The sequence below is a fragment of the Eumetopias jubatus genome, unplaced genomic scaffold (genome assembly GCF_037043125.1).
Source record: "Eumetopias jubatus isolate StellerSeaLion01/CBP00866 unplaced genomic scaffold, mEumJub1_p1.0 scaffold_2, whole genome shotgun sequence".
Taxonomy (NCBI): Eukaryota; Metazoa; Chordata; class Mammalia; order Carnivora; family Otariidae; genus Eumetopias; species Eumetopias jubatus.
The window spans coordinates 202,082,616-202,317,233 of NW_028274808.1; the positions used below are offsets into that span (position 1 = coordinate 202,082,616).

The 234,618-nt window shown below is 57.7% G+C and overlaps 7 protein-coding genes across 13 annotated transcripts; 4 read left to right on the plus strand and 3 right to left on the minus strand.

Annotated features, from left to right (window-relative positions):
- The first annotated feature begins 5,562 nt into the window (after positions 1–5,562).
- On the plus strand, positions 5,563–39,955 carry RNF212 (ring finger protein 212). The gene is made up of 12 exons (XM_088021274.1): positions 5,563–5,671; positions 8,750–8,811; positions 16,140–16,214; positions 20,247–20,303; positions 20,894–20,951; positions 22,517–22,570; positions 22,662–22,722; positions 23,710–23,755; positions 28,094–28,157; positions 38,674–38,746; positions 39,587–39,750; positions 39,918–39,955. Exons 1-12 carry the CDS (start codon positions 5,563–5,565, stop codon positions 39,953–39,955), a joined length of 861 nt encoding a protein of 286 aa, XP_087877400.1.
- A 19,570-nt stretch (positions 39,956–59,525) lies between these two features.
- FGFRL1 (fibroblast growth factor receptor like 1) lies at positions 59,526–72,443 on the minus strand. The gene is made up of 7 exons (XM_028089004.1): positions 72,372–72,443; positions 71,721–71,815; positions 62,034–62,306; positions 60,933–61,013; positions 60,569–60,853; positions 60,139–60,492; positions 59,526–60,016 (listed from the first exon to the last, which is right to left on the minus strand). The coding sequence occupies exons 2-7, from the start codon at positions 71,797–71,799 to the stop codon at positions 59,562–59,564; spliced, it is 1,527 nt and encodes a 508-aa protein (XP_027944805.1). The 5' UTR covers positions 71,800–71,815; positions 72,372–72,443; the 3' UTR covers positions 59,526–59,561.
- A 15,074-nt stretch (positions 72,444–87,517) lies between these two features.
- IDUA (alpha-L-iduronidase) lies at positions 87,518–102,509 on the minus strand. The gene is made up of 14 exons (XM_028088957.2): positions 102,282–102,509; positions 101,359–101,499; positions 91,085–91,170; positions 90,788–90,895; positions 90,423–90,518; positions 90,126–90,328; positions 89,823–90,002; positions 89,493–89,709; positions 88,927–89,139; positions 88,725–88,846; positions 88,524–88,649; positions 88,375–88,451; positions 87,924–88,024; positions 87,518–87,775 (listed from the first exon to the last, which is right to left on the minus strand). Exons 1-14 carry the CDS (start codon positions 102,434–102,436, stop codon positions 87,669–87,671), a joined length of 1,932 nt encoding a protein of 643 aa, XP_027944758.1. The 5' UTR covers positions 102,437–102,509; the 3' UTR covers positions 87,518–87,668.
- SLC26A1 (solute carrier family 26 member 1) lies at positions 97,675–100,502 on the plus strand. The gene is made up of 2 exons (XM_028088948.2): positions 97,675–98,265; positions 98,973–100,502. Exons 1-2 carry the CDS (start codon positions 97,675–97,677, stop codon positions 100,500–100,502), a joined length of 2,121 nt encoding a protein of 706 aa, XP_027944749.1.
- A 9,104-nt stretch (positions 102,510–111,613) lies between the features above and the next one.
- On the plus strand, positions 111,614–124,498 carry DGKQ (diacylglycerol kinase theta). Of its 2 annotated transcripts, XM_028087194.2 has the most exons (23): positions 111,614–111,996; positions 114,564–114,643; positions 115,273–115,372; positions 115,751–115,836; positions 115,935–116,060; positions 116,533–116,686; positions 116,769–116,840; positions 116,963–117,063; positions 117,176–117,414; positions 117,507–117,597; positions 117,690–117,744; positions 117,855–117,916; positions 118,291–118,441; positions 118,790–118,828; positions 119,417–119,532; positions 120,838–120,989; positions 121,167–121,315; positions 121,409–121,587; positions 121,905–122,005; positions 122,181–122,327; positions 122,427–122,538; positions 122,620–122,772; positions 122,964–124,498. In XM_028087194.2, exons 1-23 carry the CDS (start codon positions 111,711–111,713, stop codon positions 123,063–123,065), a joined length of 2,853 nt encoding a protein of 950 aa, XP_027942995.2. In that variant the 5' UTR covers positions 111,614–111,710; the 3' UTR covers positions 123,066–124,498. The 2 variants fall into 2 exon arrangements, with proteins under 2 accessions (XP_027942995.2, XP_027943001.2); XM_028087200.2 differs by lacking the exons at positions 111,614–111,996; positions 114,564–114,643 and having other exon boundaries at positions 115,326–115,372; positions 115,797–115,836.
- TMEM175 (transmembrane protein 175) lies at positions 123,711–149,781 on the minus strand. Of its 4 annotated transcripts, none has more exons than XM_028087213.2 (11): positions 149,541–149,781; positions 136,690–136,850; positions 136,385–136,423; positions 134,332–134,426; positions 132,285–132,336; positions 131,910–131,945; positions 131,226–131,309; positions 130,661–130,825; positions 126,928–127,006; positions 126,644–126,779; positions 123,711–125,195 (listed from the first exon to the last, which is right to left on the minus strand). In XM_028087213.2, exons 2-11 carry the CDS (start codon positions 136,840–136,842, stop codon positions 124,529–124,531), a joined length of 1,506 nt encoding a protein of 501 aa, XP_027943014.1. In that variant the 5' UTR covers positions 136,843–136,850; positions 149,541–149,781; the 3' UTR covers positions 123,711–124,528. The 4 variants fall into 4 exon arrangements, with proteins under 4 accessions (XP_027943014.1, XP_027943022.1, XP_027943030.1 ...); XM_028087221.2 differs by having other exon boundaries at positions 149,735–149,780; XM_028087229.2 differs by lacking the exon at positions 130,661–130,825.
- Positions 149,782–149,915: 134 nt separating this feature from the next.
- GAK (cyclin G associated kinase) lies at positions 149,916–205,137 on the plus strand. 3 transcript variants are annotated; one of them, XM_028126317.2, is made up of 28 exons: positions 149,916–150,163; positions 160,818–160,879; positions 161,558–161,617; positions 162,544–162,658; positions 166,280–166,422; positions 169,522–169,647; positions 172,926–173,015; positions 174,475–174,610; positions 174,933–175,045; positions 176,891–176,981; positions 178,699–178,822; positions 186,225–186,274; positions 186,843–186,991; positions 187,568–187,690; positions 188,746–188,879; positions 191,450–191,644; positions 192,264–192,381; positions 192,723–192,802; positions 195,833–196,026; positions 196,751–196,897; positions 197,042–197,518; positions 197,968–198,141; positions 198,626–198,769; positions 199,367–199,483; positions 203,027–203,254; positions 203,721–203,869; positions 204,357–204,533; positions 204,625–205,137. In XM_028126317.2, the coding sequence occupies exons 1-28, from the start codon at positions 150,019–150,021 to the stop codon at positions 204,724–204,726; spliced, it is 3,963 nt and encodes a 1,320-aa protein (XP_027982118.1). In that variant the 5' UTR covers positions 149,916–150,018; the 3' UTR covers positions 204,727–205,137. The 3 variants fall into 3 exon arrangements, with proteins under 3 accessions (XP_027982118.1, XP_027982126.1, XP_027982136.1); XM_028126325.2 differs by having other exon boundaries at positions 199,385–199,483; XM_028126335.2 differs by having other exon boundaries at positions 198,659–198,769.
- The last annotated feature ends 29,481 nt before the right edge of the window (positions 205,138–234,618 follow it).

Sequence of the window (234,618 nt, forward strand, 5' to 3'; positions counted from 1 at the left end):
GACAAAGGGAGTACACCCTTTCCCCACCACTGTACTCCCCTTGGCAAGAGCCATCCTGAACCTCTGCTTTCTCTACTTTCCTGCACGACGGCGCCCTTGTCCACACAAGCAAACGGCCCGGGTTTCTCTGCACCAGGTTTTCTCACTTGGGCCCCAGCAGGCACCTCCATGTGGATGGAAACTCCGCTCCCCAAGCCACAGAGGGCGCCATCCGAGGAGTGCCGCTGGGAAATGTCACGTCCATCTGCTTTTTCTCTAGCTTTTCACTCTGAAATAGGGACACGCTCACTGCACGTGGCAAGAGCAGCACCAGGAGCCCCCGCCCCCCAGTTCCACGCGGCCAGGGCGCCGGACAGGGACCCCCGCCCAGCCCCACCCCAGGTCCAGCCCTTCACGCACGTGGCAGGGCTACAGTAACTGCGGCCTGGCCCTGCCCACCTCTACCAAGGGCTGCGAACAGCAGGCCCCGGCCGCCGCCACGGCCCGTCCTGGCCCAGTCCAGCCCACCCGCCCGCCCCGCTGGGTCTGCTCTGTCCGCCCCGCTCCCCCCACGTCGGTCTGTCCCAGATCCCCGGCCTCTCGGGTCCAACCCGTGTCCCTGCCCTGCCCCCCCCAATCACGGAGGGTGCTGGGTGCACACACCGTCTCCCCACGCTCATCTCCGCGCCCCCACGCCCCGGCCTTGCTTGACCCCTGCGCAGCCCACGGCGGCTTCCGGAGGCTTCCCGGCGCGCCCGTGTGGGCCTGGACGACCGCACGCTGCTCCACGGATGAGTCACCGAGGGTTGCGATGGTGGATTGAGGGAGGCCCGGCCCTGGTGTGCTCCTCTGCACGTGCAGCTGGAACAGCCTGAGGGGAGAGGAATCTAGCGCACACACAGACACACACACACACACACACACGGGGAGAGGAATCTAACACACACACACACACGGGGAGAGGAATCTAACACACACACACACACACACACACACGGGGAGAGGAATCTAACACACACACACACACACGGGGAGAGGAATCTAACACACACACACACACACACACACACGGGGAGAGGAATCTAACACACACACACACACACAGGGAGAGGAATCTAACACACACACACACACACGGGGGAGAGGAATCTAACACACACACACACACACACACGGGGAGAGGAATCTAACACACACACACACACACGGGGAGAGGAATCTAACACACACACACACACGGGGAGAGGAATCTAACACACACACACACACACACACACGGGGAGAGGAATCTAACATACACACACACGGGGGAGGGGAATCTAACACACACACACACACACACGGGGAGAGGAATCTAACACACACACACACACACACGGGGAGAGGAATCTAACACACACACACACGGGGGAGAGGAATCTAACACACACACACACACACACGGGGAGAGGAATCTAACATACACACACACGGGGGAGAGGAATCTAACACACACACACACACACGGGGAGAGGAATCTAACACACACACACATACGGGGGAGAGGAATCTAACACACACACACACACACGGGGAGAGGACTCTAACACACACACACACACACGGGGAGAGGAATCTAACACACACACACACGGGGGAGAGGAATCTAACACACACACACATACGGGGGAGAGGAATCTAACACACACACACACACACACACGGGGAGAGGAATCTAACACACACACACACACACGGGGAGAGGAATCTAACACACACACACACACGGGGAGAGGAATCTAACACACACACACACACACACACACGGGGAGAGGAATCTAACATACACACACACGGGGGAGGGGAATCTAACACACACACACACACACACGGGGAGAGGAATCTAACACACACACACACACACACGGGGAGAGGAATCTAACACACACACACACGGGGGAGAGGAATCTAACACACACACACACACACACACACACACACACGGGGAGAGGAATCTAACACACACACACACACACGGGGAGAGGAATCTAACACACACACACACACACACACACGGGGAGAGGAATCTAACATACACACACACGGGGGAGGGGAATCTAACACACACACACACACACACGGGGAGAGGAATCTAACACACACACACACACACGGGGAGAGGAATCTAACACACACACACACGGGGGAGAGGAATCTAACACACACACACACACACACACACACACGGGGAGAGGAATCTAACACACACACACACACACGGGGAGAGGAATCTAACACACACACACACACACACACACACACGGGGAGAGGAATCTAACATACACACACACGGGGAGAGGAATCTAACACACACACACACGGGGGAGAGGAATCTAACACACACACACACACACACACACACACGGGGAGAGGAATCTAACACACACACACACACACGGGGAGAGGAATCTAACACACACACACACACACACACACACACACGGGGAGAGGAATCTAACATACACACACACGGGGAGAGGAATCTAACACACACACACACACGGGGAGAGGAATCTAACACACACACACACACACACACACGGGGAGAGGAATCTAACATACACACACACGGGGGAGGGGAATCTAACACACACACACACACACACGGGGAGAGGAATCTAACATACACACACACGGGGAGAGGAATCTAACACACACACACACACGGGGAGAGGAATCTAACACACACACACACACACACACGGGGAGAGGAATCTAACATACACACACACGGGGGAGAGGAATCTAACACACACACACACACACGGGGAGAGGAATCTAACACACACACACATACGGGGGAGAGGAATCTAACACACACACACACACACGGGGAGAGGACTCTAACACACACACACACACACGGGGAGAGGAATCTAACACACACACACACGGGGGAGAGGAATCTAACACACACACACATACGGGGGAGAGGAATCTAACACACACACACACACACACACGGGGAGAGGAATCTAACACACACACACACACACACACACGGGGAGAGGAATCTAACATACACACACACGGGGGAGGGGAATCTAACACACACACACACACACACGGGGAGAGGAATCTAACACACACACACACACACACGGGGAGAGGAATCTAACACACACACACACGGGGGAGAGGAATCTAACACACACACACACACACACACACACGGGGAGAGGAATCTAACACACACACACACACACGGGGAGAGGAATCTAACACACACACACACACACACACACACACGGGGAGAGGAATCTAACATACACACACACGGGGGAGGGGAATCTAACACACACACACACACACACACGGGGAGAGGAATCTAACACACACACACACACACGGGGAGAGGAATCTAACACACACACACACGGGGGAGAGGAATCTAACACACACACACACACACACACACACGGGGAGAGGAATCTAACACACACACACACACACGGGGAGAGGAATCTAACACACACACACACACACACACACACACGGGGAGAGGAATCTAACATACACACACACGGGGAGAGGAATCTAACACACACACACATGGGGGAGAGGAATCTAACACACACACACACACACACACACACACGGGAAGAGGAATCTAACACACACACACACACACGGGGAGAGGAATCTAACACACACACACACACACACACACACACACGGGGAGAGGAATCTAACATACACACACACGGGGAGAGGAATCTAACACACACACACACACGGGGAGAGGAATCTAACACACACACACACACACACACACGGGGAGAGGAATCTAACATACACACACACGGGGGAGGGGAATCTAACACACACACACACACACACGGGGAGAGGAATCTAACACACACACACACACACACGGGGAGAGGAATCTAACACACACACACACGGGGGAGAGGAATCTAACACACACACACACACACACACACACACACGGGGAGAGGAATCTAACACACACACACACACACGGGGAGAGGAATCTAACACACACACACACACACACACACACACACGGGGAGAGGAATCTAACATACACACACACGGGGAGAGGAATCTAACACACACACACATACGGGGGAGAGGAATCTAACACACACACACACGGGGGAGAGGAATCTAACACACACACACACACACACACGGGGAGAGGAATCTAACACACACACACACACACACGGGGAGAGGAATCTAACACACACACACACGGGGGAGAGGAATCTAACACACACACACACACACACGGGGAGAGGAATCTAACACACACACACACACACACACACGGGGAGAGGAATCTAACACACACACACACACACACACACACACGGGGAGAGGAATCTAACACACACACACACACACGGGGAGAGGAATCTAACACACACACACACACACACACACACACGGGGAGAGGAATCTAACATACACACACACGGGGGAGGGGAATCTAACACACACACACACACACGGGGAGAGGAATCTAACACACACACACACACACACACACACGGGGGAGAGGAATCTAACACACACACACACACACGGGGGAGAGGAATCTAACACACACACACACACACGGGGAGAGGAATCTAACACACACACACACACACACGGGGAGAGGAATCTAACACACACACACACACACGGGGAGAGGACTCTAACACACACACACACGGGGAGAGGAATCTAACACACACACACACACACACACACGGGGAGAGGAATCTAACACACACACACACACACACGGGGAGAGGAATCTAACACACACACACACACACACACGGGGAGAGGAATCTAACACACACACACACGGGGGAGAGGAATCTAACACACACACACACACACACACACACACGGGGAGAGGAATCTAACACACACACACACACACGGGGAGAGGAATCTAACACACACACACACACACACACACACACGGGGAGAGGAATCTAACATACACACACACGGGGGAGGGGAATCTAACACACACACACACACACGGGGAGAGGAATCTAACACACACACACACACACACACACACACGGGGGAGAGGAATCTAACACACACACACACACACGGGGGAGAGGAATCTAACACACACACACACACACGGGGAGAGGAATCTAACACACACACACACACACACGGGGAGAGGAATCTAACACACACACACACACACGGGGAGAGGACTCTAACACACACACACACGGGGAGAGGAATCTAACACACACACACACACACACGGGGAGAGGAATCTAACACACACACACACACACGGGGAGAGGACTCTAACACACACACACACGGGGAGAGGAATCTAACACACACACACACACACGGGGAGAGGAATCTAACACACACGCACACACGGTTGGTACGGTCCAGCACGGGTTTTGGCGGGAGCCGTGCGGCTCTCCCGTGCGCAGGCGCGGGGTGACCAGCTCCAGTCTGCGCAGGTGCAGAAGCTCGGGAGGCGGCTTCCGGGCTGCGCGTGCGCGGCGCGTGGGCCTGGGCTGCGCTGCGGCGGAGCGGTCGGGCATGGCCGGCTGGGTGTTCTGTAATCGCTGCTTCCAGCCGCCGCACCGCACGTCGTGCTTCAGTCTGACCAACTGTGGCCACGTGTACTGCGACGTCTGCCTGGGCAAAGGTGAGGGCGGGCGCGGCCCCCAGACCAGGCCTGCATCCCCCCGCCGCGGGCGCGGGGGCGGCGGGGCCCGCGGGAGGTGGGCGGAGCGCGCGGGTCACCTGAGCCCCGGGGACGCGGCCCTCGCTGCCCTTCCGGAAGGCAGCGTGAACCTAGTCCCTGGGACGAGGTGCTCCGAAAGCCCAGCGCAGGGCCCGGGGGGGGCGCGTGCTCACCTGGCCTCGAGCAGGCGCGCAGCCGGGGGCAGAAGGAGGCGGGGACGGGCCCGTGGAGCTCGGGGGGCTGCAGGAGAGCCGGGGGCCACGCAGGCCAAAGCGTGCTTGCCGGGGTCCCTGGGTTGGCGGCATGATCAGAGGTGTATTTTTCTTTTTACGAGACGTTCTCACTGACGTATAAAAGAGAAAAAGCGCGTGAATGCAAAGCACCATGAGTTTTCCAGAGCGAATTTACCTGTGAACCAGCTTGCAGGGTAAGGCAGTAGCGTCCTCAGCAGTCACCACTGTCCCGAGGTCCATCAGTGTGGCTCACCGTGAACGATCTGAACACTCCGCAGAAGGGTCGGCCGTGCCACACGAGCTCCTTCTGTGTCCAGGGGTGAGGCTCGGGGCCCACACTGGGCACTGAGCTTCTGGGGAGGCAGCTGAGTATACGGGTTGGGAGTCAAGACAGCCGGGAATACGTTGGGGAATTAGCACATAGGTAGCAATCGAAGGTACTGGAGTGAGGAGAGGGCCGAAGGCAGAGGGAGCTAGGACGCGGTTTCATCTGGGAAGAGCACTTCTTAAGGCGTTCAGGAGAAGGTGTGGGGGGAAAGAAAGCAGAGCTTGTGGACTTGGCGTCCCAGGGCAGAGTCAGAGTTGGAACCCCCCCCCCCCCGGCGTTGGTGGTGTGGGTGAGCTTGGGTGAGAACGATGCAGGGGGTCTGTGTTCTCAGTTTTGGGGGACTGGTTCATGGCCTCGGGCAGGCTGGTTCCCCTGTACCTCTGGCTCTTTTTCTGAAGCACGGTCCAGTAGCCGAAGGTCATTCCTCCAAAAAGCCACCAATGCTGGGACACACACAAAACAGTGGAAGGGCCTGAGGGTGGAGCACTGACCACAGCTCCTTAGCTGTTTAGTGACTGTGACTCAGGGGTAAGCCCTCCTTAAGCTTTGGTATACATCCTTCCAGACTTTTTCCTATGGATACAGATTTCTACAACAAAAATGGTACTGGGTGTATACCAGTTTTAGTTCCCTGAGTTTATTAATAGGACATGGCTCTCTTTTCACATTAAAGTAAGTCTGTATCATCATTTTTAAGGCTGCATAATGTATCTTTTAGTTGCCGTGCCATGATTTATTTAACTGATTCCCTACTAAGAGCTCTGCGTATTTTCTAATATTTTGCTGTTAAGCACCACTTGTTCACTTATGTGGTTTTTTTCCTTTGGGATATCCGGAAGGGTGGGGGTGCTGCGCTCGGGTGTGTGTGCATTAGCACTTAGGACTAGGCACCCCAGAAAGGTGGCTGCTCCCTGTCCCCAGCATGGATGGCCGGCATTTTCGTTCCATGCATTAGCGTCAGTCTGTACTTTTGCCAACTACTCATTTGGGCCCTTTCACACCTTTTATTGGAGCGCTTATATTTAATAGGTTTGTAAGCACTGTTTGTGAACGTCAGTTTGCCTGCGCATTAGCTGCAGATGGATCCTGTCTTTGTCACGTCTCTTCTTCCCTGCCTTCAATGCAGCTCGTGGATTTTTAGGAGCCAGCTCTGTTCATCTTTGACTCCATGGCTTCTGGCGGTAGTGGTGCCCCGAGGGATCTTGTCCAGAATCCCCAGGAGAGACATAGAGGGCGGGAACATACTGCTGAGGGTGGGTGCTTTCAGAAGAGGGCCACTTGAACATGTTTGTAGGGAGGAAAGGGGACAACTCTGGAGGCTGTTGGAAGGGAACCCCGTCTTTCTCCTCAAGGACCCCATCCCATGTGCTGTGGGGATGAAATGAGATGAGACAGAGGAAGAAAGCAGAGGGAGTTGAGTTGTTCTGTGGTAAGTGGAGGAGAGGCAGGAAGATTGAGGTAGGTCATGACTTTTTTCTTGGTAACTGATACGGGGGGCCTGTTTGAACACCCCCCATAGGGAATTGGTGGGGTAACACCCAAGAAAAATGGAGGGTTGCCCAGCAGTGTTGCAGTTCAGCAGTGCTGGAATCAAGCCTGTGAATCCACTTCTCAGTTAAGTGATTGTTTCCCTGGTTCTTAGCTGCACTGGACCAGAAGAGGGGGAGACAGAGAGGCCGGGGTTTGGGCTGGGTGCGCTGCTTGGCAGGACAAGGGTGCAGTATTCCCTGGCCGGCTCTGGGCTCCAGGCTGGTTTGTGAGAAAGGGAAGCTCCGACGCGTGGGGATGGGGCAGAGCCCGGGATGAGAGGCCCTGCTGCCCCCACTCAAGGCGTTTTCCAACGACACCCGGGTGCTCTGGTGCCGCATGGGGGCAAGCGAGGAAATGCAAGGCTACCCTTAGCAGCCAGCCACACGGAGGATGGTGGGAGTGGAGAAGAAGGTGGTGCAGTAGGTGGGCCTGGGCCAGAGACCCCGGAGAAGAGCAGGTAGGACGTTAGCCCTGTGCTCTCGGGCCAGGCGCTGCCTTAGGGGCAGCCAAAGCTCAGCAAGTACAAAGCACCTACCCAGTGAACTGTCTCCTGTCCTGCAGAGGTGAGGCCGAGGGGGCTGAACAAAGCCTTTACTTCATCTCTTAGATGGGGTGCAAGGAGCTATTTTCATTTTGAATATTAAAAAAATTTTACTTAGGATATCACTACAAAATCTAATTGTAAGAAAATCTGAGATAGATTTAAGTTTGAGTGTTGTTGATCTTCACAATCACTATTTTGGGGCATATTGACAAAACAGGAAAAATGGATTATTCGTTGAATAAATCTTTTCAACTCTGTCCACATGCACAGTCTTACCATTTTCTGAACGTGGAAAATGTAAGTGCTATAATTCTGTATTATTTTGAAGAAATATTGTAATTTGAAGCCTGCACTTACATTCAAAAGTGCTACTCACTATAATAAAGTTTACTTTTCTTTTGTAGGTGGCAGAGACAAGTGCTTGATTTGCAAAGTCCCTTGTCGCACGGTTTTACTTTCAAAACACGTAAGTTGAAATATCTATTATTTGGATATTATTCAGTGTTTTTTTTTAGTTCAGGATTCAGTTTTTAGTCATTTGGGAGGGGTCTGAAATTTTCTTTCATTTTGCTAGGTTAATTAGAAGATCTTACAAGATTTCTGAGTAAAGTACAATTAGGATTTGGTTTTGAATACCTCATACAACTTTCTTTCTTAACCATAGATTGGCCCTATGAGTAGTTTGCTGTGCTGTGTTCTGGGAAATGAAGATAAGTTGAGTAGGTTTCTTCAGCACAGTACAAGCTCCTTAAGAAGGAGATAGAGTTTGGATTTCCATGGGGGTCGTATCTAATTAAGAGGGTTGGAGGAAAGGAAGTTTAAAGTGGATTACTGTTGTAGTAGGCTTAAAACAAGGTCTTTTGTCCTCTCTATGAAATACATCAGTGTCGCCTGTTTGCTTTAAACTTAGTTGCAAATAATCTTTCTCTTTATACTTAGGTTCTAAGGTACGTATTTGATCTGATGTTTTAATCTATAACAATCATTTTTTGCTGATTACACGTATAATACAAAGTCACACAAGACTTAAATGATCAGAAGATTATAATGGAGAAAAATCTTGTTTCCCACAGATATCCACAAGTAGGGGTATAGTTACTGCTCTGTGTGTTACTGTGACTTATTTTTTTTACAAAATGGTGTTTTCTCAGTTGACTTGGTATTTTTGGCACACCCAGACTCTGAAAAGACTGCATAGCATTTCAGTGTTTTGCTGGGGGGAGGGTGGTTTTTCATTGTTTCAATTTTACAGTGAATATTTTTTTACTGTGTTTCTGCATATGTATAAGAACATTTCTGTAGCATAAATTCCTAGCAGTGGAAAAATAAGGGCACAGATTTAAGTGTTTAAACTTAATAGAAAGCGCCTTATTTCCCTTAAGAAATGTGCCAGTTTAAACCCTCGGCCATAGAGCCAGGTTCTGCTGGGTCGCGCAGCTGGTCGGGCTTGCCTTTGAGGGAGGGGGTGCCCCGGCCTTTCCCTGCCCTCCTGGGCCCTACTCTCCATTCATCTATTTTCCTTTTCTTTCCTAGAAGTGTATTTAGAGAGATCTGTTTCCTGCTGTTTCCTGCTGTTGTACATCACTTGGAGCATTGTTTTTATCATTTCTAGATAGTCTTTAATCTCTCTTTTAACTTCCTTTTCTACTCGGGAATTATTCAGGAGAGGGGTGCCTGGGTGACTGAGTTGGTTAACTGTCTGCGTTTGGCTCACGTCACGATCCCGGGGGGTCCTGGGTTCGAGCCCCGCGTCGGGCTCCCTGCTCAGCGGGGAGTCTGCTTCTCTCTCTCCCTCTGCCTCTCCACCTGCTTGTGCTCTCTCTCTCTCTGAAATGAATAAATAAAATCTTAAAAAAATTATTCAAGAGAGTGTTCTTTAATTTCTAAGAGGTTAGATTTTATCTCTATCATTTTTGTGGAAAATTTTTAATTTTATGTCTTTGTGACCAGAGAATATGGACATATGGTTACTTTTTTTAATTGTCAAGATTTTCATTGTGCCTTAATACATAGTAATTGTTAACGTTCTACACATGCTTGAAAAAGTATGTATTCTTTTGTTCTCTGTACGTGTGAGAGAGTGACGTTGTTCACGGCACTGTCGCTGTCCTGCACACCCGCGTTCTGTAGGCGCTTCTAGCAGTCTCTCCGGGACCCAGCTCCGTTCTCCATGGGCCACATGAACGCCCTCCGCCATTCTTCTGCTTTCCCTCCTGCTCCCTGGAATCTCTTCTCAGCTGCATCCAGAGGGATCTGCCAACGTGGGTCATGTGTCCCAGCTTCCTGGGAGTAAATTCATATCCCCTCACGCCCGTGGCTCTGTGGCCTGGCCTCTGGTGGACACCTGGTCCCCTGGCTGGCGACTCTGCCCCGCCACTGCCCCTGGGGCCAGACAGCTTCCACCTCCCCCCTCACCCACTGCCTTTAGGTCTCTGCCTACGGTTCTGTGTGACCATACCTTCCCTGACCTGTAGCAGGAAGGACACTTGATATCACGGCACGGTGTAGGTGCGTTTGCATGCACACGCATCTGTGTGTGCACATATGGGAAGTAAGTTTCACCAAACAACTCCTATCCTTGCTAAATGCAATGCCCCTGATGGTTTCTATTCTGACTGGGTTTTTTGTTGTTGTTAAAACCAAACACACTGTAACAGGCTAAGCTGATTTCCTGGGACCTGCAGTATGAAAGTTGCCCACACCTGCTCCTTTTGCTTCACACGCAGGGCACCACTTACATTTCTTAATTTGTTTGTCATTGAAAAGGGCCGTCACTGTCGCACACACAAAATAGTACACCGCCTTATCTGTCAGGTGGTAGTGGTGAGGGGACAGTGCAGACTGAAGCTGGGGAGCCTGCAGGAACCTGGGAGGCAGGCAGGTCTGCAGGACAGAGCCTCTGGTGAAAGTAGAGAGCAGAGCAGAAGGGTGTGTGGACAAGAGGGGGTTGCACTTCGACTGCAGTTGGCTGGTTCTCCAGCAGAGATGGAGAGGGGATGGCTGCAGCAGAGGGCTGCAGTGGGGAGGCGCTGAACCCCGGAGAAGCCAGTGGTGTCTGGGACCTGGAGGCCATGAGTGGTCAGGGCACTCATCCTCATGCCCACCTCACGTAGGGCCCTGGGGACCTGGGAGAGGAGGAAGAACCCCCCAGTGGGCAGAACCGGGGATGAGCTGGCTAGACCAGAGGCTCTCCTAGGCAGCAGAGGCCTGTCTAATGAAGATGGCCCCAGGGCAGGAGCCCCAGGACACCCACCCACAGGGTCTCTGTGACTGCTCTGTTCTCTTGACTTCCCCCTGACCTTCGAGGGGTGGATTCACTTGTCTGCCTCGGGCCCCAGGTCAGAGGTTGCTCACGGTGGGAACGGGCCTAGTTCCTAGGATGCAGCCCGGATCAGGACCTGCAGGACAAGACCACATGCCTGCTAGGACATGGGTTTGGTACGAAGTCAGAGACGGGGCATTTGGGGGGGTGGCTTTTCTGGGTTAGAGAAGAGAGAAATAGACACCAGCCACTGGAACAGACTGGCCTGGCTGGGAGCTGTCCTTGGCCCTGCTGCCCTTCTTTCTGGGCCCCCAGCTAGACTCCGTCTCCCCACCTGCTTCCCATGAGCAACGCCACTCCAAACCTGGCTCCCAAAACAATCTCCTGGAAAGCCCCCAACTCAGCCAAGTGGATGCTGGTGACCCAGCAGGGCAGAGCTGCTGGGCCCTGAATGGAAGGCCATCCACCGAGTCCAGCCTTCTGCTAATGTGTGGGCGGGTAGTGTCCCCCTTAAGCCACTGAGATTGGGAGCTTTCTGTTGCACAATTAGCCCAAGTCCTTTGCGTGCCATGTAACTTTTGGAATCAATTTCTTTCATCAGTTTCCACACACAAGGTCTCTTGGGTATGTACTTCATCGATAATGTGGGTAAAATTGACGTCTCTACAACGTGGACTCTCTAGTCCATAAGCGTGGCACACCTCCGTTTACTTAGATGTGCTCTAGTTTCAGTAACTAACAGTAACAGTTTTCTGCATAGAGGCTGTGTGTATCACTGTTAGCTTCACCCTCGGGTATTGATTTGGGATGCTGCCGTACTCTTTTTTTTTAAAGATTGTATTTATTTATTTGAGACAGAGCACGTGAGAGGGGGAAGGGTCAGAGGGAGAAGCAGACTCCCCGCCGAGCAGGGAGCCCGATGCGGGACTCGATCCCAGGACCCTGAGATCATGACCTGAGCCGAAGGCAGTCGCTTAACCAACTGAGCCACCCAGGCGCCCTGCCATACTCATTTCTTAAAATGTCATCTTTTTAGTGCTTATTGCTGGTGTGTAAAAATTGGTTGATTTTATTAGCTTTTATCTGGTGACCATGCTAAAGTCACCTGATGCTATTGGCCGATCTGGAGCTTTTTCTGGACTCTCTCTGTGTACAACCATATCATCTCTAAATGTTTAATCTCTGTCATTCCTCCTTCTTACTCTCTGCCTTCTTGTTCCTCCATTGCATGTCAGGCATCTTTTGTCTCTTTCTGATTTCAGGGTGGAGCTTCCAGTGGAGTATTCATGTGCACCTTGGGTTTCTTGCTAAGGTTTATCATGAGCCGTGTTGGATTCTATCAAGTGGTTCTCTGTAAATATCAAGGTTATCATTTGATTTTTCTCCTTTATTTTGTTGATGTAAATTGCATTTATTTTTAGAATTTTAAACCCACAGTACAATTTTTTTAAAGATTTTATTTATTTATTACTTTAGAGAGACAGAGTGTGTGCGCACATGTGAGTGGCGGGGCGGGGCAGGGGGAGAGAGAGAATCTCAAGCGGACTCCAAGAAGAGCATGGAGCCCGATGTGGAGCTCGATCTCATGACCCGGAGATCATGACCTGAGCCAAAACCAAGGGTTGGACGCTCAACCAGCTGAGCCACCCAGGCGCCCCTAAACCCCACAGTAGAATCTTAAACACTCTAACTTGGTTGTGATGCAGTATAGCCTATATGGGCAGAGGGATTTGGGGGTTTCGCACCTCTCTTCATGTGAGAATCGACCTGTAACTCTCCTTTCTTACAATGCCATTTTCAAGTTTTGGTGAATCAGGGTTTTGCTGACTTAATAAAAGGAGTTGAAAATTCTTTCATTTTTCTCTTCTCTTGCAGATTTTTTTTTAAGATTGGGATCATTCAGAGAATGTACGTTAGAATTCATGCCTGACACCATCTGATCCTAGAAGGCTTTTTGTGGGGAGGTTTTTAACTTGGGTTTTAATTTTTTAATTAGATATGGGACTCTTCAGAGTTCCTAATTCTTGGGTCAGCTTAAGTGAGTGGTCCTTCTCTAGGAGTTTGTGCGCTTCATCTGAATTTTCAAGTTTCTCATCGTCAGTGTGTCTGCGGTCATCTGTATTTGCAGGGTCTGTGAGATCCGTAGTGATGCCGCTTTGTCATTGTAATAATGGTTTTTGTGCCTTCTCTCTTGTTTCTTCAACAGTCTTGCCTGGTTTTATTGACTTTTTATCAGTGTTCTCAGAGAACTAGTGTTTCTCTTCACTTTACATTTGTTCTCAGCTGTGTTCTTACCATTTCCTTTCTTCTTTTTTCTTTGCATTTAGTCTGTTCTGTAAGATGGGTGCTTCTGTCTACTCCTAGCCTCTCCCTCCTGGCATTTATGCTGTGGGGTTAGGGCAGCCCTCTCTTTGCCCTTGCCTGCGTTGTATGTGCTTGGCTATTTTACATTTTTACTGTCTTTCACTTAGAAATAATTTGAAATTTCTGTTCAGTTACTCCCATGACCTGTGTGTTTTCTGAAAGTATATTGACTTAGAAATATTTGGGGATTTTTAGTTATTTTTACTGACTTTTATTGAAGTCTAATACAGAAAAGTGCACAGATACAAGCCCGTGGCTCTGGGAATTATTTGTGACCTGAACGTGTCCACCACTCAGACCAAGACAGGGTTCATTTCTGTGACCCCAGAGACCATGGCATGGCCTTGACCTTCTGAAGTCCCACATGCAGTAGATCTTCCTGCCGAAGCAAGGGTCTTTGTCCCAACTACCCTATTGGTGGGTGGTTTCGTTCTGTCTGCGTGGAGCCCCACAGGGCAGCTAGTGTGCGGTCACCGTTCTGATCTGTGGTTACCCCACAGTTCCCTCCTCTCATGCTCCTCACTGGCTCCTGAAACCCCTGCTCCCACCAAGGAACCATTTCCTACCTGAAGGCAGTGCCTTCTGTTGATGTCAAATTTCTCTGGTTTTTATCTGTCTGAAAAGGGCCTCTTTTTTTTTTTTTTTTTGCCTCTATTTTGAAGCATATTTTCACTGAGCTTAGAATTCTTTAATGGACATTAATGTTTTTTTGGTGCTTTGATCATATTCCTTCCTTGTTTGTCTGTCTCCTTCCACAGTGTGGCTGTCCTGTGTGTGATGACAGTTGTCTGCGGAGTTGTGCTGCTTGGCTTCACAGAGATTGTGCAGCCTGTGCAGTGGGGGCCTTTGTTAGACTGGAGAACCCTTGTTTGCTCTGTCTCCACAGCCTCCGGTGCCACTGGGGCCTCTGCCACGTGTAGAATGCTTGAGTCCTCTCTCAGAAGGCAGTGGACCCTAACAGACCAGTCACAGCGTCTCCAGATGCTTGCAGTTCTGGTCCATGGAGCTCTTCATCTAGTTTGGGGTCATCTGTGTGTGTGTAACGTATCTTTACAGACAGGCATGGTCCCCACTTGCTGAGCACCAGGCTTGGCCACGCTTCTTGGGGGAACTCTGCATGGTCCTCAGGGAAGGCACCGTTTCTGCTGGCCTCACTGGGAGGCGGAGGCTCGGAGACGTCAGGCCACGTGCCAGGGTGGCAGGTCTAGCTGACACAGAGCAGGGCTCACACGAACCTGGAGGCCCCGGGCCCTGTCTGTGGGCCATGCCGCCCCGTGTGCCGTGGTCTGTCCAGGCAGCATTGTGCGGGGACCCCGCTGTCCTGACGCCGCTCCAGCCCCCTCATATCCCAAAGCCAGACCTGCTCCTGGCCCCTCCACTGTCCCCACCAGAAGGCCCTGGCCCTTCAAGGTACAATTCCCAGTTTCTCCCACTGACCTAATTTAGTTTCACTGTTGTTTTAGTGGAGTTTGGGGTCACAGATGGCCCCCAAACCGCCATCCTGACGTTCATGACTTGTTTACAGTCCAGACCAAGACCAGACAGGGGGTCGCCGAAGACTCTTCCTGCACCTTTTCGGTCTGGTGTGTGTCCCAACTGTTCCTTCTGGTTGATGGCCACTCCTCCCAGGCTCCTGCCGCAGGACGGCTGCTGCCCGGGCTTTTATTGCTGCCGTGGTCAGGGGAGGAGGCAGGGCAGGTCTGCACTAGGGGTTGGAAGTAGGCAGACACTGTTCCTTCAACCCTTATGTTTTTAAGTACCTTATGTTTGCTTGTTAAGTATCTTGCACATATTTGTGATTGGTTGAAAGTGTTCTCCTCAGCTTTTTCCCTTCTTCTGAGTTCCGTGTGTCTCCACCATGAAAGCCTGGCTTTGACGGTGTCCTTCCAAGGAGGGCTGTGTCTCACCGCAGAGATGAGCCCCTGTGGTCAAGGGCCACTCTGCCCTCCAGTGGGTGCCCAGAGCCCCTTAGCACCGCCCTTCAGTCCTTGGACTGACCGACCGCCACAGCAGCCAGGACACAGGCGAGCCTCCCAGGCCCCCTGGAGATGGTTGGTGGGGTGCTGATTGTTTGTGTCGTCTGTGGCTAATTGTAGATGTTTCTCCACGGTGTTTGTATGCCCGTGTTGGAAGCAGTAACACGGACCCCAGCTTTCCTTCCCTTTCAGACCGACGCAGATATCCAGGCGCTATTTATGGGCATAGACGGCCTGTGTCGGAAGTACTCCAGAGAGACCTGCCAGGTGAGCTCTACACGTGGCTTGCTCAGTGTGACCCCCGTCCGTCCGCCTCGCCTCAGAGACTCGGTGTTGTGATAACCTCGGAAGAGAGAGGGTGTTATAAGCTCTGGAGACCAGTCCCTCCTAGGGTTCTCGGCCTCCCATGGCTGCCCTCGCTGAGACGAAGCCATTGGCTCTGTTTGGTTGTTGCTGCTGTGTGCGGGGATACAGCTGTCGCTTGAACCTCATGATCTGGGACAGGCCTGACGGTTCGGGTTTGCAAGGGCCCCAGATCGAGCCTGCGGGCTGCTTCGTGAGGCTGTCCTTTCTGAGGGTCATGGTCCACGTGGGCATGCTCTCCCCTGGCTCCCGGGGTGCCTGTCTTCCTCCCAGCCCTGCTCCCCTCACCTCGCCTGCCCCGCCCCCACATCTCACCTGCTGCTCCCCCTCCCTCTAGTGTTGTGAATCCGTGCTCACCCCACATCCCGCCCCAGACGCCTGGCCTCCCGGCCGTCCCTGGACAAGGCGCGGGCCGCCGTTCTGTCCACGAAGCCACTTGGGAGAGAAGGGAGCCCTCCAGCCCTCAGCCATCCTGCTTCTCCCTGTTAACGCTGAGCCCCCTGCGGGCCGCCTCCCACCTACCCTCTGGGGGAGGAGGCCGAGCGGGGCAGCATCCAGGAGCTGCCTCCAGCCAGGACCTTTCCCCTGGGGCAGCAGGCCGAGGGAGAGCAGTACCCACCCTGACCGTTCTGGGCCGGTGCCTGTCTGGCTCCACCAGCCCTGCCGAGACCTCCCCTCCTCTGCACGGCCACTCTCCAGCAGTGACAAAGCCAGAAGCCCCACGGTGTCATGGCTGTGCCATCTGTGTGTAGCCCCATAGTCACACACACATGCCCCAGAAGCTGCCCACGATCAGGCTTGGGAGGTCCTCAAACCCACGGCATTCACAACCACGGGCAGCCCTGTGCTTACAAGAGTCTCACCAAGGACATGGAGTTTCCAGACGGCTCCGCAGAGCGTGCGCCCGTGCAGGGGTGGGGGGTGGGCTGCGGAGGCAGCTGCCAGGGACCTCCCTCACACCTCTGGGCCGCACGTCCCATGGCCACGTGCCCATCTGTCCGGGTGTGAAGTGGAGTTTCCAGAGGCCTCACGACAGGATATCGCATCATCATGCACGTTAACATACTGGGCTTGTTACTCTTGAATGAATTGATACGTATCGTAAATTCCTCTCGGTATTAGTTCTAGTAGGGAAGCATTGATGGAGCAAACCTGCATCAACAGTAATTTTAAGAGCGTAAAGCCACCCTCAGGCCATGGCACGAATGGGTGTCAGAACCACAGCAGGTGGGTCCAAGGAAGCGGTCAGGAGGTCACCCTTCCTGATCTAGTTTGGAAGAAGCAGAAATCCTCCTTCCCCTGAGCACCTCCCTGAGCCAGGGCTGGCCCTCATCAGTCAGTCAGAGCGTGGACACGTGGCTGCCCCTCAGGAGGATGGACCCACAGGGTGGCAGGCGCCCCGAGCTGTCCCACGGCTTCCCCTGCCCATCACAGGGACCACCAGAGAGGGTGTGTACATGCTCAGCTCCTGGTCTAGGCTTCCTCAGCCTCCGCCCTTCATAAAAATCTCACAAAACGGGTGCCGCCTCCATGCAGGAGGGCACTCTGTACCAGATGAGGGTCATGGCCCTTTCACGTTTTGTTCTGGTGTCCACATCCCTTGCCCTGGTCAAGGCCGCAGCAACTCAGCCTGAGGGCCCTGACACCCTGGAGTCCTGGAGGCTGGCCCCTGCCTGGTACAGGTGGGTGGCATATGGCCACAGGGGTCCACGCTGCCCCTGGACTTGCACCAGGCCCCTCGGGACTCAGCGGCCCATCCACAGGCCCCTCTCCTGGCTCAGCTCTGCCTGTGGCCCGGTCCTTGCTGTGGCCTCAGTGCCTTGTCCTGTCTGTGCCAGCCACGGAGGCCTGCACGCTTGGTCTCTGCCTGTCCTCTTTTAAGAACAGCCACAGGCCCGTCCACAAGTCCTGCTGAGCCCCAGCTCTTCTGAGGTCAAGCCCACCTGCCAGCGTGGACACAGCCCTGCTCCTGGACGCTGCAGGTGGGCCATCCTGTGGTCACTTCCACATGCTCCTGCTTTGTCTCTCAGAGTGGACCCTGCACCAGGACACGAGGTTTAGGGGTTGGTGTGTGACAGGCTCTTCCTGCCGCGGGCACAGAACCTGTTGAGGGATGAGACCAAGCAAACAGACTGTCGGCCCAGTCCTGGCTGAAGGCGGCTGTGGGCGGGGGGGTGCCTCTAGATCTGCCAGAATGCCTCCCCGCTGTGCACAGCCCCCGCCTCCAGTCTCGGACCTGGCTGACCCTTCTGTCCCCCAGCACCTCACCCCCTCCTGGGAGCCAGACCTGAGAGCTGTCGCCGAGCATCAAGGACATTTCTGGGATGTGGCCTCATGAAGACGCAGATGCCCATGGGGGTGACATTGCAGGCCCCTCGTGGTGCCCCCACCACAGACTAATGCTCCGGGCAGACCCTGTGTCCATCGGCCCTTGTCTTGTGGAGCAGGGGCCCCATGTGGTGTGTCCTCCAGACCCCCGAGGCTGTGGAATCCCTGGGAAGATGCAGGAGGATAGGAAGAGACTGTCACTCCTGACCGTGGTCCTGTCTTCTGGAGGTGGCCCAGGCCATAGAGGAGGCACTGAAGACCTGCTGGGGGCTGGCCGTCCAGTCCATGGTGGTTTCTCCCTCGGTCTGTGCTAGCCCAGTGAGCCTGGGGACAGCACCAGCCGCCCTTCGTGTCTGTCCGCTAAGCAGAGTCCTGGGGTACATTGATGGGGTGTAGGACCTAGAGGGTGCTGGCTTCACATCCCAGTCCTGCAGGAACCCTGCCCGGGGGGCAGCAGAATCAAGTTTTAGCAGTTACAGTGTAGTGTTCCCAGAGGGGAGGCGTCACTGAAAACTTCTCTTAGGGACGCCTGGGTGGCTCAGTCAGTGAAGTGTCTGCTTCCAGCTCAGGTCATGGTCCCGGGGTCCTGGGATCGAGCCCCATATCGGGCTCCCTGCTCAGCGGGGAGCCTGCTTCTCCCTCTGCCCTCCCCCTGCTTGTGCTCTTGCCCCCCCCCCGACAAATTAAATAAATAAATAGAACTTCCCTTAATGTGGGGTGGCTCTCTCCTCCCCTGAGTAAATCACAGATCACTGTTTCTGATTTAGTTGGTGTTCTCAGGAACCTACCGCAGATGTGGAAATTGGGGCCCGTCTAAATGGAAGAGCAGAGGGCGCCTGGGTGGCTCAGTTGGTTAAGCGACTGCCTTCGGCTCAGGTCATGACCCTGGAGTCCCGGGATCGAGTCCCGCATCGGACTGCCTGCTCAGCGGGGAGCCTGCTTCTCCCTCTGACCCTCTCCCCTCTCATGCTGTTTCTCTCTCTCTCTCTCTCTAATAAATAAATAAAATTAAAAATAAATAAATAAATGGAAGAGCAGAGGTGGTCCCAGGTGCAGTGGGCCCTGGGGGTCCAGAAAAGGTCCCTGGGCTCTCTGGGCTCCACTTGGCGCTGTGCCCTCTCAGCCAGCCCCATCCACGTAGCATGTCCAGGGTGTTCCCCGTGGGTGCTGTTTGGTCAAGAGGCTGTCCCGTGATCCAGTTGCTGCGGCCAGAGGGATGATGGTGCACTGTGATTGGCCCACTGGGTTGTGTCCCGTCCCAGGGCAAGGCCCTGAGCACCACTGAAGCTGCAAGCAAGGGGCGTGGTGCAGCCCTTGTGGCCTGTGTGACCTTCATGTGGAGCACGCTGCCTCCGCTCGCACGTGCATTTGGGCACATGCCACTGCACACACAGCTGGAACGGCTGTACCGAGCTCTGCTCCAGGCACAGGGTGGCAGCCAGCAGAGCCCACGCCTGGACCGGCGGCGGGCGGGCAGGGGGACGGTATAGGGAAGCGGAGTGTGCTTGTGCCTGCACCAGAGGTCCATCCCAAACCCTGGCTTCCGGGACAGCGTGCATAGTAGCAGCCCGCGCCAGTGCTGGCAGCTGACACATACTCTCTTCTCAGATTGCAGAATTTCAAGAAAAGCACAGAAAGAGACTCTTGACCTTCTATAGAGAAAAGGTAACTCCCGTGACTTGCTGCCTAGTTAACCCAGGCCGTGTCCCAGGCGGCGGGCGCCTGGCTGGCACCTGTCCTGCTAACCCACAGCCCCGCGTGGGTTCTCATCTGTGATTGGCATGTGGCCGCTTGGGGGACCCAGCCATGGTCACGGGGGCAGTTACACTTTGCGACAACACTGACCATGAACATCCCCACAGCTCATCAGGCACTTTTCCACACGCAGCAGCTGTGGGGTTGCCCTGGGGAAACCTTACAAAAGGACATCAAGATGCCTGTTTGCCCTATAAACACCCTCCTCTACATGGAAGGAGAGCAGAGCTTTGGTGAAAGCGGCAGTGTTCATCTAGTTTCGCATCTGGGGTGTAGACAGCTCAGAGGAGCACCAGGGCGAGGCTGCTTGCTGAGGCTGGGCTACACTGCACGGCTTCGCGCTGCCCAGACAGCTTCCCAGCGCTGGCTCCCGGGGCCCCCGACGGCCTGCACACGGTGCAGATTTACCCCGAAACAGCGAGAGGGCAGCTCCTGTGGCGGCCACGTTCTGATTCCCTCCGCCCAGTCTGCCTGATAACCAGAAGTCTGATTGTGTTTAGATCACAAAGCTGGAGGAATCCCTTCAGAAGTCAGTGCTGCGGATGGAACAGCTTCAGAGGTGAGTCCTCTCCACGGGCACACCCGGGGCAGCTGAGTGCTGCCCGCTTGGCTGTCTGACCTTGTAAGACCTTGTACTTTCATTTACTAGAAGCTTCTGTCAAAGCAAAAGTGCAGTGGGAAGCAGAGCCGTGAAAACACACAGGACTGGCTCCCCTGCCCACAGCCTGGGGCCTCCCCTCTGCCAGGAATCATGGAGCCCGTGACAGTGAATGCGTGCAGCCCATGTGTCCATCTGTGTGGGGCCCGAGGTCTGCCCTGGGGCAGCATCCACCCGGCCCCCTTACGGTCCACAGCACCTTCTGTTCTGTGAGACAGACTGTGGTTCTCTCAGGTGTGTTAACACGGGGACTCTGTGAAAGTCCCAGTTTGCCAGGTCGCACGTTAGGTTAAAGTCTGCAGAGTCGGTGGCCCCGGGGAGCTGCTGTCCACCCAGCTGGTCACGTGTGCAGGGGTGACCCACACACTGCAGGGGGTGCTTGCTGCCGGGGGGCCCTGGGCAGCTGGAAGCCACGTGGCCACCACGGGGCCTGTCTGGGGTGAATGGGCCGCCACCAGCCGGCACCAGGGTGAGGGTGTGCTCTGGGCTCCACGCACTCCGGGGAGATCCAGCCCCCGGCCGGTACAGCAGTGGAGGCCCCGAGAAGCCAACCTAGCGGTGAGGCCCTGCTCCGCCCGAGTCCAGGGAGCGGCAGAGGGCGATGCGCCCACGTGGGGTCACTCGGATCGTCGTCCTTGGTGTACAAGTGCCTTTCTTTCTGGGGAACCGATCTGTAGCCACTGTCTTCCCCGCGCTGCTCCCGTGCGGCCCCTGGTCCTGCTTCTGTGCTCAGCTCTGCGCTGCACTCCTTTTCCGCCTTGGGTGCATTTTGGCTGCTCAGTTTTCCGTTTCTAGAAGGTTCCTGGTCCTTTTTGCCGTTGTGGCGGTAGCTTATTTTTGTCCCCATCTTCTGTTCAGGCACATCACAGGCAGTGTGTCTCCTACACCTGACTCCTGAGAGTCAGATCTGCCTGTTCTCCCCGGGGCTCTCGAGCCAGGTGGAGCCTTTCTGGCCTGGCTGCGGCGGGGTCATCCTGCTGGCTCGCTCCGCGCGTCCCTGGCTTGGGGGAGGACACCCTCACCCAGACCGCTGCCCGCGCGCGAGGAACAGAAGTCATGCAGCGCGGCGTTCACGGGGGGCGTTGGGGGGTTCGGCTCTGTTGCAGTGCCGTGTCCTGGGGAGGGCGGCACGGAACAGACATGTGTGAGCCAGTGCCCTCGGAGGCGCTGGGTCGCCACAGCGCAGACGTCTGCCTGCCCCTACCCCCTGGTCAGTGAGTCACTCGGCAGGTCTTTGTCGAGCACCTGCTTGTTCCCAGCACTGGGCACTGGCAGGTCAGAGCGAGCGCAGGCCACTTGCCTGTCCTCAGGGGGCTGCTCTGGGTGGAAAGTGAGGCTGGCAAGGGATGGGGGGCCGGGCGGGCGGGGAGCCTCTGACGGTTTGTCGTCTTCTACTTCAAACCGGGATGAATTACGTGGGAGTAGATGTTTATGGTTTAATTAACACCTTCTCTCCATCTGTTTCGTATGAGATTGTCACAACAAACAGCTTTCGGCGCAATAAAAACTCCAGTTTCAAGTAAGTAACACGGGCCTGAACGGGGAGGGGTATGAGGAGCCATGCAGCGGGGCTGCCTGAACGCGGCCTAACGCTCAGACCCCCACCACAGCTCCTTCAGCAAAGCCAGGCGGACACCCGCTCCTGCCCCCTGACTCGTCCGCCTCTGACAGGTGTGTGCCTGGGGGGGACGTCTGAGGGCCCCTGAGAGTCACACAGCCCCTCCCCTGACACACCTCCGGTTCTCCTCGGCCCCCCCACCCTGCAAGTCCCCTGATGCTGGACGCCCAGCAACACTTAGCACAGGACTCGGGAGCTTGGCCCTCCCTCCAGCTCCTCCGTGCCCTGCAGAGCCTCACGGGCACAGCCCCGGAACCAGGTGTGTGGTGCAGGCGGGCCCATCAGAGATCCGTCCCCACGGTCATCCCGGTCAGTCGGGGGCCATCCTGCACCCGTGCTGGGCTGATGGGCGTCGTCGTCCCTGGGACTCCGATCTGGGACCAAGATGGCCAGGCTGGGGGAAGCGCTTGGAAACAAATGCAACCAGAGAACGGGACAGGAGACCACAGCTGTGCTGGTGGCATGACTGGGGACCCTGACCCGCCCTGGCTGATGGGAGCTGCACCCCTCACCATGGCTCTTCCCTGAGACAGTTGGGGTTGAGTCTGGGTGCAGCACCGGACCTTTCTGCCGCAGCTCACGTTCGGCGGGCGCACGGTTCACTCCCCTACCCTTCCTTTGTCCTTTCTGCCGTTTCCCTCCTGCGGGGCTGCCCCGACGACACTTCCCTGTCACACGTGGGCTGAGTAATTAGGGGACTAACATTTAGGAGCACCCATTGTGTAAAACGTGTCGGTCAAGCAGTAAGCGTTAAGGAAAGTAGACGAGATGTTCCTGCTTGCACTGCAGGAGGTTTGGGCCTGAGTTAGAGGGGCAAGCACACGGCTGGCCCACGGAAGAAGGAGAGTGTGGGCCGAGGAGTGGAGCAGGGGCTCCAGAGTGGGGCCAGGGCCCAGTGGAGAAGCGTGCCCATGTGCGCCTGGCTGACAGACCATGGGCGGCCAGTGAAGAGCCCGATGCACGAGCAGACAGAGTGTGGGCCTGGATGGGGTGTGGACGTGACCTGGGCTCATAAATGTATCCCACTGTTCATTTAACAGAGTGGAGTCCATGCAGGTTGACCATACTCCTTCCCCAATGAGAAAAGTAAGTACACCTGTTCCCTGTGCTGCTCGTCTCCCACACAGCACACAGTTGTGGTTTTCCTCAGCGCCAGGATACATGAGCGTTTGTGTGATGGATGGATCACAGTGGGGTCTCTTGTCGTGTGCTGGGCTGAGGGGTGAGCAGGTTGGGGTGTGGTTTATAGAGCAGGTCCTGCGTGACCCTCCGGGCAGCGGGGCCGGGACTGTGAGGCACAGGGAGCAGGCAGGTGGGTAGGATGACGTGATGCTGTGTGGTCAGGGTCAGCCCTGTCCAGCCAAGTGGAAGCGTGAAGGCTCTGAGAAACAGAGGAGAGAAACCAGAGCAGAGGAAGCTCAGGGCCCCAGGCCTGGCCCAGGCAGAGCATGGCCAGACTGCCCCCTGGCCAGACGCGGGCAGCTCGGGAAAGGAGTGGGGGAGCTGGTCCCCAGGGGGAGGCTCCTGGGGCCCGGAGAGGGAGCGACCAGGTCAGAAAAGTGGCTCGAGCAGTGCGCGGCTGGTTGGTGCCCACGGACTCGTCAGTGTTGGTGACTTAACCGACACAGCGCCTAGTGCTTCTTGTTTGCAGTCTTCTGGTCGCCCTGGGAGGTGCACACTGGTGTTCAGGCTGCTTAGTGAGTAGTGCTCATTTCCAAGGGAGCTGTCCTGGAACCATATGAAGGAGGAATGTGGATTCCAGGATGAGCAGGTGGGAATGCAAAGCCATTCAGAGCTAGGATGGAGGAGACAGCCCAGTCCCTGGCAGCTGGTGCCGGCGTGTGCCTCCTCCCCGCACATCTCCAAGCCCCACGTCACGTCCTGGACAGAGACTGAGGGTGCACCTCCTCCCTGCCCTCTGGTCCCAGCACCCCGCACTGCCTGCTGGCCTTTGTTCCCCAGCGGCTGGACCCTGAGCCTCACCCACATGTGGCCTAGTTTTGGAGATCAAAGACTGACAACCTAAACTGATTCATGTGTCACTGGGTGTTACAGCTGAGGGACCAGAACGTGGGGAACTGTCTTGAAATTGCAGGGTGATGTCCTGGACCAGTGGGAGCTCGTGCTGCCATCAGGGGCAGATGGGGGCTAGTGAGACTGCACAGACATCTCCGGGAGACAGGTGTCCAGGATGGAAATGAATGGGTGCACCTGTGTTCAGAGACGGGCTGCCAGAGCAGAACGCAGAGGACACTTGTCTACCCTGTCGATCCCTGCCCGGCCACCCCGCCAGCCCTGGGAGTGGGCGCCTGTGAAGGCACCTTGGCTCGAACTCCTGTGCACACCCAGCGGGGGCAGGGTGAGCGCTGTCTCCTGGCAGACCCAGGGTGATGCAGTGGCCTGCAGCAGGGGGCGGGGGCCGCACACACTCCTCCAGGGGCGTGAGAACAGGGCTCCGGCCAAGCGAGGGGCGCTGTCTGGTGTTTCTGGCAAGGTGAGTGGCCATGGCCACAGGGGAAGCAGAATGAGGGCACCACAACCAGCAGAGAAGATGCCATGCCCACCCTACGACACCTCAAGCAAGCAGCCAGGGGTCAGCTGCCGGGGCATGGCCTTTGCCGGTCCTGGCGGGCCTTGTCCTTGCTCCTCCACTGCCCAGCGCTGAGCCTGGGGTCCTGGGAGAAAAGGCAACCGAGGCAGAGCCTGCAGGTGGACAGGGTGATGATGGCGCCTCACACGTGAACCCGACTTCCTGCCGGGGACTCAAAAGCATCAAGTGAACACGTCCTGTAACTCACGAGTTCATGAGCGAAGCCAGTAAAATGTGAATGCCAGCTTGAAGGAGAATCCTGAGAACAAACACGCGTCAGCCGTCGAGAATGCAGAAACAAGTGCGTGAATGTGCTGACACATAACCAGCAGCTTCCACGTGGCAGCCCAGGCGGGCAGGGTGGCTGTTGTCACGTGACTTCAGGACCAGGAGACCCCGACCCCGCGGCAGCAGACACCCTGCTGGGAAGCTTTGCACATCCATAACCGCCTGACACCGGGGCGTCCTAGATCTTTCTAGAGTGTTTATTCTCTCACAGGAAAAACCTTCCACCGAGCAAGTTGTGAGTAGAGGGAGAGCTATAAAGCTGTATTTGATTCAGCCCCTGAGCCGGGCCGGGTCTGCCTGGGGCCGGTAGGCGGCCTGTGAGGAAGCCTGCCCGTGAACGCCTGCCATGTGCGGAGTGCGCTCTTCCTTGGAACCGTCTGCCATGCACTGTCTTCTCAGATTTCCTGTGAACTCCTCACCGCCCTGTAGAGCCACCCCCTAAATGCAGCCTGGCATGGGACACCTCCCACGGGAGCTGTGGCTTCCTCGTGCTGGTGCAGGCCGGGTCTGTGCCTGCTCTGCTCGGAATGGGCCTTTGGCCGGGGCCCAGGGAGATGGCCGGAGTTCTGCGTGCGGCTGAACACAGCAGCGAACATCCCGATCCTAGGCGGTAACTCCAGTCATGCTCTGGAAAATGGGTCCTCACGGGCCCTGTCCTGGTACCTCTGACTCCTGGTACGCATGGCAGCACCTGTCAGCCTGTGGCCACATAGCCAGGCTGTGCGTCTGTGCTACGGCCACCACCCTGGGCAGTCTGGGTCTTTGTATCGTTTTGGCTTCCCCTGTTACTGGTTTCTCCCTAGAACAAATAGAAATCCTGTCTTAGTAGGAGCTAGGGTGAGAAAAGACAAGTTACCCAGTTCTAACCCAACTTAGTAATTTTTGCCCGTGCTCTATGATGATAATTTTTCTGGTGTTGCAAATACTCTGTCAGTTTAGAACTGGACGGAGGTGGGGGTCAGGGGCACAGCCCCATGGGAGGTTGTGAGCGGAGCAGGTGCAAAGGGCTGCCGGGGTGCATGAGAGCAGTGGGCATCTGGACATCCTGACTCGGTGGGTGGCCGCGGAACGGGGAGCCCTGGGGAGGGTGGACAGGCCAGGTACTCTTGACTTACGCTGAGCGCAGCAGCAAAATGGCACAGTTGCCAGGACTGGCCCAGAAATAGTGGGACCAGAGCACGAGCCCATAGGGGGACAGCTGCAGCCAACCCACCATACCCAAGGATGGCCGGGAAAGACGCTTCAACTTGGGAAGCTCTGTCCTGGTGAGAGCATGCGGTCAGTGGGTGAGAGTGTGCTGTCCTGGGTGTGAGCATGCTGTCCTGGGTGTGAGCATGCTGTAAGTGGGTGTGAGCATGCTGTCCGGGGTTCATGTGTGTGCGCTGTCAGTGGGTGAGAGCGTGCTGTCCTGGGTGTGAGCATGCTGTCCTGGGTGTAAGCATGCCATCAGTGGGTGTGAGCATGCTGTAAGTGGGTGTGAGCGTGCTGTCCTGGGTTCATGTGAGCATGCTGTCAGTGTGTGTGAGCATGCTGTCCTGGGTGTAAGCGTGCCGTCAGTGGCCATCTCGGTGGAGAGCCAGCCCCCCAGGCAGGGCTGTGCTGTTGGCAGTGTCTCTGCCCGAGGGGGCCAGTCCCTTCAGGGTTGAGTCTGGCTTGTTGGTATGAGCCAGGGGGTGGGTTCCCAGAGGGTGCCCTGGAGCAGAGCCGCCAGGGGAGACTGCCTGACCATGGAGTAAAAGGACCACTGGGGTGGGTGTGTCAGGGGTGGGAGCTGGGAAGATGGGCTGCCGTCAGGGGCCTGGGGGCTGGTGGCCAAGTCTAGTGACAGACCCGTGGGTCCAGGCATGTGAGGGGCCATAGGAGTGAGGCCAGGGCAGCTGGAAATAGCATTTGGCCCGACTCCTGGCAGCATCTCTGTGTTGGGAGGAGGGCTCCCCCATCACTAGCATCAGCACCAGGGAGGTGTTCTCTCAGGAAGTCGGGGAGTGGGTACCTGACAGGTGCATGGCCAGAGCAGGGCTCCCTGCGATTTGATAACACCTCGCCCCATCAGCATCTAAATTGCAAGGTGATAAAACTATATGCACAAAATGAGGATTTAATCAGGATTTTAAAATTTATGATATCAGGGGTGCCTGGGTAGCTCAGTCGGTTAAGTGTCTGACTGGGTTTTGGCTCAGGTCATGATCTCAAGGGTCATGGGATAGAGCCCCACATCAGGCTGTGCCCCCAGCGGGGAGTCTGCTGGAGATTCTCTCTCTCTCAAAACGAATAAAATCTTAAAACGATAAAATTTATGATGTCAGTCAAGGACTTGACTTTTCTCTCTTCTGAAACTCTTAAAAGCACTTAGTGGAGCCCTCCATGCATTAGCTGCTGTGGGCTACCTGGGGCTGCGGGGCACAACAGTGTGGGGCCTGTCTCCGGCCAGCCCAGGAATTTCCCCAGCTGACTGACAGCCACTAAGGATGTTCTTAGTAAATACGGAGAATCTCACTCAGAAATGGCCGCACTGGAAACTGACTTGTTTTCTTTTTACACCTTAGCCTGAGGTGGCAGTTGGCCCAGCAAGAATCTCTCTGATCAGCCCACCTCAGCATGGACGCATGGGTAAGTGGGGGTCCCTGCACCCATACCCCATGTCAGCACGTGGGCTGAGCTCCATTCCCCAGAAAGGAACATTCAGTCAAACCCATCAGAACCCACCCATGTCCGTGCTGTCCTTCAACAAAGTCAGCATGGGAGCGACCTGTTCCCCAAAGTGGTGTGGCTGCTGGGCCCGTTGGGGCACCCGTTATGAGCACCTCAGAACACGCCACAGACAGAGTGCTCTTGCGGTAGCGTGTCTCCTCTCGGCCTGGAGCAAAATGGTATCATCACCAGCTTTGCTTCCTGGGAGTTGTTGGAGAGGCTGGTGGGTTTCTGAGGGGAGTGCGTGTGCCCGCCAGCAGGCTCGGGCCCCTTCCCCGCTGGGGTCAGGGTGGGCCCCCCTGGCCTAGCCCCTCTGCTGTTGCCCCCACCGCCTCACCAAGCACCCAGTGAGCTCAGGCCTGCAGGGGCGATATTCATGATTTGTGACCAAGCTTGCTTGCCCTTGACCCCAGCTTCTCTGCTCCCTGCCTCACCTTTGCTTCTTGCTGATGGTGATATTCCAGTAGCTGCCTCGGAGGAGGACCGAGAGGCAGGCCATCTGTGTGGTCGCACCTAGAGCCTCCTGCTGCCTCCCTCTCGGCTGAGTGGGAGTGGGGGGGCCTGCAGCACCTGCCCTGGGGGACGGTCCGTGGCGCGTCCCAGATGCAGCTCTGCATTTCTACCACTCGTGCTGTTCCTGCCAGCCGGGAGGCACCCCAGCATGGCTGTTCATCCTGCTCACAGCCTCTCATCCCCTCCTTGCCTTTTGCCCCCACACCGCCCACCTCAGGCCTGATGTGCCGGCTTGGAGCGGATTCAGCTCAGGGATGCAGGGGACCCACCCTGCCCCACCCCCCGGGTACGGAGTTTCCCATTTCAGCCTGTTTATTCCCACGCACGGGCCTCCCTGTCCCACCCTGGTGAGAGCTCGTGACACTTATTCTCTAGTCCTGTTCAGCTTCCCGTGGATGCCATTCCGTGGTGCATGCGGTGGTGGTCCTCTTGGCGCTGGCTCTTGCCCCCCATGCACTCACCTTTGTTGGGAGCGTCCTCTGGGCCCGACATCCGCTGCACCTGCGCAGGGCAGGCAAGCTGTCCTCACACACCCCGGTTGCACCGTCCCCGTGCAGTTGTGGGTTTCAGACCTGTCTTTACAGGACTGAGGTGAGACCAGCAGTGCATGCAGGGGAGCTGCTGCCCTGCTCGTCTTCCTCTCCATACAGAAGCCTGTGACCTGGCCACCCAGCCTGGCCATGTCCTTGGCCTTGGTGCACTTCCCACCTCCCCCTCACTGTCCACAGTGTGTGCAAGTTGTGTGCAGGGACATTGGTCCTCACTGGATTCTCTCCCCAGACGTGTTTCCAGGAGGGAACACGGGGACCCCCTTGATGCTTTCCAGATGTATCGATCAAGAATTGAGAAGTGACAGGAGGGCTGCCCTGTGTGCGCCTTGCCCCGTGTGTCTCAGTGTCCCCCTGTTGCCACTCTGGAAGGGATGGGTCCTCATTCCTGTGACTGTGATCCTGAGTTTCTCCATTTAAGTCATCTCTTGTTTTTTTCTGTGAATTATCTACTTTTTCATTTGTCCTTCACATACATGAAATCCTCAAGATGAGGGATATCGATCTTTTATCCAATTTGCTATTTAATTTTTTATTTTATTTTTTTAATTTAATTTTTTATGATTTTTTTAAGATTTTATTCATTTATTTGATAGAGATAGAGGGAGAGATAGAGAGAGAGCACAAGCAGGTGGAGTGGCAAGCAGAGGGAGAGGGAGAAGCAGCCTCCCCGCTGAGGAAGGAGCGCGACATGGAGCTCGATCCCAGGACCCTGGGATCATGACCTGAGCCGAAGGCAGCCGCTTAACCGAGCCACCCAGGCGCCCCTTTTTTTAATTTTAGATACTTAATATTTTTATGTCTCAAATCTATGGTTATGTCCCCTTCTGCCTCACAGAAGATTTCTTTGTTTGGATAGGTTTTTTCCATACCCATACCATTTTCTTCTAGTTTTCAATATTTACCTTTTTCCAAGTTCTTTGGAGTATATTTTGAGATATATTGTAAAATGAGTGTCCCAGCTTGATAGTTTCATAATTTATTTTGAAAATGCTTCAGAAATAACACACAAGAAAATGGTAAGAAAAATATGAAAAACTCCCATGTTCCCTTAACCCAGATTCCCCAAAATTTTGCCAGATTTGCTCCCTACCCTTTATGGTCAGTGTATCTCTGAGCCACTGAGAGCATGTTGCAGATGCGGTACCCCAGCCCCCCTCAAAAGACAGGGGTGCTTGCAACACCAGCACAGCCTGGGGCAGCTCGGCATCAGCACGGCTCTGCCCCACAGCCATTGAGCAGCCTCGCTGGCTGTCGACTCAGAGTTCCCTGTGAGGACATCCTTCATCTTGTCGTCCTATAGCAGCTTGTGTCTCCTTCACTTTCCCTGTCTTTCCTGTCTTCAACAGTTTTAAGGATTATAGGCCTTAAATTCTAAAAGAGCCTAAAAGGCCATCCCCCTCCCCCCCGCAAGCCTGGGTCAACCAAGAATTCTATATCTAATAGAATTCTCCTTCAAAGGTTAAGACAAAATAAACATCACAGGGTAACAAAAACATAATTGTTGCTAGCCAACCTACCCTACGAGAAATCCTAACAGAAGGCATTGAGCTGAAGACACACGCTGACGGAACCTGATGCACTGGAGGGAATGGGGTCTCATTCCCTCAGTTACTCTACAAAACGTAAGATTGTGGAAGCAGCAAGTATAACACTCGTTGGGGTCATAGTAAACAGATGTAACACGTAGGGTAGTAAGCACAGAGGAGGGGGAACGGGGCCATGTTGGAGCAGAGGTAACAAAGCTCAACAGAATTAAGTCAGTGTTAACTAGAAGTAGACTTGTTTAAAGTAAACACAAACGTGACTCCAAAAATAATTTTTAAAATCAAGAGGAATTAAAGCATTACATTAAAAGGCACTTGTATACTGCAAAAGAAGACAATTAAAGGCAGACTAGAAGAAAAAAAGGTACATGAGGCCTATAGACAAATAGCAAAATAGGTGTAAATCAGATGGATCAATGCTTACCTTCAACATGAACAGGACTAAACCCACCAATGAGAAGGCAGAAGTTGTGAGACCGGATGAAGAAGACACAGCCACACATTGTCTGCAAGAGACATGCTTTAATCCAGCAGCACAAATAAGCTCAAAGTACAGGGTGTAAACCACACCATGCAGATGGTAACCAGACGAGTCGGAGCCGCAGTGTGAGTGTTGGACAAAACAGTGTTGGACGAAGGATGTTTCTAGAGAAGAGGACGAACATCTTGGTACTACAGGGTGGCTGTGTCAGGAAGACACAATTACAGGGTGTACACATGCAACAACAGATTTATGAAGCAAAAGCTGACACAATGGAAAGAAGAAATAGTTCCATTTTAGAGATCTTAATACTCTTTTCTCAAAGGTTGATAGAACAGCTACACAAGGAAAGATGTAAAAGGAAACGAGCAGATGGCGAGGTAGCCCACACAAATCTAACCGATTGGTGGTAACGTCAAACGTGAACGCACAGAACACCCCGCAGCAGAAGAGCAGAGATTGTCAGACTGGTGCAAGAGATAGCCCCAACTGGATGCTGTCTACAAGAGACACATTTTAGATTCAGGGATACAAATAGGAAAATTATAGAAAAAGATCTATCAAGCAAACAATAACCAGTACAGAGCTAGAGAGGCTATTTTCACATCAGACAGAATCAGGGGTTGTTCTTAAAAAACTTTTTAAAGATTTTTTGTTGGAGCGCCTGTGTGGCTCAGTCGTTAAGCGTCTGCCTTCAGCTCGGGTCATGGTCCCGGGGTCCTGGGATCGAGCCCCGCATCGGGCTCCCTGCTCCGCGGGAAGCCTGCTTCTCCCTCTCCCACTCCCCCTGCTTGTGTTGCCTCTCTTGCTGTCTCTCTCTGTCAAATAAAAATATTTTTAAAAAATCATTAAAAAATAGAGATTTTTAAATTTACTTAGAGAGAGAGGGAGAGAGCATAAGCAGGGGGAGCAGCTGGCTTCCCGCCAAGCAGAGAGCCCAATGCGGGGCTCGATCCCAGGACCCTGGGACCATGACCTGAGCTGAAAGCAGACGCTTAACTGACTGAGCCACCCACGTGCCCCGGAAATCAGTCCTGAGATGAATATTATTAGAGACAAAGAGGGGCATTTCATGATGATAAAAGGGTCAATACACCAGGAAAACATAATAATTATTACTGTAGACACCAAAAATGGAAGACCTAGAATACGTGATACCAAAACTGACAAAATTAAAAAGGGAAATGGTTAATTCAACGATCGTGATTCAGATATTTCAATATCCCACTCCAGTAACTTGAACAACACTGTTAGCCCCACTGACTTACCTGATAGTTGTGGACCCCACCCAGTAATAGCACCACACACATTCCTTTCCAGGGCAAATGGAGCACTATCTAGAATAGACCACATACTGGGACATAGAACAAGTCCTGACGCATTTAAAGGGATTGTAACCACCCAAAGTGTATTTTCAGGTGACAATGGAATTAAATTGGAAATCAGCACCAAAAAAAATCAGAATAAAACAAATACTTGGAAATTAAACAACACAATTATAACTTTTAATGGATCAAGGAAAAAAATTACCAGTAACATCAGAAAATATCTTGAATTGAAAGAAAATACAACATACCAAAATTTTTAAGATGCAGGTACAGCAATGCTTAGAGGGAAATGTATAGCTTTAAATGCTTATGTTAGGAAGGAGATCTAAAATCAGTGAGCTTCCAACCTTAAGAAGCTACAACAAAATGTATTAGAAATCTATGAAATAGAGAACTCAGTGGAATCTAAATTTTGTCCTGTGAAAAAATTAGCAAAATTGGTAAACTTTCACCTAGAGTGATCAAGAAGGCACAAATTACCAGTATCGGAATGAAAGAGCAGACATCACTACATACCCTACAGATATTAAAATAATTATAAGAAAATAGTATTAACAGCATGCCAACAAAGTAGATGACTTACATGAAATGGATAAATTCCTATAAAGACATTATCAAAATTATCTCCAGAAGAAATAGTAAATCTGGATAGACCTCTTTCAAGTGAAGACATTGAGTTAATAATTTTAATATCTTTCTACGAAGAAAAGTCCATTTCCCAATGGCTTCATGGGTAATTTTAGGAAACATTTAATGAACTAATAATAATCCTACATGAACTTTTTCAGAAAATAGGAGAGGATTGAATGCTTTCCAGTTCATTTTACAAGGTCAGCAGTATCTTAAAGCCAAAGACACAAGAAAAATAACTGAGCAATCAGTATTCCTTATGAAAACGGATGCAGAATTCTTTAAAAATATGTGAGGCAATCAAATCTAGCAACATAGGAAAAGAATTGTATACCATCACCAAATGGGGTTTATCCCAGTAATTCAAGATTATTTGACATCTGAAGATCAGTTAACTATATTAGAAATAGAAGACCTAAAAAACATTAGATCTTTTCAACATAATTTGACAAAAATCTATAATCATTCATGGTAGAAGCTCTCAAGAAACCTGTAATAGAAGGCAACTTCCTCACCAGGTAAAGGGCATCTGTAGAAAACCCACAGCTGACAGGGTACTGTTGAGAGGGAGCATGCTATCCCCTGAGACCAGGTGCATGGCAGGGCACCCATAGTCCACAGCCCCCCTCCAATCCCACATCCACTGGGGACTCTAGCCAGTGCAGGGAGGCCAGAGAAGGAAGTGACAGGCACATAGATTGGGTGAGAATGAGTGTAGTGTCCTTATCATAGACGGTATGCCCTTGTGTGTAGAAATCATAAGGGATCTTTAAGAATACTAGTAGGAATCAAACAAGGTTGGTAAGGTTACAGGATGCAATATCCATATACAAAAGTCAGTTGTAATTCTGCATATGATAAACAGTCCAAAATTGAGATTAATCAGTTGGTCATAACTGACAAGAGTTTTCTTCTGGACTTTGTATTCTTTTCAACTGATCAAAATACCATCTTAGGGGCACTGGCTGGCTCAGTTGGTGGAGCGTGGGACTCTTGATCTCGGAGTTGTGAATTTGAGCCCCACATTGGGTGTAGAGATTACTTAAATGAAATTTTTAAAAATAACCATCTTCTTATTTTTGCTTAACCACTAAATTTTGAAATCAGTGTAAGCCCTCTGACTTTGTTCCTAATTTACCAAAATGATTTTGGCTAGTCTAGGTCCTTTGCATTTTTACATAAATCTTAAGATCCACTTGTTAGATACTACCAAAAAAAGCCTGCTGAGATTTTGATGGGAATTGTGTTGCATCTGCACATCAGTTTGGGGGAGAACTGCTGTCTTAACAGTTTTGAGTCTTTGAATCCATCAGCATGGCATGCCTGTCTCTCCACTTCTAGATCTCTAATTTATCCAGGAGATCTTTTGTTGCTTTCATTGTATAGGTCTTTTATAGATAAACTTATGCTTCAGTAATTGCTTTTGATGGTGGAATTCTCTTCAGTCCACAAGGCATATCTTTTCCCATTCTTTTTTATTTTCAACCCATTTATGTCTGAATCCAAAGCATACCTCTTGCAGACAGTATCAGATGTTGCTTTTCTTGTTGCCTGATCCATTCTTATACTGTCTGCCTTTTCACTGGAGTGTTTGGTCCATTGAGGGTTAATACATTATCAGCATGTGTGGATATATGTCTGCCATTTTGCTATTGTTTTTTTGTATGTCTTGGGATTTGTTGTTTGTATCTCCTTAACTGTTTTTTGCATTAAATATTTTTAGTGTATCATTTTGCTACAGACTGGATTGTATCCCCTCAAAATTGATATGTTGAAGCCCTAACACCCCCCCCTTTACTATATTTGGAGACAGAGCCTCTAGGAGGTAAATGAGGTCATAGGGTGGGACTCTGATCTGATATGGTTAGTGTCCTTATAAGGCGTGGGGCAGGGAGGCACATTGTATTTGTGTCAACAAAACCATAAAAAACAAAAAGAGGAGACACCAGAGAGCTCACTTACTCTCCATGCAGTGCACTAAGAGGTCACAGGAGCACACAGAAGATGGCCGTCAACGGGCCAGGAAGTGGCCCTTCCTAAACGCCCAGCCAGCCTCCATGACTATGAACAATAAATGTCCACTGGTTAAGCCCCAGCCTGTAGTGTTGTGTTGTGACAGCCGAGCCCACTAACACACGTTTGATTTCTCTGTTGATATTTTACAACGTGTTCTGTTATTTTCGCAGTGACTGCCTAGGAATTCCACCATGCACCCTATCATAATCTACTTTAAGTGAATACTGACTTAACTCTGGTGAAATTCAGAGGAAGTTCCTCCCCCGCTTCGTGATGTCCTATTTATGTATGACTACATATGCCATATATAACACACGATAACACACACAGCATTCATGGTATTACAAATCCAGTAACACAGTACCCTCCTAATGACTTCTTTGAAACAATGTCACATTTCTTAAAGATCATAAGAGAAAACAAAGTCACATACACACATTCTTTTCTTGTACTGCATTTTTACCATTTCCAGGGTTCCTCCTTCCTTCCCATGGATTCAAATTAGTGTTGGCTCTTATTTCATTTCGGCCTGAAGCACCATTTTGTGTAGGGCTTGTCAGCCGGCAGTGGATTCTCAGTCTTTGTCCACCTCTGGATGTCTTCATTTTGTCTGCATCTTGAAGGGTCACTTCACTGGCTATAGAGTTCCTGGCCCACCATTTCTAGCCCTGTGGAGGCTTCCCCCTGCCTCGCGCTCCATCATTTCTGGTAAGGAGTCAGCCGTGAGTCATGTCATTCTTCTGCGTGTGATGAGTTGCTTTTCTTCTGCCGCTGTAGATTTTCTCTTTGTGCAGGGAGCCCTCTAGCCTCACCCTCTTTTTCAAGATTGTCCTGTCTCTTGTGCGGATGCGGTGTGTGGGGAGCCTGCTCTGCACCAGCAGCTCTCAGCTGTCCCCGCCTCGCTGCGGGCACTCACTCCACACATGAGTGCTGTCTGCCACCGGAGTCCCATGGCACAGCGTCTCCCTGGCACTCGCCTCCATCCCTGACTCAACTCTGGGCTGGGCTGCAGCGTCCTGCGGACTCGCCAGGGCCCTGTGGGAGCATGCAGAGCTGCTGTCTGTCACTAGTGGGCTTGCAGCTTTGGTGTTGCACGGCTCTGTCGGGGTTCATGCTCGCTCTCATGAGGTCTGCTGGTCTCAGCTCCTGGGCCCCTTCTCGATGAACACATTGGAATGAGTTGGGGAGCTATGGGTGTCTCTCTGCCCCCCAGGCACAGGTCCTCCATTCCCCATGGCCCGGGGCTCCTCCCCATCACCAGCCACACCCCATTGCCTGCTTTTGCAGCATGTTGCCCCATTCAGGATTGCCCTTGTCCATCTGGCATCACAGGGGGATGAGTTTTTCCATGTTCTGAGTAATGGGACTTGCCCCCTTTGGAGATCTTTTTCTTTTCTTTTTAAAGATTTTATCTATTTCTTTGATAGAGACACAGCGAGAGAGGGAACACAAGCAGGGGGAGAGGGAGAGGGAGAAGCAGGCTTCCTGCCGAGCAGGGAGCCCGATGCGGGGCTTGGTCCCAGGACCCTGGGATCATGACCTGAGCTGAACGCAGACGCTTAATGACTGAGCCACCCACGCGTCCCAAGATCTTTCTAAAGTGCATTCAACAGCACCGCTTCCCTGAACAAGAATTACAGGTCTTGACTTGCGGGCATCTTATTGGTAGTGGAGCATCAGTCTGACCACCTGTTTTCAGGTGGGCTGAAGCAGGGGGACACCTCAGCACCCGAGTACCCGGTCCTGCCATGCTGTTGAGTTCCCACAAGGGCTGGGATGGTTTTCTGCTCCTCAGACCCCGCTGTGTCACGCGGTCCTCCTTGGCTGTGTGCGGGGCGCCCACCGTGCTGGGCTCAGGCTCGCACAGCCCCTGTGGGATGACCTGAGGGCCTCTGCTTCCTCATCTCTGTCGATAACTGTTCTGTCCACAAATTACCGTAAAGAGTAAGACGCTGTTTCAGTCGACCATAATTGTGTTGAGTACGTAACCCACCATTACTGTTGTGGTTCTGCCCCATGTTAAAATATACTGAGATTTACTTAATCAGTCGTGTGGCCCGCAGACCAGGAGGGGCTGCCGAGCAAGATGAAGTTTTCCGCACAGTCTCCTAGATGCAGGGGGCAGGCCGCCCCACAGGGCCCCACGCGGGATCCCTGGGTCCATCGGGCCGGGGTGGGGGGTGGTCTTCACAGGAAGGAGTGGCGGGCAGTGGGACCGACAAGGTTTGGGATTGCTTAGTTGGGGTCATATTAGCAGTTTGCGGGGCAGGGGTAGGCGCTGTCCTGTGTCCGATGCCGGCCTCGGGTGGTTAGGGCAGAGTGTGAAAGGTGGAGGTATTCAGAGCACAGGCTCTGGGGGGTCAGATTTCCTGTCAGAGGTGGGTTTACAGACAAATCATTACTCTCTGGGAGTCAGCTAGCCCTGGGAGGGGTGGTCTCTCCGGGATAAGCAAGGCCCCACGGTGTCAGACCATCACAAAATACAGAAAATAAAACACGTGAGACAGTTTGTCTCCCTGATTCTCAGTAATTCTGCAGAGCTTCTGAGGGTCACCTACACACTCAGGAGTCCTGGGAGCCGCCAGTGAGCGGAGCCCTCCCATGGTCCACACAGCCCAGCGGCACAGAGACGACCCCATTGGCCACTTGGTGCTGTACAGCCCTGTGAAAAGCACTGCCTCTCTCTGATCCAGGTTCTTCAATCACAAAAAGACACATGGAAACCCTAAATGCTGTCCTCCTTTCTTTCCCTGCCATTCTTCTGTTAAAATTCTCCCAAAATCTGGACACAAAGAGTTCGGGTATTAAACAAGAGAGTAGTCTTCAAATTTGCTCCCTGCTATGACTAATGCACACCAGGGGCTGTTTACATCTTTAAAGGAAGCTGCTTCTTAGCATGGAGGATGTCAGCAGAAATTCGGGAGTGTAATAACTCACAGTGTGGGTGGAGACGAGGCTAGTCCTGGCACTGAGGCGCTCATCAGAGCTGGAAGCTTCTAGAAGTGCTTTTCCTCCCAGTGGTTCTCAGGGTAACGGGAGCCAAGACAGAGTGTAGGGCAGAGTGCAGGTCTCCAAACATTACTGAGTGCCCTCCCTTGCCAGGCCTGCAGCCCAGAGCGCGGGGTCAGGCTGAGGCCCTGCGGGGCAGAGCAGCCCCACCCCGGCTCTGCTGGTCTGCATGTCCCCTGAGCAGCTGCGGCGCACAGGGCACAAAGCCCTGGACGCGAGATGTTCTGCTCCCATCCTGTGGACGCACCTGCCCCATCGGGAAGGGCGTGGAGAGCAGTATGTCCGGGATGTGGCAGGGGACAGCGGGGGCTGTCTGCCTTCCTGGAGCTGCACATGTTCACCTTTTAATCCTGTCCACTGCAGGCAGCATCTCGCGCTTCAGCCCTCAGCTCCTCAGCCTGACGCCCGGTCACAGCAGCATGTCCCAGGCTCTCAGGTGATGTCTCGCGGCTCCACAGACGTCCCAGCGGGAGGTGTGGGAGCACCCTGCTCACCACAGATAAGGCTGTGAACCTTAAGGGGATTGCCTTTTAAACCCATTTGTCCGTGTTCTGAGTATGATGACATCGCACAGACCACGTCACGTTTTGCTTTTTTGAAGCTAAAATGTAACTTAGGCAGTTATCTTGTTACTAAAAACTCCAAAAGAGCCGTTTCCCGGCTACAAGATACCTTATCACAGAAACAGACTAGGGTCGGCAAACATTTCTGTAAAGGGCAGGTAGTAAATGTTCTCAGCTCTGCCATCGTGCAGACAAGGTTGTAGAGGTAACTAGACAAACGGGTGCAGCTGTCCCGCTAAAACTCTGTCTACAGAAGCAGGTAGGGCTGGATTTGGCTGCCGTGTGCCAACCCTGAATGGACAATCCCTTGACTTTTCATCTTTGACACTGGGGGCCCTCATTCTTTGCTGTGTATTGGATCTCCCACCAGGGTTTCTACCTAGGCTCTCTGTCTCACCCTCCAGGGCAGGTGGTCCCTGAATGTGGACGCCCCCCCCCCTTACCTAAGCTCCTTAATGGCCTTCGATGCTGGTGGGTGAGCACACATTTTGTCCTCTGGGGTAGCCCAGCCACGGTGCTCCTCGTCTTCCCCCAGCCCGCCCGGAGCCACGTCTGGGTGTCCTCTGCCCTGATTCCAGAGGCCATCCCCACCTTCCCGGGGAGCTGGGCCCTCCCTGCTGGGGGGGCACCAGCACAGAGGAGGGTCTGGCTCTGGGCATAAACCTGCTCCCGAGGGGGCCTGGTCAATGTGTGTCTGTTGAATTGACTCCTAGGATCCCACCGCTGCAGGTCCCCTGCAAAACGCTGTTCCCGCCGGCAGCGCCCCTGGCCCCCGGCCGAGCGGGAAGAGGGGGCTCGCCCAGCCTTGGGGGCTCCCAGACGCTGGCCCCCAGGCCGCCCATCAGCATCTCTGCACTGCTGCAGAAGCAGCGTTTAGGCAAGTGTGCCCTGCTTTGAAAAGTGTGTGTGGAGCACGTTTTGAGTGTGTATGGGGGAGGAGTAGACACAAAACATGTTGAATGTTCCTGAGAACTTGCTTCTGAGCTTTGGTGAGTGGTGCTCACATGTGTGTGCATCTCAGCTCACAGCTCCCGTGCTCTGCAGGGTCTGCTGGCCTCGGGGCAGCCACGCATGGAAGGTGAACGAGGTCCTGCCCGTGTCCAGCCACCTGGGGCTCTTGCCACCAGCAGGACGTTACTCAGTAGAAGCAGTCGTCCGTTCTTCTTGATGGAATAAAGTAATACAGTCGAATAAAGTATTTTTCTGATTATCTGGGGCAGCATATATGTGATGTTTGAAACTTTGCTCTTTTTATTACCTTAAATGTTCCTTAAAACGTCAGTGTTGGCTCGATGCGGGAAGGCTCGGGGGGTTGGGTGGGTCTGCAGCACGTCAAGCCCCACCTTCTGCACACAGGCCCCCACGTGGGATGGCCACGGGGTTCGGAACGGCTGCTGCCACGTGGGTGCTCACGACTCACGTATGCTGTGTTCGGCAGTGACCGGTCTCCAGAGACGAGTTTTGTGCCTGACTCCTGCCAGGTGGTTGGGACGTGTGCATGCTCTGTTGAGGAGAGCAACTAGTCAAGACCACACAGAGTTGGAAAGAGGCTTCTAGGGCTAATCATAATCCTTTATGTTGCAACTACCTAAAACTTGTTGAAGAACTTGGTCTGTGTTCTTTCACGGAGGTCAGGCTCACAGTGCGTGCAGGTGTATAACAGGACAGGGAGGAGATGACCCCCTTCTGCACCTGGAGGGCCTGAGGCACAGGCAGGTGCCTTGTCAGGTGACATCTGGCCTCCTGGGTGTGTCCCTTCCCCTCTGGCCAGGCCATGTCACACACTGGCCTTTGGAGGGCCAGAGGCCCCTGTGCAGCTTCCACGTCCGGCTGGCAGATGCGGGCGGGCTGCAGGTGGAGTCTGACATCTCACAGTGGGGGCGCTTGTGCTGAGTTGGTTCCATTTCCGGAAAAGTTTCAGTGTTCTAGAATCCCCAGTCCTGGCATGTGTCTTTCTCTGCGAATGTTATGTAAGTGCATGACGGTCTCCAGCATGAGACTGTGGCCAGTCATGACGGGCAGGCCACCCTCCAGCTCCCACTCCACCTGCAGCCTGGGTCCGACGGGTCCAAGCCTGGGCTGTCGGGAGGTCTGACCGCCGTGCTCCTGCGGGGAGATGGGCTTGAAAACTGCCCAGGAGCTTCCCACCGCCGGGGCGCCTGGGCCCGCACACCACCTGCCTGCCTGGCAGACCTGTCTGCACCTCGCAGAGGCCACCTTGCTGCTCAGACACAAACCTGGACTTCAGGGTTAGCGGCTCGTGTCTTCCTTGCTGCTGTTCTGCAGTGTGGAGACGCGAGTCTCAGTGGAGCTTCCATGCGGCAGGTGAGGTGCAAGGCCGTCTGGTGGGGCTGGTGCTCCAGGCTGCTTCTCACCAACATCAGCACATCTGCTGCTTTAACATGATTTTCATGGGAAGGGCAAGATTAAATGAGACATCTGAGTATAGACAGAGGACCGCCCTGGCTGACAACACCAGGTATGAGCTCGGAACGCTCATCAAATTCAGCCTCCCCTCAAGGCCTCAGGACAGTGCGGGGCTGAGCGCTGGTCCACCGGTCTGCAGCTGAGCGCCTGGTGCTGTTCCCAGTGGCTCTGTCAAAGAAAAATCACAAAGATAGAGGGTTTGACAGGTTAGAGCCCGTGAGGACAGCAGTGTGGCCTGGCCCGGAACGGTCGCTGGCGGCTGCCAAGTTCCACTCGGACTTGGGGGGATGTCGCCTAGATTGTGCGGTGGGGTGGGGGTGGGGGTGGGGGCTGTCACAACCCCCCCCCCCCCCCCCCCCCCGCCAGGGCAGGCGGTTGGGCGCCAGTGGTAGTAACATGCAGAGGAACCAGCACATTTGAAAGTTCAAGCTGGGCCTCGGGCCCTTCTCTGGACTGAGCTCTCGTCTTTACAGGTAGAGCAAACCCCACTGTTGTTCAGGGGAAACGGGACAGCAAGCTTCCCCCGCGCCAGCACCAGGCCCTATTTTTGGAATGGGTGTGCCCGTTACACCTAACGCGCCTAATAGGATGCACCAGTTGGTGCTAAGTAAATGTTTGACAGCTTATCTACTACCGTGGTTTTTATTTTGTTTCTCCTCTTGTCTTAATTATAATATAACACTTATTCAAGCCCCAACATTGAGGCGGAGACGCGCGTTTCCTCGTTCCAGCCCCAGGTGCCTGGAACTGGCCCCGCCCCAATGCCCGCCCCCCACCCCGCTCTCCCTCAGGCCCCCTCCCCCAACGCCGCCCCCGCCCCCGGCCCGCGGGCTCAGTCTGTCCTTGGGCAGCGCAGCATCCTCCAGACTGTGTCTCGCCTTTCAGACGCCCCGCCTGTCGGACCGTTTGTTTTGGTTTTAGCAGAACTGGGCTCGCAGGAGCAGCTTCCGAAGCCGGCCGCGCACGTGGGGGGTGAGAGCGCCCGCCCCCGCGGGAGCAGAGCCTCGGGGGGCACGGGGGCCGCTCCCCGCCCTCGGCTCCGATGGGGTGCCGCGGACACCGGGCTGGGAAAGGACACGCGGGAGACCCAGCCGCGGAGGGGCCTTGGCCGGGACCCCAGCGAGTCAGGAGTCGCGAGGGTCCCTGGCCCAGGAAAGCCCGGGGGCGGCCCGGAGGCGGATGGGAGCTGGAAGGCAGGGGCGGCAGGGGAGGCGTGAGGCGGGCGGGAGCGCCGAGGCGGTGGCGGCTGGGGCTCGGTGTTGGAGGAACCTGCTCACTCCAGAGAAGGGAAGAGGCTGGCGCCTCTGCCCAGGAGACCTCCCCCCACCGTGGGCGCACCTCCAGAAGAGGCAGTTTCCCCAAAGCCTGGTGTGTTGGGACCGCTTTCAGTCTAATTCTCTTTTATAATTGCAGCACAGATTTATGCGGTTCCACAGTCAAATCTGCCCAAAAAGATACCTTTGAAGAGGACCAGCCTCTCAGGCGCACTTGCCCCCCACTCCCCTGGACAGAGCGAGCCTTACGGTTCCATTTTTAATACAAGCACGGCTGGATTGCCCTCCCTCTTTTCCTTAGATAAAAACATTTCCCCACCCTGGGTTCTGACGTCCCCACAAGCGCACAGACATCGCGGCCCCTTGCACCCAGGATGGCCTTGCGGGCACTAAACGCTGGCCCCTCTTCACCCGCCGGCCTCAGAGGTGCTCCGGACGCTTCTCAGGAGGAGCCAGCAGCCTCCCGAAGCCTCTGTGCTTCAGAGCATGCAGTAGGTCCTTCTCCTCTGGGTGTTCACCATCTCTAAGACAAAGCAGGGGCCATCTGTCAAAAATTTTGTTTTTAGCCATAAAATTTCCATGGATGAAGTGTTGAATTGGATATTAACTTACAGTTGCTGGATGTGTTTTTCCAAAGTGAGAGGGTGTTCAGCCAGCACTGTTTCCCAGCTATGGCCCCTGGGAGCTGGGACCGGGCCCTCCACGGCCTCCCACCCGCTGACCGGCAGGAGTTTTACCAGAAGGAGAATGCGGAAAGCCCCTGGGACATACAGGAAGACAGAGGAGGACCTGAGCTCAGGAAGGGGCCAGCACGAAGGAAGCAGGTCTGGGTTCTGCAACCTCCAGGCCCCTCGCCCTGTCCCAGACGCCCCGTGGACTGGGAGTTGGGGCTGTGAAGTCAGAGAGGCTAAGCCAACCCTCAGGAGCACAGAGGTCTTTCACGCCCCCACGGCTGTGACACGGAGGGAGGTTTGGAACGCGTTTTCTTTTCAGACGGGAGGAAATTCCTAAAATTCTTAGGTGGTAAACCCAAGTCTGCACCAATTTTGTGTTGCACTTAAGGGAACCGTGGACGGGGGACTTGCATGGTGGGAGGGGGCAGGTGTCCCTTCCTCCACGTGTGCAGATCCTGGAGGCCTTCCAGCTGGAATGTGGCTGACCAGGGAGCAGGCTGGCGCCCTCCCGTTGTCAGGGCAAGGAGAGGCCCCCAAGAGGGACGGCTGCCCCGGCAGACGTCTGCACAGCCGCAGACGCTACGTCCCAGGAAGCACAGGCCACCCCGTGAGAGGGACGGTGCCATCCAGCAAGGCAGGTGCTTGGATGCCTGGATGCGGGGCCGTTCACCCTGGGGGTGTCCTCAGGCTTCCCCTCACCTCTCACACGGCACACAGCACCCTTCCTTGCCGCACGTGCACACACAGTGTGTTCTCACTCCGTGTTCTTTCCCTGAGCCACAACCGTGGGCATGTCTCTCAAGGGGTGTGATTAACATCTGGCCTCGTCTGATGCTTCCTGTGGCCAAAGCAGGTGTTCCAGGTGGTGACCTACATCCCTGTCCTTCCAAGGCCCCACAGGTCACGCACACGAGCCACGAGCCCAGCACCCCTCGCTGGCGACGTGTGTTTACAAACGTGTGCACGGGTGTGTGAGGACAGCTTCACGGGTCTCCTCCCGCTTCAGTGGGTTTCCAGGTGCGTAGCTGAGAGGCAGGAAGATTCTCTCTGGGGGACAGCCTGGCACTTCGCATAGACACTTGCTTTAGGAGAGTCAGAGTTAGCAACCCTGTCTGTACAAGTGCATCCGTCTCCAGGCCCCACTCCCCCAAGGGTTGCAGGGGCCTGGTTGAGGTACCCAAGAGCCTGTTATCCTGCTGGGCCCCGGGAGCCCCGATCGAGGGTACTCTGAGCTCTCCATGGCACATGACTTTTGCTTTTGTTTTTATTTTTTTAAGATTTATTTATTTAAGAGAGACAGCATGTGCAAGCAGGGGGAGGGGCAGAGGGAGAGAGAGTATCTCCAGCAGACTCCCCACTGAGCACGGAGCCCGACATGGGGCTCGATCTCACCACCCCAAGATCATGACCTGAGCCGAAACCAAGAGTCAGATGCTTAACTGAGCCACCCAGGCGCCCCAGGACGTTTGCTTTTAAATTTCCAACGTGTCGCAGAGTGGTCAGAAATCCGGGTGAAGCTGCCTCTGTCCTTCAAAGAGAGCTTTGGGGAGAAGGCTGCGGGGCCTGAGTGCTTCTGGTGGCCACTCCTCTGCCCGCTGGCCTCGTGGACATGGGGCTAGATGCACTCACAGCCCAGGAGACTGGTGCTGAGGCAGGGCCCGGATACACACCACTGCCTTCCTGGAGCCCAGCAGGAGTGGGCTGCAGGTCCGGTGTGCTCAGGGCGGGCACAGAGCAGGTGGAGGCTGCTGGGTGGGACTGGCAGGTCCCAGGGGCTGTGGCGGGTTCTTGCAAGGGTGGGAGCAGGGCTGCAGTGGCGTTCCTCATTTTCCCAACGAGGAAATAATTGTGTGTTGCAGTCGGCACAAACACCACTTGGAAAATTGCTTTAGAAGAGCCTGCCTGACCTCAGGAATACAGAGCACGCTTCATGATGCTGTCCTCTGTCTCGAAAACACACTGGGCAGCCACACCGGGGCTCATGGTGTAGAGCTCAAGCTAAATCAGGCAGCTGTGGCCACATCCTGAGGGTGGTGGTCTCAGGGTCCCCCCTCAGGCTTCATGGTTTCATGTGCAACTGGAAGTGATGGGCGTCCTGCCTCCCAGGGTTGCAGGGGGAACTCACCAATTCAGCTCTGCACCCTACAGACATGCCCACCCGCCCGATGCCCTTCACCGCCCAGCCCGGCAGAGTCAGCAGGGGCGGAGGGGGGGTGTGTCTGCAGACCCCATGGCAGTTCTGGGCCCCTCTCCAGAGTCTCCGCCTCCTGCTGAGGCTCACGTGCTGATGGTGCGAGGCCCCCAGAAGCCCAGGCACAGGCCGGCCAGAGCGTCAGGCCGGGGTGGCCTAGGGCGGCATCCAGCACCGCGGGGAGCGCTCTGCACCTGACTCCAGGCCCCTCACCTGTTCCTCTGGCTGTAGCAGGCTGGCTGTGTCCTCTGAGGACAGGTGCGGGACCTCGTGTGCACAGACGGGTGGGAGCAGCTCAGCGAGGAAGGGAAATCGCCACCTGCAGAAGCACAAGAAGGGCAGAAAGAATTTGGTAATGGGACTTACAGACCTTCAGGAACCTCATAAATTCGTTTTCATGAAATGTTATTTTGCCATTGTAGAGACACAGAGATGCAGCGTGGACTCTGCAGAGAGCAGGGCTGCCTGCAGCTCAGGCTGGGGCCTCTGTGGGGGGCCTGGGGAGCCTGGGGGCCACTGGGCACAGACCACGGGGCGGGGGCAGTCAGTGAGAGCACAGGGGACAGACAGCACGGAGCTGGGCTGGGAGGAAGTGGGCACAGGGCCCCAGATCGGGCGCAGAGGCAGGGCTCCACCCCTCCGCCAGCTCTCCCCAGGTGGGCGGGGGACGGGGCCCAACTAGGCATTGCATCACCAGGGTGGCTCAAGCCCCTGCAGAGGGTACAGCTGACCCAGGGGTGAGAAGCCACATGACTCACCGTGGACACCAGTGTCCTCGGAGGATCCAGACATGCCTGAGGGCATTGGAGTCAGTGGGACGTGGGGATTGCAAGTGTAATCTGGTGCCTGCAGAATTGGGGAAACTGAGGCACAACGCCACCCCCCCCCCGAGCCCCACCTCATGCCAAATGAGGGCAGAGCCCCTGCCCCCTGCCGGGCCTGCCCCTCCGGGGTGAGGCTCTCCATTGCCCTTGGCATCTAGACGTGGCATGGGCCTACGGGTCCTCTCAGCAAACCCCGTCCCACTACTGGACACCCAGGACACCGTCTTGTCCAACCCCACGGGCTGCAAAGACCCTGTGAGCGGGGCAGCGCCAGCCCTGGGTGGGTGGAGGGTTGCAGGTACATACGTGTGTGTGTGCACACACGTGTGCAGGGGTGGAGGGAGGGAGGGAGGGGAACTGCTCTGGGGCCGGGACTGGAGGGCCGTGGGTTCTGTGCCCGGCCCTGGGTGACGGGTCCTGACTCAGGATCTCGGGCCTGGTGGGCGTGAGCAGGACGTCCCAGGCGAGGGCCCTCCTGTGCACCCGAAGGGGGGCCCCCTGCTTTGCGTCCCCCAGGCAGGCGGCCGGCTCCCGCTCCCCTTTCAGACCGTCATCCTCCGAGAAAGCCTCTTTTCTTCCTGTTTCCCCTTTTACTGCTTCTGGTGTCTGCCTTTCTACGTCTTAGACTGAAATTTGGCAGAAAAACGATTTGCCTCAGGACTTTTCAGAGCCAAGACCCGGGGCGGGTAGTTTGTGAGCGCGGACAGAGCCCTGGGGGTGGGGGGCTCCTTGCCTCCGAGGCTTGTTTTCTTTGGGCAGAGAAGCACAGATGTTTCTCGGCACACGACTTCGGGGCTGGGGTCACTGTGAGGCTCTGGGGTGGCCCCCCACCTTCGGGGAGGAACTGCGGCCACCGGAGCTCCCAGAATCCTCTGCAGGATCTCGCCACCCTCACAGGAGACACTGGACAAGACCAGGCTTAAAAGCAAGGACCAGCATCTCCCCCCCAGGGCTAAGTGACAGGCCTCTGGCCCTGTCTGTGAAATGGGCCAGCACCCTCCAGCACCTCCTCCAGCTCCTGCCTCAGAAGCACCTCCCCCAGGAGCCAAGACGTCCCATCTCCTCACACAGGTGGCATGGGCAACAGGGGCAGCGCCTGGGCTCCAAGCTGCCTGCATCCCCACCCTACTCTGGGCTGCCCGGCTTCCAAGTGCAAAGAGCTTGAATCCGGGCCTTGGAAGAATTTCCAGATGTTTCTGGCATCAGAAAGAGTCTTCTGTGAAGCTGGGAACACGGCCGGGGTAGGGGTCCTGGTTTACCCAGTGGGCGCTTCTGTCCTCTGGCGGGTCAGCCACACTGCACCAAGAATGTTCCTTGCCTTCCAAGGAAAACAGGCTGGCCGGAGGGAGGCTCGGGGCCTTCACTCCCAGCCTGCGGGTGCCTGGAGTTGGGAGAAGACACTCGGGGACCAGGGCAGCAGACTTCTGCCCCCCCCACAGCCTCCTCCCCAGGGATGCCGAGGCCAACTAAGAGTCTGCCCTCCAGGGCCCAGCAGGGCCCACCTCACCCCAGGGGCCAACAGGTAGGGGGAGCCTGGGACCCCTGAATCCTCCCTGGAGACCTGGTCTCTCTGTTGTTCTAGAGGGGCTGGGGGCCTGAGCCCTGCCCTGCTGCCTGAGTGTGAGGGAGAAGAGGGGCCCCCATGCGTGCATGCTCACAGACACATACGTGTGTGGATACACACGCACACTGCACCCTCGCAAGTGTGCACACCCAGCCCCTCCACACACACAACTGCAACTCCGGGAGACAGCCCCTCAGAGCCCAAGTCGGCCGCCACCCTGGGACCCTGCAGCCCCAGAAGCCCGGGTTTGCAGCTGGTTCCTGCCTTCCAGCTGGCAAGGCCTCGCCCCGGCTGGGCGCCCAGCTGTAGCCGAGCGTGCTGCACGCACAGGACTTGGAGTCGCGTGCGGGGGTCGGCGGCGCCGTAGCCCCTCGTGACAGGAAAACGACCGCTTGCCTTGGCCCCTCTCCCCGAATCTGGGCCTGTGCCCTGTGGCCATCTCGGCCCCTTGGCCAGGCCAGCCAAGGCACCCCCAGACGGCAGGCCAGCCCTGCCCTCCTGGCCCTCCGCCGGCCTCCCTTGGCCCCGGCCTGTCGCTGCAGCTGGGCCAGGCGCCCGCCCTCGCCAAGCCCGGCAGAAACAACCAAGTTCACTGAGCGCTCGTCTGGAAACTGGATATATTTGCAATTTTTTAAAAGCTCGGAGCCAATGTTCAGAATGGGGCTGTTTTTCCAGTGGAAACTGTAACGTGAGCCCAGAACCGTTCCTGCTTGCTTGCCACACGGAGACAACCCGACGCCCCTGCGCATGAGGCCGGCGCCCTGGCTCAGGGACCATGTCGGTCCAGCTCCCACACCCCGCCGAGGTGGTCCTGGCAGCAGCACTCGCCGGGAGCCCCCCACGAACACGCCAGGCCAGCCAGGGCTCTGAAGATCCCCCCCCCCAGGTCTGCGGCCCTGCCCGGTGCAGCTCCCTCACACTCACCCAGCACCCTAAGCCGTGGCTCAGACCCTGAGGGGCGGCTGGACCCGGGCCTCAGCCAGCCCCAGCCGGTTCCCGGGCCCCCCAGCTGGCCGGCCGGGAGCGCGAGAAGCCTGGCCTCAGGCACTTTGACCTCAGGCAGCCCGGCCAGCCGCCCTGCAGCTCCTGACAGATGCCTTTTCCTCCAAGGGCCCCCTCAAGGCTGTGACCCCGGACCCCTGGGCTGTGGGCATCAGAGCCTCGTGACTGGGCCAGGGAGCTTCTTCCTGCTCCCCTGCCCCAGGGGCTGAGGGCCAGCATTGGGATCCTCCGCCTTGGGGATGGCCCCAAAGCCGCCAGGCTGGGCTCACCCGCAGTTTCTTCCCCTCTGGAGAACGGCTGTCTCCCAGTGTTCGCCTACCACAGTTGTTACTGGCATGGCAGCGCAGAGAGCCTCCGGGAGGCAGGGGTCCCATGCGCTTTGATCAAGCAGATGAGGGTGGCCCTTTGAAACCTCTGTGGCTGGTGCTGCCCAGGCTCTGGAAGAAGGTCCCTGGGACACACCATAGGGTCTGCCCTGACCCCGGCCGCTCCTGGTCCCCCACAGCGATCACTCACAGAACCCTGGTACCAAGGAAGGGGTCCCTGACACCCCACTGGGGGGCATCTGCTCCCATCCGCCTGGACGTGGAGCCCCAGCCCCCAGCCGCAGACTTGTGCGTCCCTGGTGCTGAGGACGCGGGGTACAGAGGTAGGTTCCTGCGCCCTGGACCACACCTCCAGCCACTTTCCTCCCACAAAGACAAGCCCTGGGCACTTGAGCAAATGGCAGGCCGGGGGACTCAATGGGGGCCTGAAGGCCACAGGAGGTCAGCCTTACCTTGGGGACAGTTGGGGACACAGCTGCAGCTATACCATGGGCACCGCAGGGCCTGTCTCCCCTCTGCCACAGGAGGGAAGCCTCTGCAGGGACCAGAGGAGGGGCAGTGGGCCAGGACCCCAGCCCCGGGACCCCCATCCATCTGGGCAAGCTCCCTGTGGCCAGCAGGAGGCTGGTGGGAAGTTGAGTGGACCGAGCAGCTGGGAGAGCCAGGGCGAGGCCAGGCTGAGCCGGGCACCTTCTTGGGTGTGGGGGAGGCAGGCCGCGTTGTCTGAGCCCCCAGCCTTCCCGGCGGCGGTCACCATCCGAGGCCGTGGGGCAGCGTCCTTTGGCACACATCCACAGGTACCCAGGCCTCAGAGTGCCTTCTCCTTGCCCTGAAGATGCTCCCTCTGGTGTACAGGGATGCCTCACCCTCAGTACCGCCGTGTTAGGTAGAGTAGCACGGGTGTGGGCTCAGGTCTGGTATCGGGTGGAGGGAACTGCGGTGGCGGGGGGGGAGGGGTTGCCTCCCCTGCTCTCCCCGAGCGGAGCATCGCAGACCGCCCCCTGCCCTGCCCTGGGATAGGCCCTCTTGCCCCCCAGGGCCTCCCCACTTCTGGGTGGACTTCAGACCCCAGGCCATCCCGGAGGGCCCAGCACCCACCCCTGCGGCCTGAGGGTGGGTGCCTTGGCTGTGGGGTTTGCCCGCAGGGTGGGGCCGCAGGCCAGGGCTCCGGGTCCCGGCCGGCCCCTGCTGAGGCCCCCATCCTGCATGGCGAGGATATTGCCCATGAGGATCAAAGCTGGGCCCCCTGGACAGAGTCAGCCCTTCCCAGGGCAGTGAAGAAGGATCCCGGTGCCACACAGGGGCTCCGGGTCACCTTTCAGCCTCAGCACAGACTCAGGCAAAGGCTAAAACACAGCCCAAGACAGATACCCAGCGCGTCGCGCGTCCTCACCACTCTGCTGAGACCTCTAGGGAGAACCCGCCGGCAGGCTCAAGCCCCACGCACAGCACGCGTATGTGCCGCACACGTAAGCACCACACATAGACCACGTGTGCACGTGTGCGTGTGCCCGTCGGTGGCCCCAGACTGCCCCTGGATGGGCCGTGGCCGAGGCACAGGATCTGCCAGAGGATTGGCCCCTCAGGGCCAGGGTCACCCCACTCGGCAGGCGAGGGAACAAGCTACCAAGCTTGGCTGCCGCAGGATGGACGGCAGACCCCTTCGCTCACATCTGAGGGGACCCCTGCCTTCTCCACCCCCCAGCCAGACAGGCTGCCAGTGTCTGGCGGGGGCCAGGAGGGGAGAGGACAAGGGGTGTGTGTGCAGAGCCAGTTGCCCGGGTGGGGCACGGCGGAGGGGGGGTGGCCTGGGGCTTGTGGAGGTGCAGGCCCCCCGTAGACATCCCACTGTGCTGGGCCAGAGGGTGGGGGGGCAGGCAGCCCCTCCAGCCCCTCTGCAGAGCCCAGCCCTGGCGTCCGCCGGGCCCTGGCAGCAGGGCCTGCCGGGCGGGTGAGGGCTGCTGGCTGGCTCTCCCTCATTTCCTCTTGGCCTACAGGCTCTAGGCGGCCGCAGGAACAAAGGGCGGATTGTGCCTCATTCTGGGCCCGCTCCCTGGCCGGGCCACTGCCCTCACCGGGCCCCGTGGGCGATGTTCATGTTTGTAGCGAAGGCTCCTCTAGCCAGCCTGCAAGGGCTCAGGGAGCTCGGGCAGCTGTGACAGGCCCAGGCGCCCAGGAGCCTGCCCCAGGCTGAGCTGGCCCGCCATCCGCATCAGGGACACCAGCCAGGGCATCTCTGCGGGGCCCTCCCGTGCCTTCCCCTATGCAGACTCTTCCTGTTGCCAGGCCATGGCTCATGGCTGTCCAGCCCCACCCCCTCCCTGCCTGGGTCCCCCGTGGCCTGTGATGCTTGCCACCACCCATCCACCCTGCTGGACCAGAAGGAAAGGCCCCAGGTGTCTGTCTGTGGCAGGCCTCCTGGGTCACCGGAGGGCAGGCGGGAGGCAGACACACTCTGGCCCCACACACCCCAACATTCTGGGCCCCAAAGCTGCTTCTCCCCCGAGCATTTAATGAGTGGCACTGTGTGCAGTTAGTTGTGGGCACCAGAACCCCAGCCCTCCTGCGCCCACGGGACATTTGGCAGAGGACACAGACAACCGAGGGCAGCCACCATCCCGTCTCCCAGGCGGGCCCAGGGTCCTGTGGCGGCAGACGCCCTCGACAAGGCTGTGCTGGCCGGGCACCACACTCAGGACATGGACAGAGACGGGGATGGGCTCCAAGGCCTCCCCCGAACAAGCAGGGCCAGCAGGATGCTCAGAAGAGGCGCTGGCCATGTCCCTGCTCCAGCTGGAGAGCCAGAGGCACCGGGCTCTGGCGGGGAAGGTGGACAGCCTCCTCCCCACCAGAAACGGGAGCAGGCTCAGCCCGGCAGAGCCCGGGGTCCAGCAGGACCCCCACGGGCTGCGCACAGCCTCCCAGAGGCCCCGGGCACCGTCCGCCCGCCCCCGCCCCGCTGTTGGTTTAGCTCCCACCACCGCCGTCAAAGGAGCTTTGTGGCTGCCCTGAGGAGCCGGGTGCCGATTGTCTTGGAGGGGCTCCAGGAATGAACAGTGGAGAACAGCTTTTAGAACAAAGTGGAAAAAATAGAGAAAAAAGCTGTGAAGGAATAAGGAATTTGCCTCTGCAGAGCCCTGCCCATCCCACCCACCAGCCGAGCGGGGGCCCCAAAATGCCCAGGGCTGAGTCAGAGTGTGCTGGGGTAACGGCCAGGCCTGCGAGATGCGGTGGGAGGAGCTGCCCAGGGCACATGGGGGTGGAGGCGGGGGTCATGGGGCCGGGAGTGGGTGGGGTTGTGACCCCAGGACACCCACCGTCCTGCCCACACATCAGAGGGTCAGAGCCCGGCCAGGCCAGGTGCTGGCTCACAGAGGAGGCTCAGAAGAGGCAGGGGGTCGTGGCCACCCTGAGCTCATTGCCCCTTGTTCACTGGGTCCTGCCTAAAGCTAGGTGCCCCCCCAACCAGGTGCCCAGGGCATGGCCCAGAGGAGGGTCCCGGCCAGGCAGTGGGCAGCTCTGGTGCTGCCCCCGCTCGGGGGGGGGGGGTCCCTGGGGGGCTGCTGGGATGATGCTGGGGAGGGCCTGGTGTCACGGGGACGATGGTCCCAGGGGCGAATCACACAGGTCTCCAGGCACCCACAGGGATTCGCGGTTTTCCAGGAAGGGCGAGTCTGGGAAGGACCTGCTCCCCCCACCCCTAACCCAAGACCCGAGAGGAGCCACAGGTGGGCTCCTGCTCTTACTCCCCACCGTATATAGCCCAACTTCTCCTCCTCCCTTCGGGGTGGACGCTGCCGGGTGGGGGCAGGGACACACTGCTTTCCAGCAAAGACCCCTGCCTCCTCTGCGGCCCTGGCCCCTCGCCTCAGGAAGCCCCCAGACCCCCGGCTCCCCCAAGAGGCAGATGGAGCCTCAGCCCCGCACCAGGGCGGAGACACCCCTGCCTGCTCGGCACTGTCCTCACGGCGAGGGCCCTTCCAGGGTCCAGGGCAGGGCTATTCAGGAACGCAATAGCTTCCTAGGACTCACCGTGCAACCCCCTTCAACTGCAACCCAACAAAACCCACCACCCACCCCACCACGCCCTGCCTCCACCCGGGATAAGGCCGGCGCCCGCCCCTCCGGCCAGCTGTCGGCAGCTGTCTCCACCTGCCGGCCAGATGCCCCGCGGCTGTCGCAGGGGGTGGGGGGCAGGGTGGGGCAGTCTCAGGCCCCACCCCCACCCCCTTACCTGGGGCTACTGCTGACCCTCTGTGGGTCCCCACACCCTGCCCCTGGATGGGGTGTGTGTTCCAGCTCAGCCACTGGGGGGGTACACATCTGGCCCCAATCTGGTCCCCTCCCTTGAGTCATCAGAGACACCCCGCACCCGGACCCCAACACAGGGCATTGCTCCCCCTTGAGATGCTCGGGAGGCCAGCTCACTCCTCCCCACCAAGGCTTGACTGTGGGGCGGCTGGTGGGTCCTCAGAGTACTTCACGTACTTCTCCCCTCGGCCTCCCTGGAACCGTGAAGGTGGTGTGGACAGGGGCCGGTGCAGGCTCTGGGGGTGAGCCCACGCCCCTCTAGCCCAGGAGAGAGGCCTCAGCGAAGCCAGAGGAGGGAGCGAGCCTCCAGCCCACAGACACGGCCCAGATGGACTTGGCCTGAGGTCAGGAAGTGAGGGGCAGCGTGTATGCCCAGCCCCAAACCCCAGCTGCGGGAAGCCTCCGGCCACTGTGCTGGCCATGGGGCCCAACCCAAGCATGCTGCCTTGTCCTCGCAGACAAACGCCAGACTCAAGACCCCCCAAAAGTAACCAGCCGGGATCCCAAGAGGCAGACGTGTGCAGAGGGGCCCCTGACCCCAGCGCCTTGCCCTTCCCCAGGCTGATGCTGAATTTGTGCTGAGTCCCCACCCACCCACACCCTGGGCTGACCGGGATTCCCAGGGTGGGGGCACAGGAGGCCTGGCCTGGCTGGCGGCGGACGTAGGCAGGCAGGGGCTAGTGCGAGTCCTGGCCAGTGGCTCCCACCCACGAATCAGCAACACTAGGGCACAAGCGGCTGACTGGGCATTGGCGGCCACAGAGTCTGGGCCAGGCTGCGGGCCACAGAAGCATATGCGGGGCTGAGCCCCTGAGCTCCCCCAGCAGGGCCCTAGGCTCACCCCTGGCAGTGCCCAGGATTGGGTTCGTGAGGCCAGAACGGTCATCAGGAGTGGCTGACCCTGGGTCGTCCCCACAGGAGAAGCCCAGGTGGGAGGTGGGCTCAGCACCCCTCGATCCCTCAGGCCCAGGCATGTGTCCCAGCTCCCACCTAATGTCACCGAAGCACGTGGGCCGGCGGGGGCCCGGGGAGCGCCCTGGGGCTGAATCTCAGGAAGGGCAGCCCAGACCTTCACAGGGTCCAGCAGGCAGGGCTGGGCTGTCTGTGCTGGAGGCCAGAGCTGCCCCTGGGTCGGTCCCAGGCTGGGGAGCGGACGCCTGAGGGACGGTGCCAGGGGGTCGGTGAGGGTCTGGCCAGGAAGCCCCCACTGGGCCGCGACTCGCGTCGGAGTGACCAGGCCTATCTGAGTGGGAGACGGACGGCGTGAGGGCTCTGTGCGGAGCCTGCGGCCCAGAGGCATGGCCGTCCTGCCAGGCCTCAGAGCAGCCCAGGGCTGGATGGGCATCTCCCCTGGGGGCCCCCAGTCTTCACTGGGTGGGGTAAGTGTAGACCATGTCTGCTGCCTCCTTCACCCCGGCTTTGACCACTGAGCCCGCCCTCTGCTTCCACGCTCTCTGGGGGTGGAGGTATGGCCGTGGTGGGGGGGTTCCTTGCACGGATCCCGCCAGCCCTGGGGGGCCACTGCAGGTCAGCTCTGCCGTTGGGTAACCAAGTGTTCCTGAGCTACAGACGGCCCTCCATCAGCGTATCCAGCCATGGCCCTGGGCAAATGCTTCCCCAGAGACACTGTCATGAGGCCTAAAAATAACCCCCAAACCCAAGGACTGTGCATTACCCAGGCCCCCCAGGAGAGCTTCCCCCAGGCCTGGGTAGCCGTGTGGGGCTAGGACCACGGTGAGGTCAGCATAGGGCACAGAGGACGCCCCTGGCCAACAGGTCCCACCCTTGCCCCCTGCACCCCGCCAAGCCCTTCCATGTGCCCGCTGGATGTGGCAAGGGCTCTATTGAGCGCCCCGGTCTCTGGGACACCTGGAAGGTTCTCACACCTTACGCTGGTGCCAGGTGTGGGGTGGGGTCCGTGTCCCGCCTTCCCAGCCCAGCCAGGGGGCCCGGTTCCCTGAACAGGCTTGGCCCTGTGGGAGTCCCTGTGTCCATGGCCCACCTCCCACCGCCCCTGCCCACAGGACAGCCCTGTGGCTGTACGGCCTGGCCCTCTGCCCTGCGCCTGCTCATGAGCACTTGCCGCACAGCCTGGCATCCCCTGCGGGCCCTCAACCCCGGGCTCTGAGGACAGGCCAAGGCTGTGCTGCCCTCGCCCTGTGTCCTGCCTGCATGTCCCGTGTTCCTGACCCCTCTCCTGTGTCTCACATCCTGCATTCCTGTCCCAGTCCCCTGGCCTGACCCCAGGACAAGGCTCTGATCTCCTGCCAGGCCGTCCCGACCCAAGTCCTATGAGGGTGGGGTTGTCCCCCTGCCTCCTCACTCTCATCAGCCTGAGCGCCCCCCCCCCGGGACAGCTGTGGGATGAGCCTCCCCTTTGAAGCCGGGATGGCCTGGAAGCGTGCGGTGGGGGGTGGGGGGGGTGGGGGGGGACCTGCCCTTTCAAGTGCTCCGGGCTTCACGGGACCGGCTTATCACCACATGGGGACAGATCAGAGGGAAGAGTGCTGGCCCCGCTCAGTACTTGGGGTTCCATCCACCCGGCACACCACACCCCACCCAGGATGCCAGGAGCGTCCTCCTGAAATGGCCCGTCACAAGTCCCCTGTCCAGCCTGTCCTGGGGTCACTCTGAGGACGCTGCTGGGTCCCTCCCCTCTGTCTCCAAACTGGGAGCTCCCACGGCAGGGCCCAGGCCCCACCCTGCAGAGAACCCCACAGAGGTGGGGGCACCAGGTGTTGTCTTCTTGTTGGTGGTCCCCACAGCTTTGGAGGCGGCTCACTGGCCTTTCTGCCCAGGCAGGGGTGAAAATGGAGGGGCAGGGGAAGCCCACCTCCCCACCCACCCCTCCTCTCTGTCCCTAGGCCCATCCTGGGTGGGGGACCTTGCCCTTAACACCAGTTGAGTCTTGTCCCTCTGAATCAGACCTGGGAGTCCCCGAGTGGGGACCGGGCACCCACGGAGACAGAGGTGTGGGCTCAGGTGCGGGGGGGAGTGGGCAGAATGGCCAGGGCCCACGAGAAACTCCACTGCTGCGCAGTTGGCAAACGTCTGTTTGATGAGGCCCTGGGACCCTCGGGCCTGGGAGGCTGGGGTGTGGGGCACCCTGTCTTTCACAGCCCCTGCGCCCGGACCGGCATCTACTCTCCCCAGTCGCACCCCCTCCCCCACACCCTGGACCCAGCCGTCTGTCCCCTCTGCTAGCCCCGCACGTGGGGTGCAGGAAACGGGATTCTGTCCTGGGAGTGTGGAGCACAGGGTGGCCCCTACAATGGGGGAGGGCTCAAAATGAGACCTCGCAAAGGAGCCAGGGTCAAGGGGGATCCAGGTGGACACTGAAATCTCCCAGGGGCCATGCAGCATATAGAGCTGGAGACAGCCCAGCGAGAGCAGAGGTAGAGCGTGCAGCCAGGGGAGAAGGGTCTGGAAGCAGCAGGTGGCCCCTGAGAAGGGCACAGAGAGGGGTCTGGACCCACATGATAGTCTCTAGGGCAGGAAGCTGAGGTCGCTGTGGGTCAGGCTGCGGCTGAGGACCCTGAGCCCCAGGGTGTGGTGATGAAGGCATAGAGCTTTGGGGGGACCAGACACGGTCCCCACGTGTTCACAGAGTCACCCGTCCCTCAGTGCCTGCCTCCCCTCGGAACACCTGAAAGGGGTCTAGGGGGTGTGGACCCCAGGGCTGTTGGTCTCAGCGAGAGCCAGGACCGAGGGCCTGCCAGGTCTGTCTTGGCCCTGAGAGAGGAACCATCAGAACTGAGAAGGGGCAGAAGACAAGGGCGTTCCCATGTGAACCCCGGGCAGACACACCGGACCTCAGCTGGGAAGGGCACCGGCACCTCTGCAGGTCTGGGGGGAGAGGTGGGCTGCACCCTCTCAGGTGCAGGTGGGGACTGCTCCAACCCCATGGACTACGGATGTCCTGTAGCCCGAGTTCTCCCCACCACCCAAGGCTCTTTCCATCCCGCCCCCACCTCAGACCGAAACGCACCCACCAGCCCCCACAGCCTGTCCTGTCTGGGGAACATCTGCTGGTCACCAGCTGCGGTTGCCTGAAGCCCCCACAGCTCCCCCTGGTTGCTCCAGCAGAGCTCCCACACCGGGCTTCCCATGACGTCCACTGAAGGTGGCCTCCATCACCCAGAGGTCACCAGCCCTGCCCAGACTCGGTCACTGCCTGTGGGGTCAGGATCACCCCAGTGGGCCTTCCCTCGGGGCTAGCCCTTGGCTCCTTGGGGACAGAAAGACTGGGGTCCATCCTGGAGAGGCCAGGGGGCCCAGAGGAAGAGGGCCAGAGGCTGGGGCCTAGTCCCAGGACAGCAGAAGCGAGGGTTCCCAGACCTGCCCTCAGCTGGGGAAAAGGGAGACGGGGGAAGCTTGGCCCTGACCTTGGGGAGTTCTGGCTGCAGGGAACCAGCGGTACCAGGTAGGAGGGTCAGTTGCCCTGGCCTGTACGGCTGGGCAGGACCTATCCTCGTTCCCTACAGTGCCCTGCCCCGTCAGCCAGACTTCTGAGGCTCTGGGGACCTCACACAGGTGGCTTTGCTAAAATCACATCATCTGCCTTTTCTTAAGAAGCAACAAGCCCCAGCCTCAGTGTCCCCAGCTGGAGACTGAGACCATTGTTCATAACCTGGTAATGGCTGGCAGACTTGGGACTGTGCCCTTCAGGCAGCAGGCACCATGACGGAGGTGACAACAAGGCCCCAGCCCTCCAAGGCCACCAGCTGAACCCCCAGAGTGTGGCCAGGGAAACCACAGCCCGGCACTGAGGGCCATGGGGGGCCATACTGGTAGGGTGGGGGATACCCACGGGGCCAGGTGTGCAGGACTCTAGCTAACTAGGGAGATGCCTGCAGGTGCATGAGTCAGTCAGTGCTCCAAACACGGCTACCTGAGTTCAGTTCAGGGGAGCTGATGAGGCCCTGGGACCCCAAGGTGTCAGCCCCAGAACCTCGGGCCAATGACAGGACTGCTGGAGCCTAAGCCTGGCACACAGACTCAGGCCCGCGCACACGCACACCTGTACAGACTCAGGCCCGCGCACACGCACACCTGTACAGACTCAGGCCCGCGCACACGCACACCTGTACAGCCTCAGGCCCGCGCACACGCACACCTGTACAGACTCAGGCCCGCGCACACGCACACCTGTACAGCCTCAGGCCCACACACGTGCACATGCACAGAAGCCAAAGGCAGAAACACCAGCTTAATGGAAGAAGATGCACATTTTCTTGTTTAACAAAATAAATTAAATATACGAAGCTTCAGCTCAAACTCTATATAAAATTACAGAGGTCTGGGGCTGCCACAGGCAGTGGGGTGATGGGTGCCTGGCCCCAAGGTGGCCATCCGGTTGGCCAGCAGGCCAGGTGCATCCCAGGCCTGAGGACAGGCCTGGTCTGCAGTGCCACCTTCCTTCCAGCATTATTAATATTATTATTTTCATTTCTTAAATATAAATATCAAGGGCCCTTCTCTCTGGCAGTGGGAGGCTGGATGGGGCAGGGTCACCCCCAGGCAGCTCCCGCCTCTCAGAACAGGGGCCTGGACTGCTCTGCCTGACCTCCCAGCCCAAGGGATTGGGGGACTCCTGGACGCCCAGACAGGGGGTGGCAGACATAGCCAGCCACCCGTGGAGGCCTGGGCAGGGACACGGAGGCCAGCATGGGACAGGGGTCGGGGGGTTTTGGTTTGCAAAGCCAGGGTGCCTCTCAGACCTCCTGCCAGGCACGGGGAGGGGTGGCTTGACCATGGCCCCTGTGAAATCCTCCTTACAGGAGCCAAGGGATTCCTTCATCAACTAGCCCGCTGCTACATGCACACTGCAAAGTTACAAACACAGACCTTCCCCAGGGCGTCTTAGTCTGAGGGTGTGTGTGTGTGTGTGTGTGTGTGTGTGTGTGTGTGTCCAGAGGTATGTCGTACACGTGTGTGCATCATCCAGGGCGCCCGGGGTGCTGACTGTGCCTCCTGCCTGGGCTCCACTCTCTCCGCAGCCCTCTGCCCCAAGCCTGCCCGCCCGCCTGCCCCCCACGTGCCCCCCCACAGCACCCAGAGCGCGAGTGGGCCGGCGCCCCGCATGGCCACACCGTCTAGCACTGGTAGTGGATGTGCTGGTGCTGGTGGATCTTGCCCTCCACGTGAGAGTGTGTGTGTGAGTGCGTGTGTGTGTGCGTGTGCGTGTGCACATCTGTGTAGAGTTTGGGGTAAAGTCTGGGCCCAGCAGATGGGCCCGGGCCCAGCAGGTGCTGGGGAGCTGCTGGAGGCCCAAGATCCTCACACAGCCCCAGGCCAGGGGCAGTGCTGAGGCTGGTTGGCACGGGAAGGTCCTTGTCCCCACCACGGTCACGGGCGGCCACGGGAGGGCGGTGCGCAGGCATGGGGGGGGCGGGCCCAGGTGCACACGGCTTCTTCTTGGCCTGGCAGAGCCACAGGAGCACGGTGCCGAGGATGAAGACGGCGCCGGCCGGGATGCCGATGACCACGGGCCACGGCAAGCTAGTGGTCGAGGACGAGGGGGCCACGGGTGGGCCTGGAGGCTTGGGGTCTGCAAGAGAGGCCCAGGAAGGGGGTGGGGAGAGGAATGTCGCCACGGGTCCCAGGAAAGGCTGCGAGAGGCCGGCGTGTGGCCTCGCGGGGCGGGAGCTGGGCGTGGGGGGGCGCACACACCTGGCAGCACGGTGAGGAAAGCGCTGCGGAAACTGTAGCCCATGGTGTTGGCCCCCAGGCAGATGTACATGCCGGCGTCGTCCTGGCGTGCGCGGGTGATGAGCAGCTTGTTGAGGTAGGAGCCATCGGGCCTCGACCACACGTCGCCCGTGGGCAGCACCACGAACTTCTGGCCGCCCACGTCGATGGTGGAGTTGTAGCGGCCCTCGGCGCCGTATTCCACGCGCTTCAGCCACTGGATCACTGGCTTCACATCACTGCGCACTTTGCACTGAAAGGACGTGGTGCCCCCAAAGTCCACGGTCGTGTTCACGGGGTGCGTGCCCGTGAGGACGGGCTTGGAGCGTGTCCGCTCTGCACGGGGACATGGACATTAGCGCCACCCCTGGGCACCGCCAGCCCCCCACGGTCCCACAGCCCCGGCACTCACGGATCACGTCCACCTTGTAGGTTGCGTTGATGGCGCCTGCGCGGTTGGACACGCGACACGTGTACTTGCCACTGTCCTCGGGACGCAGGTTCTTCAGGCTCAGGGTCCACTTCTTCTTCCTGTGCTCCCCGGCCTCCAAGCCTGTCAAGGCCTGGTCGTCCTTCATCCACATGATGTCGGGCCGCGGGTGCCCACTGGCCACGCACTTGAGCCGCACGGAGCTGCCCACTGGCCGGGCGATCACCCGGCGCCTCATCTTGGAGGGCTGTGTGAAGCGGGGCCGCGCTGCAGGGCGGCCAGCACAGAGGTCAGCACAGCACCGGGGGGGAGGGCCCCCACCCGCACCCACGGAGGAGGGTCTCACCCCACTGCTTGCTGGCTGCGTCCTCCTGGCCCCCGGAGGAGCCGTCCTGCCCCAGACGCTCCCTTCCTGCACCAGGGTCATCTGCAGAGAGGAGGGCACATGAGAGGGGCCCCAGCAGTCCCCACCCTGACCCCAGGCTGGTTCCCAGGCCCCAGCCTTGGGCCCAGCTGGGAAAGCTCTAGAAACACAAATGGGAGCCCCTGGAGGCACGCCCACATCTCAGAATCCCAGAGACAGCCGGGCAAGAGCTGCCTGCCCAGCCTACTCCCTGGGTGCAGGTGACCCCAGCAGAGCTGCCCCCCCCGGCTCCGGGGGGTCTGCAGGGCCAGTGGGAGGAGGGGGCCAGGCCCGCCCAGCAGCTGCGGTAACCCTAGCCCACATCAAGGAGCCGAGGCCTTGGTGAGCTGACATGGCTCGCATACCGCCTCCTCATCCTCCCCTTTCAAAGGACAGTGGGGGGACACCAGCAGTGTTCCCATCCCACAGTCCGGAGCAGGGGGCCCAGCGGGGGTGGGGCAGGCTGAGGAATGCCCCTCCCGGGACAGCCGCCTCCACCCAGCCGGGGACCGAGGGAGGGGGTGGCACAGGTCAAGCGCTCCTGCTTTGAGAGATGGGCCAGCGTGACTGCCAGGGAGCCCCGCCCCCAGGGACCCACCCGGGGAGCCCATGGGGGAGGGCCAGGCGTGCAGAGGGTGTGTAGCTGGGGACCCCGCCAGTCCCCAAGCCCGGGCCCCAGAGGCAGAACAGAACAGAAGGCCCTTGGCGGCCCCTCTGAACTCTGAAATCTGAGCCTCAAAGTTAGAGCCGACGCCAAGGCCGCCAGCTTGCCCAGCCGGCCCTTTAGTGGGACCACCACCCTTGGGCTCCCCGTGCCCACTCCTGCTGCCCCCTAGCCAGCCTTGGTCTCCCTGTCAGCAGAGCTTGGGGACCCCAAGGCACAGGCCTGGGGGTGGTGACCACAGAGGTCAGGCCCTGTCCTGGGCTCAGAGGAGATCCGGCAGGTGGGTGTCCTCCTGGCAGCAGTGGGGAGGGAAGGTCCGCTCCCCAGGCTGCATGGACTCAGGGCCCACATGGCACAGCCCCGGCGTGGCCGTCACTGACCCATCACGATGAGGGTGTAGTTGACGCTGAGGCTGCCAAAGCCATTGGTAGCCTTGCACACGTAGGCGCCGGCGTCTCCCCGCTCCACCTCCTTCACCTTCAGGCCCTGGGGCAGCACACGGAAGCGGCTCCAGCCGCCATGGATTGTGCGGCCATCCTTGGTCCACATGGTTAGTGGCGGCGGGTCGCCCTCCACAGGGCACTGCAGCCGCACGGTGCGACCCAGCCGGGCCACCTGCCTCGAAACCACCTTGTCCGCCATCCTCGGGGGACCTGCGGGCAGGTCAGAGGGCTCAGTCAGGGAGGAGGGGGTGGCAGGTGGTCAGGAGTGCAGGCAGGCATGCATGCTGGGAGCCAGGGGAGGGGGGTGTCCCCCGTAGGGTCACCACCTGGGACTCCACGCACCTACACCTGCCCAGCCCAGGCAGTGGGGTCTGGAGCACAGGGCCCTGCTCCCAGACTGTGGTGGTCAGCATTCACCCGGAACCCGCTGCCCACCAGGCACCCCAACTCCCTGTACGTGCCGTCACAGAGGAGCCAGGATACAGATGGGCTGGAGTGGCTCAGCCAGGATGCACGTCCACAGGCGAGCCAGGACAGCCCCCCACAGCCTCCCGTAGGCAAGGTGCACGGGAGGGAGTCCATGCAGCACGAACAGACGTGTCTGGTGGCCCATGTCTGTGGCTGTCTGCATCTGCCCCGCTGAGGGCCTCCCCGATGCCAGCCTCAGCACACCAGGAGGCTGGGCGGAGTGGCATGGTGGGCCGGCAGGACCCCGAGGCCCTGGGGCCAGAGGGCGAGCAGTGAGGTTCCCATCTGGCTGGCAGCCCCCTGCCCGTTGTCCCCCAACGGGAGAAGCCCAAGTCACCGGCGGGAAGAAACCCACTCCCAGCCATGTCAGGCCACAGCCAGCATCAGTGCCTCTGTGGTGCAGGGACAGCGGGCACGCCCAGCCGCTGGGCAGGACACTGCAGGTGTCCGAGAGAGGTGGGGCCACCTCCTGGCCCACACTGCAGCTCGTGCACCATGGGGTGACCACAAGGGCGCTGAGCTCTTACACTCACCCCACCCACGTTCCCTCAGACCAGGAGAGGCGGCTCCGGGCACCCCACTGCCCTTCCCAGGGTCCTGGCTGGGCCCAGCTCCCGAGACCCTGCCCTCCGGCTGTTGGTCGGGGGCACTCACCCCACAGTGCGGCCACTCAGGCCAGGAGGGCCAGCATCCCGCGTCCTGGCCTCCCGGAGGCGCCGGGCGCTGGCTGCTGGGAGATGCTGTCACTACGGGGCCTGAGGGCAGCACGTGTCCCTAACAACCAGCCGGTATTTCTTCAGCGCGTGATCACCAGCTGCTCTGTGGCCGGCCTTTGCATCCAGGACCCAGAGTGCTTCCGCAGGCTCTTTGGAGGCTCGCCCTCTCCCACCCCCAGGGGACCCTTGCAGAGCACAGCCCAGCACCACTGGTCTGCAGGCGCTGAGGGGAGGTGGGGCCGGTCCCCATTTGGATGCAGGGAGCTGACAGCCCAGAGTCCAGGCAGGGAGGGGCCCAGCTTTGCTGGGGGAACAGGGAAGCGGGGGACACAGCAACACCAGGCCCTTCCATGGCCACAAGCAAAAAGCAAAAAGGGAGCTAGAGGTTGTGGGGGAGGGCCCTACCCAGCTCCTGCCTGCTCTCCCACCCTGCCCCACTGAGCCCACCCCTAGGAACGCTTCTTCTCTGCACCCATATTCTGCCTCTGCTAGGGTCCCCCCGACCCCTGCCATGGGGCTCCTAACATGGGCCCCAGGCCATCCCTGCACTCCTCACCAGCCCCCAGTGCCCCAGGAAGGGGCTGCTGAGATCTACTGCTCCCTAATTTCTCAATTGCATATGGGGCCCCCAGACACCCCCCAACTTGCAGGGGGACAGGCTGCAGGGCCCACAGACAAGTGGGTCTCCTGAGGCCCCCAGCGCACAGGGTCCCGGCCTCACTCCCAGGCTGCCACCGTCCGACACCTGTCTCTGCCTGCAATGCCACTATTCAGAGGGGCCGCCCCCCAGCCTGCCCAGTGCCTCCGAGGCTGACACCTGCGTGTGCACACAGACCCAAAAAACCACCTGGCAGGTGCCAGGGGCTAGCACGGGGTCCCTCTCTCCCAGGGCTTTGCCTGTCCCAACCCCACCCCGGCCAGCACAGCCCCCGCCTCGGAAGAAGCCTGCGTCAGGGACAGACAGAGGACCCGTCGGACAGTGCTTGCGGGAGCAGGAGGGGCAGGAGGGGCACCCCCAGCCCCGCCACCTCCCTGCACCAGGCAGGCGAGTTTGAGGAGCTGGGGGGGTGGGGGGGCATCTACTGGGCCTCAGAGGCCACTGTGCAGGAGAGAGGAGGACAGAGCCAAGTGACCACCAGACGGACCGGAAGTGTGGCCCAGAGGGCCGGCCGGCACACAGTACAGGGGACAGGCAGGCGGCAGCCAGAGGCCCCAGCCAGAGCCAGCCTTATCCTAAAGCAAACAGCCCCCTCCCCTCCCCCTGGGCCAGGCCTGCCCTGCCCCCTCCACCCCTGCCTCTGCAGAGACCCCAGCAGGCTCACCGGAGGGAGCCCCCCCAGACTCCTGGGGATTTTGGCTGCCAGCTAGGCTGCCACGGCTCTATATTTAGCTTGGGAAAGACAAGCCCCCATTGTTCCACCTGGTCAGGTGTCCAATCCACCCAGCCAGAGGCAAACTGAGGCAAGAGCTGAGGCAGCTGGAGGGCGTACGGGTCGGGGGTGGGGGGCAGCCGGGTTCCCACCAGTTCTGGGGCAGCCCCTGGAGTCCTTCAGCCAGCATCTGCACTTCCCCACGAGCACCTCCTCCAAGAAGCCCTCAACCCTCCACACACTGTAAGCCACAGCCTTGGGCAGTTCTGGGCATGGGCAGGGTGTGGACAGCCACATGGAGGGGGTAGACATGGGGGCAAACGGAGGCCGGGGCTGGGTCTCACCCCTCAAGGGGGCTGAGCATCAAGGTGGTGGCAGACAGAGGGTCACTACACCCCCTTTCCTCCCTCCTTCCCACCCTCCTCCCCAACAGCTGTGAAAACATGGCCAGGAGTGGGGGTGCCAGGAGGGCTCAGGGGGCAGCAACCCGGAAGACCCCACATACCCAGCCTACACAGCCAGGCTTCCCAGCCGCCATCCGGAACTCAGGTGTCACACATACACCCTATCATGCCATCTCCCAGACACTGTCCCCCAGACACACGGGCTGCCCCCCACTGTCCCCCAGAAACACAGGTTGTCTCCCAGACACTGTCCCCCAGACACACGAGCTGTCTCCCACTGTCCCCCAGACACTGTCCCCTAGACACATGGGCTGCCCCCCACTGTCCCCCAGACACACAGGCTGTTCCCCAGACACTGTCCCCCAGACACTGTCCCCTAGACACATGGGCTGTCCCCCACTGTCCCCCAGACACACAGGCTGTTCCCCAGACACTGTCCCCCAGACACACGGGCTGTCCCCCACTGTCCCCCAGAAATACAGGCTGTCCCCCAGACACTGTCCCCCAGACACTGTCCCCCAGACACACGGGCTGTCCCCCACTGTCCCCCAGACACACAGGCTGTTCCCCAGACACTGTCCCCCAGATGCACCCACTAACCCACAGACAGTCCCCCATACATAAACACACAGAGAGACATACCCCAACAGTGGATGCAGACTCCCCACACCAGAGACCCCCTTGCCCTACCTGCTGAGAGCACCGTTTCCCAAGGTTTAGCAAAACCAGGTTCCACTGGAACCTCAGCTGATGCCCCTCCCATCGCAGTGGGCCCTAGGAGGGCTGAAGGGGGCAGGGCCACTGGGAAGGACGGAGAGGTGACACAGTGTGGGGGTAGAGGAACATGACCCCAACTGCAGCCTATCCCATGCAGTCTTCACAGACCCTCCGGGGCCACCCGAAGCTCAGCCCCCGCACCTCACTAACCCTCATGGCCTCTGCACTGCCCCTCCCCTCCCGATGCACCTCCCAACACCCCCTCCTCCCTGCCCTCCGCCGGGGGCTGCGGTGCCCCTTTCGGGTGAACCACGTCTGAACCACACCCAAGGCCCTGCTCTGTTCAGGTCTGTCCAGGGCCTGGCTGGGGGGGCATTCCACGTGTCAGCTTCTGCCTCCCTCCACTGCCCAAGGCATTCGTGACCTGCTGACCCTGAGCGCCCTTCCCAAGGAGCTGGACCAGGCACTGCCCCTCCCCGGGGCCCCATGTGCCGGGGGCTTCACCCCGTACCAGCCCACAGAGCCCACACTGGGGCCATGGACACAGGTGGAAGCGAGAGGTGCAGGAACCACGGGGCCAGCACATGGGGGCTGGCTCCATTCCCAGTCAACCCTGAGAAGCCCCAGAAATGTCCAGCCCAGAAGGAACCCTCCGGCTGGGGGTAGGTGGTCGTCAGGCTGACCTCATTGGGACTGGCCATGAAGTGACTCTGGATGCCAGCCAGGAGCCGCCAGAGCCCTCCCCTCCTGGAGAAGGCGAGTGGCCTGGAAAGAAGACTCAAAGGACAGTGTGACAGGGCCTGACCAGAGGGCAGGGAGGGGAGGCAGGGCCTGCCTAGCCTGGCTGGACACCCTGGACCAGGCAGGGCAGGTGGGCACTCTCTGGGAGAGCGGGGGGGTCCCTGTGCTGATGCCCACGGTGAGCAAACACTGGTGCAGGGGCGGAGCTGGGAAGGCCCAGCCACGGAGGCCCTGGGGCCAGTGCCCTCCCCAGGAAGGCCTAGGAGGCAGGGAGGCCAAAGAGAGGGGGCACAGATGATGACCACCGCAGGGCGGCCATGAGAGGCAGGGGAGCCTCTGCCCTGGCTCTGAGCCACGCAGGTACATGTGCGCACACACGCACGCGCACACACACACACACACACACACACACGGGCTCCTAGTCACCAGCAGGCCCAGGGCGGCCCCTGGGGGCTGGACCCACGGGATCTGCGATGGAACTGGCAGGACCCGAAGGGCAGGTGGTTGCCCCAGAAACCAGGCCGTTCTGGGCGCAGCAAAGGGACAGCTTGACCCACCGAGCAAGCAAGCTGGCTGGGCTGTCCTGTCCAACCCACTGCCCAGCAGCACGACGTAAGGCAACAGGCTGGGTGGGGCCCTCTAGGTCCGTCCCCTGCCCGGGAAGCCCCCAGGTGGACCTCCAGCAGAGCCCTGACCAGGGCTCCTCCTCGTTGCACACATGGGAGCCACAGAGCGTCCCCGGACATGCTGTTGCCCCAGGGGTCCCCACAGGAACTGCCACAGAACCCACCCAGAGGGCTCAGCTGGACGCCCCGGTGGCTGCATCCAGAGCTTGCCAAGTCTGCCAGACTCCGAGCGGACCCCTGCCCACACCTGCCACCCATCCCCCACCTCACAAAACGTCCTGCAAGTAGAACTGGTCCAGCACCACCGGCTCCCCAGAGGGGCCCAGCCCCAGTCCCAGCAAAGGAACCAAGAAGGCACGGTCCCCTGGGCCTCCCTCCCATGCTGGCGCTGTACCCAAGGGACAGGGTAACATGACAAGAGGCCCAAACCACCCGCAGGCCTCGCCCGCTGCGGCCTCTAACCTGCATGGCTGGGTGTTTCCTGAGCCGGGGCCCCGGGGCTCCGGGGCCAGAGGCCGGCATTTAGGCACCAAGGTGCCACCTTCCTGTGAGGGCCTAGGCGCTGGACAGCCCAACCCACCCGGCAGCCTGGGCAAGTCCCGGGCCACAGAGCCCCGTGCTCCCACCCACACCTGCTCCACCCAGCCCCCGTGTCCGCGGCCGTCGGCCCACAGCCAGCTTCTTGCGGACAGACCCAAGGGCATGGGGCTTTGGCATGCTGGGACCCCTGAGGTCCCTGAAGCCTGCAGGGTGAGGCTACCCAGCTCAAGGCGCACACAGTACCTGCTGCCCGGGCTCCACAGAGAAGCCCGCGGACCCTGCCAGAATGGGCCGGCCGCTACAGAGTGCAGGGGGCACTGGCCGGTGGCCCTGGGTCTCCTGGGGCTCAGCACGGTGGAGTCGGAGGGGATCACTGCCCAGTGGGGGCCCAGGCCAGAGCTGGGCCCAGCTCCCTCCCCCACTGCCTGCTGACCCAGGCCCCATTATTTCTTCACAGTGCAGGGCTTGTGTAAATCTCTAGCAAACTGGGGAAGAAAGCCATTGTTTCCTGCCAAGAAGGGAAGCCCTGGGGGTCAGCAGGCCTGAGGCTGGAGCACCGTCCCTGCCACACTGTCTCCAGCATTTCAGGGACAGTCCTGGAAGCCCCTGCCTCAGGCTGGTTCTCCCCAAGGGGGCCGGGCCATGTGGGACGAAGGGTGCGTAGGGCCCCCCAGGCCCTCCAGCCTCGAGGCCTTGCCCCCAGCCACTCACTGGGGGCAGGAAGCCCACCCCCAGGACGCCCCCAGCCCCTGCTCCCTGCACCCCAGCCAACCAGCCTCTCGGCCCAGTCCCGGCCTGTGCCTACTCATGGCCCCCAATCCAGCTACACCAAGGCACCCGTGGCCCCAGGATGCGTACCCCAGTCAATGTGACCGGCCCACCTCTACCCAGACTATTCCCCCACCTGCAGGCCTTTCCTCTCCTCACCTGACCAGTACCCACATCTCCTCCCGGACTGTGCTGCCCCTCCCCAGGCCCTCACCCCCCCGCCAGCCTTCGTGGACTGGGGGCCAGCCTCACTGCGGCTCCAGCCTGAACTAGCTCAGGGCAGTGGCCCCTGCTCTCCTCGGGCCCCAAGAGTAGCCACACTGGACACCCACGGGCCTTGGCCAGGAGCATGTAGTGACCACCACTAGGAAGATGGCAGGCAGACTGGGCGGCAGCACGGGGTGCGGCGTCTGTGGGGTCTGGAGACAGTGGCCTGGGCACACCCTCCCCTCCACGTGCTGATCCTGCCCATGGAGGCTGTCACCTGGACATGCCAGGGCCGCAGGCACTGGGAAGGCACAGAATGCCAGCCACCAGCAGGGAAACGGCCAGCAGCAAGGCCCCCGGCCTGCAGGACCACGCCTGCCTCCGCGAGCAGGGTTAGCACTGCCTGAACCCCAAGCCAGAGGCTGAGGCCAGTGCTGGGAAAAACCAACATTTCCCCACGGCACTGGGCGGGGGTTGAAGGCCCATTGATTCCCGCACAATGAAGAAGGAGCCTGCGGTAGGAGCTTCCAGGCCCAGCCAAAGGCGACTTTGTTCCCAGCTCCCTCCTCCCCCCAGAGGGGACAGTGATTTATTTTCTCTTCCAGGAGTGGGGCCCGAGACATAAATGGGGCGGCTGGCCTGCATCCCCACCTCACAGCGCCTGGGCCCAACTCCCGCACATCCACCTCAGCTGGGGGTGCGCACTGGGCAGCCGCTGCCCGGAGGGGTTGGGGGGAAGGCCCCCTGCAGCCTGGCCAGAGGCCAAGGTCAGCCAGCACACACGCACACCACGACAGCCCTCCGGCTGAATCACACACACTGGAGGACCCTTCCCAACACAGCCCGCATGGCAAGAAGGCACCATCCCCATGGAGTGGGGCACCCAGCGGCCAGCACCCAGCCCTGTGGGGGCAGCGCTCGGCCCTAGCAGGGCAGGCCAGCAGGGTTCAGAGGACAGGGAGGTGACCTCGAGGGCGGGCTGCTCAGAGACCTGTCCACCGCATCCTCCTTGGAAAAGTTCAAACGGGACAACCCCTTCCACAAGTTCTTCTAAAGCTATTTGGGAAGGGTATGTCATTTGGAACCTCTCAAGTTCCCACTGTGAGAAACCCGAATCCTATCTTCCCTCAAATTTGGAAAAAGCTGTTTAAGACAAACCCACCATGATTGTGAAACTTCCAGAAAGGGGAACTTTAAAAACATGATCTGAGTCTAGAGACGCACTGACTCCAGAAAGCATGACGCATGGGGAGGACAGCTTTCAGAAAACAGCCCGGCTCTCTCTGCACCGCTCTGCCTGCCTGAAGGAAGTCGGCGCTCGGTCTGCTCACCCACAGAGCCGGACGCACCGAGTGGCCGTGCCCCTCAAGGCCAGGCCTGAAGCAGAAGCCAGCACAGTTCAGGAGCAGGGGCCCCAACACCCCACCCCCCAAAGCCACACAGGTCCTTGCCCTTGCAGAGTAGCTCTCAGGTCCCTGCGGCCGCTAGGGCCGTGCACAGCCAGCATGAAGGCTGGGGCTGCAGACCAGGCGCAGTCCCCAGGCCAAGGCGGAGGGGAACAGAGGAGGGTGCGGCCCCTCCAGGGCCCCCTGGCACAGAGGCAGGCCCTGCCGCCCACTGCCATCACTGCCATCCGCCTCTCTGCGGTGGGCTCCAGCCAATGACCAGGCCAGGACAGCGGCCTCCAGAGCTGGCTGAGTAGCCAGAGCACAGGCAGGTGTGGAAATGAGGGGAGCCCAAGCAGATAAAAGAGGAATCAGAATCCAGGCTGCCGGCCACCGGGGGCGGGGGGGGGGGGTGCCTTGCTGGGTATGACCTGAGTGCCCGCCGTGCCCAGGACACTGCCAGGCCCAGCCACGCCTGGACAGCCCCCACCCTTAAGCCAGCGGGCCAGTCCCCAGCCGGGCAGGCGGGGGGGTACTGTGGCATTAGGCCCACCTGGGCTGCCGCCTGCCACCCAACACCCAAACGTGCCCATATAAGGCCGGGTTGGGCTCGGTGTACCCGCTGGGTGGCGGGGGGAGGGGTGCAAAGCCTCAGAGGACTGGTGGACAGGGCAGGGACGTTCCTGAGTGGTCAACACACCCAAAGGGCTGGCCTGGCCAAAGGGCCCGCCTAGCTGAGGAGAAGCCAGTGCAGAATATGGCGGGCGGGAGTCCGTGAACACGTATGTCCCATCATCCGCCAGCCAAGGATGTACCTTGCTGGGGCTGCGTACAGGGGCAAGGGTCCCTCAGGAGACATTCCAGGCCTGCCTACTTGGACATCAGGTGTGTGAGCATGCATCTACGTCCTGGCATGGCACACGCCGACACACAGTATATGCAGGCTGAAGCAGGTGGTCCTCTGGGTGGGCCTTGAGACAAGCCCCTACCCCCTACACCATGCAGCAACTCCACGTTCCCCCAGCCCCTACCCTCTAACTTTCTAGGGATGGGCAAGCTCAGGGCACAGGGCTGGGTCATGAGTCCCAGACACTAACAATGTCCCCACTGTCCCCAAACCCCATCCTGGCCACCATGGGGGTCTCTGCAGGTTCCCAGGGGCCTAAATGGGTCCACTGTGACAAACAGCCTACCCCACCAAAATCCCCAGGGTAACCAGCTGCCCTCAACTTCAGATACATATGGATGTGTGTGTGTCCTGAGGGGACTGGGGCCAGAGCCCATTCTGCCAGCAAGTGTGGGGCCCCACAGGTGAGCCGGGGTGATATTTCGGTGAGAGGGGCCCTGTGGGTGAGGTGTGCCCACTCAGTGAGCATGGAGTCCCAAGGGTGAGCTGGTGGTGATCTGGGGATGAGCTGCGGGACCCTACAGATGAGCTGGGGAGGGGCGTGGTGAGCTAGGGATGCCCTAAGGGTGAGCTGGCGCACCCCATGGGCAAAGGGGGGTGTACCCTGGGGGTGAGCCCGGGGGCCCAGTGGTGAGAAGACCCGCCAAGCTCGGGGCCAGTAGGGGCGGGGCGCAGGCACGCGCGCCAGCAGGGCACTGTGGCAGGGTTCAGGGCCGGGAGGGAAAGGGGCGGCGCTGGCGCAGGCCGGGGCGCCGGGCTGGGCGCCAGGACTCACCTCGGGCGGCGGCGGCCGGCGGGAGGGCCCCCAGCAGCAGCGGGGGCAGCAGCAGCAACAACGTGGGGCTGGGCGTCATCTTGGCCTGTCCGGACCTGGAGGTATTGAGGGTCGGTCACTGGCGGACGGGGCAGGAGTCGCCACCCTTTAGCCTAGGGCGCCGGAGCCGGCTGCGGGGATCGGGGTGCGGGCCGCCCCGCCTTCCCTGCCAGCGCTCCGGGCGGAGGAAGCAGCGGCGGGGAGCACCGTGGGTATCAAAGGCAGACAAAGGGTTTACACTAATTACCGGCCTCCCCCGCCGCCCCCCGTCTCTAAACACCGTCTGGATTCCTGGCGCTTGTAACTCGGGCCCTGCCCGCGGGACACACAACACCGGCGGCCGCGCAGATAATCGCCTGCGCCATTAGCGGACAAATTTGCGCTTGGGGGGGGGGCCCACGTGGGGTGCAGGGGCGGGGGCGGGGCGCGGACAGGACCACTGGCTCGGCAGGGGCGGCGGCGGCGCGTGCCGGTGCCCGGCGGCCTCGCACCCGGCCATCCGGGACTCGGACCCTCCCAGCCCCCGGCCAGATCCCGGACCCCGGACCCTGGTCGTCCCCGGTCGGCCCTCCCAGTCGGCCCCCCGGGGGTCGCGGGCGCGGAGGGGCTCACCTCGGCGGGGCAGGCAGGCAGCGGGGCTCAGGGCCGGGCCCGCGGGACGCGCTGCGCGGTCATCGCCGCCCGGGGCGCCTCACCCCGGCGCCCCGCGCCCCCGGGCCCGGCCTCGGGACGGGGCGGCGCTACCTGGGCGCGGGCGGCTCGGGCCAGGACCCGCGCCGAGGCCGGAGTCCGGAGGCAGCGCGGGCGGAGGGGTCGAGTCCAGGGGCTGGAGGCCGGGGCCGGGGTCCCGGGGCGGCAGGGCGAGGGGCCCGGGGCGCCGCGCCGCGAGGCGTCCTTCCCTGCGGGGCTTTGTCAACTCTCCCGGAGCGAGCGCCGAGCCCGCCGCGCGCCCCGCCCCGACACAACTTCCCTCCAATCGGCTCGCCCCGGCTCGCCCCGCGCCCGCCCCGTGCCCGCCCCGCGCCCAAACTTTCCCCCAATCCGCGTGCGCCTGCCCCGCCCGCCGGGCTCTGGATCTTAACCCTCGCGGTGCGGGCGGCCTGCGGGCGGGGCGGCTCCCTGGGGCGCGGCCCCGCCCCCAGCCCCCGCCCTCCGCCCGCCCCGGGCCGGGCCCGGTCCCCGGCCCCTGTCCGCCCCACCCAGCCCAGCCGCCCCTCCCCGCCCCCGTCCCGCCCCCATCCCACCCCCGCCACGCCACGCCTCCCCGGCCCCCGGCCCGTTTGTCCCCGCCACCCCAGCCTGGCCCCCCGCCACTCCGGTCCCCAACCCCACCCCGCCCCGCAGCTCCCCGCCCTGCCCCGCGCGCCCCCAGGTGCGGCGGCGCGCACCCCATACCTGCACCCACCGTGCCTGAGCACTCCTGGTACCCTCAGAGCTGGCCGCGATCGAACCCACGGCCACCCGACCTCTGGCCAGCCCTGACCGCAGCTAGGCCATCTCCTGGTTGCCCAGGAGGGGCGGACAGGATGGCCGCAGATCTCTCCGGGCCTCGAGATCCACGTCCCCGGGGAGCCGCTGGGAGCAGTGGAGAGATCTAAGACCCAGCTCTGTTCCCAAGTGGCTCCGGGAGAAGGGAACAAGTCTCCGGTGAAGTGGGGCACAGAGGTTCTGCCCCGGCGCCCCGGCTCACCCCGCAGCCTGGACAGAAGGCAGTATGTTTCTACCGCCCACCTGTCACTGGTAACCCCAAGGACACTAACAATAGTAATAGAGACCAACACCCATCGCGCCTTCTTTAATCCTCACAGGCAGGCAGGTGCCTTACTGTCACCTGATGCAGATGAAGGAACAGAGGCACAGAGAAGGCAGGTAATTCGCCCAAGATTTCCCAATGGGCAATCAGAATGTCCAGGATTGAAACCACGTGTTTTGGAGTCCAGCTTTCCTGGTTGTTTCTCCACACTGCCCCAGCTGCCCTTGCCCTGCTCAGCACCTGCACATTCTGCCCCGCCTCCCACACCTTCACCCACCAGGGCCTCCTCCCCATCCTCTCTGATCTGAAGACGGGGCCAGGCTCTCCTCGGCTTCCCCTCCACTGTCACTTCACCGGAATGGACAATCATCATTTTAAAATACAACCATGATCTTGCCGTGGCTCCATAGTGCCCTCAACATAAACCCCATGACCCTTGAGGCCCTGGATGCCTGGGTCCCAATCACGTTCCCTCCCCCCACAAACTCTGGCCAAAATAATACCCCACCCCCACCCCATGCAGGAGCCTCTCAATCCCCTCTGGACTGTTATCCATGCTGCTCCAACAGGAACTCCGCTTAGGAGTCCCCTCTTCCAGGAAGCCTTCCAGGGAAGACTGAAACTACAGAGGCCTTGCAGACCAACATTCCCAAGGTAGAGAAGAGCTGGGTGAGGGAGTGCCAACAGTCAGGGTTTGGGGCCTATCAAGGCCCAGACTGCCCACCCTTCCCAAGCAAGTGAGAAGGCAGATCCTGTCTCCAGACCAGTGTAGGCACCTCATGGATGGGTAGAAGTGAGCCCAGCCAACCTTGTCCTGTCTGCACCCTGAGTGAGGGCCCAAAGGGCAGACCTGAGTAGCCCTCTCGCACTTGCTTCAGGCCCTGCAGATGGGGAGGAAGCAAGGAGAGCTGGTTTAGGGCCCACCTGAGACAGGGGAGGGGGCACTGGCACTGGGGGTCACGGGCAGGTGCTCTGGGACAGAATGGGCAGGTGGGCGGAGGGGGTCTCGGCTGGCTCCAAGGCTGCCACAGACTTCAGAAACAGGTTTGTGAGGAGACACAACTGGAGCGTGAAAACCTCCAACAGGTGTGCAGGCCGCCAAAGGCAGGTGTGTGAAAAGGTGGCTCTGAAGTGGGGGGAGGTCAGAAACAAGGAAGTGGGCTGAATGAGAGGCAATCCAATGCAGTGTGGCGGATAAGATGGATAGGAGGGAGGAAGCATGGACCCACGAGCGGCCCCAGGCCGGGGGGAGAGGAGGCATGGCCCCCCAGTGGGTACTGGGTGGGGAGGGTGCCAGAGAGCTACCCTGGGGCGTCCAGTGCTGCTGGCCCACTTCCCTGTTCCGGGACACGCTGCTCCCTGACGCAGGCGCACCGAACGAGGTGGCCCCCACCAAAGGGCACCCAGCTCCCCTCCCCGGCCTCGCCACTGCCCAGCCCTCAGGCCCATCTTTTTGGGGTTCCTCAGGTGGGAGCCAGGCCTGCCTGAATGTCCAGCCCAGGCCACTTCCTCCAGGAAGCCCTCGCACTGGCAAGCTCCCACTGCTCCTTCATGACAACTGACCTGAAATACCAAACTGGTTCAAATCCTGCCCCCTTAACAGAGACTTAACACAACTGGCCACCCTCTCTGTCTCAGTCTCCCCCATCCACAATCCGACCCACAGAATTATCATGGAGATTACAAGAATTTCTGTCTCCTACCTGCCTGGCACAGGTGAGCCCCCCAAAATATGTTGCTCTTCATATTATCCTTCAACCATGACAGGCTGCTCCCTGGCTCTGTGCCAGGTTCTGTCAGAGGGGCTAGAGATGTGGGGTTTTGCCAGGAGGACAAGGCCCCCATCCCTACTAAGAGATGGCATCTTCATAGCAGGTGTAATGACTGAGAAACGCTTCAGGTGGTGGAAAGTGCTTGGCAGGAAATTTAAACCTGCTGATGTACAGGCTTCTGCCTCTGCTCCAGATGAAGTAACAGGGACCAGATTCACATGTTCTCGCCTGAAACAGGGAAGAAAAAAAGGCAGAGATAAATATATGTGAAAAACAGCACCCAAAACACAGAACATTACAGAGCAAGGGCAGTGATCCTTGAGATGGGGAACAAATGAGGGAGACTACGACCGTCCCTACTCCCTGCCTGGAGAGAATTTCCAGGGTTAGTGTAGGCAGTTGGGACCCAGGCAGTGCCCAGAGGTCTCCCTCAGCTGAGGGGATGGAGCAGGGAGTCCCAGGAGGGCAAGTGGCCAGAGTCCGCAGGGCAGAATCCTGGAGAGGAAATAGCTGTGCAGAGAGGAATCCCAGGGATCTACAGAGGTTTCAGCTGACTGTAGGCTGCCACACCCAACTTAGGGGAAGAGCCACACAGAAGGGTGAGCCCACAAACAGTGGGAATAGCGCCCGTTTCTGACAGCCAGCATTGAGAACCTCCTAAGTTGAGGGGCATCAGTTAGAGTAGAAAGAAGAGTTTTGCCTCAGTAGCAAGGAAAAATCAACCTTAGGCTACATGTAGTTCTGGTCCAGTCCAACAAAGCTTAAAAACAAGACCGAAAAGGATTATACAAGTTCCAAGTAACTTAAGTACATCCCAGAAAGAAATATAAGGATATTTACAGAAATATGAAACTATCCAGCACCCAAAAATGTAGAATACACAATGTTTGACATACAACCAAAAATCATTAGGCATGAAAAGAGGCAAGAAATTAAAACCCATAATGTGGGGGGAAATCAATCAAAATTAACTCAGATGTGACAAAGGTGAGACTTAGTAGGCACACTTACTGAGACAATACTCCATATGTTCAAGATGCTAGAGGAAAGACTGCATATGTTAAGTAGAGACATGGAAGATTTTTTAAAGCCTCAAACTGAACTTCTAGAAATGAAAATTAAAACATCTGAGATAAATAATATGTTGAATGGGATTGATGGAATATTGTGCAAGAAAAAATTGCGAACTTGAAGTCATAGCAATAAAGACTATCCATATGAAACACAGAGACAAAAAATGACTGAAAAGAGAAATGAACAGTGTCAGTGAGCCATTGGGCAACTCCACATGGTGAATTACAGGTGGACTTGGAGTTGCCAGAGGATAGGAAGTGCTGGTGAGAAAGAAAAAGTATCTTAAGAAAATGGCCAGAAATTTTACAAATGTAATGAAAAACATAAACCCACAGTTCCCAAAAGCTCAACAAAACTTAAGCACAAGAAGCATGAAGAAAACTACACTGAAGCATGTACATCATTCTCAAAATGCTGAAGAACAGTTATAAAGATAATAGCTTAAAAGTATCCAGGGGATGGGGCATCTGGGTGGCTCAGTGGGTTAAGCGTCCAACTCTTAGTTTCAGCTCGGGTCATGATCTCAGGGTTGTGGGGTTGAGCCCCATGTCGGGCTCTGCGCTCAGTGGGGGGTCTGCTTGGGATTCTCTCTCCCTCTGCCCCTCCCCCTATGCTCTCTTTCTTTCTCTCTCAAATACTTAAGTCTTTCTTAAAATGTAGGGCGCCTGGGTGGCTCAGTTGGTTAAGTGTCTGGTCCTGGAATCGAGTCTCGTGTTGCGCTCCCTGCTCAGCGGGGAGTCTGCTTCTCCCTCTGCCTCTATCTGCCGTTCTGCCTACTTGTGCACTCTCTATCTCTCTGTCAAATAAATAAAATCTTAAAAAAAATAAAATAAAACAAAATGTATCCAGGGGAAAAGTTTTGTATACAGGAGCAAAGAAAAGGATGTTCTGTTGATGTCTTGTTGGATGAAAACAATGCATGCAAAACAGTGGAGCAATCTCTTTACAATACTGAAAAAAGAAAACCTGCCAACCTGCATTCTTTATTAGTAAAAATGTCATTTAGAAACAAAGATGAAATTAGGACTTTTTCAGACAGAAGGAGCTGGAATAATTAATCATGAGCAAATCCATACTACAAGAAATGTTAAAGGACATCCTCTGGGCACCAGACAGAAACCTGAAGCCACACTCACACACATAATGATGATGATGATGATGATGATGATGATAAAATAAGAAGAAGGAGACTAAAGAGTACCAGAGATAGTAGCTGCATGAGTAACAATAAGAGATGTTTTTCTTATTATTTAAATCTCTTTAAAAGATAATCAGCCATTTATTTTTTAAAATTTTGGGGGGTTCACACCCAATGCGGGGCTTGAACTCACAACCCTGAGAACAAGAGTCACAGGCTCTGCCAACTGAGCCAACCAGGAACCCTGACAATGAACTATTTAAAACAAAAAGTAACAACAGTGTATTGTGGGGCTTGTATCATATGAATCATATCGTAGTAAGATATATGACCACAAGGGTGCAAAGCCTGGGAGGGGAAAGTGAAAATACAGGGTTGTAGGGCTCTTTTACTGCACAGAGACGGTATCATATCATTGCCAGTTAAAAACCCCAAAGCAATCACTAAAATAACCTAAGAAAGCATTACACCTAATAAGGCAACAAACGAGACAGATGGAATAAATTTTTAAAAAAAGAAAGAAAGCAGAAAAGGGGGAAATAACAGACAAGGCAAATAAAAGATAAATAGCATGATGGTATAAGCCCAACCACATCAATAACCACACTAAATGTAAACAGTCTAAATATCCCAATTAAAAGGCCGAGGTTGCTGGATGCCTGGGTGGCTCAGTCGGTTAAGCGTCTGCCTTTGGCTCAGGTCAGGATCTCAGGGTCCTGGGATTGAGCCCCACATGGGGCTCCCTGCTCAGCAGTGGGTCTGTTTCTCCTTCTCCCTCTGACCCTCCCTCTTGCTTGTGCTCTCTCTCTCACTTTCTCTCTCAGATGAATAAATTCTTAAAAATCTAAAAATAAACAAACAAACAAAAGGCAGAGTTTGCCAGATTGGGTAAAATAGCAAGATTCAACTCAATGCTACCCACATAAACACACTTCACATATAGACACAAATAGGTGGAAGTCAAAGGGTGGGAAAAGGTATCCCATGCTGGCCCTCATCCGAAGAAAGCTAGAGTGGCTATCCTGATATCAGACAAGGTTGATTTCACAGTGAGAATATCACCAGGGTTAAATAAGATCATTTCATAAAAGCAAACTGATAAAGGACATGCGCATGAACCTAATGACACATAATCAATGGGCAAATCCACAATTATATGCAGAGTTCCATTCTCCTCTCCCAATATTAGATTCAAAAAGTGGGCAGAAAATAATTAGGGACATAGAAGACTGCCAACGAACTTGGCCTAACTGATAATTATAGAAGAATTTTACATCTTCTGGGCCCAAGTCTCAACATATGCAAAATAATTCAAGTCATCAAAAGAATGTTCTCTGACCACATTACAATTATATTAGAGATTGCTAACAGAAAACTATCTGGAAAATTCTCAAATGTCTGCAAACCAAATAATCCACTTCTTAATTTTCCATGTATTGAAGAAAAAAACAAAAAGAAAATTAAAAATTATTTTGAACTAAATGGAAATGAAAATACAGCATGAAAAAAACCAAACCAAACCAAACCTTTATCTGGAGTGCAGTTCAAGCTGCACTTAGAGAAATGTGTAGCACCTATCTAAGAAAAGACATGTCGCAAACCAACGACCTTAGCTTAGCCAGAAAAGATGAGAACAGATGAAACCCAAAGTAGACAGAAGAAGAGAAATAGCAAAGGGTACATTAGGAATCAATGAAATAGAAAACAGAAAAATAATGACCCCAAAGCTGTTTCTTGAGGAAGATAGATCTGGAATCAAAGACACACTCTTGATAAATGGAAGGGGCGAGGCCACACCAGTACAAATTTTACACACGTGAAAATAATGATAGGAAATGTTATGAATAACTTCATGCGAAAAAGTCTGACACATTAGATGAAATGGACAAATTCACAGGAAATTACAAACTGCCAGACCTCACTCTGGGAGAGATAGAGAGCCTGAATATGCCTATTGAATGATGTGCACTTTTTGTTGAAAACCTTCCCACAAAGAGAACATCATGCCCAGAGGACTTCACTGTGAAATTCTACAAAACATTTACTGAGGGGGCCCCTGTCCGGCTCAGTCGGTGGAGCGTGAGATTCTTGATCACAAGGTGGTGAGTTTGAGCCCCACACTGGGTGTAGAGATGACTAAGAAAACATTTAGGAAGGAAATAAAACCCATTCTCCACAAATACTACCCGAAGAGGGAGGAGAAGGGAAAGCCTCCCAACTCATTCCATGAAGCCAGCAACAATATAAACAATATAAAAACAACATAAAAATACATCATGATCAATTGGGGTTTATCCCAGGGATGCAAATTTGGTTTAACATTTGAAAATCAATTAATGTAACTTGCCATATATTTTTTTAAAGATTTTATTTACTTATTTATTTGAGAGAGAGAGAGAGCATGCGCGGCGGGGGTAGGGGGGGAAGGGAGAGAGAGAGAGAGAATTCCAAGTGCAGAGCCTGATGCAGGGCTCAGTTTCACAACCCTGAGATCACAACCTGAGCTGAAACCGAGAGTCGGATGCTTAACCAATGGAGCCAGCCAGATGCCCCTGTAACTTAACCGTATTAACAAAAAGAAAAATCATAAAGATTATCTCAGCAGAGTCAGAAATAGCACTGGACAGAACCCAACACCCATTCCTGATTTAAAAAAAACTCATAAAACTAGGCATAAAAAAGGCTTCTCCAACGTGATGAAACATTATGGGTGACATCATAATTAATGGTTAAAGACTAATGCTAAAGCTTCCCCTAAAATCAGAACCAGGCATTGGATTTGCTCTTTTCACTGCTATTCAACATTGTACTGGAGGTTCAAGGTGGTACAGATTGGAAAGAAATAAATAAAATGGTCTTGATTTGTAAATGACAGGATCATCTACGTAGAAAATCTATGTAATCTAGAAAAACAAAGCCTCTAGAACTAATCATCTTCGCGAGCTCAGCGAGATGCAAGATCAACGTGGAGAAGTCGGTCACGGGAGTGCGTACGGCGAACAGGACGCTCGTCCACTGCTGTTGTGTGCAACTGTCTTGGACAGTAGTTTAGCAAGTGTTTTCAGAGTTAAGCACACCTCGGATCTAGTCCTACGATCTGGTCATTCCACTCCTAGGTATTTATCCAACAGAAAAGAAGGCACATGTCCACACAGATATTTGTGCACAAATGTTCACGGCAGCTTTATTTGTAATAGCCCCAAACTGGAAACTACCCAAATGTCTGACAAGCAAGTGGGCCCCCCGACTGATCCACATCCATACAATGGGTTAGCAAAAAAGACACTGGCAACAACATGGATGAATCTCAAAATAGTTACACTAAGTGAAAGAACCATGAGGAGTAAAGAGAGTGTACATCGTATGATGGCATCTATGTAATATTCTAGAAAAGCCAGGGGAGCTTAGTGACAGAAAGCAGATCTGGTGGCTCAGTTGGTTAAGCGACTGCCTTCGGCTCAGGTCATGATCCTGGAGTCCTGGGATCGAGTCCCGCATCGGGCTCCCTGCTCGGCAGGAAGTCTGCTTCTCCATTCTGACCTTCCCCCCTCTCATACTCTCTCTATCTCATTCTCTCTCTCAAATAGATAAATAAAATATTAAAAAAAAAAGAAAGAAAGAAAGCAGATCTGGGGCTGCCTGGGGCAGGGCGGCGTCCCGGGACAGGGGCACTGTGGTAACTTCTGGGGGTCACGGATGTAAATGTGTCAAACCTCATCAAATTGTACACTTTAAATAGTGCAGGTTATTGCACTCAATAAAGGTATCATTTTTAAAAAGACAAACCAGGTTGATGTGCTAGAAAGACAGAGGAGGGGCCTTCATGGAGGGCTCGGGAGGCTGCTGAGGCAACAGGTGCCCCAGCACACAGACCCTCCATCAGTGTTTGTTGAGTGAGTACGTGAACACCTGAGTTGGGGATGTAAATCGATTTGGACGTTTTCATGCACAACCTTTTTGGTTTCACCTTCCCTCCTGTGACCTATTTCAACTTGAGATCCTCACTGAAGCTTTCCCTTAACAGAGCACAGGGCTGGCCTCATCCCTGGATCTGCTCTGGAACCACGTTTTGGAAGGAACTGGACTCACTTACTCCTTCTTTGAGGGACACTTGAGGTGCTGTGACTCTCAGCCACAGACACGGTGGCAGCCACACGTGCACCCCTCTGAGAGGTGAGCTCAGAAGAGCAGCCCCTGGTGTAAGCCTTGGCCCCTTCCTAGGGTCAGCTGTCCCACCGGAGCTCACCCGCTGTCCTGCTGCGTGGCCAGCCCTCACAGGGTGAGGTATGAACTCCTGGGGCTGACCAGCACTCTGAGACTGAGCCTCGGGCCCCTGCATATGTGCACCCCTGAATCCCGGAGGGGATCCCTGCCCGAGACCAGAGCAGGCCAGGCTATCCTGACCAGGGCTGACGGGTGGACGAGCCTCCCTGATGGAGAAGCCCAGCTCACCACTGTCATTGGCCCTGGGTGTTCTGTCAGGTTTCTCTGTGGCTCTCCCCAAAGGCAGCGGTCTGGAGCCGGAGTCAGGAGTTGGGGACGGTGCTGGCATTCACAGCCCCCTCCCGGATGGTGTCTGGTACACCTGACCTCACCTGAAGGGATGGCCATTCTACAAGCTGGCCCCAGGGCCCCAGGAGGAGGGGTTCAGCCAGGTGTGGAGGGCAGACAATGGGGCTTTGACCACCTCTTGCTGCTGAGTAGGGGTGTCTGCAGCCCAATTTGGCTTGGGCAGGGAGGGGCCGCTTGGAGCATCCTACAGGCAGCCCCTCTCCTCTGCCAACCCAGGTGGAGACCCTTGACCAGGAGGGTGCAGGGAAGATTTCTGGCCTGGTATCTGGGCCATTGGGCTGCATCCCCGTGGGCAGGGCAGGCAGTGTTGCCCTGCATGGTAATGTTGAGGTGTTGGGTGGGAGAGGGGCATGCATGATCCCCAGCAGCGGCACCTGGGGCCTCTCTGCCTGGGAAGGGTCTGCATTCATGACATTCCATCATGCCAGGGGCTGAACTCCAGCCATATCCCCCCTGCCCAGGTGGACCCGGTGCACCCTCTGGGCTGTGGGCAAGGGCTCCAGGCTCAGGATGGTCCTCTTTCGCAGCCCCTCCAACCCTCCTAGGGCCCGACTCCTTCCCCTCCTTCTCTACCCCCCCCCTCCCCCGCCAGGCCCACTGCCATGCCCTCCCGGGGCTGGAGTCCAGGTCACGCCCAGGTGTTTGGTGGCACCTAGCTTCTCTGCCTTTGGCTTCCACGTGGGTTCGGTCTATGCACAATCTGGAAGGAGTCCAAGGGCAAGGTCAGAGGTCTGTGGGACACGCCTCTCTTCCTCCCTCACACCTGGGAAGGGTAACAACCATGCCTGCTGCCCTGGCTCCTGCAGGAACCTCCCTTGGGCTCTCTGCTCCCTGACCCACCTCTGCAGCTGGTCCTGCACTAAAGCTGAGCCGGAGTGTGTGTGTGCTCCCTGCCAGGGTCCTGACCGATGGGGCCATCAGCACTTGTGGTGGCCCCAGGACACAGACCTTCCGCATGGGCTCCTGGCATCGGGCGACTCAGATCTGAGGAGCTCGGGGCTGACCCTGTGGATGGGAAGTGGCGTCACGGGTACTCAAATTCCCCGGGTGGTGGCAAGGGGCTGGTTGCTATAGCAACAGCACTTGTAAAGACTGGGCACCTCTCCCTCGAAAGGGAAGAAAGGAAGGTGAGCTGAGGGCACATGGGACCGGGGCCTCTCTGGCCACAGGGCAGGTGTACAGGCCTCACTCTACATGCCACAGTCCGACTCAAGGCTGGACCTGCTGAAGCCTTTATCTGCTGAGGAATAGCAATTTTCAAGAAGAGGGACACCCTGAGACCTGGGAAGGACTCAGGACGGATGGGCAAGAGACCAAGGCTGCTGGGTCCTCTAGCCGGAGCCGTCATGGCCCCGTGTAACCGTATCTTCCCTCTGCCTCCAGAAACAAACGGAGGCTAGATCCTAACATGGCCTCCAGGGCAAGGGAGCATGGAAAGCCTCACGGAGTGCGTCTCAGTCCCCACACAAGTGTGGGACATGCAGCCACCAGGCTGAGCCGCCCTGAGCCCCTGGAAGGGGCCTGATTCTGACCTGCTGCTCTCGTGCACGCTCCTGGAGCCAGCAGCGCCTGAGGGCCCTGGGAATGCTGTCCTGGCCCCCGGCCCAGACAGGCCAGTGAGTCAGAGTGAAGTTGCGAGAAGACCAAGGTGACGCACATATGGGTGTTTCTGAAGTGGGGACCCTCAGGGGTCTTCTGCAAACAAGAGGTGATGGTGGCCAGGTGGGCAGTTCTCAGACACAACCTGTCACAGCGAGGCTTCGGGGCCTCATGTTCAGGCCCAGAACCCCTGATGGAGCGGGGAGGTCAGGTCCCCTGAAAAAAAGAACTCAGAATCCAGTTACTGTTAGTGTCCCCAAGTATGTAAGGGATCCTGTGGCCATTTTCAGACCTCCTGGAGGTTACTGGATAACGGCCCTGAACTGATAATGACCCTGAAAACCATCACAGTCGCCAACAGGAGCTTGATGGGGGCTTGGCAGTCTGACAGTATGGGGCCCTGGCTGGAGCCTGCGAGCCAAGGACTTTGCAGACCCTTCCTGCCAGAGTTTCTGTAGTCCCCTGGATGTAGGGAGAGAGGGTTGACAGCATACCACATCGGTTCCCTGACCTGTGCAGGGACCTCCCTGCAAGCCAAAACCACATTTCCAGGGAAACTGCAGAAATCTGCTCCAAGATCAGACACTTGGAAGCTGCCGGAGCGGGGGCGGGGGGTCCTTATGTGTTCCCATAGGACTTTGCCAGGTGCTGTTAGGACAGGTGATCACAATGTATCCTGTGGCCACGCCAGTCATAGCTGAGACTATGTTTCCTGCAGAAAACCACACAGTGTGTCTCTTGATATGCAGCTAACCTGGCAAATGCTTCCTTTTCTACCCTCACGGAAGAAGAGAATCAGAAGCAGCTTGCTTGATGGGGACATCAGCATACTTCCACGGTTTGTCCCGATGGCACCCCCTCTCCCAGGCTTAGTAGGATCCTGGGGCTCTTGGTTTTCTTGAGGACATTATGCTGATCGGACTGGGTGTGGGAACTGACAAGCGCCCCGGATGACTGAGTCAAACCCATGTTGACCACAGGGTGGAAGATAAGCCCTGTCAAAGGCCAGAGTTTCCAGGGGAGTTCTAGAGATCTGATGGGAAATGTGGGGCCGTCCTATAAAGTAACATCATGCCACTTGGGAGGACGGCCCGTCAGGCCATGGTGCCTGACACATCTGTGGCAGAGATGTCTCTGGCAAGTGCCAACAAGAAAAACATCTCCGGTCCAGCCTCCTAGCATCCCAGAGCAGGGCCATTTCCTCCTCAACCAAAATCCATTATCCACTTGACAACAGCTCTGGGCTTCCTGCTGAGGTCTTGGTAAGGTCTAACTTGACTGACCCAAGTGCCCTGTGAGAACCAAGTCTGTTTGGTCTTCTGTCCTCAAGTGTGAATACTGGAGACGGGGCCCAAGCGCATCTGGAGGTGAGCTGTATGAACAAGAGGGTCCAGCTCCCCTTCTCCCTCACCCAACCTGGGGCTTTACAAGGATGCTGGCTGCTGGGAAACATAAGCCTGCAGACACGGTTCATGGGCAAACGTGTACATATACCAGTGTCTCTCAGTAGGCCAAGCCAAGGGGGCACCTAGCCCAAGCCTGGCTCTACAAAAGGTAACATCCAAGAGGGTGACCAGTTGGCCAGACTCATGAAGACCAAGATGGGAAGCTTGAGGACAAGATCTGGGGAGAAGCACAGAATGAGAGTGCTGTCCCGCAGAAACACCTCCATGGATCTATGGGGTGTCCTCTACATCTGAGACCGGTAAACGGGTCTCTCTGCCATCCCAGTGACAACGCCACGAGCCCAGATACAAAGAGGCCTGCAGCAGGGGCAGAGGCTGTGTGTGGGCCAATCACGTGGATACCCCAACTCTCAAAAAGCCCAACCCCAAATCAGCAGACCAAAGCTAAGCTGTCAGCGTGGTCAGAGAACAGGGATGCATCAGCGAAGTGGTGACAGGCTGGTTACATGGACATCACAGGCATGGTGGAGATGGTGACTGAGCCCCTGAGGGCCGAGGGGTACAGCACAGATGCGTCTCTGCTGTCCTGCTGAGATACCAGCGCTAACTCCCCACTCAGCCACAATCACCTCCAGAGAGGGACCCATCCTACCACCAGGGCAATGGCAGTGGGCTTGTGCCAGGAACTCACAGCGCAGAGGCAGACCACGCGTGGGGCTGCTTTGCCAAAAGCCAGAACACACAGGGCCAGGGTGGAGAGAGGGAGGCAGCCTCACTGCCTGAGGGATCTCTGCTCCGCGGTCTTGAAGGTCTTGGCATCCAAGGAAGGGCCTAGTCCACCAGGGAACCCAGCCCCCCTCCCGTAAGCTGGAAGCTTAGATGGACCTTCAACCATCAGGGGTCCTACAGCCACTAAACCAGCAGGTAGAGAAGAGGCTGCTTTACTATTGGGGTAATAGATCCCAATCACCATGGAGAAATGGAGTCCATGCTTATAGGAGCTGAACTGTATCCCCCCCCCACATTCTTATGTTGAAGTTCTAACCCCCAGTGTGTCCGAACAGAACTGTATTTGGAGACAGGGCCTTTAAGGAGGTGATGAAAATGAGGTCCTGAGCATGGGCGCTACTGGCATCCTAAGGAGAGGGCAGTAGGACACAGAAGGCAGGAGAAGGCCTTCGTCTGCAAATCCGGGAGAGAGGCCTCGGAAGGATCCAACAGTGCCCACACCTTGATCTCAGACTTCACCTCCGGGACTGGGAGAGAACACACTTCTGTAGTGGGGGAGCCTTGGGGTCGGTGGTTCGTTCTACTTCATCATGACGGCCTGGGCTGGCTGGGACAGGGCTTCGTGATAGGGCCGGAGGACCATGCAGGGCAGGGCACCCCCTCTGCCCCCTGTATACTAACGGCAGTCAGCAGGGAACGGCGCCCCACAGAGACACAAGGGCTGGGTCCCCCGGCATCAACTGCGGTACCCACACCGGGAAAGAAGAAAAGCAAACGGGGCTGAATGTGGGGTCCACATGGAAGTGTGACCAAGGTGACTTCTCCCACCTGTGGTAAGGCAGGTGGTGAGACTTGGCAGTCCTTGAGTTTTTCACAGAGACAGGGGGCTGGCAGGTTTGGGGAAGCCAGAGGGGCTGACTGGGCCTTGTCTTCCATCTGCCCTTTCAGACCCCCCTCGTCGCCTCCCCAAGCCCTAAGCCCAAGGTAGCCCTGGAGGTCAGCAGAGGAGGAGAGTGGGGATCGGGGCCTCCACACCCCCCTCCTGCTCACAGGGCCCCCCAGACTGGCTGTACCCCTGGACTGAAGGTCTCTGCTCCTCACCAGGTGGCCTCTCCATCCTGTCTGGACCGCTGAGTGCTCCCTCACCCGTCTGTTGGCCCTGGGGTGGGGGTGGGGGTGGGGAGGACCCTGGGTCCTGCACTTCCCCGTGCAGTGTCCTGCCCACCGTCACCCCTCTGTGAACAGTCCCCAGTCACTCTCAGCCTGCCATCTGTCTCCCTCGGGCTCCGATAAGGAACCAGGATGGCCATGGGGGCAGACACGGCTCACAGTTGACACTGCTGGCCACAGTGGGGGCCAGACAGCCTGCAAGTCCCACCCTACCCCCCACCTGGTGGAGTGCAAGGCTCAGCCTGCCTGGGCCTCAGGAAGTGGGTCCCCACCTGGGCTCCAAGCTGACCCAGGCGAGCACCCTCGTGCTCTGCAGAACGGGCAGGGGGTAGGAATGGGGCCCACTGCACCCAGCAATGAGGCCAGAGACCCCAGGGAGGCAGGGCAGCCATCTATTTGGCAGCTGGACCTCAGTCTCCCTGTGCCCAGCCTGCTCCCATGGTGGGAGAAAGCACTCTGAAGAGGAGGGAGGTGGGGAAGGCCCCGCTCTAGCCAGGTCCCGAGTCTGCCCTGGGCCCATCCACAAAAGCCAGCCCCAAGACTGATGAGTGAAAAGGCACTTTAAGGGCATGAGCAAGAGAACAGGAGAGAACGACAGTCGACTGAGGGGCCATTGGTGGTCCAGCCCGTCTCAGCTCCTGACCACCCAGGCTCACGGGTCAGCACAGGCTCATGGTCACTGCACAGTGGGGGCCCTCATGGTGCAGGGACCTCCAGGTATCGCACAGGGTTCGAGAAGGGGCCTGGTCGGGCCCAGTAGTCCACTGCTCGAACCCGGTAGGAGCCGGACGTGACAGCGGAGTCTGAGGATGCAAACATACACATGTGTTCTGGAGTGCCCCCTTGAACCTACCGCAAACTCCTAGAGCTCCCTGGACCCCACCCCATGGGACACGCGCTGAGGCCCAGAAATGGGGCAGCTGAGGTGAGGGCAGACGGTGGCAGGCACACCTGGGCTGAACACAAAGAGGTTAAACGTCGATGGCCTCCTACTGACAGGAGCGTACGCCTCACCATCTGCGGAGAACTGGACCTCATACGTCCACAGGCACCTGGGGAGGGTCACGTGGGAGGAGGGCTGGCGTCCAGGTGGGCTGGGGGGCAGGGCAGACTCACAGCCCCTTCTCTGAGCCCTCCCCGGGTCCCTGGCCCTCTTCCTGCACACCCGCTGCAGAGGGACGAGGGGACCGGAGCCCAGGGCCAGCTGTCAACGTTCCCGACAGGGACCCCCACCCCCGATCAAGTAGGGGGGGCTGCCTCGGGCTGTTTGTGCGGCTGTGGGGGGGGGGGCGTGAGAGGCGGAGGTGGGGAGGGGTTGGAGGACCAGAGCGGAGGGACCGGGCACAGGCGGGGACCAACAGCTCCTACAGGATGGGATTTAGGAGTGAGAGCACGCACGCACTTGGAGCCTACGCGCTCATCCGACCACACCAGAAGCACCTGCCCGCTGGTCAAGGGCAGAGAACGGAGCCGGGTCACCTGACGGGAGAGAGGCTCCGTGACTGGGGGGTTGGAGGGGCCTGGGCGGCGGGGTAGGGGGCTGCCACTTGCCTGGCCTGGCGGCTTCTCAGGGCGTGCGCACACGTGCACCAGCAGGAGCGAGGGCAGCCGGAGCTCTGGGCTTAGTGTCAGGCGGCCACTGGCAGGGAAGGGGCGTGGCGCCTCGGCCACTGGGTCCTGGGGACAGGGACTGGTACTCAGGGCTTGGGATCTCGACAGACGCCCTGCCCCATCCCCCACCCGGCCTCAGACCTCGGCGGCGCGCATGCGCCGGAACTCCTCTGCCGAGGGGAAGACCGGCCGGCCGAGGCGCTGCCACTCGCCATGGGGGCTGCAGAGCTGGTTGTCCAGGTACAGGGTGACATAGACGAGCCCTGCAGAGGTGGACGTTGGAGCCACGCCTCGCCGGGCCCACCCCCTCCAGAGCCACCCCTTCCCCAGGACCCCAGCTCACTCGGGCCCGGGGGCACCCCATGCAGGCGCAGGGTCAAGGCGATGCTGCGATTGGCGTGGTTGCGCGTGTCGTCGCTCGCGTAGACCAGCACCGTGGCGCGCCAGGCGTCAAGGGGGCCAGCCGGGCTGTGGGCGCTGGCTAGGACGCCCACCGTGTGGTTGCTGTCCAGCACCGTCCCGGCTTGCGACACCTCGGCCCAGAGCTGCTCGCTGTCTGCAGGGCAGGGGTGGGTTGTCACCAGGCAGAAGTCGCGGCCTCCCAGGGCTGCTCTCCCGAGGCCTGGCTTCCCACCATTCATTCCCCTCCACGAAGGGTCCTGCACCAGAGGGCCCCACCACACCACAACTTCTGTGACCCACTGAGCTGGGGAAGCGGGGCCGGGAGGGGCAAGGAAGTCCCCCATCCCCAGCAGGGCACATACATCTGCACCTCCCCTGCCATGGGGCCTGGAATGACACCCCTGCCTGACCGAGACCCTGGTCCTGGTCCTGGCCCTGCCCAGGGTGCAGGGGGCAGCCTCGTCTGGCTCTAGTCTGGGCTGGCGCAGAGAAGGGGGGAGGGCATACCCAGCAGGGCCAGCAGCGCCATGGCGGTGAGCACGGGCTTGCGCAGCAGCTGCACGTGTGGCGGACGCGTGTTGTTGACCTGGAAGCGCGCAGTGAGTGTGCGCTGTGTGAAGTAGTGCGGCTGGTAACTCAGGAAGGCGTTGTCATTGCTCAAGAGCGCGTAGCGCACAGCAGAGCTGGAGTTGGCCACCAGCAGGTTCTGGTGCTGGGCAATGACCTGCAGGCGTCCAGGTGGTAGGATCTTCCAGGCCATGCGCCCGGACCCTCCTTCCCCTTAAGGACCGCCGCTCCTGGGGTAGGTGCTGGGGTAGATCCTGGGGGCAGGCCTACCTTCACCACCATGGCTGCATAGGTCACGTCAGCTCTCCAAGGCTGCGGCAGGGACCAGCCCACCAGCGGGTCCGCTTCATCGTTGTAAATGGGGATGTCAGCAAACTTGGGGAAGAGCCGTTGTATCTGCAGCACGGTGGCCTTCTCCTGCTCCAGGATGTAGATGGAGCTGCCCGCGCCCTGCGGGGGTTGGCCTCAGGATGACTGGGGTCAGCTCCCGTGACCGGCTGAAGAGTGGGTGGGGCTGCGGCGGGGTCCCCTGGCGGGCAGAGGGGCAGGGGGCGTGGGGGGGGGCAACTGTACCTTCTTGTGGAGGGAGATGTAGTCCAGCCGCACACCCAGCTCCCCCGTGAAAAAGTTGGTGCCATTGTGGCAGTGCCCCAGGAGGCCCCAGCACAGCGGCGAGTGTGGCCAGGGGTGGAAGGAGTCCCCGGGGCCGCCCAGGCGCAGCGCCGGGCTGGCAACCCGCAGCCCCTCGGAGCAGGCGTCGTAGTAATTCAGGAAGCCTGGGCGGGCGGGAACTCGGGAGTCCACACGCTGGCGCCTGAGGGGCTGCTCCCGCCCCTTGTCCACTCACAGGACCCGGGAGGCGCCACCCACCTTGCATGGTCATGGACACGTTGTCAAAGTCGTGGTGGTCTGGCTCATTCCATGTCTCGAAGTTCCACTTGGAAACGTGTGAGAGTCCATACCTACCTGCAGAGTGTCCCCTCACTGTCACACATGCCCCCCATGGGGAATGCCAAGCCTATCCCCACTCACAGGGAGGCCTGCCTACGGTTGGACCATGACAAAGATGTTGGTCTCCATATGAGCCCAGTGCCCCCTGCCCGGCCTGCTTCCCCCATCAGGAGACCCTGGCTCAGGGTTTGTGACACAGAAGTCCAAGGAGGTGGCCTGTGTGGGAGGAGAGCCTGCCCAGGAGCACCCCCCCGCCGTCCCTCCAGGGCCTGTGCCCTGCCCACCAATGTATCTCCTGGCCACAAGGGAGACCAGCTTCTTCCACTCAAACACCTGCTGCTTGTCCTCGAAGTTGGTGAAGCGTTTGGAGGGGCTGCCCATCAGCTCAAAGCCTGCAACACATGAAGGTGGCTATCCGCCCGGGCCCCACCTACCCGCATGGCGCCCACGCTCTGCCTGCCCTGGGCCCCACCTGCCCCGCACAGAGGCCAGTCCTCTGCATCTAACCAGTGAGGACCCAGAGGGGGCAGGTCATGGGGAGGGGACAGGACTAGAGGGCAGAGGGCAGGGCTGCTGCTTACCTGGGAGGAGCTGGTTCTCCCTGAGAAGATCCAGGTACCTATCCAGATGGGTGAAGTTGTAGCTCAGGCCTTGCCCAGCTGACTCCCTGTAAGACAGTGAATGTCAGGGCGGAGGAAAGTGGGCCCGGGCTGGAACTGTGGCCATACTCAAGCAGGTAGAGAGCCTGCAAGATACCACACAGGTCTCAGATCCAGACTCCTCAGTGGGTCCCTCCCCTCGAAAACACCAGTGATAAAAGCCTATCAGTCATTCACAGCCTAGTATGAACCAGTGTGCCTGTACTGGAACCCCACCCCCAGGCCTTCAGGAGCTCGGACCAGCCTGGGGCTGAGGGGTGGCACGGGGCAGGTAGATCTTTTGGGAAGGGTACGACAGAATGGAGTAGGGGGGAAACAAGGCACCCTGAAGACAGCTGACTGTGGAGTGGGGAGCCATGGAACGGGAGCCTGGCAGGACCCGGGGGGTGCCACAACCTGCTCCTTCACACCTCCCGGAGGCCAGGACTCCAGATTTGTCTCAATAGTACTCCTCTCCCCCTCCCACACTCCGAAAATGGAGAAGGGCAGCCTCCCCACCCTCTTGTGGCCCAATTTCCTCCAGGTTCACATTCTGGGAGGAGACAGAAATCAGGCAACTATGTGAACCTCGAACGTGGGTACATCAGATGTACCATGCAAGGGGAAGGGAGCAAAGGATCAGGCAGGGAGGGCCTCTCTGAGGTAACATCTAGGACCTAGCATGTAGTGAGACAAAGCCAGCAATGGGAATGCCAGGGAGAGCAGACAGAACAGCATGTGCAATGGCCCTGAGGTAGGAGTAAACTCGCAGTGATCAAGCAGTAGAAAACACAGTGTGGACCTGGGGCAGAATAGGATGCCGGCTGTGACAGACTAGGTCACAGGAGGCCTTGTACCCAAGGTGAGGATAGGACCCTGACTCAAAGTGAAATGGGGAGCCCTGTCAGAGACCTAAGGAGAAAACTGCCATGACTTTGTTTTTAAGATTTTTTTTTAAAGAGATTTTTTTTTAATTTTATTTATTTGACAGAGAGAGACACAGGGAGAGAGGGAACACAAGCAGGGGGAGTGACAGAGGGAGAAGCAGGCTCCCCGTGGAGCAGGGAGCCCGATGCGGGGCTCGATCCCAGGACCCTGGGATCATGACCTGAGCCGAAGGCAGACGCTCAACGACTGAGCCACCCAGGCGCCCCAAGACGTTTTTTTTTTTAAACAGTTTTAGGTTTATAGGAAATTGAGAGGGAGGTACAGAGATTTCCCATTTCCCCCCTGCCTGCCCATAGGCACAGCCTTCCCCACTATCCACATCCGCACCAGGATGGGACATCTGTGACGGTGGACGGGCCTCCACGGACACGTCATCACCACCCAGAGTCCACGGATGACCGCAGGGCCCCCCCTGGTGGTGCACATTCTGTGGGTTTGGACAAGGGCATCAGGACAGGTGCCCACCACCGCAGTACCACCCCGAGTTGCTCCCCGGCCCCCACATCCCCCGTGCTCCACCTGCCGATCTTGGTGCTGTCTCCATAGTTTTCCCTTTGGCCATGATGGTTGGAAAGGTCCGCCCGGGGCCGGTGTAAGTGCCAGGACGGGGCAGTGGCTACAAAGGCAGCAGGAAGGAGCCAGAGCAGATGGACTTATGAGGTAGGGTGGGCAACATCTGCGGATGGAGGGGGCAGGTCTTGCACAACCCCTCATACTTCGCTTGAGCAGCGAGGTGGGCGGGGGTACAGGTGGCATCCGAGGGTGGACCCGGCGTTGGGGGCTGGGTGGGGAAGCTGCTGGCCTTCCAGTCAGGCGCAGGCAAGGGGCCGGGGCGGGAAGAGTCGTGCAGGGATGTGCACGGAGCCCGGGGTGGCCCGGGCCGGGGGTGCTGCCTCATGAGGAGCACAGGCCGACGGGCTGGCAGGCCTCTCAGGGCCTCCCCTGAGGACAGGCCTGCTCCGTCCGTCCATCCCAGGGAGGAAGGCAGCCAAGGGCAGGAGGGCCTGCGGCGCACCCTCTTGTGGCAGCTGGGGCGGAGCCGCGTGGGTCACCACAGAACCTGGCCCCGAACAGCTTTTCATGTCAACCTCCCCACCCCACGCCACAGCTTGGCTGGCCCACTGTCTCCCTGGACACAGTGAGGACATGGAGAAGCCAACACCTCCCCTCTACACCCTTCTCTGCCCCACGCCTCACTTTGCACAGGGTCAAGGCTGAGCCTGGGCCTGGCGTTGAGTCCAACCCAGGGGCCAGGTCAAGCCACCACACACAAGTTCCTCTGCCCCCCCGCGCCCTGCACTCTGCTTTCCCTTGCTGGCCCCTCTGTGCAGGGGCTGCGTCCTTCCATCTCTGGGGCCCAGCAGGACAAGCTTGTGGGCAGTGGGGATCAGCTCCCTCACCCTTCCCCTCCCATCCAAAGGTCACAACTCGTAGCAAAGAAAACTAACAAGCCCTTGGGTAAAAATTAAATGTACACAGCAGAGGGTTCCAAAGTCCCACTACTGTGTGGGAGGAGGGTGGGCAGGGGTGATGGGGTGACCAAGTGGAAAGTGAAGGCATGTGCAGGGGCTCCAGGCTTTCCCTGCAGCCCCTGGCGGTGATAATCCCAGCCTGCACACATTGGGTGCACAGCAGGCCTCAGATCCACGCCGCTCCTATGGGTGGTGTCCTCTGCCAGTGGGGTACCACGGGGGAGCCCTAACGCAGCGGCATCCCCAGCCCGTCCCCCTGGATGGAGAGGAGTGTCCCCTGGCCCAGCCAGCCTCCACAGCTAAGGATACCCTGGGGACCAATACACGGGTCCCAGGGGCCAAAAAACCCACCCCAGAGGTCCTTAGGCACCACTGTGGGTGCCTTGGTCTCCCTCTGCCTGGCCCAGTCAGAGTGAGGATCTGAGAGACCTCATTTAGGGAGGGGGCTGAGCGCTGAGGTGAAGTGCAGAGAGGCTTGGGTCTCCACCGACAAGCATCCATTCCGCGGCCCTGGAACGGTCCGAACCTGGGCGCGAGTCCTCTGGCTCTGGCACGTGGGCCCGGGCTGCGGCGGCGGCACAAAAGGCTCATTCACGCGCGCCTGCGGCTGTCCGGCTGCGCCAAGGCCTCCCACTGCAGGGCCTGAGCGCGTGCGCGGGAGGACAGCGCTGCAGCCGCCTGGGGAGTGCTCGGGTGCGCGGAGAGGGACCCGGCCTCACGTGCGCAGGGGAGTGAGGACGAGGCCGCGGCCGCGGGTGCTCGACGGTGGGGGTGCCGAGTGGGGGGCGCGCACGGAGGGTGCGCGGGGCGAAGACGCGGGGCGAAGACGCGGGGCGCGCGCTCCCGGAGCAGGAGGATCCGGCGGGGAGCGCAGTGCGCGGCCAGCCGGGGGCCATGCGCTCAGAGAGGGAGATGTGTGGGGGCGCGCGCGGCGAGCTCACAGGCCCGCCCCCCCAAGGGAACCCGCAGCCTCAGTCTGAGGATGGAGGTAGGAGGGTGTCAGGCTCAGGGCCAGCTGGCGGGAGAGGCCGGGTGCTCTCCATCTTCCCATCCAGCACCCGGGGCCCGTGCACCACGGCGGCGTTTCAGGGCCCTGGAAGCAATACGGGCCATCAACCCGGCAGCCCCTTTGCACTCGGGGTCGGGATACAACATTTCCGTACCAAATAAGCGTATTTGACAATTTAAAACGGGGATTTAAAGACAAATTGTAAGGAAATAACCATGTGGCCTAGGGCTGGGCAGAAGCCCCCAGAGGGAGGTTCCAGCAGGGTGAACCCCAAGGCCCCTGCTCGGGTGAAGTCTGCAGCTCCGTGGGCCCACCGCAGTAAGGGGCTGTGGGCCTCAGCAGCCCCTCTGGCAGGCAAGCGCCCAGGGCTAGATACCCGTGTGCGGGAGCGAGACCACAGGTGCCCGATCACCAGCCTCAATGCAGAGAAGCCGGGGAGGGACACGGCAGGGGCTGGGGTGTCCTGCAATTCTCCCAACGGTCAGACGTGACCTCAACTGTTACTCCTTCACCTGGTTTAGACACCCAGCCTGGGCAGAGTATGAGGCCCAATCCCTGCTGGCAAGGGAGCCAAAGCCGGCCCCCGTGCTGCATCTGACAGGATAGGGGCTGGGGGTAGGCCCAATTAGCCCCTTCCTGAAATATCTCCATCTGCCTTGAATCTCACCCCACCCAGGTGCTTTCCTGCCCAGAGCCTCCAGAAACCGCTGCCTCTCCCCTTCCTAACTCAGAGGAAGGGCCCCTTCCCACACTAGGTCCCCACCCCGAGGAACCCCCTCTCCTACACCAGCACCCAGGCCCCGTGGCCCAGCACGAGCACACATGTGTATCTGCCCCCTGGCCACCGCTGCTCTGGGCACCAAGGAGTCCTCTGTGTCACAAAACCCCCAAGGGCGCTGAGGTCACCCAGGGAGTTCTCTCTGCCCTTTTGCCAGTAGCTGGGGTAGGAGATAAACGTATATACCCCCCTCAATAGCTACCCTCCCCTCTGCACCCCGTGGTGCACCTGATCTGCCCCAGGGAGGGGCCTGAAGCTCCTGATCTGGGCAAACAGCTCCCACCAGGGGCCAAGTGGGTCCTGGGCTGGACTCTGGCGGGGGGGGGGTCAGTGGAGGGAAAACCCTAGGCTGTGTCCTGGGGGGACAGGAGAGCAATAGGGGCTATGGGGCTACGGCGGGATGGGCCCCTTTCCACACATAACCCTTCAAGATCCCAGTGACAGAAGTTCACCTGTTACTCAGTGTAAAGGTGGGGGATCAGAATAGTCATTGTATCATTGGTGGGTCATGCGGTTAGTCATCTAAAGCCATCATGTGCCTTCAAGCCAGTCCTTGCCCACGCCGGGCACCTGCCAGTCACGCAGGTGGTCAGACCCCCACCCCCCACAGCAAGAAGGGTGCACCTGGCTGGTAGCATATCGCGATGCCTGCTGGCCCTCCTGCCCTCAACAATCCACACGCGTGCACACACACACACACTTAGCGGCAGCCTCACACCTGCTTTCCACACAAGGACACACAACAGACGCCAAGCATACAGGGGCCCAGTGCCACTCAGGCCGGTGCTCCAGCGTGGACCAGGCCTGTCTCACGGCACAACAGGGAGGGTGACCAGGGATAGGATGAAGAGACCAGCCCCACCCCCAGCACCGACCCTGGGTTAGTTGTGGGGACCACAGCAAGAGGCCCCCGAGCTGAAGGGTCCCCTCTGCCTGTGCCCTGTCCCAGGACTGGCTGGGCTCCCAGGCCCTCCGCCTCCCCCAGGGACCCCAGAATCCAAGCATCCTGCTCCAGCCACTGGGTGCCCTTGCCCACCCTGTCCCACACCTGGGGCCCCACTGGGAGGCCGGGAGCTTATCAAGAGGCCCACACAATTGTTTGTGAGCCTCTGATTACAGTACAACTCCCTGGATTAGCCGCTCAGGTAACACTGGTCTGGGGGAAACCCATGACTCAGCAATCTTTGGGGTAAATAATTTAACTGCAATCCCAGCTGGCCAAGCAGTCAGATGGTCACCACGGAGCACTGCCCGTGGTGGGCGCCAGTTCTGCCGTGGCCTGGCTCCTGGCTCCAGCTCTGAGCCAGAAGCCTGCCGCCCACACTCCCCCACCCGCCAACAAAAGCCAGAGGGCTCTGGAGGTCCAGCTGGCCGGCAGACTCTGGCCCCAACAGGCTGACAGGCCAGCTCCCTCGCTACCCTCCGGTCCTCCAAGCCTGTGAGAGGCCCCCTCAGGTAAGATCATCTCGGAGCCCTGCAGCAGGACCGTGAAATCCCCAAGGCGACAGGAGAGGCCAGCTCCCTGGGTGAAGGGGAGGGCAGGGCGGTTCTAGGGTCTCCTTCGTGGACCCTCCGGCACAAGGCAGATGCCACTTAAACAGTCCTCACTCTACGCACCTGGACTCTGGGGGCTCGGGGGGACCCCTGTGTGCCGAGGTCGTCCCAGGAAGGAAGCACAGCTCAACGTCCCCCTGGAGCTCATGAGGGTTGTGCCTGCCTGCCCCCCGACACACACATGCCATCCTCCACAGCCCGGGGAGACCCCAGGCCCTATGTCCTGGGCCTGGGGTGACAAGGCAAGAGAAGGCCAGCTGCCCTCGGGACACAAGGGGCAGTCCCACCGTTGTGTTCCACGGTGCACCTGTGTGGTCTGAGACCCCGAGCTGCCTCAGGAGTGTGATCACACACCTGGGAAAGGGTACCCCACAATCCCGGGGGACCGGGCAGAGGACAGATGCCAGTCACCCCAACTTCCCTCCCAGCTGGCCCCCAGAGATCACCCTCCCAAAGCACGTCCCAGGAATTCTGCCACAAGGAGCAGGGAGTGGTCAGTGCTGCCGTCTGAGCAGCCCTCCAAGGTTCAACAGGGGGCATCGGGAGGCCCTCGTGCTCCAAGCCCATGGTACAGAGCTGACTTAGGGGTGCCAGAGGGGACCGTGGTGGTTGGGATGGGTGGTGGAGGGGCCTGTGCCCGCATGGGGAGGTGGGCAGGGAGCAGCGGAGCGGGGTTCAGCCACACATAGGTCTGGGTCTCTGTGCGGCCCTCTGACCTCGGTGCTGACGCCCGCCTCCGTTGCAAGTTTCCCCCAGAAGCGTGGCGGGCCGGATGGAGGTGTCCCCTGAGTGCGTGCAGCGGGGCGGGGGGCCGGTGCTGGTCCGCCGGCGGTCCCCAGCGCCCCTGGGCCTGCGTGAGATGCTCAAAGCCAGGCTGTGGTGGAGGTGCGCGTGCAGCCCGCAGAGGGCCTGGACGCTGGTGCAGGACCTGCTCCCCGCCACACGCTGGCTGCGCCGGTACCGCCCACGGGAGGCCCTGGCAGGTGACGTCATGTCCGGGCTGGTCATCGGCATCATCCTGGTGCCACAGGCCATCGCCTACTCACTGCTGGCGGGACTACAGCCCATCTACAGTCTGTACACGTCCTTCTTCGCGAACCTCATCTACTTCCTCATGGGCACCTCGCACCACGTGTCCGTGGGGATCTTCAGCCTGCTCTGCCTCATGGTGGGCCAGGTGGTGGACCGCGAGCTCCTGCTGGCCGGCTTTGGCCCCGCCCAGGACGGCGCTGGGCCCGGGGACAACGGCAGCAGGGTCAACGCCTCAGCCGCTGCCGGGGGGCCCGGTCCGCAGGACTGTGAGCAGGACTGCTATGCCATCCGCGTTGCCGCTGCCCTCACACTGGTAGCCGGCCTTTACCAGGTGAGGGGCCTACCGGCTGGGCTTGTGCCAAGCGAGGCGCAGGCCCCTCGGGCGCTCACCGCCCACTCAGAAGGGCCGGGCCCAGGGCAGTGTGGGCTCAGGGCCTCAGAGAACGGCGGGTTTAACCGGCAACGGCAGCACAGAGCAGGCTGAGGCAGAGGTGGGCACGGGACGGCAACCCAGGATGGGGGCCCCCGAGGGCCTGAGGGTGCCCAGGAACAGGGGCCCCGCCCAGCCAGCTGTGGCCTGGACAGCAATAGTTGGCTGGAGTGGGGCCTCAGCTCCAGACACGCCTGACTGGCCCACGCAGCTCCCCTGGGTGTCCCGTCCAGGGGGGGATCCCGAGAGGCTGCCTCCCTTCCTGCAGCGTCCCCACACCCAGGGGTCTCCCGGACCAGGCCTGTCCTGTCCACCCCAATGTCACACCCTCCCAGGGGCCCCGGGTCTCCCGGGTGGGGGGCAGTGCCCCTCGCAGGACAGGAGAAGGGAGCTGCTTTCCGATGCCCAGAGCCGGCATGCGTGAAAGGACCAGAAATGAGCATAGGAGGCCACGTGCGCACCTCCAGCATCCACTGTGCCTGTGTGCGCACACGTGTGTGCAGGCACTCCAGAGTCCACTCGGGAAATAAGGGTATTGAGCTCTGTGCTGTGGCCACCCCCTCTGCTGCACCAGGCAGCCCGCTGCCCTGACCACACTCTGTCCACAGGTCCTCATGGGCATCCTCCGGCTGGGCTTCGTGTCCACCTACCTCTCCCAGCCGCTGCTCGATGGCTTTGCCATGGGGGCCTCGGTGACCATCCTGACCTCCCAGCTGAGGCACCTGCTGGGCGTGCAGATCCCACGGCACCAAGGGCCGGGCATGGTGGTCAGCACGTGGCTGAGCCTGCTGCGCAGTGCTGGGCAGGCCAACCTCTGCGACGTGGTCACCAGTGCCACGTGCCTGGCTGTGCTGTTGGCCTCTAAGGAGCTCTCAGACCGCTGCCGGCACCGCCTAAAGGTGCCACTGCCCACGGAGCTACTGGTCATTGTGGCGGCCACGCTGGTGTCCCACTTCAGCCAGCTCCACGAACGCTTTGGCTCCAGCGTGGCCGGTGACATCCCCACTGGTTTCGTGGCCCCCCGGGTGCCAGACCCTGGGCTGATGTGGCGTGTGGTGCTGGACGCTGTGCCCCTGGCCCTCGTGGGCTCTGCCTTCTCCATCTCTCTGGCTGAGATGTTTGCCCGGAGCCACGGCTACTCCGTGAGGGCCAACCAGGAGCTGCTGGCCGTGGGCTGCTGCAATGTGCTGCCTGCCTTTTTCCACTGTTATGTCACCAGCGCCGCCCTGTCCAAGAGCCTCGTGAAGACGGCCACCGGCTGCCGCACGCAGCTGTCCAGCGTGGTCAGCGCCGCCGTGGTGCTGCTGGTACTGCTGGCCCTGGCGCCACTGTTCCGGGACCTGCAGCGGTGCGTGCTGGCCTGCGTCATTGTGGTCAGCCTGCGGGGCGCCCTGCGCAAGGTGAGGGACGTTCCAAAGCTGTGGCGGCTCAGCCCTGCTGATGCGCTGGTGTGGGTGGCCACGGCAGCCACCTGTGCGCTGGTCAGTGTAGAGGTGGGGCTGCTGGCCGGCATCCTCCTGTCTCTGCTCAGCCTGGCTGGCCGCACCCAGCGCCCGCGGGCTGCCCTGCTTGCTCAGATCGGGGACTCTGGCTTCTACGAGGACACTGCGGAGTTTGAGGGCCTGGTCCCTGAGCCTGGGGTGCAGATATTCCGCTTTGCAGGGCCGCTCTACTACGCCAACAAGGATTTCTTCCTGCGGTCACTCTACAGCCTCACGGGGCTGGATGCAGGGCACGTGGCCACCAGGAAGAAGGAGCGGGGCCTGGAGGCGAGGGCCAGTGAGCGAGACCCTGTTGAGGGCGTGGACCTGGGCCCAGTGACCAGCACGGCTGCACTGGTGACCACGGCAGCCAGCTTCCATGCTGTGGTCATCGACTGTGCCCCAATGCTATTCCTGGATGCAGCCGGTGTGGCCACGCTGCAGGACCTGCGCCGAGATTACGGGGCCCTGGGCATCACCCTGCTCCTGGCCTGCTGCAGCCCCTCGGTGAGGGACACCCTGAGGAGAGGTGGCTTCCTTGGGGAGGACCAGGGGGACGCGGCTGACGAGGGGCAGCTCTTCCACAGCGTGCACAGCGCCGTGCAGGAGGCCCGAGCCCGCCGCAGGGCGCTGGCAGCCACGGACTCTGCCCTCTAGCAGCGTCCCAGGAGCCCTCAGCAGATACGCTCCCACAGCCGGTCACCGACCACTCACCACACCCCTCCAAGAGTGGCACTGGGCCCCTCCACCCTGGAGGAACCAGGGAGCACACAGAAGCCCCAGACACTTGAACATCCAAGAGCGGCACCTTTGAAACAAACTGCCACGGAGACACCCTGGGCCCGCGTGCTGTGCGTCCGTGGTCCTGCAGGGTCGATTTGACACCAGGTGTCACCTCCTATTTGAACAAGGGCCCAAGGCAATCAGGATGCCTCCACGGTGCCCACAGGATACTGGTCCCTTGGCCTGCCCAGTCCTGGGCCCACTGGTGAGAGGGGGCAGCTCTGGCCGGGGGCCTGAGGACCTCCGTGTCTCTGAAGTCTTCCAAACACACACCCAAGTGTTCCTTCGTCCCACGCCTTGGCTGGGCGGAGCGTTGCAGGGCCGAAGTGGGGTGGGACCGACGCAACTTCAGCCCAGCCCTTGGGCAGCGTTCCTGCAAAGCCTGACCCACATGCACATCACATGAGGTATGTGGGTGCACACTTGCTGGTGCTGGTTCAGCCACAAAGCTGGCGCAGTGGGACACCAACCTGCCCCTGTGCCTCTAAGTGATATCCAGCGGGATGTCAGCTGTGCCCAGTGCAGGGGCTGCCCAGCACCCACCAGAGCCCCACACAGGACACTCTGCTGGGAAGTGCGAGGGCAACAGCTCCTCAGAGCAGGATTCCTCTCTTCTGCCCCCGCCACGGCCCTCACACTGCCCGGTCCTGCACACCCCAACACAGTTCTCCCCTTAGCCTCGGTCCTGCTCTCCATAAAGGGGGCTCTGCCGGCTGCCCCCATCACTTACCTGGCTGTGACGAGCTCCAGCAGCCAGTGGGTCCGGACCTGCTCAATGCCACCGTGAGGGACAGCGCCCACATAGGCCAGGTTGAGCTGCTGGTCCCAGCTGAGGTCGTACTGGTCAGCCTGGCTGTGAGGCAGTGGGGGGCTGGGGAAAGAACAAGGGGCATGAGTCCCCGTGGACAGGGCCTGGGATTGCCCAGGACACCCACCTCCAGCAGCTGGAGTGGGGAGTACCTGCCAATGAATGTTACCGTCCCTGATGTAATAAAATGACCCCCAACGTCAGGAATGTTATTCTGTCTCACGTTTATGGAAATCAGGGGCACCCTGAGAAGAGAGGACCCCATCCCAATACCCTGCTCCTTCCCCCTTCAGCCAGGTGATCTCAGCCAGAAGCAGGCCACAGAGGGGGTTGGAGACACGAGGGGGGCGGGGTCGGAGCCACGGGAGGGGGGGGTCAGAGACACAGGGGGGTTGGGAGATAGGTCCCATGACAGGGCTGTCTGACATCACTGTGGCCGCCCCCTTGGGAGGGTCCTGGGCCGCTGCTCCAGGTGACCGCCTGGACGGCCCCAGGTGGCCACCGCGCAAACTCAGGGCCTGTCCGCAGGTCTCCACCACACCGGGCACCCACTCAGAAAACCCTTCGGGGCACCCAAAACACCGCCTGGAGCCGGCCGACAAAGAAAACCCCCAGTCTGACTGAAGGCGGACCCCGAGAGGAAGAAGTAAACCAGCCAGGGAAGGGTGAGGACTTGGGCAGCCTTCCTCACATCAGAGCGCCCGAGCGGTGGGCGCGGGAGCCCAGGGGTCTCTCCAATGCAACCAGGGGGTCCAGGAGCGCGTCCCGGGTTCGGGAGGAGCGCGCGGCGGGATGGAGGGGAGATGGGCCTCTCGGGCCTCCGTTTCCCCGCGTGCAGCGCTCACCAGAAGCCGGTGCTCCTCCAGAAGGGCCGCAGGGGCCGCAGCGCACGCGCCGCGTCCACGAGGACTAGGTGCGGGGCCTCTGCCAGAGCCCGGGGCGCGGCCAGCAGCGCGGCCAGCAGCGCGAGCAGCGGGGTGCGGGAGCCCGGGGGCTGCATGGCTGAGCGCGGGGGGCGCGGGCGCACGATCCCCGCAGGCCCGGCGGCTCCTCTGCGCTCCGGGAGCCCAGGTCTGCGCCGCCGGTTCCGCCTCCGGGTCGCACGCCACGTGACCGCCGCTGCGGGGCGGGGCCGGGTCTGGGTGGGTTCTCGGAACCCGGGAGGGGCGGGCCGGTGAGTGGGCGGGGATTGGGGGTTCCCCGCCCCCCTGCCGCCGGGCTCCAGACTGGGGAGTCCTGGACCGCTGCCCCTTCCTGGCTCGGTCCTCCCCCGCTGGACGGCGGTACCCGCCAGCCCTGCTCACCGGCTGTGCTCGGACGCCTCCTGTAAGAGCGCTCCGCTGTCCCGGGGCCCGAGAGTGAGCCGTTGCGGCTTCATGCTTCGGAGGATCGCCCCGGAGGCCGGGGAGTCGCCTAATGTACGGGTCAGGCGGCTACTTGATGGCTCCGACCTGCGATGGCTGGACGTGGGCACAGGTGGTCGGATGTGGGACACATTTGGAGGATGAGCGCTAGGACCGCAGGCGGCTTGGATGCAGGGGTGGGAGGGAAGGAGCGGAGTCATAGGTGAGCCGCTGGGGTGTGGGCTTGGCAAGGCGAAGCGACAAGGAGCCGGTGTGGTCGGGGCACAAGCTGGCTTGGAGAAGGCGAGCGGACCTTGCTGACAGACAGCTGGGTGGCCTGGCCTGGGTTTACACTTCACGTTGTACACACGCCAGGCAAGTCGTCCAGCACCGCGTCTTCCACAATCAGACGTTTCGCCACCCTGTGAAAAGTCTCGTGCCTGCACCCTCCTGCCTGAAACAGCACAACCCCGTCCCTGGAGGCCGCCAACGGACCAGTCAGTCCCCCAGGCTGGTGACAGAAACAGGATTTGCAGAGATAAGGGCGGGCGATTTTCTAGAAGTGTTGGAAGATACCCAGCCACAGAATCAAGCAGTGCCGCGAAGCCCACGAAGAAAGGCATGAAGAAAGCCGAACCCAAGCACATCGTGGTGAAGGGCTGGAACCAAAGACCCACAGAGTATCTTCAAAGCTCACTGACTTTTCAACAGAAGCAATTGAAACCAATACACAGTGAAATGAAAACTTCAAAGTCCTGGAAGTACACAACCGGTAAGTTAGAATTCTGAATCCAGCAAGAATTTTCCTTCCAAAGAGAAGGTCAGATGAGGACTTTGCGGAGAACTGGACTCTGGGGACTTTGGTCCCCATTGGCCCTCACCAAGGAGATGGTAACTGGTACCTCCACGCAGAATGGTCCCACACAGCCCAGAGGTACAGAAGACTATGTTGTACACGAATCTAATGAAGAGTGATATATAAAAAAAAATATTGTAATGTATTCTGGGGGCTTAAATACACCAGAGAATCGAAATGTGTGACAGTTAACACAGAAGTTGTGAGTGGAATAAATGCACACTGATTGGCTGGCCACAGTGGTGTCCGTGGTCCTAAGCCCAGGACCTCTGAGCGTGACCTTCTGTGCTGAAGAGACTTGCAGGTGTGATTAAGTGAAGGGTCTTGAGAGGGGAGATAATCCCGGATGATCTGAATGGGCCCTATATGTCATCACGGCATCCTCGTGAGGGGGAGGCAGAGGGAGACTTGACACGGGAGTGGCCACGTAAAGACCTCAGAAGAGAGAGAGATCTGGAGACTGTTCCAAAACGTGTACTCAGGATTTGTTTTAACCAGTTATGGTGAGACACACATACAGGAAAATGGTTGCCGTGCAGGAAGAAGTTCATACTCAACCGATCCCAGGAAACAGGAGGCCCGGCACTCGGTCCGGGGCCACACGGGGACACAAGGGGTAGGGAGACATCAGCAAAGGGCCTCATGACCAGTCAGTCTCCATTGCACAGAGGCTGAGCACATCTCCCCTTCAGTACAGGGAAGGACCGTGGGAAAGCTTTTCAGGTTGGTGTGAGGTGAGAGTTGGGCAAAGGGCCCTCAATTAAGGGAGCGTAAAGCCTAGGGCAGGATGGAGACTCAACTAGGGGCCCATTTATTGGACTGGGATATGAAGAGGAATTGTTCAAGAAGACCAGTATGTCCCTCAGAGAAACGGTCGTGGAACGTGTCGGGGACATGGTGGTTTCAAGTGACATGTGTCTTGGCTACTGTTAGTAACGTTTGTAACTCCAAAGGGTAAGGCTGTCTTAGTCGGGACTCGTATTGTGGCCTTAGTGTATCCAGAGACATGTGTGATTTTAAGTTATATTTCTGGCATCTGTGAGGCAAGAGATTTCCAGCGTTCTTTACTCTGAAGGAGACAGTTTTTAGGCGATGGCCTGACAGTGCATCATCAGTGTGAGGATGAGCCATTATTGCCCAGAGCATCCACCGCTCAGACACCTGCGTGAAGTCTGGCTAAAGTGCTAGCCTTGGGTCCTGTCCATGTTCGGGGACATCCTGGCAGTAGGACTCCACTGGGCTCGGTCACACGCGGTGGCTGGTGGTGCTGTTCACACGACCTGCCCGCTCTGAGAATCCAAGTCCCAAGGGGCTCCCAGGCAGCCAGGGGCCTGAGGAGGAATGCGTTGCCAGTGGGACCCAACAGGACTAAAAGCTGTTGGACCCCCGTGTCCTAGTGAGTGTGTCCCAGGAACCCCCTTGGAGGAGGGCGCCGTCTTGGAGAGAGGAGCCCGGGTCAGGATCTCGTCTGGGGGATGGTGCTGTGGCACACCCACGGGCAGCCTGCAGAGGTGCACCGTGTCCTTCCAGGTGTGGAAGTAGCTGCGGCGGATAGACTGCCAGAACAGGCGCAGAGCTGGACATTTCAGCCCACCAGTAAGAGCAAAATATTTACAAGTTGGTTGGACACAATTTTAATGATCTTGGGTTCTAGGTGTGGGGCCTCTAATGGGTGGGACCACATCATGGGGTTGTGGTAATCTACCACTAGTTGCTCCTAATTTTTCCAGGCGAAAGAACAGGCAAAATCAGGCCTGTATTTTCTCCCGTTTTCTTTTTTTATTTCTTTCTGGTTTTAGGCTTTTCCCTCCTGCCTCTGTCTGATAGGAGGAAACTGGGAGGGAAGGGCCAGCAGGAGCCTCCCCTGGGACAGCTCCAACCACCGCAGCATCCCCTCACCGTGTGTCTTCTCTTAGGGCAGGATCTTATTTTTTCCCTCTTAAACAAAATCTGGCTTATATCTCTAGGCAGGTAACAACTTTTTCTCCCCTGCCTGTATTTGCTTATTTTCTTCATTCTTGATGCTCCGGCATCTGGGGCCTTGGCCCTGGAGAGAGTGCCCCTCCTAGGGCTACACAGTTCCTGGAGAGAGCCCACACCCCCGACCCAGCTTTCAATGCTCTCACACGCCAAGCCAACACCCCCTTGCCGCACATCACCCCAAGGCCAGACACTGGACAACCAGGGACCGCCACTATAGCCTAGGCCTGCCCGATTTTTTCAAAGTACCCGATCCTAAACTTACTCCCTGTGCCGGCTGCTCACCCGTTCCTTCCCATGGAAACCCCAGTAAAGGCTCTGGGCCACATTCCCTTTGCTCCTGCTTCTCCGTTCTGATTCCGACCGGTGTTTCCCCCGTGGCCCCACATGGTGCGGGGTATCCCCTTCTCCTGGGAAATGTAAGTAATAAATTATCCTTCCAAAGGTGGGTGTTTCCATTTCTGTCACCTTACCATATCTGAGTAAAACAAATCCTGGGGGTGGGGGCGCCTGGGGGGGCGCCGTCGGGGAAGCGTCTGCCTTCGGCTCAGCTCATGATCCCGGGTCCTGGGATCGAGCCCCGCATCGGGCTCCCTGCTCGGCGGGGAGTCTGCTTCTCCCTCTGCCTCTCCCCCTGCTTGTGTTCCTGCTCTCTCAAATAAATAAATAAAATCTTTAAAAGAAAATCCTGGGTACACATTTTAGAGTAAAGATGCTATGCTCTGATGATCGAGGAAGGGCTCATGAGCACAGAACTGCCGAGAGCACGGCTCCAGAAGACCGAGAGGGCCAGCGGCAGGCCTCTGAAGGGAGCACGTCCTGCCCACACCTTGAGCCCCTGCAGGGGCCTCTGCTCTCTTAGATCAGGACTGTGGAGCCCGAGGAGCAGACCCTGCAGCCTGGCCAAAGACAGACACAGCAGGTCCACTCAATGGCACAGGCTCCCGCGGGGCCTTGGTCATATGGTCAGACGTTTTTGTAAACTTCGCTAAAGGAAGATACTAGGACCACAGCAATTCCCACACTGCCTCAAACTCCTCCTGTCACATTTCCCCTCTTGCTGGGGTGGTTCTGGGGAGGTGGGGGGCCCTTTTCAGGACGGGGCCAAGGGGAAGCTGAGTGGTAGAAACTCCAGCTGGGGTTTAATGGACTATATTCATGTTGTCCCCAGTCACTTCCTCGCGAAGTTCATGCCAGACAGCCTGGCACAGAAAACGGCTTCCAGGAACTGCCATGGCAATTAGCCAGAAGGAGTGAATCACACTGGACTTTTGGAATGGGATTAAACATTCTGCTGATTTAACAGGAAATGCCGACATCAACAAGATAATGGAGAACCCCTCACAGCCGATGTGACAAGGACGCGACAGAAGAAGGTTCAGGAGATCTGTAAGGGCATTTGAGATGAGTCACAGCACGAGAAAATGCAATATCCCAGCCTCCCCAGCTTATAAATGAAACAACTTGTCAACGTTCTCTCCAAACCTGACAGCAGTCCTAACAGGGTAGGAGTTCTGAGTAAGTGAGTGGTCAAGAGAGGACTTTGGTGAGAGATAGTAGTCACGACGTTGTTTTCAATCAACCTTGTTAGAGATACTAAGTTCTCCTCTTTTCCCCTGGAAAGTAATGTTGAAAAATTGTTATAAGAAGAGACGATAAAAGACGTAGATGAAAAACACATCCTAGTGGAGTACCATGCAGTTATGAATAAGAATTGTGGTATTTTCTTGATTTTGTAATGTTCGTGCTATTAGTCAATCTTTTAAAAGATGATGATTTCTTATCTCATTCTGAATACATGTGCACCTAATTCTATGATGACTTGCATTCTTTCTTGAAGAGAGAGGCTGCGGGTCCCTGTGATGGGACCCTGCCTCACCCACACCACCAAGGCGGGCCAGGCAGCCTCAGGAGATAGAAATGTGAAACCAGGAGCATTTCCATGACCTCAGGGCAGGCAGGTGCTTGAACAGGACACAATGGCCCTCCCCAGAAAGGAAAGGCTGATCAGTTGGACGAGGTGAAAACGTAGGAAGGCCTGTTCACCCAGAGCCACACTGAGAGCAAGGGGACCATCCTGGTGTGGAGGAGGCTGTGCTGATGCAGGAAACTTCAATATTCACAGATTTGCGAATTCACCTGCTCACTGAAACTTGTTTGTGAGCCCACAGTCAACACTCCCGGCACGTCCATGGTCGTTCGGGGACGTGCCCAGAGCAGCGAAGACGGAGCGTGGCCCGAAGTCCCCGGCGGAGACAGGAGGAGGCGGCGCCCTGCCTTCTCGGTTCAGCTCGCCCTGGAAACAAGTGTCCTTTCTGTTGTCGATCTGGTGCCACGTGTCCCGCATTTTTGTGCTTTTGGCTGGTGACTCCGTTGTTTATAATGACCCCCCAGGGTGGTCCTGAGGTCCCACCCAGGGCTCCAAGCACCAGAGGCTGTGATGGGCCCGCGGAGAAAACCGCGTGCTGGGTGGGTTTTGTTGAGGCGTGAGGTTCGGTGATGCCGGCAGGATGGGTCCTTGATGACTCAACTGTATAGTCGATGAGATGCCTTTGAACAGAAGCCACACGACACACGGTTCTGTGTTGATCCGTTGATGAAAACGTGCCCAGAGCCTCCCAGGAAGCTGACCCTGCATTTCCCCAGGAGCCCTGGTTGTGTGTTCACGGACTCCACAATCCTGCGTTCGCGGTTCCAGAGCTTGGCAGCCGCGGACGGCAAGAATGGACGGTAGTTCACAAAATAATCATCTCCAGAGTATGTGAATAAGCACAAATCGATAAGGAAAAGATGCTCAACAGAAAAATGATCAAGGCACTTAACAAACAGGGCCTTACAAAAGAGCTGCAGAGGGCAGGTGGATCTGTGATAAGGATCTGGCGACTTCCTCACCACCAAAGGACAGAAGTGAAAAACCATACCAAAACCTACCAGAAAGGCTGAAATTGTGAGACCGTGGTTGTCACAAACGTGCAGCAGAGGAAAATCTCCTACGTTGCTAGTGGACGTACACATTAGTATTTTGGTGAGGGTGGGTTTATTTTTCTTTGGGATTCTCTTCTAGAGGTGAACACAGTCTGTCCTATGGCCCAGCAAGGGTACTCCCGTGGACATGTGTATACGTGCACCAGAGCTCCTGGAAGCATTTTTCCTAACAGCCCAAGTCGGGCACCAACGCACAAGTCTGTTCACAGGAGAAAGGATAAACCATGGTGCGCCCACGTCGGGGCAGCTGCTAACGCGCACTGAATGTGCACCAGCGGGAAAGAGACACATCCGTGGCACTCAGAACAAGATGTGGGGCGTCGGAAGCTACTTGCCAGATAACGCACAGCTGGCCTGTTTCTGTGCGAGTCTGACAGACGGGGGTGCCTGTAACAAAGGACCACAAACGGAGGGGCTTGAACAACAGACGTTGATTCTCTCACTGATTCATATGTTGAAACTCTAACCCCATGGATAGTATTTGGAGGTGGGGCATTTGAGGGTCAAGAGCATGGGACGGGGTTAGTGCCCTTATAAAAAGAGACGCTAGACACCTTCTTCTCTCTCTTGCTGTGAGAAGCCAAGTGAGAAGGCCCCCGTCTGCCAAATCAGGACGAGGCCCCCACCAGAACATGACCATGCGCCACCCCGATCTCAGACTTCCAGCCTCCGGAACTGTGAGAAGTAAATGTTGGTCAAGCCCCCCAGCCTGGGGAGTTGTGTTAGGGCTCCTGAGCTTACTGAGACCCGGAGAGAAGAGAAGGGGAGAGGGACAGCCTGTAGACCCAAAGCTCTCTGCAGGAGCAAGAGCGCAGAGCGGGCCACCCAGATCCTCGAGGAGAGCCATGCTCCAGGCAGATGTGTTCAGCATCAGCTAGAAGCTGCTAACTATTTTGGAAGGTGTCCCAAGTTCTCGGGAAGGTTTGATGGCAGTGTGTCTGCCATTTCCGTTGGCATGCCACATCAGAGAGCAGAGTTACGTTTCTGCAGAAATGCACACAGGATACCCCTTCTCCAGGTGTTTCCCCTGCCCTCCACTTTCTCATGCATGGAGAGATATGTCTTTAGGTCCTGTTTCCTAAGAAGTCAGCTGTAGTTTGCATGGTGCGGAGTGGTCTTCCATAGAAACCTGTGCCTTCTCAGGCACCATGGCTAGATTATAACCCTCCCAGGGCCAGGAGGCCGGTCGGACCTGGGGCCTGGCCCTCACCTGTGACTTGTGACCTGGCTGAGGGCAGGTTCGGGGAGCTGGGTGGGTTGAAGCCAGAATGGGGGTGCTGAGGAAACAAAGAGAGAGGAGTGGCCCCAGGGCCTTTGCACCCTCTGTTTCCCCTTGCCGGTCTGTTTTCCTGCTGCCCACAGCCCAGCTCCTCCTGGGCACTCAGGCCTGACTCCCTCCATCCACAGCGGCACCAAGACATTAAGTGGCATTTCCAGGCTTGTTTGTTTTTCAGTTTGTTGTCTGTCAGCCCCAGAACTCAGCTCCAGGAGGGCAGACATGCCAGCCCAGTGCCCTGGGTGCGCAGTGAACGGTTTCTGGACAATGAAGAACCCTCCTGGGGAGTGAGGGCGAGAGTCCTCCGGCCTTCTCAGGACCCCGTCTCTGGCACTGCCCTCTCTCGCCCTCTGCTGTCCACACCCGGAATCCCCCCTCAGCCAAATAAGGCACTGTAACCCTCCCTGTCTCTCCCTCCGCAGGCCCTCCCAGCAGGCCCAGCCCACTTCCAGGCATTGCCTTGGTCGCCTTCGTGGTCATTAAGCACCCCCACCGCGGACATTATTCTCCCCTGGCTGCATCCTCCACCCTGTTTTTCTCCTCCTCTGGGACCCTGGGGCTCTACCCTTCCCCGCACGCAGGGGAGCCAACCCCTCCCTGCAGCCCCTGCTTTTCCCTTCTCGGTCCCCCAAGAAGCCCGTTGGGCCACGATTCCCATTTCGGCCACTGGCATCGTAGCCTGCGCTCAGGCCCACAGAAGTAGGGAACCTGGAGTGATTTCTGGCAGGCTGTGGGGTCAGGGTGACCTTCGTGGACACGTCCCCTACCCCCCCAGTGCCGCCTGGACAAAACAAAGCGGTGCGTGCTGGCGTCGCCCCTTTGTAGAGCCAGACATCTCAGCCCGGCTGGCTGGCTGGCGGGCGGAACTCACTGCCTTCCCCGGGGGTGCGGTGGGGGCCGGTCTTTCCTAGCATGGGGGGGTCGAGGATGACCTGGGGAGCGTCGCGACAGGCCAGCCCCCGACGGGAACACGAGGCCACGACCCGGAGGGAGGGACGCTGGCCCCTCGGGCTTCCCACGAGAGAGCTGATGGTAGAGGGCACCATCTGCGAACAGGCAGGGCAGCAACGTTGGCGTGGGGTTGGGAGCACTCCCTGGCTATCGCTGACCCGGACCCTCATGACTTCCTCATCCGTGGTGAGGACAGGGGCCGGATTTGCGGGTACTCGGGGGTAAGGCAGGGCCCACGCGTGCGAAGACCGCGCACCCTGCCTTCTACGCACGGCCGGGGGCCTGCAGGGGAGGCGGGCCTGGGTTCTCGACCCCGCCCTCGGGCCCCTGGGATGTGCCGCGCGCTCGCAGGGCCTCCCCGCGCAACCACGAACCACCCGTGGGATCGGCGTGTCGCGTGGGAGGTGTCCGTCTGCGCAGGCGCGGGTCTGGGCGCCGCAGGTGCAAACGCCTTGCGCCGGCGTCATCGAGAGGCTGCGTGCGGGGAACCCGGTCCCGATTCCCGGCGCAGGCTGTCGGCCGGAGGCCAGACCCACCCCCCCCTGCCCGCCAGGTCTCCCCAAGCGGCCCCCAACTCGGCCCGGGCTCGGACCCCGGCTCCGCAGGCCTGCCCGCCCGCCTCCCACCGCCGCCCCGCCCCAGCCCAGGCCCCGCCCCGCCTCTCCAAGCCCCGCCCCAGAAGGCCCACCGCCCCAGCCCGCCCCCAGGCCCCGCCCCCCGGCTGCTCGGCCCCCGCCCCCGAGCGCGCGCCTGCGCAGTGGCGGCGGGCGCAGTCGGAAGCCCGGCGCGGACCGCGGGGTCGGAGGGGAGGCGGAGGTCCCTCTCCTCCGCAGCGCGGACCCGGCTCCTGCCCGCCGCCGGGGCTCGGGCCGCCCGGGTAGGGATGGCGGCGGCGGCCGAGCCCCGGGCCCGTGCCTGGCTCGGCGGTAGCTCGCCGCGCCCGGGCAGCCCGGCCTCCAGCCCCGAGCTAGGCGGCAGAGGCCGCGCGGGGCCGGGGCCGGGGCCGGGGCCGGGGCCGGGGCCGGGGTCTTGTCCGGAGCGGGCGGGCGCCAGGCCCCCAGGCCCCGCCGCGTCTGGCCACAGCTTCCGGAAGGTGACGCTCACCAAGCCCACCTTCTGCCACCTCTGCTCCGACTTCATCTGGGGGTTGGCCGGCTTCCTGTGCGACGGTGAGCGCCCGCGACCCCATCACAGACCCCGGCCCCTGGCCCAGGATGGGCTCCTCACCTCTCACCTCTGCACTCTCAGCAATGGCCTCCTCAGGACAGAACCGCCTGCCCCACGGGGCAGGAGTGTGCTGGCCGCAGACCTTCTCCAGGGAGGTGATAAGGACTGGCTCTTCCAGGGGCTTGGGGGCACCAGGTGGCTTCCCCCAGGACTGTGGGCCTCAGGAAAAAACTGCTCCCCGTGCTCCCTCACTGGGGTTGGGATTCAATGGGGGAAGAGCACTGTGGGCGGCGTGGGGCAGGTGCAGTGGCTGGGGGATGAGTCCAGCCCACCCCGAGCAAGTGGGACTTGTCTGGGCTCCTCAGTCCAGCCGCTGGGGCAGCACGGGGCAGCAGTGTGGTCAGGCAGGGCTGGTCTGGGCTACTGGTTCCTGTAGCCTAGTGCTGGGCCTTTTTTGCCCTGCATGCACACTGCTGCCCGCAGGGCCAAGTGTGGCGTGCCCCAACAGGGCTCCCACCTAGCTGCCAAGCTGGCTGGCCGGGCGAGGAGGCCTTCCCTCCTCTGGCTCATGGGACATCGAGGGTGCAGGCTTCCAAGGCCTGCCCTCTTGTAGTCTTGCTCCCTCTGCCAGAACAGGTGGGTGGGCCCTGGGGACCAGAGCTGCCCAGGGATGTGGAAGGTGGCACTTTGTGGGGAGCCTTTTTTCCACTTGGGGAGACAGGCTTTTGTCTCTGGGGACAGAAGGACCACTTAACGCCAAGCTTTACAGAGAAGGCTTGACCAGGTCTGGGTGGAGGAGGCTGGGTCCTTCACACAGGATGCCTTCTACCAAAAAAAATGGCATGCTCGATCTGACTCCTTAGTGCTGCACCAGGTGGCCTGGGGGGAGTCACCCCTAGATTCTCTCATATCAGAAACACTGCCCTTTCTTACCGTCTCCCATGCCAAGAGGCTCACCTGAGCAGGGAGAAGTGCTTGTGCAGGCTGAGTCAGCTTTAGGTCTGAGGCTAGACCCAGGATCTCTGCACAGGTGAGAGGTGGTGAAGGCAAGGCTCCAGGTCTGAGGCTAGACCCAGGATCCCCGCACAGGCGACGGGTGGTGAAGGCAGGGCTCCAGGTCTTCCTCACTGCTGTGACCTTCTGCAGGTGGGGCTCTAGGTCTAAAGGGCGAAGCAGCTCATGGAAAGAGGCTGGGCTTGGGGGATGACGTGGAGGCCATCCCTGGGCATCTGTATGGACCTTCTCCCCACCTCCGTGGGGAAGGGGTGGTAATCTTGGCAAGCAGAGGGGCCTGACAAGGGTGTGGGAGGAAGAGCCTCCCCGCCTGCCCCGGAGTACCCGGGATGTGGGATGTGGGATGTGGGGTGATCAGGCCCTATCTCCGTGGGCCAGAGGACTGGGTGCCACCTGCCCGCCACCGCTGCCTTCCGGGACAGAGCTAGTCTGGGTGCCCTGAAGGGGAAGCTAGCTGGAGTGCTCACCCTTCCTCTCTGCCTCCCTGCTGCTTCCATCCGACCCCAGCCTACTGTAGTTCTTCTGAAGCAAAGTCTCAGGCTGTTCTTGCTAGCCTGTGGAGGACCGGTCTGCCTTCTCCTAGGGACGCGTGGGTAGGGCTGCAGTGGGTGGGAAGGGGCTGCCTCAAGGCCCCCCGGGTCACACTTTTCACCAAGGGCTATGTTGCAGTGAGTTCTTCTGCCCCCTGCCCACTTCCCAGCTTCTTGCTGCCTTGTCTAACCCACCCCACCCCAGTGGGGCTCTGCCCAGGCCCCTGGCCCCCTCCCCAGGCCCACTCAATGCTGTATGTGCTGCCAGAGGGCGCTTCCTCTTGGGCTCCTCCTGTCATCATCGTCTCTCGGCCTCCTTCTTAGTGGCCCTCAAGGGCACAGCGTACGTCTGAGTGCTCACTGCCTATAGAGCCTCTGGGCTGTCTACTCCTCTGGGCGGGGGCAGGTGCAACCATCCCTGGGCTTGCCACCCTGCCTGTCTCGGGAGGCCCTGGCCCATTACAGACTGGCTCTGGTCTCGGCAGGCACACCACACGGGAGGGGGTAGTTAGGGGTCTTTAGAGTTGTGGGGGAGTGAGGGAAGGGTTTCTTGGTGAAGCTGGTCTTGGGGGGAGATGCCCACTTACCTGCCTGCACCTCAGGGCCAACAGATTGGAGTGTGCCCCTGTGTGCTAGGGGCAGGGGCCACTCTCAAGACTCCAGGACACAGCATCATCCCCACTCCGGGCTCTCGGGATGAGAGGTGGCGTGGGGCAGAGGATCAGGGTGTCTGTGGCGCTTCTGTGGAGGGAGGCTGTGGCCATGCCCTCCCTCTGCCCCCACGACGGTGGAGACGGTGGGAGTCACTTTCTCCATTGCTCACGCGGGATCGGAGCTGGGGTGGGGGGGGTGGGCTGCAGCGACTCACCCCATGCTGACTCCCCTCCAGCTCTGGCAGAGCGGGCCCACCGTGAGAGGCGCACTGCCCTGTCAGAATGCTGGCATCCGGCCATGGCCCCTGGTGGTTCTGCTGGCCAAAGCCTGGGGTCGGACGGGGGCCAACTCATGCAGCTCTCATTCCACAGTCTGCAACTTCATGTCCCACGAGAAGTGCCTGAAGCACGTGAAGACCCCCTGTGCGGGTGTGGCCCCTAGCCTGGTCCGGGTGCGTATGCAGTGTGGGCAGAGGGCTTGGGGAAGCTGGCTCTTGTGGCAGGTCCTGGGCTGAGAGGCTGGCTGGTTGGATGGGGTGGGAGTGTTCCATTGTGCTGCCTTGGGTGCCCAGGATGCTGAATGCATCCCTGCTTGTGAGCCCCTCCCAGGACAGCAGTGGGCCTCACTTCCCACTGGTTCTGACCACTCCTCCTTGGGGGTCCCTGGCACCCAGCACTGCTCGTCCTGCCTGTTGGTGGGCCTCTGTCCCTGTGTGCTTTGTCCAGCTTGCCCCAGATGTGTCATGAGGGCAGGGGAACAGGTCTGGAGGAAGCTGGACTGGACTGCACAGCTGAATCAGGCATGGGCAGAACCAGCCGGGGTGTTCCCTGCAGAAAGGGCTGCCTGAGATCACAGCTGGCCTTGGTCCTGCAAGGACTCTGAAGAGAACTGGGCAGTTTCAGCAGGACCCCTAGGAGGCACAGAGGGGCGGGCGAGGATTTAGGGGGACCGCAGGGGTCAGGCAGGGGGTGTGGGTGGCAGTGGGAGCTGTTGGGGATGTAGAGAATGAGGCCTCCCGGCCCCAGATGGGCGCTGGCAGGTAGGCCCCAGGCTGAGGGGGAGCTCTGCTGCTCCCTGCAGGTCCCCATGGCCCACTGCTTCGGCCCGCGGGGTCTCTACAAGCGCAAGTTCTGCGCTGTGTGCCGCAAGACCCTGGAGGCCCCTGCGCTCCGCTGTGAAGGTACTGCTGAGCCCCCCGCCCCCCCCCATTCTGCACCACTCACCAGGGGCCTGATCTCTGCTGCCCAGGGCAGCCCACACCTCGCTGTGGCCAGGCGGCTGGGCAGGAGGTGGGCTGGTGCCCTGGGCACTGATGGGGGGGCGTGTTTGTGGATCCCGAGCTGCCCTCACAGGGAAGCAGGTGCAGGGGGCCACACAGGTTGACAGGAGAAGCCGGCTCCCATCCTCTGAGAGGGGGGCTCCCCTCCTGAGAGCTCCCCACCCCAGGAAGGATCAAGGAAGTGTGGCCAGGACTGGCTGGCCTTGGCAGAGATGCCCGAGAGAAGGGGGCAGGGCTGTGGGGAGCGGCGAGAGGCCCTTAACCCTGCCCGCCCCCCAGTGTGTGAGCTGCACGTTCACCCCGACTGTGTGCCCTTCGCCTGCAGCGACTGCCGCCAGTGCCACGGGGACGGGCACCGGGACCACGTGAGTGCACAGGGCCGGACGCCTGCGGTGGGGGGCCAGGCGGGGGCGGGGCTTGCTGGGGGTGCTGGCTGAGCCACCGGTGACTGCCCCCTCCGCAGGACATGCACCACCACCACTGGCGGGAGGGGAACCTGCCCTCCGGTGCGCGCTGCGAGGTCTGCAGGAAGACGTGCGGCTCCTCCGATGTGCTGGCGGGTGTGCGCTGCGAGTGGTGCGGCGTGCAGGTGGGGCTTTGCGGGGGGGGGGGGGGGGGGGAGCTCTGGGGGGCGGGGGTGATGCGGCGTGCAGGTGGGCTTTGCGGGGGGGGGGCGTGTCCTGGGGGGCGGGGTGGTGCGGCGTGCAGGTGGGGCTTTGCGGGGGGGGGGGGGCGTGTCCTGGGGGGTGGAATGGGGCAGTGGGGTTTCTGGGGGGGTGGGGTGTCACGGTCCTAGGGGGTGGGGCGGCGTGGATGTACTAAGCTTTTGGAAAGCAGGATAGAGGTCCTGGGAGCAGGTGTGGTGCGTCCTTCCGCTCTCACCCGTCTGCATCGCACTCTCTGGGGCGGTGGGTGGTCCCCGTTGTACAGAGCTGGGGATCCTTCTGGTCTGAGGGTGGTGCCACCCGCCAGTGTGCCCTGTCGTGGGCTGGTTAGGGGCCATCAGTCCAGCGTGGGCCCCTGCGGAGTGGCTGAGGGCCAGTCCATGCCCCCATCTCCAGGCCCACTCAGTCTGCTCGGCGGCGCTCGCCCCGGAGTGCACGTTTGGGCGCTTGCGCACCATGGTCCTGCCTCCGGCGTGCGTGCGCCTGCTGTCCCGAAACTTCAGTAAAATGCACTGTTTCCGCATCTCTGAGAGCGCGGCCCCAGAGCCAGGTGCGTGAAGGGCTGTGCTGGGGCCGGGCGTGGGGGCTGGGGGTGGGCCCCGAGTACGAGGTCAGCTGTGCCCCTCCCGCAGGTGAGGGGGACGATGGTGTGGACGGAAGCAGCCCCACTGGCCTGGGCAGAGAGGTGCTGGCCCCGGAGTCCAGTAAGTGCCCCTAGCTGTGGCCTGGCCCGCCACCCTTGTGCCTCCTCATCCCTCACCCCATCCCCTGTCCTGTGCCCAGCCCGTACCCACTCCACGGGCCCATGTCCACTTCTCTGGCCCAGGCAAACTGACCCTGAAGGTCTTTGATGGCAACGATGCTCTGCAGAGAAACCACTTTCGAGTCATCACTGTCCCCCGCCTGGCCAGGAGCGAGGAGGTCCTGGTACGAGAGAGCCCCCACAGGGGCTGCGGGCAGGGCCCACTCCTGGGGGCGCTTTGTGGCATCCGGCCTGGCCCTGGCACCTGTCCACATGTGCCGCCCCCACCCCCCGCAGGAGGCGGCTCTCCGGGCTTACTATGTCATGGAGGACCCTCGAGACTTTGAGCTGCAGGCGCTCCCCCTGCCTGTCCACGCTGCGGACACTGGGGCTCGGGGCAAGACCCGGGCCGGTGGGAGTGCGGGGGGGGAGGACAGCAGAGGCCCTGGATCCCGAGAGGCTGCACCCGAGGCCTGGATCATCCGCGCTCTGCCCCGCACCCAGGAAGTCCTGAGGATCTACCCTGCCTGGCTCAAGTGAGACCCAGGCCCAAGGCCCGGGGTCTGCCGGCGGGAGTTGGGAGGGGTGGGGGCCGTGTGACCCAAGCTCCTGAGATTGTTCCCTGCAGGGTGGGTGTGGCCTACGTGTCCATCCGTGTGACCCCACAGAGCATTGCCCGGACCGTGGTGCTGGAGGTTCTGCCGCTGCTTGGACGTCAGGTGTGTGTGCCGCTGTGGTCCCGGCCAGTCTGGGGGGAGTCCTGGGGGAGTCAGGGGTCCAGGCCTCATGCCTCAAACTCCGCCCCCCACAGGCCGCGGGTCCTGAGAGCTTCCAGCTGGTGGAGGTGCTCATGGGTAGCAGGCAAGGTGAGAGGTAGCCCGCGGTCGATGTCCCCTGATCTGCACCCCCGGGCGCCCTCAGGTCTTCGGGCGGCAGAGCACTGGGTGCCCACAGACCTTGCCTTTCGTTCTTGCAGTCCAGCGGACGGTGCTGGAGGACGAAGAGCCCTTGCTTGCCCGGCTTCATGACATCCGGCAGGTCATTGGGTGTGAATGCTGGTTCCCTGCGGAGCCACCAGCCTTTGGCCGTGGCCGCTGCCTCCTAGTGAGGGAGCCTGTCCCCAGGACACCACGTCCCTCTTGGTTGGCAGTGCCAGCCCTCCTGGGCCTGGCGGGTCTGTCTGCTTGCTAATGTCCCCTTTTCCCGGAAGGTGGGGTTGTGAGTCACAGACCCCACCCCCCGGAGCTCCCTGAGTGCAGTTGAGGAGTTTGTCCCAAGGGAGGAAGGCTGTGTTTCCCTTTCCATCTCGGTGTGGTTCAGCCTGGGGAACCTTTCTGGATGAGGAGGGTGGAGGGGCCGGGCGCTGCGGTGCCCTCCCTGAGTGCTCCGCTCGGTGTCCTGCCTCCCCGCAGACGTCCCTGCGGCAGATGACCCAGGTGCGGTTCTACGTGGCTGAGAGCAGAGTTGTGGTCCCCCACGTCTCCCTGTATGTTGCTGGCCTGCCTCCCGGCCTGTCTGCCCAGGAGTATGGCAGCCTGCTGGAGGAGGCTGTGGCCACCAAAGGTGTGACGGCCTGGCTGACCTGGGAGCAGGGGGAGGAAGGGGGACCTTCTGAGAGCAGGCCGCGGGGGCTGGTTCTCCTCCCCTCCTCCCCCGCCACTCGGTGTCTGAGCCTCTGCCAGCCTGGTGCCCACTCTGTGGTCTGTGTTCTCGCCTTCTCCGAGGGGCTTCTGAGACTCCTGAGGTCTAGCCTCTGCCTTTTCTGCCCTTGGCTCTGGGCTGGGGAGGGACGGGTTAGGGGAGCTGCCCCTGCTGGGTCATGGGCCCAGCTACAAACAGTGGCAGCTGGGCGGAGGGGAGGAGGCCATGCCCAGACCCCGTGCCTCCCCTGACGGCAGCCTGTCTTTGCAGCTGGCCTGGTGTCCGTGAGCCACGTCTACTCCTCCCAAGGTGAGCCGCCGCCCTGGGCCGCAATCAGATTTGGCCAAAGGTCGTTCCCTGGAGTTAGCTGGAAAGGCCTGCCCTTCTTGCCTCCATGTTTAGTGTTCCATTTTGTTGAGGACCTGACCTTTTTCTGGGGGAACCCCACGTGAGGGACCCGTTTCTGTTTTTTTTCCTGGCTCACGGCTGTCGTGCTTTTACTAAAATGTGACTGAGTTGCAGAGGACTTTTCTGCCAAACCTGTTCTGCCCTTGGGTTTGCATCTTTTTTTCACGGGAGACTTCAGATCTATCCAGAAGCGGGAGGACATTCCCATGAGCCCCAGGTCCCTTCTGTGGGTTCCCAGCAGTCATCAGTGTCCTCCGTTCTTGTGGGTGCGTTCCTCGCCCCCCAGGGGCCCCAGGGATGAGGGTGTGCCCAGCCACACCGCCCTTTTCCATCCACCTCCGTATCCTGTCTCCGATGTTGGCCGTAAAGGCTCCACGGGGTCGGTGGTCCTGCATCACGTGGATGCCGCTGGATGGCCAGATCCAGGGTCCCTTCTGGCAGTGGGATGAGGGGAGGCTGCGGTCTGAGCTTACAGCCCACCTGCTGCAGGTGCAGTGGTGCTGGACGTGGCCTGCTTCGCAGAGGCTGAGCGACTGTACATGCTGGTCAGGGACACAGCTGTGCATGGCCGGCCACTGACTGCCCTGGTGCTGCCAGACGTGTTGGTGAGTGGGTGCCGTCAGGGACACAGTCCACAGCAGGGGAGGAGCCTGAGGTCCGGGGGTGACAGGCCTGTACCATGGCTGATGGGTGGAGGATCAAGGGTCACTGGGACCTGGCCCCACTCCCCCTGCTTGGGGGGCCTGGGCCACCTCTGGCCAGGAGGTGGGGCTCCCTGACTTTGGACAGCATCTGGAAGTCTGAGCTGGGGGCGAGCCCAGGGCCAGGGTGGACACCACGTAGGTCAGGGCAGGGTGAGTGGCCAGAGCCCCAGGTCCTGCCCTACACTCCATGCCTTTGCCAGCAGCCTCTGGTCCTCAGCCCTGCGGGCCCCCAAGGTTTCACCAGAGCTGTCTGTGACTACTCTGTCCCTGACCCTGGGCCCCTGTCCAGGTGAAACAGAATTAGAGTGGATAAGTTCACTGTCTGTGAGCCACCGGGTGGGCGATGCCTGGCCTGGCCGCCCCCTCCCATCCTGAGCCGGGTGCCCTCCCGCTGTCCTGATGAGGATGCAGCCCCGGGCAGGTCAGGGCCCCGGGCAGCTGGCCCTGTTGGCAGAGCCGGGTGGGCAGTGCCGACGTCCAGTTTTTCTCTCCTGGCAGCTACCTGCTTTGGGGTGAGCAGGTGAGGGATGACTGTAGGAGCTCTGCCCCGTGGGTCACGTCACCCCAAGTGTGTCCTTGGCCTTGAGCCGTTGCTGAGCTTGCACCTGTTACCCAGCACCGCCCACCATGGGACCCCAAGGCCCCCCGCCATCCTCACCATTGTGGGGGCCTGAGCCCCTGGCTCGCTGTCTCTGGGCACCGCGTTTTGAGGGTTGTTGGGGAACGGATGACTTCTGCCAGGGGAGGCGTGGGGCCACTCTGTGAGCCCGATTGCTCCTGCTCGCTGCAGTGTGGGTGGGCAGGGGCCCTGAGAACTGCAGGAGGGGCAGCCGGAATCCCGCGTGGGTGTCCAGCCTTGGCGCCTGGGCTGCATGGGTCAGGTAGCGGGCGTGGTCTGGCCACGAGGGCCGCGGTGGACGGTGGCACGGCCCGTTTGCTCAGAGCTCCAGGCCGGCCGGCCTCATCCCCGCCCCGTTGGCTAGCGCCTATGGATGCCTCTTCTGCTGGGGGCGGGGGGTGCCTTGAGTGGTCAGTGGCAAGGTGGGAGTGGCCAGGTAGCCCCCCTGGGCCCCATGAGGGCCTTCCTCGGGCGGGGGGCTGGCCCCAGGTGGGCTCAGGCTGTGTGGGCTCAGGGTTGGAGGACTTGTCACTGCCCCCGTGGGGTGGCCTTGAGAACCTGCACTAACCCAGCCCCCCATCTGTCAGCACACGAAGCTGCCCCCAGACTCCTGCCCCCTCCTCGTGTTTGTGAACCCCAAGAGTGGAGGCCTCAAGGGCCGTGACCTGCTCTGTAGTTTTCGGAAGCTGCTGAACCCTCACCAGGTCTTTGAACTGACCAACGGGGGGCCTCTTCCCGGGTGAGTGTGGGGGCGCCCGCTGTGCCGCTCACAGCCTGACGAGCCTCAGGAGGGGTGCTTGCACGCGGCTGTCGAGAGGCCAGAGGGAACAGACCCGTCCAGGCCGTTCTGCGTGGGGTTCAGGTGCTGCCCCTGGCATGCATGCGTACAGAGCGCTTCCTGTTTGCCTCTCGCCAGGTTCCATGTGTTCTCTCAGGTGCCCTGCTTCCGGGTGCTGGTGTGCGGTGGGGACGGCACCGTGGGCTGGGTGCTTGCCGCCCTGGAGGAGATGCGGCACCGTCTGGCCTGCCCAGAGCCTTCCGTGGCCATCTTGCCGCTGGGCACAGGTGGGGTCAGCCAGCAGGTCAGGGGACAGACCTGGGGGGGGGGCGGGGGGTAGGTGGGTGTGGAGAGTCAGTTTTCGCTTGTCCCTGACCCAGGGAATGACCTTGGCCGGGTCCTCCGCTGGGGGGCGGGCTACAGCGGAGAGGACCCATTCTCTGTGCTGATGTCGGTGGATGAGGCTGACGCTGTGCTCATGGACCGCTGGACCATTCTGCTGGATGCTCATGAGGCTGGCGGTGCAGAGAACAGCGTGGCAGATGTGGAGCCCCCCAAGGTACCAGGGTGGCAACTCCACACTTCTGTCCGGGGATTCATGCGCATCCCGGCCACCACCTGGTGTAGGTCCCAGGGCCACCCCCTTTATGGGGAAGCCGAGGCACTGTCAGCAGTGGCTTGCTGGGGACGTCCCAGGCTGGCTGGCTCAGATGGTTGCCTCCTCCTGGGTGAAGGGCAATTACAGAACAGAACAGAAGCTGCTCTGACAACGGCGGCAGAGTCGGGTTGGAGAGGAGGCCGGACCCAGCTTGGGGGACGCAGGAAGGACCTGGTGGGGGCCGACCAGGGTCATGGGAGAATGTGTCTTGTCTCTAGATTGTGCAGATGAGTAACTACTGTGGGATTGGCATCGACGCAGAGCTAAGCCTGGACTTCCACCAGGCACGGGAGGAGGAGCCTGGCAAGTTCACGAGCAGGTGACAGAAGATCAAGGATGGGGGCTTGGGACTGCTCTGGACAGCAGGGCTGCCCCCTGGTGACAGCGTACTCCCAGGGATTCACCAGCAGGAATTGGTGGATGGGACTGACACTTGGGGGGTTGTCTTAGGGCAAGGGCTCCGCCTTGACGGTAAGCGTACACCTCCCCTGCAGGTTCCACAACAAGGGCGTGTACGTGCGAGTTGGGCTGCAGAAGATCAGCCACTCCCGCGGCTTGCACAGAGAGATCCGGCTGCAGGTGGAGCAGCAGGAAGTAGAGTTGCCAAGCATCGAGGGTCTCATCTTCATCAACATCCCCAGGTGCCAGTGGGTGGGGCTCCAGGGGGCTCTGGCCTCAGGTGGGGCTCGAAGCCCTGGTCCAGCCTGCCCACTTACCTGTGCGCCCCTCCCTCGGTGCAGCTGGGGCTCGGGGGCCGATCTGTGGGGCTCCGACAGTGACTCAAGGTTCGAGAAGCCACGCATGGATGATGGGCTGCTAGAGGTGGTGGGGGTGACAGGCGTCATGCACATGGTGAGTGTGGGCAGGCGGGGGTGGGCCCCCGGCGTGGGACCGCAGCCCGCTGAACCCAGCCGGCCCTCTCCTCTCTATCAGGGCCAGGTCCAGGGTGGGCTGCGCTCTGGCATCCGCATCGCCCAGGGCTCCTACTTCCGCGTCACTCTCCTCAAGGCCACACCTGTGCAGGTGGATGGCGAGCCCTGGATTCAGGCTCCTGGGCACATGATCATCTCAGCTGCGGGCCCCAAGGTACCACATGGGGTGAGCGGGGTGGGGCCTGAGAGCCTGCAGCAGCCTGTTCTTCCTCAGGGGCCCCCTGGGTACACGGACGGGAGGGGCCCACAGGCTGAACCGCCCCCACCCCCACCCCTTCTGTCAAGTGGGCTGAGACCGTGCCTGCAGTATCACCCAGCCCTCTGACCTGACCTATCCTGGGACAGGTCCACATGCTCAGGAAGACCAAGCAGAAGCCCAGGAAGGCAGGGACCCCCAGGGATGCCCGAGCAGATGGGGTGCCTGTCCCCGAAGGGGACCCCAAGTAGAGGAGGGCCCTGGAGCAGTGTGCCTGTCCAGCAGCAGCTGCCGCCAACCAGTGATGGATGGACTTGCCTGCGGCCTCGACTGGGGGCGTCTCCCCCCACCCCTGTGCCACATGGAAGCTGCTGGGTGGGTGGCAGGTGTTCCCCCCCTGGCCTCCGATCCAGCGACAGGGTGGGCGCAGGGCTTTGGCTGGCCAATCGTCCCACCCCTGCAGCCCAGGCCACCATCCTGCGTGGCAGGCACTTCTCCCTTTGCGTCCCCCACCACCTCTGAGCCTGTTGAGCTGGGCAGCACTGAATCCTGGGCCAACCCCCCAGATGCTCCTAACAGAGTGTGCCCAGTACAGACCCTGAATGCCAGCCACCAGGTCCTCTGGCCGACTGTCCCACTGAGGGCTGGGTGGGGGCACCTATTGCTTGTGCTGGGAGAAGTTGCCTTCTCTCCCGGCCCACCACTGTGGAGGAGCTGCTTGGGCTGCACCTGGGGGGTGGAGGGGCCCGAGGCCAGGTGGGCTTGGCCAACATCCTGACGGTGGAGCAGGAGGGGAGCTGGGCCCTCACAGGAGTGGGGCAGAGCGTGCCCAGAAGGGACCAGAAGCAAACCCATGGAAGCCTGGGCTGGGAGGCCCAGAGGAAGTTTACAAGGTGTGACGTGGGGAGGAGCCAGTTTTAATCACCTGTTTGTCAACAATCAGCATGCCCGTTCCCAGCACCTGTCGGGCTGACCAGACACCCGGGCCCCCACTACCCTGAGCTCAGACAGGCCCCAGGTCAGTCTGGTGCATCTCCGGAGTCCCCCAGCGAGAGGCCCAGGAACCACGTCTCTCTACTTGTCCTGGCTCTTTGCTTTTGGCACCGTCTGGCTGGGCTCCACCCTGCCAGCCCCGTGTCCCCCAAGCTTCTGCCCAAACTGCACAAACGCACTGCTGTGGCCATTTGTGACGGGACATTCCTACCCTGTGCCTCCAGCACACAAGCGTGTGTCCGCCATGATGTCCCCGGTGGTGCAGTTAGTGTTTGCTTCGCAGGCCTTGGCGCCGGTTCTGGCCTGTAGCTGCCTGTCCTTCTGTATTTAAGTGAGTTTGTGTGCCCAGAGGGGCAGTGTGGGCTCGGCACCCAGGCCCTCGTGTACCTTGTCACTACCTGAATGTAAGCCTAATTCATGTCCAGGACAAATACAGTGTGGGCACTGCTGGCCTGCCATCTCCTCTGTGCCTGGGGACCCATGCCCCGCCCAGGGTTGACGCCGTGGGCTCCCAGCGGGAGCTCGAGCACCCGCGCGGCTCGGCTTCACGAAGATAGAGAATGTGGGCCCAGGACAGAGATGGACACGCAGACGCCAAGCTCCTGTCATGCTGTCTGCAGAAGCAGAAACCCTCCCGAGGGCTCTAGAGCAGGGCGATGGAAATAAGAACCAAACGGGCCGGGGCGGGCCGGGGAGGGCCGGGGCGGGCAGGCACCCGGAGCTAGTAGGCAGAAGGCAGGAGCGGGGCCCGTGCGTCGTCCTCGCTCCCCTCGCTCCGGTGTGCTGGCAGGCTGAGGCCCTGCAGGGCATGCAGTGGGGCCAGGGCCAGGCGTACGAGGAGACGGAGCAGCAGGAAGGCGAAGGGCACAGCAATCTGGGTGAGGTGGAAGATGGCCGCGCTGAACCGGCTCAGGAAGCAGGTGGAAGCGAAGGCCAGCAGGCTGACGCAGGGGTACAGCGCGAGCTTGGCAAACATGAACGCGTGCTCACGGCCCCCGAAGCGTGCCGAGGGCTGCAGCGTCTCCCCCTCGTGCAGCAGGGCCGTGGTCCAGATGGCAAACTGGAAGATGCTGGCAAAGAAGATGATGGCACAGCTGACGCGCACGCTCTCGAGCTCCCGCTGGGGCTGCTGGGCGAAGGCTGAGGTCTGCTGGTAGGCCAGTGGGAGGCCGCCCACGAAGGCTAGCGAGAGCGTGTTGAGCAGCCCCATGGACTGTGTGGCCTTGCGGATGTGCAGGAAGAGCGAGTGGTGGGCAAACCAAAGCAGGCCCACGGTGGCGAAGGAGCCGAAGTAGGCCAGGAAGTGCGGCCCGTACTCGCTCAGCGCTGCCACCAGGCTGCCGTGGAACTTCTCCTTGACGTCCTTGGAGTCCGGAACGTTGTCCTCGCTGAGGATGGTCAACACACAGCATCTGTCACAGCCTCGACGCGGGGCGTCGGGTCAGGGCTGCACCCCCACCCCATCCCAGCCTGGACGAGCACACGTGCGTTTCAGAGAACGACATGGAAAAGCTGTGGTCAGCACACAGACACCAAGCAATTCCATGTTGTGCCTCTGAAGTGCAGATGTCCCGGTGTCCCATCTCTGCCCAGGCCGGGTGCGCAGCACTGTCCCCTCAGCCCCCCTGGCCTCCACAGCTGGGTGCGCGTGAGGTCTGTCCACTCCCCCCCGCAGCTGCCCATCCACTTGGGCGGTGGTCCTGCAGATGGGGCGGGGGGGAGGTCAGCCTCTGTGGTTCTCAGGTTGCTGGCCCAAACGTTGCTGGAAGGAGCAACTCTAAGGCACATCTCGGGATTCTCCCCCCAGATGGATGTCCCCGACTGCACGGCCCAGGGAGCCCGTCCCTGTTCCCAGGCTGGGGGGAGGCACCTGAGACACCTCTCAGCTCACAATGGTGGGCTACCCATGTGTCTGGGGGTGCGTAGGGAGAGCTGCAAGAGTCTGAAGGTATAGGGGCAAGTGCCCCCAGGTGCTGGGGCTGTGGCTCGGGGCAGAGGCCCCCAGCCTCCACTGCTCCTTGCAGCTGGGCCCTGGCGGCAGAAGCAAAGCCGCAGCATTCTGGAACCTTAGGTTCAGGCCTCCGAGATCGGCACCCATGAACATTTGCTCCCAAATTTTAAAAATTTACAAATTACAGTAGGAAAAAGCTATCAAGAGAGAATTAGAAGAACTAACACTTTAGACCATCAGATACAAAAATGTAAAATCAAAATGGTGTAACCTGTCCGACAAAATAAGAACACACTGAAACAGGATCAAAGAAACAAGCGGTTCTAGAAAAGAATGGAAAATATGAAGAAAAAAAAGCAAATGAAACACCTAAAAATAAAAATGCAGTAACTAAAATGAGAACTTTGACAGAGAGGAGGTAGATCAGGTAAAGCAGAAGAGCGCAGAGTGAAGGGAAAACTGAGCAGAAGGGAGGACGCAGGGGAAGCGGGGCAGGGAGGCCTGGGAGTGGGGGGAAGGGGCTGGGGGGGTGGGGGCGGGAGGGAGGGGCAGTCCTGGGGGGGAAGGGGAAGAGGCTGGGGGGGTGGGGGGATGGGAGGAGGGAGGCGGGGGGATGGGAGGAGGGAGGCGGGGGGAGGGGTTAGGGGGAAGGAGGGGAGGGTGGGCCTGGGGCAAGGCGCAAAGGGCGAGGCCTGTCCACACCCATCTACCCAGCTTGGGGAAGGGAGAAGTGACCGCTGATGCCCACCCCCCTTCAGCACAGGAGACCCTGAGCTCTGGGGAGCTCTGTCCAGGTCGGCATCAGGAAACCTCGGCACCTGCCTCTGTAGGGCTGGATGATGACAGGCAGGCCGTGGACCCCCTCCCTCAAGACTGGGTCCTTACCAGATGTCCAGAATGAGGAGTGTGGCGACAATGGCATAGACCCCGTCGCTGAAGGCCTCCACCCGCTCCTTGCTGAGAGGTTCATGCAGGTCAAAAGTGAAGAATTCCACGCTGTGAGCTGGGGGCTCTTGGGGGCCTGTGGACGTGCGGGAGGGAGAAGCTGGCCAGGGGAGGGGGCTCTGCAGGGACACCTGGCTGTCATGGGTGCCTGGGCCCTTCCCATGCTCCACGGGCCTTAGGGAGCAGTGCTGAGGCCCCGCACACCAGCCTGCCCGAGCACCTACCCACAAGCCTGCCCTTGCACCAGCTGGAGGCCTTGCTGACGTAGGGGAGGGAGATGACCATCGCCATCAGCAGGTACGACTGTGAGAGACACAGGACGTGTCAGGAGAGGATGTGGTGCCTGGAATCCCACCCAGAAGCCATCCGTGCCAAAGGGACGGCAGCACCAGCAACAGAAGAAAACACAGGTGAATTCTACCTCATCAAGCTGAAAAACTTCTGTGCATCAGAGTATTTCCAGAGGAATGTAAAGGCAGCTCACAGAATGTGGGAAAATACCAGCAGGCCACACAGCTGATGAGGCTGTGGTACCCGGGGCAGGCGGAAAACTTCACCTCCACAGCAAAGACACAACACCCAACCCAAAGTGGGCGGAGGCCCTGAGCAGACAATTCTCCGAAGAAGATACATACACAGTGGCCGACCCGCACAGGGAAAGGTGCTGAGCATCACCAACCATCGGGGAAATGCAGGTCAAAACCACGGGCAGACCCCACCCCACACCCCACAGGACGGCTGCTCTCAAAGGAGCGGAGACCGACAAGCCTTGGCGAGGACGTGGGGCAACCGGAACCCCGGGCACCGTGGGGTGCAGCCGCCATGGAGAACACCGTGGAGGGTCCTCAAAACACTAAGCACAGAATGAGCCCACGGCCCAGCCATTCCACGTCTGGGTGTGCTCCCCGGAGAACGGAGAGCAGGGTCTGGATGAGAGGCCGGCACCCCCGTGTTCACGGCAGCATCATGCACAGCAGCTGAGACAGGGAAGCACCCCAGTGTCCGTGGATGAATCAATGGGTAAGCAAACTGCGGTCCTTCCCATGACCGTCCAACAGGAGGGTGGATTCCTGACTCCTGCTACCGCACGAACAAACTCGAAAACATTATGCTGAATGAAAGAAGCCAGACATAAAAGCCTCATGTTTTATGATTCCATTTACACAAATTACCCAGAAAGGCAGTAAGTAGATTAGGGGTTTTCCAGGGAGCAGGGTGTGGTGGGGGGTGGAGACTGCTAATGGGGGTGGGGTTTCTGTTGCGGTGACGAGAACATTCCAGAAGTAGGTAGAGTGGTGGCTGCAGAGACAATGCCTCTGGACCAGACAGGTGGCAGTGGACCCGGTGATATAAAGTTTATGCTGTGCGTCCACCACGTTACTTGAGAAAGGGTGCAGGGCTGGGTCCTGGGGCGGCTCAACAGATCCCCTGTCCTGGGCCCTGGCAGCATGAGCCCTGAAGGCCCCACACCACCCAGCCGGCACCCCTGCAGGGACGGCCCTCCTCCTGCTGCCCCTGCCCTGTCCCATACCAGGCCCTCTGTCCTGCACACCCAGTACTTCAAGGTCAGCTGATGTGGGGACATGATGGCCATACACATGGCACAAGCAGGGAGACAGCGGGACATTTCAGATGCGTCATAGATCTATCTGTAAGCCCGTTTTCCATGCTTCAAGAGACCGCATCGCAAGCATCATTCAACAGACACCCTGAGGGAGGTGCCGCCCAGCTGTGACGCAGGTACGCAGGTGGGAGGCGGTGGACCACTGCAGGATCGGCAGGAGGGCTGCCCCAGGAGACGAGGGATCTGAGTCTGGTGCGGGGCTGGGAACACAACACAAGGGGCATCTAAACGGATGCCAGCAGGTGAGGCCCTGGGCCCTGTGGGCATCAGCATCAGAGGAAGGTGGTCCACAGGGAGGACAGGGTGGCCTGGACCAGGCTGGTGAGAAGGGCTTGGATCTGGAAGGTGGACCCGACACAGCATCTGGCTGAGGGAATGTCTGGAAGGACGGAGGCCATGGGCTTGCTGAGGAGGCTGCAATGGGCAGGACCTGGGGGTCAGGACGCTCGGGCGTGTTGTTTCACAGGTGGCGGTGGGCATGGGGCTCCAGGTGAGGAGGTGAGGGGGCAGAGGCAAGTGGTCAGAGGGAAGAAGGCTGATGGACAGGTGAGTGGAGGGCGGATGGAGAGCCGACTGATCCATCACAGAGCGCCACGGCCTGAGTGACCCCGTCCTCTGAGGCCCCTGCCTACTGACCACGGGGCCCTCCCACAGTCTCCTCTCCCCCAGTCTGGTGGCTCAGGTGTCCCCTCCCCCACTGCCTTCGTCCCACCGGGGCACGGTCACTGCCCAGCTCTGCATGGACCCGATGCTGTGGCACCTGCTGTCCCCCAGGACACACTGGACACCTGCCCATGCAGCTCGGGCTCCTGGCCCAGGCCCTGGCAGTGGGCACAAACTACCTTGGTCCTCCGCTCGGCTCACCCAGGCCACCCATTCCACACAGCCCAGCTGTCCCTCCGAACCTCCATGCAATGACCTTTGTCATTGCTCAAGCCCTGACTCGGTGCAGCCAATACGTGCTGTCGGCCACCCTGAATGCACAGCCAGGAGAGACTGTCCCAACTTGAAACCAGGACGTGTACACGGCCTCAGACCCTATGCCCTTACTGCTGACTCCTGTCCAATGCAACCCCCTCTGGCCCTGCCCTGTCCACTGGGAGCAACCCTGCTAGAGGCCACGGCCAAGGACGCCCTGCCCGACCCCAAGCACCCCTGCAGCATCCCTCCCACCAGCACCCCTGCACCTCAAACATGCTCAAGACTGAGGAGACCAAGCAGTGTCCTGAGGCCTGCCCTCACCTCACACGCCAGTGTGCACCTTCCCCCGCTCTACCTGCCCGGGCCTGACCTCTGGACGTCTTGGCCGCTCAGCCCCCACCAGGCAGCTCCATCCTCAAGGGAATGATGCTCGGCAGTGGCCCTCGCTAGCCTATCTGTTTCAAACTTGGAGTCTCTTGAAATATTTACTAGACATTTAAAACAACATCAACCATTTTTTCACAGTTACGATGCTTTGGGCCTGAAACTTGACTGCGCTTCACGAGAGCTCAGGTCCAGGTAGGAGCCACGCATAAAGCTTCCACAATCAGCTGTGAGACGGTTGCTTGTTTGTATTTCTCTGCATTCCTGGATGATGGAAGTGTTCTAGAACAACATGCCTATTAAATTAGCTAATGGCTAAGAGGGGACTAGCCGACCCTGATTTCTGTGACCCGGCTGGCACAGCTCCAAGTTCTGGCATTCCCGCGCGGGTGGTAGTGTGGACAGAGCTGTCCATGCGAAGCATCCCGACCTCTGACCTCAGCTGGGTGTCCCAGTCCCCGGCTGGGTCCCCCTCCACTTCTCAGTGGGATCTTCTGCGTTCCCTCTGGGCCGCTCGTACCCTCCATGTGGGTCTTTAGGACAATTCCCCACGGTTTATCACCGTCCTTCCTAAGGCGCCTCTCGCCTGCCGTCGCGGCAATGCTGCTGGACCCTCCCCCCAGAAGCCATCCGGTGCCGGCTGCCCCGGTGGCTTCATGTAGACCCCTTACTCGCCCAGGGAACAAGCACAGCCCAGACTCCGGGCATCTGAGTCTCTCCCATCTCGTCTTAAAGCTTCATCCGCTTGGGGAAAACGTGGGTGGTCATGGCCCGCTGGCTGCCCCCATCGGACCCTGTGTCTCTTCATGCAGGCCTGGCTGACTGCGGTGCCCGTTCACCTGCACAACAGGTCCCGCTGGTGGTGGGGAGGCCCTCTCTCCGGCTGTGCTCCCTGGCACCCTGGGCACCAGGCCACGTGCTGGTGGTCCCCCGAGACCTCTGCACAGCTCTCTCCCCCCAGGCCCACCCTCCCGGGGGCATCAGTGAGACAGTCCCCCCTCCCCGCCCCTCTGCTCCCCCCCACTCACCAAAGGGTAGAAGAACAGGGAGAAGCCGGCAGCCACGAAGCACAGCGCCGGGCCCCTGAGGACGATGCCCAGGATGTGCTGCCGGTAGAGGGCCCTGTGGGCGGAGCGCTCTATCTGGGGGTGCAGGAGGTGGGGGAAGTGGAAGGCATACACGACAACCAGCGCCTGTAGGAGAGGCAGGCTGCAGGCAGAGGCAGGGGCCTCTGGCCAGGTACCCCTGCCACCATGTCCACGGACAGAAGCCCCGCATGGGTGAGGCTCACCATGCCGTGCTCTGGGGGGTGGACAGGGGACAGGAGCCTCTGCTTGGCTCCCTGGGCCACGTGGGGCGGGGGTCTCCGAGAGGCTTGCCCCACCAGGCACCACAGGGCACCGACCCTCTCTCCCGGCCAGCACAGGAAGCCCAGGCTCTAAGAACCTCTGCATCTTCTGCTGCAGACGTGGCAGGTGGCCTGGGCGGTCACTCTACAGCATGCCCCGTGAGCACAACCCTCGCCACACGTGCGGACGTGTGCTCCAGGGGGACAAGCGCATGGGGGAGGGGAGGCAGGCTGGGGTGTCCTACCTGCACAGCCCCAATGGCGATCACGCACATACAGAACAAGAAGATGCCCAGAGGCACCTCGGGGAAGGTCACCATTAAGGAAAACTGCAGCCAAGAACACAAGACAAGACAAAACCAGGTTCTGCAGGGCCCTGGAGCCCATGAGCCTCCTGCTCTCAGCCGGGCACACACATCTGGCAGTAGACCCGGAGGGTGTGCCTCTCTACCAGAGCAATTCCACAGAATGCTTTAAGCCTTTAAAGCCGAAATGTCATCAAATTCATGAAGAATTCCGTGACACACGGCCCTGCCCACCCAGAGCACAGTTCTGTCCGAACTGAGAGTGGGGGCAGGCATGAAGGGGCTGCTGGGGAGGAGCCTGAGACAGCAGCAGTGGGATGGGGGCCAGGCAAGAGCTGCGAGCGTTGGGGGGGGGCACGGACGGGATGCCCCTCGTTGGGCCCGCAAGAGGCCAAGCTGGTGTTTCTGCCATGGCAGGCCCCTTTTGGGGAGGCTTTCCCTTCCTCAACCAGCCTGGGGACCCTAGGTATGCCCCACCCTCAAAGCAGCTGTGACTGTAACTCTGTGCTTGGGCCCTGGATCACCCAGCTGGTCTGAGAGTTTCTGAGGAAGCATCCTGGATCTTGAGTCCTCTTGCCCAGGGGAGGGCAGGCTGGCCCCGGGGAGGAAAGTGCAGGTACTCACGGTGAATGGTAGGAAGGTGATGGTCATCATGCAGGCCTAGAGAGGAGGAGGAAGGGAAGGAGGGGAAGGCAGGCAGGTGGCTCCGGGCCCTGCTGCCGAGGGTGACCTCTGGCAGTGCCCCACCCCAGAGGCATGTCACTGTCTACCTCCTGGACCCCAAGGAAGCTCACACCCTCGCCCGCCCAACAAGGAGGGGAGGGGGCTCATCTTGTCAGGGGTGCCCCCGGGGGAGGACGTGGGAGGAGCCCGGGAGTGGGTGGTGGGTTCCAGGCTCCGTACACCAGAGGTGCCAGAAAGGCCGAGCCCCTGCTTGCCCTCTTCAGAGGATGGGCCTACAAACATACTCGTTTCTCAAGAAATGAAAGGACGACTCACCAGGTTGAGCAAGGCAAGCGTGTCGTCTATTTTCCCAACAACCTGGAACAGTCTAAACCGTGTAAGAAAATCAGAAAGATGTGCTGTCAATAAAGAGACTCTAACTGCATCATACACATGCTCCAGCATTTGCTGATTAAAATGTCAATAAAAGATGTCATTTTGGCAGAAGGGGGAGGGGCAGGGGCAGAGGGAGAGAAAGAATCTTAAGTAGGCTATAGGCCCAGTGTGGAGCCCGACACAGGGCTCGATCTCACAACCCTGAGATCATGACCTGAGCCAAAATCAAGAGCCTGATGCTTAACGGACTGAGCCACCCAGGTACCTCAAATATATCATTTTTAACCAAATTTAAAATTCTACCTACTGTACAAACTTTGGAAGACACTGAAAATATAAACAGGATACCCTAAGTCCCTAGAAACTGCACTGCTCACATTTTCACGGACTCTTGTAACTTGGGGTGCATGGTTTCCAACAGAGCCGGGGTGGGTATGCAGAAGCCACGGAGGGAGCTGCAGAGGGAGGACATGCCCTTGGGAGGCGCCCCAAGTTCTCTGGGAGACTGGAAACCTGAGAAGGAGGAGTTCAAACCTCCAGGGAACTTGTTCTTCAGGTCTCGTGTCCAAAGGCCACTTTTAAAAAAGGAAGTCCTGGACACTGGGGTGGCTTAGTTGTTAAGCATCTGCCTTTGGCTCAGGGCACGGTCCCAGGGTGCTGGGATCGAGTCCCGCGTTGGGCTCCCTGCTCAGCAGGGAGTGTGCTTCTCCCTCTGCCTGCCATTCCCTCTACTTGTGCCCTCTCTCTCTGACAAATAAATACATAAAATCTTAAAAAAAAAAAAAAAAAAAAAAAGCAAGTCCTTCCAGGGATGCCATTCACTAAACCTGCTGTTGAAACACCCCACTGAACAGAGAGATGGTTTGATATGGAGGCAGGAAGGAGTGACAGAAAACTAAACACAGGGCCAGGGACCACAAGCAACTGAGGAACTCGCCCAGCTCCTCCGTGGAGACCCCGCAGGGCTCTGACCCTCTGAGGACAAGACCTTCCCCGGGCAGGGCTCAGTGGGCCTCAGTAGCCCCTACCTGGGGTGACTGCATCCAGCCAGGGGCCTAAAGGGGCCCAAGGGGGCCAATACTCAGGGCTGCATCCCCTCGGGACGGCAGCCCCACTGGCGACCCATGGAGCCTGGGGGGACGCGCACAGCCGTGAGGGCCCCGGGCGGATCTGTGCCGCTCTGGGCACTGTGGCCAAGGGTGGCCATCGATGACCCAGCGCACACGTGAGGCTCTGTGTGGCCCTGTGCATGCTGCCGGAGCGACAGGAGCTTAGCCACATCGGCCGCCTGCACGGCCGCCAGCAAAACCAGACAGAGGGTGGTTGTAGCTTCTCACGCTCCGTGGATAATCGAGGTGGAAGGGAAATGCCCTTCCCTAAGCCCTTACGAAGGGCCGCCTGTCCCCGCCAGAAACGGTCAACTTGCTGAAAACAAGTCTGTAACGTAAAATGTTAAGACACTGTCAACGCGAGCGCCCACGTCTGAAGGGCTCCAAGTCTCCCTGTTCGCCCGGCACTCCCCAACCAGAAGTGTTTCCTCTGCAAGGGCAGACCGATAATGGAGGGCATCCGTGCCCACATCCCACCCCAAAGCTCTTCCTGAGAGCCCTCCTGCCCCACCTGGGGGTCAGGGGTCCCCTGCAGCCCTGGCAGATCCCCAGGAACCTTTCCTCCCGAAAAGAAGGCTCTCGCTTGGGAGTGTGCATGGCACAGCCTCTTCCTCCTCGCTGGAGTCCCGGGACCGGGCAGAGGGAGTGTGCATGCATGGTGCAGCGCCACGGGGACGCATAGGGCAGTCTGCTTGCAGTCCTGCCCTTGCCCTGCCCCGTGCTCGGTCGAGGCCCAGCGTGTGTGCCCGTGGGAGCGGGAGACGCTGTGTCATGTGGAGGCAAGCAAGCGGAGGCCTGTAGCCACGGGGCACACACATCCAGGGAGCCACAAAGAAGTGGATCTCGGTCTGGAAAAAGCCCCCAGCCTGACCCCGTACCTTGTGTGTGCTGCCCAGGCCACAGTCACGATGAGAAACGTCATCAGATAAACAGCAATTCTGGTTGCTAGAAGTTTCTGTATACTTTTGTCAAACTGGCAGAACAGAAGAGCGTCAGCATCAGAGACTTGACTTTGCGGCAGCCAGAGGGCGGCCCCATGCAGGGCCTGTGAAGGGTCCTTGGATCGGCCTCTACCCCAGCCCCTCCCTGCTGAGAAGAGGCCCCTCTTCAGGGTAGCCTCCCAGCCCCCTCCCCTTGCTCCACACCACCCATGCCCCACATCCCACAGGTGCCTATTGGGGGATCCCGTGTGGAGCTTCCCCCTGAAATGACAGCTCTTGAGGCAGAGACTCTTTGTCCAGAGCAGAGAGCCAACCGAGCTGCCAGGTATCCCAATCTGACATAGCTATAAAGCCTGGGGAGGTCGTGGAGGCACCTGCCCCAGGTGGGAAGTGACCTGCAAGCATGATGGGGAAAATGGAAATGAGCTGGACACAAAGCTTGGACTTTATCAGCAAAAACTCCAAGTGGAAAACTAATCACTCTACTCTTTTCTCTGGTTCTTTACCTGCAACTGGGCGTCTCACCCAATATCCCAGTACTTCACTGAGGACTCAGAGTGTCTGAATTGCTAGGTTTTCTTGGCCTTGACTGGTCTTTCCCTTCAAGTCGGGAGGAGTGCCTGCTAGCTGACACCTGCCAGCACTGTCCTCTCTGTGGGCGCCCCCAGACCGCCGCACAACTTTCTGGCGCAGAGCTTCTCCACGAACCAGCTAACACACACAGAGATTTCACAGCGACAAGTACTGCTCTCCAAAAAGATGACCCCAACTGCAGGGAAGTGAGGTTTACTGCATACACCTTCCTGTGCCACCTGGCATCTCGTCACACATCCACACCCCAATCTCTCTCTTTTTTTTTTAAAGATTTTACTTTTTTAGAGAGCGAGCACGCGCAGGATGGGAAGGGCAGAGGGAGAGAATCTCTAGCAGACTCCCCCACTGGGCGCAGAGCCCGACGCGGGGCTTGATCTCACCATCCGTGAGTCAGGACCTGAGCCAAAACCAAGAGTCAGACGTCCAACCGACTGAGCCCCAGGCGCCCCTCATCCACACCCCATTCTGAAATTGGTGGCATTGAGGTCTCTGACCCGGCCCAGGCCCAGGCCCTCCCCAGAGAAGGTTCTGGGGCAAGCACAGCTAGGTGAGCACCAGGGCCCCAGTGGGCAGCAGGTCGCCTTTGAAGAGGGCAGCTAGGGAGCAGAGTGGCACCAGGCCCTCCACCTGGCCGCTGCTGCTACCAGGCTAGACCTGCATTTCTACTTAATTCTCTTCAAAACCCTACCAGAGGTACCAGTCACTCTTCCAGAGATGCAAAAGACAAAGTCTAAGCAGCTCCTGTGATTCCCAACAGCATCCAGGCTAAGCGTGCTAGGCTGGGCCTGGAGCCCAGACGGCAGCTGGCGGGCCCGGCAGCCCCAGCACCTCCTACCCTCACTCCTCTGTGCCCCAACCATGCCCCCGTTCACACTGAGGGGCTGAGCGAGGCACGCTCACACAGGCATGCCCGGGGACTTTCAAGTTTTCTGAAATCGTGTCCAGCTTTTGAGGTGCTGTGTGTCACCACTTAACTTATAAAACAGAAGTATTCTCTTAATACAAATGGAAACTCTGCTTTAGAAAACCGTTTCCCACTCACTTCTATGATAAAACCCATGTGCCCCTGTGCACTGAGGAGGCCCCTGGCCCAGTAGTCACCAATTACCGTGACAGACACTCCGGGGGAGCAAGGAACAGGTTTCCAGGCCCACAACCAGATGGGCTACTGCACTTTCTATTCTCAGCCCACCCTTAAGGCTCACTTTGAGGGCACTGACCCTATTTGCAGGCCAGGATTGGGGCCAACCAGGGTGGCCAAGGGAGCAGAAGACGACCTCGCCCCAGCCCTCCCAGCCAGGCACATCTTGGGTGGAGCCTAGAATTGAGCTTATGGACTGAGTCTCCTGCACCCTCACCCTCACCCTGGATACTGCAGACTGTGGTCCCCAAGTACCTGTTCTGGGGAGATCTCCGTGTGGGTCACAGGCAGGATCTATGAGCAAAGACACAAAAAGAACCAAGGGACATTTCTTGGGCCGTGCACAGACCACTCCTTGGATGCCATGGTGTCAGGAACTTGGGCCAGTGCTGGACTGCTCCCCCCACCCACCCAGCTGCCTGAGTGGCCGGGAGACCCCAGGACACTGCTGAGACGGGGCAGGGTCTGCACTGGGCCAAGCTCTACCAGAAGACCGTCTTAAGAGGGGGTGGCCAGGGGTCCTGCTGTGAGAGGGGCTCTGGGTGGGGCCCCACACGGACCATCACAGTGGCGATGATGGACAGGAGTGCGTCACTGAAGCTGAGCATGCGGTGTGAGTGCTGGATCCCGTCGGCAGCGTCCTCATCCCTCGTGCCCGTGGGGGAGTCTCCCTGTATAATGAGGGCCGGTTCTGGGCTCTGGGGCTCGGACATGGTGGGGCCTGGGAAGAAGCACAGGTCTGAGCAGGCCAGAGTGCCACCGGGGCCTACCCCTGCTGCCTTCTGCTGCGACACAGGGTGGGCTGGTGCCCGAGAGCAGGATGCCCTTCCCGACGGGGGCTGGGTGGTGGTTGCAAGGACCCACTCTGCCACCAGTCCTCTCCCAGGAGGCCCCTGTATTTCCAGCCTGCAGGAAGAGCACCACTTCACTGCTGAGCACCGTCATCTAGGAGCCACCACGCTCAGTGCCTGCCTCCCCTCTAGAAATGGGAGAAACGAGAGAAGGCACATAGACACATGGTAGGCACTCTACACGCTGTGTCACCAGCCTGAAACTCATGACCCCAACACCAGACCACTGCACTGTTAGACACTTTCATCCTAAATGTGGGATATTCTTGCATCCAAGTACTAACTAGGCCCGACTGTGCTTGGCTTCCGAGACCAGACGAAACTGGGCGTGTTCAGGGTGGTACGGCTGTAGCCTAATGTGGGATGTTCTATAGGACCAAGTCCCAGAGGCTTGGACTAAAACAGAGTGCCAGCCCGTCGCAAGGACAAGACAAAACAAAAATGAGCCCCGCCTCCAGAAATAGATAAAGGAGAGGCTTACTGGCAATTTCTGGACAAGAAAAACAAACTGAGAACAAGCATGTAAGATATTCAGCTTCATTAGCAACTAGGGAAATGTAAGTGAAAACAATGAGGTACCACTAAGGTCTACAAAAGCCTGTCAAGAGTGATGAGGTCGTGGGAATGTAAAGGACGCTACACTCATATGAAGACAAAAATTTTTAGTGAAGTGTGGTGTGCACATCCCTTGTACAAGGTGGGAACTCCATTTCTGGGTGTAGCCTCAGGCGTGTGGACAAGGGAACAGAGACGCACAGGACAGGCACTGGTGTAGTTTATTTTAATAAATGTCAAAAACGCTCTATTATTAAACACTAAATGAGTTGTTTAAATGTGCTAAGAACTGAATGCGTCCCCCAAACTCCTCCGTGGAAGCCCTTACACCCCGCGGGATGGCATCAGGAGGGGGGCCCTCAGGCGGGGGTGAGGTGAGGGATCCCCGAGATGGGATCCGTGTCCTCACAGAAGAGGAGGAGAGGGGAGAGGTCGCTGGCCTCCTGGCGAGGACACCGCGAGAAGGTGGCCGTCTGCAGGCCGCCACCTCGATGTCAGACTTCAGCCTCCAGAACCGTGAGAAACAACGGTCTGTCGTTGAAGGCCCGGTCCGCGGGGTTTTGTGATGGCGGCCGAGCGACGGAGACAGGAAGTGAAGATAAATGAAATAGATCTAGGCATGTATCAAACTCAGAAACACAATATTGAGAGAAATAAATCATGCTGCAAAAACAATACACGTACTCTTGTACCATTTATATAAACGTTTAGAACACAGCGTGATTATACAAACATGCACGGTAAGAACAGGGGAGCAAGCAAGGCTGGCACTCACCAATTTCATGACAGCACTGCCATGACCTCGGCAAGGAGGGGTGGGAGCTGGGGTGAGAATGGGGCTTTAGCTTTCTGATGTTTCTAGAATTTATTTCTCACTTTGTTCACTTCCTAAAGCTTACATAAAGATCGCCCCTTCTGGTGTACAGGCCTGTATTTGACAAATGCACACAGGTGTGTAACCATGACAAAAGTCACAATGCAGTTCTGTCCCCCAGCACGCCCTCGGTGGTCAAGCCTTCCTCCACCCCAAATCCTGGACACCATTCATGTTTTCTGTTACCATCAGTTTGCCCTTTCCAGACTGTCCCATAAATGGACTCATACCCCATGGAACCTTCCGAGTCTGGCTTCTTTCAATCAGCATGATGTGCCTGAGATTCACCCATGTTTTGGGAGTATCAATAATATATTTTTTACTGCTGTGTAGTTAATTCTACTGTATGGGTGGACCCCTTTGTTCATCCATTCACTAGCTGGAAAACGTGGGTTGTTTCTAGTTTTGGGTGATTATAAATAAAGCCACTATAACTATTTGCACACAAGTATTTGTGTAAACATGTTTTTATTTCTCTTGGGTAAATACCTCAGAATGCACCTGCTGGGTAAATGCATGTTTCACTTTGTAAGAAACTGCCAAAGTACTCATCCAAGGAGCTGTGCCATTTTGTACTCCTACTGGCAGTGTGTGAAAATTGCAATTGCTCCTCATACTCCCCAGCAATTAAGTTTGGTAGGATTTTTTAAAAAGTTAACTTTTAATTTTAGCTGTGCTAATAGATGTGTAGTGTATCTTGTGTGGCATTTCCCTACCGATAATCGGGTATTTTCATGTGCCTTTTATCTGTGCACCTTTTGTGGCAAAGTGTCTGTTAGAATCTTTTATTTTTGAGGGAGTTATTTGTATTGTTGAGTTTTGAGAGTTCTTTATATATTCTGGTTAAAAGTCCTTTGTCAGGTATGTAATTTACAAATACTTGCTTGCAATCTGTGAATTGTCTTTCATTCTCTTACCATTGTAGGAGCACAGAAGTTTTAAATTTTGATGCAGTCTAGCTCAACTTTTCTTTTTTTTTTTTTTTTTAAAGATTTTATTTATTTATTTGTCAGAGAGAAAGAAAGAGCACAAGCAGGGGAACAGCAGAGGGAGAAGCAGACGCCCTGCTAAGCAAGAAGGCTGACATGGCACTCGATCCCAGGACCCTGACATCATGACCTGAGCTGAAGGCAGACGCTTCACTGACTGAGCCACCCAGGCGCCCCTCACTTTTCTTTCATGGATCATTCTTTCGGTGTCATATCTAACCATGCTTTGCTTAACTCAAGATGACAAAGATTTCCTATTTTCTTCCACAAGTTCTAAATTTTTGGTTTTACTTTCAGTGTACGATAGATTTTTATGTATTTTATAATTTTTATAAATTATTTATTACTATTATATAATTTTTAATATAACGTGCAAGGTATATTTGAGCTTCCCTTTTTTGCAGGTGGATGTTTGATTATTCCAATACCACTTGTTGAAAAGACTATCTTTTCTCCACTGAACTGCCTTTGCACTTTGGTCAAAAGTTAATGGCCACATCTGTGTAGGTCTACCTTGGGAGCGTCTATTCTGTCCAGTTGATTATTATGTACCTATCCCTCTGCCAATATCAGTCTTGACTACAGCTTCATAGTAAGTCTTGATATCTGATAGAGTGAGCCCTCCAACTTTGTTCTTCTTTTTTCCCAAAACTGTTCTGAGTATTCTAGTTCTTTTGCCTTTCCCTCACATGCTTCTGCTTACAGGGGCCCCTTTCCACAGTTCCTCTAGGCAGAAAGGGGTTTCTCAGAGTTTTTGCTGTATGTGCAGCAATTCTCACAGCACAGCCCCATAGTGGATAGCTGGCCCATGGTCAAAGGTCAAATGGGAAAAAGATGTTAAAAAGTGGAAAACTCATAGTTATGTGGTCACTGCTCCAAGTTTCGAATACCCTTCCCAATCTATTGGCTTTGCATTGTTTTTAATATTTTATCCCGAGTTTTTACCTGTCATCAGCAGGAGAGAAAGCCTGTAGGCGGCTTACTCCATCATGGCCAGCACTGAACTCTTAACACTTTACTTCTCAGGAGAGAGGGGATAAGAGAGAGGAGGGAGTAGAAGGGGGGGGTGAGCAAGGAGGGTGAAAAAATTCATGCCAAAAAAATAAGACAAAAAGTTACATGTGATTTTTAGGCACTGGCTAAATTAGGAAACATATATCTGTTATATTGTTTTTTAGATTTTTTTTATGTTTAAATTTTCTTAAATATTGTTTTTAAATAATCAGTGAATACTGAATATAGACACAAAAATCCTCGACAAAATGTTAACAAATGGAATCCACCAATGTATAAAAAGGACTATACACCATGACCAAGTGGGATTTATTCCAAGAATGCAAGGTTGGTTTAAAATAAAAAATTAGTGACTGTAATACACCACATCAAAGGACCAAAAGACAAAAACTACACAATCATCTCAACAGATGCAGAAAAAGCATCTGACAAAATCCAATACCTCTTCATGATAAAAACAGTCAACAAATTAGGAATGGAAGTCAATTCTGTCAATCTGATAGATGGCATCTACAAAAACCTCACACCAAAATCATACTCAATGGTGAACAACCTCCCCACCCCTGCCCCAGATCAGGGACAACACTATTTAACACTACACTGTCAAGGTTCTAGCCAAGGCACTTAGGCAAGAAAATGAAATATAAGGCATATATACTGGAAAGGAAGAAGTAAAACTATCTCTATTTGCAGGGGATGTGATTTTACACAAAGACAATCCTAAGGAATCAACACAAGAAAACTATTACATCTAATAAATGAGTTCAGTAAGGTTGCAGGAAGCAAGATCAATATATAAAAATCAACTGCATTTGTATACACTAGCAAAAAAACCAATCTGAGAAAAAAACTTATGAAAACAATTACACTTATAGTAGCATCAAAAATAGTAACAAATTAGCAAAGGAAGTGCAAAACATTGTTGAAAGGGATTAAAGACTTAAGTAAATGGAAAGATATCCATGGACTGGAAGACTTAATGTTGTTAAAATGGCAATACTTCCCAAATTGATGTACAGACTGAATGCCAACCCTACCAAAATCCCAACTGCCTTCTAATCAGAATTAACAAGCTGACCCCAAAATTCACATGGAAATTTAAGGAACCTTTGACTATTTATGGAACACCCAAAACAATCTTGAAGAAGAAGAATAAAGTTGGACGACTCTCACTTCTCAATTTTAAAACTTACTTCAAAGCTATGGTAACCAAGATAGTGCAGCATAGGGTATACAGATCAATAGAGGAGAACTTAAGAGTTCAGAAATAAACCACTACTTTTATGGTCAACTAGTTTTTGCTAAGGCTGCCAAAACCACTCGATGGGGAAAGAACAGTCTTTTCCACAAATGGTGCTGAGACAACTGGATATCCACATGTAAAAGAATGAATTTGGATCCTACCTCATACCACATACAAAAATTAATTAAAAATAGGTCAAAGACCTAAATGTAAGAGCTAAAACACTGGGAGAAAATCTTCATGGCCTTGCATTTGGCAAAGGACTCTTAAATATGACATCAAAAGCACCAACAAAAATAGAAATTGGGGTTCATCAAAATTTGAATTTTCTGCCTCAAAGGACACTATCACAAAATTGAAAAGATGATCACAGAATGGGAGAAAATATTTGCATATCATATATCTGAGAAAAGTTTAGTATCCAAAATATGTAAAGAACCCTTACAGTTCAACAGTAGAAAAAAAACAACACAATTCAAAAAATAGCCAAAGGATGTGAATATACATTTCTTCAAAGAAGATATATTATTAGCCAACAAGCACATAAAAAGGTGGACAACATCATTAGGTTACATTAGAGAAAAGTATATCAAAGTCAAGAGGTAACCATCCTCCAGGATGGCTATAATAAAAATAATGAAAAATAACAAGTGTTGGGAGGTTGTGGAGAAATTGGAACCCTTGCACGCTTTTGGTAGGAATGTAAAATGGTGCAGCTGCTATGGAAAACGGTATGGTTCCTCCAAAAATTAACACAGAATTACCATAGGATCCAATAATTCCACTTCTAAGTATATATTCAAAAGAATTAAAAGCAGAGACTTGAAGATATATTTGTACACCAGTGTTCATAGCAATATTATTTGCAATGACCAAAAGGTGGAAGCAACCTAAGTGTCTATCTATGGATGAATACCTAAACAAAATGTGGTACATACATACATACAACATATCGTTCAGCCTTAAAAATGAAAAGAAATTCTCACGTTACAATACGGATGAGTCTTGAGGACATTATGCTAGCTAAGTGAAATAAGCCAGTCACAAAAGCATAAATACTGTATGATCCCACTTATGCAAGGTCTCTAGAGTAGTCAGATTCACAAAGCAGAATGGTGGTTGCCAGGGGCCAGGTGGGGCAGGAGGAAGAGTTACTGTTTAATAGGAATAGAGCTTCCGTTTGGCAAGATGAAGAGCTCTATGGATGGATGGTGGTGATGGCTGCACAAAAGTGTGAATGTACTTAATGTCACTGAACTGCACATTTAAAGCTGGTTAAGATGGTAAATTTTATTGTGTATTTTACCAGGGTTAAAAAAAACCAAAAACCAGTACCCAGCATATAGGTTCAAAACATGTTAGTTACATGTTACTTTCATCATGTTTTTAAGACTCATGGTAATTAAAAAAATACAAGACTGAGTAATGAAGTAAATACAAGACTAAGTAGAGGAACATGGAGTTGAGGGATAATTTTTTTTGTTTAAAGAGACTAAAGAATTTCAAAATCCTGATGGGAATAAGGAAAAGCTGAAATTTCATATAAAAGAGGGGAGGTAACTGAAAGCTTATGACCCCGCAGGGCATTACGCACTGTGCTCGGCATTAGAGGCAAACGTGAATAGGATAATCTTAGCCGACACACATTAGGGCGCGTAGGGGAACTGAGTCTGGGAAAGCTCTAAGAACGGGACGTGCCAGAGCTGAGTCTGGAAATATTTACGACAAGACGACAGCAAGAATAGGTGACATTGTCAAGCAGTAACTATGTGCCGAGCACCGTCCCAAGTACTTCATTTGTAATGTCTCCTAATCCTCAAAGAATGCTGTGAGAAACAGACAAAAAGGGAGTGGCTGTGTGTGTGCCTGCTTGGTGTGCAGCGAAGTGCAAGGAGTGCGACGAGGCTAGAGCACAAGGTTCAAACTAGGAGGTGCCCCTAAAGTAAGCGGGGACTAAATCAAAGAACCTTGTGTGCCTGCCTGTTCAGGAGTTTGTAAATTACTGGAAGATTATGCAGAGATGATGCACTTTTCTTTATATATCCTCTATATGTGTGTGTTCTGTGTAGATACACACACACACACACACACACACACACACAAGTAAAACATATATTTTGGATACAAGTCCATTATGTGGTTTGTAAATACTTTCTCTATTCTGGGCTGTCTTTTCATTCTCCTGACAGTATATTCACACATACACATTTGCATATACTTATATATGTGTATTTTAAATTCATAGGCCATTTTAAAATAAATTTATGTATTTTTAGTAGCCCCCCACAACCAATGTGGGGCTTGAACTCACAACCCTGAGATCAAGAATTGCAGGCTCTACTGACTGAGCCACGCAGGCACCCCTCATGGGTTATTTTTTTGAGCAGTTTTAGGGTTGCAGAGAAACTGAGCAGAAAGTAGACTTCCCATGTATCTTTTCACCACTCCCCCTCCAGTTTCCTTTTTTTAGGATTTTATTTATTTATTTGACAGAGACACAGCCAGAGAGGGAACACAAGCAGGGGGAGTGGGAGAGGGAGAAGCAGGTTTCCTGTGGAGCAGGGAGCCCGACGCGGGGCTCGATCCCAGGACCCCGGGACCATGACCTGAGCCGAAGGCAGATGCTCAACCGACTGAGCCGCCCAGGCGCCCCTCCAGTTTCCCATTATTAACGTCACATTAGTGTGATACAAGGGGCCCCTCCAGTTTCCCATTATTAACATCACATTAGTGTGATACAGCTGGTGCAACTGATGAGCCGTACTGATCTATCACCAACTAAAAGTCCATAGTTCACATTAGCGTTCTACAGGTTTTGACAAAGATATGACTTGTATCCACCATTACACTATCATCCAGAAGTTTAACTGCCTTAAAAATCCTGTGCTCCCCCTTTTTATCCCTCCCTCCCCCAGAAACCCCTGGCAACCATTCATCTTTTGACTGTCCCCATAGTTTCTCTTTTTCCAGAATGTCATGTAACTGGAATCATACAGTATGTGGCCTTTTCTGACTTTCACTTAGCAATATGCATTTAAGGCTCTTCCATGTCTTTCCATGGCTTGACAGCTCATTTCTTTTCACTGCTGAATAATAATCCATTTTATAGATATACCACAGTTTGTCTGTTCACCTATTGAATATCTTCAACAATATATTTTGAAGTTTTTAATTTTGATTAAATCCAGGTTAACTGTTTCTTTCACTGATGTGCTTTAGTGTCATACCAAAATACCTCACTTTTTTAAAATAAGTTTTATGGTTTCAGGTCTCACATTTAGATTTATGCTTTGAGTTAATTTTTGTATATAATGCAAGATATCGATTAACATTTTTAAACATATGGATATCCAATTTTTCCAGCAACATTTTTTGAAAAGACTCTTTTCTTCAATTACTTTTATTCCTTTGTCAAAAAACAACTGACCTTATGTGTACTTGTAAGCCAATTTCTGACTATCCTGATGCACTGATTTACTTATGTACCTTCAATCAGCACCATACTACCTTGATTACTGTGGCTTTATAATGAGCCCGGAAGTTATACAATGTAAGCATATAACTTGTCCTTGTTCAAACTTGTTTGGAGTATTCTACCTCCTCTGCAGTTCCAAATTAATCAGTGTGTCAATTTTTACAAAAAGGCTGCTGGGGTTTTGCCAGGAATTGCACTGAATCTATAGATCAGTTTGAGAAGAATCACTCTGACCCAATCTCCCAATTTATGAATATGGTGTGTTCTCTCTCCGTTTATTAAGGTCTTTAATTTCTCCCAGCCATGTTTTTTAGTTTTCAGTGTCTAAATCTTGCACATCTTTTTCCAAATTTATCCCAAGCATTTAATATTTTTTGATGCTGTTGTAAATGGCAGTTTCCCCTCATTTCAACTTCCACTATCTTGCTGGTTATCCAGAAATAATGGGACTTATCTTTTGCATATTGATCTCGTACCCTGCAATTTTGCTAAATTCACTTACTAGCCCTAGTAGCTCTTTCTGTAGATCCCATTTGTTTTTTTTTACATAGAGCCGTGTCAACTGAGGGTGCTAATGTCCCTCGAGGGACATCTGGCAAGGTCTGGAGACACTTCTGGTTGTGGCAAGTGACATATGTTAATGGTATCTAAGGGACAGAGGTAAGGGTGCTGCTAAATGTCCAACAATGTACTAGACAATGCCACCCCTTCACTTCAACAAGGAATTACCTGGCCCCAAATGTCAACAGTACCAAGACTGGGAAAGTAATATAAACAATTATGTCATCTTCATAAGATTGTGTCATCTTCATTATGTCCTCAACCATTATGTCATCTTGTTATTTTCAATCTGGAAGCTTTTTTTTTTTTTACTTGCCTCATTACACTGGCTAGAATTTCTTATACAATGATGAACAGGAGTGGTAAGACCTGACAACTTTGGCTTGTTACTGATCCAGCCTTTTGTTATTCTGTATGTCAGCTATAGGCTTTTCATAAACGCCCTATTTTATTTGAGAGGGAGAGAGAGAGAGAAAATGCACATACACATGGAGGGGAGGGGCAAAGGGAGAGGGAGAGAATCTCAAGCAGGCTCCATGCTCAGTGCAGAGCCAGATGTGGCCCAACCTCATGACCCTGACATCATGACCTGAACTGAAATCAAGAGTCAGATGCTCAACCAACTGAGCCACTCAGGAGCACCACAAATGCCCTTAATATGCTGGTGAAGTTTCATTTCATTCCTGGTTTGCTGGCAGTTTTTTTTTTTTTTTAATTAGGAATAGATGTTGGGTTTTCTCATGTTTTTTTCTGTGTCTAGTAAGATGATCCATTTGGTTTTCTTTTTCACTCTGTTAATAGTGTAAATTACATTGATCAATCTTCAAATGCTAAGCTAACTTTGCATTCCTGGGACAAACCTCACTTGGTCATGTTGTACTATGCTTCGCAGTGTTGGATTCAACTTGCTAAAAAAATGTTTTAAAAGAATTTTTGTATCTAGGTCCACAAGAGATATTAATCTTTTTCTTTTCTTGTAATGTCTTTGTCAAATTTCAGTGTCATAATAATGCTGTCCTTATAGAATGGGCTGGGCTAGTTAATACGTCCTTTCTTCAATTTTAAGTTTATGCAGAATTAGTAATATTTCTAGTTTTTAACTGTAAATTCAATGCTTTAATAGATATGAAGCTATTCAAGTTATCTATTTTTTTTCTTGAGTGAGCGAGCGAGCCATGGTAGTGGCTTCCAAGGAATTTGTTCCTTTAGTCTAAACTGCTGAATTTGTTGGCATAAAGGTGTTCATGTTCTGATTATCCCTTTACCACCGACATCATTACTCTTATTCATGATATTGTTAATTTGTCTTTTTTTTTTTTTTTCCGGTTCAATACGGTCAGGGATTTCTCTATTTTATTGATCTTCTCAAAGAATCAGCTTTTGTTGTCACTGATTTTTCTCTGTTTTTGTTTTATTTCATTGGTTCCCATTCTGACACTATTTCCCTTTTTGTACTCACTTTGGGTTTCATTTGCTCTTGTTTTTGTTTCTTAAGATGAATGGCTGAAATTATTGGTTTGAGATCTTCTAGTATAGTTTTGGCTACATTCCACAAATTTTAAAATGTCACATGTTTATTTTCTCTCTTCAAAATTCTAATTTTCCTTCTGATTTCTCCTTTGACCCATGGGTAATTTAGAAGTGAGTCATTCAGTTTCCAAATATTTAGATTTTCCAGATATCTATTACTGATTTTCTAACTTAATCACATTGAGGTCAGAGAACATCTTTGTCTTGTAGCCCAGAATATGATCCATCTTGGTAAATGGTAAATACACTTGAAAATGTGTACTTTGCTGGTATTGTGTAAAGTGTTCCATAAATGTCCATTAGGTCAAGCTGGCTGACGGTATCATTCAGCTATATTCTTGGTGATTTTCTCAGTATTTGTTCTATCATATATTGTGAAAAGGGTACTGAAACCTCCAACTACAATCTACAACACCAACTTACAATTGGGTTTTGATTAAAAAAATTTTTGGTTTTGCTTCATGTATTTTAAAGCTTTATTATTAGGTGCAAAACTGTTTAAAATTGTTACAACTTTTTGATGAATGTACTGCTTCAATCTTACGAAATGACCGTCTTAATTTCTGGCAGTATTCTTTGCTGTGAAATCTACAGAGGCTTGCAGAGGAAGACCATAAATTCAGTTGTAAACATGTATACACAACATGAGATATCTAACAGCGAAGGTCTAAGAGTTCAGGAGAGAAGCGTGGAGATACAGACTGAGTTAACACGGTCCGTGCGGTGCCAGGATATGAAGGTGCTCCATAAATACTTATGAAATAAAAAGTCTGCGTAAACTCTGGTCTCCAAAGTAAGTACGCTACTTAAAACTCTACCTGATCCTAGATCATATGAGAATAAATTCCAAATTCAAAGGAATCCTGAAACTCCAGCATGCTTTCTCGTGAGTTATGCACGAGGTTTTCCACACCAGCTACTACATATCTTTCCCACATTGCTTAAGCCTCAGCTTTCTTATCTCCCTTCTTGTTTTCAGTAGATGTTTTGTTTCCCTCATTCACGGTGAAGACAGAAGCCACCCGAGAGTTCCTTCGCTTTCACTCCAGTGAACACACAAGCTCACCTGCAACTACAAGCCATCTTCCCTCCCTCCCTCTGCTACGAAAAGCGCGTGTCTTATCCCCAAAGCGATCGTCGCTCTCCTGACGCTCCGCATGTCACTCCCCGCTCTTCCAGAGGCCTTCATTCGTTACTCCTCTCTCTCCCGTGCGGGCGAACTTTCTCGCCCCACTAGCTCCCGCCCATCAGCTTCAAGCCGCTCAGAAATCTCCCATCGTAAAGCACCTCAACCCCCCGCCGTCCTCGGCTCCCACGCTCCCTTCTTCACAGCCCAACCCCGAGCCACCTCCAGCCCTCCACTCCTTTCCTCTCCTTCCACCCCACCGCCGCAATGAAGCCGCTGTCGCAAGGTCGCGCGAGAACCTCACTGCCGCTGAACCCGAGGCCCGTCTCGTCCTTCTCTCCCACGTCACTCTTAGACAGCTGCTTGCCCCGGGAACACCTTCCTCGGCCCTGGGCCACACGGCTCCCTCGGGTTCCTCCCTGTGTCCCTGGCTGCTGCCGCTCCCGTCGCTGGTCTCCTCTCCGAACGTCCTAGCGCCTTCCTAACTCTGCTTTCCGCTCTCTTCAGCTCCTAGGACGGCCGGCGGCCACCGACCTCTGAGGCCATCAGAGCCCGCTCCGCGGCTTGCTCTCTGTCCGGGCGCCTACCCTTGGGGCACCCGACGTGCGCCGCCGGGAAACGCCACGACGTGGGGGTTCCAGCGGCATCGCTTGCCGACGACGGCCAAGGCCTGGGACTGTGGAGCGCGCTCCCTTGTCCCCGAAGGAGGCGGCGGGGCGCGGGGAGGGGGCCGTGCCCTCTTCTCCGAGGTAGCCCCGAGGTCCGTCACCGGCGCGCACGGCGCGCGCGAAGCCGCCGCTACTCCAAGGGTGACGACGCGCGTCCGTCTAGAAAGAGGTCTGCAATAACCCGACACCCCGGCAGGGCTGCGGCGCCGCTTGGAACCCCCAGGTCCGGCCTCCGGTCTGGGAAGGAGCACCGAGGGGGCCGCCTGCCCGACGCCGGCCGACGACGCCGGCGCGCCGGGCGGGCGGGCGAACGGTCTGGCCTCGAGGGGCGGCCGCAGGAGACCGGCGACACGCGCGATCCTGGGTCCAGGGCCGCCAGACCCGACTTCTCTACAGAAGCTGCAGACATGGTTTCTTAAAGTTTTCAGGCTTTTGGTAGCAACCGACTCGTGTTTTTAGAAAAGACCCTTCAAGCGGGCCCCCCACCCAACCGAACCGGCGAGGAGCGTGCCCGCTGCTACCGACCTTACTCAACAAGCCGCGGGGAACGTCGCCGGCTGGGCGGCCCAACGGCGCGTTTCCCAAGAGCTGCGGTCCAGCGAGCCGCTCCCGGCCGGGGGCCGACGCCACCGTAAGCCCGAGCACGCTGAAAAGGAGCCTCCGCAGACACGGCCGCCCGGGGAACGGTCAGACGCTAGGCCCGGGGCCACACCACTCACCCGCGCGTCCGCGTTCGGGTCCGCCAGGCGCCCGAAGCGCGGCGGCCGGAAGCTCGTCACGAGATGGGCGGTGCCGCGCAGGCGCGATCCGCGACCAGGCATCTACGCACGCGCACGCGCACCGGCCCGGCGCGGCGTTTTCCGGGTTGCGACGCGCCCCCGCCAGCCTACGTCACGGCGTCGGGGCGGAAGATGGTGCGGCTCGGGGCCGGCGGTTGCTGAGCGGACCCGGACGCAGCTGGACCCGAGCTCCCCGTTCCGGCGCCCGCTGCGGGGTCGCAGCCATGTCGCTGCTGCAGTCTGCGCTGGACTTCCTGGCAGGCCCGGGCTCTTTGGGCGGCGCTGCCGGCCGCGACCAGACTGACTTCGTGGGGCAGACGGTGGAGCTGGGCGAGCTGCGGCTGCGGGTGCGGCGAGTCCTGGCCGAGGGTGAGGCCCGGGCCGGGGGCGCGGGGCCCGCCGGCGGCGGCCATCGCGGGGCGGCCGGGCGCGGGGCTGGCCGGGAGGGGGCGGGGTCGGACCGGGCCAGGTGCGGAGCGGCCCCGCGGGGGCGGGGGATGGGGGAGGGTCGCCGCGATGGGGAACGGGGGAGGCCGACCCGGCGAGACCGCAGAGGGTGAGTGAGGCGGGGTCTGGGGCTGGGCACTTCCTTGACGGAGGCGCGGCAGATGAGGCAGGTGTGGGGCCGGCCTGCGGCCGCAGGACAGGCCGTGGCAGTGGGGGAGGAGGTGGTGCGCAGGTGAGGGGCCGCGGTGGGGCCGGAAGGAAGGGGACCCATGAGGCTGGGCAGTGCGCTGGGTGGGTGTGAGTCAGGGCCCTGGCCTCGCATCTGGGGCCGTTGTGGGGGTGATGGGACAGCCTGGATCTCTGGACATCGGGCTGACTTTTCTCAGTTCTCAGGATCCTGAGCGTGGGTGCTTGTGCCCCTTGGTGAAGGTGGTTGTCCTCCCTGGATGTTGGGATAGACGGTGCTCCTCTCGCCACCTGTTTGCCTTGCCCTGATCTCTGTTTGTGAGCCCACCCGAGTCAGGGCCTGCCCACAGTCGTGACCTGTCCAGAGCCTCGCAGGTTGGACTCGTCAGTCATGGAGGAATTTCCGGGTCATTCTTTAGTCACCTTTGTTTCTGCGCGCTCTCTCCAGCTTCCTGATGTCCTTTCTCTTCCTCACACAGAGTCTATTGCCAACGTCGGTGTGACCCCATTCTCTCCTCTGGATTTTCCTTACGTTTTGTCGGTGGCGCCCACAGGGGTATGTCACATTTTGCTAGCTGGGATGCTTACTAACTGAGCGTAGCTGGCTCTGGGGCTGGTGCTGGAGCCGCATGGTATTCCCCTGAGTTAGCGTGGGGCGAGGGAGTGGTGCAAGGTGGAACCGCAGACCTGTCGGGGGTAGCCCTCAGGACTGCAGGCTCAGCCTGTCACGCAGCCCGACCTACTGCCAAGTGTGCTCAGTCTGAGTCGGGAGACTAGCGGACCCTTCTGAAGTCCTTATTCCTAAAGGCCTGAGGGGATGTTCTGGCTGTAGCATTATCACACGCTTTTTCTCCACTTGGGTAAAAAACAGATTTTGGGTGTGACTTTCTCACGGAGGTGGGGGCCAGAACCTCTGTTAACATTAACAAGTGTGGTATCTGTTAGAACGAGAGTTCCCTCAGATCAGTTCCTTTATCCCGAAAATACCAGGCAGTTATCTTGGTGTTTTAAGAGATTCGTAGTGGACAGTAGGTGGTTTTTGTGTTCTGGGGTTTAAATTTAGACACACACTCCAATGAGGGAAAGACAGCACAGTCTTGGGGGAGCCTGGGGCAGGACAGGCAGTGGTGAGGGTTCCCACAGGCCAAACTGAGAGGAGATGCGCCCCTACCAGGGCAGGGGCGGGACCAGGCAGGAGGAGGGGTAATCAGGGATGGGAGGTGGGTTCTCTGGAGCAGGAAGCTTACTGGTCACAACACACAGGATAAAGAACAAGGAAATGGGAAGGAGCCAATATGGTTGTGCAAAAGAACCCACTCCTTTTGCTATCTAGACAAGTCAGGATATAAAAATACCCTGCACAGTCTTGGTCTTTAGAAAAGTAACAGAGTCTCGTAGCTTGTAAAGCTTGTAAAGCCTCTTCCTGAACTTAAATGGTAAGAAAGCCATATGAAGTCTTTCAGGAAAAACAGCAACCCTGGAACCTAGGCTGTGGGAGTTCATGCTGTCTTGTTATAAACCTGGGCAAGGTTCCAGACCCTAAACCGTTGGGTAGAGATGATGACAGCTTCACAATTCTTCAGGCTTTGGAAAGATGGCAGACATCCTGTATATTCCTACAAGAGTGGGGAAAGTCTTCAATAATCAAATAAATCATATATCCATAATTAGATGAGTGAGTATCCTCACTGTGGGGTAATGAAGTCTTTAAGTAGCCCCACCTCAGTTCGTGTCAGGTGTTGCCCCCGATGAATTTAGGATAGATCAGATTTTGCTGTCAGATGGTTTGGGGAAAAAAACATTATTTTCATAGCTTTTTGGAATTTGCATCTGGAGCATGAAATGCGTTGTGGGGCAGAACTGTGGAGCCAGATGGCTTCCTAATCTTTTGAAAATTGGTTTTAAGTTTTCATTAAAAAAAAAAAATCAGTTTACTGGGTGTAACCCCAGTGTCAAGAGATGCTGGACCCAAGCAGATTCTAGAATACATTCTTTATGATCTCGTTTTGGATTTTGCACATTCTTGCTTGCTTCCTACTGTCCAGAGAGGTAACAGAGGTGATTGCTCTGCCAAGACAGGTTTTGCCCCGAAGGTGAGTCCACCTCTCCAGTGACTGTTTGACTTTGGCTGCACTGCCAGTGATGTGGACGGGGTGGTGTGTGGGCAGCTCTTCAGAAAAAGAAACAAGTCCGCAGAACTGTCCCGTAACGTATGTGTAACTAGTCATGTGTGTTTGCTGGAACACCGTGTGCCATGCGTGGTATCAGTGGCCTTTGATGAACGTGGGTCCCTTGTGTTCTGTTTGGGGTCAGTGCTGGCCCGAGAAGCTGTAAGGGCACATGCCACACTCCGGCTGTTGTCCTAGCCCTCCACCCCTCTGCCTCCTGGTCCCTGCTTTTAGAGGGCTTCTCCCCTGTCTGTGTCCAGTGTCGGGATTGGTGAGGGCACAGGGGCCGTTTGATCTCGGCTGGCAGCCGCAGGGTTGTGCGATAGGACTCTTGGCTGGAGGGTTCAGAAACCACTGGGGTTGGTGTGACGGAAGGAGAGGATCGTAGGTTGAATCAGGACATCCTCTGCAGGGATACAGAGCATAGCACATCTTAAGTTGATTTGAAAAGATGATTGGGCGGTCGTTGCTCACGGACATTCTAGCCTATGGCTCTTTCACACAGGAAGTGTGCCTGAGCCCTGTGGCTTGGTGGTCTTGCTCCGAGTATCTTTACTTTCGCCTTCCTTGGCTGCTCTCACCCAGGGAGGGGTGCTGAGCGGATCTTTTCTCCAGCACGGATAACTGAGGTCTTTGCAGGAAGGGCTTGTGCCTTGGGCAGCTGGTTCTGGTATTCAGAATGGTGTGGTTCAGTCTTGTTCTGAATTGCCCTCTCTTAGTTCTCCTAACCCCATCCTGTAAACTTGCACTTTGGCGACTTTAACATCAGCCCCTTTCCCGTCGTGACTGACACCTAGTATGAAGTAGTAATGATAACCAGCGCAGCAGCATTTGTGGAGTTTTGACTGCTCGGCGGGCACAGTCCCTGGTGTTTCCTGTGGTCTGTCCTCCTGACGGTGGCTGACAGCACGGGCCATCAGTAGCTTGCCAGCGCTGCCAGCCAGTGACTGGTGGAGTTGGGACTGGTAGGGCGTATCTTCGGTCGCCCACATGGTGGTGCAGGTCCCCCTGTAGCGTGTGTCCTGCAGGGAGAAATGTCCAGAGGATGTCACGGTGAGAGCAGCAAGCAGCAGTGGACCTGCTTGTGGAGCCGCTGGACGTGGGCGCTGCTGGGGGGCCAGGGTGGGAGCTGTGCGCAGGCTCCTGCTCCTTCTTGGTCTGTGCCTCAGTTGACTGCAGGTGCAGGTGGTATGCAGGTGCCTGGAGTGGGACATCATGGGGAGGTCACCGTGGAGGGGACATTATTGTGGGAGGAAGTCACCCTGCGGGGAGGTCCTGGGGGGGGTGGTGTTGGCGCAGGTCACTGTTGCGGGGCGTGGGAAAGGCTGCCCTCTCTCTTTCCATTGGCCTGTTCTTCTCTGTGGACTACTGCCGCCCTCATGGGCACGTATCCCTGAAAGATCTGTGGTGATCACGTGAGGCTGGGAGATGGAGGTGATGGGGTGTCTGTTCCGTAGAAACAGTGTTGGTTGATAACACCTCGTACGATCTCCCCGATTGCTCCTTGTGCTGGTGTACCACGTTTCCTGGTGCTCACTGTCCCCCCCACCCCCCCACCCCACCCCTGAGCCCGTGACCCTACATAGAGGCCTGCCAGACCCCACTGTCCCCACACCACCCTCATTGCAATGGGCAAAAACTGTGTGGGCTTGTGTTGATTTGCGTTTCTCTGACTCATGAGTTTGAGCATTTTTCAGTGCTTATTCAGACTCCTGTTCTAGAATCGTGCACGGACGTTCTATGCCCATTTTTCTTTTTAATTAAAAACAATTTATTTTTATTTGTTTATTTATTTTTAGAGATTTTATTTATTTTTTGACAGAGAGAGAGAGACAGCGAGAGAGGGAACACAAGCAGGGGGAGCGGGAGAGGGAGAAGTAGGGAGAAGCAGGCTTCCCGCCGAGCAGGGAGCCCGATGCGGGGCTTGATCCCAGGACCCTGGGACCGTGACCTGAGCCGCAGGCAGACGCTCAACGACTGAGCCACCCAGGCGCCCCTGATTAAAAACAATTTAAATTGAGTTATTGACATACAGTAAAATGTACAGAATTTAGATGCTCTGATACGGGATAAGGGCTTATGCCCATGTAGCCAACCAGCTGTTGAGATAGAGGACAGTTGAGTGACCCCACACAGCCTCTTGTGGCCCCCAACAGCCTTCCCCGCCACCAGCCCGCCCCGGCTCTGAGTCTCTCTCCCAGAGCATCGTGCACGCGGCAACCCACCCCAAGTGCTCTCTCCGGTTCCGAAGTGTGTTCCCTCCATTGTAGTGGCTTGTTCATCCACTCGCCTGCTGGTGGACACTTGGGTGTTTCCGCTTTGGCCTATGATGCATAAAGCTGCCAAGAACATTCTTTCACAAGACTTTTTGTGGCCGTGTGTCTTCTCTCAGGTAAAATACCCAAGAGTGGTATTTTTGGGTCTAGGTTGAATGGAGGTCTCTGCATGGAGCAGGCTGCACTGGTGTGCATTCCCAGCGGCCGCACGAGGGCTCCTGTCCTCAGGCGGCACCTGTGTTAGTATGGTCTGTCATTTTGATTCTGTCTGCTCTTGTGTGTGTGCGGGGGTATCTCTCTGGCTTGGGATTTCCACATGCCTGATGATACTACATGGGACACTTTTTCTCCTGCTTATTAGCCAGTTATATGTCTTGTTTTGTGTGTGAAATGCCCATTCGAGTCTTTTCCATTTTGAATTGGGCAGGAGTTTTGGGAGTTTTTTATTGCAGATATAAGTCGTGTATTTTTATATAATACAGAGGCAGGTGTGTGAGGAGGAGGAGGAGGAAATAAGCCATAGATGAGGTCACTGCTGTCCCTGGCCAGGCTGCCTTGGGGAGCAGGGGGCCGGCCTGGGCAGTGGAGGTATCTGTGCCTGTCTCCAAATTCCAGAATGTGTACAGTAAAATGTCTTAGTGCCTTCCCTGTCCTTTCTTTATGTTCCATACAGCAGTATTACTATTTTTGTTGAAGACTTATTTATTCGGCAGCGAGAGTGAGCAGGGGGAGCTCCAGAGGGAGAAGCAGGCTCCCTGCTGAGCAGGGAGCCAGACATGGACCTCGATCCCAGGAACCTGGGACTCAGTCCCAGGACCCAGAGATCATGACCTGAGCCGAAGGCAGATGCTTCACCAGCTGAGCCAGCCAGGCGCCCCAGCAGTATTACTGTTTTTATTTAAAAACTTTCAGTTTTGAGAGAACTGTAGGTACTTATTTGTAGTTTTAAGAAATGACACCGGCACACTTTGCGCATTCCCTTCAGCGGTAACATCTTGGGAAACTAGAGTCGGTGTCTTGACAGTTACGTCGTCGAGACTCAGAAGTGTGATCCCCACAGGGACCCCCCCGTCCCTTCACAGCCACGCCTACGTTCTTACCCCTGGAAACCACTGATTTGGTCTCTCTCTCTCCAGTCTTGACGTTTGGTATCCTTTTGGAGTTGGCTTTTTTCCCTCTGGAGATCTAGCCAGGTGGTTGTGTCCATGATGTATTCATGTGTATTGGTGACGAGTATTCCATGGTGGGGATGGACCCCAGTTTATGTAATCATTCCCCAAGTGATGGACATGTGGGTTGTTTCCAGATGTTTTTGGCTATTAGAAATAAAGTTGCTGTAAACACTTGTGTGCAGGTTTTTGTGTGAATGTCATTTCTTATTTTTCTGGGAGAAGTGCCTGGGAATGCAGGTGCTGAGTTGTGTGTTTTGTTTTAGGAGACTGCCAACCTCACGTTTCTCACCAGCAGTGGATGAGTGTCTTAGTCCGCTCAGGCTACTGTAACAAAATGCCACAGACTGGGCCATAAACAACAGGAATTTATTTTCTCAGCTCTGGAGGCTCCTAGTCCCAGACCCAGGTGCCGGCAGTGCTGGTTGCTGGTGCGGCCTCTGCCGTTGGCCGGCAGATGGCGCCTTCTCTGTTAACGTGTGGAGTCTGCGGCCACACAGCTGAGTTCTTGACCGAGTGACCCAGTGTCTCTGGCCCTTGGCAGCGTTCCGTGCAGCGTTTTTATTTGATCGTTCTAGCAGATGTGTAGTGATCCCTTATTGTGGCTTCAGTCTGCACTTCTCTAGAGGCTGACCATGCGCCTTCATGGGCAGAATATCTCTGTGTGTCGTGTTGTTTGCCTGTTTTAGAATTGTGTTTTCTTGCCCCTGAGTTTTGAGAGTCCTGTATGTATTCTGGAGAGAAGTTCTCCATCAGACGTGTGGTTTGCAGGAATTTTCTCTGTCAGCAGCTTGTGTTTTTTATCTTAAACAGGGTCTTCTGCAGACCCACCGTTTTAACTTGATGAGGTCACCTTATCAGCTTTTCCTCGTGTGACGTCTGCTTTTACTGTCACATCTGGGAGCCCTTATGCCCAGCTCGAGATCATGGGGGTTTCTCTCCTGCGTTTTGTCTAGGAGTTTCCTACTTTTACATTCATACTCTTTGAGTTGTCATATAAAGCGTAAAGTTTAGATCAAAGTTGGATTTTGTTTTGTTTCTTTTGCACTGGTCATTGCACATGTCTCCATTGAGTTGATTTTGCACCATTGCTAAACATCACTTGGCACATTTGTGTGACTGTTTTTGGGACTTTCCTATTTTGTTGCATTGGGATCTTTGAATCTTTTCCTCTACCAGCACCACACAGTCTCGGTTAATGTAGCTACAGAACAAGTCCTGAAATTGGGAATTCTCTTTTAGGAAAAATTTCAAAAACAAAAGTAGAAAGAGTAACAGAACAAATATCTATGTTCCTACGATCCAGAATTAATAAACGTTAGCTTTTAAAAAAGGCTCAGTCGGTTAAGCATCTGCCTTCAGCTCAGGTCGTGGTCTCAGGGTCCTGGGTTCAAGTCCCGCGTCAGGCTCCCTGCTCATTGGGGAGCCTGCTTCTCCCTCTGCCACTCCCCCTGCTCGTGCTTCTCTCACTCTCTTTCTCTCTCTCTCCCAAATAGATAAATAAAATCTTAAAAAAGAGAAAAGTCGTGAGTGGTTTTGCATGTTGACACATGCTTTCTGTGTGTCTGTCGAGGCAGTCTGCTCTCCCCGTCCTGTGTGTGTCCTTCGCCACAGGGATTGTTTTTTGGTGTCGAACCACCCTTGCATTCCTGGAGTGGATCCCACTTGGTCATAGTGTATCATCCTTGTTAGGTGTCGCCAGCCTCGCTCTGCTGGTATCTTCCTGATGGTTTTTATATCTGTGTTAACGAGTGCTTTCGATCTGTGATTGTGTCTTTGGCCTCACACAATGGGTTGGTAACTATTTTCTCCTGTCACTTAGGAAGGACTTTGTGCAAGATTGCTGTGCTCATTCTTTCTTAAATGTTTCATAGAATTCACCAGTGAAGCCATCTGTTTTCTATTTTTGTTACATGGATTTTCACTTAACTTCTTTTCATCTGTTTTCTTATATGGACTTAATTTTTTTAGCAGATCTGTTGAGATAAAAATGAGACACAAAGTGCACATGTGGATGTCAGGCACATTCAGTATGCCCAGTACATATACACTGTGTACCTGTCACCGTGGCAAGGCAGTGAACACATCCCTCCCCTCCAGAATGTTCATCCTTCCCCATTACAACGCTTTCCTTCTCGTCGCCTCCACCCCCAGGCAGTCACCGATGTGCTTTCTGTTACTGTAGATGAGTTAGTGTTTTTTAGACTTCTCTGTAGGGGAAATCACATGTCTCCTCGGCTTCCATGTTGCTGCTGGTAACAGTAGTCCATCCTGGTTATTGCCGAGTCACGTTCCACGTAGGGATGATTGGTTTGTCCATTCACTGCTGATGGACGTGGGGGCTATTTCCAGTTTGGGCAATTACATATGAATCCACTGGGATCATGTGTGTACAAGTCTTTGTATGGATGTGGCCTCCATTTTTCCTAGGTAAATGCCCAGCAGTGTGATGACAGACAGGACCATTGAGCCAGTTTACCTTGACCCTTTTTTTTTTTTTTAAGATTTCATTTATTTATTTGAGAGAGAGAGAATGAGAGATAGCACGAGAGGGAAGAGGGTCAGAGGGAGAAGCAGACTCCCCGCTGAGCAGGGAGCCCGATATGGGACTCGATCCCGGGACTCCAGGATTATGACCCGAGTCGAAGGCAGTCGCCTAACCAACTGAGCCACCCAGGCGCCCCTTACCTTTACCCTTTGCAGAAACTGCCAGACTGTTCCCACAAGCAGTGTGTAAGCACTCAGTGGACCCACATCCTAATCAACACTTGGTATGGTCTGTTCAAAAAACTGAGGCCTTCTAATTAGATGGACAGCTGGATTCTTGAGTTGAAGTGTGTGTTTCTCTAATGTATGATGATGTTGAATATCTTATCATGTGTAATTCACCACTGATGTATCTTTGGTGAAGTGTCTTTTTGGGTATTTCACCCATTAAAAATTTTGTTACTAAGTTTTGGATTTTCTTTATATTTTCTGGATAGAGTCCTTTATTGGGCAAGTGATTGAAAGTCCAGCTAGTGCCCTGTGTTCTCACCCTCTCGGTGGTGTGTCTAAAAAACCAGAAGTTCTTTACTTTGATGAAGTCCACCTGTCGTTGTTTTCATTTGTGGATCATACTTTTGTTCTTATGTCTAAGAAATCTCTAGGGTGTGTAGAAATATAGTTGATTTTTTTTTTTTTGAGAGCGAGAGCATGATCCTGGGTGGGGGCATGGCGGGGAGGGTGGTGCAGGGGGAGATGGGGAGAGAGAGAGTTCTAAGCAGGCTCCATGCCCAGTGCAGAGCCCAACACGAGGCTCGATCTCACGACCCTCGGATCATGACCTGAGCTAAAATCCAGAGTCAGACACTGAACTGATAGAGCCACCCAGGCGCCCCTGAAATACGGTTGATTTTTGAATGTTGTGTATATAACCCATGATGGCCCTAAACTTTATTAGTTATAGTAGCTTTTGGGGGTAGATTTCACAATATTATATGCACAGTCACATTGTGTGCAAAGAAAAACATTTTTACTTCTTCCTTTTCAATCTGGATGCCTTTTATTTCTTTTTATCGTCTGATTGCGCTGGCCGGGCTTCCAGTGCAATACCGAACGGTGGTGGTGCCAGCGGCTGTCCTCACCCTGTTCCTGGTGCTGGGGGGAAGCACTGGGTCCTCTACCCCCAGCACAAGGCTGATGGTTAGTCTCTTGCGGACACCTGTTACTGGGCTAGTGAGCGTCCTCGTGTTCTGAGTCTGCTGAGAGTTCTTTTCATGATGTAATTTTCCACCATGGGAAACTAGAAAAAGCTAAGTGAGTTAATTCTGAAAACAAGAGAATTAAATTATTTTCAAATGTTTAACCAGCTCTACTCAGTCATGATGTATTATGTTTTTGTATATATTGTTGGGTTTGTTATGCTGACATCTTATTTTACTCAGAATTAAGAATTTTTGCTTTTTCTTTTTTAAGATTTTATTTATTTATTTGGCAGAGAGAGAAAGCACAAGCAGGGGGAGTGGGAGAGGGAGAAGCAGACTCCCCGCTGAGCAGGGAGCCGGATGCGGGGCTCGATCCCAGGACCCTGGGACCAAGACCTGAGCCGAAGGCAGCTGCTTAATGACTGAGCCCCCCAGGTGCCCCAGAATTAAGAATTTTTGAAGAGGGGCACCTGGGGGCTCAGTCATTAGGCAGCTGCCTTTGGCTCCTGGGATCGAGCCCCGCATTGGGCTCCCTGCTCAGCAAGGAGCCTGCTTCTCCCTCGGCCTCTGCCCCTCCCCCTGCTTATGTGCGCTCTCTTTCTCTCTCTGACAAATAAATCTTTAAAAAAAAGAATTTGTGAAGAATTCTTTGTGTGTATGTAGGATACTGGATGTACTTCAAAGTCTTTTTTGGGCATTGGGTGCTGCTGGCCTCTTTTATTCTAGATGCTGGTAATTTGTCCTCTCTTAATTTCTCTTTCTTGCTCTTACTTTCTCTCTGATCAGTCTATCTAGAATTTATGTTTCATTTTCTTGTTTTCAGAGAATTGAGAATTTTGGCTTTCAGAGGCTTTGGTGTTACTGATTTTCTCCATTCTTTTCCTCATTGACCTCTGTGCCTGTGTTGATTTCCTTCCTGTCTCCGAAGCAGGACATTTAAAAGGATCATATCAATTAGGGGCCATTATGTTTGTGGAAAACAAATTGCTAGCCACAAGTCCAGTTTGTGTTTCACCTAGTGAAGGTATTTTTAAAGCTTACTGTCAAAGTCATAGCACTAAACTGATTATGTCTATTTTTCTAATTTTCAGGAGGGTTTGCATTTGTATATGAAGCTCAAGATCTGGGAAGTGGCAGAGAGTATGCCTTAAAGGTAATAAAGGATGACATTTATGTGGGTTTTTGGATCATTTTAAGGAAATCTCTAAATGACACTTTCCAGAGATTTATTCCTATTATGAGGAATATGTTTCTTTTTTACAGTCTGTCCCGTTGGTTCCTTCAGAGGGGAGCCGTCAGCCATTTTAGGGGACTTTAAAGTTGTGGCTTCCAAGTTCGGGGCACAGGGTGACCTTAGTGCCAGAATAATGAGGGATCTGCAGATGGCGGGACGTTGAAAGCCACCGGTGTGAAACGTGCCTGCATAGCTTGTCTTAGATAGGGGTCACGGGGGGGCACCTGGGGAGCGCAGCAGGCCTTGTAGGGGCCAGGCGGGTTTTGTTGGCTGCTGCTGAGGCGCTGACTGACCTTGGAGATCAGGAACATAGGCCCACATCTCTGCCAGTGTCTTCTCCCATTTTCCTTGATTGTCTAACTTTCCTGTAGCCTGTTTGGAGAAAAGCCTCCTATTTTTAGTTTTTCTTGTGCCCTTGGATCATAAAGGATCACGTTCAAGGGTCTTTAACCTTCTGTCAAGTTTTTACACAGGCCAGATGTTAAAGTACAGGTAAGCAGGTTATGCTTTTCGGTGGCATTGCATTTATTCTCTGGGGTGTAGAGTAGACAGATGAACACTCCTTAATCTTTCTTTGTTTGTTATTTCCTGATACAGAGATTATTGTCTAACGAAGAGGAAAAGAACAGAGCCATCATTCAGGAAGTTTGTTTCATGGTATCCTTTTCCCAGGCCTGCGAGCACGTGCGGTCACGTAGGGAGGCCTGCCTCACGCTATGGCTGCTTGCTGCCGTGAGCTACTCTGCAGCTCTTTTGGATGTGCTAAAATGGGCCTTCTGCTTTTACTGGACCTATCTGTGGAATATTTTTAGTAGAAAGGAGTTTTCTTCCTTGCTCTTCGCTCCCAGGGTAACAGCAAGAGGTTCGGTAGCTTTGGGAATAGAGGTGTTCTGACCCAAGAGGTCTCTGTGCCCACAGGGTGGGCCGATTCCCCACCCTCTGCCCCTTAATGAACCTGACGTGGCCCACGGCGCCCTGCCACGAGCTGTGCTCCAGCGATCACCAGGGCCCCTTGCTGGGCCTAGTTCCCGTGGGCCTCAGTGTCCCTTCTGGTCAGCTGCCCTGCCCCGAGCACCCGGGAGGTTGGGTTTCTGTTGCACAGATGGTGGACGTGTGGGGCTTTTCTTGCTGGCTCTCCACTCTGGCCCATGTTCTCCCTGCGCCGGGGTCCTGCCCTCTGCTGTCAGAATGTGTTTTTTCTCTCTCAAAGCTCTGTCTACTTGAGCCTGCCGGCTGCCTGAGCCTGCGGGTCCCCGCCTTGCAGAGGTTCGCTGGATTCGTTCCCTCCTCGGGGTTCCCACACGCTGCATGTGCCCTCTGCCTGCTGTCCTGCCTGGCCTGTGGTCAGGTGTGTGTGGCCAGCACGGTGGTGGTCTTCATCCCCACCTTCCCTCTTCTACCTGCAACCTGCCTTTCTAGTCGCCCCCCCCCCCCCCCCCCCCCGCTCTCCATTTTTCTGCTCCGGTGTGCTGGGATTGTAAGGTAATTTCATTGAACATTTTGACTGTAGTGTCTTAATATCATATATATTTGTTTTTTAAATGTGCAGACTTACGCATTCTCCTTTAACAAGACACCTGCAGAAAAAACTTTCTGGCCACCCCAATATTGTCCAGTTTTGTTCTGCAGCGTCCATAGGGAAAGAGGAGTCAGACACTGGGCAGGCTGAGTTCCTGCTGCTCACCGAGCTCTGCAAAGGTAACATTTCGTTAGGGTCTGAACTGCAGCAGTGTCATGGGTTCGAGTGCTCAGCTGTAATATCAAGGGTGGGGTTGCTGCCGTGGCCCTTGAGGGCACACGACCAAATGGCGTCAGGCACTCCCTGTGTTCTTAGGGAGGAAGACTCCCTAGTTTGTTTGCAGGAGTGGGAGGGACCCAGGGGCACAGTGGTCATGTGGAATATCTGTGGGTGGTGCCAAGGGACCAGAGGCATGGGGCGTGCCTCGTTCCCGCTGTAGGGGCTCAGTCCGTCATCTGCTCCACGGACAGTCGGGGCCCACCCACACGTGGAGCCTCTGCCCTGTGGGAGCTCACCATCTCAGTGGGTGACTACAGAGTGCAGGTTCTCAGAGGAGAGCTGGGGCAGGTGCAGAGGCTTAGCCAGGAGTACCTGGAACCTGATGTAGGAGCCGCTGGGCCCTCGGGCACCGGGAGCGTGTGCTGGGAGAGAGGAAGCCTGTGCACCAAGACCGCAGGGTCACGTGCCTTGCCGGCAACAGGCGCACTCACGGGGGGGGGGGGGGGGTGCAGGGTGCGGCCGTGAGCGTGGGCACTGGGAGGAGCGTGGGGGGGGGTGGAGGCGCACTCACGGGAGGGGAGTGTGCGGTCGTGGGCGTGGGCACCAGGAAGAGCGTGGGGGGGGGGGACGGAGGCGCACTCACGGGAGGGGAGTGTGCAGTTGTGGGCGTGGGCACCGGGAGGAGCCATGGGGGAGGGGTGGAGGCGCACTCACGGGAGGGACTGGTGCGGCCGTGGGCATGGGCACCGGGAGGAGGGGGGGCGGGGGGGGCGGAGGCTTACTCATGGGAGGAAAGGGTGGGGCTGTGGGCGTAGCCACCGGGAGGAGCCGTGGGAGGGCGGCAGAGGCGCACTCACGGGGAGGGAAGGGTGGGGCCGTGGGCGTGGGCACCAGGAGGAGCCGTGTGGGCGCAGGCCGGGGGGCAGGGGCACAGAGCATGATGCGGACAGCAGGCAGTGCCAGGGGCCAGGGCGAGGGAACCACCCAGGGGAGTGAGATGCTCCTCAAAATAGCATTTTGCTAAATGCACTTTCCTTTCTGAGAAAAGCCTGCCACATCAGGCATTTTTTCGTGCCCAAATGCTCACTTGTTCTCTTTTCAAGGCTCTGCAGGGTCCCTTAGGTCCATACCACGAGATCCTCAACCAGCACCCCTTGTGACGCATACTTTTCCTTGACCACAAATGCTGGTGCAGGGAACTGCTGTGTGTCTGGCATGTAAGCCCAGCGATCCTGTGGACGGGGTTGCTGGGCGCCTTTTGGGGTGGGGTGCCACATGGGGGCCTGGAGCGGCATGCATTGGGCAGCATGTGTGAGGCTGCAAGCGCCTTCCTGTTTGCCCTGTGGGCTCTGCTGCTGGTGCTGTGTGTGCCTTGTCCAGCTTCCCACAGCTCACGCTCATGCCTCTGTTCCTCTTCAGGGCACTCGTCGTGCTTCTGGGTCACTTTCATCCTGGGTTTTAGAAGGCTTTAGGTCCACTAGGACCAATGTGATCCATCTCACGAGGGGCCCCAGGGATGGGGCCTGGCAGCAGCAGCTCCCAGCACTTCCACCCCATGAGGCGGCGTGGTGCTCCGCGGTGGAGCAGACCAGCAGAGCACACCCCTTGGTGTGGCACTGGCCTGGGACCGCCGGTCCGAGAGCAGCATGAGAAGCTCGGGGTGCTTGCAGGGCGGATGCTGAGGGCTGCGGGGCGGGGGGGTGGAGGGCAGAGGGGATCTTAGGGTTGTGGGTGCCGGTCCCACTGAGGGAGGGCCTGGATGTGTGCCCACAGCCCCCCAGTCTTGTCCTCTCCCATGCTCTCTCCAGGAGCACTGTCACCGTTGGGATTGTTAATTTTAAAAGAGATTTCCCTTAATTCTCAGGGGACACCAGAGGCCACTGAAGCACTGGCATTGTGATGCCCCTGCCATGGCCTGGCTCAATCCTGTTACCCCAGGCAGCACGGCAGCCCGTGTGTCACCCCTGCTCTGGACTCCTCTGGGGCCTTGCTTTGCCTGCATCACCGGGAGGGCACCCTGTCCCTCCTGAGCGTGGGGTGCAAGGCGGGGACGTAGGTGTGGCTGGGAGAGGGCAGCAGTGGGTTGGTCCAGTGGAGCGAGGGCCAGGTGGGCTGGTGTGCAGGCCTGGAGAGTTGGGTGGAGCACCAGAGTGGAGACTCTGTTGCAGGTGGGTCAGGGGACAGTGTGCGGGTTGTGAGCTGTAATCCCCTGTTTTGCAAACTTCAAAGGTGATGCTGTTTTTGGAGAAATCCAGCGCCCTCTGGAGTGCAGGAAGTCCATGCTGTCTGCCCAGGCACTGTGCCTTCTGCAGAGTTGTTAGAATCCATTTTACGTTTAGAAGCCGTGTCTGTTGGCACTGCTGCGTGCAGGCACAGGGGTTCAGTGCCTCACCCAGACAAAGCAAATAGACCCTAAGCAAAGTCCACAGTGAGGGTTGGGTGGTCCCATGTGTCACAGAGGAGAGTCTGGGAAAGAGTGTGCACATTTATAGGCTGAGCAGCGATGGCTCCCTTGAAGGTGATCTGTGAGCCAGGAGCTGAAGGAGGCGGGAGGAAAACCATCCCAGCTGAGAATGGGGCATGTGCAAAGGTCCTGGGGCCTATGACTGGAGGGGCGTCTTTGGGGGTGTGTGTGGCAGGAGATGAGGCCTATAGGGGTGGTAAACTGTGGTTCTGCACTGAGGGGATGGGTCCCCATGGCGCATTGTGCCCAGAAGACAGAAGGAGCTGGAGGGCTGAGGCAGCCTGGGGTCTGGGGCCTAAGGCCAGGAGGGAGTAGTGCAGAACCTAGGAGAGGGTGGGCTGTGGGAAGAGGCTGTGGGCAGGGGACCAGAGGTAGGAGCAGGGCTATAGGGTTAGGGTGCTGAGGCATGTTGTGTAGGCAGTCTGTAGAGGCAGGTGCTGGGGGCATGAACATGGCGTTCCCAGTGGGGAGGTGGCGTGTGGTCACGGAGGAAGCCCTCAGCCCTGCCTGCATTGGAGGTAGCGGGCCCCACACCGGAGTCTCCTGGCGTCCCAGCTCGGGGTCCAAGGACGGCAGGTCCCTGGGCTACAGAGACCGGGAAGAACAGCTGCGAGGGGGCAGGGCTCAGGTGACAGCCCCGAGGGAGGGTGGGCTCCGCGCCCCCAGCGCCTTGGACGGGTTCTCAGACAGGTTTGTGCCCCTGCCACACGCTGTGCCGCGCTCCTTCCGTGGACAGTGTGCGCCTTCAGTGAGGAATGTGTGTTGACTGAGGTTTAAGGCTCGCAGGCACGACTGTTGCCTGAGGAAATGGGGCGGTTTGAGAGGGTGTGTGTTTGGGGTCGATGCGCCTGTCCGCGTGAGGTATGAGGAGGTCTGTGGTGGATACCGTGCGTGCTGCCAGCCGTCGTTCACCTGGCTGTGCTGTAGGCTCTGTAACTTCGTTGTGTCCTGGTGGTGGTCCCTCCGCGGGGGGGACCTGATCGCGCAGTGTCTGCCTTGGCCCCAGGAGGGGTGCCGGCCCGTGAGCGAGTGCACACGGCTGCGGTGGGCGCCGCGGTGGGTTTGGGGGGCAGCATTTATAGCTCCACGGTGATGTGAATCTAATGGTCTCTTTTAGGGCAGCTGGTGGAATTTTTAAAGAAAATGGAACCTAGAGGCCCGCTCTCGTGCGATACTGTCCTGAAGATATTCTATCAGACGTGCAGGGCGGTGCAGCACATGCACAGACAGAAACCGCCCATCATCCATAGAGACCTCAAGGTACCGCCTCCTGCCCGTCCTGCGGGCTGCACCCCTGCCCCCAGCCAGGGTGTCCAGCCTGCCGGCACTGAAGTCTGCGATGGCTTTTCCAAAAGAGGGATGCAGTTGCTTCTTAACGGCAAAGCAGTTTTCTGGAAGCTTCTCCATCGAAGCAGTGCTGAGCACTCTTTCCGTATCATTCAGCTTTGGGGTCTCCTGGGCCTGGGGCTTCATACTGCCTGTGTGCCCGTCACCCCACCCCCCTGCCCTTCTGCTGGCTCTGGGATGCTCTCAGCTCCCTTCCTTGCACCCTCTGGCCCAGGAGGGGGACTGCTTCTCCTCTGGGTGGTCTGTGCCCTTGCCCCTCGACGATCCGTCTGTGGGCAGAGGCTCTGCAGGGCGCCTGCGCTGGCCTCAGGCGGCTTTCCCTCAGTGCCACGGCAAGGTGCCCACAGGCCGCCGTACTTGGAACTGCCCGCTGGGGAAGTGGCAACCTGGTCTTGATTTTTCCCTTTTCCGGACCCTTAATGAAATGGAACGGTTTTTGCTGTGTTCGTAGTCAGTATCTTCTTCTTCAACATGCATGTTTTTTGCCCTTTTTTTCCTGTTTTTCGTCCATCAGGTTGTTTTTGATTAGCAGGAACTCCTCGGTTCTTCCAGTGGCCTTTCCACGTTGTATGTGCTGCAGGTGCCTTCTCCTGGTTTATGGCCTCCTTTTTATTTCCCCTGTTGTGTCTTTGGAAAAGTCAAGACTTGGTGAAACTTGCCGGGTATCCACGAAGCTCACACCCTGCTTCTGACCATGTCTTGAGGGAGCAGGTTGTGTTTGCTGAAGAACCTTCTGATCCCTTAATATCGTTTCTGGTCTAGTCTGTGGCCAGCTTTCCCAGATTTTCCTTCAAGTGTGATGTGCCTCTGACCTGGTGGGCCTGGAACAGCGCCCTCCCCTCCTTGGAGCCGGCGGGGGGGGTGGGGTGGTTCTCCCGTGTGCCTGGGGAGACACTGGCGCCCTGTTGTTTAGACCTGAACCTTGGACAAGCCTCATCTTTTCCTTTTGTCCCTCAAACCCAAGAGGTTGGCAGGTCCGTCCCCCCCCCCACACACACTGTTGCAGAAGTCTGGGGGTCAGGAACCACTGTCCTGAGGGCACCTGGGCAGTGGCAGCCCTGCACGCCAGCCATCCCTTCCCTGCTGTCTCGACGGGCCCTCCTTAGTCGACCAGGTGGCTGGTGGGTTTTCCTGTGGCATCAAGACTCCTGGTTTGCATGTTAACACTTGTGCTGGTGTGTCCGTGGTTGTTTTAAGGGGCGGGAGCTCTACGAGGGTGAAATTAGTAAAGAATCAGTATTGGTGAAGTTTGCCTGGTTTGGACATCCCTTGTCTTCTCAGTGCCCCGTGTTCGCCAGGGGACCAGTCTCCAGGGCTTGTCTGAGGAAGTTGTCGAGTGGCGCTCTGTGGAGGGGCAGGTGCGACACGGGGGATGACAGAGGCCATGGAGACATGTCTCCTCCTCCTTGTTTGGCTCCTGTGCATGGCTCCGTCCAACAGTGCAGGCCATGGAGCGTCGTGCTCCTGTCCGGCTGTTTGCTCAGCCTTACGGCTCTAAGGTCTGGCCATGTTGTGTGGCCCACACTCGGTAAGAGTGTGTGTTGTGAGAGCTTGTGCACTTGGTTGACACCTGCTTCCTGAGTTACTCTTGTCCATGCTTTGGCCGGTGGAAGGGTGCTTGCACCCTCCGTGGGACGTTCCCACTGGCAGTGCGTGGAGGCCCCTGTGCCCGCACTTTGCCAACGACCCTGGGTGTTGGCAGATGGTGTGGATGTGGCTCACGGATTTTAGCTGGATTTTCTTTCCATTAACGAGCTTCTTTTCAAGTGTGTCGGAGTTTGGATTTTCTCTTTGGGGAGGTACCTGTGGAAGAGTTTGCCTGATTTTTCTCTGAGGTGTCGCTTCCTGTTGGGTTTCTTGGAGCCCCGTGCTGGTCACGCCGTGGCTGGTGTCATCACTCTGGGTAGCAAGGATCTTTGATTGGGTGCTCCTCGTTTTATGTGGAGCTTCTGTGTCTTGCTGAGTTGTCATCCTCCAGGCATGTTGTCCTGGAGAGACCTGGAGTCCGCCTTTGCATGCAGGGGCAGGTTGTGGGCAGCCGTCCGGCTCTCCCAGCACCTTGCGTGGATGGCTGTCCCGTGCCTGGGTCCCTCGGCGCCGCCTCTCATGGGCATGGCGCTCAGCGGGTGTCCTGTGGGGCTGTGGGTCCTGGTCCCTCTGGCCCTCTGCCTTCTTTAATGGGGCTTCTCAGGGATCACGTGGCTCTTTGGGGCTTTTTGTTTCTCCACATGAATCTTTGAATTGGTTTGTCAGGTTCCACCCAAAACTTTTCCGGAATCTGGTTGGAATTGCCTTGATTGTCCCCCAGAGTGTGAGTTGACAGACTTTTCCTGTAAAAGGCCAGGCTTTAAACCTGTTAGCTTTGCATGCCAGCCCTGCTGAATAGCAGAGCAGGAGGCCCCACGAGTGGGCAGGCGTGGCCACACCGGTCAAGCTGCCCGGGGACCCGTGTCATGAAAGGTTAGTTTCCCCAACCACCGAGGTGCGTGGGCAGTGGCTGGAGCCAGCTCCTGGCCCGTAGTCTAGGGACCTGCCCTGGGGTGACCCGGGCAGATCTGTGCCTGTCGTGTTAAGAACATGGTCCAGTTCCTTGTCTCTTTTGGATTTTAAGAGTTTATCTCAATTTTAGTTTCCTGAAGGGGGGTGTTTTGTATCTCTTTTGTTCGATTTCTTTCTAGATTCTTGATATACTTGATGATTTTGAAATGGCATGTTAATGTTTTTCATCTTTTAACTGACTTTTTTAAAGGTTCTTTGTATATCTTATATTATCGAGTGGAGTTACCTTTGATTTGTGGTTGATTTTAAATTTTTTCCTTTTGTTTTTCTGAGTTTTCTGTTCTTAAAGGTACATGTACTGACTGGGATCAGCAAGAAGTTAAGATGCTGTGTTTCCCGTTTGTGGAAGGCTCCTCACTGCATCTGGGGAGTCCTGTCGTGTCTCTTCAGCACTGCCTGGGCCTGGGTCTCTGCACCCCAAGGTCATAAGGACTGTCTTCTGGAATTCTGCAGGTGGAAAACTTGTTGCTCAGTAACCAGGGGACCATCAAGCTCTGTGACTTTGGCAGTGCCACGACCATTTCACATTACCCTGACTACAGCTGGAGCGCCCAGCGGCGGGCCCTGGTAGAAGATGAGGTGAGCGGGGTGGGTGTGTGCCCCGTGAGGACCGGCAAGTTGGACCCTGGCGTTCGCCTCCCAGGCCCGTCTTTGGGCCAGGAAACACTGAATTTGAGGGTTATGCTGTGTCTGTGTCACTCCTCTCATCCCAAAACTGCCTCTTACAGCTTTTTCTTTTACTGCATTTTTTTTGTATTGGGGTAGAGGACGTGTATCGTGAAACTGGCTGTCCCCACCACTGTTAGGTGCACGTTCCAGCGTATCACGTACATTCATCGTTGTTCGGCTGTCCACTGCCCTTCCGCAGATTTTTGTCACCATCCCAAGTAAGGCTATTTAAAAAAGTGTTTCCCAGTTAGTTACACCTCACAGGCTCCTGCAGGAGACCCCAGAGGAGATTGGTGAGTGTGCCCTGAGCAGGCATGGCTGTGGGGAGGCCCTGGGAGGGCTCCATGGCGGGCCTTCATCTGGACACCCTGCGGGCACTCTCCCAGCGGCTTATACTTTGATGAGCAGCTTACAGAAACTGCCCACGCGGACAGAACATAGGACACTGGGAACCACAAGGAATGACGAGGTAGGGGAGGTGGTGAGGCCACGCTCCGCAGGGGCGTGAAGGCAAGCCTGCTGGGAAGGAGCCTGAGGGACAGGAGTTGAGCCAGCGGGCCACCCGCTCGGCCCCTCAGGACCCGTCCCAGCAGAAGCTCGCCTGGGGCCACATCTGCACAGAGCGCCTGTATGCTTCTCCTGGAGTCTGTCGCCGTCTACTGCAGGCCGCAGACCAGGGTGTCGGGTCAGAACACAGGTGCTCCTGAGCTGCTGGCTGTTCTGGACGGACTGTGCTTGAGGGAAGGGGTCTGTCCTCCCCTCACACTCCATGACTAAATCGGAGACGTGTCCGATTACCCCAAACCAGCACATTCCCACTTGAGTGTGAGAACATTTATAAGACAGCCGTTCCCAGCAAAGCACAAACGTGTGAATGTTCTCCTTAAGGTGCTTTGCAGAGTAGTGGTGCAGTAGCGTGGAAGGGGTTCCTTGGTCCCCGTGTGCCGGGTGGTTGGTTCAGTAACCTCCTCCTGGGCTCTGAGTCCTGCCCCATTCGCTGACTTCAGTAGATCCTCGGAGGTGTGCGACCACCCGCTGTGTCCCGTGCACCCCTCTCTTGGGTGATGGTCCCTTCCGTCTTCCAGCTGCGGGGGCGGGGGTCCTTGCTGTGCTTCTCCGCCCTGCATCTCCTCCCACCGCCGCAGTGTGGCTCGCACCACACACCACACCGCCATGGCAGGAGCCCCCCACCCTGCATGTGCTGACCGTTTGGGAGGATTTGTGGCTGCCATTTTTTCCATGGTTCATAGTGAGTCCTCAGTTACTGTGGTGCCAGAATGCCCCGGATTTGCTTCCCCTTGGTCCTGTGTCCTTTGCCACGCTTCCCTCATTTTGGCACGTTCGTCTGCTTTCTGGAGCATCAGGGTGTTCTGAGATCAGCAGGTGCCTGTCTTTGGAGCCCTGGCATCTGTGTTCGTCAGAGGAGAGCTGCCACCCCTGAGTTGGGGCCAAGCTCTGGGCGTGTGGGCATGTGCGTGTGTAGCTACACGCGTGTCCTTGTGTGGGAAGTCACGCACCTACGCCGGCCTGTCCCGTGGGCGTCTGCCCCCACCCCACATCTGTGTGTCCCTCTTTCCTGGCGCATGGCCCAGCAGCAGCATCCCGCGTGCGTCCACTCATCGTTCTGCTGCACGTGCAAGACTTGCAGCAACCCTAGAGAACACGCCTCTCCTGGCAAGAACTCAGGGTTCATGTGCGGTTCCGGCGTGCCCCCCCCCCCCCGCAGCCCAGACCAGGTTCCTTGGATTCGGTTCTCTCCTTCCAAGTGCTTTTGGTACTCATTTGAGATATATTTGGGTGTGTCTTTTTTTAATTTTATTTTTTGATTATTGAGCAGTTACAGGTTTCCAGAAGAATTGAGCTGGATGCGGAGTGCTTCCCTGTCGCCACCCACTTCCCTCTTTGTCCTCCTGCGTTTCTTCTGCAGGGATGAGCACATGGGTGTGCGCTCCCAGGTCCCCATCCCTCTCGCTCTGCACACGCTCTTCTGGTTCTGTCTGCTTTTTCTCCTTCGTGGTCTCTGCTGGGTCCGTGCGTGCAGGCCCCTCCACGGTGCGACCCTATGCCCTTTGGCCAGTGCCTTGTGCTCACGGTCAGGCTGTGTCTAGTGTGGTGCCGTCTGCAGAGTTAGAGACGGCGGCCTGCGTGTGGGTTCTCGTGTGTGTATCTTCCGGGGGTGCGCCTGGACGAGCAGTGGCTGGGTCTGTGACTACATCCAGCTAATAAAATTGGACGTTTTAACGGAAGCTTATCGGACGTGCACAACAGCAGAGTCATAAGCGAGCCGCTGGGTGACTTCTCCCGTGTGGATGCCCCTGTCACCCCATATCTGGGCTGTATGGCGCCCCCAGCTTCACCTCCCTCCTGGTGTTCTGGGTGACTCCTGCCTGAGTGCAGGAGTGTGGTTTTCGGGAATGGCCTGCTCGAGGCCTTCATCCACTTTGATCATGTTCCCATTTATCCCTGAGGAGCCGCAGGAGTGACACACTGTGCGTGGGAGCTCACGTGCACTCACCCCCACTGTGGCCGGCCTCTGCAGAGGCTTGCCCTTGAGGAGCAGACCTTTGGGTGGAGAATGGCTTGTTATCCTTTCCACGTGTCCCGCTGAGGTCTTGGCTGTGGCGTCTGTGGCGTGTGGTTGGTGCTGGTGCTTACTATGAATGGAGACTCCGTTCTCCCCTGGGCGCGTGGCCCTGTGCCGTGCTGTGCCACCAGCCTCTCTCTCGTCCGTCACACGTCCCACCCTGTATGCACGCGTGTCAGCGTTCTTAACATAAACGCCTGGACCAACCAGGTGAATTTGGTTTAGTTCTTGCTCCTGGTAGAGAAGGTGCTTCTGGAAGAACTTGTCAGGAAGCTTCTTGTAGAACAGCGCTTCCTCTTGCACATGCGTGTGACCCACCCCACGGCTCTGGGCCAGACTTCCCGCAGGCCCAGACAGCTAGGATGCCCGCAGTGAGTGCTCGGCGCGGCCACTTCAGGGAGCACTGGGGCGCCAGGGCGCAGGCAGCAGCGGGGGTGAGGAGGGCGGTGAGCGGCCGGCCATCGTCATGGGACACTGGGATGTAATGAATGTCGTTGGTGAACATCCCACAGCGTGTTCTGGAAAGGGGCACGGCATCGATGCAAAGTAAGAAGCAGTGCTCGTGTGTGGCCTTTGCTCTGAAACGTGTGTGTCTGTTCTTCAGATCACCAGGAACACCACACCCATGTACAGGACGCCAGAAATCGTGGACTTGTACTCGAACTTCCCGATCGGCGAGAAGCAGGACATCTGGGTGAGGCCACGCCGCCGTGGTACCTGGGCAGCCCTGCCTGTGAGCACGCGGGAGGCCCTCGGGCACAGCTTCCTGCCTGCCCACTCTGCTCACTTCCCTTCGGTGTCCCTCCTTCCTCCGTTTTCTCCTCTGGTCGTTTTCGAGAGTCACTTGTGACTGCCGTTAGCAGAGACACACTGAATAAAGTTGGGGGGGGTGTGGGTGTACGGCGGAGTCCCGCAGGGCCCTCCGGGACGCTATGTCTGGGATACTGTGTGTGTGACAGATCTGCCTGCAGGCTTGGACCTGAGCCCCCTCCAGACCCACAGACATCTGCTCTCCTGATCAGAGCCCCTTCAGAGAGGCCGGGGGGCTCATGCCGCCGGACTGGCCACCCCAGTCTTTCAGCTCTGTGTCGGTCTGGTGCTGGCCAGTGAGGGCCAGGCCTTGATGCCTAGGTGACCCTGCTCCCTTCACTTTTCTGAAACCCTGTGGCAGTCCCTGCGTGGTGTGTCTGGCTGTGTCCCTTCTGGGGTCCAGCGTCAGAGTGCAGAACTTGGGGAGAGCCGCACTGAGTGGCCCGGGGCTGCCCCTACCTACACTGAGGCATCCTGCCCCCTACCTGGCCTCTCTAAGAGCAGGGACAGCAACACCTCAGACCCAGGCCGCCCTTGAGGGCCCAGACTTCAGGCCTCTGGGGCCAGCTTCCAGCGGACCCCGCTGTGGATGTGAGAATCTCCATCCCGAGCGTAGGTGGCGTTGATAGCAGTTTGAAGTGTGAGAGTTGGTAGGATGTGCGTGCTGGAGCCTTTTTTCATGATAGCGGCAGCCCGTGGTGTCTTCTTTCCGTACGTTGGCTGACCCCAAATAGGTGCCCTCAGCACGTCTGGGCCGGCGGACATGCACGCGTGCACACCGAGTTGGACAGGGAAGCGGACTTTGGGTGCTGAGGGCTTGGCCTCACCTGGGCACTCTTCACTGATGAGAGTGAGATGTGCGTGGGCGCTGCTGCCCAGGTGGCCCTCCGCATCCCCGTCGTCCGATGCTCCAGGGAGAAGCGGCAGTGGGAGGGGACGTCGCCCACGGACCCGCAGATGTGCTTCCTGCGTTCCTGCTGCAGCGGCTTGTCCGCTTGCGCCTCGTGTCCTTTCTGCAGCAGCGCCACCAGGCCCCAGATGCTGGCGTGTAGAACTTTCTGGTTCAGCGGGAAAATAAGAGATCGTTGTCTGTCCACAACTCAGACCTCAGAAGCTCGTGCCTAAGGAGGGTGGAAAGTGGGCTGGATGTGCGGGGAACACCGGCCGCCACTCTGTGGCCGCCTGTAACTCAGACCAGGGTGTGGCTCCGGCTTACACAGGCTGACTTGGTCCTGAGTATCCTGGGATGTGGGTCCAGACCCCCTCACCTCCGCCTCGCCCTGCCCCGATCTCTCTGCCCCCGCCTCACCCCCAGGCCCCCCTCACGTCTGCCCTCCCCACAGGCCCTGGGCTGCATCTTGTACCTGCTGTGCTTCCGGCAGCATCCTTTTGAAGATGGAGCAAAACTTCGAATAGTCAACGGGAAGTTCTCGATCCCCCCTAATGACACCCGGTACTCGGTGTTCCATGACCTCATCCGTAAGTCCCACGTGCGGGGACCTCGAAGGACACGCCTTTTGTCACTTCTCGGGCCCGTCTGTCCTGTCTCTCGCGGCCGTGTGGCAACCCCCCAATGGGGGCTTTTCCCAGCACCCAGCCCCCACGTGAATTCTCAGTGCTCTGAATGGGCCCGTTCGTGGTAACTTTGTGCCGTTTTGGGGCTTGCTCCCTGTGTCGTATTTCACTCATTCACTTGTAACTTGGTGTGAGTAAACAGTGGTATGAGTGAACCGAGGGGCTTGGGGAGAGTGGGCACTGCTGTTCCCAGACCCTGGCCCGAGCTCTCCTGCCTCTGCCCTAGGCGCCACGCTGAAGGTCAACCCTGAGGAGCGGCTGTCCATCACAGAACTGGTCAACCAGCTCCAGGAGATTGCGGCCGCCAGGAACGTGAACCCCAAGTCTCCCATCACTGAGGTAGGGGCCTTGCCAGGTGTTGCCCATGATGGTGTGGTCAGGACAGTCCTAATTCTAATTCTGCCCCGCCTGCTCTGGGGCAGGAGACACGGCTCCTGACGAGGCTCACAAATGCCCTGGCGCGTCCACAGCCCAGGGCAATCTGAGTTCCCTGAGGGAGCGTCCCAGCTGACGAGAGGTTTGCTGCCCTGTGGGGTCCCAGGGGCAAGGGCAGCAAACTGGGTGTGCGGTTCTGGTGGATGATGTTTGGCACGTCTCACACGGGCCTGTTCCCAGGCCTGGGGGCCCAGGCAGGAAGGTTGAAATAAGGACCTGACGTGTCAGGGAGGCTTGTCACACTGGGCTGAGGAAGAGGAAGCCATGGGAGGGCATGGGGGTGGGATAGTGGGTCCGCTTCAGAGAGAGCCCCTCCTGTGGTCCCCCACAGAAGATGTATGCTCCCCGAGACTTGGCAGAGGGCGGGCTGGTGGTGTGGGGAGCTGTCTGGTCTGTGGGCCGGCCGGCCCGCGTGTACACCACCGGGAGCTCACCGGGAGCGGGCTGGGCAGAGGTGCTGCGGGACGGACGCAGCCCCGGTGGGCGGGCTGCTGTCAGTGTTCTGACCCCAGTGCTTCTGGGACCTGGGGCCTGCGTGTGCAAACGTTAGACCCCTTAGGGTTCTTCTCTGGGCCGTGCGGGGCTGAGTGTGCAGAAGGCAGCCTGCCGCAGTGCAGCAGACCAAGCCCCCAGAGAGAGAGAACAGGAATGGAGTCTGAAACCCAGGAGTAGGGCTATATGAATAGGTGCAGCGTGTTGTTAAATAGGAGGTTATAGAAACAGAATTTAAAAAAAAAAACAAGTACCACCTACACATCTTTCATGACACAGCCGCAGAGGTACTGAGCACCGTTCGTTAGGGCTCACGGGGAGTCATGGGAAGCATAGGGTCCCGGTGGGGGACGTTCTGTTTCTTCCAGAAGTCAGTAAAGCGAAGAGAGAAACTGCAAAGAGAAGATTTGGCCGGTCTAACAGACACGTGCCGCCTAACACTTAGTGGGCATGGGCGTTGTTTATACGGATTTGTAGGAGATGAGCGTTGACTATCTAGCAGGTCACAGAGACAGACAAGGCTTCATCACGTTCAGGAGAAGTGATGGCACGTATACCTTCTTTCCTGAGCTTGCTGTAGTAAAACTTTACCTCAGTGGTACTAGCTTGTACAACCCCACCAGAAATCCTAAGGCGTGGTGCCAGGTAACTTAGGAGTAAGCGTGGAAGCTGAGGAGGGCTGAGACCGGCCCCTGGTGGGGCTTCCGGCCCTGTCCTGACGTCACACAGTTGGGCTGTGCACCTTGCCCAGGGGCTCCAAGCATCTCTTAGCAGGCTTAGGGGTCAAGGCCCCAGCCGTCACTGGCCTTGGGCTCAGCTCATGACAGACACGGCCCCCCGCCCCCCCGCCTTGCTTCTGTGGCAGCCAGAGGGCACCAGCTGACTGAGGGCGCAGATGTGTCACCCCGAGGGTCTGCTGTTCCCACGCCCCCGCTGTCCTTGGTCACTGCAGAGCCTGGCACGCGGTGGGGTGTGCGGTGAGCACTTGCACCCCGGGGCAGAGTTACAGCTGCTCCCTCTGTGTTACGAGGCTTGTGTGCGGAAGAGCATGTGTGCAGATCCCTTGTTGGCGTGGTCTGTGTTTTGGTTCAGGTGGGCCGTTCAGGGTCTGGGAGGTTCTTCCCTTGGCTTTCATGGTAAGTCAGGTAGAGGCGGGTTGACCTGGTAGCGGACGTGCCTGGGGCTCACCGTGTGCCACTGTCCGTGAGGTTTTCTGCGTCTGTGGAGGTTGACTGTTTGCATTTTGAATCAATGCAGCTCTTAGAGCAGAACGGAGGTTATGGCAATGCAGTCCCGTCCCGAGGGCCACCCCCTCCTGGGGGCTCCAGCAGTGGTGGTTACAGTGGAGGTGAGTACCCCCTCCCTCGTGCCCACCGTTTGTCCCCTGTGGTTACCCTGTCCCTGCTGTGCACAGGGCACCCAGATCCTGCTCTCCCAAGGCTTTTGGCCTGACAGCAAGAGACAGGCTACACGTTTGCGGTCACTAGGATCACCCTCAGGTTTGGATTGCCTTGGGCTGCCAGCACTCAGTGGTACTGGCACACTGGGCCACGGGGAGCTGGGGAAGAGCATGAGCATCAGCTGTCCTCTGTCTCTACCGTCAGGACAGCACTGGCCCTCTGCAGCATGGAGGGACAACCAGGGGTGGCCACACAGGTATTGCTGGCCACCCCTGTGGGTGGCTGGTCTCCAGCCCCGCGGAGGCCTGGGGGCCCTCCGTCAGTCACTTGTCGGCGTGGCCCGTGGCCTGGGTGGATGAGGGCACGCCTCGAAGGGCAGTGACCAGGAGGGCAAGCACATTAGAAGGAGGGTGTGTGGGGCAAAGAGTGGCCATGATGGGAACTGGGGGGCTGGAGGGCTCCACGTGGGGGTTTTGACCGGGAGGCCCACAGGCCCTGGTGTGGTGGGGCCGGTGGTTTTCATCACAACTCCCGTCACATTTGGTGAGCAATTCGTGCTCTTGGCCGGTGTGTATCGGGATGGGTCGGGTGCCCAGCACTGGCATGGTGGAACGGTGTCCCCAGGGGAGCCCTCAGCCTGAGCTGTGTGTGGCTGTGCCTGGGAAAGTTCTGGAAGCCTTCTGCCACGTGCCCCGGTGCTTATCCCCCAGCTCTCAGTGTTTGCGGTGGGAATCCAGGTCCTGGCTCCTTCAGCTCTCCCGTGTCCTGGACACTCCACGTCCATGCACTGTGGGCCCTGGACGCCCCCCTGAACGTCCCGTGTGTGCGGCGCCTCGCCTGCCATGGGGGAGGTTCCCGAGGCACTGAGATAAGACCGTGCCACATGGAGGCTGCGGGGGGTCCTGGCAGACGACCCCCATGCAGCCTGTGGATCGTGCTGATCTCTGTTCACACCGGCTTCTCCCACCAGAGCCCCCTTGACGACCACCCCCTGGGGGCCCTGCATCTGTTGCTGCTCTGTTCACATCCAGGCAGCGTGTCTGCAGCTGCCTGTGTGGAGTCCGGCTCCGTTCTGGCAGCCCTGCCCCCGAGAACGACCAGTTTCTGCCCCAGGCGTGCCCGAGGTCCAGCCATGTGGCCTTTCTGTGCCTGGCTTGGAGCTGAGCAGGCCTCCCCGCTGCACGGCCCACTCTGTGTTCTCCCTGCACGTCCTTCCCCACCTTTTTCTCCTCCAGGTGTCAACGGCTTCTGTGTCCACGCATGTGCCCTTGCCTCAGAGCTGGAGGCTGCCTCCCCTTTGCTGGTTTCCTCAGCATGAGTTGGTGTGACGGCGGCCTCCCAGCTGGCGTCCAGTACATGCTAGAAGTGGGTTGGGGTGACGTCCTGGAGATGGGAACGGAGGGCTGTGTGTGCCCAGAGGGTCCAGCTCTTCTTCACAGTGCCCAGGTTCTGCCCTCGAGGGAACCACTGGCTGGGCACTCTGGTGGTGCTGCCCGCCAGGCTCACGCGGCGGTTGCTGGTTTCATCTCTGCGCCTGGACGTGGTGTGCCGACAGTTGGGGCCGACAGGAAGCGGCGCTCCTTGCTGGTTCTGCTTCTCGGCTCGTGTCCCCATGGGAGCTGGCCCCAGGCTGTGCCCTGGTCTGAGACTTGTCTCTGCTTTCAGGCCTGGCACTTGCCGAGTACGACCAGCCCTACGGCGGACTCCTGGACATCCTGCGGGGCGGCACTGAGCGCCTCTTCACAAACATCAAGGACACCTCCTCCAAGGTCATCCAGTCCGTTGCCAAGTGAGTGAGGGTGTAGCTTCTAGGTGACAGCACGTGGGCTCTTCGTAGTGGGGATTTCCCGACCCTTGGGCTGTTCCCTCTCCAGACCTGGTAGGACCCACACTCGAGGCTGTTGGTAAGTGTGCATGCCCCGTCTGCACGGGCTCTGCCATTGGGCCCACAGACCCTGGGGCGGGGGGGGGGGGGGTTCTGCGCTCTGTGATGGAGGTGGCCGCTCATTTCCACCCCGGCCGTGGCTGGCACTGGGCCACATGGGAGCGCCTGAAGCCGCGGGACTGTGTCCCTCTCTCCCCCAGGGGGGCCTTTTCCACGGAGACCGTGAGCCCCCCCCCAGACCTCAATGTCTCCCTTGCACTGTGACGACACAACCTCACGTTTGTGTGGTTTCTGCTCTGTGGTGTGGAGTGAGTGGGACAGTGGGGGCGCCCAGGGACGCCTCACGAGTGCAGCCCGCTGAGTTAAAACACTGAAGTACTTGGGCTGGGTGGGCTTGAGCGTGTGGCTGTGGCTAAAGTCACTTTATGAGCGCGTTGTTCAGGGGAGCACAGTCCTGTCGTGCTGGATGCTGGCCTGTGGCTCCTTGGCCAGAATGTGCAACCTGCATTTGCTGGGTTCTCTGGAGGCCCCTCGGCTCTGACTGTGGAGCTCTGCGGGAGCAGCAAGCAGGGTGACGCTGAGCCCTCCCGGGCACAGGTCTCCAGCACGGACCCAGGCCTGGGCCAGCTCAGGGACGTCCACGTCCACGTCCACGTCCGTAGGCGCTCCCTCGCTGTTTCACAGTTTTAGGGGATGGTTCGTGGGTGTTGGGTCCATGAATCTCAGTTCCGGGGTCAAACGGTCGGTCCCCCGTGGTCACCGGGGGTCTCTGACAGCGTGAGGGCTGCTTGGGGTCAAGTGGTCGGTCCCCCGTGGTTACCGGGGGTCTCTGACAGCGTGAGGGCTGCTTGGGGTCAAGCGGTTGGTCCCCCGTGGTTACCGTGGGCCTCTGACAGCGTGAGGGCTGCCTGGGGTCAAGCGGTGGCTCCCCCGTGGTCCCCGGGGGTCACGTGAGGGCTGCTTGGCCTTGTGTTCCCTGTTCTGTGCGACGGCCACTGCGCTGTGTGTGCGCCGTTGACACAGGTTAGGTCCTGCGCACGTGGCGTGAGTGTGTGCACGCGTGGGGGGGCACATGTGTGGGCGCACGCGTGTGTGGGCGCGCGTGGGGGCGTGCACATGTGGGGGGCACGTTGGGCACACGCATGTGGGCGCGCGTGCGTGTGGGGGGGCGCGTGTGTGTGTGCGTGCATGGGGGGGCGCGCGTGGGGGGGCACGCGTGTGTGAGGGTTGTGCTGTGTTGGGCAGCGCAGCGCCGCGTGCTCTTACCTGTTGTGACTTTGTGGAATGAGAAGAAACTGGGTTTCCTCTGGATGTCTCAGCAGACGGGGCATCCGTTCGCACCTCCACGAGCCTCCGTGACATCACAGGCCACACCTTGTCAAAGGAAGGTCTGCGCGCTTCTGTTGCGGGTTCTCCAGAGTCCTGTGCCCGGAGTCGGGCATAATCCGACGGGCTGTGGCTTGTGTTCTGCTTATGGAGGCAGAAGGGTCGGGCCGCCGGCCTGGACAGGACAGGTGGGCCTGCCAGTGACTCTGAGACTCAGCTGCCTGCTGGTGTGCTTTTCCACCCGTGCTTCTGACGACAGGTGACGTCGCGTCATGGTGCTGGGTCGTGGGCCGCTCCGTGTGGTTCACCCCACAGGCTGCCGTCCCCTGCACTGTGTGCCAGCTGCAGGTCTGTCCTGCCCCTTCTCCCAGCAAGGGATGTTGCAGGGGTCTCCTGGGGCCAGAGGGCTGTGGAGTTGCAGCTCCCTGGGGATGACAAGCAGGGGGTTCTGGGACATGCAGGAAGCTACTCAGCCCTCCCCTCGGGAACACACACACCGACTGGGTGTGGACCCCCTTTTTCCTTGGGTCTCTCAGGTGGGCCCAGCGTTTCAGGCCTTCTCAGCGAGACTCGGGGAGAGCAGACGCCAGGCCGCGGCCACATGGACGTTGTCTGAGGCCTCAGCTGCCAGCCCTGGGGTGTGGGTGTGGAGGAGGGGGTGCTCGTGGCCTCCCATGTGGCTGAGATGCTGGAGCCCCCACAGGGCTGGAGGGAAGGGCTGGATGCTGGCCCGTCTGTTCAAGCTCTTGAACACAGTTTCAGTGAACAAAAGAATGTGAAGTTGTCTTTTGTGAGGGTGCAGACAGTGTTGGTGTGCTCCCGGATTTAGTTGACTTCATGGCTGACTCTGGGTTTGTGCGACTATCTTACACTGCAAATGGGAAGAAATGACCCTAACAGCGCACATCAGTCTGGCAGCGCAAGCAGAATTCCGCTGGTGACTCGGGCGTGGTGGCCTGCAGACACCACTGGATGCGCCTTAGGGCGGGAATGACGCTGAGTATCGTCCTAGCGTGACGTTGAGATCAAAGCGTAGATGAGGGTAGACCAGGGCCGTCACCTGGTGTCGTCAGGATCGAAGTTTCTAGAACAAGAGCAAAAGGATTTGTGTCAGGGTCCCAAGCCCACCCCCGGCTTGGAAGTTTGCTGGAGGGCACCCAAGACCTGGTTCTTGCCTCAGGGTCCTGGGAAAGGGCGTGTGGTGCAGAGCCTGGGGGAATCCGGCACGGCTTCCCGAGTCCTCCCCACCCCGTGGAGTCACGTGGGATGCGTGTGATTTCCAGCCCAAGCCACTACGGCACATGTGACGTGTGCTCATCCAGGGAAGCCCCCAGACACCCAGCACCCAGGGTTTGTGTTCGGCTGGTCACAGGCACCCTCTGCCTGGCATGCACCAGGCTCCAGACTCTCGAGGGAAAGCAGGCCTGAGCATAAACCACATCTTGGTACAAGCAGTCCAGGCAGAGGAGGCCATTCTTACCAGTTCTGGGAACAGTGAGGATCCTCCCGAGATCACCGTGCCATAGCCGAAGACCAGCCCGGCAAGCAGGCTTCTCTGCGGATATACAGTTAGGTTTGCGTAACTGTCTTTTGTCCAAGGTTCATGCTTAAAATGTGATTCAGAGAGCATGTCTGTGATTCAGAGAGCATGTCTGAGACTCAGAAGCATCCAGGCTGGAGGGGAAACATCTGAGGTACTGACAGACTCCGGTTCACAGTGAGTCTACCCAGAACCCTTGCTGGTGCTTTGTTTAGCCAGCCCACGAACAAAAGCGGCGCGTTGGACAGGGAATGGCAGAAGGCATGGGTCCTAGCCCTTGTCTCAGCCGTGACATTCATGCTCATGACCACGAGTGCCTGGCAGCCGTGGTGTGGAGGGCCAGGCACACCTCTGCCCCTTGTCGGGCCCCCTGGCTGTGCTCACGGAAGGAGTCCCCCAGATGCAGTCCTGGGTGGTGAGCTTCAGGTCCTCTGAGGGTCTGGGGTGACCCCGAGGCTCAACGTGCCACAGGAGGGCCCAGGGAAGGCCTTGGTGGGGGATGGCCTTGGTCACTGAAGAGCCCTCTTTGGTGCAGGCAGAGCCCTCACGGTAGGGTTTGTGGACCCAGGAGTCCCGGGAGGCCTGCCCTTGGAGGAGACCCAGGCCCGGCAGCCTGTGTGTGAGAGCCCATGTCTGGAAGCCAGGGCCTCAGCGGCCTGAGCCTGCACGTGTGGTCTCATTGCTTCCTCGTGTATGTGTGCACACCCCTCGCACACATCCTGGAGCCAGAGCGACCAGGTGCCCTGAGTTCCTGACTGTGCACATCGTTCTGACCATACCCTACGCGGGGTAGGATGGCCAGGGCCTGTGGATGTGCACCTCTGGCCACGGGTGTTTCTCTTCCTCTGGCCTACACGTTCTAATCGTTTGCTTTTTTTCTGAGTTTCTGTTTTTGTTTTACCAACATTATACTGTATTATGTGTATCGTTCTTTTTGTGAAGAAAGTAAATATTGGCAAACACTTTATGTGTTGCTCATCTTGTTTGTTTTGTTCTCCAGTGGATTCTTTTTGTTTTATTAGCACGTGTGTGCGAGACCGTGGGAGGTGGGGAGGAGCAAAGGGAGAGAGAGAACCTCAAGCAGACTCGCCACTGAGCGCGGAGCCCAGTGCAGGGCTCAGTCCCACAACCCTGAGTTGGTGGCCTGAGCCGAAAGCAGGAGTCAGACCCTCATCTGAGTCCCCAGGCACCCCCGTGCTGCAGGGGTCGTTAGTTAAAGTACAGCGGGTCTGTGCTTCCCTTAGGTCTGTCGGCCTTCATGTTCAGGGTCCTTCATAGCCCAGGTTTGAGCACGCTTAATATATTTTGAAACAAGTTATTTAAATGTGTTGTAAATACAATTTTTTGATGGTTGTACTGTTTTACATTTGTGTTTTTAATCCATTTAGGGGATTTTTTACTTTGGGGGATTTTCCTTGCCCCAGTCTCCCCCGAGAAGAGCAGCCCCTCTGCTGATGGCCAAGCCAGGCAGCATTCCAGTCCTTTCTCTGGGCCCCCTTCCACCCTGCCCAAGAACATCGGCTGTTGTTACACATCAGCTTCTTGGAATGAATTCTAGAATCAACTTGTCAGGTTGCCTGAATGGTCACTTTAGGATGCTGTTGCACTTTATTCACGTTATGATCATTTCAGGGCAGTTGGTCTGCGCAGGGCTGGCTCTGGCTTCCAGCAGAGAGGCATCCCCAGGTCCAAGGGCTCCTTTTCCTGCCCTCCTGGATGCCTGCCAGCTGCAGTCAGAGGATAGGCATGTGGGGCGGCGGGCGTGCGGGAGGGGTGGCGAGCCTGGGCTGGCCGCTTGCGGTGCCTCTGGGCCTCTTGCGGCCAGAGCCAGCGGGACGGACTCGGCTGCTCAGGCTGCGTTGTGCAGAAGGCGCCCCACACTCTTAGCTGAGTCTGACAGAAGCCTTCCCATTAGACCACTTGAGTGGAGAAATACACCGTGTTTATGTTTGGGAGAATTAATTTTTGAAGATGGTATCAGTCAATTTGTAAATTCATTGCACTGTAAATAAAAATACTGATGCTTCTGTCGGTTTTCATCTTAAAGTTCGTGTACAAGTTACCCACAATTGCCAGCAGCCTATTAAAAAAATAAGGCTGGGAGTGAACCACATTGTATGTCACTTTTCTTCAGACATGAGTGCTGTGCCCATTTGGTGAAATGGTTGCTTGTGTGGGACTCGTATAAAACCAGTGAAACCTAGGATTCTGGCTAATGAATGGTGCTGTGGCCATGGGTATCTGTGTGGGCGAGATAAAAGTTGGGTCTTCATCCAGTAACGGCCAAGAACATTCATCCGATTAGTAGGTAAAAGATCTCATTGTCAACAGCAATTTTTTTTTAAGATTTTTTTTGAGAGAGAGAGCACGAGCAGGGGGAGCAGCAGAGGGAGAGGGAGAAGCAGACTCCCCGCTGAGTAAGGAGCCCGACGCGGGACTCGATCCCAGGACCCCGGGATCACGACCTCAGCCGAAGGCAGATGCCCAACCAGGCATGCCATCAACAGCAATTTTTTAGAGAAAATTAAAATAGGGGCATTCTTGTGACGCCAGAGTGAGGTAGATTTCTTAAATGTAATAAAACTGTTCCAGCCATGGGAACGAATGGTTAGTAAATGTAATTTAAAAAACCCTCTATCCATCAAGGCACACTTCTTTCAAGTTTCTAAAAAAGTACGACCCTGATTGAGAGCGTGTTTGGATCATAAAACTCCCAGAGGGACGGTATCTGTTACATGAAATAGGTTTTGGAGACAAGAAGCAGGCGCGGAGGCAGCTAACAGGACAGCTGGTGAATAAACTATTAAAAATGCTCAGCTTCGGTGGTGTTCTGTAGACATTGGAGAGTGGAGTCTTGATCTGCTCTCGCCGTCTCTGTCTTGTAAGGGGTTGCGTGCAGACCACGGACATGCATCACTGGGTGGGTGCCCAGCGTGTCTGTCCCCACCTCCTATGCTCTGCCTGGCCTTCTGTGGTCGTGACTGAGCCTTTCATGGGAGCCCCTGGTCTCTCCTTTCCTATCTGTTACATTTCTTCTTCTTCTTTTTTTTTTTTAACTTTTTTACTGGCTGCTCCAGAGTTTGCAGTACATATTTCCAGCTAATCCAAATCTTTCAAATAGCCCCTGTACCACTAGCCCTAACCCTCTGGACACCACGGGGACCCTGCTCCCCGCCACTGGTACCCAGTGCCGGCATTCGCATCGTCAGTGCAGAATGTGTGCATAAGCGTGCTTGTCAGATGTCTCGTTGCCATTATTTGGAACAAACTGGCATCTGTTAAATCAGCTAAGAATAAGAAAAATAAAAGTTGGTGGGTTTTTTTTTTTTTTTTTTTTTAACCTTCGCTTCCTCTTTGATGTTCTTCTGTTCTTTATGTAGATCTGAGTTTCTGACCGAAGCGTTTTCCTTCTTTCTGGAGAACTTCTTTTAACACGTCTTGCAAGGCAGTTCTGCTGGCAACAGAATCTTCCAATGTTTGCCTGACAAAGTCTTTATTTCTCCTCACTTTTGGAGGATAATTTCACAGGGTGCAGAATTCTAGGTTTTTCCTGGGTGGGTTTTTTCTCTCCATATTACGTATTTTACTCTCTTTTTGCTGGCATGGTTTCTGAAGAGATGGCTCCTCCCTGGTGTTCTCTGAGCATCCTGGGTCCAGGGTCTGGTGTCTGACGTTAGTTTGGGGAAATTCTCAGTCATTATCAGCTCACGTATTTCTGCTGTTTTCCTCTCTGTGTCTCTTGCTCCTGTCACATGTACGGCACACTTTTGCGGCTGTCCCACACCCTTGGAGACTCTGTTCTGGATTTTGTCACTCTTTGTTCTCTTTGCTTTTCATTTTTCAAGGGTTCTGTTGCTCGATCTTCCAGCTCAGAGATTCTTTCCTCAGTTGGGTTCCGTGCAATCAGCCCGTCAGAGGCATCTTGTCTTTCTGCCACTGTGTTTTTATCTCCAGCATTTCTTTTTGATCTTTCTTGGAACCTTTGTCTCTGTTCGCACTGCCCGTCTGTTCTTGTCTGCCCTGTGCTCCCTCAGTTAGAGCCTTTAGCATGTTAGTCACAGCTGCTGAAGTTCCTGGTCCTCTGGTTCCAACACCCCTGCCATGTCTGCTTCCGATGCTTTCTGTGTCTCTTGAAACTCAGTTTTTGCCAGACATGAGTGCCGTCTTCCGTTTTTGTTGCCAGCTCCCGTGGCCATATGTCTTTAGAGTAGACTAGCAGGCAGTTTGCCGGGGTCTGTGCCTCTCCATCACGTGCAGTTTATAACTTCTCGTCCACCTCCACTCTCGACGTGCACGCGTGACGCTGAAGGTGCTCAGTCGCATACACGACGTTCCCATGAGCCGCAGCCTGAGCCTCTCCACGACTCGCTCCATTTAAGCTCTCGTGACTTATCTGTAGAAATTTCCTGTAATAACCGAGGCTCTTCTTTTTAATTCCAGTTATGCAAAGGGAGATTTGGACATATCTTACATCACATCCAGAATCGCTGGTACGTTTGCCTCCACTAACCATAAGGACGTGCCTCAGATTCTTTCCTGTCCGAGGACGGCTCATGGGATGCAGGGCCAGAGGCTGTGGCTGGTGGGGAAGGAGAGGGCGCCCCTTGGGCAGCCACTCACTTGCCCAAGATATGGCCTGGGGCACCTGTCCTTGTATCTCCAGGCCCTGCCGTGGACAGTGCCACCGTCGACCCACCTTCTCCCCCTGGTCTGGAACTTTCCGGAACTCTGAGATCGTGAGGGGAATGATGCAAAGCACATTTAAAACTTGGGTCTCCAAACACCGAAAACAGAATCCAGACACTTGGAGACTGCCGTGCATCAGGCTCTCTGGCTTAACTCTGTCCCAGAAAGCACTGTGTGGAGATCCCAGAGGGTTGGTGGGGGTGGCAAGGTCTGTGTTCTCTCCGATCCTGGCGGCCATTATACTGATCAATCAGCAGCTGTGGGGAGATGAGCAGGGGCCCAGGTGGCCGACTGTCCTGCCCGTGGCTGGTGAGGCTGCGGAGGCCAAGTGCCACCACCCTGTGGTGGCTGACGCGGGCTGCTCTCTTCCAGTGATGTCATTCCCAGCGGAAGGTGTGGAGTCGGCTATCAAGAATAACATAGAAGACGTACGGTTGTTTCTGGACTCCAAGCACCCAGGACACTATGCAGTCTACAACCTGTCCCCGAGGACGTACCGGTCCTCCAAGTTTCATAACCGGGTGGGTGGCCTGGATGCTGGCCTCTCAACTGCCTGCGGCTTTCTTCCAGTCGGCCCTCAGACCCACGGGTGGCATTCCCCAGCAGCAGTGGTAGCAGGCGGAGCCCACGGCTCTGGTGGGGGGGGGGGTGGCCTTGGGTGTGGCGACACGGGGCCCCCGTGCAGCACACGGCGGGGACAGGGGCTTTCTCTGGAAGATTCTGTAACGTGACCCGTGAGGAGACAGTCAGATGGGCTTCAGTATGTTCCTTGGAGATTGCTAAAATCTAGGGTGCCTTGTTGCTCCTCACCAGTGAGGATGTGAGAGGCCACGTGATTTTCTTAGTAAATGACCACGTGGGACACAGACAGTTTCATGGTATTTGGACTGAACCAAGCATGGGAAAGGGTAGACTCTCCGGTCTTTGCTAAGTCTGCATAGCCTGGTACACATCCTGGAGCACGAAGCTCAGGAGCAGGGGGCCTGGTGGCGTCTGTCCAGAGCCAGTGCCCGTGGTGGGGCTCCCCCCATCCCCCTGTGTCTGCACCCCCAGCTGGTGCAAGGGAACCCAGGCTGAGCCAAGCCCTCTGCCCACAGGTCTCCGAGTGTGGCTGGGCGGCCAGGCGGGCCCCAAACCTTCACAGCCTGTACAGCGTTTGCAGGAACATGCATTCATGGCTCCGGCAAGACCACAAGAATGTCTGTGTTGTGCACTGCGTGGTGAGTGTGAGGCTGCCCCATCCCTGCCCTTCACCTTGGGGGTGGGGTACCTGAGAAGAAAACGGAAACCAGGGAAAATAACCCACGCACTGGGGAAGCTCACAATCTGCTGAGGGAACGGAAGTGAGATCTGGGGCACTGAGGAGGGAGGCTGGCGGGGCAGCTGGGGTCCCCCACACAATCACAGGCCTTGTCCGATACTGGGTGAGGCCCCTGGCAGCACGTGGGACCACCTGTGCTGGAGAGCGGGGGTCTGTTTGGGACACGCTGGCCTAACACTTGGACTCGTGGCAAGTCCTGTGAGGAGTGGGTTCTGCCCTGGTGTCTGGAGCCGGTGACCCTAGGCCTAGCTGCCCTGGCGTGGCCCCTGTCACTTCAAGGTAGACCCCAGAGGGAGCAGCAGGTGCCTGTGCCTTGTGGGACCCACGCCTTCTGTGGGTCCCCACCGCTTCTTAGGGAAGACCGCCCGCACAGGTGGTCACCCCTACTCCTCTTTACAGAACACAGGGGTTCCCACGGGTCATTCTCTCCCTGCAAGGCAGCACGCACATGAGCCTCAACAGGCACTGAGGCCACTCTGACTCGTGGGACCCCCGTCTCTGCTCCTCACTGTGGCTGAGGACAAGCCTTATTTCCAGTTTCCCACCTGCCCAGTGAGGTGTTTTTTTTTTGTTTGTTTGTTTTAATTTTATTTATTTACTTGAGAGAGAGAATGAGATAGAGCATGGGGGTCAGAGGGAGAAGCAGACTCCCTGCTGAGCAGGGAGCCGGATGCGGAACTCGATCCCGGGACTCTAGGATCATGACCTGAGCTGACGGCAGTCGCTTAACCAAGTGAGCCACCCAGGTGCCCCAACAGTGAGGGTTTGTTAGGAACCTCTACTAATCTTTGTGGACTCTGAATTGTTTCTCCGTCAGGTGTGTTTTCCTAAGTTCCCAAGTAGGTTTTAAGACAGGGGGAGGCCCTGTGGCTGCTGTCTAGGGAGGTGTGTGATTAGGAAGCCGCCTTCCTCCAGCCGCGGCTGTGTGAGCCTGGCTTGTGCCGTTTGTCCTAGGACGGGAGAGCCGCGTCTGCGGTAGCCGTCTGCTCCTTCCTGTGCTTCTGCCGGCTCTTCAGCACCGCGGAGGCTGCCGTGTACATGTTCAGTATGAAGCGCTGCCCGCCGGGCATCTGGCCGTCCCACAAAAGGTACGTGTGTCCCACTTTGGAGATGTCGTCCGTGGCATCACCCTCGGCTGGCTTGTAGCCGAGGGTGCTGGGAGGTAGGAAAACTTGAGGGCCCATGTGCAGACGTGGGCGAGGCCACCCAAGTTGGGGGAGTCGGTGCCCTCCTGAATCCTGGCTGGCCACTGGAGAGACACACAGCTTCAGGACGGGACCCCGAGGTATCTGACGGGAGATTTAAAGTAACTGATTAAGGTGTTGAAGGTGCTAAATGAAGAAGGTAGGCAGGACCTAGGAGCACGTGGTCACTTCAGCAAAGACAGGAACTGTAAGTCTCGAACACAAATGTCAGACATGAGAAAGGCAGTGTTAGTGGAGGCTGCCCCCCGCAGGCTCTCTGGCAGCTGAGGGAAGGGCCTCAGCCTCTTGAGGGCGGGGCAGGTGGCATTACTCAGACCAAAGCACAGAGAGGGATCATGGGAAGGGACTGAGCAGCCAGGCCTGCCAGGCCATCTCGGGCCGTTGCGGGAGGCAGAATGATGGGGAGGGCAACGTGCAGACACAGTTGCCAAGGAATTCCCAAAATTAATGAGACACCAAACCTCCAAAGCTCAGAGGACACAAAACAGGGTGAAACACTAAACAAACGTGCAGAAAATCCACTCAGATGCACCGTACTTCGTCTGCTGGAGACCCCACACACAGCTCAAAGGTCACCAGAGGGCAGAGGTACAAACCACATCAGAGTTGTTGTTGGAATCCCCAGGGCAACCAGTAAAGGTTCTAAATACGAGAGTTAGTAAGTCAGCAGAGGAAATGGACAGAGTTATAAAAAGCGCTCACTTACTTGAGGAAAAGACCAAAGAAGAACAGAAAGCAGTTAGCAAGACAGTGCGGTAGAACCTGGCCACAGTAGTGGTTGAGCTCTGAAAGTGCCCGTGAGGATCATCAGAGTGGATAAGAGAGCAAGACCCAGCAATGCCCTGTTTGGAGGAGCCCCACTTCTGCCGTCAAGACGGAGGAAGCTGGCATCAGCCGTGGAGGAGGGCCGTGGCACAGGTGCCGGGTGACTGATCACCACAGACTTAGCAGCTCAAAGAGCCCGCGTGTGCGTCCCCACCTCTGTGGGTCGGGTGGCCAGGCTGTGTTGTGTGAACCTCCCTGAAAAAGCCCGCTGCTCCCTCTCCAGTCCACTTCCGTGCTTGCTCGGGTTGTTGGCGGGACTCGTGCTGGGAGTGAGGTGCATGCAGGCCTCCTGTCATGTGGGCGAGAGCTCCCCAGGCAAGTCTGCTAGCGCAGTGCAGTGTGTGACCCACGCTCAGAAGTGGTCGCCCTTCCCTCCTGCTGCTTGGGAGCCAGTCCCCACTCCGTCCCCGTCTCGAGACAGGGGTCATGACACGAGGGCAGGGACAGATGCCTGGTGTGTGCGCCCCGCAGGTGCCGAGAAGACCACCCCGGAGAGCTGGAGGAGTGAAGCGCGTGAGAGCAGATTCCAGATTGTAGAACAGAGAGCAGACTTGAAGGGAGAGATGGGCAGTCACGGTTGTAGCACAGGCCTCAGTATTCCTGCCTTGGCGGTGGATGGGACGAGTACTCGGTCAGCTCGCGACAGAACACCGTGGGCAGCCATCTGGATGACATCTGTAGGGCCCTCCACCCAACAACCAGAATAGACCCGTTCCTCTCAAGTGTCCACGGACCATTCAGTAAGAAAGATCAGATTCGGCCTTAAGCTGCAGGCACAGAAGGATAGTGGTCACGTAAAGTGTGTTCGTGATAGAGTTACACCAGAAATTGGTAACAAACAGGGGCGCCTGGCTAGCTCAGGGAAGCATGCAGCTCTTGCTTGGGCTCGTGAGGATGAGCCCCGTGTGGGCTGTGGAGATTGCTTTAAAATATTAAAAAAAAAAACAAAAAACAAACATAGGTGGAAAATTTCCTAAACTTTTCAAAATTAATCCACTTCTGTATTACCCATGAGTCAAAGAAAAAGTCTCAAGGGAAGTTTAAAAATATTTTAAACTGGGGCGCCTGGGTGGCTCAGTTCGTTGGGTGCCTGCCTTCGGCTCAGGTCATGATCCCGGGTTCCTGGGATTGAGCCCCGCATCGGGCTCCCTGCTCAGCGGGAAGCCTGCTTCTCCCTCTGCCACTCCCCCTGCTTGTGTTCCCTCTCTCGCTGTGTCTCTGTCAAATAAATAAAATGTTAAAAAAATTTTTAAACCAAATGAAAATTACATCAGATTTGTGAGATGAAACTAGAGCACACTGCTCCAAGGAAAGTTAGTCACACTGAGTACTTGCATCTGTGGAAACCAGGTGCGGTGAGCCGACTGTCACAGTGAGTACTCAGGTCTGTGGAGACCAGATGCGGTGAGCCGACTGTTTGTCGCACTGAGTACTCAGGTCTGTGGACACCAGGTGCGGTGAGCCGACTGTTTGTCGCACTGAGTACTCAGGTCTGTGGACACCAGGTGCGGTGAGCCGACTGTTTGTCGCACTGAGTACTCAGGTCTGTGGAGACCAGGTACGGTGAGCCGACTGGAGCTTTGGGGACATGACAAGCGGGTGACGTGGCATGCCTCTGGCCCTTGCAGGTACATTGAGTACATGTGTGACATGGTGGCAGAGGAGCCCATCACGCCCCACAGCAAGCCGATCCTGGTGAAAGCCGTGGTCATGACGCCCGTGCCGCTGTTCAGCAAGCAGAGGAACGGCTGCAGGCCCTTCTGTGAGGTCTACGTGGGGGACGAGCGCGTGACCACCACATCTCAGGAGTATGACAAGATGAGGTGAGCTCACAGCCTCCCTTGCCCCATGGCCGTCAGATTCATTCACTTTCTCTCCTCTGGGAGACTTTTAAGGAGAAAGTCTGCCAGAGCTGCAGAAAGGTGCCGAGGCCCTACCCGCGGTCGAGGTGGTGAGCAGGAACAGGCTCTGTAAGCCAGTCCCGCCCAGTGGGCGCCAGGTGTGGGAGGTTCCCAGGACCAATGTGCTGAGGAGTAGCTTCTTTTTTTTTGTTTAAGATTTTATTTATTTATTTGACAGAGACACAGAGGGAGAGGGAACACAAGCAGGGGGAGTGGGAGAGGGAGAAGCAGGCTTCCCGCGGAGCAGGGAGCCCGATGTGGGGCTCCATCCCAGGACCTTGGGATCATGACCTGAGCCGAAGGCAGACGCTTAACGACTGAGCCACCCAGGCGCCCTGCGTAGTCAGTTCCCAGAGCAACACCCCCTCCCAGAAAAATCTGGCAGGAAGACCAGCAAAATAAGAATGTGTGGATCTAAGCGTTGGTGCTTTAGGGGAGCTTGAAGTTCTTGCCAGGGTGCCGCAGCCTTCTAGGACCACTGCTCTCTGGAAAGCTGTGTGTGTGACTTAACGGAACCTTTCCTCATCATTCTGCTCTTTAGGGATTTCAAAATCGAGGATGGCAAAGCCGTCATTCCCCTGGGCATAACCGTGCAAGGGGATGTGCTTATTACAATTTACCACGCCAGGTCCACCCTGGGAGGAAGACTGCAGGCCAAGGTACGTGGGCGCTCAGACCACCCTGGGCTGTCATTCTGTGAGTTCTCGTGGAGGGTTCTCAGGCCCGGTGTTCAGTGAGAACTGCCTTGTGTAGCCCAAGGCAGAGGGGATTTTAGCCCAAAACACCCGGAGTTCCCCATACTGCGGGATGCTGTCTGCATGGGGCGTCTGCTGAGTTATGGCTTTGGGGCTGCCCTACCTCAGACCCCGAGAAGCTGCTTGTCGGGAGGGCGCTGTATATGAGACTGTCAGAGCCTGTCAGCTGTGAAGTGTGCATCTGCAGTGTGAGCGGGTGGTGTCCTCTCCAGCTCGAGGGTCTCCTGTCTGCACTCTGTCTGCAGGTGGCATCCATGAAGATGTTCCAGGTCCAGTTCCACACGGGCTTCGTGCCTCGGAATGCAACTACTGTGAAATTTGCAAAGTATGTGGGTGTCACACGTGGGAGAGGTTGGGAGGGTCAGGTGCACGGTGCCTACCTGCCGTGCACCCTGTGTAAGTGAGTGCCGTGCGCTGGACGCTGGTGGGGCGATGTGGTTCACGCATGGCTGGGTCACCACACTGAACTCTAGTCCTGGGTCTTTCCCCACTTCTGAGCGTGCCCCGTGTCCAGTATGTGGCACTTCCATTGGGCCATGGTGGCTGCCACTGTGCACCTTGGTGACCTGGGGACTGGCATGGTGCATTTCTTACTAGAATTTAGTCATCTGCACCCTGAACTGTGGTATAAACAGCTGAATGGGCATTTATTGCTTTTTTTTTTAAAGATTTTATTTATTTATTCATGAGAGAGAGAGAGGCAGAGGGAGAAGTAGACTCCCAAGGAGCAGAGAGCCTGATGTGGGACTCGATCCCGGGACCCTGGGATCATGACCTGAGCCGAATGCGGACGCTTAACGAGCTGAGCCACCCAGGGCGCCTTGTTTATTGCTTTTTAACATGTAGAGTACTTAGGATGTGCAGAGTGCTCTGCTAAGCACTGAGGTTGGAGGTTAATTAAGAGAAGTTCACTATCTGGGGTTAGAGATAAAAGCAGAAATTCATACAGTCGGGGATAATCCCCTTGACTTACCAGGGCTCTTTAGTTTCTTGCATTCCCAGATTCATCACCTTGTTAGAGTAATGCATAAGGGCCTCACACAGCACACCTGGCCCCCAGTCCATGGTGCATATGCAGACCTTCTATTTGAGGTGGAGGTGCCTAGGTAGCGGGACAAGTCTGCATAGCGGGCATTTGGGACAGAGAATCCCAAGCAGACTCCCCGCCCAGTGCGAGCCCAACTCAGGGCTCCATCTCACCACGCTGAAGTCACGACCTGAGCCGAAACCAAGAGTCAGACGCTTAAGTGACCACGCCCCCCAGGTGGCGTTCTTTCCGCTTTGTCTCACACCTGCCACCCGAGCAGAAGTGTTGTTCCAGGGGTGAGAGGGGAGCTAGTGGCGCAGCTCTGGAGACCACTGCGTGCAGCTGCCCAGGACCCTGTGCCCCTCTCCTACCCAGACACTAAAGGGAACATTAGGACCCACCCCCGCAGCCCTGGGAGGACTGGGGGCCGGAGGACCAGGGGTAGTTACTTCTGACTTAGGGACTTCTGTGAGGGCTGGAAAGAGAGGGCATTTTTTCCTGAACGTCCCAGTATGCAAGCACAGAACTTGACCGAGCTGTGTTTTTGGGCCCGGTGCATTACTGTGTGCAGTGCTTCCAAACGCGGACTATGTAGTTAAATTAGAAGAAAGCTATTGAGTGCCTGATTGATGCAAAGTGTGAGTCTCCTGTGGGCAGGATCCATTTTGCAGAGGTGGCTGAAACAGGACAGCTTGAGAAAAGAACTTGGAGCAGTGTTAGCGGGTCCATCCTCGAGACCTTCTGTCACTGAGGGAGGGTCCCCAGTGTGTTTACGTGGGCAGAATTGCAGTTCGTGGCACAAGGCAGCATTTTTGTTTCTAAGCCAAGCATGTTGGCCCCTGGTGCCCCCCAGTGAGGCCTGGGCCTTACGCCCTCCTGAAGTGCAGGGCGGGGTCGCAGGGGTTGTGGCCCTGCTCGCAGACCCTCATTGTTCCCTCACTGACTTGCTGGGTCAGCTGGGCAGGCCCGGGCCCGGAGGCCATCTTTGGGGACCAGCCAGGGGGGCGAGGTGGGGGATGGGTGGCCACCAGCGTGGTACCCAGAGCTACCCCCAAGGTCCTGTGGCCGCTGGAGCTGAGCCGGCAGAGGTCATGTGCTCCTTTATGTGGACCCCTGCCTCACTCCTTCCTTGGGGATGGGGGTTTGGGCCTCCTCTGGTCCTTGCTGGACTCCCCCTTGACTGACATTGCTGCCTCGGGGCTTACCACCGCGGTTCCCACAGGAGCCGCTCCTGCCTGGCGGTGCGGTGACCTGCGTCATCTCCTTGTTGTGGGTGTCTGACCTAGAGAGGAAGAAGGTGTGGGGTGGCCTGAGAGCCTGAGGAACTCCCCTCCTGCCCACGTTGCCCCAGCAAGAGGAGCTCGGCTTCGGGCTGTTGTTGCCCACACAGCTGCTCTGTTGGGCTTCCTCCCCTTGCGCAAAGGTGGTTTTGTCTTTGGAGGAGTGGGAAGGACTGAAACCAGTGGACGTTCCACATTAGGGTCACGCATGCTTGCTGATTTTATTTCGTTGGATCCATGGAAGTAAGACTTAAAAGGCTGCCGGGCTTTTCCTACCCAGACTGACCACCCAGTCTGCCCCCACGTCTGCGGCCCCACTGCCCGGTGGCGGTGGTTCGTTTTGGGGTATGGATGCCACACGGACATCACAGAGGACCGTGGGCCCCTCCTTCCACAGCTTGGGTCACTAAGGAACCCGCTGCCCCTTTGGAAACAATAAGTAACCACCCAGAGATGTTAGGTGGCATAAGAGAAGATGAAGGCTGGGAGCCTGCTGCCCAGCTGAAGAACAGGGCTTAGCAGCGTGGTTGTGAACGTGTTATCAGAGGTGATCTTAGGGAACATGGGGGAAAACGCTGGAACCCCTAGAGAGGGACAGAGCCCCAGAATTCAAGTTCAGTGACCCGGCAGCCGTAGCCCCCACCGCCAGCCCCGCAGGCGACGCCTGCACACCCGCTCTTGGCATCCTTACCTTTCCCCTCTCCCGCCAGCCGTGGGCCCTGCTGCCGCTCCCCTGCCGCCCTTCCCCCTTCTGCAGGGTGTTCCAGAGGTCTTGGTTTGACGGGCACTTGTGAATAGTTGGGGATTTTTGCCAGGGTGGACAGCGTCGTTTTATGGAAACACGCATTTAAGGTCCCTGAGTGCCCTATCTGGATCACGGGACCTGAGGGGTGAGGGCCGCCAGTGCTCCCTCGGCAGAGGGCCAGGGTCCCTGCCCGCGCACCTGCCCCGGTGAGCACACGTGCCGTTTTGTGCTCACTTTCTGGTTCATGTGGGCTGGCTGACCCGTGAAAGTCCTTCCTAACTGGCGTCTGGTCTCCCCCTGCAGGTATGACCTGGATGCGTGTGACATTCAGGAGAAATACCCGGATTTATTCCAAGTGAACCTGGAGGTGGAGGTGGAGCCCAGAGACAGGCCCAGCCGGGAGGCCCCACCCTGGGAGAGCACCAGCATGAGGGGGCTGAACCCCAAAATCCTGTTTTCTAGCCGGGAGGAGCAACAAGACATTCTGTCCAAATTCGGTGAGATCCTTGTTTTCCAAACACACAGCAGGTGGTGCTGCCACCACTGGAAACTCCCGGGGGCTGGGCTTGCCCCCGTCCCCGTGTCCGGCTGTGCACCGGCGTACGGAGGCCCAGAGCCCCCACTTGGGACCTTCCCCGACACCAGCTTTCACGCCTAACGTGCTCGCATTTCCCGGGTTCACACCGCCACGGCTGCTCCCAGACCCCCAGGACCGTGGGCAGCCCCTGCCCTGGGGGTCATCATGGGCCAGCCGGGGGGGTGGTCAGGTTGGAGTCGTTTGCTGTTTCCAGCGTACCTGGAAGAAGTCAAGGCTTTGTTCCAGACCCACAGGGCACAGCGGGGCAGACCGTCCCTCTCCGGGTTGGTTATCTTGTGAGCAGTTAGAAAGGGGCGCGTGCAGCCCCAGGTGGGCAGGACTTGAGGTCTCGCTTGCTGACTGCGACAGAGTCGTCTTCGTGTCTTTGGTTTGCGTCTTACATTCCCTTCCCTGAGAAGCGTGTGTGTCTGCACGCATGGTATGGGGCAGCAGCTGAGCTGACACGGAGCTGCTCACACACTGGATCCTCTTTGGTGGTCAGTGCAGGTTTCCCCGTGCTTTGGAATCGGGCGTCCGGCTGTGTGGCCTGGCCACTGCACGAGACACTTCGCAGCCCAGGGCCTTGGCCGCTGCAGGCGATGGAGGCATTCTGGGCCTTTCCTGATGCGCCCTTCCTCCCGCAGGGAAGCCAGAGCTCCCCAGGCAGCCCGGCTCCACCACTCAGTATGACGCCGAGGCAGGATCTCTGGAAGCTGCGCCTGCGGAGTCTGAGTCCCCACAGGGCAGCTGCACGGACTCCAGCCACTTCCTCCACACGCTGCATTGGCACGGTGCGTGTGGGGCCGCGGGTGTGGGGGGGTGCGCCCTGGGCCTCACTGTGCATCTTCTGCCTCCCACTCTTTCCCGGCCCTCCGCCCCGCGGCCTCCACCGAGGCCTCACCCTGCCGTCCGGGCTGCTATGCTTCTCTTTTCAGAGGAAAGAGACACAGAGACAGGCCCCGAAGGTCACTTTGCCAAGGAGAGCGCGTCAGCCCCAGCCGAGGACGCAGGTGGGAGTGAGCCTTCTGACGAGGAAGCAGCGACGCTCTCAGCCGAGAGCAGGGATGCGGCTGACGAGGACACGCCAGGCCCAGCAGCGAGGACGCAAGAGCGAGAGTTGATTTTTGACGCGGCCACGCCGGCCACTCCAGCCACACTGCAGGAGCCCACGCTGCAGGACAGTGTCGACCTCCTGGGGCTGAACTCCGAGGCCGGGCTGGCACCCCCCATGCAGGCCTGCGGGGCAGCTCCCAGTACCGCCGACCTGCTCAGCCGCCTCCTGGGGGCCCCTGACACGGCTCCGGAGGTCCCCCGCGGAGATCTGCTAGGTGGCGAGGCCCCCCTGCTCTTCGCAAGCCCGGCCCCTTCCTTGAGCTCACAGAGCCCGCCCCGTGAAGGGCCGGCTGCAGCTGGTATGTTACTCCATCTGCCAGGGGAACAGAGAATAGCGTTTTAGTAGTTTGGCCTTGTTGTCAAGATTACCTGGGAGGGGCTTCTGGGAATGGACGGGGTGGGGTCAGTGCCCGGCCCCTTGGCCACCCACTGGGGAGCAGCCCCGGGCCTGCTGCTCAGACTGCAGACCCAGGCCAGCCGCAGACCAAGGCTGCTCTGCGGGGCAGGCTCCTGAGGCCCCTCCGGCTCTCCCGTCCCAGGAAGACGGGACCCTCCCCTGTCCCGGGGGAGTCTCAGGCGAGGGCATCCTAGCGTCCAGCACCTTCTTGGAGCCGATGCTGTGGCCTCAGCCTGGGTCTGAGGGGCTGTGGTGCTAATGGGACTTGCTCAGCTTTCCGGCTGATGCTTTGGGCCGAAGGCGCCTACACAGAGCCTCACCTCTGCCCACTTCCTGGGTGTCCTTCCGCAGCCGACCCGTTTGACCCTCTCCTGCTGCCATCTGGTCCAGACACCCAGCCCTGCTCCAAGCCTGACCTCTTCGGTGAATTTCTTAATTCAGAATCTCCTGCCGCCGCCCCTGCGTCCTTCCCCTCCACCCACAGCGCCCCACCCCCAGCCTGCAGCACCGACTTCCTGCACCTGGGTAAGCACTGAAGTTGGGGCCTGGGAGGTGGGCGGTGCAGTCACCTGCTGTGGACCCTGGGCTGATGGAGGGCAGCTGTGGGGTCCCTCCTTCCCTGGCAAGGTGACACAGCCTGCAGCTGTCCACCCGTGCACTCTGCAGGGTTTTAGAGGAGGCAGAGGCAGTTTCTGGGGGCACCAGCATGCAGCCACAAGTCCATGTGGCTGGCCACGGGGTGGGAGGTCTTCGAAGACGTGTAGACCCTTATTGTTGCTCTGAGCAGCGGCTCCGCTTGCTGACCCCCCTTGTCCAGTTGGTTGGTTCGGTGACCACGGGATGCGTCCTTGGGCCCCTGAGGAAGAAGGAAGCCGGTTGGTGTGGCCGAGCCCAGCGCAGCTCCCAGGGACCCTGGGGATGCGTGTGCTCAGCCCTGCTCACATGAGGGGGACAGAGGGTGCTCTCCCAGCCTCCCATAGGGGGACTTATGGCTGCCTACCCCCACCAGGGGGTACCCCAGATAGCTCTGCTGTCTTTCCAGGGGATCTACCGGCAGAGCCCGGCAAGATGACGGCCTCCACCAGCCACCCGGATCTGCTAGGAGGGTGGGAGGCCTGGGCCGAGGTGCCGGCCCCCACGCCTGCTGCGGAAGGTACGTCTCAGGTGGGACCCCACTCCCACAGAAGGAGTGTGGGCCAGGAAGGCTCAGCGGAAGGTGGTGGAAGGGGTCCCCGAGAGTGCTCCGTCGTGTTGTCCTGTGTCCCGTGGCTCCTTTGCCTCCTGGAGGCCCCTGGGCCTCACGGTTCTGAGGTCTGAGATCATGACCTGAGCCAAAACCAAGAGTCAGATGGTCAACCAATTAAGCCACCCAGGCACCTCTGGAATTCAAAGTTTTTTTTAATTGATTTGTAAGAACTCTGTATATAGGAACAGCTACACTTGAAACGACCGTATAATGTTCCGTCCTGGGGCGCACAGTGGTGACTCATTCTGACCCTTAGTGTCTCACGTTCAGAATACCCTCCAGCTACGCCCTCGTGAGGAACATCATAAAGCACGTTCACACGTAACATGGGTTCTGGGAAGTGGGCCTCCAGGGTCAGAGCCGTGTGAGTTGGTAGACTAGCTTCTGTAAGGAGGCCGTGGACGTGGACAGCCGTGTCTGGGGCTGGTGTGGGCGCGCACACTAGCTGAGTGTGGCCTCAGGAGCGTCCCGGGGGTGCATCTTATACCTTCTGCCCTTCTCCAGGTCCCTTCTTCCCTCCAGGAGGCCAGCCTGCCACCCCCGGCCCCCCAGCCAGCTGGACCAAGTCTCAGAGCCTGGACCCGTTTGCAGACCTCGGTGACCTCAGTTCTGGCCTCCAAGGTGACGTGTGGGGCCCCGAGCACTGGCCCATGGCAGGAAGGTGCAGTCTGTGTGGCCCTGCTCCCTTTGCAGGGGTTGGCAAACGAGCCATCAAGCGCGTGCGGGCCGTCTGGGGAGCAGGGACTTGGAACCCTGGAGGGGTGGACAAGACGCCCCACCCAGCGCCTGTGTCTGCTGCCCTTGGCCTTGAAATCTCCTGGGGAATGGGTCCTCCGGGTCCCTCGGTCTCCTCCAGACGCATGTGGGGCGTTGAGTACCACGAGTATCTGGACGGGTTCCTTATCCTTGGTGATCAGCAGGCAGGTACAGCTCCAGGCTGCAGATCGTGTCTGCTGGGAAGGCTCATTGCTCAAGCAGGCCCCCGGGGCCCCAGGTGGTGGCGTTCTCCTCCCACAGCCCCTCATGGCGCCTTAGCTAGCCTTCACCCTGGTTTGGAGACTCATGTTCCTCGGTGCTGGAGAGACTCTTGGCACCTTGTACTTTCTCGTTCCCCTCTTATGACGCGCACTGGGTCTCAGGACCGCCTCCCGTCCCCTGCCCCTCATCTCTGCTACATTGGGGACTCGCTCTGCGTCTGTCCGTTGAGCCCTGTGGCTTTCCTTCTTTGAGTAGTTCCTGGCGTTTCAGGTTGCGTCGTCTCTCTCTGAGGGCATTCCTGGGAGTTTGGGTTTGCCCTTGGCCTTCTGCACCTGCGTGGCCTGTGTCTCTGGCCACTCACACCGGGGTGGGCTGCCCAGAGCCTCCTGTTGCGGGGGGCAGGACCTCTCAGGTCCCAAGTGACCTGTCGTTGGGCTGGAGCCTGGTCAGGGCTGCACCGGGGCCCCAGGCCCTCCATCACATGCCCTCAGGAAACGGGATCCTGACAAAAGCTGATGGAAAGAAAGGAGAAACAGACAAACTCAGACCCTGGTTGTAGATGTCAGACCCCTCTCGACAAGTGATCCAGCTGCTGGACCTGAGGTTGGCACAGCGATGGAGTTGCTGGGGGCACCCCCCGCCCGGCCCCACCGGCAGGGCCCCACACCCTGCGGTGTTCTTGGCCCTCAGCACCGCCCGCACAGACCACACCCCCTCCCAGGCACCTCTGGGTCTTCGTCGAGACTCTGATGGTCCCCTGACCACATGGACTGGAAACCAGGAATGGCAGGATAACCGTCCGTCTTCACGTGCTTCGACGATGAGGAGTGAGTGGGTTATTTAGGAAACAGAATGGCGCACTGAACCAGGTGAACGTGGACGCGGCTCGGCCAGGGGTTCGCAGCTGCAGTGGAGCCTTCTGGTCAGTATCAGGAACCTTCCCTTCAGGGCGTCTGAAAAGATAGCAAAATAAACCCAAAGCAAATAGAAGGAAGGAAATAATAACCAAAATCCATGAAATAGAAAACTGATGAAACAAAACCTGGTTTTTTGAAAAGATCAGGAAAGCTCAAAAATCAGTAAAACTGCAGACAGAGCTCTACTAGAACAGATTGAAAAGGACGACCACCCAAGGATGGGGACGTCCCTGCGGGGACAGCGCGGGTGCGTGGGCCGTGGGCATGGACATCGGCCGCGTCCTCGGGGCTGGCCTGCAGCAAACCCAGTCAGCGCAGAGCCTGTTGTGGGAGTATCTTTGTAACTGTAAGGAAAACAAATTCACACTTGAAAGTCTCCCAAAAAGGGAATCTCCAGTCCTAGATGGAGAATTTCATTGGAGAATTTGACCAAATGTTTTAAGAATTCATACCGATTCCCCAGGGTCTTCCAGAATATGGGAAGAGGAAGGAACATTTTCCAGTTGATTTTAGGAAGCTAGCATTACCCTGATACCAAAACCAGAGTCTGTACAGAAAAAAAAACTGCAGGGCAACGTTCCTCATAAATATAGATGCAGACTCTGAACAAAACACGAGCTTAGAGAACTGTCCTCACACGGGGAGTTGTGCACCACAACCAGGAACGGGGCTGGTTCACCGTCCCACAGCCGGGTAATGGTCTGCCACACCGTGGGCCCAGCAAGAGCGGTCAGCACCCCTGTCAACAGTGCAGGGAAGGCTGTTGGTGGTAAGCAGCATGGACTTGTGTGCTGGGACTGCAGGCGCAGAGCCGGTGAGGGCGGCCCAGGCCGCGGCAAATGGAGGGGCAGACCGTGCTCACGGGTCTGTAGGTTCACGGTTCCTACCAGAAAGTCCAGTGAGGGTTTTGGTAGACACGGACAAGCTCGTGGTAACATTTATTTGGGAAGTCAGAGGACCTCGAGTGGCTGAAATATTTCTGTAATGGAACAGGAATGTGGGAGCGTCGCTCACCCCCACCCCCGGCTTTGGGCTTTTAAGCTGTAGGTGCTGAAATCAGCACTACCTGGTGTTGGAGTCAAACAGAGCAGGGGACCCACAAGTGGACCCACACACGGGTTTGTGATGGAGGTGCAAACCCACCACAAATGGTGCTGGAGCGATGGACCATCACAGGCAGAAAAGTGACCTCAGCCTCTAAAGCTCAGCCTCACACACCGGGCGGCTCCGCATCGGCTCTAGATTAAGGTGTAAACATGAGACACTTCAGCGTCTGTGGGAGGGTAACATGGAGGAGGAGAAGGTCTCTGGAACCCAGGGCATGGTTTGCGTGTCACACGAACCACAACGGAGAAAACGATGCTCGTCGTCATCACGGTGTGCTTCGCTAAAGATTGAAGGGTGGGAAGACAAGCTATGGATGCGGAAAACACGTTTTTGAGCCCCGTGTTTGCCCTGGAACTGACTCCTGGGATACATGAGCACGGCAGCGAACAAAAGGCCATCCACTCAGAACACGGGAGGCGAGTGTCTGTGCCCAGCGCGGGGGCCACCTGGCTGGGGGCCACCCCAGGGCGTGGCGTGGCCCCAGGTGCTAGTGGGGGTGCGAGACGGCTCAGCCGCTCCACCACAGAGCTGGGCGGTTTCCAACAAAACTAAGTGCAGCAACTACTTATCCCAGAGTCACGGCAAAATTTCGTACGTGGTGTTGATAGCGACTTTGTCTGTAACTGCCCAAAACTGGAACCAGCCCTGAGGTCCTCCCAGGGGTCAGGGATTAAACAAACCGCATTGCGTCTTTACCACAAAATGCTGCTCAGCAATAAAAAGGAGCAGGTCCTGCGTGAGAAGCACCAACTGCAAAGCTTACTCTCTGATTCCGTCTCTAGAACATTCTTCCCCTAGGACGGGGAACCAGATGAATGTCGTGATCTGGTGCTTATGCGCGTGTGTGTGTGGTTGCCGTGCACACACGCACACGCTCACGCTGGTGTGCACGTGGCAGCTGGTGCAGCCGGGACCTGGGGGCCCGGAGCTGGTTGTACGGCTGTGCGTTGGTTTCAAAATCAGCAGTTAAAGAAGCAGCTGTGCGTTCTGAGGGTGAGTGGGGAGGCGGTGCCCGCGCTTGTCTCCGCGCATACCTGCTGTCCCCCAGCCCCTATGGACGTGAAGTCCCGGAGACAGCAGTGCCCCTGTTCGTAGCAGCTTCACGGGGCGCAGCAGCCATCACGTGTTTGGACACTCAACCCGCTGTGAACTATCTCCCCAGGCTCACCTGCTGGATTTGCTCCTGGGGGTTTCAGCTCCAAAACAGCCGCTCCTCCCACGGGTGGCAGCTCCTGGCAGCAGACAAATCGGTTCCCGACCCAGGGCACCCCGCGGCCCCCCCAGTCCAAGCCACCCCCCAAAGCCTGTGCACAGCCAAGGTCTAACTATGCCGCCAACCTGAGTGTGATCGGCAGCCGAGAGGAGAGGGGGGTCCGCGCCCCCAGCTTCGGTAAGTCCTGCCTAGGTCTCCTGTGTGTGGCTTTTTCAAGTTTCCTGTGAAGCGGTTAGTAAAGCGGCGTCCTGCTTTGTTTCTCCCACTCATGGCCCGACCTGGGAAGGAGTGCTCAGCAAGGCCCAAGTCTGTTCACTCGGCGGGGGCTCCCGCGGGGTGGCAGGAATTGCTGCGGCCAGGCCCACGCCGTCCGGGAGCCCACAGCTGTGTCTGTCACGGGGACGGCACATCCGCGTTGACCCCAGGAGGTGACGGACGAGGCTGTCCTTCGAACCAAAAGGGTCATTGAGCTAGAAACTGTTCTGCAGGCTGCAGACTTGGATGTATGCCAATTGGCAGGCTGCCCATTTCTGACGAACTTTTCTTCCAAAGCGTTGGGGCATAGGTGGGTCTTGCCCAGTGTGCGCCCACGGGCAGAGCCCCCAGCGCATTGTCTGTCGGCCAAGCCTCCGTTCTCCTGTAGGTCAGAAGCCGAGAGTGTCAGAGAGCGACTTTGAGGACCTGCTGTCCGACCAGGGCTTCTCCTCCAAGGCTGACAGGAAGGGGCCAAGAACCATGGCCGAGATGCGGAGGCAGGAGCAGGCGAGGGACACGGACCCACTCAAGCTGAAGGTGAGGGAGGCTGGGTGCCCCGGGTCTGCAGGTGGGGGGGCTCCTGCGGACATGATTGGCCTTCACTCTGAGCCAGCCAGCAGCCGCCTCGTGAGGCTCCCGACTCCCGGACACGAAAGGGTCTTGGTCCAACATGTTTGCAGAGACAGACAGCATTTCTGTTTACACTTACGTGTGTTTTTGGACATGTTTTGGGGTGATTAAGTGTCTCGCTGCTCTGGAGATGGCTTCGTGATACAGCTCTGCGGGGCTGTCTCGTTCTGTGTGCGGTGTGGTCAGGCCCAGGGAGTGGTGTCGACCGTGCCTGGGTGGGGTCATCACAGAAACTGGGGCATCAGGTCTGGGTCTAGGCCGAGCGTCTCACGGTCAGAGCCTTGCTCCGTGCGGTGGGTGGTTTGTGGAGCCATTGAAGGGATGGCCAGCGGCTTGGGGGGCAGAGGGGGCAGAGGCCCCGATCTGCTCTCCACAGCACCTGTGCATCCTGCAGCTCCTGGAGTGGACCGAGGGCAAGGAGAGGAACATCCGTGCACTGCTGTCCACCCTGCACACTGTGCTGTGGGATGGCGAGAGCCGCTGGACGCCCGTGGGCATGGCCGATCTGGTGACCCCCGGGCAGGTGAAGAAGCATTACCGCCGTGCGGTGCTGGTGGTGCACCCGGACAAGGTGAGCGCTGGGCGGGGGCGGGGCATGATCGGGGCAGGGGCGGTGTGCCCGGAGCAGGACTAAGGCCTCCTCTCCCTGGTCCGGCCCCCAGGCTGCGGGGCAGCCCTATGAGCAGTACGCCAAGATGATCTTCATGGAGCTGAATGACGCGTGGGCCGAGTTCGAGAGCCAGGGCTCCCGGCCCCTCTTCTAAGCCTTTTGTGATCGAGGCTGCGTGTGTGGCTCACGGAGCCCGAAGCTGCTGAGCTCAACCTCCGGGGGCCCGTCCGTGGCCATCACGGCGTGGGCTAGTGTGGCCACCCCGGATCGCTGTGCCCACTGTCCTTGGTGGACTCGACAGATGCCGCTCCCCGGCATGAGAAGAAAGAGCATTCCAAAGCCTCTGATTTTCCTTTTCTTTTTTTGGTCCAAAGGAAACATTGATTACGCGCCCCCCATAACTGTCACGGTTTGTGATTCCTTTCATTTTGCCCAGTGGCCAAGGCCTCTGCCTGCGGTAGAGTGCACTGCTCAGCTGTCCTGCCCTGAACCCCGTGCGTGAACACTCCTCCTGTGTGTGATCAGCCTGGCGGCTGCCTGTACATATTAAACTATTTTCTCATGACGCTTGTCTTGGCGCCGTGTGACCTTCTCTGGGCAGTGGTGCCATCATCAGGCTGGTCTCGGCCCTGACCACGGAGATGAGCACAGGAACCCGCCGGCGAGCAGTGGACTCAGGCCTCTGTGGGCCTCTGGGCAGCGTGGCTCTGGGTCTGGGGGTTGGCCCTCACCGTGAGCACTGGACAGGCCCCACGGTCACTGCTCATGGCCAGAACAGAACAATGCTGGCCCATGTTCACGTCCTGCTGGGTCCTTCCTCTGCAGAGGGGGGCGGACACGGGCTCTTCGGACGCTGTTGTTGAAATTCAAAGCAAGAGCTTGCTTTGATGAGAAGCCTGTTGAGGAAGTGCCGGGTGTCTGGTCCTGCGTGGTCAGTGTGTGTGCGGGCTTGGGGGGGGGCACCTGTCAGCACGAAGCTTTGGTCAGAAGTGACTTTACAAGCTCCTAGGGTCATCCTGCTTCTGTCCTGGGCTGGCCTGGGCCGAAGCTGCCCTGCAGTCTGGTCTGTGCTGCAGGCCTCGGGGAGCTCGTGTGTGGTCCCTCTTTGCGAAGTTCAGTGTGATACCGAAGAGAAGGAAGATTCCGTGGACTGGAGAGGGGCAGCCTGCGTCCCGCGGCCCATCGCATGGGTGGGATGTAGGAGTTGGTGTGGACTTGAACCATTGATCAGTAAGGCCTGAGTGTCAGCAAACACCAAGTGGATGGCTCTCATCCAGGCTGCCGCGAGCCCAGCACCGATGTCCCCAGATAGAGGCCTCGCCTAGAGTTGGACACTCTGACCAGAAGCTCAGACCCCACCTTCCCCTGCCAGTGACCACGTTGGCCCGAGACTCGCCAGCCCTGTGGGTGTGTGGCGCGTGAGGCCCGGGGCCTGCAGGAAGGAGAGGCTCTGGCCTTGTGCCCTGGGGTCCTGTGGCCACGGGACCAAACCAGAGGCTGGGACCCCGCCTGCCCTCTGGCCCTTGGGCTTGGCCCCCTCCGCTCCCCCCCTGGCACCCCTGCAAGCTCTGAGTCTGGACGGAGGGTCGGGGGAGAAGGTAGGTCTGGGCCTTGGCGCCATCCCTTTGCAGAGGTGACGGGTTCCCACGGTGTGCTGAGTGACTCAGGCTGGTGCGGGCAGGCTCCCTGTGTTTCTTATGTGTTCGCTGCTATTTTTAGTCTCCAGTTCTTTTAACAGATAATGAGCAGCCTAAACAGCTTCAGAGATTTCACATCAGAGCTGCTCTGGATCTGGCACCAGGGCCAGACCCTCCAGGAGCCCCTCCCCAGCCCGTGCTGCCCTGGGAGAGGGGGTGCTGCAGCAGCCCGCCCGCCCCCTTAGTTTCTGCCCTTGGTACCGGCCCTAATTTACTGTCTTAGACATTCCAGAGGTTTCCAACTGCCCGGCCACAGAGCTTTTAGCCTCCAGGCCACGGACCCAGTGTGGGGGCTGTTCCAGTGCCCTGGCCTGTCCCCTGACTGTGGGCCGCAGTGATGAGTACTGCCAGCCCATCACGGATCCTGGGGCAGGGGGGCGATGGACTCAGATTAGCGACCCAGCACAGGAGCTGCCTCCCCAGGCCGCCCCCATCTATAAACCTAGGACCCTGTGTCCACCCCGGGTCTGCAGAGGATGCCCCCACCCCCAGTGACTGGCGTCCCTGGCCGTGGAGGGATACCGCTCTGCTGGGTGTGTGGCCCGCGCCCCCCTCCCTGCCTGCTCCCTGAGCCTGGGGTCCTGGCCGTGGTGTTTGTGGATTTGTCTTTGTCCTCGTTGTTTCTAGCAACTGCTGTGTGTTTATTGCGGCGACTTCGGGGTGGTCTCTGTGGTTCCCGTGCAGGATGGTCTGGGAAGTCTTCCCCCTGCCAAGGGGGCCCCTTCCAAGGCTGTCCACACCCTCGGGCAGCGCAGCCTCCGGCCGCGAGGCCTGTGTTGTTGGCTCCAGTGCAGAAAACGGCCCTGAGGAGCGCCTGGCTGGTAGAGCACACGACTCTTGATCTCAGGGTTGCGAGTTCGAGCCCCATGTTGGGTGTAGAGATTACTTTGAAAAAATAAAATCTTTAAAAAGAAAAAAAGGAAAAGAAAACAGACTTGAATTGTTTTCGCCTCGTTTCTGGCAGATGCTCACTTGTGGGAAGTAGATGCTCGCTCATCCCATCCCCCTCCAGTGCTTGTGGCCAGGTCCGAGGGCCTTTCTGAGGGGTGGGGTCCAGCCCAGCTGCCCTGGTCACCTGCCTGCGGCCCCTGAGACAAAGGCCCTCATCCGGGTCCCCCCAGGGTAGATCCATCAGGCCACTAGAGTGGCGGGGTGTCCCTGCTCAGCCTGCCCTTCCTGGCCCAGCTGCCATGGGGCCGAGTCCATTCACTCTGGGGTCTCCCTCAGAGACCTTCTGGGACCCCACCGCATTCCCTGCAGCCTGTAGGGTGACCACTGGGGCCTCAGGCCTATGTCCCCGGGTCTGCAGAGGGTCCTGGGAGATGCACCCCACCCAGAACTGTGGGGCTGAGAACCCTGGGCCAAGAGGGATCCTCTGTCCCATCACTAACGCTAGCTTGGACCCCCAGCAGATGTGGGCAGACCCCAGGGGTGCCGTGGGTACTGCCGGGAGCAGCCTGGGCCGGGCCTCCCGGTCTTGGTGACAAGCTGCTGGGACAGGCAGGCTGGAAGAAGAGTGTCTTGGCCACCAGGAGGGCAGAGCAAAGACATGCGCACACAGTCTGGTGTTGGTGTCCAGCCGAGCCTTGTGGCCCACGCACTCAGGCTGGGAGCATCTCCTGGGCAGCAAGGAAGGCCCGGACAGGGTCTTGTCCGAAACAAATCCTGCTGGGTGGGGCCCCTTGGGGAGGAAGATCCCCTCCCCCCACCTGGAGCAGCGGGAGGCTTCATTCTGCTGGGCTGGGCGGGGCACAGGGACCCCCAGCAGTGGCCAGAGGTGTGGCCACAGCCCAGCTCAACCCAGCTGCGCAGAAGCGCTGAGAGCGTCTGCGGGCTCGTAGCTGGCTCGACCAGGGTTGTTGATTGGTCAGGGTGGAACAAGGGTGTCCCCAGGTCAGACAGTTCGCTCGGAGGTGGAGAGGCAGGGCTGTCTCCGGGAGGAACTGTTGTCCAGACCCAGCTCACTGGTGGCCCCCTGGGTAGGCGCCTCAGTGCAGTGGGGGGGCGGTCTTGGAGGCTGGTCCACGTTGTACATGTGTCATTAGGGCAGACGGTGCCCGCAGTTTGGACAAACACCTTTATCTGTTCCATCATCGGGGGAGTCGGGCTGTTTGGCTCTGTGTCCCCCACTGAGGAGCCATCAGCCTCTTCACGGCCCCTGTACCCTTTGGTTTGGACACGGGCTTCTTGCCAGGGCGCTCACGTGCCATCCGCTCACTGGGCACACACCTTGCTGACCACCAACGTGAGGGCAGGACAGAGGCCCTTCCTTGGGGCTCGGGGGGCCCCTGAGTCCAGAAGCTGTCAGGGCCCTGGGTCATGTCCTGCAGGGTTGGAGCTGGCCTGGGTGGTGTGAGCCCTTCCAGAGAGGTAGCCTCCCTGGCAGAGCCTGGCTGGTGAGCATTCACTGTCGGAAAAGGTCTGGGAAGGAAGGACAGGGAGGTCCTGCGTCGCTGGTGCCAGTGACCCTTGGACGGCAGGAGGGCTCCGGTGCTGAGCCCCCAGGCTCTGCTGCACCCTTCACACACACAGGCCTTCGGGGCACCGTCAGAGCAGAGCGTGGGCCACGCCCCGGCTCTTCTCCAGCTCAGGTGCAGCCCAGACACCGGTCTCAGAAACGGGGAGTGTCCACCCCTGCTGCCGTGGTCCCAAGGACTTCTACCAGGAAGCCCCCCCGACTCAGCTCTCAGCAAGCTGTGCCCTGGAGCTGGGGGGCTGTCCTGGGCCCCAGTCTGGTGGGGGAGAGATGTTGGGGGGGGCATCCAACTGTGGCCAGCCCAGCCCCCCTGCTGCCCCACCACCCGCTCTTGGTCTCTTTCCCCCAGGGTGGCCTCTCCACACCTTCACCCTCAGCTGGACTGCCTACCTGGGGCACCTGTCCCCTTGCTCATAGGGGGCTCTGCAAGCAGGGTCCCTTGGCTCCATTGTCCCCCAATCCCGAGCTGCACCCTCAACCCTGGTTCTGCCTGACCCCACAGCCAGCATTCACACCCATATCCAGGTGGGTCTGACCCTAGTGGACACTCCTCCAGCCACAGCCCCTGGGGAATCAGTGTGGGCTGGTGAGAGGCCTCTGGGATGTTGAGGGCAGTGTCGGGGTGGGGGCCCGGCCAAGTGGATGACTGCCCATCAGCTGCCCACAGGGCTGAGGTCAGTGTCAGAGTCTAGCCCTCCATTCAGCCCTTGTCCCCCACTTTGCACCCCTTGCGAGCCGCACATCCCAGCTCCAGGCTCACCTGCCAAGAGCCAAAGCTGCGGGGGGGCATGAGGCGGTGCTGACTGGGGGCTGACGGGTCAGTGCAAAGGGGGCACCTGTCCTCAAGGACAGGGGCTCTGCTGTGAGTTGTCACAACTAGAGGCTGAGCCAGGGGGTGCAGCCCAGCGCCCCTGCCGCAGCTCACGTGTTCGGCCACCTCAGTGTCAGGCAGGAAATCCAAGCCGTTGTCTGTGTAGGTCTTTACCAGCCGCCCTTTGAAGCAGCAAAATCGGACTGACAGATGGTCCCCAGACCAGCAGCCACTCGGCTGCCCCAGGGGAACGGGGTGGGGGTGAGCCCCTATCACAGCAAGCTGAGGACACTCTCGTCCCCAGAGGTCACAGAAGGAGCCATGGAGCCTGGCACCTCCGTCTCCACCACACCCAGCTCCTGGCCGGCTCTGTCCAGGCCTCTGTCAGAACAGGTGGATGGCATGGCCGCCACCCGGCCTCCGCCCTTTCAGGCACCACTCGCCCCTTCCCAGGAGCTGGAGAGAAGGGGGCAAAGCTGTGTGGAAGGAGCTGTTTGGGGAGACTCTGGCGCGAGGGGGAGGACACAGGTGTGTCCACTGGTAGACCTGCCCCAGCTGACGGAGCATGATGCACCAGCGGCCGTGTTGCGAGTGGGCGAGGGTGGGGTGGGCTGGGGGGTGGTGCAGAGCTTGGACAGGACAGGGCACTGCCAGGGCAGCCAAGGGGCCACTGGAGGACAGTTCTACTTGTGGAGCTCCCCTGCCCCAGCCCAGACCCTGACCTAGGATTGCCTCCACTGGCCACGTGGGGCAGAGCCCGCATGGGATCATCTTCCTGGACACAGCCCCCAGGACAGGTATAGGAGGGGTGGGAGGTGGTTCCAGACGCTCAGCCAGGTCCTGAGCAGGCTGCAGGCCAGGACACCCGGTCCCGGGCGGCGGGTCTGATGCCCCCCCGCCAGGGGTAGGGCTGCCCCCAAGGCTTCCCGGCGTCCTGTTGGCCAGGACAAGGCACTGTCCACAGTGTGGCCTGGTTGCCTCTTCCCATGGGGTCCCAGCGGTACACCGCGTGCCCCTGCCCTGCTGGCCTGGAGCACCAGCCCTTGGGCGGCCAAGGGGGCTGGTTGGTCCTGTGGTGTGGATCGCCTTCCGTGTTTATCGTCCTGTCTTCTGCACGCAGTCCTGGGAGTGCCTCCCTCCCCAGGTCTGAAGTCCTCAGGAGGGGCGCCGGGCCCTCTCGGGTTCCCACAGAAGCCCTTGCTTTACGGCCAGCGCGGTGAGGTTGGGTGGGCAGTCTCCCTCTCTGTAGCACAGGATGGGGTCACACCTTCCAGATGCGCCCCTGGCCCCGGACAGGCGGTGTACCCCCCCCCCCCCGCCCTGGATCAGGACTCATTTCCATTCTGCTTGGAATGTGGCCTCCCCAGGTCTAGGTGACACTGGGTCATTCAGCCTGAAGCCCAAATGTCTGCTGAGGCCTGGCTTAGACATCAGCTAATGAAGCCCCCCGGTCTCCGTTCCCCCCCCCCCGGGTCTCCGTTCCCCCCCCCGGTCTCTGTCCCCCCCCCGTCTCTGGTCCCTGCCCCCCTCCCCCGGTGTCCGTCCCTTGGATGTGTGGTGAACCTCTGCCATGTCTCAGCCTTCGGCTCCTGGAGAAATTGGGCCAGCAGCGGCCTTTGCCTTTCTCACAGCAACCGCCCCGGAGCAGCACCTGGGAAGGACAGCAGTTAGTGCATGGGGGTGGGGGTGGGCAGAGTGGGAGGGTCCCCTGTCTCAGGCTGGCCCCGGGGGTGGACGGAGGAACAGGTAAGGGTCCTGCAGGCCTGGGACCCCAGAGGGCTCCACTTTCCTGAGTGGGTGCAGGCCCAGCAAGGGGCTCCCTGTCCACCCCCAGACCACGCAGGAGCCCTTGAAGCAGTGGGGTGGGGACCGGGTAGAGGGAAAAAGGGAAGAAACCCTGGTGTGGGGCTTTCAGGGGTGTGAGTGTTCCCACGGAAGCCGATTGCAAGCCACCGAGGGAAGTCACTGAACCTGACCCCTCTCTCCAGCTCGGCACCCGTGCTGGGCACACACCAGACTGCAGGGACCTCGAGCTCCCGCTGAGAAGGAACTGCCCCACGGCGAGGCCTACACGGGCAGTCCTGCAGGCACTGAGTTAGCCACCTGACCTCCCCAGCCCCTGGACCCAAGCACAGCCAGAAGGTCAAGACCCAGGAGGCAGGAGGATCCAGCCAAGCCCTGCACCTCCTTCCCAAGTGAGCCAGTGGGCATCCCAGCAGGACCCAGGGGGGCCTCCCTGTGCTCCGGGTGTCACTGGACAGGGGTCTGGGTCTGGCAACCACCGGGCAGCCTCAGCCAGCCGGGCCGTGCCTCTGTCTGGCGCTTGCGTTCCTAAGAGGGGTTTCTCTAGCCTGGAGCGCCCCTGCAAGGGCCAGCTCTGTTGTTGGCTGGCCGAGTCCGGGCTGGATCAGGGTCACTGGCTGACTCTGCCCCGCCAAGCCTCCAAGCGACTCTGTGCACCGCCCACCCCCCGCAGGACGCCAGAGGCCCTCTCAGCGCCCCTGCCAGCCCACATTTGTGGCTCATGCCTGTGCTTGTGCAGGCAGGCGTCCAGTGTCTGGGGCTGAGCCTGGCTCAGGTCAGGGCTGGGAAGTACAGTGTGGAAGGAGGTTCTGTTACAGGGACCCACTGGGCTTGGTCCTCAGGGCAGGTCCGGTGGCTCCTTGGAGGGTGGAGGAGGCCTCTGGGGTGGTGCAGAGTGAACTTAGGGGGTGGGCAGGAGAACTTGGGGGGCCATTTGCGGAGCAAGAACGTCTGGTCTGCAGCTCAGGGAGGTCCTCCGGTGGGTTCTCTGGTCCCCCAGGTTCCAGGGAGGGACCATTGGTCAGAGAGAGAGTCAGGGGCCCAGAGCCCCCGGCTTGATGTCACCACCAAACCAGTGGACGTGACCAGATGTCCCCCAAGGCTTACAGATGCCCCAGGGCATTCATCCAGCCTGGACATTTGTGTCAGGGCCCGCTGTCCTGGTGACTGTGGAGGAGACCCTGGTGGGACAGGCACGTCTATGCCCAGGGCCAGCCCCCTGGGCTCTGGAGCTGCAGTGAGGGGCACGGAGGCCCCACTGGAGGCCTGGGCTCCCAGAGGGTAGAGACCTTCAGCTCCAGGAGCAAACTCATCCCTGCCCCGGCATCCTCCACGCCTCCCGTCCCTCACCCAGGCTGCCTATGTCCACTTGGGGTTGTCCTGGAGCCTCTATGCAGGCCCTGCCCCACGGCAGCCAGCGAGAGGCTGAATTCTATGTCCAAGCCCATGCAGGGTGTTTTTATGTTGGAGCACAGAGGGGCTGCTCTAGGGAAGCTGCCCGTGGTGGGACGCGGGGATTGCCTCACAGCCCCTGCTGACCCCTCTGTGCTTTCCCTCGGCCCCTGCACTGCCCCTTTCCCTGAGCATCTCTGAAAGGCATGCCTCCACGTTCTGATACCCTGCAGGTGGCTCAGAGACCCCACCAGCTCTGCCCGCGCCCGCCCCCCCCCCGCCCCGCCGCCCCAGGGCTGTGTTGGCAGTGACCGGAGCCTGCGAAGAGGAAGGCGCTGGTCAACACGAGATGAGCATGGAGCTGGGGAGTGAGATGACCTTGGGCTCAGGGAAAGGCCCTGTGAGGGAAGGCAGACAGCGCCCGGAGTCTGGGAGCTGGGGTCTGAGGCCAATAGGGCAGTGCTCTGAGCCCAGCTCCTCAGGAAAGTGGGTCCGTGGGGTTCCTGGTGGGGAGCTAGGGGACCGCTTGTCTGTTGGGGATGGGGACAGGGCCTCTGTGGAACCAGATGGTTAGGAAGAAAGTGCATTTCGTCACAAGACCCTGACCAGGCCTAGTGTGCCCCAGCACCCAGGATGGGACCCCAGAGGCTAGGCGTTTCTTGCCCACGGTGGCAAGCGAAGGGGTCATGGCATCAGGCAGGCACACAAGGTCCCCTGCACTCAGAGTCATGGTTCTAGCCCCAGCTCTGAGGAAAGACAACCGTGGTCTCACTTTGCCCTGCGTTTCCCGTGTTAGTACCCTCCAAGCAGTAATAAAATCCAGCAGGAAACCAGCAGTGCGGAAGGCGCCACCGTTGGGGACTGAATCATTCAGTGTGTTAAATTATTAAGTTTGCATTTGAAGTTTCTGGGCAAGCCCATGAGTGCCAAAAGTCCCTCCCAGCCCCTCCTGAGGAGCCTGCAGCCCCCTGCCAGACCCCACCCCAAAACTGAAGAGCAACACCAACAACCCCTGAAGGTGCTTCCAGGGCCCTCTCCGGGCTGGAGCAGGATGGTGCCCTGGGGTGTGGGAGCCATGGCCAACCCTCCATGGGACAGATGGGGCTGGTAGGTGCCAGGCCTCCCTGGAGGGAGCAAAGGGGCCCCCGGGAGGGGCTTCCAGGGAGGGCTGGGGCAGGGTGGCCAGCTCTTCTCTTCTGCCAGTTGGAGTGACTCTGGAGGCTACAAAGGGGACTCTGGATGGCAGGGGGTCCAAACTCAGCATCCTATGGTCTTCGGCAAACCTTGCTTTGGATCAGGGGTTCTGGCCTCGAGGGGCCAGTCTGGAGGGTCATGCATATCGAGAGCTTGCAGAGGGCTGGGCTGGGAGCTGTATACCCGTGCTGCCGGCTGGCCAGGGTCCCACCGCCAGGCCTTGGCTGTGTCCAAACACGCATGTCCCAAATGCTAACCTCTTGGTGGGATACCCTTCCCATCATGCTGGCTCCCTGGAATCCACCCACAGCCCAGGACCACCACCTCTGTGCCCTGACACCACCCTGGACTGCGCCCACATCCAGGTGCCTTCTGAACTCACTCCTGGATCTTCCTCAGCTATTTGGAAGTTTCCTGCTAAGCTCCCACCTCTCTGTGGCTGGTTGCAGGTCTGGGAACGGTTCACCAGTACCCAGGTCCTCTTCTGGGCACTCACAGGGCCACCAATACTACCACGTGCAGCCCTGCCTCCCCCACCAAGGGAGCAGACCAGGCAGGGGGGCAGTTCGCAGCTGGTTCACCTCACGTCCTCACCACCTGCCCAGAGCTGGCCCTTCTCGGGCTCCACAGCTGCCCAGCCTCCCTCTCCCGGAGTGGGGCACCAGTCGCTCTGACCCCGGACTGTCTCTTTACCCTGGGAGAGCCTGAGTCCTGGTTGGGCCACGCACCCCCAGCTCAGGGCCTGGGCACCTGTGAGAACTGAGGAGGGTCACCGTGTGGGTGCGGTGAGTGTAGGAGGGGAATGACAGAGAGAGGGACAGGGAGGCACTGGGAGGGCCAGACAGCATCTGGGGTCTGACGTCAGGACCTCTGTACTCCTCTGTTCTATGAGCCTGCACTGCCCTGACACGACACGGCAGGACCCTGCCCAACCTGGCTGCCCTACGGTCAACGGGGCATCTCCCTCAGGTGGCTCATGAGGGTACCTGGGGTCATGGGTTGTGGGGCCTGCTGTGGACTCCGCTGAGGTCACCTCTGGGGTCCTCCGTGGGTTGACACAGGAGATCAGCTGTGGCTCATCCTCCAGGTCCATCTGGTGGCAGGGGTTGAGGGAAGAGGTCCAGTGGGAAGTGAGCTCTTTCCTGGGCAAGACCTCTCCCTCCAGCATCCACACTCAGGTTCTGAGGACCCTGGAAAGGCCCAGCCTGGGCAGATCCTGAGCTGGGGCTCAAGGTAGACCCTCAAGACCCTCACACATCTGGGAACAGCTGACCACAGAATGCCCATCTCCAGACCTGTTTAAGGCCCAGAGCTATAAGCCACCTCTACGGATGGGCTGGGGGAGAGATGAGATGTGTGCTCCTCATATTCCTGGGGGGGCAGTCTGGGCAGGCCAGCTCCAGGGGCTCCCTGCAGCCCTGGCTTGAGTCTTATGTTCTGTCCCCTTCGGGCAGCACCCCTTCCCCTTTCACCTCCTGGCCCAGATCTCAGTGACAGGACCTGTCAGCAGGACAAAGTGAGAATGTTGAGGCCAGACCCCGGGGCCCTGGGATCCGGAGAGGCTGCATCATTGCATGTCCTGAGCTGTAGGTCTTGGGACGCGGGCCTCCTGCAGGGTCCCTAGGAACCTCGCTAACCAGACCGGCCGCTGAGTGGAGACTGACCCGCACTCCCAGGGAGCAGGGCTGGCTTCCTCCGTACCCTCCCCTTGGGCCCCTGCCGGGCCACTGCCAGGCACAGTAGGGGTGGGAGCTGGGAGCCGAAGCGCCCAACAAACAGGCTGGGCCTGCAAGTCTTCCAGAGCCGAGTCTGAGCTTCTGGGGGCAGCTGAGGGGAGGGGCGGAGAGGAGCAGGGGGCGTGGTCTCCCCGGGGTGGGGGGCGGGGCAGAAGCAGCTCCGGGGTTGCCTCTTCCACCCCAGGTCCTGCAAGTCCTGACTCAGTCGGGAGGGGTCGGTGACAAGTTAATGCAGTGGCCACCCGGGTTGTCTGCCCACCAACCAGGAGGTCAGAAGCCCGAGCAACATTTCAACCCCGCTGCTCTTTGAGACCCGGACCGCCGCCGAGCCGCAGCCCCTCCCCATAGTACCGCTCTCAATACTCGCGTGCCCCGGCTGCTGGGTGGGGTCTCCCGACCCCCGGGAGGGGCGGCGGGACTGGAGGCTTAGCCTCCGACCTTGCGGCGACCCGGCTCTCTCCGCAGTGCGGTTTCTGCCGCCGGGGAAATCCTGGAGGCCCGGGGGAGGGCGGGGCCGCGGGGCCAGTCTGGGCGGAGCGGCCCTTGTCTGCAGTGACCTTCACGCGTCCCTGCCCCGCGAGGGGCCCCCCGCCCTGCGCCGCCGGCGCCAGTCGCACTCGGCGCGCGTCTCCTCTCCCGCCGCAGCTGCGGTGGCCGTCCGAGGGGGCGGGGGTCTCCCGCCTTCGTCCCACTGAAATGAAACTCGGGGTGGCTTTCTCCCTCTCTCAGACGCTATCACACTGAAAAGTAGATCCGGGCCGGGCTGCGGTTCTCTCTCCGCCAGGGGTGGGTGGGTTTTCAGAGTCTGGGGGCTCCCTTCTCCCGCCCTGGGATCCCGAGGGCCCCGAGAGCGGCGGGGTGTGGGTCGCGGGCAGCGCGCAGGGGCACCGGTCCGGGTCCGGTTCACTGTTGCTGAGGCGACCGGAACCCCTTCCCCTGCGCGCCCTGGTGAAGTGGAATGGGGAGGGGAGCCGCGGCCCCCAGCCCCCAGGCCTCTCCCCTCCGGCCGGAAAAGAGAGAGATTTTGCCACTGAGGGTTGCGCACGTATGGGTCCCACCTGCGCTCACGAGGTGCCCCGCACGGGCGCGGGCGTGGGGTTGTGGGACCCTGTCTGCGAGGAGGGTGACCCCCGCCCGGGTCCACACCGAGGAGGTCGCATGGTGGTGGTGGGGTGGGGGCAGTATCTGAGATTCTAAGCTGCTGGGCGGGCGAGGGTCACCGGCGCCGGCTCCTGGATTCCACCGAATCCGGCGAGGGGGCAGGGTTTGGGAGTGGAGAGGGGGGCGCGGCTCCGTCGCTCCCGCCCCCGCCCCCCGCGGGCGCCCGCCTCGCCGCTGCGGCCCCGCCCTCGTCGTCACGCTCGGACGCGGGCGGGGGGCGGGGTGCGCCTCCATGTGACGCGCCCTCCTCGCCGTGCCCTTCAGCCGCCGCCGCAGTTCCCGGGGCGCCACATGGACCCGGCCAGCCCGAGCGCGCTCCGCCACTGACTGCCCAGGCGCCTGCCCGCCCGCACCCCGGCCCCGGGAAGGTAACCCACGCTCCCGCGCGCACCCCACTCCAGGCCGCCCCCTGCCCAGCCTGCCCCTTCCCGCGCGCACTCGGCCGGGGTGGGCGCTGTCCGCCCGCGCGGTGCTGAAGCGGGCCCCGTGGTCCCGGCCCGCGTCCTCCCTCTTTCTTGCTCCTGCCTTGCGCGTCTCCCCTTCCCCTCCCATGTCCTGTGTCTCTTTCTCCTGGCGCGCTCCCGCCTGAGGGCCGCTCAGCAGAGCCGGGCAACTCGCCCGCCCGCAAAGCCAAGGGGTGCGGCGGCAGCGGGAGCCCCGGCCCGCGCGGGGAGGCAATGGGAAGCCTGGGGGAGCTCCAGCAGCACCCCGAGCCTCTCTGTGGCTGGGGCCTGAGTTCCCCACCGCCTCAGGAGCCAGGGGAGAAGTTTGGAAGAGAATCTGCTTTGCGGCAAGGGCGCCCCTGCGCGCCAGCGCTTTGCGGGGAGGCGGGGGCACTCCCACCCAGCCAGCCCTCCCCAGGCCGCACAAACGCGGGTCTCCTTCGTCTGCAGAGGAAAACACCGTAAAACACTGGATCTCCAGAGCCCTGGGCTTCCCTGCCAGGAGAGACCCCACAAGTGGGGAGGGAAGGGACTTGGAGCTGCTTTATCCTACAGGCAGCCCCTCCCCACCAGAGTTCAGCTGACCTGAACCCTGGAGCGCCCCACCCGTGCAGACGCAGGTGGAGGGGGGCGGTCTGACCCCCAATTTCCATTTCCCTGAAGGCTGGGTTCCTGCAGTCTCTCCTGAATCTCTGCTGCGGGTTGGTGGCAGTGGGCCCTCGAATTTCCCCTGGGTGGAGCCTGGTCTACCTGCCCCTGAGACTCCTCTGTCAGAAGCCAAAGAGACCTCTCTGAAGGGGCATCCACTCTGGCGCCACCCCACCATAGCCCTTCCTGTCTCTTAGATGGATTCCCCCACCCCCTTGTGGCCCAGGGTCCACCAAGGAGGCAGAAGGGCCAGTCATCTTCACACACCCCTTGAGTCTGCCCCGGCTTCACACAGCCCGGCTCCTTCTGAGCTGCACTCTCCCGCCCCCATCGCTGCAGTAGCCACCATAAGATGGATTCAGAAAACCAGGGGCCACGTGAGGCCACTTTGCAGGTCCAGCTGGGGTCTTGGAATCTACCTGCCCTGGTCAAGGTGTGGGGTGGAAACCCTCTTCCACTGAGACCCTTCCAGACCCTCTCAGGTGTCCCTGTCAGTGTCGGGGTCCAGCCATAGAGGTGGGGGAATCAACAAAGGATGCTCTCTCCAGACCACAGACCCATGCTCAGGGGTATTCGGGTAGGGATGAGCAAAAAGCCCTCCCCCAGGCCTCGCCAGGGTGACCTGTGACCACTTCCTCTCCCCCAGGCAGAGAACTCCCCACCACACTTGGATGTGAGTTCGGACCCTTGGAGGAGCTGCTGAGGAATCAAAGCCATCGTCATGGAGTTCGTGATGAAACAGGCCCTGGGAGGTAGGAAGTCGGGGGCGTGGGGGCACAAGGCACCCGGCTGGCCTCATACCCACAATGGCATGCAGACACACGGGGGTACCACGTGATCACCCTCAGACTTCACAGATGCCTTCATTGCACGTCCCCGGAAACACACCTGCCCGCTCCCTCCCTCAGGACAGAGCCAGGGAGAAGAGGGGTAGGAACCAAAGCCAGCACCTCCAAGTTGCTTTGGCCAGCACGGGGAGTGGGGGAGGGTGTACACTGGTGTACCGTGCTCAGGGCAGAGCCCACCAGACAGTGCTGAGGCTGGGGTCAAGGGTGAAGCAACAGCACCCTCGCTTTTGGGAGGCTAGCGGGGGGTGAGTTTCAGGGGCACCAAGGGCCAATCCTAACTGGCAGCGTCTGGTGGGCCCCATGGGGGTTCTGCTGTTGGTGAGCAGAGCCATGGGAAGCTGCAGCAGGCGGAGTGGGGGTGGGGGACCGGAGCTGGATCTGTGGTGTCCAGCAAGGACCCCCTGGGTTTCACCCAGGGTGGGGACAGCAGCGCGCACAGGGAGCTAGGGCTGGCTGAGCACAGGGACAAGGGAGAGGCCAAGATGGCTGGTGTGTCCCTGGCCCCCTGCCACAGAGGCAGGGCAGCTGTGTGGGGAGGGGGCCGCCCTTCTAACCCTGCTGACTCTTATCTGAAGGGAATCCGGTGCCTATTTCGTCCAGAGTCGTCACTGAGGCCAGAGACGCTGGCCTAGGAGGTGGGCAGGGCAATGGGCTGAAGTCTGCACTGGGATAGGTGTGTCTTGGTAGAGCCGTCTGGTCAGCCGAGGCCCAAGGGGCCCATCCTGTGGGCCCCAGCGCCCCTGGTTGGAACACCAGCTCCCCGGAGCTCCCTGGGCTGGGAGCCTGTGGCCACAGCTCCTGACTCTGCCATTTGGGATGTTTCCCTCTGGTGGCCTCCGTGGGCCACACCCTGACCTGGTACCGTGCACAGCCTGGCGTGAGTCAGGTGATGTGTGGCAAGGCCGTCCTTGTGGTGCCACTGCAGGGGTGGGAGGAATCGGGACCTCGTTGCTAGAGCTGGGGAGCGGCTGGGGGCTGCTGTGCTGGCAACGGAGCGCAGGATGGCGGGGCCGTGCCACCAAACCCGGACAGGGGCCCTGTGGGTGGGCTTGGCTTTTGCAGAATGGCTGCATTTCTGCTGCCACAAATGAAAAGACATTTGGACCTGGCCCGGGGCCCCTGTTCCTGGGATTCTGTGGTCAAGGGTAGGCTGCAGGTTGGGTCTAATTATAATGATTACGTCACCAGGACATGATTCAGGGACAAGCATCCTGGCACCGGGAGCCATCCATGTTCCCACCCAGCCGGTCCCAGGCTGGTACAGATAATTAATTAGGTGGCTAATTGAGGCCCTGAGGTGGGTTTGTAAGAAACCTGAAGTATCTGATTTGGCTGTCTACATGGCTGGAATTAGCTGGGTAATTGCCAGCCTGGATCCCCTTTGTTCCATGTCAGCCCCAAGTTTCTCCTGCTGTGGCAACGGGGCAGGCGGCAAGTGGGGGGGTGAGGGCAGCCAGCAGAGGTGCCTTGGCGCACCCTCTCAGCAGCCAGCCCCGGGGTGTGCCCGCCAGGCGCTGCCCCCCACCACTTGTCGTCCACTGCTGAGGTTGGGGGCTGCATCTGACCTCCAGGGCGAGACCTTGTGTTTTTTTCCTGTGCTTTCTCTCCCCCTGGATGGGCATCATTTTGGCCTCTTAGGATGAGTGCGTACAGACAGAGGTCCAGAGACAGACCCAGATCCAGACCCAGACCCAGACCCAGAGGGATGGACCCGAGAAACAGAGAGCAGGTGTGGGGTTGGAGAGAGGGTGCCCTAGACACACAAGACGGACGTGGGGAGGGGCAGGTCAGAGGGAGAGGGGCACTGGGGCGCCGGCTGTCTGGGAATCTGTGGGGGGGGGGAGGGTCAGAACAGAACCGTGGGGGGAAAGGACAGGGCCCTGAGGCCAAGACTGAGGCACCCAAGGAAACGGGACAAGAGACAGAAGTGCAGGCTGCATGGTGCAGAGAGACGCTGAGGTGGAGAGACAGATGTATCAGACACAAACTGAGAAGTAGAGTCAGGGCTACAGACACAGAGACCGTGCACCTGTGCAGCAGGAGGAAGGGAAGAGACAGGGCCTGGAGGGAGCCCCACGGGGGCAGGCCTCGCTCGGCCCTACTGGGGGCAGGCCTCGAGGTAGCCCAGTTAAATTGCGGCCAGCTCATGGGCTGCTGTGTTGTCCTGATCATGCGTCTCATGGAAGGCCTTTGCTGGGGACAGAGGCTTCAAGGTGACAGCCTGGAGAGTCCCATGTCAGGTAGACCAACAGGGCGTCCACAGCCGCCCCCCCCCCCCACCGCCCCGAAGCGCATGGCTGGCCCACTCTGGGGCTCAGGGTATGATGAACTGAGTGGCAGCCTAAAATTCAGAGGGTGCCAGTCCAGAAGGAGCTCAGATGCAGCTTGGCGACCCCAGGCCTTTCCTATAAGCCTCTATCGATGGCTGATGCTGCCCAGTCCCTGCGGCCCAACCCCCGTGGAACCCGAGCCTGGCCAGTGGGCTTCTGGTTCTGCCCCTACAGTGCAGTGTGACCCTTGCTGAAGGCGGTCTCCTCCACCAGCTCTGGGGACCACGAGACCACCTGGGAGCACCTGCTCCTGGAAGAAAGGGAAGGACAAGGGGGGTGGTTGGCGTTGCTCTGGTGACAAGGGGCTGCCCTGGGCGGTGAGGGAGGACAGGGCCCAGCAGGCCAGGAGGGGGCCTGGCAGGTGGGAGTGGGACTGGCAGCGCCGCTGTGGGTGAGCCGTGGGACTCACGCCCCGGCAAGGCCACCTGCACGGCCACCTGCACGGCCACCAGCACTGACTGGTGGCCTCACAGACGCCCAGAGCCTCAGAGAGCACGTAGGCAGCCATGGACCACAAAGGAGGGGACAGATGGCTCCTGGGGCTCCTTTCCTTGCGATGACAGGATCTGCCCAGACGCTCCAGTCCCTGGGCCTCTGGGCATGGCAGGGCTTTGCATGGTGGCAGTCTCTCTTTTGAGATGCAGCCTGGGAGGGACCGGGTGGAGCCCATGGGGGTGTCTGCTCTTAGGGCCTGAATTCTTTCTGGGATGACTAGGGGCACCTTTGGTTCCTTCAAAGCCAAACGTGATCCCCCTGGACACTGTTCTGCTGGGGTCTGCACCAAGGCCAGGGAGCTGTGGGTGCCATGGGCACACAGGGCTGGCTGAGGAGAATTCTCCTGGGGCCAAAGTGTTGAGAAAAGCGTCCAGCTGTTGACAAATTTGTTCTCACTGAGAGAATATCCTGGAGGCCTTTATGTTCTTGGGCCATCCCAAGATTGACCCCAGATTTAATGCTCAGTCCCTCGAAGAAGAGAACACTTGCAAAGTCTTTGGGAGCAGCTCAAGTGGTGGCCTGGAGACTGCAACAAGGTGGCCTTGTATGGGGGCCACATGCTTGGGCCACTGTACACAGATCTGGGGCTCAGAGTCTTCAAGGGTGCAGTTTGAAGAAAAAAAAACAGTTTTCCCTCAAGGCCAGGAAGTGGCAAGCGGCCCTGAGCTATATTCACGCTGTGGACGAGACACCGTGGACGAGAGCATAGGCAGCTGTCAGGTTAATGTGGTTGGGTGGTTGGTGTAGACTCTCATCAGGCTAAATCAGGTGCAGCCGCTATTTTGTCCCTAACAACTGGTTCATGGCTGGCTGTCCTGTTGATCTGCCTTGGTGTGACATACTGCATGTCCAAGGCATGTTCAGGTTCTCGGGGATGGTGTGGGGGCAGAGGAGGGCTTCACGGAGGAGGGGGCATCTGAGGTGGGATTCAAGGGTGGGCAGATGACCCTGGGACACAGCACGTGCAAAGGCCCAAGGGCTGCAGGGCGGGGCCGGGTGTGGAAGGCAGCAGGAGACGGGAAGGACATTACAGGACACCACGACCAAGCCCACGGGGCTCTTCTCACCGAGCACACTCCAGTGGCTCCCTGACGCGTGGTCCCTGTGTCCTGTGTCCTGTGGCGAGTTGGCCTGGGGCCGTCCTGGGGGGAGGCTGTCCTGTCTTGGGGAGTCAGGCATCAGGGCCTGTGCCCGGTGCACGGGGAGGATGCAGAAATGAACAGCCCCCGTCCTGAGGCGAGCATGTCCGAGGGGAGACAGAAGCCCTGCCGAGCCAGACTGCACATGTATGGGAGGAAGATGGACCACTGTCACCCAGACCTCCGCGGACAGAAGAAAAGCATTTCACGGACTTGTACCCCAGGGAGAGCCTCCGGGGGCTGCTGTGGTCGGGGGACCTCTGCACCCTCTGGGTGGTAGGCTGTGTGCTCTCTGCTGGGGGCTCTTGGGGGTCAGTCCCCAGATGTGTCAAGGCTGCCAGCGTCAGATCCTGGAGAAGGGAGGGCAGTACCCCCCTCGTCACTCACACGAGATGGGGTGGGGCTGGGCTTGGAGGTGAGTCTCCCTCTGGGAGCCGGGCGTCCTGGGCAGAGAAGCGCCTCCCTCAGTGCTGGTGCCTTCCTCCACCTCCCTGGGCATGTTGAGGGGGGCCTCCTTCCCTGTCCGGCACCTGCTTCTGTAAAGCATCCCGAGCCCCCTTCTCCCGCTGCTGGGTCTCTGACTCCCAGCTGAGTCCTGCGTGTACCTGTAGCTGCTTTGGGGACGTAGCCTCAGGGATCCTGAGGTCTTTGCAGATCAGAGGTGGCTCTTACACAGACTCTCCTTGCCTTGCCCTCTAGGACCTCAGGTCAGAGCTGTAGAGACAGCCTGAGATACCAGGTGGTCCTGTCTGGACCCCCCAGTGTCCACTCATGGGACTGTACACTGAGGGTAAGGCCAGGCATCCCCAACCTGTCCCAAACCCAAGTCCCGAAGGTGGGGCAGGTCTCACTGGCCCCCCCTACCCTATCTGTCTGTTTTGGAGTTAGCTCCGTTTATCAGGGGCCTCCCATGGACCTGGGGCTGCCCAGCTGGGACACTACCAGGTGAAGCCAGGTTCTCTGGGGGGATGGTGGAGCCACGGGCTGAGCTGGGCTGCAGAAGGGGCAGATTGGGAGGGGAAGCACCAGAATTCTGCACTGGGGAAGATGCTTTTGACTCAAATCAGAGAGACAGGGGCTCGAACCAAGGTTTGTTTCCCTTATATGAAGAGGTGTCAGGAGGTGGCTCAGCTGCTCTGTGGTGCCATCTGGGACCCAGCTTTAGCTCTCATTGAGCTCTCATTGCGCCCCGTCACCCCATGAGCTTCCCGAGGCTCTTATGCTTAGCCTGCTTCTTACAGTGGCAGAGTGGCTGGCGCTGCTCCAGCATCACATGGACAGGGCAGGCAGAAAGGGGAGGGCCCAAGGGACAGCCCCCTGTTCTGGTTAGCACGTGTGTTTATGGGATCCCACTGAAGATTTCCCTTTCTCTGGCATGGAAGGTGAGGCCAAGGTGGGCACATCACCCTCCGAACAAGGTGGGCGGTATTGGGCAGCTCATAGTACGGGGCTCACATCAACTTGGGAAATCTTGATTTTCAGATGCAAGACCCCCAGACCATGAGCCCTCCAAGGGCCGGGTACCCCCTCCTTCCCCTGCTTACCCCTGAGAGCTGGACTTCTCCATAGGCAGCCAGCAAAAAGTCAGTGATAAAGCACCAACATTCGTTCAGAATGGCACCAGCTCACTTCCCTGGGCTCAGGAGAGACACCACGTATCCAACATCTCTTGGAGGCTGGAAAGACACGTCAGAGAAACTGCCTTTTCTCCCTAAAACAATGAAGGACAGGTCTTCCCTCAAGAGATGATACTCCCAGTTGATTAAGCTGCAGGTCAGTTATAAAGCCTTAGCCCCAGTGTGGGGATGAGATGGCTATATTGCACTTCAACCGATAAAGTCATTTATTTTTTTCCTTGTTGTTTGGCAAGAAATTCTGGTTGGGATTAAAGCATTCATTTTAATAGCTCCTCTGTGGCGGGGCTCACAGTGATCTTGCACTAACATCAGGGGCTGCTCGGTTGGCTCGGGAACACTGCACATTTACTGCTGGGGCGTGAAACTAGCAGAATGAGCATCAAGTCCAGGCAGACCCTAATGCCAACAAATTTCAGAGACTCTGGCGTGGTAAACCCAAGCCCAGGTCGTAATGGATCAGGCAGGGGGCGCACCCCGGCTGGGCAAGGGGGGAGCATTGAGACTCCTGCTGTTGGTCGGGGGCTGCCCAGAGCACCCTGGTTCTGTCTAGGGGGAGGTGGAGGCTTTGGCTGGGTGCTGCGTGGTCCTTCCTCCTGACCTGTCTGGTCTTGGGCTTTGTATGAATCTCTCGTTTTTAGATTTCTTCTTTTTTAAATTTTATTTTTTAAAATATTTTATTTATTTGAGAAAGAGAGAGAGAGCACGAGAGCGGGGAGGGTCAGAGGGAGAAGCAGGCTTCCCACTGAGCAAGGAGCCCGATGCGGGACTCGATCCTAAGACCCCAGGATCATGACCTGAGCCGAAAGCAGACACTTAACGGACTGAGCCACCCAGGCGTCCTTTCTTTTCTTTTTCTTTTTTTTTTTTTAAAGAAGATTTTATTCTTTTTTAAGATTTTATTTATTTGAGAGAGAGCTGGGGGAGGAGCAGAGGGAGAGGGAGAAGCAGACTCCCCGCTGAGTGCAGAACCTGATGCGGGACTCGATCCCACAACCCATGAGATCATGACCTGAACCAAAACCAAGAGTCGAATGCTTAACGAACTGAGCCACCCAGGCGCCCCCAAATCTCTCTTTTCTAGGGTTGCTCTCACTTTGCTCATCTCCCAGGCAGGGGAGAACATGGTTTCTCTTCCCTTGCAGGGATCGGTCAGGAGCTCTGGCTTCCTTTTCTTAGGGGCAGCCTGGCAGGGCTGGGGGAGAGTCCCTGTTCCACCCGGTAGGTCCCCTTTGGTCCCACGGGCTTGACTGTGAACTGTGGCATCCAAGCTGCTCAGAGCCCAGCAGAGGGTCTGGGGTGCTGGGTTCTGAGTGCTGCGTGCTCGTTGCTGACAGTGCCGGATGCCATGTATTGAGTACCAGGTGCTAAATGCTATGTGCTGAGTTCTGATGGTGCTGGGTTCTGTATGCTAGGTACTGAGGGTACTGAGTACTGGGTTCTGGGTGCTGAGTGTGGTTCTGAGTGATGGGTGCTGAGGATGCTGGGTGTTGGGTTCTGAGTGCTGGGTCTGGGTGTTGAGAGTGCTACATGCTGGGTGCCTGGTGCTGAGTGCTAGATGCTGGGTGTTGGGGGTACTATGTATTAGGTGCTGCATGCTGGGTGTTGGGTGCCAGTGCAGACTGGGACTCAGGAGGTTGGGACCCAGGTCAGGCAGTTGGCTTAGAGCAGCTCTGACAGAGCCTACAGGCAGGTTGGTGTCCACATCTGTGCCTTTTGACACTGATGGTGTCCCTATAACACTACCGTGGGACGTGGCAGCTTCGTTGTGGCAGAAATGACAGAGCCCCGTGCTGAGCTTTGTTTCCTGTGCTGGGACGGTGGGCTTCATCAGGGCAGGGTGCTGTCCACTGCATGCACCCCAGGCCATCTTGGCCCCAGGCCTCTGCCTTCACCCTCTGGCTCCCAGTGGTTTAAGAGCTGACCAGCAAGGCCTGGGGCCTCCTGGGAGAGACAAGAAGAACAGATGCTATGTGCCTGTGGCAGGAGGAGACATCAGGTCGAAGTCCTGGGGAGCCCTCAGCAAGCTTCTGGCCTCGGGCTCTCGAGGCTCCTCAGGCCCACCAGGACCATCCTGCACTTAGCATTCCTTCAGAAAGAAGGTTCTGGAAATGTGGACTACCACCCCAGGCTTTGTGCCTGGTCCACGGGGGTGAGAGAGACCCGTGTTGGCCTCTGTCTCCACTCTCCTTCTGTCTGTCCAAGTAGATGCCCTGCCCAGCAGAGCCCACCCTGCCCTTGGGGTCACTCTCAAGGTGGAGACATTGTGGGAGGTCCCTGAGACTCGGGGCCAGGAGGTGTGGGGGGCCGTCCCTGGCCTTTGTCCCTCTCAGCAGATGAGGTGCCGCGGACCAGCGACCCCAGGGCCCATGGCTGCAGCATCTTGCCTCATGGGCAACACTGGCGAGTGGGCAGCCACTTGAGTGGCAGAGTGGCTGAATGGAAGGACGGATCCATGACAATTGTAACCCTCCTGGAGCCGGGCGGCCGCGCCGTCTGTCCCCAGGCTTGGCTCTGTGTGGGCTCACTAATAGGCACTTTCACTCGCTCTTGTCTCCATTTGTCCTCTGCTGAAAGCCAAGACCAGAGACTCTCAGGCTCCACAAGCCCCGGGCCCAGGGCCCCCTCCCCAGCAGGCAGGAGCGTCTGGTGGTCACTGAGGCGAGCGGAGGGGGACTTTGTTCACGGCAGGAGGAAAATCCCCAGACAACTAATAAAGGTTTGCGAAACCACAGAAGGAGTGGACAGGCAGAGAGGAGGTGGTTTTGGCCCCCCTGAGCGTGCATAAAAGCTTGAGGGGCCTTGCAGAAAATTAGGGACGTGCATTCAGGGTGTCCGCTCCCGTGGCCTGCTTGGAGGCGAGCAGGAGACACCTGCAGGTCACCATCCAGACATCAGGCCCAGGGCCCTGAGCCCCATGGCAGCAGGGTGAGGCAGGGCCCCCAGTGTCTGGTGCCTCCCTTCCTAAGGGCTTGGAGGGCGGGGGACCCAGGCACCCAGCACTAGGAGAGGCCCGGCTCTGTGCTGGTGAGGACAGTGCGGAAGGCCACGGTCATCTTTGCTTGTTATTGGGACCTTGACCAGTGCGCTGAGGGTAGGAGCTGAAGTGACCCTGCGGCCAGTGACAGGCTTTATTTTTCCCTGGAAGCTCGTTTGTTCCTTGACCAGGATGGCGAGGAGAGTCGGACCCCTCTCAGGGGCGGTGGGGGTGGGCGTCCAGTGAGGGGGCCTTGCTGCCGCCAGGAACGGCCAGCGTCCTGCATCGTTGCAGTTAACGTAACTGATCTGACCTCTGCCGTTTCCACTCGCACCTTTGTAAAATGCTTTCGTGCTATTTTACTTATTTTATCCTAATACATGGACTTAATTTTCTTTTTAAAAACCTTCTGCAGGTTTTGGAGCCTACATGCCCTTTTAAAACATTATTTAAGCTCTAATTGTCACGGTCCAGAAGGACACTGTGGGCTGGGAATTCTGTGCTCTCCTGTGCTCTCCCTACGTCCACGCCCACCTTTTGTCTTTGGGATGTGGATCCAGGGGACTACGGTTGCTGTGTGTCCTCTTTATACATAAAGAATATTTGGGGCACCTGGTGGCTCAGTCGTTAAGCGTCTGCCTTCGGCTCAGGTCATGGTCCCGGGGTCCTGGGATCGAGCCCTGCGTCGCGCCCCCTGCTCCGCGGGAAGCCTGCTTCTCCCTCTGCCACTCCCCCCGCTTGTGTTCCCTCTCTCACTGTGTCTCTGTCAAATAAATAAATAAAAATCTTTTTTTTTTAAAGAATATTTTGATCTTTGCATTCAACTTTGTAAGAGATATTTATACATATTTATTTTTTTAACATGAAAGTGGATGCTTATCGTAGGGAATTGAAATAATACAGAAAAATATAAGAAGTGATGTGGAATTTGAGATGGTGTTGCGTTCAAATGCACCTGTGAGAATCGCTCATTATTTAAAAATTCCTTTTCAAGGAGGGATGCCTTCAGATCTATTTCTAATTTTATTTTATTTTTAAGATTTTATTTATTTATTTGACAGAGAGAGACACAGCGAGAGAGGGAACACAAGCAGGGGGAGTGGGAGAGGGAGAAGCAGGGAGAAGCAGGCTTCCCGCCGAGCAGGGAGCCCGATGCGGGGCTCGATCCCAGGACCCTGGGACCATGACCTGAGCCGAAGGCAGACGCCCAATGACTGAGCCACCCAGGTGCCCCTCTGTTGCTAATTTTAAAAGACTCTGCAAAGACCTTTATGCTGTCAGTTATTAGAACTAGTTCAAGGGGGTCAGCAGGTTAACGCCAACAGGGTACTAACCTGGCAGGGTGGCTGGTTTCAAGCAGGGTTCAGCAGTAAACCCTGGAACAGCGTCACTCCCTTGACCCTGGGAGGGGTGAAACCTGCCCCTTTGCTGGCGGGATCTGCGTAGTTCACGGAGTTCACGGAGCCGTCTGCCGAAATTTCCAGCCTCCCCCATCCTCCTGACAGAGGCGTGGGGTGAGGGTGTAATCTCATCCAGACTGAACAGGATAATATGGAACGTAAATACACTTTTTCTTGTCGGCCCACAGGAGGTGCCCTTGTCTTATGCCTTCCTGTCTGTTCCTCGGTCACGTCGTTGGGATTGGCTCAGACGTTGTTGGACTGGGGGGCGCTGAGCTCTTGCCGGACCTCCTGCTCTGTGCTCCTCACGTGGCCATACCAGCTGCTGGGGCTGGTACCATCATGGCCATGTACATAGTGCCACTGGTGAGCCAAGCAGGGCAGTGCAAATACATGTGTATTTGCCTCCAGTCTGCCCTGAGGCTAACACAGGGCTCATTTTCCGTTCGCCCAGTTTTCTGTGGACTGTCTCTCAGGCTTTTCACACCAGCAAAGCAGCCCTCCCCACGACACTTGGGTGCGGTTATTGGTCCCACATGGACTGTTGGCTGTGTTTCCTCTGGAGCAGCTGCCCCAGGACCCTGGCACCTCCTGCTCGCTCTTGTCCCTGGTTGCTGTCCAGGCTGTCACTCGACACTGGCTGGGTCCTTGGGAGCTTTCTGTGACCGTGTGCAGAGACAGGAAGGCTCTGTCTTGTGCCTACACGCATGGTTGGCTGGGAACAGCATTTTAGATTCAAAAGAATTCTGCCCCTCAAATTGTGAAGTTGTTTTCCTGTTGTCTTCCAGATTTTCAAGTTGCTGTTGAATCATCAGATGCTATTCTTATCCTCAGTGCTCTTTACGTGACCTGCTTTTATCTGCTCTCTCTCGAGAGGCTTGTACGGTTTTTCTCTCCAGCGCTGGCGTTCTGACGTTTCGGGAGTCTCGGGCCCGCCGTGGGTCCCTCACCTCCCCTGGGCCCCGATCTCCGTCGCCCCCGCGGCCGCCCCTCTGAGGGCCCGGCCTCCCTGCCCCGTGACTCTCCTGCGCGGGTTCTCTGCTCTCTCCTGTCTTTCATCTCTGTGTCTCTTGTTCTGCTCTCTGGGATGGCTCCTTAATTTTATTTCCTAGCTCTTCAACCGAATTTTTCATCTCTACATTTGTATTTTTAACTTCCAAGAGCTCTTTTATGTCTAAACGACCCCCTTGTACAGAGTTCCCCTGTCCTCGGCCCCGTCTCTCCTCTGGGTCCCTCCCACCCCTGATTTGGGAGCTGTCTTCATGGCGGAGGCTTTCCTCAGCTGTGCGTTTCTCCTTCCCAGTGAGCTGCGACGCCGGTCTACGCATCTCCTGTGCTGTGGGGGACTTCCTGGGCTTCCCTGTGGGACACGCGTGGTAAAGTGCTTTCTGTGTTTGGGATCCCCAGGCATCAGGATCTCTAGGTCTTGTGTGGACGTGTGGGTCACTTCTCCAGAAATGGACCCTGTGTGGCTGGATGACAGGGTCTGCCAGCAAGGCAGTGGACAGGGGCCTGGGTGGGTCCTCTCTTTCAGGAAACAGTTGTCCACTTAAGCCGCTTCTGGGCTGGACTGTCACCTCTGCTCCCAGTGCCTGAGTCTGTGGGGCCTCCGGTTTGGCTTCCCCAGGGAGACAACTTCTTGATTCCCCCTTGCTGCTTGGGTGGTGGTGGACCCTCGTGCAGGGAGCACAGGGCCCTTCGTGTGGACCCCAGCCCAGACCCCACAGGGCCTGGCGCTCCCAGCTCTGCTGGTGGATCCGTGTCTCAGCAGCTCTCTGCTCAGGTTCTGCCGCGCGTCAGCCTTCCTTCCTCCCCAGACCTCGTTCCCTCGTCTCCTCTCCTGTCTGACCTTGTGTGATTACACTTGTAAATGTCTTTACTCCCATTTTAGGGGGTTGTAGAGAGGGCGTTCCATCCATCACGTTTAACCACATCTTGGTACACTGTCACCTGCACGGGCACATGCGTGCGTCAGGACACGTGGCACGAGGGTGAGCAGAATTAGCCTGGTGTTGGGACGCCGGGTGTGAGCTTGCGTGTGTTCACAGCTGTCGACTTCCAGCGCATCATCACAGGTCCGGCGCTTGTGACAGACCCTCCGTCAGGATTTACCGCCTTCCCCCCACAAGCCAGACGCACAGACAGGATCTGTCTTGATGCAGCCTATACTCGAGTGTGGGGACCGCATCAGCAAACACGAGGTCAGGCGCCGCGCCTGGCCGTGACAGGCGCCGGACAGGAGGTAACTCTTCGCGGGAGACCCGTCTTCGGGGCAGGTTGTCAGACGGATGGACGTGTGGGTGCTGTGGCTGCAGGAGGAGTGGCCTCTCTGAAGACCGTTACCTCCTGGCTGACGGGACTACAAGACAGTGGGAGGGTGTGCATACCTGAAATTCTTCGGACACACATTCCCCGCCTGCCCTCTACGAAGATCACACAGATCTGTGTCCCTGACGGTGTTCCAGAATGCTCCCCACACAGGATGTCGTCGGCTGGTGCTGGTTGAATAGATAAAACGCTCTCTTAATTTTCATTCAACATCTTTCGTTTACTCAGTGCAATTTTTGGATATCCTGTAGTTGCCGTATTTATGATTTGCACATTTCAGGTGAATTTTCTGTTATTTACTAAAGCTTTCTGTGCTTGCCACTTGCCATTGAACTCTGCAACGTCCCCGGTGTTTCCACTGTATGTTCCTGATACCGTCGGCTCATCAGGGTTTGGGGGGGCTTCCTCGTCATGGGCTGGACTGCCCACTTCCTGGCATGTCTGGTAATTTTTCACTGAGTGCCGGACATTCTGAGTTTCACCCTGTTGGGTGCTGGATATTTTTGTTTTCCTAAATATATTCGTGAGCTTTGTTCCCAATGTGGTCAGGTTGCTTAGACACTTGGATTCTTTCCTGTCTTATTCTGGGGCTCCGTTAGGCAGGACCAGAGCTGTGCTTTGTCTGTGGGTACTTTCCCCCACAACCCAGGCCAGCCCTTCTTCCCGCTCTGACAGATAGGTGCGCCAGGGTCCAGGGCCTTTTCTGCTCTGGCTATTGGAGCACTCTGGTTAAGAGGCAGAGACTGTCAAATTGGGTAGAAAATCAAGACCCAACTTTATGCTACCTAAAAGAAACTCACTTTAAATATAAAGGCATAAATAGGGTAAACGTAAAAAGATGGGAAAGATAAGCCATGCTAATATTGATCAAAAGCAAGCTGGAGTGGATATGTTACTATCGAACAAGGTTGATTTCTGAGCAGAAGCTGTCACCAGGGATGAAGAAGGTCCCTTCCTGGTGACAGAGATGCTGATAGATTAGGGGGATGTAACAGTCTCAACCTTTTCTACGCCAGAGATGAGCTTCAAGGTACGTACGTGAAGACAGGCAGGCAGAGCTTAAAGGACAGACAGACAAATCCCCAAGTTCAGATGGAGACACTCAGTAGTTGGTAGAACAGACAGTAAAGCGGTAAAGCACATTCAAGACTTAACAACACTGTCCGCGGACCTGAGCTGATTGACTTCAGAGACTTCTCCCAGTCAGGGTGGAGTGTACATTCTTCTCAGACACACAGAAGAGGTACGAAGCTGGAACGTGTCCTAGGCCATAAAACAAGTCATAGTGAACGTGAAAGATTTCAGGCACGCCAAGTATATTCTCGGACCACAGTGGGATGGAACAAGAAATCTGGAAAATCCCCCCAAATACTTGGAAACGAAACAGCACACTTCTAAATAACTCATAGGTCTGAGAAGCAATCTAAAGGGAAATTAGAAAGTATTATAAACCGAGGGGCGCCTGGGTGGCTCAGTTGTGGAGCGTCTGCCTTCGGCTCAGGTCATGATCCCGGGGTCCTAGGATCAAGCCCCAGGTGGGGGCCTCTGCTCAGGGGGGAGAAGCACACTAAACACCCCTATTCAAAAAAAAAGAAAGGTCTCAAGTGATTAACCTCAAATGGTTAATCTTTCTAACATCAGAAACCAGGAAAAGTAAAGCAAATGGAAACCTGGAGCAAGCAGAAAAAAGACGATAATAAAGTTCAGAGCAGAAATGAATGAAATGGGGGAAAAAGAAAACCAAAATTTACATCTTTAAGATAAAATTGGACTTGTATCCAAAATCTATAAAGAACTCTTGCCATTCAATGATAAGAAGACCAGCAACGCGATTAAGAAATGGGCAGAAGCTCAAGGCCATGGACACCAATGCTTTGCTTTGCAAGTGGGCCAGGCTGGGAAGTCAAGGTCAGCATCGTGGTGAGGAGCCACGCTGGTCCCAGGTGCCCTGGACATGATGTGTGGAGAGGGGCACTGCAGCACTGGGGTCCACCTCCCCAAACCCAGAACCTCAGTCCAGTCTTGAGAAAAACATCAGACAAATCCTAATTGTGAGACAGAAAATTCCCGGAAAGTCTCAGAGCTGTCAAGGTCATCAAACACAAGGACAGCCTGGGAAACTGCCAGCCAAGAGGACCTAAGGGGACGTGACTGCGGAATGTCATGTGTGTCCTGGACGCTGGAGCAGAAGGGACATCAGGGAAAAACGAAGGAAGTCGGAGTGCGGCACGGACTTCGGTTAGTAATACCATTACCAGCGTGGCTCCTTAATTGTGACACATATACCATATCACTGTAACGTGTTAACAGCAGGGCCGCCGGGTGCTGGGTATGGGGGAACTCTCTGTACTATCTTTCTTCAAAAATTTTCTGTAGATCCAGAATAAAAAAGTTAGTTTTTGAAAGTGTGCAAAAGCTTTGAATAGGTATTCCACCAAGTAAGAGGTAAAAATAGCTACTAAGCACATACAAAGACACTTCACAGCCACCTGGACGTTTGGAATCTGAAAACAGACAAGAGGAAGTGTGGCGACGGATACAGAGAAGTGCAAGTCCTTGCTCAGTGCTGCTGGGGCTTCAATGTGGTGTGACCACTTTGGAAAACTGTGGCAGTTTCTTTCTTTCTTTTTTTTTTTTTTTTTAAGATTTTATTTATTTATTTGAGAGAGAGAGAGAGCATGAGATGGGGGAAGGTCAGAATGGAGAAGCAGACTCCCTGCCGAGCAGGGAGCCCGATGTGGGACTCGATCCCGGGACTCCAGGATCATGACCTGAGCCGAAGGCAGTCGCTTAACCAACTGAGCCACCCAGGCGCCCAAACTGTGGCAGTTTCTTAGAAAGTGAACCATAAGATACCATGCAACTCAGCAATTCCCTGCCAGGCCTCTGCCCAAGAGAACGGGAAGAACACGTCCACACATGTGCAGAGCAGTTCGGTCACCAAAGACCCAAACTGGAAACAGCCCAGATGTCCATCAACAGGGGAAAGGATAAGCCGATCATGTCCATCTGTGTGACAGGCCCTACTCAACGGTAAGAAGGGACGAACTGTTGGTGCACATGACGGCATGGATGGATCTCCAAAGTACTGTGCTCAGTGGTGGACACAGACCCCAATTCCCCAGTTACTACCTGTTCTATGATTCCATTTATACAACTTTCTAGGGAACACACATGAATCTGGGAAGGACAGAAAGTAGGTCAGCAGTTTCCAAGGGGGGCTTGGGGGGCGGGATTACAATTATGCCTCCATAAAGCTGTTTTTAAAAATAGGTTGTGCTAGTGAGGGCCCCCATCTGCGGTGGTAATACACGGGCCGCACCGAGGTCCCCCCACAGCCCCGCCCCTGTTGGAGGTAGGACGGGGCTGGGGGAGGAGGCGGTGGACAGGCAGGCAGGGGGTCTCAGGAGCCCCCGGGCCTCCTCCTGGTGGAGAGCGTCAGTGCTCCCTGCCTGCCCCTGGCCGCAAGGGTGGAGGGACAGGGCCAGCTGCGCAGTGTCAGTCCATCCGTCCGGGAGAGAGGAAGGCAAAGTC

Coding starts and splice junctions, on each gene's coding strand:
- FGFRL1 (XM_028089004.1), bottom strand. CDS start 71,799: ATGACGCCCAGCCCCACGTTGTTGCTGCTGCTGCCCCCGCTGCTGCTG. Junction 60,493..60,568: donor CTACAAGGTGGACGTGATCC/GTGAGTGCCGGG, acceptor GTCCCCGTGCAG/AGCGGACACGCTCCAAGCCC. Junction 60,017..60,138: donor TTTCCTCACCGTGCTGCCAG/GTGTGTGCGCCC, acceptor CCTCTCTTGCAG/ACCCCAAGCCTCCAGGCCCA.
- RNF212 (XM_088021274.1), top strand. CDS start 5,563: ATGGCCGGCTGGGTGTTCTGTAATCGCTGCTTCCAGCCGCCGCACCGC. Junction 22,723..23,709: donor GACTCGTCCGCCTCTGACAG/GTGTGTGCCTGG, acceptor TTCATTTAACAG/AGTGGAGTCCATGCAGGTTG. Junction 39,751..39,917: donor GCTGCAGAAGCAGCGTTTAG/GCAAGTGTGCCC, acceptor CGTGCTCTGCAG/GGTCTGCTGGCCTCGGGGCA.
- SLC26A1 (XM_028088948.2), top strand. CDS start 97,675: ATGGAGGTGTCCCCTGAGTGCGTGCAGCGGGGCGGGGGGCCGGTGCTG. Junction 98,266..98,972: donor TGGTAGCCGGCCTTTACCAG/GTGAGGGGCCTA, acceptor CTCTGTCCACAG/GTCCTCATGGGCATCCTCCG.
- GAK (XM_028126317.2), top strand. CDS start 150,019: ATGTCGCTGCTGCAGTCTGCGCTGGACTTCCTGGCAGGCCCGGGCTCT. Junction 186,992..187,567: donor CCTCCAAGTTTCATAACCGG/GTGGGTGGCCTG, acceptor CTCTGCCCACAG/GTCTCCGAGTGTGGCTGGGC. Junction 187,691..188,745: donor TCTGTGTTGTGCACTGCGTG/GTGAGTGTGAGG, acceptor CGTTTGTCCTAG/GACGGGAGAGCCGCGTCTGC.
- TMEM175 (XM_028087213.2), bottom strand. CDS start 136,842: ATGTCCGAGCCCCAGAGCCCAGAACCGGCCCTCATTATACAGGGAGAC. Junction 136,424..136,689: donor CCATCATCGCCACTGTGATG/GTCCGTGTGGGG, acceptor CTTTGCTCATAG/ATCCTGCCTGTGACCCACAC. Junction 134,427..136,384: donor CGGAGATCTCCCCAGAACAG/GTACTTGGGGAC, acceptor CTGTTCTGCCAG/TTTGACAAAAGTATACAGAA.
- IDUA (XM_028088957.2), bottom strand. CDS start 102,436: ATGCAGCCCCCGGGCTCCCGCACCCCGCTGCTCGCGCTGCTGGCCGCG. Junction 88,650..88,724: donor GGCGCATGCGCGCCGCCGAG/GTCTGAGGCCGG, acceptor CCCTGTCCCCAG/GACCCAGTGGCCGAGGCGCC. Junction 87,776..87,923: donor CCTCTTTGTGTTCAGCCCAG/GTGTGCCTGCCA, acceptor TTGCATCCTCAG/ACTCCGCTGTCACGTCCGGC.
- DGKQ (XM_028087194.2), top strand. CDS start 111,711: ATGGCGGCGGCGGCCGAGCCCCGGGCCCGTGCCTGGCTCGGCGGTAGC. Junction 116,061..116,532: donor GCGAGTGGTGCGGCGTGCAG/GTGGGGCTTTGC, acceptor CCCCATCTCCAG/GCCCACTCAGTCTGCTCGGC. Junction 121,588..121,904: donor CAGATGTGGAGCCCCCCAAG/GTACCAGGGTGG, acceptor TCTTGTCTCTAG/ATTGTGCAGATGAGTAACTA.